The sequence below is a fragment of the Mixophyes fleayi genome, chromosome 9, assembly GCF_038048845.1.
Source record: "Mixophyes fleayi isolate aMixFle1 chromosome 9, aMixFle1.hap1, whole genome shotgun sequence".
NCBI lineage: Eukaryota > Metazoa > Chordata > Amphibia > Anura > Limnodynastidae > Mixophyes > Mixophyes fleayi.
The window spans coordinates 44859659-45148016 of record NC_134410.1 but is presented as its reverse complement, the minus strand read 5'-3'; the positions used below and the strand labels follow the sequence as shown (position 1 = coordinate 45148016).

The 288358-nt window shown below is 39.2% G+C and overlaps 2 protein-coding genes across 2 annotated transcripts; both read right to left on the bottom strand.

The window, feature by feature from the left end:
- Window positions 1–82533: 82533 nt before the first annotated feature.
- Window positions 82534–213741, bottom strand: GPR50 (G protein-coupled receptor 50). The gene is made up of 2 exons (XM_075184259.1): window positions 213033–213741; window positions 82534–83533 (listed from the first exon to the last, which is right to left on the bottom strand). Exons 1-2 carry the CDS (start codon window positions 213229–213231, stop codon window positions 82668–82670), a joined length of 1065 nt encoding a protein of 354 aa, XP_075040360.1. The 5' UTR covers window positions 213232–213741; the 3' UTR covers window positions 82534–82667.
- A 53498-nt stretch (window positions 213742–267239) lies between these two features.
- HMGB3 (high mobility group box 3) lies at window positions 267240–271459 on the bottom strand. Its single transcript, XM_075184258.1, has 5 exons — window positions 271360–271459; window positions 268842–268998; window positions 268626–268765; window positions 268345–268519; window positions 267240–268216 (listed from the first exon to the last, which is right to left on the bottom strand). The coding sequence occupies exons 2-5, from the start codon at window positions 268989–268991 to the stop codon at window positions 268073–268075; spliced, it is 609 nt and encodes a 202-aa protein (XP_075040359.1). The 5' UTR covers window positions 268992–268998; window positions 271360–271459; the 3' UTR covers window positions 267240–268072.
- Between the last annotated feature and the right edge of the window lie 16899 nt (window positions 271460–288358).

Below are 288358 nucleotides of genomic sequence, written 5' to 3'. Positions count from 1 at the left end.
TATTGAGGAGGGAGTCCCGGTGAAATAGCTGAGATGGAAGCTTGCTGTACCTTGAGAGGAATGACTTGGGAAAGGCAATGATGGTGACATTCAAGCCCCCAAGACGTGACTTGAGGGGTGCGCCAGTCAATCTGGGGAGAGTGACACTGAAGCCATGGAAGGCCTAGGACAATCGGACTTGTCGTAACAGGAAGAATTAAAAACGATATCTCTTCATGATGCAGAGCACCAATCTGAAGGGTTACTGGAGACGTACTCTGGGTGATGAGACCGTTGATGAGACGTGATCCATCGATAGCCGTCACAGTAATGGGAGTTTTTAAGGTAATCATTGGTAGAGACCATTGATTAACTAACGATTTGGAAATAAAATTTCCTGCTGCTCCGGAATCAATCAATGCCTGTGACTCAAAGGTCTTGGTAGCAAAGGAAATAGTCACATCAAAAGCGCAGACTTTAGATTTCATAGACGATGGAGAGGACTCCAGGGACCCTAACTTCACCTCTCCAGAACTAGTTAGGGCCTGGCATTTCCCGATCTCTTAGGGCAGGAGCTGAGGACATGAGTGGAATCAGCACAATAGATACAGAGTCTATTCTTGACTCTTCGTTTCCTCTCCTCAGAAGATAACTTGGAACGTCCTATCTCCATGGGAATCACAGCGGGTGACACTGGACGAAATTGAGGGTTAGAGCGAAAAGGTGCTTTAGCAGAAGTCGTTTTCTCAGCCTCTCTTTCACGAAATCTCATATCAACACGATGGCATAGAGAGATCAAATCTTCAAGTGACGAAGGAAGCTCTTGGGTAGTCAGTGCATCTTTAATTTTATCGGAAAGCCCCTGCCAGAAGGCGGCAACTAGGGCTTCAGTGTTCCACTGAAGTTCAGAGGCTAAGATCCTAAATTGAATGACGTACTGGCCTACAGTATGAGATCCTTGTCGCAGACGGAGGATGCTGGAAGCAGCGGAGGTCACACGACCTGGTTCATCGAACACACTTCGGAATGTAGAAATGAATTTGGCACTATCTTGTAATATTGGATCGTTCCTCTCCCACAGAGGGGAGGCCCAAGCCAGGGCTTGTCCTGAAAACAAAGAGATAAGATAGGCCACTCTGGAACGATGGGTAGAAAAATTTTGAGGTTGGAGCTCAAAATGGACTGAACATTGGTTAAGGAAACCCCTACAAGTTTTGGGGTCTCCATCGTACTTTGACGGAGTAGGCAGGTGAAGCGTGGAAGCTATAGACACCTGGGATGGCAATGGGGAAACGGAGGAAAGCACAGGAGCTTCAGTAGTAGCTGTCACAGTCAGTCCAGATGTTCCTTGGGAGGTTAATGACTGATAACACTGAAGTAACAGCTGTTGGCGGGCATCCTGTTGCTCCACACGGCTAACCAGATGTTGCAGCATCTCTTTGGCGGTAGGTTCCACATCTGGGTCTGTCATGGCCTGATCTTACTGTCACGGGCACTAGGAGTCTTTACCCAGGGATCACCAGATGGTAGGCTTACCAGAGCAATGTAGATGGTAATAGGGTACTCTGGTAGCTGGGTGATCACGGAACATGAAATGATGGCCGATGAGATGCTCAGGAAAGTCTATGACTAGCAACACTTGTAGTAATGAGGTAATGATACACAAGGAACTGTATGGACAAGGACACGTGAAGGTAGTCAGTGGTCTGCGATAGCAAGTTGTACCACTGCTATAGTGAGGAGGAATGTCCAACAGAAACAAGGAGGTGATGAGAGTCAGCGGTCTGCGGGTAGCAAGTTGTACCGCTGTCTGAGTGAAGGAATGGAATCCAAGTGGAGGTATCCAGGTAGTCAGTGGTCTGCGGTAGCGAGTTGTACCACTGCTATGTGAGAGGATAATGGAACAGGTGATACCGGAAACAGGGATCAGTGGTCTGACATCAGCAAGTTGTACCACTGAATCTATATGTGAGGAGGTGCACGGGGGAAGACTGCAACACAGGATATACACAGGCACCTTATACACGATCCACAGTAATATGCACAATATAGATATAGATATATGTAAATGACTGATCAGGTCTGCAATCTAGAAAGTCTCTTGAAGTAGTCCAGCACAATGATAACACAGTCAATGATGGCAATAGACTCAGCGGATAGCAGACTCCAGAGAGAACCAAACACAGTCCAGCAAGATATGCAATACACAGCACAGTCAATGAGAAGTATGCATACCGTGGTTCAGCAGTAGCAGTCAGATGGGATTGCAGCGGTACCTGAGCGGCTGGAGGCCGACTGGATAGGAAGTCCCTGGATAGGTGAAGCAGCGGTCTAGCAGGTGCAGCGCACAGGTGAGTAGACCAACAGGGACACGAATCCACAGGAGTCAGCAACACGTGGAACTGGACTCATAGGGGACCCAGGAGAATGGAGATGATCCAGCAGAGGGTAGTAGATAAGATACAAATCCAATGCTGACAGAAGGGTAGAGACCAGTGGAACACGTGAAGGCGTGGAGAGTGGATCAGCAGGAGATGGACGATAGCGTTGACCACCGCAGCAGGACTCAGCGGCACACGGAGGTAACCAGTAGCAACCACAGGAACCAACAGCGATGGGAAACAGGAGTGCAGCGCAGGGCCGGAGCTGTTGATCACGAAGTGTAACAGATGGTAATGAAAGCGGCAGTCTCGAGGAAGTCACAGCAAAGATGAGATGAGACTATAGTGCACGGAGGCAGCGGATAGTAATCAGCTGGCAGTCACGATGTTGAACACAGGCGAGTTGCAAGCAGGAGACTGTAGTGCACAGAGGCAGCGGATAGTAGTCAGCTGGCAGTCACGATGTTGAACACAGGCGAGTTGCAAGCAGGAGACTGTAGTGCACGGAGGCAGCGGATAGGAATCAGCAAACAGACTTGATGAGAAGCAGGTGAGTGAGGTAAAAGCTGGAGTGCACGGAGGCAGCGGATAGCAATGAGCAAACAGTCACATTGATGTAAAATAACGTTGAAGTGGTTAGAAGACTGTAGTGCACGGAGGCAGCGGATAGGAATCAGCAAACAGTCAAGATGATACAGTTGATGGTAGAAGTGGTATGGAACCACAGAAGTAGAAGTGGTTAGGAAACCACAGGAATCAGCAGCGCTGAATACACGAGTAATACAGGAACACCTTCAGAGACTCATGAGGAATGAGACTCCAAGATCAGGCAACGTGGTAGTGACCACAGGTGCTTAATATAGGGAGGTTGCCTGATCTGCCAATTAAGTTAAAGGAGTATACACTGAAGTATAGAAAAGGGCTGCGCATGCGCAGACCCTCAGGATGGTGGACGGCCACGGTTCCTAAATGTCCGGGAAGAGGCACTCACGGTCCGGTGAGTGACACAATTCCATCTTGCACCTCTTTTCCTTTCAGCTACCGCTGTGTGCCAATGTTACCTACATGTGCTATATACTGCTGTGTGCTTTGCAAAAATCTTAGACACCCATTGATAATGCAGATGACTCAGCACAACATTTTGACATCTGGTCTTGTCTACTGTAAAAGAATTGACCAGAATTAGTGACACCTCTGCTATAACTCCACCTGATCCTACTATCAACTATCAACATCCAAAGAATGGTGGAGGATTATTTTTTATTTTTTTTGAACAATATAAAGACAACAGTTTTATTAACAAAGAACAATGTTGCTTGCAGAAGTAATGTAAGCATGGATGTCTAATTAAACGTGTATATGTATTACCTTCCAATTTGCTGCTGTTTCATCAGTATTGCACAAAGGTTTCGCAATCTGCACTTTACGTCAAAGGTACCTAACTATATTATAACTTTTTATGAATTGGGGCTGATTCGAAGCTCAGTGATGAAGTTGCTTTTTGCTGTGAATTACAATGGCTCTTTTTAGTGCATTTTCTGGCATCCTGGATTGTTCTAGGTCTGACAAAAGCACGCATCCAGGGGGGAGGTGGTCATCGCCATGTATTAGCTGTAGAATTACCACAGTTATTCAAGGAATGGGTGGAATGGGTGGAGCGATCAAATGAACCTTAGCTGATTTCATGATCCAAGGACAATTCCATCTTGCACCACTTTTCTTTTCTGCCACTGTGGCAATGTTTCCTAGATGTGCTATGAACTGCCGTGTGTTTGTGTCATTACTCTGTCGCTTAGCATCCAGCCAGGTCACTGCAGTTTTTGTTTGAAAGTGTATGAAAATAATATTGTGACCTGTGAGGTGGTCAAAATTTACTGCAAATGACTTGAAATTAGTGTTATTGGGGTTAATAATAATGTAGGGGAAAAAAGCAAAATTAAGTGATTTTAGAAAAAAATCGGGATCCACAACCAAAATCAAAACACACAAGGGCGGTTTTGCCAAAGCCAAAACCAAAACCAAAACACAAAATTAATCCAGACCTAAAACCAAAACTAGAACAAGGGAGTCAGTGAACATTGCTAATAAAAACACAAGCAACCACATATGCATACTTAATGCAGTTAGAGCATAGTAACAAACATACAGCCTTCACTTTTTGCACATATTTACTGTTTATTATGGGTACATGCATGGTTAAAAATGTGCTTCTTCTGATGGGAGGAGCTTGACTGGGTTGTTCCATGCTGAATATGGGCCATGCAAAGGTATGCGTTTTATGTTAGCTCCACATTTGAAACAAGATTTCATTTTTAGGGAAAGTGAAACTTATGGTCATTCCCAACTACAAAATGAACTTATTTATATATGTATATATGCTCTTGGTCTTGCAGGATGAAGCAATTGTTATGTTGCGAGATTAATAGCTTCCCTGAACAGTCTGCTGGAAGCTTCATCATGAAGAAATGCAATCACACAGCCTGGCACAGGTTAAATTTAGTCACATTGTGGCTGGTGTAGCAGTATGATGTTGCTGGATATGGCAGCATGATGTGGGGGCAGAGCAGGATTAGGGAGGCAGTACCAGGTGCATGTGCCTGGTCCCCCCTAAGTCAATGATCCCCCCCAGACCAGGAGCCAGAGATGGAGGGGGGCAGTGTGGTAGTTGGTGGCTGGCCCCTCCTCCCGGACCAGCCACCTTCCATAATATGACTGCACATTTTATGGTCCGTCCCTCCCTTCCCCGATACGTGGCTTCCTCCCATCCTCGTAAGAGACAGGTGTCACATGGGACGTGCACCACATGACAGGTGCCTTACTATGTGTGCAGAGCAGCAAAAGAGTCAGAAGTGATGGGTTGTCTTAATATATTGTGTGAGGGAATGGAGAGGGTGGGTCTTAATATAATGTATGAGGGAATGGAGGGATAGTCTTAATATAATGTGTGGTGGAAGTGAGGGAGGGGCTTAATATAATGTTATTAGGAGGTAGGATATTAATTTAATGGTGTATAGTAGGTGGGGGATAATAATTGAGTGATTGCTATTTTAGTTGTGGAGTGATAGTGGGGTAATTGAATTTATTTGTTGGGGCTATTTAACAGTGAGGCCTAACATTGTCAGATGGGGTGATGATATCTTTAATTTAATTTAATTCTGGGGTGGTTTGGCATCTATTAATTGAATGTGGGGCAGGGTTTGGGGAGAATTAGGTTTATTTATTAAATGCAAATATGAATTATTTAATGGTTGCAGGAAATAGGTATATTTATTAAACGTAAATGCTATTAATTTATTGCCAGGTTGGGGGTGGGGTGTCTACTGTAATTTTGGTGGGAGGTAGGCTATTAATTTAAAGGTAGAAAGTGGGTTGGCGGAAATTATTTAAGGGTGGGTGCTATTAATCTGTTTGTGGAGTGATGTTGGGATTATTTAATTTAATAGTGGGGCCTATTAATTTAAGGTGAGGTGACGGGACCTTTAATTCAATGACCATGTTACCCTATAGAGAATTAATCCATCTCTGAATGGGGGTGGCAGCTCCTGTGGTGGGAGTAAGAGTATGACATGACTGGGGAAGGCATGATCTGGTTTGGCATTGTAGCACTATGTAGCTGAGAGTGGTCGGAGTGGATATGATAAGACTGGAAAGGGTATGATGTGGCTGGGGAGGGAATAGTGTGGCTGGGGTGGCATGTTGTGGCTGTGGGTGGCATGCTATACTGTAGCTGTGCAGGGTTTGATGTGGCTGGGGAGGGAATAGTGTGGTTGGGGGTGGCATGTTGTGGCTGTGGGTGGCATGCTATACTGTAGCTGTGCAGGGTTTGATGTGGCTGGGGAGGGTATCATTACTGTATTCTGTGGGGGTCACAGTTATGTTATCTCTATACTTTATGTCTATAACAAGCATGCTGAAAACTACTCGGATTGGGGCTGGCAGATGTTACATTTGATTATAGCTCCATGGCATAACATTTTTTCATATATTATATTGGCAACATACAACCATACCCACTTTAGACAAACTACATCCCCTACATTTCCTCAAGTCCCATTTTTCTGCTGCTGGCACATCAGTAGGAGAGCCAGGCCAGAAGTTGTGAACCATCCACTGCTTATCATCCAGCAACCACAGTTCTTTCTTTGAGCTTTTACAGAATGTGTGCAATAAATGTATGTTATATTATAGTGTATAATATAATGTGTGATCTGTGTTATGTACTGTTCTCATTTATTGCTCGGCTTATTCCAAATACCTATACATTTTCCAAACATGCCTCAGCATTCCAGGATTCAGGCAAAAAAACAGTAGCAGGCTGGGAAAGTTGCAGTAACAGGTAGCAGAGAACAATACAGTCCACCAACAACCTTGTCCTTCAGTCCTCTTAAAAAAAAAGTTCCCCAAAATCTCTTGCACTCATTTTCTCTCTCTGTTTCTGCCTCTCTCTCCTGCTGTTCTATGACTGTCATCTTCCTGAATAGCCTGTCCGTCCACCTGTTGTGTTTCTGCCTTCTATTATTCGCTGCCCCTTCACGACAGTGCACAATCTCTCCCAAATTGAATTGTGTGCATGTGCTCCTTTTCTACTTCTAGTTATCTCATGCGACCTAATGGATGAATATTGGTTGGGCAGTTGCCAAGAGAATGCTCTCTACCAGAATGTGTTCTGCCAACTGTAGTACTTGGTGGAGGAGGAATAATAGTCTGAGGCTATTTTTATTGCTTTTGCCTGTATCCCTTAGTTTCATTGAAGGGAAATATTAATACTACACAATCTTAATTCCAGACAATTGTGGGCTTCCAAATTTGTGGCAAAACTTTGTGCAATGCACTTCCTTTTTTCAGTATGACAATGTTCCTATTCGCAAAGCGAGGTCTATTAAAAAAATGGTTTCCTGAGGTTGGTGTGGTAGCAGTTGACTATCAAACCCTAGCAAACCCTAGCTCTAATCTTTCACCCCCATCGAACACCTTTGGGATGAATTGGAACACCGACTTATCGGCAATACGTGCTTGACCTCCCTAATGATCTTGTAGCTGAATGGATACCAATCCCTGCAGTCATGTTCCAAAATATAGTGGAAAGCCTTCCCAGAAGGGTGAAAACTGTAATAGCAGCATGGGGCAGACCAACCGTATTAATGCCCGTGGGTAAAATGAGATGTTCAGTAACCACATATGGATGTAATATTCACGTGTCCACCTACTTTTGGCCATATAAACAACAGGTGATCCTCTTACTATTTACATCTTTAAATCCAGCTGTAAAGGGGTACTTACAATGGTGCTATTTCTGAGTCTGTTATTGCTCTCTATTAGCACTGAGAGTCCAATGGGTAGGTAAATATGCTAATATGCTCATTTAATACCTATCTTCATTAATTACCTCTCACAAATGGTAGGTTCTAGTTTAAACCCAGCTCTATTTCAACTTCAGCTCAATTTACTCTGATACACACAGTATAATAATAATGATAATCATATCAAGAAAGATTTAACATAAAGGGCTAGATTTACTAAGCTGCGGGTTTGAAAAAGTGGGGATGTTGCCTATAGCAACCAATCAGATACTAGCTTTCATTTATTTAGTACCTTCTGCAAAATGATAGCTAGAATCTGATTGGTTGCTATAGGCAACGTCCCCACTTTTTCAAACCCGCAGCTTAGTAAATCTAGCCCAAAGTCTCATTTAAGATACTATGTATTCTTATTAACAATAAGTATTTTCAATTACAGTCTTTACACATATAATAACACATTGTAGAAGCATAATATACTTTATATCACATCAAATACAGTGCATTGTCTACTATCTATATGTCTATATTATCAGACACAAGCTCTATTGTAAGCACAATCAAACTCCTAAAGTACAATGCAACAATATCACTTAAAATATATTTCCCAAGTAACAATTTCCAAACAATCTTATTTAGCTTATCTCTTATTACTTCACTTTTCAAGCCTTACTATTTAACTTTCTGAGTATTTAAGTCACTATCCAATCACTTACAAGCCAACACTTACAGACAATGTACTATTAACAACATCTTTATACAAACATTGTATTACTAACACAACACAATTACCTATGATTCATATGTTACAACAATTACAGTTTTAGCTCATACTCAGCCTTATATTGTTTGTGTAACTCCATGTGCTAAAGCAGGAAGGATAGAGGAGATAAATAGAGAATATATGCTTCTTAATGAAGCCGTCCCAGTAAAAGTGAGAGATTGCATGTGGCTGTATGTTTGTACAGTCCATACACAAGCTGGCGGAGTCCTAGAACAGGTTGTGAACCAGGCCTATTTGATCTTAAGAGATGTTAATTAAAGGCCTCTGTAGACGGAGCTCTAGCCAAGCAGTCGCCTCTGCAGGTTATACTTCTACACTAGAAATATCGGTTTGCTAAACAGAATCTAGTGAACAACGGAGATCTCTTTATCACAAGCATGTAATGATTTTGTTATGACTAAATCTTTCCACATATCACTAAATAAAACAGCCAATCGTCAATCAAATTAATGATATTAATTAAATCACAAGCTGACCCCATAGGTAAACTACTTTTTTTAGGGATCGGCAGCTCCACAATAAAAATGAATTCAATTATAAGGTGAATTCAGAGCACTGACCCGCATCCTAAACATTAACCCTTCCCTAGCAACTTCTCTCCCTGATCTCCCGATAGCAATAGGAGTCATTAATTAACATCATGTTTCCGATATAGAACGCTATTTCTGTTATGACATATCTCTCTGAAGATATTGTCCATATTTGCAAGTAATAAATATTATTCATAACAACATTGCAAATATGTAACAGTATATTTTAAAATGTTAGTTCTTCACAATCTTTTCCGAGTCTTAAATAAATATTAAAAACCAGCAGAGAATACACAAGTAACTACCAGAACAGCACTCCGGAGTCCAGTACTTAATAAAAACTTGTGAAGATATAAATAATTGCTACTGTTTAAGACTCTGTTCATACGACTCTTGTCGTATTGAGACACATACAATACACAGCTGGATACGTACAATACATATGGGGAATATAAAGCCACAATAGAACGCACAGAAGAAAAAAAAATCAATTATTGTCACCTGTTTATAGCCATTGATATATATATTTTCTTGTTCAAAAAGTATCCCCCTCATAAAATACATGTATTAGGACGTTATGAATGTCTACTGTACATAAAAATGCATTGTTACAGTTGCTCCTTATTGCAAACACATGTTCTAACATACAATCATAATCATGATACCTCAGCCTTACACCTGACCTGCTGCAGTTACAAGTGATACGACAGAAAACATGTACCTTTGAGGTGCCCAAATTTGTGAAGACAAAATGATAAAAATGTTAAATTGGGTAGAGATCATCATCTTCAAGTAAAAAAATTTACTTATACTCATGTATAAGTGTGGGACCATTATTGTGTTCTTCATTTAACTCATTTAATGCTGTGTGATACTACATTTTGAGTTTTAAGAATATAACATAAACAAAATCTATGTTTCCCATTACCAGACTTTATAAGTAATAGACTGTTATAGGATTACTACTTTGTTCAATCAGTTAATCTATTAATCTTGAGGGGTGGGGTACGGAAGATCAGTGCTGACTACACAGACAACACTTACCACGACAATGTACATGGCCCCATAGAACCCTTACAACCCTTTACAACCCCATAGAACCCTCACAACCCCCATACAACCCTTTGTAAAGTACAATGTACATAGCCCCATAGTTATATTACCCCCATAAGAGCAGCGTGAACAGCGTTGGTGAGGTCAGTGACGTCATCCAGTGCAGCCAGCGTTTTCTATCTTCGGGATTGATTGAAGTCCCTTCAGTGAAGAGTTGTGATGGATCCTCGTCGTGGAAGCAGCCAGCCAGACTCCAGATGTCATGGTAAGTGTTGTCGGTATAGTCAGCATCGATATGCTGACTACCACCGATGTTGAGGACAGCAAATTCCATTATATGGATCATAGGCAAACCGAGGAGGGGTTTACTAGTGCCTGGAAACCCCCCTCCAAACATGGGGCACTGTATAATTGAGGTGGCTGGACCCTGCTAGCACTTCACACAGCTCTACTTGAAAAGGGAGAGCTGCGTGCACCTAACAGTAGTACATGCAACATTGCCCATGTATATTATAGGGATTGGAAGAGTTGGAGAGCAGCCAAGCACTGACTAAGATTATAGCCACGCCCCCATGCATGCTGGTCACGCCCACTGGTGGCGTGGTGTGGAAACCCCCCTCTACAAATCCTGCATTTGCCCCTGTGGATATAAAGGATGAGGTGAGTGGAAAAATGCAAACTCCATTATACTTTTGAAATTGAAAGTTGAGTAGCTAAACGGCAGCCTAAAGATGATACTATGAACCTATGATTTATGTATGTAAAAACAAGACTGGGGTTGGGAATCTTTATTATAAGGAGTAAGTAACATTATAGATGAGTGTTTCGGATTCAGGTAAGTAGGTGAAATCTGAACTTTACATATCCGAGTTGAGCCGTAGATTGCCTCAGAAATTACCGCTCACCCTGGATATGAATGGGAGGCAAGGCATGATTTTTATGTGACTATAATTTGTGGGATTTGGTTGTTGCTAACCCAGGCTTCTCACTTAAGGAGTTGTAGCCCTGCTCAAGTCTCTTTGCATAATGTCAGAAGTACAACTATAACTCCCAAAATCCTTACACAGGTCACATGATATTTTTGGACCAAGCAATGAGAGCCGTTTACTCTAGTGGCCAGAGATATGTAGCTGCGGCAGAAGAGCCCCGCATGCTGCATCAGCCCCAAATGTGTAAGTGGTTTAAGCAAGGTAGGTAAGTGTGTGTTTTCTATCATTTATTTATTGCAATTATGATCATGTGCTTGATAGTCCTTTTGTTTGTATGGTTTGACATGTCCTGGTGTTGAGTATGGTTGGTCAAGGATCTGTCGTATTGTACAATCTGTCAAATTAAACAATCCTGGGGATTTTCAGTGGAGCTTCTTTACTGCTTTACTTTAGTATTTGGGCATAGTGCCATTATTCTTATACACTGTAATTATGAAGGCATTTGATCTGGCACACATTGCTTCGCATATATAAACCTGGATATTTGTAATGAAGGTAAATACCTGTGCTTAGGTAATGTTGATATGGGGGATATTTTTGATTTTTATGATGATGACAATAGATGAAGAGAAAAGATACGAAAAGATTATACTTATATATAAATAGTCTGTGTATAATTTTTGAAAAATAATAAAAAAAAGGGACAAATGTATACATGCTATTGGTTCTGTCAACATGAAAGATTGTAACGTGAGAAATTGTGCTGGCACAAACAGAAAATCGCCGAAATAAGAGAACATTATCTATTAATAGACTGTCAATTAGTGTAAACATAAATACTAATGTTGGAACAAAAACTGCTCAAAATTACACGTTGATGTGGTTTTGTTCAGCATTTTTCTTCTAATTTAATTATTTTTTGGGTGAACTCCAATAACAAAAACACAGTATTAGCTTGGTTTCTTCATAACTAAAGTCAAAACATGAAGATGGTTTCAAAAATCAAAACACGTGGTGGCTTTCTCATCTCTAATAAATATTAATTAGATGGATTAGATATAGATTGATGGAGTAGATATTGTTGCAGTTGATACATTAAGTTGAGAATATATATCCACTGCAATAAAATCTGGTACGATTTATAGCTCATCAAGAGGTGTTTCAGTCACCACAGTATGTTTGATTTTGATTTGAACTGATTTTTTTAAAATTTAATTTCATGGTAAAACTGTACTAATGAAGTTGTTAAAAAATTGTATTAAACGATTATATATTATTATACTAAACTAGAAATAACATAAGTGTGATGTGTTTGACCTGTCCAGAGAATATGGGAGAAGTTGAAGGAAATTTAATTATTATTCTATTCTCTCAGAAAGGGAGTATACTGATCCCAGCACTATCAGTAATCAAAAGCCACTGGACAGTCCAATTAAACCTAACCACCTATAATAATCAGCCAGAAGACCTAGAAGACCAAAAATGCCCTGGATCTGTGAAGAATAAAGAACAGCATAAATTACATAACTGCGAAACTGTTAAACATTTTGCAGAGGGAAAGTTCATGATGGTTCTTGAATGACCACAATATTATTTATGCTCACCAACTTCTGCAATTTCAAGAATTTGGTGGACTGCAGCCAGCAGTTGTTCTACTAGTGCTTAACGACAAGGGTAACAATGCTCATATACATGGTGTACAATTCCGAATCAGAGCGTGCACACCCGTGATGTTAGCTGATGAGAGGTCCAGCATGCTGTAGTTCTTTGTACATTTACAGATCATACATAGGGCTAGATTTACTAAGCTGCAGGTTTGAAAAAGTAGGGATGTTGCCTATAGCAACCAATCAGATTCTAGCTTTCATTTATTTAGTACCTTCTACAAAATGACAGCTAGAATCTGATTGGTTGCTATAGGCAACATCCCCACTTTTTCAAACCCGCAGCTTAGTAAATCTAGCCCATAGTCTTATATGTATAGTAGATGAAGCTGCTAAAGAAAACTGAAATTCATAGATGTAGAGCAGTAGTGGAACAGTTATGACTGCCGAGTTGTTTGAATTGCTAATGTGTTTGCAATTTTAGCTGACGGTCATCCTTACAGTATACTTACTATATCTTTACTTGGTTACCTTAATTTTTTTGTACCTAATCAAAAGCAGAACAACTTTCACTAAACACACACATCTAGTGGTAATTGGGTCAAGCTGCGATTTTTTTCAGCAATTTCAAATCGCTGCAAATCGCTCAAGAGCACTGGAGATTTTATACGCAATTTGTCTTAACCTGCGATTTTGACATTCTGAAATCCAAACCAAATGTGGTGTGTGTCAATTTTAAAACAACTGTCCCACCGGCGGTTTAAGTCAAACTCGTCGCAGATTTAGCAGAAAAATAAAAAAAACATTGTATTAGAGCTATCTGGCCATCACTCCTAATAATTTTTTTCTGATGAGGAAACACTTGATATTTCCAGATGGAGACACCATTTAAAGTACATACTTGGCATGCTGCCACTTGTAGTGCCATAATGGTGTCCCCATCTGGAAGTATTGCCTTATCAGAAAAAAAATATTATTTCCCCACTGGTACTGAAATAGTATGCTGCTATAACATAATAAAATAAAATATTTGTTTCCCTTACATATAATCATTAATGAAATTTGCGCCACTAATTTATTCAGAAAATAATTTGGCCCCCATAAGATAATTAATAATACTGTTTGCCTCTCTAAACACAAAATCATGACTACTCTCATAAATAAAACTTTAATTGTGCTCAATAATGTTATGTTAACATTGGCCAGCAGTGGAAAGCTGATGTGTTTGCTAATTCTGCCTGTCCAAAGCAATGTGTTGATTATGCCGATTTTCTCAATCTCAAGCGAGTTTGCAAAATCACAGCTTCATACATATGGTGCCTTGTATTCTTTGAATGTCCAAAAGTAGGGACGCCAATTTGTGGCATGTCTATATTAGTTACATCACTTTACTGGAGATTTAATATCTACTTGTACTTTTCAGAAATTATCATTCAAACTCACCAGAAAAAAATCACTGAAAAAGGCAATTTTTTTCCCTTGAGTTATATTACTTTCATTTACTAATTCTACTAATTTTTAGACCACGTGGGATATGACTTAGATGATATGTTTTGCATTGTTGGTAACAAATCGTGCAGCTCTAAACAAATTCAGTGTTATTGCTATAGATAATATAAATATAATATGAAATATAGTAAGCAATAAATGTTGGCTTACAAAATCAAGAAAATGTTTCCTACTTAATAAAATGCCCCGCTTCCTCCTTCACCAGCTTGTTGGCATGAGTAGGAGGTTCTGTATTCAGCTGCATCCTTTAATCCCTCCTCCTCTCTCTATGACATGCATACAGCACTACCTCCATATCAGTCTGGTCCATGCTCACTCAGTGTAACAGAAGAAGAGATAGAAAGGACTGTCAGTCACAACTCTGTATGCACTCTTTCTGGTGGTGAGGGAAAATGTGCCATAGGGCGGACCACAGCGGGCGTTATTTACAGCCCGTGTCTTCACTCTTCAGTTTTCTGAGTTAGTGCAAAAAATCCAGACATTACTAGCCACTAATACCCAGAGTTTTCACCAACCAGAAAGCAGGATTTTTAATAATGCCCTGATCAATCTCTGTTTTAGTCTATTGTTGTAAGCATATCAAATTAAAATAATAGTTAATAAATAACTTAAGTGATTACTGTCCACTTAAGAGCTTGCCAGTAACAGTATAACCATTATAAAATGTATTGCCATTTACACATTGCTATGCAGGAAGCATAGCATAGGCAATGCTATGCTATGCAAAACTGATAGGCAATGGCAGTTGCAGCTACAGTTGCTGAAAGAAGAACTGTAAAGAAATGGAAAGCTGAAATGTCTAATATATGCACAACCAATGCTCATAGTGGGCTGGTGCAGACAGTGTGTAGGGAGAATGTTAGCTGCAGTGTTCTGCTCAGAAAATAGCATTCAGGGTGAATAAGGGACATATAAAACAATACAATTGTGTCATTATTGTAAAGCAGTTCTATAGAGATTATTCAGCCAGAATTGTTTGCTGATCATTTGCTTTTAATTTCAAACTTTAATAGACTTTACACAGACTAGTGGCTACCGGTTGTTGTTAATGCATTGCATATAATAGTACTAGACAGTATATACAGACCAAGTTAGATATAATTCTGAACTAAGTAGTATATTTATTTAGTGTAGGAAAACAGTGTGCTTTTGCTGTCTGACTATTAGCAACAGAATCCAAAAAACAAATAGATTAATTTCTTTTAAAATTTAAAGTTTTGCTAGTGAAAGTAATCTTGTGTGGGCAGTGACAATTGTTTTTTTTTTTTTTAATAACTGGGTGTTTGCATGTGAGATTCAGCAGCAGTTGCACACCCCATAAAATGTCTACATGTTATTACATTATAATTTTTTCTATTTTTCAATACTTGTCAGTTTTGAAAGGAACATTCAGTGAAATCTATATTTAAAAAAGGATGTTTGTGTGTGATGGTCAGTACGCAGCTGCACACCCCAAAAACGCTATATATTCTAATTTTTTCTATTTTTTTATTTGTTAGTTTGAAAGGGTTATTAAGTGAAATCTATATTTAAAAAAGGGTATTTGTGTGAGAGGTTCAGCATGCAGCTGCACACCCCAAAAATCTCTGTATATTCTATTATTTTCTATTTTTCTATACTAGTCAATTTTAAGAGAGTCATTCAGTAAAATGTAAATTTAAAAAAGGGTGTTTGCGTGAGGCATTTTCGACATTCAGCATATCATCTGCCATGTCAGCAAATGAAGCAAGCCCATTAGATATATTAAACAACACAAAAAATTAGTGTAAGGTGCAAGAGATAAAAATGTTGAAATACTAAGTTTAGAACTTTACATAGCAAGCATCATGGAGAGTGTTAGATAGACAGAGGGATCAGTAAATATTTATAGACAAGTAGATATCCAATTGTAAGAGCTACCTATTTTTCTGTAGTTATATAAATAAATGAAGATGCTGAGAGATGAAGGTGGTCTACACCCACACTAAAAGATTTCAAAGACTACGCACACAACACATTGCCAGAGCATTCATTGGTAGGCAAAAGCAGGGCTTTCCTTACCTTGCCGCTATATAAATAAATGAAGATGCTGAGAGATGAAGGTGGTCTACATCCATGATAAATGATTTCAAAGACTACACACACAATACATTGCTAGAGCATTCATCGGTAGCCAAGAGCAGGGCTTTCCTACCTTGTTTTAATTATATGCTCTATGCTGTAATTCTGCACTTCTGAATCACTCCAGGGGATTCGGAAATATTTTTGGGGAGGGAAGGCTGAAAAATCACTCCTCTGGGGGAAGCTTCGTCCAACTTCGGGGTATAGGGGACAGCCCAAGACTTGCAGCAGAGGCGCTTCCTCACAGCACTGGGGTCATTAGTTCGATTTCCAGCCACAGCCTTATCTGTGTGGAAATTGCATGTAATCCCTATGTTTGCGTGGGTTTCTTCTGGATGCTCCGGTTTTCTCCCACACTCCAAAAACATACTAGTAGGTTAATTGGCTGCTATTAAATTGACCCTAATCTCTCTTTCTGTCTGTGTGTGTGTGTGTTAGGGAATTATACTGTAAGCCCCAATGGGACAGGGACTGATGTGAGTGAGTTATCTGGACAACGCTGTGGAATTAGGGGAGCTATATAGATGATGATGATGATGATATCGACAATATACAATGGAAGTACGGAATACACTCCCAATAAGAAACCAAAAATGTTGTAAAATGAGATACTTATATGAGATGTGATTTATGGAAAACAGCTCAGCTTGAAATTTATGTTAAGCCCGTTTGGTGTGAGGGTCTTCAATGTGAAGATCCGTTTTGCTTCATATGACATGCAGCAAATGTAGTCCCTATCTCTCCATGGTTTTGGCACTCTGCATATCCCTATGAAGTTCAAAAGTGAAGGATCACTTTTGTGGTATTTTGCATAATTTTATTTTAACATTTGCGAGAAAGGGAGCTTTATTAGACAGGTTTTATTGATGTCTAATAGCAAATACGTATCTTGCAAACACAACAAATAGTTATAAACATGGATGCCAGTCACAAAAAGAACTCATATATTTTTGTTGTAGACCTGCAATAGTTGTGACTTTGCATATTCCCGCATTTGCAGATTTTTCATTGAACACAATATGTGTCTTCATTCCTCTTTTTCTGCAGCATAGATAGGCACTTCATAACAGAATAAATAGCCCTAATGCACAATTTTCTCAATAAATTAGCATGATATATTAAAAAAAGTAGCTCAAAAGTGGGGACTCAAGGGTCTTTTTAGTGCTTAAACTCAGTAGTGCATGACTTTATAATGTTTTGGAGATTGTCAGTAACTCCCTTCTCAATATATACATAGAGGTTGAAGTGGAAATTTACAATTTGCGGTATAAAAAATGTATTGGGATTGTAAGTGAATGGGACTTAATAGGTTTATAATGAAGGCAATAGGAGAAGTGGGGGTATAGCATACCACTGTGTACACCCCCACTTCGACCACTGTTTATACACAGTATATATATATATATATATATATATATACAAACTATATATAATTATAACAGCCACACACCCCCTAATCTTTACCAACTTCTTAGCAACATAGCCATCATCCCTCCAAAATCTCTTTTTTTTTTAAATTCCTTACTAATACTCTTTCTCCTTTAAAATCCTTACTAATATTCTTTCTCCTTAAGGATAAATCCCGGTATCCTATCCCAGTATGCATACTTCAGGTCAATTTTCCCACACCAGGCCCCCAACTGTCTTTAACACTTCTTATCTTTCCCCAACATCAATAAAAATGCTCTACATACCCAATCCAGGTTCTTTAACCCAAAATCCCACCCCCTTACTCCCTGCCAGTTTTTGTAAATTATATGTCTTTCCACTTGTGTCACCCAGCTCTCAAAACTCTGAAAGAAGACTTGATATTTGTACAGGAAATACAAAAACATTTATCTAGAACTTAGGTTCAACCAATATCTGACTACCTTTCATGTGTGTGATCATATGCAGATGCACTAAAACTTTACAATAATTATTTAAACTACATCATCTATTTGATTCTTTGAGAATAAATGAACCCATGATAAGAGAACACATGTTTTATTCAGCAGTACATTATTCTTAATCAAGAATAGACATAAGACTACTATATATCCCCTATAAATGGTTCAGATCATGCCCCTACATCAGCGGGACTCTTAGGGCTTACTCCTCAGCCATCTAGATCTAATTGGAGACTCGATGAGTCAAATATACAAAACTCTGACAATAAAAGTCAAATCTAACTAATATTTAGTGAATATTTTGAGAATCAGAGGATGTCTCACCAACAACACTCTGGGACGCCCCAGGGATGGGGAAATAAGGGTGGACAATGTTCTAAATTGGGAAACAGAGTCTCTACCTGCAATTCACTACAAATTAAAACAGATAATGGAAACTTATCTTATGGCTCCCAAATCTTTTGGGAGATTTCCGAAATTACTATTCAAAACTATTAAACATCCGAAACCAACAAATCATAAAGCTCTTGATATGCAATAAAATGATATCTCAATTCCTAGAAGATGCAAAACTTGCCAAAATTTACCAAGAAACAGCTGAGCAACTTAACAAGACTTTACCCAAGTATTTAATGGTGATCCAGATGGTTTCTCAGCACCATATTATAAAGTCTTTTCAGATACTTTGATTGCTCATCTTCCCTCTTTAATAAATGCAATATTAAAAGGTAAGCCATTTCCAAGGGAGTCTCTGGAGGCTGGAGTAGCTATTTAACATAAGAACGGTAAAGAATTCCTCGGCAAAAAAGGATCAGGAGAAATAGAAAAATTATTTTCTAAGTCTCTCCCCTGGTGGATTTCCTGATTCATAATTGCATTGTGGTGCCACTGAGTAATAGAATAAAAAGCAGAATCTGATCAAAAGGTACTCACCTTAGTGTTCACATTTACATCAGGCATATAATCTTCTGCGGTCTTCAGTAAGTAAACAAACTTTATTTCATCTATAATAAATCTTTTTTTCAAAATAGTGTAATACTGTCACCAGTGATAAAATAATTTCATAAATTGATACTCACATGGTCCAAGAAGATAATTAAGTCATCATAAAATTAGACTCTGAATGACGTCCCTTCTGTCTCCTTGAGTGTACTTAAAATAATTTGAAACACTTGTAACGTTTTTCATGGGACACTGATCACTTCATCATAAGTTGTCTGATGAAGTGTGTGTGTGTGTGTGTGTGTGTGTGTGTTTGTGTGTGTGTGTGTGTCTTATAATTATAATCACCATGTTAGTAACTTTATCTTAGCATTCCCATATATTCTAATTTCATAATCTAGCGCAGATTCCTTATAAACAGTATTACAATATAGCGCAGGCTCCTTTCATATAACCGCTGGTACCAATACATACATATATCACAGCTTGTACTGAATATATACCTTGCACAATACAATTTTACTGATGAATAATATCACACACGGAACAATAACTCTTGTTATCATGCACAGAACTAACTTCACTGTTTCCAATACAAACACTGCAGCTGGATTCTTTTTATTGAAAAATGTATACTTTAATTTGTATAAAGACACAAAAAAGAGAATATTACATGCAATTGTACTGCCTCACAGCGCAGCAGAAACACAATATAACATGAAACAAAAATCATTCATACTTTATAGTACGAGACATACAGCACACAATATTACATCCTACACTATACATCAAGTACTGTACTATTCATTCATCACTTAAACAAGACAACTTTGACAAAAAGTAATGGATGTGAGGGGGAAGTAAGTGAAGATGGTGAAGGTGTACACCATTCCAAAGCTTTATTGATAGACACTTATAAGGGGAGGGTGCATAAAGAATCTAAGACATTAAACAAACTTTAATCAGTGTGAATGGGGAAGGGAAGCAGTGGAAGGGGGGCAGGGCCGGATTAACCCGAGGTGTAACTGGGCTACAGTCATGGCAGAGTGTGAAGGGGGAGCACAGACACCATGACAGAGTGTGAAGGGGGAGCACAGACACCATGACAGAGTGTGAAGGGGGAGCACAGACAGCATGGCAGAGTGTGAAGGGGGAGCAAAGCAGCATGGTAGAGAGTGAAGGGGGGCCAAAGCAGCATGGTAGAGAGTGAAGGGGGGCCAAAGCAGCATGGCAGAGTGTGAAGGGGGACCAAAGCAGCATGGTAGAGAGTGAAGGGGGGCCAAAGCAGCATGGCAGAGTGTGAAGGGGGGCCAAAGCAGCATGGCAGAGTGGGAAGGGGGGCCAAAGCAGCATGGCAGAGTGTGAAGGGGGACCAAAGCAGCATGGCAGAGTGTGAAGGGGGGCCAAAGCAGCATGGCAGAGTGTGAAGGGGGGCCAAAGCAGCATGGTAGAGAGTGAAGGGGGGCCAAAGCAGCATGGCAGAGTGTGAAGGGAGGCCAAAGCAGCATGGCAGAGTGTGAAGGGGGGCCAAAGCAGCATGGCAGAGTGTGAAGGGGGGCCAAAGCAGCATAGCAGAGTGTGAAGGGGGGCCAAAGCAGCATAGCAGAGTGTGAAGGGGGGCCAAAGCAGCATGGTAGAGAGTGAAGGGGGGCCAAAGCAGCATGGCAGAGTGTGAAGGGGGGCCAGGGCAGCATGGCAGAGTGTGAAGGGGGGCCAAAGCAGCATAGCAGAGTGTGAAGGGGGGCCAAAGCAGCATGGTAGAGAGTGAAGGGGGGCCAAAGCAGCATGGCAGAGTGTGAAGGGGGGCCAGGGCAGCATGGCAGAGTGTGAAGAGGGGCCAAAGCAGCATGGTAGAGAGTGAAGGGAGGCCAAAGCAGCATGGCAGAGTGTGAAGGGAGGCCAAAGCAGCATGGCAGAGTGTGAAGGGGGGCCAAAGCAGCATAGCAGAGTGTGAAGGGGGGCCAAAGCAGCATGGCAGAGTGTGAAGAGGGGCCAAAGCAGCATGGTAGAGAGTGAAGGGGGGGCCAAAGCAGCATGGCAGAGTGTGAAGGGAGGCCAAAGCAGCATGGCAGAGTGTGAAGGGAGGCCAAAGCAGCATGGCAGAGTGTGAAGAGGGGCCAAAGCAGCATGGTAGAGAGTGAAGGGGGGCCAAAGCAGCATGGCAGAGTGTGAAGGGAGGCCAAAGCAGCATGGCAGAGTGTGAAGGGGGGCCAAAGCAGCATGGTAGAGAGTGAAGGGGGGCCAAAGCAGCATGGCAGAGTGTGAAGGGAGGCCAAAGCAGCATGGCAGAGTGTGAAGAGGGGCCAAAGCAGCATGGCAGAGTGTGAAGGGGGGCCAAAGCAGCATGCCACAGGGTGATGAAGGGGGACCAGGAGAAGGTGGGAGCAAAAGCAGCATGGAGAGCGCAGTGTGATCATAAGGAGGCATAGCATGGTGATTAAGGGGTACAGCAATGTGTGTGTGATGGCACAACGGGCTTGTGGCAATGTAATGTGTGTGTGGTAGATGGTGGCTAAATAATGGGTGCTATTTTGTTTGTAGGGTGAAGGTGGGGCAATTTAATTTTATAGTGGGGACTATTAATTTAAGATCGGGTGGTTTGGGAGCTATTAATTGAATGTGGGGCTGAGTTTGAGGAGCATGAGGTCTATTTATTAAATGTGAAAATGAATTATTTAATGGCAGTGACGGTTGCAGGAAATAGGTATATTTATTACACGTAAATGTGATTAATTTTTTGCAGGGGCTGTCTGGAGGGAGGGAAATAGGTTTATTAAATGGGAATACTATTACTTTAATGTTGGGGCTAAAGAAACCAGCAGCCACAGGTGGTAAAAGTGACAAGAACTGGTAGGACAGGACAGTCTGTCAAATGTCCTGAGTCTAGTGCAGGCTAACCTGTGGCACTCCAGGTGTTGTCAAACTATAAGTCCCAGCATACCCTTCCAGCAATAAGCTGCTATATATTGGCAAATCATGCTGGCACTTGTAGTTTCACAACACCTAGAGTGCCACAGGTTAGCCAAGCCCGGTCTAGTGGGACAATCCCGATTTTTGGTGACTGTTCTGCCCAATCTAAGGGGCAGGTCAAGACTGTGTACTCTTTATATACACACTGCTTTCTTTATATACTACACTATGGTGCTAGCTGTCCTTCGTGGGCTGACCACTCTCCCTTTAGTGTCTGGTCTCACATCTATGATGTCTGGCCACACCCCCTCTGGTGGCATCTAGCGTTGCAGTCCCCCGGTGGGCCCTTCATGCCCCAGTCCAACACTGAGGATAACTGTTTACTCAGGAGCCACGAGGTGCAAGGTACTGGATGACACACATTAGATAGGACTCAAGGTTTTGACAGGCGACACGAGGCACTGGAGTGATCAGTGGGTGTTAGAATAAAGGAGGTTGGAACAAGCCAAAGTGTCAAAGCCAGGAAAGCCACAAAGGTATTAAGGAAAACAAAGTAAAAAAAAGGAGTAAATTTGATCCTGGACAAATGTTACAATGCAAGGGGTGCAAATTAGTTGACTTTTTTGCACATAAAGAAAATACTGGCTTTTTGTCATGTAGCACACAAATACTTGATAACTTTATTTTTACACTGAAATTTAAAGTTGATCTAAGATATGCCCTACCCCAACTATAAATCTTTCCCCACATTTTAAATTTAACTCCCCCTCCAATGCAACATGGTTTTGCCAAAGTGCAAATTTACACCTTTTTTGTATTTGTTCTCCTTAATCACTCAGGCCTACTATGTCTATCAAAACCATTTGGCGAAACGTTGATCTCTTCACTATATAATACTCTGATAGACATTTCTACTAGCCCCCAGATTAAACGTGAAAGGGTATGTCTGAAAATAGTAATTTTTTGGGATAAAATCCAAAGCCTTCTAAATACAGATTTGGGATTTCCTATACTCAAAGATCCCTGGACTTATCTCTTGTGCTACACTTCCCAAAATGTTGATAAAAATTATTCCAATATAAGCTGCAGTTCGATAGTGAAAATGTGGAAAAAGCAGAAATCACCTATTTGAAGAAGAAAACAATTTTACATTAGTTTGGTCTCCATGCAGAAAGAAAAAGCCAGATAGTGTAATCTCCCCTTAGGTTTTTTGTGGAGTCCAGGAAATGCAAAAGCAAAAGCAAAAGGAAAAGAAAATATCAAAAATCGTGCATAAGTTTAATTATAATTATAACTCTACTTCATTGTCATAAGACATACAGTAAATCTGCAGAAATTTAAATAAATTGACATATCCCATCCCTCCGCACCCATCTCTTTTCCTTCCCCCCTAACCCATGTCAAAAACAGATTAAAAATGTCTGCAGATAAGGATTCAATCAATGTTTTTTTGTAATGTTATTTTCTCATAAACTCTTGCAAAATGTAAACTCTATGGACCTCATTTAGAGTCGGACGCCAAGTCTGTTTTAGGCGCAAGTGTCCAAGATGCAGGCGGATTTGGTGCTTTCTGCACATGCATGATAGTATTTATTTGGTGGATGCGCCTAAAACTGACTTTGCGTCCAACTCTAGATGAGGTCCTATATGTATAGTCAACCAGTTTTTACTGTTATCTTTGGGTAGTTTGGTTTGATCTTCTCCTACTAGTTAAAAACTGTCACACACTTTTCCAGCTATACTCAATGTTTGGTTTTGTTGCTTTTAACTATAATTTACTTAGTCTGTTCTGTTATCCTTTGGATTGTCTATTCTTTTATTGAATAAAAAGTTATAGAAATAGACAGATGGATTCTAGAGGGAGAGAGAGACTGAGATGTATGGAGAGTATGCTGAGTAGATGAATAACAGACTGTCGTAATAAGGGGGTTCATTGAGGAAAGTTAAGCAAAAGTAAGTAAGTAAGGGTCTGATTAATTAAGGAAAGTTAAGTAAAAAAAAATTGAGTAAGTCGTCTCCTGGACAAAACCATGCACAATGCAAGGGGTGCAAATTAGTTTTCTATTTTGCACCTAAGTTAAATACTGTCTGTTTTTTCATGTAGCACACAAATACTTGCTAGCTTATTTGTACACTGAAATTTAAAGTTGATATTTGTGTGCTACATGAAAAACAGACAGTTTGCACTCAGGTGCAAAGTAGAAAACTAATTTGCACCCCTTGCATTGTAACATGGTTTTGTCCAGGAGACTACTTACTCAATTTTTTTACTTAACTTTCCTTAATGAATCAGGCCCTAAATAAGTAAGGCAAATCCATGTTGCAATGAAGGGGGGAGGTAAATTTAAAATAAGATGGCAGATTTATATTTGGGGTAGGGCATGTCCTAGATCAACTTTAAATTTTAGTCTGTTCTGGTAAGCTAGCAAGTATTTGTATGCTACATGAAAAAACAGACAGTATTTTCCTTATGGGCAAAATAACAAACTATTTGCACCCCTTGCATTGTAACATGGTTTTATCCAGAAAACTTGAGTAAGAAAAAATACTCAATTTTTTGCTTAACTTTCCTTAATGAATCAGGCCCAAAGAGTGTATGGTAGGATAGAGAGCAATGTGCAAGTGTCATAAGTTTAACACTGGGTGAATGTATTAGACTGCATATTTATTTTAAATAGAGAGGAAATAAGAGGACAGAATTGAATACCAGTATTTAAATTAAATTGACCAGCACAATTGTTGTAAAACAAAGAATAAAAATAGAGTGCTGACTATACTGTAATGTAAGTAAAATGCTGTAATAAATAAATAATAATACATCAGAGAAATGAAAATGGGCAGGAGTCTATCAGTTCATCCATGACGTGACTCAGTGATGTCACTGACCTGCATCCTCATAATTGTTGAGGAGGTGAGGACGCATTATCCCTTATGCAAACACCATCATTTTACATGAAGGGTCCCTATGGCAGTTATGAAATTCCACAATAGTACAGTCTGCAAATCTGGATGATTATTTGGGTTCGATAAGACTGTATGTAACTCACATTTCTTGTTAATTAAAATAATTAAACTGTTATAGCAAAAAAGTGTACAGTTTTATTATTATAATAGTTAAATTCAGTATAAGAGTGTATTTTGGAAGGGAATTATTAACTACTAGCCTACAATCAGCATAAAAATTGAAAGAGGTCTTTGTACACTTTGACTACAGATGCGAGGACCATGACGGGTGAGTGTCTCATCTATATCGCCTACATTTAAATGTGGTTCAAAATTCTATAACTAGTGGTTTAACATGAGAACTTAAATGTGTTTATTTGTATTAAAATGTCATTTGCAAAAACCTGAATCCTGCAATAACCAATCTTTTATTTGTATGTTTAATAAACAGAGCAATAACTACCTCTTTCATCTAACAATCCTAACCCCTGTTATCATCTCTTTAATCCTCCTCATTTTAGCTAAGCCATCAACAATATCATCAGCTCTTTATTCCTTACCTGAGCAAAGTCATCAGCTCAAAGGAGGAGGTCTTTATTCTGTACAGGAACAATGTAATCTGCTCTTCATTCATTACACTCAGAAAAAGAGTCATTAGAGTCATAAAGAACCTTAGTAGAGAACCAGAGTAAATCAAATCCTTTGCTAAAATCCTCCAATGAGAGCAGAGTCCCATTATAAAAAATGGCTAACGATTGGTCCCAGCATGCAAAATGTTTCAAGGAAAAAAGTGGTAAAAAAATATAGTTAAAAACACATCACAAATTTATAAGTAGATTGAAATGGGTAAAGCATATATGAAGAATTTACTTTGATGCAGTATTTCAGAGAAAGTAAAAACTCAAGATAAACTGGTTAATATTTTCAATGAACACTGCAATGCAATTTTTTAAATAGGTGAATATAGTAGGGTGTAGAAGGGATGCGCAGTCTTGGTTTACTAAAAAAAAGAGCCCCCCCTAATCATCACAAATCTGAGAACCTAGCCGAGCTGGCTCAGTAGTTTCCCGCTTCCTCGGAACTGAAATCGAGGAAAAACATTATCGTCGCATCATCGGATCTTGCTGATTTTAGATTCCATACATACCTCCCTCCACAAGAGATCCGGCGCCATTGCTCAGACAGACACAGGAGGGGTAACAGTGTTCTTGTCAGTCTCCAGTACCATTGTTCAGTGCCATTGCTCACACAGAAACATGGGTAGCAGTATTCTTGTCACTCTCCATTCTCCAGTGCCATTGCTCTGTGCCATTGCTCCCACAGAAACAGGGGTAGCAATGTTCTTGTCACTCTCCAGTCTCCAGTGCCATTGCTCAGTGCCATTACTTATACAGAAACAGGAGGGGTAGCAGTGTTCTTGACTGGAAATGTTTGAAAATTAATGTTATTAAGGTTAATAATAAAGTAGGGATAAAAAATAGCCAAATTATGTGATTTTAGCCCAAAAAAATAGGGATTTTAGAAAAAAATCATGATTTAAAACCAAAACACGCGAGGGCGGTTTTGCCAAAACCAAAAAACGAAGTTTATCCAGATCCAAAACCAAAACCATAACACAAGGGTCAGTGAACATCTCTAGTATTAGTGTATTGTAATGTATAATGTGAAAGGTGACAAAGAGTTACAAGATGATGTCATGACTTACCACAAATAATATTGATGGGTAGGAGTATCATTAGGCTAGGCATATGTTTTGAGAGTATTGACGAATTATGATGAACATTTCATCAATAACCAGATGGTAATTATCAACCATTTGCAAAAAGCAGGACTTGGCATGTGGGCTGGAATTATATTAATTTTATCTGTTAAAAGGAAGCTGCACAGTTCATCAATAAGCCATGAAAAAACTCAGATTTCACATTAAAAAAACACTGTAAAAGCACAGTATTTGTACATTGTTTCGTCTTTAACATATATCTTACTGTCATTCTCCAGGATCATTACTGAAGTTGCACAAAAATATAAAATTGGAGTCATAATTAGAGGCATATTAGTTACTAATTTTTTCCGAACAACTATCCCAACATTGTTCTTCAATACATTATGTCTCACTGAAGAACATTATACAAAGATGAGTCTTTTGTACTATCATTCCCTCATTATCTCAATATGTGAAAGTCTATAAAATCTCAGACCCATTAAGTCACCAATTTTGTGAGAGAAAAGACATCGAATTAATTTTAGTCCCATCTGGTATTTTAGATATTCATATTTTCTGGAACAATAATGAAATGGAATAGCACTATTGAGCAATTTCGAAAAAAAAAAAAGCATATCTATAGTGGTTTTAGCTTGATGATGAGACAGCTGTGTTGAGCAATAAGTATGTAGAAATGTTATGTATTGAGAAGGGTATAAACAAGCTACATGTATATAAATTTGGACTTCGGGTAGTGAATAGATTAAGCACACATCCAAATATACCTGATATCAGCTAATTCAGATAGAATGTTCCAATTGATAAACTCCTTAGTTTGACTCAAAACTGTCTTTTTTAAGTTTTTTTATTTCAAGGTTGCCATGAATAATGCACACATGACAAGCAATTACAATCAGCATAGCAATAAGGTTCAATTTCAAATCACAAGTCTAACAATACTATGATCATGCTATGAACACTGAATACCTTTTAATTTACTGGCATCATGCAGGGAAACATTTTAAATTTAGATTTTTTGTTTCATGTTCCCTTCCTTGAGCAACTTTCACAAAATCAATCAACAAACAAAATATATTCCTTATTTTTATTATGTGACTTTTAGCAGTTACATTAAGCCAAAATTTGTGCATTTTATTCATAGACTGGTATACGTGTTGGGCTATAGAACATTTTTATTTTTAACTATAATAATGAATTTTTTATTTATTTTTACTGGTAAAGCATTTGTTAACATGAAATACTGTGGACTGGAATATCCCAGCCTATGTTAAATCACGTAAGTACATGCCTTGTGGTTCTAGAGGTGCTACTAGTTGAGCTGGTCTTATTAGACCAAGATTATCTCTTTCATGAGAAAAATACCTTGGATCATGTGACTTGTGTTTCCTGTCTGTCACCAGTACAGTTTTATTATGTGTCTAATAATAAATCACATATGAACAGGATGTCTCCAAGCTCACTGAAGGTCTAAGCTGTAGAAAGCAGCCAAAGCTTAGAACATAAATGGAGCAAGTTCAATACAAGTAGGATGTATGTTGATGGCAGGGCCCTCGTAAGAACCTCTTGGGCCCCCGGGCACAGCAGTGCACCGGGGCCCCTATATATACAGAAATAAAAAAAATTATGATTATATATATGGGCCCTGCAGCCCAGGGGGGCCCTCCGGAGGCAGGAAAAAAAAAGAAAACCCTGAAAAAAAGAAGAAAATACTTACCGTGCTGTCAGCTGGCGATCCGGCTCCCTCCCTGGTCTCCTCCTCCGTCGCGCTCCGCAATAGATGTCGGGCGGAGGAGGAGACCTTTTTTTTCCTGCCTCCGGAGGGCCCCCCTGGGCTGCAGGGACCCCGGGCACCTGCCCAGCATGCCCAATGGGAAAGACGGCCCTGGTTGATGGCCTCCTAAATGTTGCATAGGTTTCCAATGTAAATCCTACTTTAATGGCACTTAAACGGTTAGAGAAACAGTACAAAATTGATACCGGGGATTTTCAAATGATATGTGACAAAGGTGAATGTATACCTTGCTTGTATCATAGTTACTGCCATCCTTATTCACAATTAAAATATGTGGAAAAAGCTATTGGGGCCTGTGCAAATTGTGTATTGGATATTAGTTAGTATTGTTCTCAAGTTACCCTTAACCATTGTTTAAGCCAAAGAAATATATTTTTGATTTAAAAAATCTACAAAGACTTTAGGAGTTCAAACCTCAATAATAAATGTGCCAGTGTGACTTCTAAAGTCCAGCCTGGTGTAGGAATATTTCCTTTGTGTGTGCCTGTGGTCCAGTATAGGGGACAGAGAATTCTCTAGTCTGTCTGTTGTGTTGCTAATTTCAAAACACTACCCCTCGAAGAGCCTGCAGTACTTAGCCCAAGGTGGAGGCACAGCGAGACATTGAATACACAGTAAAGAGTTAATTCGCAGACAGGACACTTAAAGATTGGTGCACACACCCTAGCAGAGGAAAGGGGGGTGTTACATTTGGATCATTAGAAAGCATGCATCATGGAGAGTGAAGAGGCAGTAGCAATCAGATGTTATTAGAAGGACAGCGGCATCAGTAGATAATTAGACAGGTAGAAACCCAATTGTAAAGTGTTACGTAATTTGCTGTCGCTGTATAAATAAATGTTGAAGATGATAGACGATGATGGCCTGCACTCACTAAAAACTTGAAAGACTAGTACTGTGCCCTAATGGATGGGTAGAGCATTGATCGGTAGCCAAGAGCGGAAGTTTCAAATATCCTGTTTTACTTATATTCTACGAGAATCAAAAAAAGAAACTCTGATATATTTGCCAGTTATAATGCATATCTACATCTAGTTACCATGTCCAGTTTGTGATTAAGATGTCAATCCCGATTCATCCTTTTGGTTAAGCTCAAGTGTAGTATCTGACCTAGTACATTTGGTTCGGGATACCCTGAATGGGTCGGGTCTCCTTTGTTTGATGCCGGAAGGCCGGTGGTATTTGGAGCCTGTGCTTTTGAGGAACAGGGCCTGTAGTTGACCTGTAAGTGCAGTGGTGGTGGGAATGGAAACTTTACCTTGCACAATCCCGTGGTAAAGGGGACTGCCCACGGCTTGTGGTGGAGGCATTCCTGAAGACCCATGTATAAGACTATGGAATTGTTTATAAATATCAAATGTAATTAACACAGCCAAACAACAACAAAAATATTTTAGAAGCTAAGAATATTTAAAAGTTTTTATGAATTATCTCTAGTTCTTGAGACAATGGATACAATCAATTAATAGGGAACTAATTAATAACACGTGCATATGGGAATCTACCAGAACATTCTAGAAGGGGAGACACGTGAATATTCTTGGTGCTCACATATATAAGTGATTGGTCACCCGGCCAGCAGTCAGTTGACAGTTGCCAGTTGTGTGGTTTTTCTTGTTTCTCGTCCATGTAATATATTTGTATATATGTAATTAATGTATTAAGTCAAATTGTATACGGAGTGGTTGTAGTGACAATTTTATGAATGGTGTTGAAGATTCTGTTTTGTCCAGTTATGTCTCAGTTGTCAAGAACTTCTTGGGTAACCACAAAGCAGACAATTATGAAGAACAGGTGCAAAACATGCTCGCAAAATTTAAAAATGTGGGTAAAAATATGTGCATAAAGGTTCTCTTTCTCCATAATCCACTTAAAAGAAAATAGTACAAAAAGCATTTTACTATGCATTAATTGTAATTATCCAAATCAGCTTAATGTGTTTACCTGTTATTATACCAAATAAATTGTCATTATGTATTCCATATGTTTACTTTTGTATGATTTGAGAGAATTTAATTATGATTGTAAGTAGGCACTGCTTGACATTAAATTTTGGTCATTTTTATGTTTTTCAATGGGGTACCAATTATCTAAAAAATTACAGCCAATCTAGTAAATCAATTGTCATACTCGGAAACAGTACCACAAAGTTAGTCCAAAAATACTCTATTATGATTGCCAATAATATGAGTGTCGACTAGTGTAATATATATCTGTTATATTAGTGAAGTGTAAGAAATATGTAAAACAAACATTTCAGATAGTCCAATAGTTGGCCTTCCCACACAAGTAAGTGTGTATAACTGACATTGATGCAGATTTGGTTGCCAAAAACATCTGTCTTGACAAGACAATGCAATTGAAAGTCCACATTCTGAGAAAATAAGGACAGAATTTGACACCGGTAAAGAATAGATGTATAGATGGAGATATGGGGCCTGAGTCCTTAAGGAAAGTAAGGCAAAAGAAGGAGTAAATGTTCTCCGGGACAAACCATGCTACAATGCAAGGGGTGCAAATTAGTTTATTATTTTGCACATAAGTTAAATACTGGCTGTTTTTTATCTAGAACACAAATGCTTGATGGCTTTATTTTTACACTGAAATTTACAATTGATCTAGTACATGCCCTACCCCAACTATAAATCTGCCATCACATTTTAAATTTACCTCCCCCTCCAATGCAACATGGTTTTGCCCAGGAGCAAAGGTACTCCTTTTTTATGCTTTGTTCTCCTTAATGACTCAGTCCGTCCCATGATGTCTGACAATTTATGCTATGTGATGGAGTTAACCTATCGGTATGCCTTTGGATTATGGGAGGAAACCAGAGTATCCAGAGGCAACCCACACAAACACGGGGAGAACATGCAAACTCTACACAGATAGAACTCTGGTCAGAATCAACCCATGATCCCAGCACTGTAAGTTAGCAATGCTAACCACTGTGCCACTGTGCTGCCCAGTATATAGCAAAGGGACTACCTTCTCTAAGTATGAACAACGCTCGATATCCTAACATGAGTTTGAAATTTTAACATTACCCTTTATCTTTAATCAATGGCCTCCTTTCTTGCCCAAATAACTTTTGTTTTTATGCCTGGAAGAGATTTCAGCTGACACAATCATGACTGGTGCTATTTTGGTCAGTCTTTGTGAATATAAAGAAAGTTACAGTGTCTGCTACTGTGTATAGTCACACAGTACAACATGAAAAATCAACATTAGAAGTTCATCTATAATGATAACATTATGTTATCAGCATTCTTTACAAGGTTTGCATGCCGGCTAGTCCTTCCTAGTTATTTTATTTATGACATGTCATTTTAATACAATAACGTGCTTTTATGAAATTGCGCTTGTATAAGAACTACATTAAGTAAAAAGCTTAAATTACATTAAATTTAAGGTTCAGTTGGAAAAAAAACTTGGAAATTGGGTCATGAGTTGCAGGCGATAATGGCTGCCTTTCTCCACTAGCAAATTGTGTGTAAATGTGTTATTCCAACCAAACAATTCTATATTATAAAATATGTTCTTCACAATGACATGGGTCATTTATTTTATGACATCACACAGTGACATAGCACTAATTATTATACAACATGCACTCGATAATATAACATAGAATTACATCATATACAATCTATATCGCTAACAATGGTGACAACCTTAAAAAAGCAAAATCATATGTATCTCCAGAATTTTGTCATCCTTAAAAATTATGGTAAAAATGTATTACATTTGATTTGATCAATATGAAGTTATGACGACGTATAATGTAGGAATTTAACAAGGCGTTGGCCCTTTGGATATCTCTATCTCTTTAGATCATTATTTCTTTGTGCTCTGACAACATTCATTAATGTATCCATATTGTGTCACTATTTTATGAAGTAAGGTTGCTATATTAGTTTTCTTCCTCGCCAACTTATCTTTTTCTTCTTGTGTCCTGTCTATTGTCTAGTTCAGTGTTTCCCAACCCTAGTCCTAAGGTACCCCTAACAGTACATGTTTTCCATATCTCCTTGATGGAGCACAGGTGTAATCATTACTCACTGACACATTTTTAAAGATTCACAGGTGGTCCTAATTATTTCACTTGTTACCTGGAAAACCTGCACTGTTAGGGGTACTTGAGAACTAGGGTTGGGAAACACTGGTTTAGTTGGTTGTTTGTATTGTCTGTTTTTAGTTGCATAATAACTTTAACATTTTAATTGAGTTGGCCTGGGTCTGTGTACCCAATGTGACATCCTATATAAAAAGACAAGGTTAAACATTACAAAAAGTTTATAAAATATTATTATTATTATTATTATTATTATTATTATTATTACACATTAAATAAAAAGAAAATAAAATATAACTATACTGTTAATCTGTTCAACGTGGTATCTGTACCGATTCATTTAATGAAGCACACCAAGGGGCTCATTTAGAGTTGCAATAAATCTGGTTTTTCTGGGCAAGGTATACATTTCCGTACTACGCACCAAAACATGTGTAAGCATACGCTTGTATGTATATTTTTTACATACCGTTGACTTGTCTCTTGATACGCCTGGAAAGGTGGAATGGGGACAGGCAAGCATAGGCTGAGTACAGTAAGGATCTGATCAAGTAATTGTGGCACAATTCATTCTGAATGCCTCCGCAGATACCTCTTTTAGGAGATGTAAAACATACGGTTTCGGAGGACTGGAACAACGGTACCCAATGATGATGAAGATGTACGTCTGGTTCAAATAGTATTGTTTAAAACTGGATGCATTCATTTAAGATGGAAAATGGAAAATTAATTTAAGTTGATGCTCTGTTAATTAAAATTTGTGTGGGTCTGAAATATCCATATCAAGAAAATACATATACCACAGCCTATACAGCCCGGTACATAACATTTAAGCAATAAATTAAGATAGAAATGCATTGATTGAAAAAAAACAGTTAATTTGATAATTTGACTTCACTGTAGTTAATATAGATGTACCAATTCCTATAATTTGCTTTTACCATGGAACACTGAACCGAATCCTAGTCAGCCTAATTTATTAATTTGAAGACAACTCTCTTTACAGCCACAGTAACAACTAGTGGCATGGACCTCACTATCACACTAGCTAGCCTTGCAGTGCAGAAAGGACTACAATATTGACATGACATCAATAAGACCACGGTGGCACTTTTGCTTGTCTGTCATCTGAATTGGTGCCAGGCTAGCCAGCACGGAAGTTAAAATTAAGCTGCTGGTTCCATTCAGTAGTGTTCTAAGTATTCTCCCTTCCTCTGAACCCAAGCACCAGTGCCTTCTGTGGACCACCATGAGAGTGAGTAAGGCCATTTACAATAATAATAGACATTTTGTTGGTCTGGTATATAATCATATCTGCAACATGCTGAGCTTGTATGTAATGGTATTGATAGGCTGATATAATAATATGGACATGTCTACTAGCTGTTAAATAATTACGTGTATACCTTTGCTGTCTGGTATATAATCATCTGGACACCTCTGCTGGCTGATACATAAGCATGTGGGTACTTATACTGGCTGGTATATAATAATGTTAGTCCCTCTGCTGTCTGATATACATTCTGTAGGTACCTCTGCTGCCTGGTATATAATCAGTTGGGCACCTCAGCAGTCTGGTATTTAATTATGTTTATACCTCCGCTGTCTGGTATATAATCATGGCTGCATCTCTACTGTCTCATACAACATATACTGTTGGCAGGGAAATTGTAGTGGGCTTAAACCCAGATTTTCTTTTCTGATTAGGAAATAGTAAAAGAATACAAATCTTGCCTTACATATACGGTGGTTGTTATGAGTCCACATAAAATGCCTTTGTCTGCAGTAATCTTTTTTTGTGGACACAGGGAGATTACACTAATACATGACAGCACTTGTGTAACAACTGTATGTTTGTTTTGGCTACAAACTGGGTGTACGTCCATCTACTTTCTATAACTCCTTTATTTCTTAATTTTATCTAACTCTCAGAATGTTGTAATCATTATAGCACCTGTTATAAGAGGATTGGGTTATGAAGAGCCTATCAGAGGAATACAATGGTAGGGGCCCACAAAATGGTGATGGTACGGTCTAGTAGTAAGGCACAATATTTAAGGGGTGTGGCCATTAGCCAGACTGGTGTGTGCCAGGCTCCACACCCCCCTTCCCCCCAGATCTCTCAACACTACCTAGTGGGATCTTATAAGAGTGCTTAGCACTAGGAAGCATGATTGTTAATAGAAAATATTTTCCTCAATGCTTTTCATTGAAGATGAAGTCATTCCTGGAATGCAGGAAAATTGATATCTCTAAAACTTAATTAAGTGATTTAAAAAAACTTCTTCAAACTTGATTAAATTGACAACTTATGAACACTATTTTACAGACCACATAAAATTAATGCACATAAAGTTCTAATATTTCCATGTTTCTGTATTAGAAAATTAATATTCAACTTACATATGGCCGAGGTTGCCAACTTTGCAGGAAAATGAGCCAGTCACTTACCTAAAAAAATGTTATCCTACCCTAATGCGCCACATATTATCCGCAATGTGCAACACAATTCTAACCCAAATGCACAACATTATATTAATTACTATAATAAGCCGCAAAAGAACATATGCAATGAATAGCATTAGAATTATGGATCATATTGAAAATACTTGGATATTTTTACATTAGCCAAATAAGGCTTGATATTGTCAAATAAAGTTAAAAAAAAACAAAGCATCCTCTGCTAGGTCATGTTTACCCTGAAAAATCTGCAGTAGGTATGAAGTGTTATTTTAGCAATGGGTGCCCTTGTTAGTATTAACAGTGTTTAATTTTACAGAAACCCCACCTTGATCTATCCTTACATTACTAACAACAAAAATCATGGGTTATGACTACGTTGAAACTATGAGTCCCATGAAAAAGATGGGAGAAACAGAAACAACTTTGAGACACAGAAAACAAATCTCCCAGACATAGTTTACACTAATTTACAGATAAAGATGGTTAAGAAAATGATCATTTCACACATTCATGTAAATGGAAATATAAGTCTGAAAAAAGTTTTTAAGTATTAAGAAATATTCTTAACAGTAGGCTTGCACTATACCATAATAAGCCTCTCTCTAAAAACACAATTGATCATACCACTACCAATCCCCCCCCCCCCTATTCCCTTTGCAATAAATACTGCAAATGACTTTAAGTTTATTGTCCTTTGTGCTTCTCTTCTGCATAAGTCGGATGGGCTCCTGCCTGCTCCTCTACACTGTCAGCGTCGCTAGTCATTAGATGATGTCAGCGATGCTTAAAGGTGTATGGAGCTGTGCAGCACTAAACATCTAGCTGGGTTGCATGGTCTAGGCCACGCCCCCTAGATTTGACTGGTACCTCTGGAGGTCAGTACATCCTTAGAAGATAATCAAAAATTGTCTTACTTGAAGCCAAAAGCCAGCTCTCACTGCTCTTAGGATAGGAAGACCATCCATAGCTCCCCATAGACCTCTATGAACGCTCTTTATAAAGCTCTGTTATAGAGCCATGGACAACCTGCAATATAACCAATTTCAAGCAGTGCAATTTAGTGCTTTGCAGCTCTTGGGTTCAGGTAACAGAGGTGTTTGTTATTAAGGTGATGTGTACCCAATGACCCTAAATTTCTACTTATTTTGTAAATTTGTAGCTCCAGGTATTCATATCTCAGTACTACTGTACATTTTGGTTTTTTTTTTCCATGGGATTCCTTCTATATAATAGCACTTAGGTGTAAAATATTTTTTCATTTAGTTACCTTATTACACACCCTTATGTGGATGAATACAAATTCACCATTATAGTAGCATGTGAGACCAAACCAAACAAATAAGCCTTCTATGTACTTTAATAAGTATATGCAGGATAGTCTTATTGGGTACCACTTTGTATAAAACTACTACACTATTGTGCACTTTACTTGTTTTACTTTATATACAATGGGTTAAGGATCTGCAAATTCTTATATAGGTTACACTGTAGGAATTCCATTATACTTACAAATATTATAATATTGTGCACAATTGGGTATGCATAACTGTTCTGGCATACTTTGTGTAGGAAACCAATTCGGTCATGAATTCCAATTGGTCTAATGTATGCAGTGTCTTTGGTGAATGTTAATTGCACTAATTATGTATCAACTAACACTTATTTTGATGTACATGTCCTTCATGATAGCAGTATTCATTATGCATGTTAATATTATTGGTAGCAGACAACTCATTACAGTTGGTCTTTTATACAGAAACAGGACTAGAATTACATTTTTACCAGCCTAGGACTCTTTTGCTGGGTTGCCCGCCCCCACATGTCATTATCACAGAGCTTTTATCATCATCATTAATTTATATAGCTCCACCATTTCCATTTGTCATTCACATCAGTCCCTGCCCCAGTGCTGGAGCATACAGTCTAAAGTCTCTAACATACACATACAGAAGTTAGTTTTTATCAGCAGCCAATTAACCTGCCAGTATGTTTTTGGAGTGTGGGAGGAAACCGGAGCACCTGAAGGAAACCCACGCAAACACGGGGAGAACATACAAACTCCACACAGATAAGGCTCTAGTCGGGAAGCAAACACATGACCCTAGAGCTGTGAGGTAGAAATGCTAACCACTGAGCCACCATGTTACATTCTCCACTACACCGCATGTGCCATCTGTATTCGTATTTTAGTTTCTGTACTTTTTCACCTATTTGCTATATGTAATGTGTTTTATAGTAGTTACATTGCTACAAGAGTTTCTCAGCCACGTCTAATTTTAGGGCCATATCAAATAGCGTGAAGCCGTATTGTCAATAGGACTTTTTTCTTGTTTCACCATATATATGGAAGAGTTACAGCCAATTATTACAATGCTATCACCAGTTGTAACCCCCTGCCTTTGTCTAGTAATGTCATAATACTTGTTCTGTTATCACCATATGACTCAATTTATTTAAAAACATTAACAACTTTTTGCCTCATGAAATAACAATGTGAATACCTCAGCTAACAGAACAAAACAAGTGTTATATGTTCATTTTTATGCAACAGTATTCTATAAATGATAAACAGGTAATGCAAAATCCACATGACATATGAAACAAGAATTAAAACTTCCTTTTTTTTCTCCGTCTTTGTGCCACTTGCTGGGCCTGACCCTATAGTTTTCATAGTTTGCATGCCATCTGTAATGACGTGTGCATATGCATGCCAACCTGTCTAGGAACTTAACTCAGTGGATCCCAAGCTTTCTCAGTTCGAGGTACCCATAGGGTCTCCATAGTTTTTTCAAGACACCCCTAAGCCAAAATAATTACCAAGTAGTTAACAACCTTGCTTACCACAGGCTCTGACCGCGGCACCCCAGGGAGCTGCGGCGCACAGTTTGGGAGCCACTGACTTAGCCTGCTTTCATGGAAGTCTCCAAAAAATATGGGTATTTCACAGATATTCCAGGAGAGTAGGCAACTATAGTTAAAGGTAAAACAAATTAGATATTTTGATAAAAATGTGCTAGAGACTGAAATTAAATAGATAGGTGATTATGCATGCTTGGATGTCCCAAATGTGTTTTGAACATTGTCTGTGATAAAGCTTCTCCCCTTTATATGTTTATGTAGCAATAGTTTTAATTTGCTCTCTGTGAGTCATGAGACATGCTTAGTGTCTATTTTGATAGGCTTATTTGAATGCTAGTTAGTGTGGCAGGGCCTCATTCTTCTAAAATTTATAGTAACAGCCGTTTTTAAAATATTAACAGTATATAGGTAATGTCCAGCAGCTAGTTTTATTGGGAAGTCTGGCAGTTTTCCCACAATATGCAAAACAAAACCATAAAAATAAAACCTCCTTTGCCGACACAGTTATCACTAAATAATTTCCTGACAAACAGCGTCAGAGACGTTTACCCAGCTCATAAAGCAAACAAAGATTTACCAGTGAATTCCTGCTGCAGCCTAGTCAATACAAACCATTACTTCCTCCACAATGCTCTCTATTTTTTCATGTAGCACACAAATACTTGATAGCTTATTTGTACACTGAAATTTAAAGTTGATATTTGTGTGCTACATGAAAAAACAGAGAGTATTTAACTTATGTGCAAAATAGAAAAGTAATTTGCACCCCTTGCATTGTACCATGGTTTGGTCCAGGAGACTACTTACTCTTTTTTTTTTACTTAACTTTCCTTAATGAATCAGGCCCTTCATCTTTATCCAGATCTGCTGGGATCATTACTTTATTTCTCAGTTTCTCAATAAATATCACATTGTAGTTTATAGTTATTTTTTCTGTTTTTGGATTTAAGATTCTGTATCCTTTGGAACATTTGCTGTAACCAGCAGGAACCCATTCCACTGCCCAGTGTAGCAGTTTACTGCATCTTTCTGAAGGATTGTAGACAAATGCTTCACATCCGAAAATTCTAAAATGTTTTATACTAGGGGTCTTGCCATGCCATAATTCTTACAAAGATTTCTCCACTGTTCTGGAAAATAGTCTGTTCTGTAAATAAGTCATTGCCGGATTTTCCGCAATATTTTTCACATAGTCCAAAATCTGTTTACATGCATCTGATCATTTCAGTCAGGTTTCTGTTCTTCCTTTCGGTTACACCATTATGTTCGGAGTGAAAAGAAGATTTTTGCTATGGATTTGTAACGATCTGCTTACAGCTTGCTGCTTTGTATTGGCAGCTTCTGCCTCCTGGACTTTTGGACTTTATTATTTGTGTTTCATTTTATGTGTTAGCAGCAGTACCTCTGATCACCAGAAGTGCTGTTATTGTGCCTGCTTCTTGTGCTTTAGGAGTTAATCTTGCTGTACTAATTATTCCTTGCACATGGGTGTTTCCCCTATTTATACCTGTCACTCCCAGCATACATTGCTGGTTATTGAGGTCACTTGTTGTTCCTGCCTTCTGGTATGCTTCTGGTTACTTGCTGCTTGGGATCTCTCCATACCTCCTGCTTCCCTGCATTAGCTGTGTACCTGGTGGTTTCTGCAAATTAATATTATCTCCTGCTTCCTGCATCAGCTTGCACCTGGTATTTACTACAAACTCATGATTACCTGCTATTTGTACACTTCTGCAAATAAACAGAGTGTTTTTCACCATATTTGTGGCTCCTAGCTGTATTCCTGTATTTAACCATGACAGGATTTTTTCATAAATAGTTTTTAAAGAGGGAGTGATGAGTGGTGTCTATTTTGTTCAATTAATGTTTAAACTGTGTATGTGCTTTATTTCTTTGTTACTTTTTATGTATAAAAGCCAGGGCTCAGATAAACATCTTGGTCATTATTCAAGTCTCAAAGATGCCCTCCCTGGGTTCAACTACATTTATTTTCCACCTTTATGGTGCCCCCACCTTCCCTAAGCACAGGAGCTTATTATCATTATAAGATGGGGATGCTATGTTGCAAGTTTCCTTATTATCGTGATAGGTTGGCTAGAACAGGGACTGACTATAAAAGTTGCAAATTTACTGACCATTTTTTAAAAAATATTCATTTTAACTAATATTGAATTTTTTTTAATCTACCTTAAAATTTTCTACATTGACTTTAATTACATGTCTTTCCCAAATTGATATTGTATGGTCAAACTAGATGTCATTTTTCAGGGAAAAATGCAATAGATGAAGTGGCGATAAAGGCACATTGATGAATTCTTAATAGGTTATGTTTGGCTAAGTATATCTGAGTTATTGACTTCAATTCTTTATCTGCTGAGAGATAACTGCTGTGATAAATATCCATGATGTTTGCGAAGTGCAGTACAGCTCTCATTTTTAAATAGACTAATGACAGCAATGGACACTTTCCACGTGCAAAGGATGAAGAAACAACTCTAAATACCAGCTTAACATGGGAATCTGAGAAAAATAAACTCCTACCCTTTCCCAGTGATCCTATCACAATGTATAATAACATAGTAAACACATACTTGCCAACTCTCGGAAACAAGTTTCCGGGAGAGGGGGCGTGACTGGAGGACGCGATTCTCTGTGAAATCCAGGATGCGGGAGAAATGCCAATGAGCCCGGGAGCCCGGGAGACTGAACCGAATTTCGGGAGTCTCCCGGACATTCCGGGAGAGTTGGCAAGTATGCGTAAACACCATATACTGTAAATACATGCATAACATGCAAGAAATAAGTCAAATATAAAGTTTCCTCAGTAACAAACCCAATTCCCAATTAAAAAAATTATTTGCAAATCATTCTAGCTATTTTTATAAGCTGCAGTCTTATTGTGGACAAAACATCACATATATAAGGCTTTTAACAGAGGCTTCACATTAAGTGCACATCCCAGCAAAATTTCTGAACTGTGCAAGGTTTTCATTTTTCTGACAACTGTCTGAAAAGTTAATGTGTTTTGATAAGTGTATGGTTTAATGCAAGAACATTTTTCAACACAGTGAATTAGGAAAACAAGATACAGCTTTACTGTTTTTACTTCGTAATCATTTGCTGTAAAAGCTTGTCATATCTTTTTGTTACTACTGTACTATAGTTGTAAGCAAGATATTAGTGATCTAACACTACTGTTGTAATATTAAGTGGTAATACACTCTGTGACAGGATGGACCGCCTATGCCACCCTGTCTGTTGTTGGTGGGAACTGGCTGGGCTTACTTTTCCACTGTTCCCTTACATTATCCCAAATGCGACCTTTGCCGCAGTAGGAGGGGCTTACAATGCTGTCACCACTCAGCTCCCTTATGGTGAGATCTCCTCAGTAAAGAGCGTACAGCATGCCGAAGAAGGAGGTAAGTGCCGGGGGGGAGGAGGGGGGGGGGGGTTTGCGGGCAGCTCGGATCACTCGGGGGCGGGCAGCTCGGATCACGGGGGGGCTGCCCTCACATGGGAATGGAGGCTCCCTTAGCCCAGGGGCCTCCATTCCCTTAATCCGGCACTGCTGCTAGTGTACTTCTGTGCTGGTACACTTGGGCTGGTAACTCCGGACCTCTTACTATTGATCAGGGTTGCTGTGGATGGATCCCCCCTGGCCTATCACACTGACCAGAGCTGCATGGTAGTGGTAGAGCTGGGTCCAACCTTAGAAACAGCCAGTGAATGGATTAGATTTAGGGTCTAATCTGCAGGTCACAGGATTACAGGAATATTGAAGAAGTTGTCAAGTAGGGTCTTGAAGCAAAGAGTGATGTTTTATTTCGCTCCGGTGCCCTGACAAGGACAGTTGCACTGATTAAAGGTATCAGTGGTCAGTTCTGATGGAACATCAGAATGATACATTTCAGTGTACATGACAGTGCTTTTTTATACAGTTTTGGACACAGGCTATTTTTAGAATCAGGATGTAACATAGATTTACATGCATTGCAAATCTACCAATATTTACACTTATCTGTGATATCTTAAAAACTCAGTGATGTCCTGCATCTTGTTTTTAGACACAGGAAATCTAGTAGCAAGTTCTTAATTAACCCTTCCTGTCTTCAAAAGGCCTCACACATCAAAAGACCTGATTAACATAGGGGTCTTTCTTCAGACAGTTCAGAATACACATGCACACAAAACGTCACAAGCCATTTTCCCACATCACAATACACAAAAGGCTTCCATCCACAAAGGCTTATTGTATCAGATATATACCTTAAGAAATAATACATTTCCTCTAGCAAGGCTAAACAAGAAACACATTTCTTCCCCTGGTCTCAGAAACTAAATATTTCCCTTACCAAAATGTACACAATATCAAAAATAAGTGCATGTGCAATTATAAAAATAAGCACCCTGCGCTATTTCCTTTAAATAAATTTATACCATAAGTTATTTATACGTGATCCAGTTACACACTCATATTGCATTCATTATATACCAAAATGTTAAAATTAATTCAGACTAGTTAGCACTTCTGTGATGTCCCTGTTCTGTTGTCTGATGGCCCGTAGTCCACTCTGTCTTTATATTAGAGAGGGGATGTTGCAGATTTAGAGATTCGAGAACCCTCAACCAACACATGATACCCAAGTAATCTGGACACTTTAAAGGGTAGATATTTATTATTGGTAAACAGGAGAAGAAATTGGGGATGGGAAAATTAACAGAAGAATTCACAGCAAGTCACTAGATAATTCTCCACAATATCAATAAATGATCTAATAAGTTAACACTAATGAGCATTGTACTGTAAATATGTTCAATAAATCATCATATAACATTAATCGTCTTGCCTATTATTACCTAAATCATTGGGATGTCAGTGTAACTCTAAGGGGTATATTTACTAAGTGGCAGTTCCTACAAACCGCCGATCTTGTCGGCTTGCCGTCATTTGTTAAAATGACAATATTATTAAAGACAAAGCCCATCGAGTAGTCCAAACGTCAATCTGGCTAATATCAAATTTCCTTGCCATAATGTTCATCTGGCAGGGGAATTTATCCCAGTCTTTAGTATATGTATATGTTAATCTATTTGCCCTTTTTATGTTCACCAGGCCAGGACTTAACTAGTTACTCTAGAGTTCCAGGTGAAGGTGAGTGTCTCTCTGTTACTGGTGCCACATATCTTTTTTTAATCAGCGAGTACATTCTTGATAATCCCTGCTGATCCCTTCTGGCTGTGGTCCAAGGTGACCCTGGTGGCATTGTTTGCTACTAACTATTAATCTCAGGATAACTGAAGAAAATTAATGAAAAAATGCTCTGTGAAATGGCAGCAATAACAGCATTTTACAACAGAGGAAGCATCTTAATTAGGCCCCAAATTACTAATAATATTTTACTTGCTGACAGGCTAATGCTTATCTACTGTTTTACTGACTAGATTTTTAAAAGTATTTTACTCAATGACAGACTAATTCTTATCTACTATTTTATTGACTAGAGATGCTTCATAATTTCTAACAGGTTTGAAATTTTACCATATTTCACCTTTTCAACAACCCCTGAAAATGTCTGCAGTATACTATGCAATCAAAATATTTATGTTAAATAATATAAAAGCATTTTAGCATGCATATGTATTGTAAATTACAGTATAGTAAACAGAAAATAAGCTCAGAATACTGTAACATTCATGATAAGAAGATGTTGCTTATTATATTTCAACTATTTGTTATGCATTATTAACAACCATTTAAAATAAGGAGCAAATATATATATATATTTTTTTAAGTATGAGGGAAAGAACTTTGTGTAAAAGATCAATTAAATAGCTACACAGGAGAGTAATGGGGTAAGGTTGACAGGAGTTCAAATTTCTCAGGTGATACATTGGAAGGGTTATTGGTTAACTTGATACCACGATACTAAGTTTTAATGGAATGCATAAATACATTTATTTAGCTAGGCTAGGTATATTTATTCCATGAAGGCTGCAGACCAAATTTGGGTAAGTACTGCATTTCTTGCTGGAGGGAATTGGCTCTTCCTTGGCTATTTGATACGTGGCTGCATTGTACATATGTATAATGAGCTTGTCATGTGATTTAGGTAGGGACTTCTTGAGTTTGCTCAGTAATATTGTAAGGAGATCTTTTGGGACCCCAACATTTGTGATTTGTTCTATTAGGTGCAACACTCTTTTCAAAAACTAAGCAATTACTGGACAGTCCCACCATATTTGAAGTAATGAGTATTTACTTCTACAGTTTCCCCAGCATAAGTTTGTGACATGAGGGTAACTTCTGTGAAGTTTAGTGGGGTCCAAATACCATCTGTATATACATCTTCTCTAATAGCTACATTGGTAGAATGTTTGGCAATTCTCCTAAAAGTTCACCATTCCTCCAGACTCAGGGAGAACCACAGGTCCTGTTCCCATGAAGATTCATGTGGCTTTAGGCTCTGCTGGTCAGATGTCAAACCAAATGTAATATTTTCGAATTTTTGGACTGATTCACAGAAGTAACCAGTTGTTCAAAAAGGGAGGAAAAGCATTCTGTGTCCTTGTGCCATTCTACTAGAGTTCACTTCCATTTACATGAGTGATTAATCCCTGCTTTGCCACCTTGCAGCTACATTACCATCCCTCTGTAGGGAGCACATTTATTTATCACTAATTGTATTTATTAACATTACCTTCAAACAAAATACATGCTAGTGGCTGGAAAAATCCATGGACTCCTATCAACTGAACTCCAACAGGCTGTCACACTTTCATTGTAGAGCAATTTTCACCATAAATCTTAAGTTACTTGCTGTCAGTATGTGTTCCATGATTGGCAATGCCATTCTGTGTATATCTTGTGCTATGCAGTTCTGGAACAACTGATTGTAGAAAGAGCAGGTTCCCGGCATGTTAAAAATTCAATGTATAAGAAAAAATCAGTGTCTTCGATAGGGATCCTGCAGCTCTAATTCCTACAATATAAGCTTCTGGGGTAATGAGAGTGCATGGATCTCTATGACGATGTCCTCTTCATATGGGAATACTCTCAAAAAGCTCTTGATGAATCCATAATCTATGTAAATGAATTTAGAATTCACTGCAGAAACAAGTACCCAGAAAATCAATTTTTTTTTATCTTGAAATATACATAGATGATGAAACTTTGATGATTTGTACACATGGGAAACCTGTGGACTGCAATAATTACTTACCCAACTGTAGTAATCATCATTTCAATTGGATTAAAAATATACCAGAAGGTCAATTTCAATGGGTAAGGAGGAACTGCACAAACTTAGAAATCTACAAAAGGCAAGAAAGAAAGGTGGCAAATAAATTCCTAGAAAGAAATTTTAATAGAAAGCTAGTGGAAGAAGCCTATGAAAATACCATCCAAATGGATAGAAATCAACTCCTGAATTATAGCTATAGAATTGTTTGAATATTCAGTCTGGATTACAAATTGGAGCATAGCAGCCATAATTGTAACTATTTATGACCTATATGTTTCAGCTTTAATGAAACTAAGTTTGGAAGAAATGAAAATGTTTATGACTTTCTCCAAGGCCATACTGACTCAGACTAGTGCTTATATAGAAACACTGATAAAAGAATTAGGGGGATATTCTATAAACGCTAACAAACGAGCGCTCAAAATTTTTTTTTGAGGGGACAGCCTCCTTGGAGTTAAATGCAACATTGCCTGCAAACCTACTTTCATCTGGATCAGCGGTGTACAGGTCATGTGATGTACTCAGCTTTATCCAAACAGAACGCTCACCATTGCAGTACCATGGTGCTTTGCATCGCTTGCACTTCTGCCTTACACCACTGAGGCCACTTCTGGGTACAGTTTCGATGTTTTCTTCAATGTGTGACTGGTTTTGCTGTGACACTTGAACATAACCTTGGACTATTACTACAATGACACATGATTTGGGGAAATTGTTAACTAGCTAGGGCATTGGACCTTTTGGAATTTATCTTGCACACAGGCCCTACAGATGCCATACCTCTTAAAGAGGTGGCTTGTTGGTGGAGGGCACATGTTCCTTTTTGATGACATGCAAAGAGCAAATCAAAATGTTTTCAGCTATAGAAATGATGATGGAGTTCTAAACCAGCCATCTTCCCTAAATTTAACTCTTTTCAGATTATTTTATACTTTCTCATTTATCCTTACATCAACATGTAAATGGATGAATAAAGACACACACCAAAGAATATTTTTTAACAACTTATATAATTTGAAATTGTTTGAATGAATCAAAAATATTTACATAAAACAAAAAACATATTTACAATAAAATAACAAAATAAAAATAAAAACATCATTGGGACAATGATGCCCAGTAGGCCAATTTGAAGCGGAAATCCACAATTATTTGGGCCTGTTGGTTGTGGAGGGCTTCTAGCTCCTCCACAAATTGGCCATGTGTGCCATCAGTTCACCCACAGTTGGTGGTGGGGGAGACCACATATGTGCTTCATCCATGGGTGCTGAAAGAAACCAAAAAACAAAAATAAATATACATCCAAACCTAATTTATCAAACAGACAGGACTTACTAGAGATGTGTACTGTTACATTACTTTCAAATGTTAGGCCTCTAGATACAAATGCATTTGGCCACACAATAGACGTTGATAAGGTTGGTGTAGCATTTTGCTAGATGTACTACATTCTGGTGTGCCCTGGGGAGAGGGGCGTGGACAGGGTGGTCTTAACAGCATTATAGGCCCCAGGACAAAGCACTACAGTGGGGCACTACCTACACAACCACTCACAGGAATTAAAAACAAATTGGTTTAGATTAGAATTCCAAAAAAAATAGAATAATATACTGACAAGTTGACAAGGCTATCGGGCCCATCTGTTTGTGTCGCCCCTGCCCTGCGTGCCCATGTGTTAAGATGGCTCTGGCTGTGGTTTTCTTGTTTAAAGAAAAACAAATTTGTAGGGCCATTATGATTTTAACCTGTGACATTTATGTCACCATTTAATCAACATGTGTGACAGCAGGGATTATTTACAAGGATAATGGACATCTCAATGTTATTCAATTATGTCCAGCAGTTATTGCAAATACTTACTATCTCCCAAGGCCTTTGCCTCTTGGCTGCCCGCTGCTACCTCCTCCGGCTTCTCCTCCTCCGGCTCATCCTCCTCATGCTCCTCCGTGGCCTCTGCCACATTGGCATCCTCCTCATGCTCCTCCCTGGCCTCTGGTATTTCCTCCTCCTGCCCGGCCTCAGGCATATTGGCAGCCTCCTCCTGCCTTGCCTCAGACACCTCCTCCTCCTCTTCATCCTCCTCCTCGACCACTGCCTGCCGGCGTTGCCGCCGTTCCCAACGTGCCCGGACTGTTGGAAACAAGGGTGAAAAATTACTGGATATTCTTCTAAGTTTCACCAGCTTAATAAACCGATAGTATTATGATAATCATATGATCAAACATTTTTAAGAAACTTTTCATTGCCAGCAGACACAACTATTAGCTACTACAAACGTAGGAGGAAACATAATAAACACAAAGCATTTCACATGACCTGACACAAATGTTTGTTTTTTGTATAGGGATGTTGAACATCTCAGTGGCGTAGTGGTTAGCACTTTGCTCTCACAGCACTGGGGTCAGGAGTTCAAGTCCTGACCATAGCCTTATCTGTGTGGAGTTTGCATGTTTGCTCCATAGTTGCATGTGTTGACTCCAACACTCCCAAAACATACTACTTGGCGGGTAATTTGGATATTTTACAAATTGCAAGTCGTCTATGTGGAAATGTTAGGGAATTTAAGTTTTCAAACTCCCATGGGGCTGGTAATGATGTGAATTAGTTCTCTCTGTACAGCGCCACTGAATTAGTGCAGGGATCTCAAATACTTTGGATGATGAGTATATTTTTGAAATCAAGAGGAAGCACTGCAGTATAGTAATCAGCAAATACTTCCTTGGGACAGATTTGTGACACTATTTCAGGCTAAGATTCATTTATTAATTAGATGATTCCAAACTTGCTTCCAAAAAATAGCAAAGAAGTCAGTGGTCTGTGTGTCAAAGTTCCTTGGATGAAGAGCTGATAATCTGCCCAAAGTGAAGAAATACATGAGCAGGCTTGGAGCATTGAAGAAATACTTCAACATGTAGGGAAACACAAAATGCACATCTCCAAAACGCAAACCAGCTTGGACTGTTTCACCACTTGGGCTGAGACATAGCAAAGAAGACACACACACTCATACACACACACAATACATTCATATACTGCCCCCCCCCCCCCCGCCGAATACATTCATATACTGGCCCCCACACACACGATACATTCATATACTGCCCCCCCCTGCCAGATACATTCATATACTGACCCCCCCACACACACAATACATTCATATACTAGCCCCCCCCCCCCCCCCCCCCCCCACACACACACACACACAATACATTCATATACTGCCCCCCTCACACAAACAATACATTCATATACTGGCCCCCCCACACACACAATACAATCATATACTAGCCCCCCCACACACACACACACAATATATTCATATACTGCCCCCCCCCCCACACACACACATTACATTCATATACTGGCTCACACACACACACAATACATTCATATACTGCCACCCCTCACACAAACAATACATTCATATACTGACCCCCCCACTCACACAATACATTCATACACTAGTCCCCCCCACACACACAATATATTAATATACTGCCCCTCTCCCCCCTACACACACACATTACATTCATATACTGGCCCACACACACACACACAATACATTCACATACTGACCCTCCTCACACAAACAATACATTCATATACTGACCCCCCCCCACAAACACAATACCATTCATACTAGCCCCCCCCCACACACACACAATATATTCATATACTGCCCCCCCCCACACACACACAATACAATCATTTACGGGGGGCATGTGTACCCCTGCCCCCCGCCCTCCAAATGACATTACAGCACCATACATACTGCAACATGATATTTATCACTAACCCCTTTTATTAGAAGCACCTGTGGCTATATATATATATATATATATATATATATATATATATATACATACAAGTTAACCCATGCATGATACTCATGCATTCTAGTCAAATCAAGATACTTAAGGTCTCAAAAAGGTTCTTGTCATGCATTTGGGCCTAGCCCAGGCCTCCTCAGGGGAAGATTATTATTATTATTATTAATTTTTATTTATAGGGCGCCACAAAGTATCCGTAGCGCCATACAAGGACAAACAATGGCACAGTACAAGGTGAAACAGCACAGTACAAGTAACAGTAAGCACTATAACTCTGGGGAAGATCGTTACTTCCCGACGCAAGCGCCCTTTTTAATGTGTGTTCGTGCGGTAAAATCACCTCACGAAAATGAGTTTGACCCCTCAACTCGTAAATTTAGCCTTTACTACCCCTCCCACGGGGGGAAGGGGGGATGATGGAAGTTAACTGACTTGACTATTCTAATTTTTTTGTCAAATAATGTCAGTATACCAAATTTCAGGTCAATTGGATGAGCCCTTTCTGAGAAAATAGTTTTTTCCACACACACACACACACACACACTAACGCACGCCTCTCACGAAAATGAGTTTGAGCCCTACCAAATTTCAGCCCTTTTTGAATTTTTTTCCCCACACACACTAAGAATTTAGTAGGTCAGTGTATAACTCTGCCCAGCAGGTGGTGCTGCAACTTGTTGTTTTTTTTTTCCACACACAGACGCCACTAAGCATTTATATATTAGATATATATATATATACATATATATATATATATATATATATGTGTGTGTGTGTGTGTGTATTTTTTTTTTTTATCAAGAACACATTAACTTACAAATGTGACATATAAGTGATAAAGTATCGCTTAATTGGGTATTTCTTTGCAGTATGGGGCAGCAAATCTATCACCAGTGATAATCCTTTTGCAAACAATGCAATTATAACAACAACAGCAAACTTCCTTTGTTGAAAATGTGATCTTTGTCAGATGATCAGGATCTGCCCTAATTGTTCACACAAGACTTTTCCTTTTGTGTATACCAGTAGGGAGTATTTCCTTGTGTTCAAAGCAAGACTTCTGTTAAAAGCGACAATCTCCCAATTCTTTTTTAGGACTATTTCTAGTACATTTGTGAACAAATGGCACATTTCTTTGTGATGTTTTACTGTTTTCAAATGGGTTTGTACGCTTTTCCATGCGTCATCCAATAACCTCGCTGGATAACCTTTTTCTCTCAGCCTTAGATACATGTTAGTATTTCAGGTTCACCTTACTTGCTACAAATTGGGAGAAAGTAATATTTTTCTTGATGTGCTGGGGATGGCAACTATATTACATTAAGACAATATTCTTATCTGTACTTTTTTTGAACAGTGTTATTTCAGTTTACTTTTTAACATATATTAGCATATCCAGAAAACATATTTTATCCTTAAATATATCAACATTTTGCATAGGGGAACTTTCCAATCAGCTTCTGAAACTGCTGATTGGCTTATTGTAAATTAAAATGTGTCCTTTCTTCATATCTGGTAAACAATGAAACAATGATGAAGATGTATTTATATTTTTTTTTATATAGTAGTAAAAACTAAAAATATATAAAAAGGATAGGGGAATTGAGGACATAAAAAGAAACAGCTGCACAGGGATATAATTTAAGAAGATGCCAACATTGTAGATATTACGGCCTGGCCTACTGAAAGTTTTACAGTACTTGTCTTAACATTTAATGTAATGGACCTAAAATAAAGCTTCAATGACCAGGCAATGTGACAACTGTTAAATGCAGCCAGCAGCTTGTGTATGGTTGGTCTCTTGAGCACATATTTTTAAAAACATCTTCTTGTTATTCACACATTGCTCAAGTAGGGTTGCAAGTAGGAATTGCTCTCATCCTACACTATCTAAAGGGGGATTGGGAAGAACATCTCCTGCAGACAAAATTTTACTATCTAGCCCTTCACTGCCCCGTATTGATCAATGTGGAACTGGCAAGTTTCCAGTCGTATTACTTCTCACAGTAACTGCACAACTGGGGAGGGTACATAAATCACCTGATGCTCTGTATAATATAGGTTATGGTTCTTTTTGATTTATTTATTATTCTATAGATTCCCCTCATGAAAAGCGTGTAAAAGCTCTCCCGTGGCTTATTTTGAGTGTGAAATGCAGTCAAAAAATGTAAATACAATTCTATTTTACAGACAAAACTCCTTCCACCCAACTAGCATAAGTGTTGAGGAGAGATCCCTGGAGACACTGGTAATTTCTCCAGGACTAATACTCTTGAGAAGTATGAAAGATTTCACTTCTCAGTGCAATGTGTTGATAAATTTGAGTAACTGAACAACAGCCCTTCAGTCAAATTTTTTGACAAATTTTACTTTGGGCGTGAGTCTTTGAGAATTTACAGTTATCTGAGCTGCTAGCTTTCTGTAGAAGTTCCAGACAGTTTTCCTAGATGCTGGATCCACCTGTACAATATAAAATTTGGATGGACTTTAATACCAGTGCAGCTGGAAAAAGTTAATCTAACAAAGTATAATTTCATCCAACATACAGAAGTGGCATGCAGTTGGCCATAGACACAGAATGGGAACCTATCCCTGACAGTTACTTATACTGAACATGAACAGCAACAGCTGTTTAATAATAAGACATACATTTTCAGGTATACAAATTGTAAAACTCTCTGTTCAAATCAAGAGGAAGAGGCTGGAGAACTGTAAGAACATGTCTTTACTGTGTGACATATACTGAGAACTGAAGATGGCTGCCAGGTATTTCCTGTCAGCCAGCACTTTCTGAAGAGCAACACACGGCAGAATATGAGCAATACATATGTGCAATATAAAATACCAGCTGAATGCACAGAAAAAAATAAGTACTCAGCTGTCACCTGTTAATAATATAGTCTTGGTATTAAAAATGATTAATGCATGTTATTTATGCCTACTATACAAACACATTTGCACTTTTACAGTTGCTCTTGATTCCAAACACATGTTCTATCATGCAAACGCAACCATCATCATTATAACTCCTCACTTACATCTGCCCTGTAACTGGTGCAAGTGATACAACTGAAAAACTCTTACCTTAGAAATGCTTAAAGCTTGAATTAGACTCTGCTGCGTGCACTCAAACTTGACACACACTGATTATGTGCATACGCTCCCTCCTTTCCCCGATTTGCACAGGAAACCTTAGGCTGTCGGAAGTGTCCTTTGCATTTTAAGATGAATTGGATAAACTTGCATTTACTGGCGTATAGTCAGTTTCTGGACTTGTGCAGTGCAATTTACGTCCCTTAATGATTTAGGCCCGTACTGTACACCTAGTTGCATATAACACCTAACTTTTTGTGATATGTGGCACTACTCCTCTCCCAAACCCTCTCCCATAAAACACTGCTGCTCTCTAACCACCTAAAAGAGGACAGTTGGCATGAATGTTTTATGTGTGGTTGTATGAAACCTGTGTAATTAAATATGTGCAGTAGAGGCACATTTAATTAAAAATTGGTAAGGTTGTATTAGCTATGTACTTGATATACCATATATTGGTTTATCAAATATGTCTATTAAGTGGTTATAAGTGGTAGCATCCTAAAAACAATATTTTTTGTCAATGTAATATGGATAAAATTAGGAAATAAGTGGTGTAGGTCTTAATAAAATATAGAACCAAGCAAAATATTAACCAGTATGTTGGGTACTCCTTCTTTGATACTCTAGCTATGTTTCAAGATATTCCTATGTGTAATAGAGAGACATATGGGTGTGTATTAAGTTAAACTTTATCCGTTTAAATCAGAAAATGAAAGAAATTGGATTGACAGATTATTTACACCCTTGATATTTGGTAGCACAGCCTCTGATCAAACAACTGAAGTCAACCACTTACTATAGCCTTGGATAAGCTTCCTGCATCTCTGTACGGGCGGTTTGGTCCACTCTTTTTGTACAAACTGCTTCAGTTCTCTCAGATTTGAAAAGTCCCTTCTCCTGCTGTTTTCAGATTTCTTCACAGGTGTTCTATGAGATTTAGATTTAGACTCATTGCTGGCGATTTTAGTCCAGGATCATGTCTTGAACTAATCTAGTGTGCTTTTTGAAGGGTGTTTAGGGTCATTGTCCTTCTGGAAGAATCATGAATAATCACCTTCAATGGAGATCCAGCTTCTGATATTGGGTTCAACATAGCACTCCAAAATGTTCTGGTAATCTCAAGATTTCATGATGCATACGTTCAAGGCACCCAGTGCCAGAGGCAGTACATCAGCGCCAAAGCAATACTGAACCTCGTCCATGTTTGGTTTTAGGGGAAGTATTCTTTTCTATAAAAGTTTTGTTTGCCAAAAATCTCTAGTTTCTGTTCACAGGACATTCTCATAGTATTATTGTCTAGTGTGGGTTTGTTTGCCTTCTACTGTCAGGTTTTCTTATGTCTCTCAGTAGAGGGACCCTCCTAACATATAACCCCCGTTTCATTGAGTTGACGTCGGATGGTGCGAGTTGTACCGTGTGTCTTAAGGTCAGCTTGAATCTGTTTGTTAGTTGATCAAGGTGTGAGCAATCCTATTCTGCAATTTTAGTATCTCTTGCGGCCAAGTCCAAGATGGTTGGCTACAGTACAATTGGCCTTAATTATTTTTTTTAGAAGATTACATGTATTGATATGGTAAAATCAAGATCTCTGGAGATCGATTTGTAGCTTTGAGATTGTCCAGGCTACAATCCTCTGTCTGACATCCTCAGACAGTTCTCTGGCTTTCTTTCTTATCTCTATGTTCATTAAAGTACAACACAGTGACACAAAGCAGAAGAATGAGTCTTTTTCTCCATTCAAGCTCATTTAATTGCAGGCACCTGCTAGTCATCACAGGTGAGCTCAGTTACAAAGAGAAGGAAAATCACCTGCTTGAAATCTAATTATTTCTAACTGCTGCAAAATAATAATAATCTTGTCCAGCCCATTTAAGGATTGCTGTGTGGAATAAGTTTTTTTTCAACTGAAAACCAAAGATGGATAACACTTTTTTTTTTTAAATTCAATAATTTGCTGGAAGAAATGGTGCATTATTAGAAAAAAACTGCAAGGGTGTCAATATTTTTGTCCATGACTGTATATATGTATAAAATTTTGATTGCAATTGATGCTTCTGCTGATTTCAGCAGCAGATAGAAAAAAAGCATTGTTATTTATCAAAACAATACAGAAACAAATAATCTCTTTTATATTTGTGTGAAGGTGACTTATTCCATCTGGGGATGGTGACTTCCACAAAGTCAACTGTTGTTCAACACATTAATACCTCTTACTGTTGCAGGCTCATTATTTGCCATCTGTATGTTAACACATCATTACATGATGGGAACATTCAGCAAATTTGCACTAACCAATGGTGCATTTCATCATTAACTTACAATTAAATAGGCATGTTCACTTGAAACCAATTTACAGTCATGCAGAATACAGTTTGTGGCATTTGTATTAAAGGGAAAACCACCAAGCTTCTATATAGTGTATTTTTGCTTTAATGTGCATGTTATTATTACTATTATTATCTTTTATTTATAAGGCTCCACAATAGGTCCACAGCGCTGTATAGTTCTGTTTTGCCCCATAGTGCATGGGACAAAACAGAACACGGCATACAGGGTAGTACAAAAACGGAAACAATGTGCAATTAAAAACAAACTCAGGCAACAACAGGTGCACAGGGCAAGGAGGTACAAGTGAATTCCAGAACAGAAGAGAAAATAGGAAGAGGATGGAGGAGAGGTGGGGAGTGAACTAAAGCAGGCTGAACCTGTGAACAGAAACATGGGCACAACTTATAGGACAGGGCAGTGATTGAGATTCGAAGGCAGAAGGAGAAGAGGCAAACCAAGGGCAGTGGTCAAGTGTCGAGGTGGAAAAATGAGGCTGGGGAGTCAACGGCTGAGGTAAACAGGAGCAGGAGGACTTGAGGATTAGAGCACCCTGCTCAAGGGAGCTTACAATCTAAAGGTGGAGGGGGAGACTGACAAGAAACAAAAAGTGGCAAGGGTGAGGGGGATAGACCTCTAAGGGGAGAGATGAATAAGAGTGGGTAGTTAGGGGAACAAAGGAAGAATGAGGGTGAGGTATAGTATGGTAAGTGAAGAAGGATCGTGAAGAGGGGTTGAGAAGGGCAGGGGAGAGGTTAGACAGAAGAGCTCCATTGCTGAAATCCTAATATAGTAAATATACCAGTCATTGCACTGTTTTTTTCTGAATTTGCACTACAAAGTGTAGGGTCTGATATACACCCTTATAGAAGAGCTGCGTTGGTCATTTGGTCATTGCTGAAATAGTAATCTACAAGTCCTTGCAGGCTTTTTTTTTCCTGCATTTGCACTAATAAGTGTAGGGTCTAATATACACCCAAAGACGAATGCTCCATTGCTAAGAGTCATTGATGAATAGGAAGACAAACAGGCTTGTCTTCTGAGTTTGCAGGCAAATTCAACAGTGTTATATTGAATAAAGATACATAGGGGGAGAGGGAGACAGAAAATTAATCATCTTCCTCTTCCTCAGGACTGTCAATGGTGTTATAGTCTCTTAGTAGGCTGTGGATCAGCCTGCGACAGTCCTGGATGGTCATCTTCTCCCTTTTCAAGATGAGGCATTTCCTGACAAGCCAAATAGCGTCCTTAAAGCAGTTGATTAGGCTCCAGGTCTCCTGGATTGCCCCAATGATGTGGATCCCAGGAAATAATCCATAAAATACCGAATGGTATGAAAGGCAAGTTCTGGGCACACTGTCCTTATGTTCATGTTCCAAGGCATCCAACAGCGCCTGTGCAGTGGGGCAGTCCCAAAAAATACACTGTGCTTGTTTCCCTTCTGGTGATGCAGAAGGAGCAATGGACATATCGGCATAGGTTCCGGGAGTGCATGAATGTCCTGAGAGGCAGACATCCCTGGATAGCCATCCATGCAATGTCTTTGTGTCTATTAGTCAGCCTCTTAGAGGCCACATTCCCCCACACGTGTTTTGTTTTGTTTGTAATCTGCACTTTACATGAAAGGTACCTAACTAGATTATAATTTTGTGGAAATTGGGGCTGATTCGAAGCTTACTGATGAACAGGCTTTTTGCTGGGAATTTCAATGGCTCTTTTTAGTGCATTGTCTGGCACCCTGGATTGGTGTGTGTCTGATAAAAGCACGCATCCCGGGGGGTTCAGCGCTCTTGCCATGTATTAGCTGTAGAATTACCTCACTTATCCAGGAAACAGGTGGAGCGATCAAATGAACCATAACTGATTTCATGATCCAAGGACAATTCCATCTTGCACCACTTTTCTTTTCTGCCACTGCTGTGTGCCAATGTTTCCTAGATGTGCTAGGAACTGCCGTGTGTTTGAGTCATTGCTCTGTCGCTCACCATCCAGCCAGGTTGCTGCAGTATTGGTCTAAAAGTGTATGAAAATAATAATGTGACCTCTGAGGTGGTCACAACTGACTGCAAATTACTTGAAATTAGTGTTAGTGAAGTTAATAATAATGTAGGATCAAAAAAACAGCAAAATTATGTGATTTTAGCATATTTTAGCAATTTTTCTAAAAAAAATACAGATCCAAAACAAAAACACACAAGGGCGGTTTTTGGCAAAACCAAAACCCGAAGGAAATCCAGATCCAAAACCAAAACACGGGGGACAGTGATCATCTCTAGTTAGGACTCTGATCCTAATTTGAATCTGGCCTGTAGTACCTCTATGTTACTAGAGGTACTGCTGTTTTGCCTGCAGGAGTTAACCTCCTTCCTTGATCCCTACCAGCACCTGTTCCACTGCTTTATATGCTCACCTCAAATACTGCTTGACTCCCTGTCAGTACTTCTGTGTTATTGTGTCTGTTGTTCTCCTGATTATCTGACTTCTGCCTGTTCCATCGTTTTGCACCTTTTTCTGTGACTGAAGACCCTGGCTTTGTTTGACCTTTCTCTTTCCTGGAATCATTGTGGATCTTCCAGCTTCTGACCCCTGACTTCCCTGATTCCCATGTGTATTATCTGGTGCCTCCTGGCACCTGGCTAAAACTGGCAACCTGCATCTGCATCTGACCTCCTAAAGAAGTCACTTTATGGACTTAACCAAAGTGGTCAATGTTGGTACATTAAACTTGATGCTGTACTGCTAGACATGGTCAGAGACTGATCATTGCTTATATCACAAGCCATAGAAGAAAAGATGTTATTTGTAGTTGTGTACGTAGATAATCTACTGCTAGAAGGCCAGGAGAGGCACATCACCAGTACCAAACACATGCTGAAACAAAAATTCTAATTAAAAGATCTAGGTCCTGTAAACAAGCTGTTAGGCATGAGCATTGTGCAAGATTTGAATGATGGAACTGTTACAATTGGTCAACAGGCATACATTGAAAATATACTTACCAAGTATGGGATGTTGGACTCAAAACCAGCTAATACACCTGTGGATAAAAGCTTAAAAATGAGAAACTCAATGTCACCAACAAGCAGTGAAGAGATAGAGGAAATGAGTAAAATCCCTTACAGAAATTCTGTTGGAAGCTTATTGTTTGCAAGTATTGAGACTCAACCAGATGTCACATATGATGTGAATTGTGTGAGTTAATCTGCAATCAATCTTGAGAAAAGACATTGGGCTAAAGTCAAAAGAATTCCAAGAATTGATGATTTGCATTGTTTACTAACCCTTAATTTCTTGTTACAGGAAAAAGAGACTTTATTGAAAAATGTGTTTTTTGATAAGGTAAAATTGTCTTTCTTTGCGACAGGAGACATTGCTAAGCAAGGGGGAGGGCTGTTAGTATTTAGGAATGCGTTCACTCCTTCTCCTCTTCTGTGTTTCTATGGCAACCACAGCACGATCCCCAGTGGTCTAGTGAGGAAACAGGAAGTGGAGGGCGTTTCCAGTCAGACCAGTAAAAAAAAATGGACGCAGCACTGTTAGCTGCACTATATATACTACTACTGTTGAACCACTGCTGTACTACAAGTTACCAATAGTGAGTAGCTGCATTTATTCCTCTGTTGTTATCATCTTTAATAAACAGAAACCTGTTTAAGTTACAGAAGCGTTGTGGCCTAACATCCACATTAACACCGCTGAACACCTTTATTAACATCAAAAGGTATAACCAACACGGGACAACTGTAGAGATGCTATAGAAAAAAAGGTACGACTCTTAATGCTTCTACATAGAAGTCCAAATTACTGTCATGTGAAGCAGCAGGAAAATGTATCACCAGGATCCCATGCGGTAACTCCTTCAATCCACATCATTATAGGACCATTTTGGGCTGTGTCCTAACCATCCTCCTAAGATCTGACTGGAGTGTCTACATCTAGTTCAGATGGCCCAGGGTGATCACTTTAAAAAAAATATTTTTGGATCTGTGTTTGTGTTTACCTTTCAACAAGTCAACAAATAGCTATTAAATTATTACTCCCAAATTGGATAAATAATAGGTGATTGTTTTAAATGAGCCATAAAACTGAAAGAAAGAATGCAGATAAAAATCACCCATAGAACCAGTATTTAATATTTGTATTAAAAATGGAAGGGTCTCAATCTCAGTTAACATGCTAGACAAATGGTTATTATATGTTATTATATGTTATTATATGTTCTGTGACTCCTGTGGCCATGTGTCTGGATCAGTTTACTGGAAGTAGACATAGTCATCTATTTTTGAAAGTGAGAAAATCCAGTTAGACGGATTCTTCCTCCATGGGTCCCCTCCCTGCCTAAATGCTATCGAAGGGTCTGTCTAAAAAAAGCTTCCCTATGCTAAGCAAGTGTTTTTTCTATTCATTTGTATTTCTCTTTTTTACAATCTTTTAAAACTGTAATCATTATTGAAACTAGAACTAGAAGCCCACACTGGTTTGGCACAGTGTTAAGTTGAGCCTTACCACTACCAGCCAGTGTTTCCAGAGAGCTGACCTGGCAAAATTAAACTTACATTTTATTCCTAAATTGGGCGCTAGAAATTCCTCCATATCATTCTGTTTTATTAAATAGGCCCCATAAATAAATATTTCCTCACATTAAGTGGGACACTCTGACATATTTTATGCAAACTGGGGAAGAAAACAAATATAACTTTTTCAAGCTACTATACTTAATTTCAGGTTTCACATAACCTTTCCTTATTCTTTAAAAGATTTAGCTGACAATTTATTTTCACCCCCCAATACATCTCCATACCTGCCATCTGCTCCATCTAAGACAGGACAGCCCCAGGACAGGCCCAATTTGGTTCCATGCCAATGTGCCCCGATGACAGATGCTGCTCAAATGCTGAGCATATAAATGGCAAGTGTGTGTGTGGCATTGAATAGGTGTTTCTACATGAGGGAACGGGGGCTGTGGGTGGCCCCACATCTTTGTATGCCCCCTTCTCATGTGTGCTGCCACTTTGCTTATGTTGAGATTTAGTGCATGCAACTATACAGTTTAAAAAAGTAAATTATTGTACAGTATTATGTCCATATCCGTAGTCATGTAATTTTAATGTTGGGTTGATCTGCTGTACAAGCCTAGTTAGTACTAAAACTACATTAATTAATCTGTGACAGCGCTAGTCTCATCCTTCATGCCCCTTCTATACTATGACGTGGGAACCTACCATTGGATTTCCCAGGAGGCCCTTCATTCCCCAGTCCAACGCTGCAGATATCTGTATTGGTGTCTTTGGATATATTTTGAGGCACCTGCAGGTGTTTATATGTGGTTTTCATGTTTCAGCTTTATAATTTATAAACACTGTAAAAGTTTTCTTGCCAATATGTGTGAACAGTTGGGGAATATTTGTGCTAAACTTTTTTGAGTAGCTTAAAAGCAAGTGAATAAGTTTAAGTGCTGTGGGCTAAACTATAGGTAATGATTGTTTTGTCCTTGCAGGGAGAACTAAGATATATGGGCTATGTACGTAGAGAAAAAGTATGAGCTAGATGTGTTTTTGCAAGTTACAAGAAAGGACCAGTGTTATTTTTTTAGAAAAGCAAGATTAATTTAGCATTGCTGCAAAGAAGAACTGAAATGTTTGTAAACAAAATAGTTTTATTCAAATTATTTTGAAAGATTTTAATTAAAGTCATTTACTGTGAACTGGAAGGAAATGCATGTTTATGAGATAATAAATATGTGTTGAAAATAACAATTCTATCCATCTCTAACAAATTCATCTACGCTTGTGTTGATTTACATTAAAAAAATGTTCTATTTCATTTATAAAACATACCCTGTGCAAAATAAAATGGTAAATTTGAGCACAGTATTCTTAATTTAAATTACAGTGTGTTTCTGTTAATGGAGGAAGAAATCTATAGTCACATAATTGTTTTTCCTTCTACATTATTACAAGTCAAATCCAACAATTAAAAAATAATAATTTCAAACACCGCTGTCTCACTTATAGCTTTCTAAGGCTTCGATGAGTAGCTTATTGTCAGTAGCTTAAATCCATTAACTATAATAAATATTTGGCCTATTAGCATATTTATTGTTTGGCCTGTTAGTTCTTTAGTACCGTTATAGAGCTCAAGCTCTGTAGGAAATGGTTGCACATTGGTCTTATTTATCCTTGACTGTCGTCTCAAATGTTTTTATTCACTTGTACACATTTCATTAATTTAAAGATACGCGCTTTTTCTCTTTCACTATTTTATAGTTTGTTTTTTGGGAGTTGACCACTCTCCACAGATACTGCAGGCTTTATAAGATGGAGGTTCAGGGGAAGGTTTTAAATAGAACACCCTGAATATAAATTTGTATCACTAGCTTAGGGACTCACTTACAGGAGATACCTTGATGCTGGCAGGTGAGCTTAACCCCAATAAAGCTATATTGTGCACAAAATTCTCCTTCATGTATATACTGTGTGGCTGTGTTGTAGTAAGTCTGTCTTCTATACATGTCTGACTTGTCACGATCGTAATTTTTCTGTAGGTATATTTGCTGTAGTTGTTATTGTAGTCGTGAAAACGACTACCACTGCTGGAGAGGAGGCAAGTAGCTAACTTGTGTTGTGGGTGAGAGAGTGAAGCCAGCAAGTGGCCAGTGACCAGTTAGGGACCTAACTGTGATAGCCACAGTTTAAGGCTATGGGACTGTGTATATTTCTGTGAATGTTTTGATTTGATTGCTGAAAATACTGCCAAGACTGTTTATCCATCCTGACAAATAAATAAATGTCAAAGTGGTTCAGCAGAAACCGGTGTGAGGAGCCATCTGTTTGCACGCTTTTCACAAGTGGTGTCATCGTGGGATGCGCAAAAGACAGCTAGATTATTTCTACCCCCCAAGCCAACAAATCCAGGGTGATGAGTTTTGCAAAACCTCCTGACTACAATGTTTGTTTGCTGCATGCAACAAGTGTTGTAATCTCTGAACACAAAGTCAAATGCAGAAAGTTTTTTTTTGTTGCTTGCAAGTACTGCAAAAACCTGCTTATTTCAAATGTCATCATCATCATCACCATTTATTTATATAGCGCCACTAATTCCGCAGCGCTGTACAGAGAACTCACTCACATCAGTCCCTGCCCCATTGGGGCTTACAGTCTAAATTCCCTAACATACACACACACAGACTATGGTCAATTTTGTTAGCAGCCAATTAACCTACCAGTATGTTTTTGGAGTGTGGGAGGAAACAAGGTGATTATTTTTATTTGGGGTATATGGACCTATCACTGGATATGTAAAGATTGGTCAGAAAAACTGTTATTAGAATATAGTCATAGGCAAAAAATATTGGCAGCCTTAATTTTTTTTCTAATAATACACCGTTTCTTTCAGATTTTTTATTAAATTAAAAAATATTCTGGTATCTACATATGCATTTCTTTGGTTTGCAATGTAATAAAATACAAAAGTCAGTCATGAATAACCTATCTAAGCAGAACTAATAGGCATTAAGTGAAATTAAACCCTAATTGTACATACGCAATTAATTCTTGTAAAAGGAAGGCAACTGATGGGGTTAATTATGCTTACACTTGCATTCATTATTGTACAATTAAATGAAGGGATGGCTCTTTGAAAATATTCATATTAAATATTTTAAACCTACTTTCTGGAAGATCAACCTTCATTCACACAGACAGCTGGTGTCATAGGAAAAGCCGTAGGCAAATATTTATGATTAAATGTACAAGGTAGTGTTTTTAGTTATAAATGTTCTCATAACAATTCTATTGTTTTGTTAGGCTGACGTTTTTGATGGTCTCTGCATGTGGGTAATAGGTATGTAAACAAATGTTTTCAAGAGGAATATATATTGCTCTTCATGGACAATGAAGAAAGTCATCTTAAGACATAACTGTGCTTTGTGGTTCCACAATAAATACATTTATTACCTTATCTTTTTATACTGTGACTAATAAACTGATCGTTCTGATCACTTACAATAACTAGCGGCAAATTACATTCTATTGAAAGTACAGCCCAGGGCCTGGTTTCTACCATGTATGAAAATGTGTTTAACAAAAAGTCCTTTGCAGGGAGAAAAAAGCACAGTGCCCCTCTCTGGATAAACAAGATACATTCTCCACCTCTAGAAACTTATTTAAATAATCTTGTTCTGCCACATGAATGGTTCCCCAGATATTATAATTCTTTTTTCTAAACTTTATTCCAAAGACGTCATATTACACTAAGGTGGCAGCAATTAATAACCTTAATTTTGACGATTGCTGAGGGACCCTCAATTCTAATTTTACCTCAGCATTAGTTGTATGATATTTGCATTAAAATACTAGAGATGTTCACTGACCCCGTGTTCTGGTTTTGGTTTTGGTTTTGAATGACAAGTAGCAATGGAGCATTGGAGCTCTCCTGAATGTCACTGGAGACTTTGAAGAACACTGCTACCCCTCCTCTTTCTTTTCTTCCTATGATGCTGCCCAACTGCACTAGAGACTGCCAAGATCTCTGCTACCCCTTCTGTGTCCCTCTGTGAAAATGCGCTGGATCGCCGTAGAGGGCGGTACTTATAAAATCCAAAGCTTGCGAGATCCGACAACGTAACAATGATGTTTTGCCTCGTTTTCAATTCCGGGGGCGTGCAAAAGTACCGAGTTGGCTCAGCTCAGTACTTGAAGTTCGGGTGTGTTCGGTTCTCGGGGAACTGAGCCTGAGCATCGCTATAAAATACACATTCTCACACAGTAATATGTAGTATATTATATTGCTCATTAATAAACTGTACAGAAAAGATAGTCATTCAATGAGAGCATTTTAGGAGGAGATAGCTGACACAGATATGATAAATCATTTCTGCATCTTCATCATTATAACAATAAATTTAACATTGAACTAATCTACCTGTCTCATAGAGGAGTTAGTAACTATTATTGCAGGCTCTCTTTCCTTGTTTTCTTCTTCTTCTATGGCACCTTCTACCTGATCCACTGCACCTCTCTAGTAATGCTTCCCCTGCCAAGTTTACTTGAGCTCATGCTTCTGCACACAGGCCTACAGGCCTACCTCATGTGGTCTCTTCTTACCACCAATACTCTCTGTTTAACTGGATTTTGATCTGCAATATTATGTTTCCTATTTAGTCATAGTTGACTTGTCATTGTATACTTATGTATATTACACTTATATAGTTATGTCTGGTGTCTGCACTTTTGCATATTCTGTGATTAAGTATAATCTGCAAATAATAATTTTGCCAATTGTATACTGCTCTGGTGCACAATTGCTCCAAGATCACCCTAATCCGGCTATTAGCCATAGAAATGATTTGCAATTGTGTCGAAGTTATCATCTTACTATGAATAGTTTTATGAGTGGTGTATAATCTAATAAATCAACTTACACAGGACACCACAACAGACAAAAACAGCTATTGTGTGCTGTTGCGCAGTGCTGTCAGTTCATAAACAACTACCAATGAAACTTCACTTCCAGATGTAGTAAACCTACATTACTGGGCGGGAACCATGCCTTTCTAGATGCAGCTTATTTTGTCCAAATTTTGTGCTTTATAATGTTGAGAGATGTAACCATGGGCAGAACAATGCATCACCAGGTCCCATAGCCGGAGGCATGAACTAGCAAGCTGTAGGACTTGGTGCAGGGAAGCGGGGAGGAGGGAACCAGTGCCCATTATTCCCTGTGCAGTGGGCACCAGTATCTCCATGGGCCCCCGTGCACCACACTTGCTGCCCCATTGGTAGTTCCCTCACTGCCCATAGCAACAGTGCACCATCAGGCCTTTCTTGGCTAACAGGCCCTCCATACTTCTCCAAATAGAGCAGAATAGGAGGCCCCTTTTGAGCATACATGATCCAAGTCATGCGCCCAATCCACATGGGCCACTCAGAAAAGGTCTCTGTTCTGCTCTTTTGCGAGCCCCCCTCATATTCAGGCACCAGGAGCTGCCACATCCCCTGCACCCCCTATTGTTACTCTCCTAGTTAGAACTAAAAGGAACTCTCTTTTTTCTATGTGACTGGACAGTGTGATAATTTTTAGCAGCTCCTTATAAGTTTTGTGGCCATTTGCACTCCCTGTATGCAGCCAGATTACAACCCAGAGCTGCATCCAGAGCTTCAGCAAATAATCTGTAAAAAAGAAAAAATGTCAGTGAAAGCTAGAACATGGGAAATCCTTCAACAAAGTTCATAGTAGCTAATCTGACCAACTACCAGTCATTAAAAAAATTATGCTGCTGATAAGAGAAAGTCAATAAAGTGTATATAAAAAGGTAGAACAAATCCACTTACACATGAATGGATAAAAAAAGATCAAAAGCATAGATAATGATCATATATATAAAAATGTGAAACTGTAAAAGAAATTTGGGAGGCGCTAACAAAAGTACATGAGAGACCGACTGTTTTTAATAAACAATTTTATTAGACAGCTGATACTATTTTGATAAAAGACTGGCATCTCCAGGATTATATAAATTGTACTTTACAAATAGTGGAACTTGATCGAAGCAACAAATCAATATATGATTTCAAAAAGAGTTTCCAGTTTCCCAAACACTCACCAGAAAGATTTCTTGAAAAGATGAACTATATATAACTAATCTTGCAAGTAACCTTTTGTCAATGAAACATCTCAGTAAGCAAGGCAGTGCAGTGGAATGTAAAGGTGACTATTGCAGTATTGCAAACACACAGAAAAATCGCAGATGAACTTTATCAGCAGAATTGGAATGAATGTATTAACACCTCCAAGGAGGAACTGCATTAGAACTGTATCCATACCGGGCACTTTCACCTTGAGCTCAGGAGTAAACTCAAGAACAGCAAGCCAGTGGCATTCAAATTGATCAGTGTAGTCAAATAATGAATTGTACTAGCTGCATAAAGAGACAAGGGAGTATAATCCAGAAACAGCAGGGCTCTACAGTCCCTGATTCATACCGATGTGTCATGGGGTAATGAAAACTCAGACCCCAGGACAGAAGATGTACTTTCTTACATATTGATGATTACTGGATACTTCATTCTCCACCTGCTACACAACAAGAATAAAATATCAGAGAAAGTTGAAGAATAACTTGCCCAAGTAAACAATATATTTCGTAGGAAGGAAAAGCAAACACAAGTGACAGGATACAAGACATCCTGAGAAAACATGGATTTATGTTCCGGTGCCATGCACCATACAGCCCAATGCAAATTGGAATTGCAGATAGAATTAATCACACTCTCTGTACAAAAGGAAAAAGTATACTCTTTGATGCAAATATGCCAATCCCATGAAGGGAAAATACATGCTATTTTAAAAAATACAATTAACTTGGACAGGCTACTGAGAATTTTTCTTATGAACTATTGAATAGAAAGAAATCTAATGTGGAAACATTAATATAGTTGGAAGCAAAGACTATGTCCATGGAAAGCTTGTACAATGAAGGCATGCTGATGGCTATAGCAAATCTTAAAACAAAACAACAGAATTTTTCACCAAGAAGCTAATAACAAAAACTGCACAAGTCATTTACATAGAGCAAAACAGCTGATACACAGTGCACAATTCTCTTTAAGGGACCAGGGGACTTAAAAACAGATTTGTTGCAAAGAAGTATATGGAAAATTATTACGTTTTTGATGGCGCATTTGGCCCAATAGGCAAACAAAATACTCTCAGAGCCCTGATGGCTAAAGCCACTCTACATAAATTATAGTGAAACATCAAGACATAATTTGCCTTTCTCAGTAGTGACATAGGAGTTATACATGACACAACCTGATGGGTTTTATCAGAAACAAGAAACTAGCTAGAGTATGAAACTCACGTAGCAGTTGATTGGTTACCGCACAAAATGCCCTTAGGAAGTGCTCTCTAACTTCATTAAATAAAGACACATGAGACTTGTTTGGCAAAGAAAAAATTTATTGAAAATAAACCAATCAGTTAAAGTGCTGGCAAATAAAAAGAGCTACCAATCAGCTACCAGCCACTACTGCGCCAAATTATGGCAACCAAATAAAAAATATACTCTGATACTTCTAGGGAGCAGAGTCCCGCTCTCCCTCTTGTGGCTCAAGAGCTGGAACCCGCCTCATAATTCCCTGAGGGGGAGCGTCACTAACATGAACAGGGGCGCACGGAGGATTGTCGGGGGGGGGGTTTGTCGGGCAGCGGCTCCATTTCGTCAGCTCTGTCCTATACAGCAGCCGCGGCACTGTCTAAGAAGCATCCGCGGCGGTGCTGTATACACTACAGTACCGCCGCGGACGCTTCTTTGACAGCGCTGCGGCTGCTGTATAGGACAGTGGCCACTAAGTTAGCGCAGGGGGGGGGTTTCTAGAGACTCAGAAACCCCCCCTGCGTGCGCCACTGATGAACCTCCCTTTTGCAGGCGAGTGCTCCACCATGCGTCATTGTTGGCCTGCTTTTCTGCCACACCGGGATCAACCTGAAAACAAAAACACTGATTAAAGCACAAAGCAAACACTGGCAAATACATTGAGGGACCGAGTGGGAGAGGAAATGTCCAGTGAAAGTGAAAGTAACCAGCTCTTGCCTAAGTTTATAAAACCTCTCCATCCAGGCTGTCTACCAAATCTCTTTTGATTAGCTAACAGTTGTAAACAACCAGATCTTGCATTATTAATCCTTGCTGGGCATCCAGCTTCATTTATTTTATTTTACCACAAGCTGGATACTTATATGGCTTCGGGCCAATTATCTGCCCTCTGTTATCCAAATAAAAAAGATTTAGTTGGAGTTCACTTGAAGTAAAGCAGAAATTCAAAAGTAAGTGTTAGAAATGGATGCATCTACTAATCTATGCTATTTTTTTGCCCACAAATAACGCCACCGCCTTTTAGTTAATTAGTGCGGAAAAGTGGGTAGGAGAAGGTGATCTCTTGCTTGATAATAAACACATAAGTGGTGGGACATTTTTTTAACTGGCAAATACTTCAGGTGCTGATGTACAGTGAGTACTGCAGCAGCTTCCATAGCATATCTTGCGTGGTAGCGCTATGCTCATGCCCAGAACATTGGTATTGCTACTTATACCTACCTGCACCTGGATAGGCAGGACAGGGAAAGACGGGGGCATTCTAACATAGGTCGACTACAGTAAGGGCATGTACTTGCAATTGCAAACAGATACAGACTAGGACAAAGACGCGTATGCACCTGATAAAGTCGTATTATTTGGTGCAAATAGTTGATGATACGAGTGACAAATATTCTCTGTACAACACTGCGGAATTAGTCCCGCTATATGAATAAATGATGATGATGATGATGGTTCCTACCATTGTAATTGGCTGTTTGAGAATGATCATCTTATATTGATTGGAGATTTCTAGAGTGCTTAGCAGTATATTATACTTTTGTATGCGCAATTAAGCACAATGTATTTTTTTTCATAGACAAGAACGGGGGTTATTTCTGATGTATTAGAGACAGTTTAGCAGTTTATTATCATGATAAAGTAAATGGCTTAAAACACAGGCTCAAGTGATATATCAGTGTATGTGATATATGCATGGAGTAAACAAGGCACATGTCCAAATGTTGCCGACCCCATCAACCCCTAACTGTTCAGCTATAAAATCAGCAATGTCACTTCTTCTTCTCTAAACCTTTCCAAAGAGACTGGAACACAGTTACAAAAGTATACAGATGGAAGACATGAAACTGAAAATATCAGTAAATGACGACCAAATGATGACAGGGATATGTGACTGCAAATCTACAACTGGATACCTATTTAGACTAGAGATGCTCACAGACCCCCTGTGAACTGGTTTTGGTTTTGGTTTTGGATCTGGATTAGCTTCGTGTTTTGGGTTTGGTTTTGTAAAAACCACCCTTGCGTGTTTTGGTTTTGGTTTTGGATTTTTTAGAAAACATCCTAAAATATGCTAAAATCACATAATTTTGCTCTTTTTTTCCCCTACATTATTATTAACCTCAATAACACTAATTTTAAGTCATTTGCAGTCAATTTTGACCACCTCACAGATCACAATATTATTTTCATACACAGCGACCTGACTGGATAGTAAGCGACAGAGCAATGACACAAACACACGGCAGTTTCTAGCACATCTAGGACACATTGGCACACAGCAGTGGCAGAAAAGAAAAATGGGGGTCCACCTTCCCTCCCACCCCTCGGTATGTTGGATCTTAAAAAGGAATTAAAAACTTGCGAGATCCAAGATCCGACGATGTCACAATGACGTTTTGCCTCGTTTTCAATTCTGAGGGCGCGCGACATTACCGAGCCGGTACACGGATCCCCTAAGTTCGGGTGTGTTCGTTTCATGAGGAACCCGAGCCTGAGCATCTCTTTAGACTAGCCAAAAGCCCAATTTCCTAGTTCAACAAAAAAAAAAATCAAGTCTTGGGTATTGTCATCCACAGATGCAGGAAAGCATTTTAGGAGTTTTTCTAGCCAAAGGTTATTTGGTTGAATTAGCTCTAAAGGTTCTTGGCGAAACAGCTCAATCAATAGTATACATGAAGACAAAGAAAAAGATTAATGCTAGAACTAACCATATTAATGTGGAGAACCATTACTTCTGTGACTTAGTGGAATGAAATATAAGTAAGTGTGTTTACTGTAAGATTGACAAAATTGTCACAGATTACAGCAATGTTATCGCAGAGTCCTGTAATATGTGGTCAGATTAGTTATACAGCTTCTACAAACATCTTGCTAGTACATACAATCCACATACTTTTCTGATTCTGGCATCCAGGTTGAGGTACAAGGGGGTGTTGATTGTACAAATCCCAGGTACCGGCTGCAGCTGAAAGCATGGCCCAATCAAGCTGTAACATTAGAACAGTGGCAGCAAACATTGAGGGCACTTTTATGCACTTGGGTGTTGCATCAGTGCCGTGGAGAGTCTCGGACACTATATTAAACCGGCAATCTGAGCATCAAGTTTCCAGATTTTTGTGTGGTTGCTGCAGTGTCTTCCATTCTTACTATGCTCCTGGTCACCTACTGTGTACTGAATCTTTGCCTTGTTCCTGACCAGGATTACTGTTACGCTCCTAGTGTACTAAACTTTGGGCCTTAACCCTGTTTGTGCCCATTAACCATTCTGTGCCACTACTGTGTGCCAAACTCTTGGCATTGACACTGACTATAGCTACAGATATTGTGTACCAGACCTTTGAAGTTATCCCTGAACCATGATTGCTGTTGGCTTTTCTGCTGACTTCAGCTCCTAGCAAACTTAATATTCTACTGTGTGCTACATCCTGGCAAAGTTTCCGAATTTCTGTACAGACTGTTCATCATTGTACCAAGTTTGGGCGTTGGTTGCTGATATCCTCCAAACTCGTGATTACCATTCACTGAAGACATACTTATTCATAGAGGTAATGCTTCTTCTGCTAAACATAAATATTGTCCAATGGATAGCCACCAGCCACCACCTCCCAGTGCTAAGACTACCAACTGTGCAAATAATCTACAACAGTCATTACAAAAATTATAGCTATTGCTATTAGAAATCCATTCCCAAGACCCACATTCAAGATAGGATACCAGAAATAGGAACTGCATGAGAAGTTGTTGTTGAGTGGGAGTGATAGAGTCATTTTTTAGTCAGTTATATGTGCAACTACTATTTTCTACTACAATGTTTACATGACTTTTCTAGGTGGCAGTGTTTTTGTTTATACAATTAAGAAAAACAGCATAGTTCTTTTTCTTTTCTAATACAGCCAGACCAGCCGGAATTGCTCTTTTAAATGTTGGCATTATGATTGTTGACATTGCGAATATTTGCAATCACACTGTAGACATTTTGAAGCTGTCACCAGAATGAAAGTGTCGGCAATTAGTCTGCCAACATTTTAATGTTGATAGGATAAATTGTAACATATCCATTGTCGACAGTATGTACCCAACCCGTAACAAGTGGCCATAAGAAATTGGGTTCTGTATTGCATTGAAAACCCTAGAATAGGGTCTGCATTGTACCATGTCACTAGAATGTTCTCTGTATTATAGTATATTGTATATATATTTGACAAGAATACCTTTAGTATTTCATAGCAGTGATCAATAGGCTTTACACAAAATAGGGGAAATACATATATTATGTTCTCGAGAATAGGATCCGTATTAGACAGTTGTCACTAGAATGCGCTCTATATTGTATATTGTTCATCAGAATGGGCTTTGCATTGTTTGCAGTTTAGATTGGACTGCATTGTTTTTGATCATAGCTCTCTGAAATAATAGTTTTTCATATATTTCATTGTCTGGGCAGAACTACACCACATCAGACAGGTCACATCCACAGTTTTTGACCACAGCACGCTACATATCCTACATGTATATATGAAACGGAAAAATGTCCGCACCAGAATCAGTTCATATTTCACTATGTTATGTTATAAAAAAAAATCTATACAATTATAGTGCTGGAAATAATGTCTTATTTTTTTTAAATTAATTACCTAGAGAATGGGAATAAACATACACTGTAATTGAACTTGAAAAAAATAGAAATAAAATAGGAAAAGAATATATCTCTGAGTGTCTGCAATATAAATATTCTTTTCCTCTTTATTTCTGTCCTACAAGACTCCCTGATTTTAATCCTCCTACATTGACTTTACTATCAATGAAATTATTGATTTGACCAACAAAATGTCTGTCATAGATGGACCTTATTTGTGCAGTTCAATGGATGCGCACTGAAAATTGCTTTGCTTTTGCACTGGTGCATCTTTATGATTTACCCATTGTATCTCTAAGTGCACGTTTACTTTTTTTGGCTTTAAAAGACACCTCCACAAACTGGAAGTGCGTCTAGGTTTACAGAGAAGATTTCCCTGTAAAGAGTGTAGATCAAAATACAACCTCTTACCACTTTAGGATTACCACTTTTATTTAGTAAAACATTTCTGCTCCTAAAATATTGCTTGGTATAGACTCATTTGTGGCTTAAATTAATTATGAGTTGAAAGAGGGGGCATTGGGATTGTCTTTCTTACATGTTGCATTGTTATGTGTTTGAAACTCTTTTATGTATTGGGCAAAGTGTGCCTAGGCATGCACTTCTCTCAACCTGCATGCTGTTTCAGCTATCGTGCCTGACAGAAAGGGTAAAAAAATGAAATTAAAATCAAATGTGTCCACAAAGTAACTAACAGATCAGCCTGCTCATCATTGGCCTCTATTTTCTAGGGTGGGCCACAAAAATTTAACAGCCCCCTCGCATAGAGAATATGTGGTAGTTGATTACCAGTGTAAAACTCTTTAAAAGGTTAGTGACAATCACACGTGACTGCATGCACCGACAGAACATTAGTGTTTTGCATTCTGGCTCTTGTAGAAATATAAATGCCAGCAAATGTAATGCTTACAGCATTACTGTTTGTGGACCCTTCCCCCAAAAGCCTATAAAGATTCTGGTTTCTCGCCGCAAGGTTTGTGGAGCCATATTGAGCCGGACTCTGAAAGGAGGTGGGTAATGCCAGGTTCTAGTGAGGGGGGGTGCACAGGGAACTAAGGAATAAAGACCACAGTGCAACAGTAGCTCCTAATATGGGTATAAGCAGCAGGGACATCCCCATCTCCAGGGGTGCCCCAGGAAGAGGCACCTGTGCAAGTGAGAAGATGAAGACGTGTATGTGAGCTGCACCTGGACAAGTGATAGAGAGTCCACACCAATAAAGGTCTCAAAAGAGGAGATCCTTTGGATGAGAGTATCTGGAGAAGTGTGCCTGGCAGAGAGGCTTTGATTGGCTGGCTCAGACCCTTGGAGGGGTCGAGTGTGTATGACGGGAAGCCACCAGGAAAGAGAATTGAAACTATATGGAGCCCATTTGTAAAGTGCCTCCATACCATGAGGGGAGGTTGCTACAGAGACAGAGTGGCTAAGAGCAGGAGCTGAATTAGGGGAAAAAGTTCCCCCTGTATGAGAGCCGCCTTGGAAAGTGCCCCCATACCTTGAGGAGGGGTCTCTGCAACTAGGCAGTGTGGCTGCTATGAGAGGAAGGAGTCCCCACTGTGAGGTACAGAAAGAGCCCTGTGGTGTGAAACTGTAACATCATGAAACACAGAGTCCCTGGCTACAGGTAGGTGTAAGAGGTCTGCCAGAGTACATAGCAACTGTCCCTTTAGTTGCACAGTAATTGCAGCATGGTTCCCACGTAATTAAGGGTCCCTGGATACTGGGATTCTATTTCTGACTGTGTGGCCAGCAGCAGTAGGACTGGAGTATGAGGGTCCCTGCAATGGGATGGTGTGCACCATTAAAGGAGACTCCCTGGATAGTGGAATGTTGTTAATCCTGGTTGGAGTGAGTGCAAGAACTTCTAAAGTATGTCCGCTGTTTGCTGACAGCTGTGAGACAGACAAGTCTTTTTCAGAATTTGTGGAACTAAGGCACCCAGCAACACTGGGTGTGCATCTGTATCACTGTTGATGCACTGCTGGAGGCGTTTGGGAGAAGCTGTACGTGCACCTGTTAAGCTTATGTGCAGGAGGAGCAGGTGTTTAAAATAAAAATGTACGTTTATTCATCTTTGACATGGTCTGGTGCCCAACAGATATTTGACATTGCAATGCACCACTACTAGTGTACACTCCACTTTATTTTGTGTAAACAACTGAGTATAAAAGGGATCCTTTGGCCGTGGATGCCACACCCACACTTTAGCGGGTGCAGAAGAGGAGGGCAACAGTGAGTGGGGTACACACATAGACATGGGCATATTTGCATACTTGCACTTGTAGTACCACAGTCGTTTCAAATATAAGTGGGCCCCAATAAACATTTTACAGAATCCAGTAATATATACACACCTAAAATCTTCTTTCTGTTTTGGTCTGCCATAATGCTTGTGAGTAAACCAAGGATCAGGCTAATGGATTTTTATAGTTCTGGTTATACTCCTCCACTGCAGTTGGACTTTGATTAAAGCGGTGCCTCTAAGTACAGGACATTGTGAACCTAGGCTTTGGAGGCCAAACCAGTAGATATTATAATACATTACAATACATTAATGGGTAATAGGCTATTGTCCACAGTTAACTTCAGAGCAAGCCAGTCTTTGCACATCTAGTTATATGTTGATTAGGCCAATGTGAGCAGTTTCTAATTCTATGGTCTAGGACAAGGTCTAAATCAAATAACCTAGATTGTTCCTGTGATATGTGAATGTTATTTAAAAATACTATGTTAATTATTTAATTGTACAACATATGTTATATTGTGTGTGTATTGAAATGATGTCATGTGTTTTCTAGGGGGTGAGGTAAGCATAAAAGGAATAAATTAAGTTAATGTAAGGTAGAATGTAAGCTCTAGAGAGCTTGAGTGACGAACATCTGAAGCACATGGGGGAGACGCTTGTCAGCACAGTTCAAGGGACGTTAGTACCTAGTTCCTTTGGAGACAAATCTTTGTGTGAGCTGACATCCCAAGTCTGGAGACAAAGGCTGTTATCAACATTAATTCTCACACTTAACTGCCATCTGCAGGGGGCTGTTGCTCACCTGACTATCGTGTATTGTATATTTGGAAACTTGTTTTGATGTGCCATGTTAGAGTATACCTTCTGTACTAATAAAATGGGGTTGAACCTGCACCTGGTATCGATCTGAGTGATCTAATGGACCCCGTATCTTCACAATGCCATTGGGAAACTTGTAATTCATAGGATTAAAAAAAAATAGAAAAAAAAAACCATGGAGTGAACAGACCCAGGAGATAGCTCTTCAAAATAAAAATAACTCCTGTAAGCTTGGGTAGTATATAGAAGGGCAGCTAATCAGGAGCAGTTTCTTACACTGCTCAGCCAATCACTCATAGTGATCGATTTGCCAGCCAATAGCAAAAGCGGCTATCAGTGATTGTCTGAGCAGTGTAAGAGGAACCCTTAAACGTTTTTGTTTTGACTTGTGCACTGTATTTTCATGATAAGTGCAGTTCCTCTGCTAGATAGAGTAAATTTACAGAGTTTGGTTAATTACATATATTGTATAGTCTTGATGCATTATAGCACTTTACTTGTTGAATGGGAACCTGGATAAATTATGTTTGCACTTGTTTGTTTGCTTTATAGGATAATACCCAAACATCCATTTTTGAATCATGTTTCACGCTGAATGTTGGGCATGACGTCATCACGCCCGATGTTCAGTGAGGAACGGCGTAGAGAGGAGTCGGCAAGAAGACAGAAGACAAGAAGAGAAGAAAAGAGAAGAAGAAGTCAATATAAAAGGTAAGTGAAGGAACGGAGAGCAAAGGGTGCATAGCAGAGTGTGAAGGGGAAGCAAAGGCAGCATGGCAGAGTGTGAGGGGGGCCAAAGCAGCATGGCACAGGGTGATGAAGAGGGGCCAAAGCAGCATGGCACAGGGTGATGAAGGGGTGCCAGGAGAAGGTAGAGCAAAAGCAGCATGGCACAGGGTGATAAAGGGGGGCCAGGAGAAGGGGGGAGCAAAAGCAGCATGGAGGGCGCAGTGTGATCATAAGGGGGCATAGCATGGTGATGAAGGGGCACAGTAATGTGTGTGTGTGTGTGTGTGTGTGTGTGAGTGTGATGGCACAGTGGGCTTGTGGCATTGTAATGTGTGTGTGTGGTAGGTGGTGGCTAACTAATGGGTGCTATTTTGTTTGTGGGGTGATGGTGGGGCAATTTCATTTTATAGTGGGGACTATTAATTTAAGATTGGGTGGTTTGGGGGCTATTAATTGAATGTGGGTCTGAGTTTGAGGAGCATGAGGTCTATTTATTAAATGTGAATATGAATTATTTAATGGCAGTGACGGTTAGGGAAATAGGTATATTTATTATACATAAATGATATTAATTTATTACTGGGGCTGTTTGGAGGGAGGGAAATAGGTTTATTTATTAAATGGGAATACTATTATTTTAATGTTGGGGCTGGAGGAAGGCCTAAGTATTAATTGTGGGTCCTACTGCTTTAACACCAAGGCTGGTTGGAATTTTTTAAATGTACCCATTTTATTTTTCAAATAGGGCCCCCAACATTCCAGGATCCAGATGAGCCGCAACTAAAGAAACCAGCAATCACAGGTGGTGAAAGTACAAAACAGGTAGGAGAGACTAGGACAGGACAGTCTGTCAAATGTTCTGATTCTAGTGGGACAATCCCAATTTTTGGTGACTGTTCTGCCCAATCTAAGGGACAGGTCAAGACTGTGTACTCTTTATATACACACTGCATTCTTTATATACTACAATATGGTGCTAGCTGTCCTTCGTGGGCTGACCACTCCTCCTCTAGTGTCTGGTCTTGGCTCTATTATGGCTGGCTACACCCCCTCTGGTGGGCCCCTAGCATGGCAGTCTCCCGGTGGGCCCTTCATGCCCCAGTCCGACACTGTATCAGAATCATGTACTCTTTGAAGAAATTACCATAATTACCATAATAAGGATGAGATTAAACCTAGTGGAAGTTTATTAATCAATAATTATAATAAAGAGGAAATAATTATAACAATGTAGAAATATAAATGCTAGCAAATGTAACGCTAAGTCAAATTAAGCCAAAAACATTAATTAATTTTAAAGAATTAATAAAGAAGTATCATATTTTATAATCATGATGATTTAGCACTTATTGGTTTACACACTTAATTGGTTATCCTGGTTCACTCTGTTACAGAGTTTAAGGAACCCTCCTAACAGAATGGTGAATTGCATGAATTTAAATAGGTAATCTCCCTGATTTTTTTTATTTTTGACCAAATGTATATACAGCATTCAAACACAATTCAAAACTGTAGTCGTATCTATTTTCAAGGGACTTTTATTTTTTAACTCTTTCCACCATATGCATTACCAGTTGGATACGAAAACCCACAGCAGGACACACACATCGCTTTTACGGCGGCAGTTCCAAAATCAGAGATACAGGAAAGTTGTGAGTGAGGATTAATAAATGATCTTTATTGACTTTGTGCTATGTTCTCTTTTAATAATTTAATTACACAGTGGTGTAATGATTGGGGTAGTGTGGTAATCCATTTTAGCCCCTAAGTCACCAGCCTCAGGGATGACTTCTAGTATTCTATTGTTATATTTTGCAGACAAGGGTACGTTACTTCTTATACTGTACAAGTGGTAGGGTTTTTTCTGTTTACATTTATTTCAATTGAACATGTAAAATTTAAATTTATTAAATTATGTCTTGATATACTTAGTGTTTTAGTCTAATTAGTAAACTAATTAGACAATAGTGAAGCAAACGTGAGCCCTGATAGAATTTGTTTTCATTGCCAAATCTCACTGCTTTGTTCCTGTAGTCAATGCATAGATAGAATCTTGTAAAGGCATACATGGAAGGATTTCCCAAAAGAGTAGGAGTTTTCTCTTTTTTATTATTATTATTATTATTATTATTATTATGATTATTATTATTATTATTATTTTTATTATATTGTTGTACTGGCATTTTAGGAATGGGGCAATATCAGCATTTGACCTGGGACAACTGTATCAGAGGACCACCATTCAACTTTATAGTAGTGAATCTATGATAGGAAAAGTCATAAGGGAGCTTGTCAGGGAGTTACTATACTATGCTTTATTCAGTGTGTATTCATTGAGGTGCATTTGTGGCATGCACGCCATGCATGCCGGTTCAAGTGCTTGGCATAAATTGTTACGCAGTCAGGGTATGCGCTGTAGTCTCATCAAATGTTTTTTGGTATACAAATGTCTGCGTCTCCTAGAGTGTCTTGCTCCTACCCTTGTTCTCCTGATTTATTTGCCAGTTAGCCAGTGTGACCTCCTGGTTTTGACCTTGGTTTTGTATTTATACCTTACAGCCGGTCTGGATTTGCCTGACTACTTCTTACCCTGCTGCTGGCCTTGACTTGGATTGGAGCTGATGTCGCCTCTGCCTCAACCATTGGTTTCTCAAGTTATATATTTTACTTTTCATGCATCTCTTTATCACTTCTAGGGTCCTGTCCACCTTCTGGAACTTGAAAGTAAGGGAAAGTTAAAAGAGATGCTACACCCTGTCTGTTGTATTTTCCAGGAATGTGAGAGATACTGCCTCAGCCAACTGGTTCCCTAGGAATACAAGGGATCACTTCTTTCAAAAAAGAGAGTCTCCTTTCTTAAGAATACAAGTTGCTTAACTGATGTGACCATAAGATCTCCTATATATTTTAAAATTATTACTGTGTATGAACCCCCTGTATACCATAATTTGTACCAATGGAAATGTAAAGATATATTAGATAATGTACCCCCTACTGTGAAATATAATGGTATTAGAAGTCACTAAGGAGCTATGTCATCATATAAAACATACACACAACTGCAGAGAAGCAGAGAAGCTGTATGTATTGTTCAAACATAGTGAATGAACAGCTGAGATTGTCTGGTATTGTCATTTACTGACAAAAATAAGGATATATTTCACAGCTATTTATACAGATAATGTATTCAAAAATAGTTTATTAAATAACTCTTGAGGAAACTTAATACATTTTACTTTAAGGAAACAGCTATATGTTACCTTCTAAGTATTTTACCCAGAGTTTACTTCTGTCTAAAAGTGGCCCTGCTTGTGTGTCAGTTTTAATCTATTACTTACATGGCTTCTTCGTGCATACCTGTGCAACATACACATGCACATTAAGCAAATAACTTCCTATGGAAAATCTATGTTAATACTACCACCTCCTTTCTCATAAAGCTCTGTTACCACTACACATGAAGGATATGCTTTCAAAGCTGTCTGGTCAGCTACAATTTGCACATGTATTAATAAGGCTCGCACAAATATGTTGCTTCTGTGTGTTCAGTGTGTTAATTTAGCCTACAGAATAACATGGTCATGTGCATAACTGACGGTTGCCATCTTTGCATACATAGACACCATATTAAAAGTCAAAACCTGGCTGTTTACTCTCTTTAACACATGATTATCATTACCATCATCATTATGTTTTGTAATGTATTCAGGGTATCTTTTTTGCTGTCATCTGCTGCTCATCTGTGTATCCCCAATGTTGAAATGGTCAGGGATAGAACATACTGTATCTCAGATTAACAGAATGCTGACAGCAGCACAGAATATTCAAGAGCATAATGTGCTGATTTCATGACTTGTCGTGAGGTCAGAGCTGTAGGCGACAAGGGCAGTATTATGATGTGAGGATAGGAATGAAAGCAAGCAGGAAGTCACAAACTGATAATTAGATAGTAGAAGGTGTAGAGACACCCAACAGCACAAAGTAGGGATGTAGGTTTCTTCTCAACCTAATGCAGGATGATTGAGATGTCAAATACACCTATATATATATATATATATATATATATATATATATATATATGTTCATACACGCAACTTGTTTTTCTAGCCTTGAACAACAAAGGTACTCCCATGTCTTGCAGATACCAGAATTGTACCATTTTCAGTGATAATTTGGTGACAGTGGATTATGCTGCCTCGTTGTATCTTGACCATGCCAGTAATATCGCAGCTTCCACTTAATTTCATTCATCCATAAATGTACAATTAATGTAAAGTGCAGAATAACATTATAATTCATAGAGTGTAAGATGTCACAAAAGAAATACTTATATGTTTGAGTGATAATAATTCGCTCCATTTCTATAAAGTAAATTCCATTAACGATGTACATGTTCTTTTTATTGCATGCAGGATTCTTTTTTTAAGCTTCCATTATCTACTTCAATGTTTGCTACTAATACTGCAAAGCATAAAAAACCACAAATATGTATAATTTATTGTGATTCCCCTTAATGCCAATAAACAATTGACTGCAAAAAGTTACATTTTGGTGTGTCTGTAAAACTTTATTTTTTTGGAAGAAACACTGTGGTCAACAGTCCCCATTAGGAGCTCCTCAGTCTAAAAAAATGTGTTATAACAGAGGCAGGTAATTCAAATTACTTGGGAGCATCATTACCTGACATACTGAATCAAGATAAAGGGCTAGATTTACTAAGCTGCAAGTTTGAAAAAGTGGGGATGTTGCCCATAGCAACCAATCAGATTCTAGCTGTCATTTTGTAGAAGGTACTACATATATGAAAGCTAGAATCTGATTGGTTGCTATAGGCAACATCCCCACTTTTCAAACCCGCAGCTTAGTAAATCTAGCCTAAAGGGTTGTAAGCTGAATTGACTTGACTTTTCAATTTTAGTTTCATCATATTAACCATAAAATATGGCATTGTAATTTTCAAGTAGACCTAGTGGACCTAAATATCTTTGAAAGCCTTTGTATTGCTGAACTAAATAATACAGTTCCGTAACCATTTACAGTTAGATCTGATTAGCATATGGTACATAGCAGAAATGAACCTGTGTCACCATTTAGGGTGGTGTTGTGAGGGAGAGCATTGGGCAAATGTAATAATACAATTTCACAGCAGGAAAGAACCAATTGCTCCACCAAGTCTGCCCATTATATTACACAGAATACCTTGCCAAAATTTGTAAAAAAAAATGTTAAAGGTCCCCGTTAAAAATTCTGTATTGGGCCCTAGGATACGTGAATACTCCATCACACTTAATTTATTCACAAAGCTGTAGTAGCATTTTACAAATATCACTCACAATTCCACGGATTGGATTCACTCATTTAACATAGCAATACAACATAGAATGTGTAACAAACCCTGTCAAGCTTATTGCTGTTCTTTTTTATTGTTGTTTTTTATTCCCTTCCATTAGCTTTTCCACCAGATACCACTTACATATCATATCTGTTATACAATAAATTTACCACTCCTTTATGGCAAGTGTTTGATCAAGACAGGTTTAAAGCTGAATTTCAGTAGTGTTTTTGATGTTGGTTCCAAAATGAAACATTTCTGCTTCAGCTAAGCTCACTGTAATCTAAGGGGTGGGGTACAGTATCCTGATGCTCGGAATACCGACAACCACTATTCTACAAAAAAAACGGATAGTTAAAATATACACAGCGTTGATTTACATAGAGTCTGGTATGCAACAGCTGGTAATTCTGAAGATGCTGCATGCCGGCGCTGGATTGTGAAATCAGGTAAGTATCAGACGTTTGGAGCGCACGCTAACCTTAACCCTACCCCTAACCCTAACGCTATGATTAGCACGCGTCTTTAAATGTGTTCGGTGACATCACAATCCAGCGCCGGCATGCAGCATCTTCGGAATTACCAGCCGTCGCATACCAGAGTCATACCTGAGAGGAAATCAACGCCGTCACTGTGAAGGTAAGTGTATATTTTCATCATGTCGTTTTTTAACTATTCAGGTATTTTTTATAGGAATAGTGGTTTTCGGTATCCCAAGCAATGGGATACCGATTACCACTGAATCTAAGAACTTATTAAGGACAAGCAGTTAGGAAGACGTCATATTTGCCACCCCACCGACAGGATAAATCATCATTAGATGTCTTTTAGGTGCACAAAATATAATTATTATTTTTTTTTAACTCAAAATGTTTGAAAATTTGGGAGTACGAAGATTGAATAACTATCCATTTTTCAAATATCCCATCAAGTCATTTTTAAAACCTAGATCTGATGATGTACAAATTAATTAATCAAACTTACTAACTCTGTAATGATTGTGCTTAGATGGAAAAAAAACTAAGAAGAGCTGTCAGAGGTGTGTGAAAATAGGATTAAAATCTCTGTTTAATCATGACTTGCACATATAGGGAGGTATTTAATTGTCAGCGGGTTCGAGCGCGGAAAAACTATTACCGTTAATACGGTAATCTCTCGCTGGATTTCAGCTCGCAGCTCCCTGAGCTGCGAGCTGAAATCCAGCGAGTAAATTACCGTATTAACGTTTTTTCCACGCAGGATTACCGTTATTACGGTAATCCTGCGCGGACCGTGGGATTTTCGGCAATCCCGCGGACAATTGAATATGCCCCATAGGGGGGTATTCAATTATTAGCATTAACGGGAAAAAACGAGCCCTCAAAAAATATTACCGTTTATACGGTAATATTGCGCTCGAAAAGCGTTAATAGGGTAGTTTACTCGCGGAATTTCAGCTCGCCGCTCAAGGGGCTGCGAGCTGAAATTTCGCGAGTAATTACCGTATTAACGCTAAGATTTTTTGAGCGCTCGTTTTTTCCAGTTAACGCTAACAATTGAATACCCCCCATAGAATGTTGTGTAACTAGTGGTTGAAGTGGAAATTAAGAAGTGGTGATATGAAAAATGTAATGTAAATGTAAGTGAATAGAATTTCATAGTTTTACAATGAAGGAAGTTGGCGAAGTGGCGGTATGGCATACCACCATGTACACCCCCACTTCCACCACTGCGTGTACCATTGGGCCACATTTCCCCACTAAATGGGGCTGAAACATTCTGCATGGTTTTTTTAAAGGAACCAAAGTAAAATGGATCATTTTACAGAGATATGGCCATACAATAATCGATCTGAATGTATTTATCTCATTGTTCATATTGCTAAGGCTTATGTGTCCTGTGGCTTTCTAGCTATTGTTAAATCATAATTCCCGTTTGCCATTACCCAGAATATGCAGAGTGGTAAATGTAGTTCAAAAACAGCTATGGAGCAAATCCATAAATATAAATGGAAATTCCTCAACGCTGCATCTCAATTTCTGTTACATGTGTAGAAGCTAAAAAAAATAAAAAAAATAAAAATAAAAAACAGACTCGTTGCCAGCTACCCCAATGGGTAAATGTATCAAGCTGAGAGTTTTCCGGTGGGTTTGAAAAACCAATCAGATTCTAGCTATCATTTATTTAGTACATTTTATAAAATGATAGATAGAATCTGATTGGTTGCTCTAGGCAACATCTCCACTTTTCAAACCCACTGGAAAACTCTCAGCTTGATACATTTACCCCCAAATGTTACATTTTCTAGAAATTGCAGGGAGGGCTGACTTGGCTAATATGCAGAGGTGCATGGTATTAAAGCATTTACTGAATGCAAACAGCCTCCAACCTCAGTAAAACACTAGAGGCAAAAGTGATAACTGGAAAATTCAAAACATCCTCAACTTAATCCCAAGAAGAGTGAGCATAAAAACCAAGGAAATATCCACCATTTCCTAGCTTGGATTGGGTCTTTTCACACATAAATTAATAAAAAAAAAAGTAATCCTTCCTCTTAAAAGTTAGCAACCATAGTTATTTAAAACAATGTTCAGAATTGGTCTATACAAAAATATAGAAAGTGAAAGGGTTTTGATTGCTTATTCAATTAAGACCAGTGTGGTGTCATGTGTATTAGATATTATATTGTTCCTTTAGCATTAGGACAAATGCATGAAAACAGGCACATTGTGAAAATGTTGTTTAAAATAATTTTGAGTAATGAGCTTAACTGCATACAAAATGGCTGTCCAATGTGTTTACACACATATGTCTGCCTGATTGTTATTGGTAGCAGCTGGAGACGGCTTGCTTTTAGCTCCCTCAGTTCCACCTTTTGACGAGTCATTAAAAAGGAGCCTTGGAGTCCACAAGGACATCAATATTCTCTTGTACTCCTTGCGGAAGTTTTGATTAAGAAGACCATAGATTACAGCATTGAGGCAACTGTTAAAGTAGGCCATGAAATAGCTCAACACAAATAGCCATTTTGGGATCTTCGGAGCCACTTGAAAAGGATTAATGGCTACAGCAAGACCAATGAAGTTTAATGGTCCCCAGCAGACAGCAAATAGAACAAACACAACAAACATAGTCAAAAAGTTCCGGAGGTCTGTTGGTGTCAACTTCTGCTTAAAATCATGTCTTACCCTGTGCTTGACTTGAATAACCAGTATCCATATTCTCAAGTAACAGAATGAAACCACAGCCAAAGGGACTATAAAATGCACCACAACCACTGTTATTGTGTATGAAGAGCTGACAGTTTGGGCAAAAGTGCATGAGAAAATCCGAGGGTCATATTGTAGAGATCCAACAAAAAAGTTTGGCACAATTGCAATAACAGTCAGTATCCAAGTTAGACAAAGGTAACAAAATGTGCTTTTCTGGTTATAGAGCTTGTCGTACCGCAGGCTGTGGCAGATGTAGCAATATCTGTTAATGGCTATGGCTGTTATGTTGAAGACAGAACCAATGACACTTAATCCCATCAGAAAACCACTGATTTGGCAATGGATATTTCCAAGTGTCCATCCATTATGGAAAATAGCTATTAGGATAACTGGATACGGGTATACCGCCACCACTAGATCTGCAACAGATAAACTGACAACAAAGATATTGCCTAGAAATAGAAAGAACAAGCATAGTTATTAGAGCATACATTTTAATCAAACAGATTAAAGCAAAAAACAGTCAGTATTTAACTTATGTGCAAAACAGAATTCTAATTTGCAACCCTTGCATTGTAACATGGTTTTGTCCAGGAGACTTAAATAAGAAGTTTCTTAAGTTAAGATCCTTAATGAATCAGGCCCCTAGTTTAAAAGTAAATTTTGATTATAGTGAGTATATTAATTATAATAAAAATAATTTTAACCAAACCAACTGCAATATTTATTTGAGTGAAAAAGATGCATTTATAAAGAAAACAATTTTTGGGCACAATTGGAATAAAGTGTATTAGAATAATTTCAACCCCAGCTACTGCAATATCTATTTGAGTAAAAAAAGAGACTTTCATAAGACAGACAATTTTCTACAATAATTAAAATAAATGATATTAAAACAATTTGAACCACCTTACTGTTGTTTTTATTTGACTAAAAAAATTTAGTTCACACTTTAAGTAAAAAAAGATTAAAAATAACTAAAAGCAATATGAACCACACCAACATTAATTGTAATAATTATTTTAATGAACAAAGACTTTTGAAAGTCTGGATAAATGTAAAATCAAATGGCCAACATTGATTTATTTTTGGTTTCCATCAATAAATTTCAGTCCATTATTGTTGCTGTCCTGGCCACCACAAATGTATTTATGGGTTGAAGATGTATGCATCTGTGAATCTTGCAATTGCCTCCCATCACCATTAGAGACAGCCAACTTCCCTTGCAAAAACAAAAAAAATGCAAAACCTGCACCCATGTCCTACCAACAAACACAGTCCACATACCAAACACACAACTGGACTCTAAAATCACTGACACATTCTCATGTACATCCTCTAATGTGGTGTACATGATACAGTGTACAAGGTGCCCTGAGGGAATTTACATTGGAGAGACCAAGCAGAAACTGCAATCCAGGATGAATTTACACAGACACACAATAAAGAAGACTCTGGACACCCCAGTGGGTAAACACTTCTCTGGACCAGGACACAGTATGACAGATTTAAAAGTCCTAATACTGAAAGGTCTTTTTAAAAATGACCAGGGGGGGGGGAGATATGGGAATTCAAGCTTATAAGAACATTTCAATCATTGACTTAAGGACTCAATCTAACAGCTGGATTTATGACCCACTACATGGACACACTTCACACCCCACAGCAGAGTGCAGACCTCTGAACTCGTATGACTTTTGCTCTTCTATCCATAACGATAACCTCCTAATGATGTACGATGTAACAATGTATTTTTTTCAGTCATTAATTTGTAAACTTGCCTGATGAAGGGGCCTCTGCGCTGTGAAAGCTAGCAAATATGATAATAATTTTGGGGGGTTAGCCAATAAAGATATCACTCCTATAATACATTTGTCTTTTTTGACACAATGTATATAACATCACAATTGAGAGGGTTGTAATAAATTGCTTTCGTTCAAGTATATTATCGTCACATAATTTCAAGGTGTATTACAGTTTTACAATGGTAAATGGCATTTTTGAGATTTGCTAAACAGAAAACATTCAGGTTGTATAAGAGCAAAGTATATTCAAATTATATATAGCTACTGCTGTATTTATTTCAGTGAAAATTAGACTTTTGTAAGACAGGCAGGAAAAGTATATTTCAATAATTTGTAACCACATTTACTGGCCTTTTTATTGTATGGAGAAAAGCCCTATTACTGGAGACATGGCTTTCCCGATATATTCAGGTCTACTACTGGCTATAGCCCTGCCAGTGAATAGATTCTGCCAGCATACACCTAGAAGGACCGAGGAAGTACATATCCTTCCACCATCCTCCTATCACTATCACCATCTCAGGGTGGGTGGCTGGTCATGTTTATTTAAATAAAGCATTTTTTCAAAGCGGAATGCAAGCAAGTCGTTTTTTTTTTGTTTTTTTAAACAATTTTTAACAAATCACTACAAGTTACTAAGAAAAATAATTCCAGCCTGTATAATGTACAAAGCAATTTACTTGAATACATCTGCTTTGGCCAGATAACTTATTGGATCGCCCAGCTGCAGTCTATTGTCTTGTTGGGTTGTACTCATCATGTGGGATTTCTGCCAACTTTCATAGAGAGAAATATTTTCTCCAAGGTGCTTTATGGTTTGGAATCAATGCTCCAGCTACAAGAGAGAATATAAAATTACTCTATCTCGTAGGTTTCGGGGCTGCAGGCAATGAGTGTCAGGCACTGTTTTGTCGTGTTCAGGCACAAATTGAGCTTTGGTCTTGGAGGGCAAATTAAGTGTCTTTAGAGGGTGCTAAAAACTAGATTGTCTGATATGACCCACAAAAAGACAGGCTCCTGGCACTGCTAAGGAAATGCATGGTATAGCTGCACATAATGGGATTGCACCATTGGGATAAAGTAGATTGCTCTTTATCCTAATGATGTCAAATATTTCAGATTTGTAGATTAGGAAACTGAGTGTCATAACACTGTAATCACAGAAGTGAATGTAACAAATTACAGGTGGGCATGTTTATGCCTTACAAGCTATCCAGCACTGATCTACTGACCAGGAATCAGAGGTCTCTGATTTATTTTTATACCTGATAAGCTTAACATCGTGTGCCTGAGGGCAAGATAGTAATTATAACCTATGCTGAACTCCCTTATATGCAGGGACCAGGACCCCCAACAGAGGGATACAGAGGGTACAGCAATATGGGGACCAATGGCAGTGTAGGGCCCGACCATCCTGGGCACAAACAGATTTTGTAAGGGAGGGGGACTCCACAGTGAATTAAGGGACGTGCTGGGCTCCCTTTCTAGGCAGCAGCTGCTCCTGAGATGGGAGGGGTGGGTGAGACCTGCACATTCACCTCCACTTCCAAGATTTGGAGGGCAACGTGGCTGCCGGCATTTGCTCCAGTCTCAGCCCCCCAGGTACGCATCTTAGAGAGAGAGGTGTCTGGTACCTGGACGGAGACCAACAAAAAAGGCAAAGAAGCTATTCCCTGCAGCATCACTGGTGTCACGTAACTAATGATGTCAGAGCGCTTTCAATGGGGAAGACGTAAATGGAGCCAGCAAGAAGAAGCAGAGAAGTAAGTTAATCACTGCAGTGGTTAGATAGAACAAAGGGAGAGGTGTAGCTGGAGAGAAGGGAAGATGGCTTGAGATAAAAATGGGGGAAAATGTTGGGTAGAGAGTAGTTTAAAAATAGGGGTAGTGTGAGAGAAGGAAGGAGGATGGCACTGCTTGTTACATTTGTGCTGGGACCCGGAAATTTCTGGTGGCAGACCTGGCAGGGATCGCTGACTACAAAAGTTGGCCCAACATTGATTCCTGTTTTGGCAAATAATGTTATAACAACTATTCTGAAAAACACACCCATTCATTTTTATTATCATAAAAGTAAAAAAAAAATGTATAATATAATCTTGCTGTATATTCAACACATAGCAAGAAGTCAATCAATCATATTACTAGAGTGAATAGGACACACCTGCTAAAATCAGCAGCACAATCTGACTTAGCTTTACTATTCTGGTATGCTGGATCAATTGCCCAGAGATTTTGGGTCAACCAGTGAAAATCATATTTCCTTTATTTAGCAGTGGCCTTTAAACTTAGAGACAATGAATTATCTTTGATTCATGTTACATATCCATGGTACCAATTTATTATTATTTGCATAAAGCTGCCTCTTTAAGGAACAACATTTAACAACCATAATATCAATAACCATACAAGCCACCAAAACTGGCACAAGGAGAGGTAATATTAATCACACCACTCAGAGCTGCCCATAATCCATGCTCCTCTCTATGGCCAATCTTGATATTTTGGCTGGCACATCTACTAGCTGTTGCCGGGTGTCAATCAGGTCGATTCCTGCAAATTCAAATTTTGCAGCCGTAGATAAAATCTCTTGTCTTTCAACCATAGTGGGACACTCAGTCTTCGGTAAACATCATGTTGAAGAGGTATTCAGAGAATTTCCATAAATATATGTGAATGAAGTGATCATAAACCTCAGCATGTCTTTCCTCTAGTGTAAGTACATATAAATACAACTGAGGTCTTCCTGCAGTCTCTCCAATTCAAAGTAATCTTTTTTCCAGTTCTTGCCGAAAAACAAGTACTTCAGAACAGTGGTAATCAAGTTATCGGTGCTGTAAACTCCTACATAATTATTCCAATAATGAACAGAGTGACGTAGAAAAAATTACTACTTACCAGTAAAGAGACACAGAGGAAATCCGATGACAGGACATTGCGACACTTCCAACTGCCGTCAGTTGCGTGCACCACTTGGAAATTTCGGCTTTTAAAGTGGCAACACACGGACCCAGGTAAGTATTTACTTTTACGTTAGGGGTTAGGGTTAGGGGTTAGGGTTAGGAGTTAGGGTCAGGATTAGGGTTAGGGTTAGGAGTTAGGGTTAGGAACAAAATTAATATAACCATAGTCCGTGCGTTGCCGCTTTAAAAAAACAAAGTGGCGTACGCAACTGATGTCATTTGGAAGTGTTGCGATGTCCTCTCATCGGATTTCCTTTGTGTATTTTTACTGGTAAGTAGTTATTTTTTCTATGTCGCTCTGTTCAGTATCAGAATAATTATGTAGGAGTAAACAGTGTCGGTGTGTACAGCACCAATAACTCGTACTACACCCCTTCAAAACTGGTTTCTTTTATTTGAGCTGGGAGGTTGTGTTCAACTTTCACATTAATGGGCATCATCATTTTTTTCCTTGATCAGAAATAGGCAAGATGACATTTTCTCGACATAAATAAAGTTTCTGTGCAGATATTCAGAAATGACATTATAATGATTTGACTCATTACAAAGATATAATTGCTTTTCATGATAGTAACTATAAATAAAAACCTCTAGGGATAATTTTAGCTCTACTGATAGACATATGACACACTGTGCCCAATTACTGCTACCAGAGCAGGTCTTCATAACCTAACCACAGAACTAGAAAAGGTGCATTCAGTACAGTCACTAAGGAAGCCTTCAACATAGGAGAAATAGAGATTTTGATAGAAGAGCATGTGGATATGAGCTATAGAACATTATATTTATAAAAATTTCATGTCTGTTTTCATTCAGGCACAGAATTGTATTGTATTGCCCTAATCAATACCCTGAATAAAGATTAAATCTAACATTATCATTTAAATTTAAAAGTAATTAATTTTAAGGAGATATGTTCCTTAATGAATCATGCCCAATAAGTCCTGTTCATAAGCAAACCGAGGGGGGGGGGGGGTTCCTAGTGCCTGGAAAACCCCCTCCAAGCCTGAGGCACTGTATAATTGAGGTGGCTGGATGCTACCCCCGCTTCACACGGCTCTGCTTGAAAAGGGAGAGCTGCATGCACCTAACAGTAGTCCACGCAGCATTGCCCATGCATATATGGGGATAGGAAGAGTTGGAGAGCAGCCAAGCACTGTCTAAAAGCATAGCTACGCCTCCATGCATGCTGGTCACGCCCACTGGTGGCATGATGTGGAAACCCCCTCTCTACAAATCCTGTGTTTGCTCCTGCTGTTGCATGCCGTTTTTTGCTTAAAATTTCTGTACGCATGCTCAGAAAAACACTACACCAGTGAATTCAAGGGCATGCAATTCATCTTCGAACACAAATTTAGAGGGCAGAACAGGGGATTAAATGGGACATAGGCAATGTACAGTAGGGGCGTGCTGAGGATGAGTGCATGCACATTTGTCCAACAGAAGCTCTGGGCATCTCTCAAGTACGTGGTTTTTAGCTGTATCACTTGCAGCAACACGGCAAATGAATGTGGACACTGACAGTAATGACAGTCACATATTCCTGTCAGAACATTTGTTTGCAATTAAGATCAACCGTACAAGTATATTTTATGTCCATTCTGATGGGACTTTATATTGCACATATGAATTGTGTCTATCCTGCAGCATGTTGTGTTCTTCTGCATATGGCAAGTGCCATATAGGCAAAACCTACTAATACCCATATTCAACTGGAAACATTTCTTCAGATGTACTTGATTACGGGAGCACGTGCATGCGACTCCTGACCAATTAAAAAAAGCGCAAATTGCGATCCCTTGCATTCTTTAATCAATCAGGCCCAGTATATTTAAATATTATTTTTTACATAACTATGGGGACATTTATAAAAAATGGAGAAAAAATAAAAAGGTGTTTTTTTTCCATAGTGACCAGTCAATATTCTGCTTTCATTTTCTAGACTGCTGTACAAATATGACAGAAGCTAATTGATTGATTGATATGGGCAATGCCAAATTTCCTTTGCTCTATTTTTCAGAAATGCCCCCATATGTTTTGTACAGAACCCATTGCTGTAGATACACATATGGCTTCAGTTTAGTCGATGACTTCCATTGACATGTGTGAAGTCAAATGTGTGTGCATGAGCTCATTGCTTGTATTGGAAGTGAAATGTGCCCCTGATGCATTATAATACAACCAATTGTCCTCAATTGTCTGCAGATCTTATCCATCAGCAATAAAATCAAAGGCCATTTTGCACTATTTACATTTACAGCAACACTGAGTGCTAGAAATTGCCTAGCATACTGCCATATATCACATCATTGAATCTCTCACATACTGTTTTATAAGTAACTTTCAACAAGAAACGGTAAAATGATCTTATCTAATTATTATAATATTTTTGCAAGATTTTGGTTTGTCGAAATCCAAATTCTGATTCATTTAATACTTTAATAGGCAGGGCACAGATTTATCCATTGAAGAAGCTAAAATCACAAATACAATTTTATAATCAATTCTAAGATGTATATTGGGGTTCAGGTTTGCCATTTGCCAGAATTTTACTGAATATTCAGTTAAATCCTAAAATATGGATTTGGTCTACATGGCATTTCTGCTCTGAAAACAGGAATTAACCCTCAGGAAAGTGCAATTTTGTTTTACTGGCCTCACATACTAGTGTAAGTAAATGATGATGATGACGATACACCTTATTTTGATGAATGTTGTTGATTTTGAGGAAGGATCCTTTAAAAAAAAACAATAAAGTGACTGAATATACATCAGAACAAAATAAAGTTCCCAAATAATGCCTTTTTGGTGACTGATAGCTATTCAGCTTTGGGCCAATGAAGGAAGGGCACTGATGAGTTCTATACTACCTCCATTGGAATGTCCCTAAAGGTTCCCAAGTGCTGGCCATGCCTTTGGGCCAAGATTTTAGCTATAGCATGTTATATTCTGCTCCAGTGCATATGGAAATGGATGAGATTGCACACAGATCCTATATGGTAACCCTCTGACCTGTCTCTGACAGTAGTGATCCACCCCAACATGACTGTCAAATATAATTATTGGTGCCTTTTGAGTAAGGTCAATCTATGTAGCTCTAATTTATCTGGGGACAATGGCTACAGAACCGTTATGGGTGCCCTTGTTTTCTATAACCATGTGACCAGATCCAACCATTAGGTCCCTTGTTGCCCTTATCTGTTCTAATGTGCTAATGTTGCATATAAATGATGCACTTATACATTCAGTATTGTTACATGTGATTACCATTGTTTACTACTTTGTCATGATATTTGAAAAATCAATAAATAAAAAGTTTCTGTCAAAACAATATAAATTTTGGGCATTTCTAGTTCTAAAGATTATTGTCTCACTGAATTTGAAGTCTAAAAAGATGGGTCCGATATTTTTACACATGGCTGACTATAACTTAAATGACAAAAGGCAAAAAAAAAATAAGTTTTACAATGTCTGTACTATTGCCTAGCCAGCTGTAAGAAACAATTTGATCAGCATCCAATTACAATGCAACCACTGTCGTGAAACAAAACCACACGTAAAAAAACAACACAATGGTTTGTTAAAAAGCTTTTTTTTTCTTCAAATCATCAAACAAACAGAAAAAACAGAAGGGAATCTTCTCTAATTACCAAATGATTTGTTTTCTCTTTACTATTGTAAAGGTCACCTCTCTTTTTATTATGATACAACTTACTTTAAAATATAAAAAGCAGTGTAGTAGTCATTAAATATAAGAACCAAGCCAGATTTCAGTAATACAAAATACAATACATGCAAAATTATTATTATTATTATTATTATTATAATTATTTTTTATTTCTAGGGCACCACAAAGTGTCTGTAGCGCAGTACAAGGACAAACAATAGCACAGTACAAGGTGAAACAGCACAGTACAATTAACAGTAAGCACTATAACTTCGGGAGCTCAAAGCACAGCTAGAGAGAAAGGGTGAGGGTGAGGGATAATCAGTACAAGCTGGTAACCTGAGCCCAAAAGGGTGGGCGCGGATGGCAGGTTAAGAGCCACTGAGAGGAACAGAGAGAAGCGAGAGGAGTCAGGGGGGCAGAAGGTCCAAGAGGAGGTGGACTGAGTAGCTGCTGAGCAAAGTTAAAAGTGGTGGAAATAGGAGGAGAGAAGCCCTGCTCGAAGGAGCGTACAATCTAAAGGGAAGGGTAGACAGACAGAGACACAAGGGTGAAGTACCAAGTACCAAAATACCATTGACAGTGTGAAGGTCATTCGAGGTTAAAGTTCACAGTCCAATATTACCATTCACCTTTAAAATTTAAAGGTAAAGGTTCATCTTTCAGAAAAGACAAGTGAGAACACTAAAGAACTAATTAGCATTAGATACTGTAACATTCATGCCATTTCTAAGAGGTGACTTTAATACAAATGTTTATACGGTACCTTGTATCCCAATATCTCAAGTGTTTTTGAGTCACTTAAAAGTAAAATAAATACGTGTGGTTGCATTAGTGCACCTCGGCAGGATTTCAGACACAAAAATAAAGAGGAATATGACCTTGAGGTGAATTGAATGTATTATTTTGTACATGACCTCTTACAACTTTTAATAATCACATTGTTTTTCCTTTCTTGTTACCTCCAAGGCTTTTTAGCTTTGTTTTAATACCATTATTCAGAGCTATATCTTTTCACTGCCCTGAGATTGGCCTAAGATTCAACACAAAATATCTCTCCAAATATAATTTTATTCACTGCAGACAGCAGAGATGTGTCGTATCCCAAGGCATCAAAAATAAACAACTGATGATATAATTATATTGAAGAAACACAGCATGGAAGCTAGAAAGAAAAAGCAATCCTTGATATGTACTAAGGTAGGGGTAATAACAAGAATGGCCCCCCTGAAGTGGCAATCTCCTGACTCCCAACCCCTTGTACACTACTTTGTGAAAAAAAATAAAATATTTTTTACATGAAGAATACCCATATAAATGATCCCGACACGATTCGTTAGAGCCGACTGGTCCCAACTATTAAAACTGTAAGTTCCTTGGACTCCCCTTCACTGGCCAGCAAGGAAAACCCTTGGGGTGGATGAAGAGATGAGGAGGGAGGCATGCTTTCTTTTTAAATTATTTAATTTTAAACACTGTCAGTCCTATGACATCATGAGAAGCACTGAATTTTATCAGGGTCAGGGATAGTTGGTCCAGTCTTCTCTGCTAGACCAGGTTCCTGAAAAAGAAATAATAGTAGAGCAGCGTTGTTCCAAGGAGCTCTGTTTACCTCTGGTCACCACTGATTTAGTGTAAAATGTTTGATACATTTTCGGTGAATTCAGGAATTGGCTGAATTGACTCGCCCATTTTAAATGATCAATAGGGTAACCGAGGCTTCCTCAAAGAACTGTACATAACGCTCACTTTTACTTACAGTTCGTGGCCCCTTCAGTGGGACCAAAGGCTGAGATAGCCAGATGAGGCCGATCATTGGGGCACTACATCTTCACTGTGTACAACTATAAATCCACAATCCTAAAAAGTAACAAAATATACCTAGGCAAGACTGTCATGTTAAAATGGGAAATACCCAATCATCAGCCAAGAAAAAATGTATCTGCAGGATGAGCAGACTTTATTGTGTTGGATCGTGTGTCATGATACAAAATGACTTACTGCAATATAAATATACTGAACTTTTTACCACTAAATAATCAGAGATCAGTCATATTATATTGCATATACTCAACTTCACCCTTATCAGACACTAGTAATACAAAGCTATAAATTACTACCTTATCCCTGTAAGACTAGATTCCCCCATTGGACTTTACTTCCTTTTTATAATTTCACACCAAATGCAAGCAGCCACTATCTGGAAATACTGGAGCATGGTAGCTCCAGGGAGTTCCAGCATAAATCATTTAGTACCGATTCCCAGAGCAAATAATATTTTTATGGATATTTTTCAGGTAGATTTTTTTGTTTTCATTTGGACTATGGCACATCAAGAAACAAGCAAGAAGATACTGGTAAGGCGATGAACAAGGTTTGAGCAGCGTGAAGTCTTTTTTTAAAAAAAAAAAATAATATATATATATATTTCAAAATTGATTGTGTGTGTTTTCGTAAACTTTTTTTGGTGTAATGGACAGGTGTTTTAAAGGGGTAAATAAACTGACTATTATACTTGGACCAATATGGCGTCATAATTGCCACTCCTTGGTTCCCAATCTTGTCATTACATGGGCCTCCACTGCCAAGGGGGTTGTGCCTAATAAGACCCTAACCCAACACTGACCAGCCAAAAATACAGTTCTGGGATTCACCTATGCCCTTAGCTTTTGTGAAGTGTTGTCTGCTATACAAACATAGTATTCTCCTACTTTGTATAACTAGTAAAATAAAACAACTTATCTTGTTGTTGCTATGGAACACAGGTTTGTTCAGTGTTGGTCTAATTTACCTGTTGTCGGTCTGTTAGGCTGTTAGGCTGTCCCAACTGGTTAAGTGCTGGAAAAACTTTGGGTTCGAGATGCGAAAAATTGGAGAAAGCCACAGTGTGTAAAATCTAGATTTGAGTAGTTAAAATGCAATATACTGAATATTAAATAAGTTGGTTGCGTATTTTATGGGAGGGTGGGGCATAGGTGTGAAAGATCAGTAGTGACTATGAATGTACAATGTGTCTATGTCATGTAAGAAAGAGTCATTGGAAGGTGCAAAGGGTTAGAAGGTTTCTGTAAGAGGTGTGGAGTGTGTGCAGATGGTGTGTGGTTGGTCAGTGATGAAGAGTACTGTGATGGCAATGCATAGGAATACAAAGGGGAATGAGTGTGGGTAAGAAGTAGAGTGACAATGACATAAATAATTGGAACTTGGATGGGAGGAATATGTGCGTTAGGCCCTAGCACTAGGTGTAAGTCAAGATACTGTTGTACCGATATTGTGCATTCGTGATATAGGATTGTATTAACAAATGGGTGGTAAAAATGTAAATCTTGATGAAATAAAAAAAGAATGAAATAAAAATTTAAAGAGGTTGAATAATACAATATATAATACAATATGAGATATGAATTAATATTTAAAAAAATTGAGATATAAATGAATATAGATGAATGTGAAGGTGTAACATGATTAATTTATATATGCTAAATAGTAAATGTAAATTGCCCATGGTATGGGACTTAATGTACAGTTAATAGTGCAAGTGTGACAATAAAAGATTTGTGAATGGAATATCAGGAAGATGAGTGTGAAAATCTATGGATGGAATTGTGTATAGTGTGGGAACAACACCAGGCAGCAGATTATTATGATAATGTAAAGAAATAGGACTAAACAATGATAATATTATTAGTGGCAATATAGGTAATAGAATAATAAAACAATGATGTGAAAATAATGCGAAAATAAAATGAAGAAATTCAAATAAGGCAAGTGGAGAAATACAACCTTGTTGTGCTTGAGAAACGCTAAAACGCATTTTGCAACATGTGGTTTCCTCAGCAGAATCTGTCTGTTGTTGTCCACTTGTGACAACCTAACAGACCAGCAACAGACAAACAAGACCACCACAAAACAAACCTGAACTCCACAGCAACAACAAGCTAAGTACTAACCAGCCTGAGACTGGTTTTCAATATGGCAGGAAAATAAGATTTGGCCCAATGATGAAAAACAGAATGCCTGAAGTTCCGTACACCTCTACACCTCTAGAACTAATGCTTCAGTAAATAATAAAGGATCTCCCTTGCTGGATTTTTGCTGGATCAAGTCCATGCAGTATATGACAGCTCTAGATTACCCAGCAAGCCCAAAGTAAAAGCTTCTGCAAGAGTAAACCAGTGTTCTATTGAATGCTCTCTTCAACTGATCATGTATCTGATAATTGCAATTTGCAAGGAACATTGCTGGAACAAAAGGTTGTCATTTGCATTCTTTGTTTACATTGTGTTAGGCTTATTATTGTTCAATCCCATAGTAAACGAAAAAAAATAAAGATTTTTAAAAATACATTCAGTGAACAATGAATTTTACTGCCTTACTTTTCAGAAAGTGATATAGAACTCAATACTCAGAATATTATGTACAAGTTGCTCACTTGGGGCCTCATTTAGTGCTTGATGTATTTGACACTATGAACGTACGCGTACTATTGTCTTGTGGACTTACATATGTTTATTGAGTTGCACATATCTCAAGATACATCCAACTCAAAACACAGAAGTACAGTCATACAAATATGTATACTTGTGCCTAATGATAGCGTAGAGATGCAGCATAACATTGTTAGTTATAAATGTGACTGTCACATTACCCTATCCATACACAATATAATGAAATAACATGTAATATACACAAGATAGAACAGTGTTAATAATAATAGTGTTAATAATACATCTGAAAGTCACATTTTCCATATAGAATGTCATTAAATATGCCCACACTTCCATTGTTTGCCATTTTATAAATCAATTAGGAATCTTCTTTCCTGCAGTAGTCCAAATGGCTAATAACTATCAGCTAGCGGGGTCAGTATGCAGACAGTCAATCATAAGCATCTAGATAGTTCTGCTGGTGTCATCATCATCACTTAACTGTACACCAAGACTCTGCCACCTGCAAAAGATATGCCTGCTAAGAAGAGTATCTGGAGATGCATCCAAATATCATTAAGTCAGACTCCGTGGAGACAATGGGGCCCGCTAATGCCGCTTCGCTGGCCGCATCACTTTTTAATTTTTTATTATTATAATCTCTTATTTGCACTGGGGCGAGGAGGAGGGGGGAGGTGCGATCAAAAATTGGTGGTCAATGATAAGCAGAGAATGGCGATGCTGCCTGTTGCTGAATGCGGTCCCACAACACTGTGGTCTCAGACACTTCCTGTCTGTTTCCTGTCTGATGTGAGCAGCGAGGAGCAATGCTTCAGAATGGCGCCGGCCACCAAAAGATAAGTGAGGGGTTATATATATAGGGGCATATTCAATTGTTAGCGTTACTGGCCAAAGTAACGCAGCGCGTGCACTATTACCGTCGTTACGGTATTAGTGCGCGTAAATACCGTTATTGCTGTACCTTTCACGCTGGATTTCAGCTCGCAGGTCCCTGAGCCGCGAGCTGAAATCCAGCTTAGTATTACCGTGATAACGGTAATGCTTTTAACGCTGTGGGAAATTCAAACAATTGAATATGCCCCATAAAAGGATAGTGAGGGCATAAACTTAAAGTGTGATTTGAGTGGGCAGTAGTGTTTAAGCACATTCCATATGAACCAAAAGAGCTTTGGGAAACAAATCATTCCTCTTTGAAATATATAGGGGTCATTTCTGATTTCCCGCAGCACAACTGCAGTACATTGCTAAGCAGTGGTTGCATATTTTTTTTATTATTTAGCCTAATTTTGACTGTTTTTGATCAGGTAAGCAACTAAGATGATATAAAAATTAGGCTTTATAATATGTAGAGGGCAATCAGGAGATGTTGCTAGGTTTCTGAATGGCTTTCGATATGTCAAAATGGTACATAAATGAGTCATGTTTTTGAATGATCAAAAAAGGTTTGTAAGCCTAGATAAAGGATGTGGTCATATCACTGCTCTGGTGCCTTGAGAACAAAATCTCAATAGCGTGCCACAATGTTGCGGTACCATAATGGCACTTTATAGGCGCAGTCGTGCGTAATCGCGGCCACGAATACTAGTTGAATATGTCTCAGTGAATCCAAAAATTTGTGGGTTGTGACAATAATTATGAAAATGTGCTATGGGTGGAATTCAATTAGTCACGTTACTGTAAAAAGTAGCGCGGCTGCGCATTTACTGTTGTAACGTTAATAGTGCGCTTAAATACTGTTATTACGGTAGCTTCAATGCTGGCATTTTGCTCGCAGCTCCCTGAGCTGGGAGCAGAAAGCCGGGTTAGATTTACCGTAATAACGTGAGTAGAATTAACGCTGCATTAATCTGGGGGGGGGGGGGGGGATTGAATTATGTGTCTTATGTCTCAGATATGTTACTGGTTCCTGGTGAATTGATAGGTTGTAGTCTGATTAATAGTGTTTCAGCCCCCACAATGTTTACTTCAACTGTGTTTAATTAGTAATTTTTTATCTTCATTATTTGTTTATGTATCACACATTTTTATAACAATAGATAATTAGTGCCAAACTGTTTTATTACCATAGAAGTGTATTTGCTCAGCACACACCACATATTTGAGACAGATGATCATGGCAGCTGCCAAGCAGCAAAAGTTACAACTGTAAAACTGATATAAATCAGTATAAAATAACCAATATATCATTCTGAAACGCTGCTTACATTGAGTTTTAATATGTGTTTACACTTATTTGCATTAGACAATGAGTTGGTGCTACCTATGTAATAATGGGCTTTATCCATATACAAATTAAAATCAGTTTTATTTACTTATTTTTTTATCCAAATATTTTAAAAAAATGGTGACAGATTACATTATTTATTTTATTGGCAGCTGTTTGTTCTTTTTGTGTGGATAACTTATTTAACCTAGTATAAGATAGCTGTTTCATACAATGCAGCAGAGATGTATGAAATTCTACTTCTGGAAAACATTAAGATAAGTAGTTCATAGGGGAGAATAAATAAATCTGCCAGGAAAAGCTTTGTTTAAAGTACAAAAGACTGCAAGACTAAATCATATATATTTCGAGTGAGTCTCAGGTTAGTTTTTATGAACTATATTAAATTAATAAAAATAAAGACACATAATTGAGCATATATCCGACTTTTACTATTCCAAAATAATGAAGGTTTAATTACCTCTGAAACTGGGCCCACAATTTGAGGTAGCACATTTTTTGGCATTTGGTGCATAATACAATTATTTAATGGTGTACATAACCGCAGTAAAGCAAATGTTCAGATACCTTATATGAAGTTAGAAGCAAATCCAAATAAAAGGTACAAACTATGCTTATATGGTACAAGTTCAACTTTCAATTTGCATGTAGACAAAATACTGTCAACTCCCCTTCCTCTGGAACAAGCCTGGCCAACCTGTGGCTCTCCAGGTGTTGTGAAACTACAAGTCCCAGCATGTTCTGCCAGCTATTAGCTGGCTATCTACTGGCGAAGCATGCTGGGGCTTGTAGTTTCACAACATCTGGAGAGCCACAGGTTTACCAGGCCTGCCCAGGAAGCTCAATGTGGTTTTCCCAAGGTGCAAAATTGTATCTTTTAGATATATTACTAACTCTTTCTTAAGACAAAAAAAATACATTGGTTTATCTCATACTTGCCAGCATTGGAGGCCACCCCTCCGAGAGATTTCCAAAATTGGCTGTGCATTGGGGGCGTGACCACGCTAATTGGGTCACCCTGGCCCTGCTATACACTACCAATTTCAGCCTATTGTAGCAGGGGGTGATGCTAGGATGACACGATTAGCCCCGCCCCCACCCTCTTCACCAATGAAGTGGGGAGGATTCGGGAATTGGCCCTGCTTTCCTGGAAACCCAGGAGAGCTCCCAAAAATCTGTGAGTCTCCCGGACATTCTGGGAGAGTAAGCAACTATGGCTTAGCCATATAGCTTCCTTGTTTAATGTAGGCCTTGCATATTGGTTTATTAGTAAGATTTGACAGAGAAGCACTGAAGGAAATTAAGGAAGAAACTGCAGTTTATTTAGTATAACCTGCAAGAGGACAACCGTATTACATTGAAGTCATCTGGAGGTGGAACAAATCAGAGCTAGACAAATCCCATCAGCAGAGTAGCCATGGTGCCTAATTTCTGTAGATTTAAACATATGCACCTGTTTCCTCTGCTTTCTCCAAACCTCCACGGCATTCATCTAATCACATAAACCATACACCGGTTTAATGTGTAACCCTACTTTGCTGTTATCTACTCATCCAAATTTGTTACCTTTTCAACGTGTAATATATGTAAGTATATAAATAACATACAGCATGATAAAAGGTAAGAAAACTACTTGTATGAAATTTGCTTCTTAAAAAAAGTACCCAAATATCTTACAGTCCTAATGGTGAATATAAAAGAGTTTAGAAAAATATAAATGTAAACATAAAAAAAAACAATAATTGTAATTCAGGAACAAGGGTGGATTCAAGAGGTAGTAAAGAGTGTTGTAATCAGATGATTTGCCCTCAAGGCATATATGATGAACTGTGCCCATCCCTCTAGCCCTTAATACATAAACATGGTATAATGGCAAAGCAATACTGCAGAACTTATATTTTATTATGTCCTGATGCCATGAAAATGAATTTAACAAGCCAGAAGCCCACAGGCAGATGCCTCCTTTTTGTTCGTTTCAGTCGGGATCTAGGTATAGACAATATTTAATGTTAAGTTAAGGTCTCCCCATTATTGTAACTTCAATATATGTCAAATATAAAATAATATTGGTGCAATTTGGTCAAGATTAACAACACACAATCGTACAAATCCCAAGTTAGTTGTTGACAAAAGGAGACCAGTTTGCATATACCTTCATCAATGCCAAATATCAGGGCTCACATTGGGGGGGCAGGCAGTACAATTGACACAATAAGGCCCCAAGGTTTTCGTTTTTGTTTATCAGTTAATAAAAGCAGATATCAGCAGCCCTTCTTCAATTCAATCCTCCTCTACTACTTTGTTCCACTGGCCTCCTCAATAGTTCTCAGCTAGTTCGTCACTGGCTGGTAGCTACTCAGGTACTTGTTCTGCACTGAATTTTGCCTGTCTACTAGTGTTCAATACAATACAGACATCAATGCTATCAGCCATCAGACTTATACAGTAGCTGATGTAAGTCGAAACCGGCTGGATGAAGTAATTACCAATTACATGGGAAAAACAAGTGGGGGGCCAGAAAGTCAGTGCAAGAGATAGTAGAGGTTTGTACTTAAACATGGCACCAGATATGGCTCTGCATATTTGATTTGGCACCCATAAATGTCTGCATGTCAACTTGGGACTAGATATGATTTTCCATATTAGACTTTGTATCACATATGGTTTTGCATATTAGATTTGGCAACAGATACTACTATGCACATTATACTTGGCACCTATTATGGTTCTGAATATTAGATTTTGCACCAGATATAGCTTTGTGTGTTTGACTCAACACCGAATATGCCCCAAGTTTGTATATTTGGTAGCTCAGCTTTGTTTACTTTGCACCAGTCATGGCTCAGCAGAATTATACTCGGTACCAGATATGATTTTGCTTTGTGTAATTGCCACCAGATATGGCTCAGTACATTATACCTGGAACTAGAACTAGTTTAGCATACAACTGCTCCTAAACTTTGTATATATTTAAAAGGCCTGTTCATGTCTTAAGTATCTCTGGAGCCTGTCCTGCTAGCTGTTTACCAAAAGGGAGCAGTACCAGAAAGTTGTTGCACAGGCATATGCAGTCAGCTCTGATTGCAGTCTGATGCAGTCAATGTAGAGTAAGGAAGGCTCCATGAAGCACATAAGGAAACTTCCAGTAGCTACTGATCACTATAATGCGGTAAAGCACCACCTCTCTAACCACCCTGGATGAGGGGGTTTAGTTAAATACAGGCTTTGAATGGCAAAGACATGCTCCATTCCCCAGATAATTAGCATTTTAGCAGACTGCTAATCAATACTGCTAACATGCTAAAGAGCCCAGTCAACATGCAAATCAAGGCCACTACCATCCAGCTGCTCCACATCAGCAATCTACACTAGTGAGAAGTGCTTGTGTGAAGCATGGGGCTGGTGGGTGGGGAAGTGACAGAAGTGGGCAGTTATGCTATGGAGCATACCAAACATGCTTTCTCTCTTAAATAATCCAGTAGAGAGAGCAAATGTTTTCTTCCTACATGCAGTGGCGGACTGGCCAGGGTGTCAGCTTGCCCGATGGTAAGTGGACCCTGTGGGCCCCTGATGCAGTGAGCCCCTTATACATTGGACAATATGTGAAAAATGTTAATGACCTTTTAGTAGCTTGAAAATTGCGCTCCGCTGCACGAGTGACGATACTACAACATCGCAGATTTCCGTGTGCACCCCATAGGGTTACAAAGGGAAATCCATGATCTTGTGGTACCGTATTGTCACTTTACACGCGCAGCCGCATATAATCACGTACCGAAAAGCTGATTGACTGAAACATTACAGGATCTTAAAATTGACCCCCAAAAAATGTTTATCTGATAGTACAGATGGAGCTGGACGCTACCATGATCAGTATAATGGTTGACAAAGTAAAATTACTGATGTGACTGATCAGCATGTTAATATATGTTGCTATGCCCATGTCTTGAATTTCGAGCCAATGTGTTTACCCTAATAATGGACCACATTGTCCAGTCACTAGAGTCACGCTCTGTACAACACAAAAAGTTGTATAAAGATTTATCCTGCTTGGACCCAGCAACGTTTAAAACTACTACAGAGAAGGGCCTTGATGATGAAGTATTGAAAGATATTATTAAGCTGTCCCCACAAATCAGCAGCGATCAAGTAATATTGGAATTGTTTTCTTTTGTTTTGAACTTTGATGTATTAAAGCTATTGTTTAATGATGGTGAGAATATGGATTCCAGTTTCAACAAGTGTAAAATTTGTAGCACTTGCCCATCGTGTCTACTTAAAATTCTGGCATTCAACAGAGTTCATGACAAGGCATATGATAACCTTTACGAAGTCTATAAAGTCATCTGCACACTATCAGTTACTCAAGTCCAATGTGAAAAGACATTTTCAAAGCTAGAGATCATAAAGACAAGGCTTAGAAATTCACTGTCAGGAGAACTTAGAATCATACATGTTGCTATCCATTGAAAAGGAATTGTTAGATTAATTGGATGCAGAAGAATTTATTGACAGAGTCACACAAAAATCTAGTGAATTCAAATGATTGCTCTTAATATAATGGATTGCATGAAATATGCTTTTGAACTACCTGTTAATGTGTAAAATGTTCAGTATGAGCAAAACTATTTAAAAATATCCACAATTTATTTAAAATAAATAAATACAAAAAAATCAAATAACAGTCTGTATTTACATTTAGTATCTACTGTATACTGCCAGTGATATATACAATATATGTACACTGTAATTACTAAAAAAATAAACATTTTGCAAAAAAATTAATTGTACCCTTTATCCACTTATGTATTTTTTTGGAAAAGTGCATTTATTTATTATAAAAATTAAATGATAGCCTTTTAGTTGTGGGTGGGTTCCTTTTGTCTCCTGGCAACCAATATGTTTAGACCCAGTCTGCTATGGTTCTAAATGTACTTAACATAAGAGGACTGGTTCCAGATGTAACAGGTGCTCTTTAAAAATAGGTATCAAATTATTTATTATTCTTTATTTATATAGTGCCTACATATGTAAATGAGGCATGGGAAATTGCATTACCCAGGACCTCATGTTGTCTACTATGGATGAGAGATCATTCCTTTCTTCCACAGTGGACATTACCAAACATTAGCTCACTTTTCAGTGCGGTCATTCTTGTGTATGTGGGGTTTTTATTTTCATTCCAGAAGATTCAAGGTATGTATTTATTATGCCCAATGCACCACATAATAAAACATGGCCACTATAATATTAAAAATACAAAAGCGGACATAGTAATACTTTATTTATAATACTAAGACGGCACATATCTTTATTTTCAATCATATGGAGACACATAAGATTATTTTATTTATAATGGGATGCAAAACATTATTTTAATTCATAAGGGGACAAAGAACCTTATTTTAATTCATAAGGGGACACATTTTTATATCTATTCTATTAAAGGGGGCACAGTTTTTGACTTATACTAATGTATTACTGAAATATAACAATTTATTATTTTTCTCCGGTTTTAACTAGAGATTTGCACTAAACCGTATGCAGTTTGCCCTGAACCGCATATGATTTATGAGTTTCACCGCAAAGTTTTGGCAGTAGTTTGGGTTTTTACCCTCCAAACAACTGGATAGTAAATCCTGTGGTTTGGAGGTGAAAACCATTGGTGATGTTTGTCGGTTTTTTAACCACCAAAAATGTGTCCTTTAGTAAATTCCCCCCAACCTTGTTCTTGACCAATAACTGCATACACAACTTAAGATATCAGATTTTTCAGCCAACCCAATCAAAAGCTGAAAATTCTGATTGGACTTGATCAGGGAGAATGCTCATTTATGGGTCAATATGATTCAATGTCAGCTCAATTTGGTCAAAAACAAATCAATTAGCCCATGTGTGATCAGCTTAAGAACAATATTTAAGCTTAGTGGTTACTAAATATGGCCAGAAAATCAGATATTAAGACAATGTCAGCAGTATTAAGCTATGGCTATGATGCTTATATGAAATTAAAAACAAAGCAAAACATTTTATGCATTTTAACGCATAATTTTACCAGGGTATATATGTTAGCAGATCAGCGCTTCATTCATATACTGTCAATAGACACACACTGGGAAGTGCTTTGTGGTATAACTATTTATAATAAACTGTTTAGTTACCAGCATACAGACATAATAGGATCTTACATGAGTAACAATATTTACCTGCTGCCCCTCCAGTGTACTCTCTCAAACGACATTATGTCTCAGTCTGTTGTAGTATCTCAACAATATAGCCCAAAGCTGATGGAAAGATAAACCACGTGTAAGATACTGCAGTGTTTTGCCAGCTGGGTGGCATTAAGAAGTAGCCGGATGGGGGCAGTTGTAATACTTTGTAATAATATTGAAAAATGTTGGAGGTTATTGCCCACACCTGCCAGGACTGGTGGTCAGTGGTCTAACACACAGTGCTGGCTGTAGTACCTGTTCTGATAGAAGAAACAATTGTTTATTCTATTATAATAGGACTCTGTTGGTCTTCAAGAGCCAGGTGGTAAGTAAAAACAGCCGGGTGGAGCACCCAGGAAATAGGTGCTGGGGAGAACACTGTACTGTATATTGCTGATGACCAGTGCCGGTGCTAGGGTCCTTGGCGCCCTAGGCACACTGTGAAAATTGGCGCCCCACCCCCCCGCAGGCACACTTTAAATATCGCCCACCCCCCCACCGCCTGCGGCAGGTACCCTGTCAATCAAAATCGGCGCTTCCCTCCCCTCCCCACGTCTTTCCTTATCTTACCTGCATAAAGCTGCTCCTCTCTGCTCTGTCTTCTCCCCTCCACTCACAGACACTGTCGGGACGTGATGATGATGTCACGCCCGACAGTCAGTGAGCAGAGGGGAGGAGACAGAGCAGAGAGGAGCAGCTTAATGCAGGTAAGATTCATAGCCCCTTCCCCCCTCCCCTCCCCGTGGATTTCCCAGAAGCTGTGCGGCGCCCGCCGCACAGTTTTAAATGACAATAGCCAATGTTTTTTAATTTTGAGGCGCCCTGCAGAGCCCGGCGCCCTAGGCAATTGCCTAACCTTGCCTAATGGGAGCGCTGGGCCTGCTGATAACACAGTAGTTTTGTTTATTCTAGCTTAGTTATTACATTGGGATGAATGGAGATCATCATATGTGTAACTAATATATCATTTCTTCATTAAGTAAATCTCATCTGACATCCAGAAACAATTTAATATCTCAAATCACATGGTCAAACTACAGGAAGTTTTATTCTGTGAGACTGTGTGAGATCCATTTATTCAAACTCAGTAAGGAGATCCCTATATAAATAGTGATTTTACAGAACACCTACTTTAGGTGGGTGCTTTTATATGTGGGCATTACCTTGGGGCAAGCAGAAATTGGGTCTTTAGAAAAGCTGCTATACTGTAGTGGCATATACTATACTTATTAATTGCATTATTTAAATTAGATTTGTCACCCTAATGTAGTCATGAATAATAGGGTCAAGCCAGTCACCCAAACCCCTCTCTAACAAACTTTGTTAAGTGAAAAATCATGTGGGCGTGCATGTGTGGTAATGAGATGAATCATTACCATACGGTGTGTTGCACTTCTCCCCCCTCTCCCAAATGTCTTGTGATTTTCTGCGAGGGAATTAAAGAATGAGAAATACAAAAATGAACCATAAATATAATTTTTGTCCAGAAAGGATCCATTTTACTTGGCTTCATAAAGTAAAGTATTAAAGTATTTATTAAAGATAGCTACATATTAAAATGTATTATTGCTGTTTTAAGACAATAAAATCATACTAAATACACATATATAAAATGTTTAAAGCAACTGCTTCCATGCTTTCTTTTTTATATATTAGGATGAGTGAATTTCTTGTATTAAATTAACTAAATCTCCTTATAAATAATTACCTATAAAACCCGGCTTTGCATCATGTTTTGGCGTTTCGGTAAATTGGTACCAGCTTGACAACCTATCACGAACAACCTCAAAATTGCCCTTTTGTGCAGGATACAGAATATTATAAAGTTATATTTTTCTCTACATATAGCAAACATTCCAATCTTAATTCGACTGATTAGTCCATTTTAGTTATTATGTGTAAGGCAGTTAAAAAATTGTGTAGTGTGACACTGTTTAATTTTTATATTCTTTTTATAACTATATCCTTTCAAGCAGAGGTGGAACTACCGAGCTGTGGGCCCTTGTGTAGGGGGCGGGGAGGAGGGAACCGGGGCCCCCGACCCTCTGCATCTGCCTTGTAGCGGGCCCCATTATCTCCATGGGCTCTGATGCAGGGGGGCAGGGAGGAGGGAACCGGGGCCCCTGACCCTCTGCATCTGCCAGGCAGCGGGCCCCAATATCTCCATGGACTCTGGTGCACTGTACCTGCCGCACCAATGGTAGTTCCACCACTGCTTTCAAGTCTCCTTCATTTCATTTATACTCTCTGCTTATTACTGTACTTCACTGTCAAATTTAGATGATAGTAGGATAGACCTAATTAGAATAACTTCCTTCATTTCTATAATTTTTCATTCAGTAGAGGTTTTGTCTAATCTTAATCAATTTCAAGCTATATCCTCTGTGCACACTGCTGTTTTTATTTTCATCACCCTTTGGTTCTATGTTTTGAAAGGATACTTGCACAGAGATCATAGACAGGAACTGGCGCAGTAGCTGTAACAGTCAACTGCCCTGAGCCAGGAACTAGCGCATCCATGAACATGTATCCCCACCAACACCTACAATTGTTATTCCGCTGCCTTACATAACATATATTATTATTATTAATTTTTATTTATAAGGCGCCACTAGGTGTCCGTGGCGCCGTACAGGGACATACAGAGACGCGATACAGGGTGAGACAGCACGGTACAGTTAACAAAAAGCACAGTAACTCAGAAGCTCAAAGTACAGCTAGATGAAAGGTGAGAGCCCCCTGCGGTGAAGCTAGAGGGGCAGGAGGACCCCACGGAAGAGACAAGGAGCTGGAGAGCAGAGTTAAGGTGGTGGAGAACAGGAGGAGAGGAGGCCCTGCTCAAAGGAGCGTACAATCTAAGGGGAGGGTAGGACGGACAGAGACACAAGGGTGGGAGGAGGAAAGGGGGAGAACGGAGAGAGGGAGAGGGGGAGAGGAGAATTAAGAGGAGGGAGGCAGGAGGAGGGCAGGATAGGGACGGCGGTAGGTGGGAGGCTGGAAGGAGGTCGGTTAGGTGGGGGACTGGAAGGCTTTGAGGAAGAGGTGGGTTTTTAAGGCCCGTTTGAAGCTGGACAAGTTGGGGGATGTTCTGATGGAGCGGGGGAGCTGGTTCCAGTGAAGGGGGGCAGCGCGGGAGAAGTCTTGGATGCGAGCATGGGAGGAGGTGACCAGGGGGGAGGTGAGGCGACGGTCATTAGCCGAACGCAGAGGGCGGGATGGAGCGTGGATGGAAATAAGGTTGGAGATGTAGGGAGCAGTGGAGTTGGAGAGAGCCTTGAAGGTAAGTGTAAGGAGCTTGAACACTATTCTGTAGGGGAAGGGGAGCCAGTGAAGGGATTGGTATAGGGGGGAGACAGAAGAGGAGCGGCGAGAAAGGAAAATGAGCCGAGCGGCTGCATTCAGTACAGAGCGAAGGGGAGCGAGATGAGAGCGGGGGAGGCCGGTAAGGAGGAGGTTGCAGTAGTCCAAGCGGGAGATGATAAGAGCGTGGACAAGAGCCTTAGTGGCATCTTGGGAGAGGAAGGGCCGAATGCGTGCGATATTCCGCAGCTGGAAGCGGCAGGATTTGGCGAGAGAGAGAATGTGAGGAGCAAAGGAGAGAGAGGAGTCAAGGATGACACCGAGGCAGCGAAGTTGAGGAACAGGGGAAATAGAGGAGTTGAGGACAGAGATAGAAAGATCGGATATATACCCCACACCTCTTAGATTGTAAACTTGTTTGGGCTGGACCATCTTTACTTTCTTTTTCATAGCATTTGTATGATGTTCTCATTAATGTTAATGTTTCGCGCAGCATAATAAGTTGGTTCTGTATAAATAAAAGATAATAATAATAGAGATAAATGCTCTCCATTGAGTAACAAAGAGCCTGTGTGCATCGGCGCTAACGCAGGGCCGGATTAACCCGAGGTCTAACTGGGCTACAGCCCAGGGGCCTCGGGCATCCAGGGGGCCCTTGACAGTGCTCAGCGGCATTAATGAGGGGACTCCCCCGGCCGATCAATGCTGCTCAGCACTGTGACTGTAGTCTTTCCGCAACGCTCAGTAATCTCCTTACTGAGGAGATCTCGTAAGTCTCACAAGATCTCCTCAGTAAGGAGCTTACAGTGCGCCAGAAGGACTACAGTGACAAGGCAACAGAAATAGGTAAGTGCTTGGGATGGGTGGTGGCAGGCGGGCAGCTCACGGAGGAGGGGAGGGCGGCTCACAGGGGGTTCCTCACGGGGAAGTGGGGGCCCCGTTAGCCCAGGGGCTTCCATTCCTTTAATCCGGCCCTGCGCTTACGCAAATAGATGGCCAAGCAGGGACAGGGGAAAGTGCCTATGTGTTCATCCAGCGTTCTAAGCTCCCATTTGCAGAGGTATGTTGTTGCTCCAGAGAGATCAATAATGCAAGTGTCTTCCCTTCATTCCCTAGTCACAAGATGGAACAGAAGGAAGATGGAAATAAAATAGAGCTGGATCCACATAACCATAAATTATTGACAAATCTACCACAGGAAAGCATTTAAGCAAACTTGTCGAACTCAAGCATAAAATTAAACAAGATATACTCTAAATATGGGGTTATTTACAAAGCAAAAATTAAGAATGAAGCAGTGAAAAATCAGTTTGGCCCCCGATGTAAAATCACAAGACAAGGTTTGCTTACTGGTGAGATGGCTACCTTGCAAATGTATGTAGCAAATTTTGGTGGTTTACGACCTATTCCAAATTTTGCAACAGTGCTAAGGAAACATTTCGTACTGTGTGCGACCACCTTAAATGAGGTGCAAAGGGTGGACAAAACAAAATTAACTCTGGAGATTATGGTATTCAATGTTTCAATTACATTAACCCCTAAAACAGTGAAGTCCATACTGGAAGCACCCTCTGGAGGTTAAGAATGAAGCACACCTAATGAACATTGATGCACCTTACCTTCATGATACATGCCTAATTTCCGCTATCGGAAGATGCCGCCTCAAAGTATAAGTGCATATAAGTGTGTAAACTGGTGGAAAAGTTCAGCCTCCTACCTCTTTACAATGACTCCATACTAATGTTTCGTTCAGCCTCTTGTATGGCTTATACGAAGCATAAGAGAGAGGGGACATCATGATCTTTATTACATATGACACTTTTGTATGCGTAAAGGTCCACCAAGCTCCACCAACTTTAATCTAAAGCAAAATTGGTGTCCTTTTGCAGCATTGGTGCCCATCCGTACAGCAATGACTGCAGCTGGAAATAAGCCCTTCCAACCCTTTTATCTCATTGTAATAATCATGCTCAGGAAACTGAAATAACTTTTCTGCACTGCTCTGCCTACTAAGTACTTGACTAGGAAAACTTTATCTCTAGCCAACTCCTCCCCTCTTCCTGTGTCCTCTGCTACTCCCAAATGCAACCATCTTAAACTAAGATGTATGGCAGGTCCAAAGCTGCATTCAAATGGTAAAGTGACAATTTTCTGCTCACGTAAATGACCTCCTGTGTGTCAATAACAATCAAAATAAATAACAAATGTACTGCTCACGGGGGGGGGTTAGAGAAATCATAAGCTGGCTAATCTACATACAGTGGTGCTAAATAGATGGTTATACGGATGGCATTTTTGGTGCTTAATAAGTGGCCTCTTGTTTGTGCAACCATTTAATTTTTTACACTACACTACTAAATATTTTCCTTCTTATTTGCAAACTTCAGCAATTGGTAGGACATCAAGCCAAACCAAGCAATTTACTATGAGAACATAACATTAAATAAAAAATAAAAAAAAAATGTAGCAAACCCTCCAACCTGCCATCCACCTAGTACAAAATGATCTGTTCCCAATCTTCCCACTTAATTTATATAATTTTGTAGATGACCTGAGCTTAATTAATAAACTGAGGAGAATGATATTTTTGACATCAATTAATTATTATTATCGTTTATTTGTAGGGCGCCACAAGGTTTCCGCAGCGCCGCACATAGTACAAACAGTAGACTATACAGTAGACTATACAGGGTAGAACAGTACAGAACAATAAACACACAGTACCAGTACTTCAGAAACTCCGGGAGGGCAGATACAGTAGAGATGGAGCAGAAGAACAGGTAAGGAGACTGGAGGGAAGAGGGCCCTGCTCATTCGAGCTTACATCCTAAGGGAGGGTAAACAAAGTCAGGAACAAAAGGGAGCCAGTGAATCAAAGGGGAGAGAGATGAGGGGTCAAGGGAGGATGAGCAGAAGAGATGAGAGGTTAAATGGATGGTTGGTAGGCCTTGAGGAACAGGTTTGTTTTAAGTGCCCGTTTGAAGGAGCACAGATTGGAAGAGAGACGGATGAAGCGAGCGAGGTCGTTCCAGTGAAGGGGGGCAGCACGGGAGAAGTCTTGGATTCGAGAGTGGGAAGAGGTGATCAGTGTGGAATTAATTCAGCTCAAGTGCTTGCAAATGGAAAATAAGTGGTTGGTTCGGGAGCAGAGCATTTTCCACAAGGTGAAGGGGTCATGTTGAAGGGTCCAGAGTTTTCATAGTGTAACTCTAGTGTTTATATCCCCCTAAAGCATTCTCTTGTGAGGTGTACCACAAAAAAACCTATTTGGCATGTGCCTCAATTTATTATGTGGGCAGCATGGTGGCACAGTGATTATCATTGCTACATCTGCTGCCTCACGGTACAAGGGTCATATGTTTGAGTCTGACCAGGGCCACCTAACACATTTTAAAGTGCATGCCCATTTCACAGTCTTTGGAATCACCCCCCAAAAAAGCAATGTGTGCCTTGCTTTCCAGGTGGGTGGATGCTCTGAAAAATGTGGGAAAGATAAAAATGTTAGATGTCATAATGCCTTTATTACATGAGCCACTTTTGTGTGTTTGAAGTGTTTTATTACACTGGTAGCCAAGTGCATAGAAATGCATTTCCACAAGTGTAAATGGATGGTAGTCTCCATTTTAAATAGAGATGAGAACTAATTTCCAGGACCTCAGAGGTGGTGGAGATTTTAACGTCCCTTGTGGTAAGAAAACACCCATGTAAATATACCCTCTGCAGCTGTTTATATTATTTATATTATCCTATCCAGCAAAATAAAATCTCATTCCTGGACAGCAGAGCCGACATCTTACCAAATCCATGCTCTTCCCCATGAAACTAGGCACAATTCATAATGTAGGCATGACGCTGCAAGAGAGCATTTACCCAGTTGTTTTACACTTTTTCAGTACATAAAAAACCTTTATACTCGGCCCACGTAGATAATGTGCCCAGCAGTGTTCACATATATTGCACCTAGAATTTTGTCAAAAACATGTGGCTGGGGTTTATCTAATGTGACTTCTTGTAGCTAATGACATGAACAATTGATAACTGAAAGAGCTATAATTAAATCATTGGTGGCAATGCAGTACTTAAAATTCTTGTTGGTTAAACAGACTCCCAAATCTGTGGTGACTATTCAGACCCTGAAATCACTTTTGGCTATGTAGGCCCCATATCTTTGGTGGCTATACAGACCATCTGGTGTATCTAGAACCGTGGTGAGTGTTGTGTTGTAGAATGAGATTGCAGCAATAGGTCAGGACATGGGAGAAATAGAGGACAGGAGTGAAACAAGTGAGGCTGAGAAGAGAATTGGGTGAAGGCCATTTAGATCAGGTAGAAGAAAAGGAGGTTGTGGTCAGAGTAGGAGGGCAAAGTTACAGGAGCTGGAAATGGGAGAATACAAGGTCCAGGGAGAGTCCATCACTTTGGGTGACAGATATTGTCCACTGGGAGAGACCACAGGAGGAACTAAGCACAATGAGTTTCAAATTATTATATAGCTATCAATACTATAACATAGATATTTTTTGAGTGGTAATCAAGATAATTCCCACTTCTGTTATGACAAAAACCCATTTCTTATAAACCATCAAATTAGTCAACAGTCAAACTGAGGAACCACCAGTCATAATATATCATATCATAGCCATTTACCGGTTTACTGTAAAGAGTAATTCAGGTCTAAAAGAAATGACACACACTACTACAGCCCATTTATCCATTAGCACCACCCACAGTCAGGGAAAAGAAAAAAAGAAACGTGACTGGAAAGTGAATTCACATATACACAGTGGCGGATCCAGAGGGGCGCGATCAGAGCAATCACCCCCTTTGCACCACTCTACATACCTTTAAATTGCGTCCGAGTGGTCCGAAGAAAGCAAAGGAGGGGCGGGACTAACCGGGACCAACCAATCAGAGTGGAGGAGGGCGTGGTTATGCTAAATCGTCACCCTCATTAAAAGTCTAGTCCCGCCCCTGCATATACATAATATAGCTACATAGAGATGTATTTGCTTGAGATCTCACATGATGCCATATTATTTATTTATTGAAAACTGTGAATAATTATTTTTCCAGGAGGACATCACATAGTATCTGCTTGTATTGTTATTGTTACTGAGGCAGAAGAAGTGTGGAGCAGGAGAGGAGTTAGGTGTATTGGAAAAAATGTATAAAATGTATACTATAGTAATTCTTTTTTTACTTATTTTTTCCTTTCCTTTCTGAAAAGGTCAAGAATGCTTTTCATACCCTCTTAGCTATTTCATCAATCTGATAGAACATTGTTATTATAGCCCACATGGATACAAGTACTACTTAATAAAATCTGATTTAATGTATCTCAAGGAGTTCATGATTTTCTCACAGCAACAACACTGTAAAATGCATTTCGACTGTTATTTGGAATCTGTAACAAGGTCAATGACAGATAAGTCAAGGAGAAGAAATCATGAAGGGGGAGAGGATCCAATGTCATATTATTTCTTAGGAAGCAGGGGTGGTTAGACATTAAGAGTGTGGGAATATATTGAAAAGGAGCAGATGACGAGCAGATGACGAATTGATACATTAAAGTGAGTCTATAAATCACTCTATCTTGTACCCTTAATTAAAAGCTAATTACAAATTTTAGAAGTGATTATTGCAATCCATTTAACAGTAAGGATGCTTATAAACTTCAATAACTATATGGGTTGTCATAGTCATACTTAGATGTTAAAACTTCCCAGGGCTTTTGACATTTTAATTATATCCATGAAGTTTCATATTCTATTATTTCTAAAAAGCAAAGAAAAAGTAGACAAAACTTATATAAGGTTGTATTAGAGTTATTGGTAAACAGACTCAAGGAAAATAATGTGGTTGACTCTTTCATTATACCTTCTTGAGCATAGTTAGGGATATCTAATTATTGCTACTTACAGCACTGACCTTACTTTACCTAGCATCATTGGTGCACTCCTCTGCTACAATGTCCTTCTGGCCTCATCCAACGCTATCCGCTGCACTGGTTGTCTCTCTGACTATAAAGATGGTGATAGCACTATGAGTAATTCAGTCAGTTCACAGAGATGTTCATGGTAATAAAAGCATCTCTGCTCACAGTGAGCTCCAGAATCTGCAGACCACGACATGGAGATTCTGGGAAGAAAAGATACCTCACTGCTAATATATTGGCCCTAGCTTCCCAGCCTGATAGAAGTCAAATGTAACACTGAACCCGACTATGATATCCGCACTGCCAGATGACTGGAGACGGGTCCATGTACAATATTGTGGCACACTGATGCAGAGCCGGATTAACAATAGGGCTAAAGGGGCTACAGCCTAGGTGCCTCAGGCAGCTGGGGGGCCCACTGGGATTCATCGGGTCGGGGGCGTCCCCGCCCCCGGCTCCGACTGTCACCTGTTCAAGGAGAATGGCAGGCAGCTAACAGCAAATGTTATGCTGTTAGCTGCCTGCTGTCACTGTAGTACTTACGTGGTGCGCAGTAAGCTCCTTACTGAGGAGATCTCGTTAGAGTGAGACTATGAGTCATAATCTCACAAGATCTCCTCAGTAAAGAGATTACAGTGCCCCGCGGACGTACTACAGGGAGTGGAACAATGGACAGAGGTAAGCTCACGGGGGAGCTCAGTACCCTTAGCCCGGGGGCCTCCCTTCCCTTAATCCGGCCCTGGGCTGATGTGGCATCGCTGCTGCAGTGCAACATGAAGCATTGGCATAAACATATATATCACACTCGGGGCTAGATTTAATAAACTGCGGGTTTGTGGAAAAGTTGCCTATAGCAACCAATCGTATTCTAGCTGTCATTTTGTAGAATGTACTAAATAAATGATAACTAGAATCTGATTGGTTGCTATAGGCAACATCTTCACTTTTTCAAACCCGCAGTTTAGTAAATATACCCCTTGCACTTCTGCCAACCCTGATCATTTCCCTTGTTGTGCAAAGAACCTGGTGCCCTAGGAAAATGCAGAAAACCATAATGTTTTTTTTTTTGCTTTTTTAAAAAAATATGTTTAGTGCTGCTTAATCAGCGGTACTGTATTAAATAAATGATGAACCTTAAATAATGAAAATAATGTAACAAAAAACAGACCTCACTTTATATTATATTATTATTATTAATTTTTATTTATAGGGCGCCACAAAGTATCCGTAGCGCCGTACAAGGACAAACAATGGCACAGTACAAGGTGAAACAGCACAGTACAAGTAACAGTAAGCACTATAGCTCTGGGGGCTCAGGCACAGCATGAAAGAGAGGGAGGGAGGGGAAAAGTGAGTACAGGCAGGTAACTATGGCCCAAGAGGGTGGGCACGGATGACAGGTTGAGAGTCACTGAGGGGAGCTGAGAGAAGCGAGAGGAGACAGAGGGCAGAGGGACTGAGAGGAGGTGAGCTAAGTAGCTGGAGAGCGCAGTTAAAAGTGATGGAAACAGAAGGTAGGAGAGCCCTGCTCAAAGGAGCGAACAATCTAAAGGGAGGGGAAGACAGACAGACACAAGGATGAGACGGAGAGACGGGAGGAAGGGGGAGAAGGGAAGAAGGGATGAGAAAGAGAGGTAGCCGACCGGTGGGAGTTTAGGCATGAGACTGGAAGGCTTTAAGGAAAAGGTGGGTTTTTAATGTTCGTTTGAAAGAGGACAGATTAGGGAAAGTTCTGATGGAGCGGGGGAGCACCTTTTTCTTTACATACCTGGCTGATTATAATGGGTCATATATTTGTAACCAGGCTGGCTTATACTAAGCAGCTAAGACCTGAGGTTGCTATGGAAAAGCAGAGTGAAGCAGTGGTCAGCCATACCAGCGAGTCTGTGAGGAGAAGAGAAAGAGGCAGGAAGGAAAAAGCTGACAGCAAGAGGTGCTGGATGTGTGAAGTGTGTCAAAGCAACAAGAGAAGGAGCGAAGTGTATAGACTGAGTAACAGAGGGATATCCAAGCTATCTGAAGAGAAGCTGGGTGTAGATATGCACAGAGAGGTCTTGTAGCTGGATCATTATTGAAAATCCACTATCAAGTAGAGATGCTCAGGTTTGGTTCCCAGAAAATTCGAACACACCCGAACTTAGCATAGCCGAGTACCGAGCTACTTTCGGGCGCCCTCGGAATTAAAAATGAGGCAAAACGTCATCATTACGTCGTCGGATCTCGCAAGTTTTGGTTTCTATAAGTACCGCCCTCCACGGCGATCCAGCGACACTTACCAGAGGGACACAGAAGGGGTAGCACAGTTCTTGGCAGTCTGTAGAGCAGTTGGGCAGCGTCATAGAATAGAAAGAAGGGGTGGAAGCAGTGTTTTTCAAAGTCTACAGTGAAATTCAGGAGAGCTCCATTGCTAATTGTCATTGCTGAAATAGAAAGAAATAATAGGTCTGGCAGGGTTGGTCTTCTAAATCTGCAGTCCCATAATATACAGTGTTATGTAGGTAACACACAAAGAGGAGAGCTTCATTGCTCCATTGTTAATTGTCATTGCTGAAATACAAATATTAGGGCTGGCAGGCTTGGTCTTCTAAATCTGCAGTCTCATAATGTACTGTGTTATATAGGTAACACACAAAGAGGAGAGCTCTATTGCTCCATTGCTAACTGTCATTGCTGAATTACAAATACTAGGGCTGGCAGGCTTGTCTTCTGAATTTGCAGTCAAATTGTACGGTGTTATATAGGTTACATACAAAGAGGAGAACTCCATTGCTAATTGCACCACTTTTCTTTGCTGACACTGCTGTGTGGAAATATTTTCCTAGATGTGCTAGGAACTGCCGTGTGTTTGAGTCATTGCTTTTTCGCTTAGCATCCAGCCAGGTCGCTGCAGTATTTGTCTGAAAGTGTATGAAAATAATTTTGTGACCTGTGAGGTGGTCAAAATTGCCTGCAAATGATTTGAAATTAGTGTTAATGAGGTTAATAATAATGTAGGGGAGAAAAAAAGCAAAATTATGTCATTTTAGCAAAAAAGAAATAGGGATTTTAGAAAAAAAACGGGATCCAAAAACAAAAACAAAACACGCAAGAGCGGTTTTGCCAAAACCAAAACACGAAGTTTATCCAGATCCAAAACCAAAGCCAAAACCAGAACACGGAGGTCAGTGAACATCTCTAGTCTATTGTTATTTTGAGAATTGAAGGATAATCCATGTGTTAGACTGCCAAGAAACTAAAGATTTCATACAATGGTGTCCACTACAGTCTTGAGAGAAAAGGGCTAACTGCAATTAACCATGATAGAAAAGGTAGAAGACCCAAATGCACAACTGCACAACAGAATAAGTACATCAGAGTCTACAGTTTGAGAAACAAATGACTTACAGATGTTGAACTGGTGGTCTCCATGCTGGCCTTATAGGCAGAGTTGCAAAGAAAAAGCCGTATTTGAAACTAGAGATGTTCACTGACCTAGTGTTTTGGTTTTGGTTTTGGCAAAACCGCCCTCACGTCTTTTGGTTCTGGTTTTGGTTTTGGATCTGTATTTTTAATAAAAATTGCTAAAATATGCTAAAATAATTCTGCTGTTTTTCTGTTCCTTCATTATTATTAGCCTAATTTCCAGTCATTTCCAGTCAATTTTGACCACTTCACAGATCGCATTATTATTTTCATACACTTTTGGATAAAGACTGCAGTGAGCTGGCTGGATGATAAGCGACAGAGCAATGACACAAACACACAGCAGTTCATAGCACATCTAGGAAACATTGCCACACAGCAGTGGCAGAAAAGTGGTGCAAGATGGAATTGTCCTTGGGCCCTCCCTCCCACCCTTATATAAGATATTGAAAAGTACAGTTTAACAAACCAAGCACTCCAGAGACAAGGAATGCCACTTTTGTGGCTGAAGTGTTTGGTTTGTTTGGGCCCCCACAAAACAAGCTACCAATAGCTTAAGCCCAACAGTGCTGTCATTGAACTCTACATTATTAAACAATGTCTGCTCGAGCTGGATCTTTAATCTCCTTCTCCTCTATGGATACGTCCCTCTCATCCCTGAAGAACTGCCAAACTTATGTAGACACGGGAATGAATATCACAACTGGAGTGGTATTAGATCTTTTTCAGACAGACTGTGACACGGAACATATGGGCATCATGGAATCCGTCATGTTGAAATATGCTGCATTGAAGAGTGATTTAAACTAATATATAGATGCAGTTGAGGAGACCATACTTAAGTTAAAACGTGACCCACCGGATGAGATTTAAGAAAGATTGTACACGAGAGATACACTGCGCTTCAGAACAATAATACAGAGGAGGCCCTGAGGCAGGACGATAAATATATCCAGTTTAAAGAACAGCTAAGAGACCTGAGAAAACAAATGGGTGTGTCACTGGCCCCTGCAGACGAAGCTTTGGAAGATGAAGACGATGAAATCGCCATCACCCAGAGCACTGCAAATTTCACTTGTCCTATAACACAGTTGGAGATGGTGAACCCAGTGAAAAACAAAGTATGTGGTGACACATACAAAAGAGAAGCAATTGAACAATGTGACTGGAGAGTGACAAGAACACTGCTACACTGAGACTGGAGAGTGACAAGAACAATGTGTCTGGAGACTGGAGAGTGACAAGAACACTGCTACCCCTGTTTCTGTGTGACCATCGCCACTGATACTGGAGAGTGACAAGAACAATGTCACTGGAGACTGGAGAGTGACAAGAACACTGCTACCCTTGTTTCTGTGTGAGCAATGGCACAGAGCAATGTGACTAGAGAGTGACAAGGATGCTGCCACTCCTGCTGTTTCTGTATGAGCTATAGCACAGTACAATGTGACTGGAGACTTTTAAGAACACTGCCAGCCCTATTATTTCTGTTTCAGCATTGACACTGAGCAATGGCACATACACTGTAGACTGGCAAGAATACTGCCATCTCTCCTGTTTCTGTGTGAGTTATGGCACAGTACAATGTCACTGGAGACTTTGTAGTGTGAGGGCAGGGGAGCTTGTTATAAATGAAATGGGGGTGAGGGCAGCGGGGCTTGTGGTAATATAATGTGGGTGCGAGGTAGGTGGTGGCTATTTATTAAATGTGAATGTGGATTATTTAATGCCAGGGATGGTTGTGGGAAATGGTTATATTTATTAAACTTAAATGCCATTTATTGCTAGGCCTGTTTGGAGGTAGGGAAATAGGTTTATTTTTTTAAATGTGGATACTACAGCTTAGACAATGCAAAACGAGTTGGTACATGGGTCTCCAAATTCCCTTTATTTCCTCCCAGTATGTAAAGGGACTGTCTGATGTGTCTATTTCTATGCTGTCGTGAAAATAATCCTACACCATCCTTTGGATGTTGATAGTAGGATCCGTTGGAGTTACGGCAGAGGTTTCACATTTTTGGGTCAATTCTTATAGACCAGACCAGATGTCAAAATTTGGTGCTAAGTCATCTGCATCATTCCTTGGGAAAGCTAAGTTATTTCCTAGCAGCAGTTGACTGAGAAACTGAAGGCGGATACGCCGTCCTGTCACGTAACACTTGAGCTGTCATCTTGCTCACCAGGAGCTCCTTGCATCTCTTCAGTTGTAAACAAAGAGAGTCAGTTGTAAACAAAGAGAAGACATAGCTCATAAACCGAGGATTAAGCACAGTCGCCAAAATGTAGTGATCCGATTTGAAGATTTTGATAACTCTTGGATCTTGGCGAAGCAAATAAATTACTTGATCTACAAGTCCGACATACTCAGCATAATTGCTTTGTTTAATCTCCTCTCAAGCTGCTTTTCCAAAAGTATAATTAAGGGAATCACTTGACTCAAGCTAGCAGTGTCGGAACTCACTTAACAGGTGACCACTTCAAATGGTTTCAGCACCTTGCACAACACGGAAAGTATTCTCCACTCCGCTTGACTAAAATACATCCCCCCTCCTTTCCCAATGTCATGACTTGTGGAGCAAGCGTGGATGTCTTTTCGCTGTTCCTCCATCCACAGAAGCATATACAGGGTGGAATTCCATCTTGTCACCACCTGTTGCTTCAGTTGGTGGCAGGGCACGTCCCTGTAATTTTTTAAAAAGCTCTGCACCACCAAGTTTATTGTGTGAGGAAAACACGAAATGTGATGGAATTCACCCAGCTGTAATGCTCTCACAATATTAGTGACGTTATCAGAAATGGCATATCCTGAGGAGAGTCCAAGCGGGATAAGCCATGTTGCAATCACATCCCTTAGTTTTTGTAACAGGTTGTAAGCTGTATGCTTTTTAGTGGAGCCGGTGATACAGAGAGTAGCCTGCCTCTGTAATCACCAACCCAGTGGGTTGTCACAGTCATTTTATCTTTAGTTTGCCCACTTCCGCTTGTCCACATATCTGTGGTTAAGTGTACAGTGGATAGAATGTCATTTTGAAGCCCAATAATAACATTTTTATGAACCTTCTGGTAGAGGTGAGGAATAGCTTTTCTACTGAAATGGTGTTGTGATGAAATTTGGTGCAATTCGGTGTCTTGTGGTACCTGGCATCAGGACACAGATTACAGATCCTTTAAGTCCTGTAAGTTGCGAGGTGGGGCCTCTATGGCTCTGATTTGTTTTTTCAGCACATCCTACAGATGCTTGATTGAAATGAGAGCTGAGAAAATTTGGAGGCCAAGCCAACATCTTAAACCCTGTGCCATGCTCCTCACACCATTCCTGAACAATTTTTGCATTATGGCTGGGCGCATTATCCTGCTGAAAGAAGCCACTGCCATCAGGACATACCGTTACCATGAAGGGGTGTATTTGGTCTGCAACAATGTTTAGGTAGGTGGTATGTATCAAGGTAACATCCACATGAATGCCAGGACCCAAGGTTTTCCAGCAGAACCTTGCCCAGAGCATCACAATCCCTTTGCATAGTGCATTTTTGTGTGATCTCTTTCCCAGGTAAATGATACACACGCATTCAGCCATTCACATGATGTAAAAGAAAATGTGATTCATCAGATCAAGCCACCTTCTTCCATTGCTCCATCTTCCAGTTCTGTCGCTCACAAACCCATTGTAGACTGTGTGTTCTGACAGCTTCCTATCATAGCCAGAATTAACTTTTTGGGAAAATTTGTGCTACAGTAAGTCTTTTGTGAGATTGGACTGGACGGGCTAGTCTTCACTCCCCGTGCGCATCAGTGAGCCTTGGGCGTCCATGACCTTGTCGCTGTGTCACTGGTTGTTCTTCCTTGGACCACTTTTGGTAGTAACTACTGCATACTGGGAACACCCCAATAGGACTGCTGTTTTGGAGATTCTCTGACCCAGTGGTCTAGCCATCACAATTTGGCCTTTGTCAAAGTTGCTTAGTTCCTTACACTTTTTCATTCTTCCTGCTTCCACGCATCAACTTCAAGAATTGGCTATTCACTTGCTGCCTAATATATCCCACCCATAATTGACTTCACTTGTTAGTGGTTTTAATGCTATGGCTGATCTGTATATCTATAATATAAATGTCTAGTGGCGTGTGTTAGTCTGTCTGTGTGTGTGTGGAAAAAATAAAACCAAGCTGCAGCGCCACCTGCTGGGCGGAGTTATACACTGACCTACTAAATTCTTAGTGTGTGTGGAAAAAAAAATTCAGAAAGGGCTGAAATTTGGTATACTAAGATGTTTTTAATTTGTTAATTTAATTTGTTAATTGTTAAAAGTGTTTATAAAGATTTAAAAAATATATATATATATTTCTTGAAGGAGAAGTGACAGTTGGGAGTGGTTGGTGGTTGCCGGGGGTGACAGTGGGGAGTGGTTGGTGGTTGAGGCCTGGGCTATGGCCCAAATGCATGACAAGAACCTTTTTAACACCTTAAGTAGCTTGATTTGACTAGAATGCATGAGTATCATGCACGGGTTAACCTATATATATATATATATATATATATATATATATATATATATTATTCAATTTTCAGCTACTTTTGAATGAAGTCAGTGAGTTTTGTGTGAGGAGACAAATTATGTCTTTTGGTTTCTCCAGGCGTAAAGCTAAATAGAAGTTACAAAAAACAAAACATTTAGCCAACAGCAAAACTACACAGAAATGGTACAATGACAAAACATGACAGATGGATACAGTATATTATATATTTATTTTACATTAATTCATTATGGTTTTTATGCTTTCTCAGGGATATTCTACCTTACAAAAACCACAGCACTTCAAATTTCAGAAGCAGTCTTATTGTAAAAATGAAAACATAACTTGCTAAACTATGTGTTTACGTCACCTAGTAGTTGATTTACACCTTAAATTTACCTGAGATCTTACCTAATAAATAAAGACACTTGACACTTGTTTGGCAAATGAAAGTTCACAAATTTTATTGAAAAAAAATTAAAGGGGTGGCATATAAAAAGCACAACCAATCAGCTATCAGCCATTTCAAAAGCCAGAATTATGGCAACCCAAATGTATTCGGACACTTTTAGACAGCGGAGCCCCACTCTCCCTTGTTTTGCTTAATAGCTGGGCCCACATGAAAAGACGGTGCCCCATAACTCCCGAGGGGTAGTGGTACTACCAATGAACCTCTCTAATATGGCAGAGTACCCCTTGCCACCCGGATGTATTATTATGGCTGCTGACTGGTATGCCTTTCCGCCAAAGCTAGTTTCTGAATGAAGGAACCGAGCACACCACTCACAGTGAAATCTCAATGCAAATAAAAACCTAAAAAAGCTGCTCCACAAGACAAACTACACACTTCTCCAAAAGGTGCACTCCATCCAACCTGAATAGTTAAGGAAATTTAAACTTAATGTCTGGATGGGCCACCCCTTTTCCTATCAAAAACTTCCCAACAGCCAGGCTCACTCTAGAAAGGGACCTTATCAAGGAAAACTGTAATTATAATACATCTCCACATCCTGGGGATAACATCTGACCAAGTTATATGGATAAAAGGCCAGTAGGCTCCAAACCTTTCAATTTTCCCAGATTATTGCCACCCAAATGAAGTATCAGCAGCTCATGGAGCCCAAATTTGACTTCATTAGTGACAGGGTACTTAACAATGAAGCCCAACGGAGTCCCCTAACACCTAACCAGTGAACCTCCCTAGCACCTGGTAACATTTAACTCTGCTCTCTCGAGGACCTTCTGCCCTCTCGCTTTTCTCTCCACCCTTCTGGGGCTCTTCCTCCCTCTTGGGCTCAGGCGTATGCGGATCCTTCCTCTCCCCCGCCCCTCTCTCTAGCTGTGCTTTGAGCTTCCTGAGTTACTGTGCTTATTGTTAATTGTACCGTGCTGTCTCACCTCGTACTGTGATACTGTTTGTCCCTGTACGGCGCTATGGACACCTTGTGGCGCCCTATAAGTAAAAATTAATAATAATAAAATAATAATAATATGCTGGCTTAATTATCTACCAAACATAATCATGACATGACACAACCATATCATTAGCCGCAAGCACGAAAGCACGAAATTTAGCCCAATCAAGCGGGACAGTGCATCAGTGTTAAGAGCCCCAGGGACATGCCTAGGTTTAAAAATATTATTCAGGCACAAACATTTTAGGAAGAGACATCTAAGCAATGTAATCGCAGGAAGAGAGGAAACCCTATGATTATTAATCTCCAGGACCACCCCCAAATTTTGTACCAGAAAACAATGCTTCTGTCCCACGCACAATCCCCCACAATTCAACAGTCATAATGCTATCGGAAATTGCTCAAGCCAGTCAAGGGGCAGGGTGCAGCTCATCACTCACCATCCAGGTAAGCCCCAAAGCCGGCAGATCCAGCCATATTTGTAAACAGCTGAAAGTTCCTGAGGAGGAACCCACAAGCGAACCCCATTAAAATGTGGCAAGAAAATCTGCTACATCACCAGATCTTTCCTAATCTTCACAGATAGCCTAATAAAATTTATATTTCTCACACACCTGCAGTAGCCCTTTCAAGCTTCCTACAAAAGATCTGCCCCATCAGAATCACACAACATGCATAATTCAACAGGCCCAATAGAGGCTAAACCTATTTCAGCGTGACTTTGCTAATCCCAGCAACCAAATCCAGCATGCCCCTCAACTTAGTCACCTTGTCTGTCAGCAACCTGCAACCCGCAAGCCTATCAAGCTCAATCCCCAAAAATGACAACTTGGCCGTCAGCCCCTCAGTTTTGTCTACTGCAATCAGTACCTCTAGCAAGGCAAAACAAGGCTTGCACCGAAAACTGAACCTCCTGAAAACCAGTGGACTCTCCTGGATCTACAAACAAAAAGGCATCAAAATAATGCACCACAGTACGGTGACATGTCCCAGCAAATATGTACCAATGAAAGAACTAACTAAAACACTCAAAATAGGAACACAACACTGCACAACCAATGGAAAGCATTTATCTACATAAAAACCATCATCCAATTTAAAACCCATATATTGAAATGAATCGGGGTATAAGGGGAGGAGTTGAAAAGTCGAATCCACATCCATCTTCGTGAGCAATGCACTTGACCCATACTCCTGATCCCCAAACCCAATGCCTCCTTAAACCACTGATAGACCACTTTGCAAACATCCCCATCAATTGCATCATTCACTGTGCACCCGCTGCCACTATGTGAGCTCTAGGAGGGGGAGCAGGGAACAATGCAGCACCAGCCAGTGGAGCACAGTGGAGGTGCCGTGCACTCTCTGCTCACTGGCCAGCAGCAAGTTTGAGGGGACCAGATTTCAGTGGCATGTCCTAAGAGTGGATGTGCTGTGGCCTAACAGAGAAGCCTCGATGAGGTGATGAAGGGGAACTCTGGGCCTGCTAGGGCACAGCATGTTGGCTAGGGGGGCACAGGGAGAGGAGAGACATAAAAAGAGAGGGGGGGGGGACAGGCAGAAATAGAAGGAGACCACAGAATGGAGGCAATGAAAAATGGTAAAACGTTAAAAGAAGAAATAGGAGAAGGAGACAAACAGCAACACGACAGAAAGGTAGAAAGCAAACAATTTCCAGAGGTATGATACTCACCACCAGGACATTCAGCATGTAACTACTAGAAAGTTCCAGTGACAGGAGAGTGAAACCAGTCTAATGCTATCCTTATAAACACCCCCAGCTCAGGCCTTCCCCAACACTCTTACTGAATGGTTCGACAGCTATTGTAAAAGGGTAGCTATTTTGGTGCTACTTACTGTGCTAATCTGAAAGTATGAAGGTCCAGCGATGTGGCAGATATACTATTAATGCTAATATCGTAATAACCATTAAATAAACTACCTTCATTATCACACAGGGTTGTTTCCAACTTATACCCAGCTCTTAGAAAGATAATTCTATTTCAATGTCTGCTCTATTTACTTTGGTTACCACAGCTCAATACAGGTAAGAATGAATATTATATCATATCACATCATATTTAAGAAAGAATTTCCACAAAGCCTCATTAAAGAACATTTGTATTCTTATTAACAATAGATATTTTCAGTAACAATATTTACACATATAATAACAGTGTAGAATGCATAATACATTTTACATGAAATACAATGCCTTGCCTGCTTCAGCTATCTTATACATGTGTCCAATGTGTCTCTTATTTATGTTATGAAGCAAACATGATAAGACTATATGTGTTTATGTGTGTAATCACAATGTAAGACAATGTGTGTGCGTTTGTGTGTAAGACAGATTCTAAGACATTGTGTGTGCATCAGATTGTAAGACAGTATGTGTGTAAGAAGACAGATTGTATTGTGCATGTGACAGTGAGTGTGTGAAGAGGATTTGGTGGTGTGTGTGTGTAGACAAAGAAAGATTTACAAGATGGAGGATATGGTGCGTGTTAAGACAAAATGGAGGATAGGCCATGTGTGTGTGAGAAGGAAGGCCAAAATGGTGAACAGACCATATGTCTCTGGCTTTAGTACAAAGTCTAACTCACTTGTCTTTCACATGGCTCATACAGGGGCCATGTTGTCCATTAAATCTATCCAGCAATAAACTGCATGTAATAGTATATGCAAAACTTTCCCAAATTATCTATGCTTACATTTCACTTTCTAACAATATCTCATACAAATAACTATGTAACAAAATCACATATTCAGAACGTTGCACAAACGGTTTAAACAACACAATGGTTTTCTAAATCTTCCCAAGTCACTTTCTAAATACACTAACAATCTCCATTAGCCTTTTCAATCAACTCAAAACAGCTCACAAAGTAATCTTTTCATTCAAACATTGCAGATAAATCAACCATTTTAATCTAACAAACTATGCACTGCTATTTCCATGCATTTGCTATACATTTACACTAAACTGCATTAGCTATAACCATACCCTTCCATTATACAGCACTTGCAATCTCCATAACAGTCTGCACTCAAAACACTGCAGATATACACAGAGTTTAAACACTGTACATTTCTACTTATGTAACACAATCAATCTACACAGTCACATCATTTTACTCAATCTAACATTTCCAAGCCTTTTCCATTAAACACATCATCATATTGGGCCTGATTCATTAAGGAACTTAAATTAAGAAGTTTCTTATTTAAGTCTCCTGGACAAAACCATGTTACAATGCAAGGGGTGAAAATGAGTTTTCTGTTTTGCACATAAGTTAAATACTGACTGTTTTTTTCTTGTAGTACACAACTATTTGATAGCTTATTTGTACACTGAAATTTAAAGTTTATATTTTTGTACTACATGAAAAACCAGCAGATTTTTTTTTTACGCGGCAGGAAAAAACAAATCTCACGATCAATTGAATACCCTCCAATGATCACTGTAAACACTCCCTTGAGTATCCTTGCCCTTAGTTGTGGTTAATTTAAGATAAGAGTAATTTTTCATTTAAGTTTGTAAAAGATACATTTTCTAAAGGGGAGAGGATGTACTTCCTATTTCAGCCTTTATTCATTTTCATGCTATTGTGGCCTTCTCCGTTCAATTGCAGCTTTTATCACAACCCTAATAAACATCAGATATTAATGGTTGGAAAGGAAAAGTTTTCTTAACATGTAATGTTCACTAAAAGCTGGTATGTAGCCAATCATGAAATGCTTCATTTGTAGAGATTAATCTGCAGATATGCCACTAGATATTACATAAGTTGTTTGTTTTTTATTTTTAAGTATTCCCATTCAGTACAATATCCCTTTGCCTTTGTGACTGACATTGATATATAAAAACATGTTTAAGTGTTCCTCTGGCCTGGATAGGGCCGGATTAAGGGAATGGAGGCCCCTGGGCTAAAGGGGCCTCCATTCCTCCATTCCCCCGTGAGGGCCCTCCCCCCCGTGATCCGAGCTGCCCGCGCCCCCCACCCGGCACTTACCTCCTTCTCCGGCGCGCTGTACGCTCTTTACTGAGGAGATCTCGTGAGAGTGAGACTCACGAAATCTCCTCAGTAAGGAGACTTCAGCGCGCCGGAGAAGGACCGCAGTGAAAGTGCTCAGCAGCACTGATCGCGCCGGGGGGCGCCCCCGACCGATCAATACTGCTGCTGAGCACTTTCAAGGGCCCCCTGGATGCCATAGGCCCCTGGGCTGTAGCCCAGTTAGCCCTATGGTTAATCCGGCCCTGGGCCTGGAACACAATAGTGTTCCCTATTGAGTTTAATTAATCCTGTACCAAATCATCTGGTTAGATGATGAGTGTAAGAAAATAACCATGACGCTTTCATTTGCTCACAAAGACCACTTATAATTTGAAAATGCAGATCATAAGATATATGTGGGTAGAAAAGATGCGAACCACTTAGCTTTATATCATACAATTTTCTAATTATTAATATAACATAGTATTTTTAGTTAAATGTGCAAACATTTTATTAAATGCAGAAGATATACAGCATAAAATATTATATGTTATGTTTTAGATTTCATACTTTTATTATTTACTTTTCTATTCAGGACACCAGAAGAGTGTCATGTTGTATTAATGCAACCGTCGCTCTGACACAAATAACTATATCTGTCACTGCTTCGGCTGCTTCATCAATGCTGTACAGAGCTTTACTTTGGAGGCGAAGTAGTGCAGAATATTATTTAATAGAAAAGCATACATGCCAATTTTGGCAGGTTGTGCTTCAGGATATCGTGGGGAAGGTGGGAGTGTGCCTAGCTCCGCCCCCTAAACTGGCATAACATTTTCTAACCTTTTACAGCAGAGGGCAGGGCCATGATGACGTGCAGATCATTTCCTAAGCCCCGCCCCCACCACTTAAATACAGAAATAGCCAGGAACCGGGCGTGATGACATGTATGTGCTGGGTCAATTAAAGTTATTGCAAATGGATTCCATACACAATCAATACACACACACTTTGGCATACATATGTATAAAGTTTAATGGTGGTTTAGCCAACATTAGACTATTTGAAATTATTGACTTCTATATGTCCACATGAAAAATGTATTAAATACATTGCATTAACTTTCAAACTCCCTTTGTGTTTTTCAGCATGGCATTTATAGTATCCAGAAAGGTTGTTCATTTGTGTTGCCCTTGAATACAACACAGTTGTTTTCTGAATACGGTTGTATCCTATACATAGGGCTGAGCAGAGCTGAATCATATTGAAGCAGTGGTGCACACAGGGGGGGGTTTCTGGTTCTCCAGAAACCCCTCCCCTCCGCGAACCAACGGTACTGTACAGCAGCCGCGGCCCTGTCAAAGAAGCGTCCGCGGCAGTGCTGTATTGTAGTATACTACAGCACTGCCGCGGATGCAGCTTGACAGCGCCGCGGCTGCTGTAGAATTTAGACTCACCGAAATGGAGCTGCTGCGCATGCGCAGCAGCTCCCTCTCGCAATATATATTTTTTTTTTGGGGGGGGGGCGGAAACCCCCCCTTCTAAATCCTGCGTTCGCCCCTGTGAAGGACTAATAAACAAACAACCAACTGTGCTTGTATTATATAAAGATGCATCTAAAAAGACAAAGGATTAAGCCAGGTGGTTAAAGTGATGTATTTTGCCAAAATTGCAGAACAGCTTTTACAAACTAAGTTGTCTGAAATTGGAAACACCCTTCAATGTTAAGCACAATCACTGTAAAAAGTCACATACATTACTAGGTCCTGAAAAATAAGTAATTGTTGCTTTTATAATCTACTTTTTTAAATCCTTCTTTTGGATACAGTACACATAGATATTTGTCTTAAACCTTCATTCAACAGATGACAAAGGGTCATTTAGAATTGAATGTAAGTCCACTTGTGGACTTACTCAATACACGCAATTCCATACTGCGCATGCATACCAAAATGCATACGTAATTTGATTTCAGCATATGTTAGACTTGTGGCCCTATACACGTGGAGCCACATGGTTAGCTGTAACATAGCGGTAGCGGTCATGTGATAGCTGTAACATAGCGGTAGCGGTCATGTGATAGCTGTAACATAGTGGTAGCGGTCATGTGTTAGCTGTAACATAAGTGTAGCACACCTACTGGAGGCCTGGTGTAAAGATACATGGTGATGATGATACCAGCAGCACTATTTAGCTGGTTTTGATTGGCTGTTTGTATATTGATCTATCCAGCTAATAGTACTTAATTAATTAGTGTTGCGGTTATATTATGTCAAGTTTGACAATTCCATGTGAACTAGTGCAGGAAAGAAAATTGTGATGGATACTATGAGTTCGATTCCCGACCATGGCCTTATCTGTGTGGAGTTTGTATGTTCTCCCTGTGTTTGCGTGGGTTTCCTCCGGGTGCTCCGGTTTCCTCCCACACTCCAAAAACATACTGCTAGGTTAATTGGCTGCTATCAAAAATTGACCCTAGTCTCTGGCTGTCTGTCTCCCTGTCTGTCTATCTCCCTCTTTGTCTGTCTGTGTCTGTGTGAGTGTGTGTCTATATTAGGGAATTTAGACTGTAAGCTCCAATGGGGCAGGGACTGATGTGAATGAGCTCTCTGTACAGCGCTGCGGAATTAGTGGCGCTATATAAATAAATGATGATGATGATTTACATTTAATTACATTTTATATGGAAAATGCAACTTTGCATTTATTACTAACTGTCAAAACACTTTTATCTCTTGTGCAGATGACACTTAATTAAATTATAGCGGTATGAATAGAGTAATGCCAATTATGCATTGATAACACCTTCAAGCTGCGTCTTTATGGTATTGTTGGACATATATATATATATATATATATATATATGTATATATATATATATATATATATATATACATATACGCATTTGTAAGTCTAACATAGAAATCCTGCTGTTTATTGAGTTAGACATCTTATTTATAGATTAGCATTTATTTATATAGGGCTCTCAAATTCTGCAGTGGTTTACAATTGGGGACAAACAGTAATCTAACAAGACTGGGTATTAACATACAGATAAAGAGGTAAGCAGCCCCTTGAGATATGTGTGTCTTCACATATGCACACTCAACTGCGATTTTTGCGAAAGAATTTTACAGTCTCCTCTCAATGACCAGTTTATATTTTACAATGCTTTGTTAATATATAAACACTCCAGCAATCAATATATACATATCTAACATTAGAAGTGTGATGGTTTTTAAGTAGTCTTGTCTGTGTACATTAAGCTATATTGTACATTAATGTGTTCTTAGAACGGTACAAATCATGTACACGTCTCTTACGCATTTACAATATGTTGCATTCACACTAAAAATATTTCTCTGAACAAATGTATAGTGTTCCTCTTTGGCCATTTGAAATGTTGGAAAATGCTTAGAATTCACTTTCATTTAATGTTGATTAGAATATTATTACATTCAGAAATCAGTTAAAAGCCATAAAATTAATTTCCAGTAAAGTGGTAAATGTCAGATGTAAACAGTGTTCCTCTCTTAAAAAAGTGTGAAAGGTGTACCTGTAATATGTTCTAGGTAAGACTTAAAGTAACATGAAATCTACAAAAACTCTCTCGTAAAGCTGAACGTCACTGGTGTAAATCTTGTACCTCTAATGATTTCAGCCATATACTGCTATCTACCACTCCAATCGAAGTGCTCTGGACACTGCTAAACAAACATGATTCCAATCTCTCATCTATGCTCAAGATTCTAACCCAGTGTTGGCTAACCTGTGACACTCCGGGTGTTGTGAAACTACAAGTCCCAGCATACCCTTCCAGCAATAAGCTGCTATATATTGGCAAAGCATGCTGGGACTTTTAGTTTCACAACACCTGGAGTGTCACAGGTTAGCCAACACTGTTCTAACCCCAAACACCTTTTTAGCACATTTAAATCTCTTCTCAATCCTCCCACCACAAACCCTCCGACTGCCATCAGTGCCCAGGATTTTGCTTCCTATTTCAAGGACAAGATTGATCAAATCAGACTTCAAATGGTATCATCTCCCTTGACTAGCAATCAGCTCAATTCCTTCCCAGCATCCTCTGACACCCTCTCTTCATTTGACCCCTCAAGTGAAGAGGAAGTTTCTACTCTCTTATCTTCCTACTCTACCTCCTGTCCTCTTGATCCCATACCCTCACAAATTGGTAGATCCCTGTCTCATTTGCTCATTCCACCTCTAATTAAAATCTGTAATCTATCTCTCTCTACTGGTATATTTCCTTCACTATTCAAGCACACAGTGATTACTCCTATTTTAAAAAAAATAAATTCTGACCCAAACTCGCTCTCGAATTACTGCCCCATCTCTCAGCTCCCATGCCCCTCCAAACTTCTCGAGCAAATTGCCTACACTTGCCTCACACGTTTCCTTTCTGCAAACAACCTATTGGATCCTCTTCAACCACTTCAACCTCTTTCACTCTCAACACTCCACAGAGACTGCGCTGGCCAAGGTTGTCAATGATCTGATCACAACTAAAAATGAACGTGATTACTCTCTTCTAATTCTCCTGGATCTCTCTGCTGCAATCGACACTGTTGATCACTCTCTCCTCATACAGATACTACAATCCCTTGGTTCTCATCCTAACTATCTAATCACTATTTCAGTGTTAATTTCTCTGGAACAACTTCCACTCCGCTTCCTTTATCAGTTGGAGTACCATAAGGCTCAGTCCTAGGTCCTCTGAAATTCTTTATCTACACCACTTCTCTAGGAAAACTAATAAACTCATTTGGATTTCAGTATCATCTCTATGCGGATGATACACAAATTTATCTGATCTATTACCATCTGTGTTGTCTCGCGTTACTGACTGTCTTTCTGCCATTTCATCTTGGATGTCCTGTCGCCAGCTCAAGCTCAATTTTTCAAAAACAGAATTAATAATATTCCCACCCAACAATAGAAGCTTACAGCCTGACATTTCTATTTCTGTTCACAACTTGACCATAAATCCCACCCCGCAAGCTCACTGCCTAGGTGTAATCCTTGACTCACAACTATCCTTTGTTCCCCACATCAACTCTATATTTACATCATGCTGCATATATCTAAAAAACATTTCCAGAATCACACATATCTCACACAAGACACTGCATAACTCTAATTCATGCACTCATCATCTCCCGCATCAACTATTGTAATTCCCTCCTTACTGGTCTTCCCAAAATCAGACTCAAGCCCCTACAATCTATTTTGCACACAGCGGCTAGAATGATTTTTCTTGCAAATCATTTTACATCTGCTCAGTCACTGTGTCAGTCTCTACATTGGTTGCCTGTTTTTCAACGAATACAATGTAAAATTCTTCTACTAACATACAAGGCAATCAACAAAATTGCACCAACATACATCTCCTCACTTGTCTCAAAATATCTCCCAACTTGACACCTCCGTTCTGCACAAGATCTTTGTCTCTCTTCTACTCTCATCATTTCCTCCCATTCTCGATTACAGGACTTTTTTCGGGCTGCATCCCCTTTAAGGAATTCACTCCCTCGCACCACAGGACTTTCCTCTAGTCTTCAGACCTTCAAACGTTCTCTGAAAACCCACCTCTTCAGACAAGCTTATAGTATTCCTCTACCATCCTCTTAATCTCCCTAGTTTACCCTAATACCACCATCTACACAGCTAATACAAGACAACAACCCTCTGATCAACATAGTTGTGTGAATGAGCATACAGCCCACTAAATGCTTTGTAACATTTGCATTCTAGCTGGACAAATATTCAATATGATGTAGCACTTACCCTTGTATATCAAACCATTGTCCCATAGATTGTAAGTTTGCAAGCAGGGTTCTCTTACCTCTCTGCATGTATTACCCAATATTGTTTTATTACTGTTTGTTCCCAATTGTAAAGCGCTACGGAATCTGCTGGCGCTATATAAATAAATGTTGATGATGATAATGATGACCTTGGAGTAATAATGCATTATTGATAACAAAGTACTAAATCCAAAAAGTTAGCCTATTTGTGGACTACTTAACCTGTCAATAAAAATATCTACCTGCACTTAAACTGTTGTCATTCCAACTGATGATTTTAAAGAGTGGATGATTATCGACAATTTACAGTTACATTAAAAATGATTTTTTATCACACTGAGTAATGGAGCGTAAAATGAGAGGTGTGTTTATAGTGGCACAGTACTTGACAGGTATACACACGCATGCTAGAGGTAAACCTTTTGACCAGGACACATGGATTTGCAGCTTGCTCTAAACAAGATTGCAGCCTCATTACCGCTTCACTTCACAGATGTACACATGTGATTTTTTTTTTCATCTAGGACATAATGAATGGAGTGATAAGGAATGAGTATGTGTGAACTCAAGCAAACTGTACATTCATCATATGTGCATGTATATTAAAACTGACACAGCCAGTTTTTCAATAAAGGCTGTGGAATTACTATGCATAATGACACAATCCGGTGCACTATCCATCTAGCATTCTTGATGCTGCTAATAAAATACAAAGTGAAACATTGGTATAAGCTGGGTATCCAACTATTAGAATACCTTCTCTTTAAATAAAGGAATGGAAGACACTCCTTTACTGCATCCTTCCAAGATACACAGATAAATCATAATGAAAATGGTAATATAAGCAGAAGATATAGTTATAATATAAGTGAGAAAAAGAACAGGGGTCTGTGTACATTTACTTACCAATTTATCGAACATTTCACTGACATAAGGGTCTATAAAGCATTGCAAAGGGGAAGCCAAATACTCTGTCTTAACCCCAAACAAAGGAGTTAATGAACTATATAAAATATCATAATGAAAACCAATTATTTCCAAAGATGAAGCAAAGTTGGTAGGTAGTAAATACCATAGTAAATAGTAGTAATTAGTAAATATCATAGTGAAAATAATAGAGAACGTTATGGTAAGATCTCTTATATCATCCATGTTAGACTTGAATGGATAATAGAAACGTTATGCAAGTCATTTTGCAGAATCATAAAGGAATCACGGAATATGCAATGTTCAATAACTCAGTAAGGTCCCAAACAGGACCAGTACTAGGATATTTGGCGCACCCCTGCAACCTACAAAATCATGCCCTCCTCTTTTATATCTATTAATATTTTTTTGCACCTATAATCTAGGGGGAGAAAGGAACTATGTATGCCCAACTTCCCTCATCCCAACCTCAAGGACAGATTCATCTTCTTTGGGGCATAGAAAGCTGTATCCAGTTACCCAATGAAGAAGATTATATATATATAATCTTTTATTTTATATTCCATTTCTAATATATTATAATAACTTCCAGTAATGCTTGAATTAGTTTGGTGAACAAGGGTTAGTTCCTACAAACATGAGTTTTATAAATTTTGTGTGAAAACCTGAGTAGCAGCTCAAGATTTGCATATCAAATGCTGGGATCTACTTCCTGTAGAAGGTTAACTCCACCCAGAGGAAAGATTTGATCGCATGTAACAAATGGAAGAGGAATTCTCTTACTTCCCTGCTTCCACCCTGATAGGACATACAGACACAGCTCCTAGCTGAACATGCTGGAAACTGTAAGTTGAATGTAATGGAGGATTGTGTTTATGTGAAGTGGCCTGGATAGCAATTTATTGTAAAGGCTGACTAGTATAAAAAATGGATTATAATGGAGTTTGAATGGATTGAATAGAAGTTGGTAGAATCTGAATATACTGTATATAGATTTACGATAATTTGTGTTTGGTTTGCAAATGTTATATGGCTGAGATTAGGGAGTTTGTATTAATACAATAATGTATTTGAATGGAAGTTATAGTGTGTAACTGCTTGCTTGTTAGGTTTTGCAAGACAGTTGTAGTTTTAATGCTTATTGAAGATTAATATGTGACTGTGTGGATTGAGGTTTCATGGATAGGAATTGTATACATTTGAGGTAGCACTGTGGTTGAGCAGTGTGACTGGATGTAGTGGTAAGATGGCTGACAATGTGTTAGTTCCTGCAGTGCTGTGCACTTGTGGGACTATGCTGTACATTCGATTTGTGAGATGCAGTGAAAAAGGATTGTGGTGTTTGAGTGGAATATATATAGTTTATATCCTTTGTCCTTGGATTGAGCTGTGTGTCCTAGAGTACCTGTGAGGTTTGGAATGCATTGTGGAAAAGTAGCTTGTAATGTGAGAAATTGAAGTAGTTAATATGGCAGCAAGATGATATACAATGTGTTTAGAGCAGCCTGATTTTTAGACAATAGAGAAAATGGAGGTTTATCTAATCCATTCATGCCTGCAAGATAGCTGCCATTGAAAACTAATGTGATCATCATGATTAGACAAAATGGCTCCTGTGTGAGGTAAATAATGTCTTTGCTATGATGCTAGACGTTTTCGATGTAAATAGAATGTGGATAGTGAGTAATGTCTGAATAAATGGTAGAAGCTTATATGTGAGTTTATAGTGTGGATAATTGTGAAGTGGATGGAAGAGTAAAATGTGTTTTGAATGCTAAAAATGGAGTCTAATCTAAGGGTCTCTCTCTTCCCCTGCCCCACACACACAATACAGTCACACACCATTAACAATAGGTGAAGCTGACTCACGCACACCCTTACACCACACAACAGTTGATCAATACACACACATAATGACTTGTATATTTATAAAACATGCAACTAATGTATTGTATGAACATCTATACTATACTACTCCTGTTAATAGAGTATACAAAACCTGCTGAGTTTGTATAATATACTTTGTTATACTGTTTTATAATATACACTATATGGACAAAAGTATTTGGCCACATCTGTTTATTATTGACTTGAGGTGTTTAAATCAGACCCATTAACAGAGGTGTATAAAACCAAGCACCTAGCCATGCAGTCTCCATTTGTAAATATATGTGATACAAAATGGGTCATTCTGAAGAGCTCAGTGACTTCAAGCGTGATACTTTGATAGGATGCCACTTTTGCAATAAATTTTCATCCCTGCTGGATTTTTCACGGTCAACTGTAGGTGATATTATAAGAAAGTGGAAGCATTTATTGTATAGAACACATAATTACACACAATTTTTTCAGTTAGATTGACCAGGTATCTTTTTTAAAAAAAGAAACAGCTATGGGCACCAGGTTTGCCTAAAGTTATGCCAATATACTCTATATACATACAGAACTCTTCTAATAAATATTGGGCAGACATGGAGCTATGGAAAATATGGAATATTATATTCATTTCATTGGAGATACAAAAATTCTAAAACAATTCATAAGCCATATTCATAATAATGATAGCAATCTAAAATGTACTATACAGTCATGGCCAAAAGTTTTGAGAATGACACAAAGTCAGCTGCCTCAGTTTTTATGATGGCAAGTTGCATATACTCCAGAATGTCATGAAGAGTGATCAGATGAAGTGCAATTCATTTCAAAGTCCATTTTTGCTATGACAATGAACCTTATCCCAAAAACAACATTGCCACTGCATTTCAGCCCTTCCACAAAAAGACCAGCAGACATCAGGTCAGTGATTCTCTCGTAAACACAGGTGAGCGTGTTGATGAGGACAAAGCTGGAGATCACTCTGTCATGCTGATTGAGTTAAAATAACTGTCTGGAAGATGTGAAATCTTTGTTCTTCCTCTGTTAACCATGGTTACCTTCAAGGAAACACATGCAGTCATCATTGCTTTGCAAAAAAAAAGGGCTTCACGGGCAACGATATTGCTGCTAGTAAGAATGCACCTAAATCAACCATTTATCGGATCATCAAGAACGTCAAGGTGAGAAGTTCAATAGTTGCGAAGAAGGCTTCAAGGTGCCCAAGAACATCCAACAAGCGCCAAGACCGTCTCCTAAAGTTAATTCAGCTGCGGGATCAGGGCACCACCAGTGCAGAGCTTGCTCAGGAATGGCAGCAGGCGGGTGTGAGTGCATCTGCATGCACAGTGAGGGGAAGAATTTTTGTTGGATGGCCTGGTGTCAAGAAGGTCAGCAAAGAAGCCACTTTTCTCCAGGAAAAACATCAGGGACAGACTGATATTCTGCAAAAGGTACAGGGATTGGACTGCTGAGGACTTGGGTAAAGTCATTTTCTCTGATGAACCCCTTTTAAGATTGATTGGGGCATCTGGAAAAACACTTGCCTGGAGAAGAAAAGGTGAGCGCTACCATCAGTCCTGTGTCATGCCAACAGTAAAGCATCCTGAGACCATTCATGTGTGGGGTTGCTTCTCAGCAAAGAGAGTGGGCTCACTCACAATTTTGCCTAAGAACACAGCAATGAATAAAGAATGCTACCAAAACATCCTTCAAGAGCAACTTTTTTTCCCAACCAGCCAAGAACAGTTTGGTGACGAACAATGCCTTTTCCAGCATGATGGAGTACCTTGCCATAAAGAAAAAGTGATAATTACGTGGTTCAGGAATCAAAACATCAAAATTTTGGGTCCAGGGCCAGGAAACTCCCCAGACCTTAATCCCACTGAAAACTTGTGGTCAATCCTCAAGAGGCAGGAGAACAAATAAAAACCCACAAATTTTGACAAACTCCAAGCATTGATTAGGCAAGAATGGGCGGTCATCAGTCAGTATGTATCCCAGAAGTTGATTAAGGGCATGCCAGGGCGAATTGCAGAGGTCTTCAAAAAGAAAAGTCAACACTGCAAATATTGACTCTTTGCATAAACTTAATGTAATTGTCAATAATAACCTTGGACACTTATGAAATGCTTGTAATTTACTTCAGTACACCATAGCAACATCTGACAAAAAGGTCTAAAAACAGTGAAGCAGCAAACTTTGTAATAAAAAATTACTTGCGTCATTCTCTAAACTTTTGGCCATGACTGTATTACATTGTTTTATATATAATTTAAATATATATTACAAAATATAGATCTGTAAATTAATAATTCTGACTTCTAAACAAAGTTTCTATGATATATAGGAGAACATATTGCCATGTGTGCATTGGTATATGACAGTATGCTCTCATAGATAGATTCATCTTGTTTGAAAGAATTAAAGAAAATTACTGTTCAACTTACATGAAAATTAATTATGTGATTTTAGATGTACTAATCATCTAACATTATACATTAAGTTACTGAATGATCCATTTGTCTCATCTAGAACCTCGTCCTTCCTTTCGTAAAGATTCAAATCAATATTTCCTGTTCATTCATGATGATCCTCATTGCCATGTTTTACAAAAAACAGACATACAGATGTAAATTATTAAGACATTACATTATCTAGATTTAAATACAATAAAGGAAGAAGATAGCAAATAATTAATTTTTTTTAACTTTATTTGCGCTCCTATCCTACCATTATTTTAGGTTTAGACAAATGCAAAATATGAGGACCATTGGTATTATTATGTAACTTATTTTGTAGATATGATATTGTTCGCAAAAACACCAATACTCACATATGTAATAACATTTATTTTAGTGCCATTTGATTACTACTTTATTCTTATTTATTTTTATATTCCAATTTTGTTTTATTTTTTTATATGAAATCTCTTGATACCAAAAAGAGACAATTTGGTTTATGAAAATTTTGTGGAGCATTATAAAACATACAGGATATTGCCATTATTACCAGATAGCCAACGTTGCCATTCCCAGTACCCCCCACTGGCCATTTGCATCTTTGGCTCTTCACTGCACATGTGCTGTTCCCTCACAATGATGTGCCTCAAGGAGCCTATTCTAATGCCTGCTCTGTACGGAGTCGGGACTCTGAAGTTATGGCAGAAATTTTGATACTATTAATTCAAAGTCAGATGTATAGGGAAGGGACTCAGAGGGGCATATTCAATTGTTGGCGTTATAGCCAAAATTCCGTTATTACGGTAATAGTGCACGTACATACCGTTATTACTGTAGTTTTCTTGCTGGATTTCAGCTTGCGGCTCAGGGAGCTGCGAGCTGAAATCCAGCTTACTATTATCGTAATAACGGTAATAGTTTTAACACCGCGGGGAATTAAAACAATTGAATATGCCCCAGAGTTTCTATCAGAGATCTGTTAGTCTACTCCAGTCTCTCTTCCCCTACCCATTTTAGTTTGTTGTCTTCCTTCGCAGTTCTTTTATCCAGCCACAGTTGTTTTTTTTTTTCATTTATCAGGTAAGGCATGGACTTTACTTTAAATCTACCCTAAGCCGATTTCAACACTGAAACAATATAATGGCTTCACACAAGACATACTGGGCCTTATTCATTAAGGAGTGTAAATGGCAATACGGTGCATATAATGCACACAATTACTGTGCGCATGCCCAGAGTTGGAGCATACGCCACAGAACACAACAGCTTCCAATTCCATTTGAGCGCAAATGACAGATTACTATTTCAGGGGCTGTACAAGGTGGGTGAAAGGCGGATGCGCGTTGGCAATGTACATTAATGATGTGCCAAGCTCAAGGGCATGCAGCAGTGCTCGATTCAAGCTTTGGGCATCTCAGTCGTAACATTTGCACCAGCTACAGGTCTGATGTAAGTGCTGATTATTAGCAATGACGGCTGTGTATGCATGCTAGAATCTGTGTTTGCAATTAGGAGCAGTGTCGGACTGGGGCATAAAGGGCCCACCGGGGAAATCAATGACCGGAGCCCACCTAATACCATGTATCGCAGCAAAGGGGGTGTTGGGGGCATGCTTAAGTGAAAAAGTATGTTGGGTTAAGTCTTTAAACACTTAACCTGCGGGGTTCCGACATTGCCGCTTTAAATTAACATTAATACAAGTCGCAATGACGTCAAAGAGTACTGCCGGAGAGGTCTTCATTCGGAAGAAGTTGCGGTCAGCATGCTGGTGAATCGGAGATGTGCAGCAGCGGTTTGCAGGTAAGTCTATTTAGATGGAAATCGGTTTTTCCTAAATTCGGTTTTTATTTGTAGGTCTCCTCGCTGTCGGAATTGTGGTAATCGTTTTAACGACGATTACCACCGATATAAATATTAATTTGTGTTAAATAATGAAACAATATGAATTTAACTATAAGTCTACTGAAACACATTCAAATCTCCCCATCAAAAAGGGGAAATTGTGAATTATTAAAGGCTTCGAAAGGCAGGCACATTCTAAGTACCTCACAAATAAATTTGGACAAGAACCATCATAATAAAAATGAAAATGGCATTAAGCAAGTTTTAATTCATCATTTTGTATAAGCATTAAATAGAACACAATAAGTTGTGTTTTTTTCCCACTTATTATTTTGGAATATTGTAACAGAAATACAGACAATGAATGAATAAACTTTTAATTACAGGCGGTCAGTGCACCTTGCTTGAAAAACTGTTCTCTATACTCCTTGTGATATTTCTAAAAAATACTTGCACACCATGTATGATTCTTATTAATTGATGGGTAAAATGTTATAGTTTCATTATTTGCGGTGGAAAATTATTAAATTAACTAAGGTGGTAAACCCAGAGGTAACTTAACTGAGAACAGTGTGGATTGTGTATGGTATTGATTCTGTACTCTTCTCTGATAGGATCAGTAATGCTATTAAAATAGTCTGTTTAAATTGACTAGTGGTTGTAATGAGGCATAAGGTGGAGCTCTACATATCCTGTGTCTACAGGCTTCAGTGATGCAAATCCAGCCCTAGGTACATCAAAATTAACAAGATGCAGGACTTTTCAATTACTGGTATGAGACCTCTACAAAGGTAACATGAAGTCTTCCCAGCTGCGCTCAACATATTTGGTGGATCTACCTTGTGAATATAGTATGTGAATGCTGGGGGTGCATGATGTCAGAATAAATTATCCCATTTTCCGCACTGTTTTCAGTGCCCTGTGTATGAGGTCAGCCAAATCATACTCAATACATAGGGGACCCCAGCACTATGGTGTGAACAACCTGAAGAAGACCTACGTTTTCTCTAGTGAACCACAGAATCATCTCAAGTGAACTCATCTTTACTTTCTTCATGCTTGAACTATGCAGTTTATTTTGACTGGGATAGCAGGATATGTGGTCTTACAAATGGTGAGTGGCCACAAATTATTCCCCTTGTATTGATTTTCCTAGCCCTTCTTTTACTGAGAGCACATGTCCTTGAATTCATTGAGGCTCCCTGGTGTATATATGAAAACTAATAGTTTCCAGCACTTAAGCTCACACAGCTTTTCATTGCCTTCAGATAGACATGAGCCACTGCCCATGCCCATGCCTTCAGCTTGATTTATGTCTGCCTGAAGACTCTACAAGAGCACATAAACTCCAGACATTGGAGCAGGGCATTATAGGACAGATAGTTTGAGTGAGATCGGCCTACAGAGCCCAGTGAAGAAAGCAGCTTTAGATACATTCATTTCACCACTGGACTCTAAGCACTTCTGTTTCTCATTTTCTTTCTCTCTAAGACAGGGTTAATATAAACATTCTTTACATTCGCAGTAGAAGCACTACCAATGTGTAATCCTGCTTTCAAACTTGGCCTTAAACCTTCGCTTGCAAGTGGACCTGAAATATCTAGGATCAAAGACTTTAGTAGCCCCTTTAGAATACCTCTAACCTGAATTTAACAGAGAATAAAAACTATTGTCAACAGAGGATTTTCACTATTCTCAAATTCATCCATATGTAATAATTCTTAAAGATTCATCCCTGAGATCAACTTCACAACTCATTTTAAAAGGATCTGCTTAGAGGAGGTAATATTTCCCTAATATCTAAATGTTTGAAAGAGGAAATTTCAGCTATGAGGATTGGTGAAAGGTGACTTCCATAAAGTCAATGAGAGGCTAATTATAAGCTCCTTGTGTGATGGCATATTTTACTATCTAGAATAGCTCACCTCACTACTTCTCCCTTGGAGGTACTTCTTACTAAGATTTTAGCTCATCACTCTAATCCATCACACAAATTATTTTCATTCCGTGTTCTGGTTTTGGTTTTGGATCTGGATTAACTTCATGTTTTGGTTTTGGTTTTGGCAAAACCACCCTTGCGTGTTTTGGTTTTGGATGCTGATTTTTTTCTAAAATCCCTATTTTTTTTTGCTAAAATCACATATTTTTGCTTTTTTTCCCCCCTACATTATTATTAACCTCAATAACACTAATTTAAAGTAATTTGCAGTCAATTATGAGCACCTCACAGGTCACAATATTATTTTCATACACTTTTCAACAAAGATTACAGATTTAGAAGACCAAGCCTGCCAGACCTATTATTTGTATTTCAACAATGACAGCTAGCAATGGAACTCTCCTCTTTGTATGTTACCTATATAACACAGTACAATGTGACAGCTGATTTAGAAGACCAAGCCTGCCAGACCTATTATTTGTATTTCAGCAATGACAAATAGCAATGGAGGAATGACGCTGTCCAAATGCACTGGACACTGCCAAGAACTGTGCTACCCCTTCTTTGTCTCTCTGTGAAATGGCGCTGGATAGCTGTGGAGGGCGGTTCTTATAGAATCCAAAGCTCCCGGGACCCGACGACGTAACAATGACGTTTTCTATCTATGTAATCTTCTAAAGTAATATTAGAAAAATATCTTACTACAAATACCAGACCTCTCACCTTCACCCACTCCTCCTCTATTTATTGATGTTAATTGATACTTATACAGTTACTAAAAAAGTTACACTGGAAATTCTTAAGTGTATTTAAATAGAAGTAGCGTCCCCAGATGTGTATTACATAAAATACATATCCCTAATATTGTGCAAGGTAAAAAAAATCAGCACACTAAGAGGTAGTGTGCACATAATGTTTATTGAAATAACTGGAATTCCCTTTTAATTTTAATTGCTAATAAGCCTCATAATGTACAGCTTAATAAATAACATCCCTTGTTCCTGGTATCTGTCGTAAGGGATAATGATCCCCACTGAGCATTCATAAAACCTTTGACATTTACAAGGTATCATTTCTTCCTAATCCTAAACTACTTTCCAGATTATTTGTTGTGTGTAATTCGGAGAATGGGCAGCAATGCCAGAAAGTATAAATCCTGTGTAAATCCTAATTTTAATGTACAGTCATTAAATAGCTTTGCCGAAAAAATAACTTAAAAACTGTAGCTAACCCCATGGCCTTTGTCCTATAAACTGATAATCTTTTTGATCATTTAGATTAATTTGGTCATTCAGAACCAATCAGGAGCCACCACTCTAAATTACTGCAAACAATCTGTTACAATACAATTTCGGTAGTAGTCACAAAAAGTTTCTCAGGAGCCACCTCCTGCCAGAACATAAGATACTATCATTAATATTCCTGATCCTTTCATGCTTGCTCATGAGAGGGTTCCTGTCATTGAACTCTATGATGGCATATAAGGGATCTAATTCACACAGCTGCTGCAACAAACAATATATCATCATCACCATTTATTTATATAGCGCCACTAATTCTGCAGCACTGTGCAGAGAACTCACTCACATCAGCCCCTGCCCCATTGGGGCGTACAGTCTAAAATTCCTAATACACACACACACAGACAGAGACACAGACTAGGGTCAATTTGATAGCAGCCAATTAACCTACCAGTATGTTTTTTGGAGTGTGGGAGGAAACCGGAGCACCTGGAGGAAACCCACGCAAACACGGGGAGAACATACAAACTCCTCACAGATAAGGCCATGGTCGGGAATTGAACTCATGACCCCAGTGCTGCAAGGCAGAAGTGCTAACCACTACACCACCGTGCATCCCGATATCTGATATATGTTTATTTATATGTAGTCTGTTCAACCAATAGGCCTTTAATATGGGTCCAGTTTAAATACATAAGTGCCTTCCGACTAATACACATTACTGAGGGACATTTAGGAAACGGTGGTGTTGCCCATAACAGCCACTCAGTTGTTTGCTTTCATTTCGCAAACTACACTCCAAATAAAGGTTACATCCACCTGGTTGATCACGTAACACCACCTTTTTCTTATAAAAAAAAAAAGTCAGAACGGCAGCACTAGCCAACTAGGCAGAGGTTCTATTTTATAGAAGATAATAACACAACATATGTAATTATAATGTCTACTCTTTATCTAATTACAGCTTTCCATAGTCGCAGGTTTTGCTGAACATTGTTTTACCATTAAATCTGCCATCTCAATTAGAAATCTCAGCAGTGGTGCAGATGTGATTGAAAGTTCATAAATGTCACAAATCTTAAACCCACGGCTCATTTTATTGTAAAAGCTTCTGAGTAGTTTATTAATAACTTAGTCTAATAAAACACTCTGTCATTATCTGCCCATTTAACACCTGCACACCCCAGGCAGGCAGTAATTGGGTTAATTTGTCCTTTTTCAGAGACAGTACATGATATTTGTATCTCTCACTTAATGTCATTATCTTTGTTATCAGCGTTTTTTTAGCAACTAGAATTAGAAGAAAAGCAAGCAACGCTTTGCTGACCCATTTCTTCTTTATGCTCAAGGCCAATGGCTATCAAATCCTTTTGTAGGCATAGACAACACGCAGCCAGATGGTTCCATTGTAAGACATATATTCTTGATGAACATTCACTATATTCCTTCACAATTTCCCATTCTCAATCTGTTCTGTCTTGCTTCTGCTTTACCTGTTCAGTATTATTTTAGAAAGTGATATTTTATGCATTGATATAATTAATATGCACAGCCCTCTTCCTACAAAAACCTCAATCTGTGTATATTCCATGTCTCCTCATCATAACCTCCTAAGGCGATTGCTTAACAAATCAGGGAAACTGGTACTTGTTAAAACTAATACATTGAAGCATTAATTGGTAGAGTAAGAGAATTGAAATTAAAAGTGTTAAATACATTTCAATGAGCGTCCATGCATAGGAAGCTCAGGCTAATTAATAGCAATAGCAAAATATATATAATTTTGTTATGGTTCCCACTGATTATTCACCTTATTATTATTATTTATAAGCAACCACACGTTACCTAGGGCTATACACTCAGAGGACCACAATACAAAGAAATTATATAAAATTAAATTGAAGGCAAAGGTCCTGCCTAAAACAGCGTACAATCTAGGTAGAACTGAATATATTCAATATAGGTGTGCAAGTAATTCATAGTCTGCTTTACAATGCAATCCACTGACATTAAATAAAAAAAACAGAATTTAACCATTTATTTCATGAAATAGATTAATCATAGCACAAAGGATTGTGAAATAAAATGATTTCACTTTAAAGTATAACCAAACTGAATATTTCAATATACTATAGTGTAGTAATTTGCTCAGAAACACCTTCAGAATGCTCATACTGGGAAATCTCTGTGAAAACATATTCAAAGCCTTAGTCACTGACTTGGACCAATAGCAATTTCTGTTAAATCTGTTTAAAAAAATAACACTGTGAAAAGAACATATATCCATTTTCATAAAATATGTTATAATATAATTGTTTGCTCTGATCCAATAAATTATTTGCAAGTTCTCAGAATTGCCATATCTTATATTACTAAAAGTAAAATAAATCATTTATGCTGTCGCCAATTCATAAGGCATTCTACACCCTAATAAGGAAGCTTGGCTACACAGCCATTATTTGATGAAAGTTACAACAGACAGATATTGTTTCACAGCACCTGAAATGTTAATAGTAACATATCATTGATTACTGCAGGGAGTCAAAATTGTTACTAGGCAATGTGAGCTCATATGTGATATGTGACCCTGAATTCTGCTTCCCGTTTCATTCTTCCTGTTGCTGTTCCTCTGTTTGTGTTACAGTCCTTTCATACAGTTATGATTACACAATGTACACTTAATATGGGTGGGGTACAGAATAATGATGATGAATATTCCGACAAGACTTACCCCATCTTCACAGCGAAAGGTTTCTTCCCCACCAGGCTCCAGGATGACTGATGGGACAACCGACTGCAGGGCATCGCGACGAATGAAGAAGCCGGCAAGAGTTGATGATGACACTGGCGACCACAACGCCGTTATAGGTGCTGTTAAGGGGGTAATGTAAGTATGCGGCCATGGACAATGTACTTTGCAAAGGGTTGTACATTGTGAATGCCCACATGTACAATTGTCTAATTTTGTACAATTTTGTACATTCAAAAAAGAGAGACAGAAAACTATGTTTCAACAACAAGCAGATGAAATTATTGCTTTGTTTAAACAAAAGGACTATCCGGAAGATTGCCTCCACAGTGCGCTTAGTGAGGTTACATTACCTGACAGAACTTCACTTCTCTCTGTTAAACCTGATAAATTGCCAACCAATGAGCAACCTTCAGATATGATCTTTATTACCAAATATAATGGGGCATCCCATCAGATCAGAAAAATTAGCTATAAAAATTATCCAATCTTACAACAAGATCCTGTTCTTCAGACTATTCTTCCTGACAAACCCAAGGTTATTTTTTTTAAAAAAATTATAAACTAAAGAATATGTTCCACTTTTTTAAGGACTAATATAAAAAAGGGTCTTATTAAGACCACAAATAATTTAAACCGGTTACCAAATCCTTGATTTGAAGGCTTTAAATGCACTAAACTAAATTGTATTACCTGCAAGCATATTAAAAATATGTGTCAAGGAATTTACCTCTACTAATAATATAAAAACGTTTAATACACAGGGTTTTATTAACTGTAAAACGTATTATGTAATATATTTGTTACAATGCAGTTGTTCTCGTCAGTATATTGGTAGGACCACCATGCCTTTAAAATGTAGAATCACTGAACACAGACAAAACATCCTAAATAAATATCCAGTTTATAGTGTTTCTCGTCACTAAGCCACTGTCTATAATGTAAATCCAAAATGTCTGGTAGTCATTAGTGTGGACAGGGGAGGAGACAGATTTAGATGTTTGTGTATTCAAGAAGTATGTTGGATGCACACGATTAATTCCATATATCCAGATAGCCTTATGAAGTGATGGAGTTAAATAATATTTTGTAAGAAATTATTAAATCTATTGATTCAAAGCAATTTGGTCTGATTAAGAGCATATTTACTGTGTTTTATTTTTGTGGTTCATTTGATTTATATTAAAATATTTGTTATGGAATACGGTTAATACGTATCAATTAGGTTTGTTGAATCTTTTGCCGTTATTTAAATTTCTAACAATAGAATATTATTTAGAGGTTTGTTATGAAAATAATTTGATATGTGTTCAATTATAGAAGCATTTTGTAGCAATTGATTGAAATGCTGTAATGTATTATACATATATATATATATATATATATATATATATATATATATATATATTTATATATATATATTACTATGGATATTTTTAATCCTGGCTCTTTTTTTAATGTAACTTGGATTGATACTAGTATAATTGTTTTAATTTTTTTCACAGATGGCACATCATATAAATATTTAAGGCCTCATAAAAGGGGCTGTTGAACAAAATAACGACTTGTGTTTTGATGACTGTTTTGAAATTTGCTGTTCTTGTCTACGTTTTTACACTGTGAGAAAACACAGCAACATCAGTGTGAAATTAGTGCCAATGTCTGAATTTTTACTCATTGCTGATGGGTAAAATCATTAGACATACATAGAGCATGGTGACTTGTCTTCTGAATAATTTCAGACCATTGCAATATACAGTATGATCTCCTGCTGATGCCATTACGTTTTCTCTGTCACATAGTTCAGTACTGGAAAACCACCTGGGAATTAGCCCTCTTCTAACCTACAGATTTAAGAGAAATCATATACCCCAACTCCGAAATTTGAAACCATAGATAAGTCAAAAAATGTATTCTTTATTTACACAAAAGCCATATTTAAAACAGATGCATTAAAATGCATAAAAGCATTTGTAGCTGAACATTCCGCTCAAAGGCAATGTAGCAAACAAACAAACAAAAAACCTTGAAATGTCCATATCATATAAAAGTTGAAGTTATTAATAGCACATATTCTATTGCTATGCAGATGATTATTATTGAAGTAATAATAATAATAAAAAAATAAAATGGTACGCTTGGTATAGAGGTATATTAGGAGGAATATTAAAACGTAGCGAAAATGGTTAAAATATGAAATAGTTACCTATTTGGTTTGTGCTTGTGTTCACAAACATTAACGTTTAATACCATAGTATGGAGTTATATATAAGAGCTTGTTCACTACATAATACACTGTGCTGTAGTGAAACTTTGAGTACATGCTTTGAACATTCAGTTAAAAGGAAGGACAAAGGTTTTGTCTACTTTTTAACAGGCATCATTCTTAACACCCATGTGTTGCATTCTGCTCCATACTATTGAATGGTGAAACACTGTTTCTGTAGTATATATATCACAATACAGCTGTGAAGAGCAAGCATCGCCACTAATACATATAATACAATATAAACAATACATATACCACTGAATCTGAAAATGTTAATTCACTGTGGTACAGTTGTTGTACTTTAAGGGCATATTTTGAAAAACTTGATTATCTAATACTACTGTCAACATTATTTGTGTTAGTTGATAATTCATTTTTATTATACCAATTGAATGGAAACTAAAGAATTATAAACATATGACTAAACTGAAACAGTGCACCCATTAGGCATATAAAATAGTCAGATAGAAGAACATTCTACTATAATTAAGACAGGAAGAGCCTTCTTATGCTGCTTATTTCTCGGTAGAGGCTATAAATTAACTTGTTTTAAACATAAATAACTCCCCAAGTTAGTTCATAACCTGTACAGAGAGAGGACAGAAAATTATATCAAGCATATCTATGTAATCCAAATAGCAATACTTTATAGTGAAAAAGCCCTTCTGGAACAGAGAAGGCTGGTTTTTCTTTTTCAGCTGTTGATAAGTGGTACCTGCCAAAAACATTTTGTCAATTCAAGTGTGGTGATGTCTCTGGCTGTTCCATTTTTTCTTCCTTCCTTGGAAATAGCCTCACGCTGGGCTCCGGTTATCCTATATGGTTTTAAGTTGACCTTGACCCCTTGTTCTGTAACTATGTCATGTTTTATTATGGCATATGGTCCGGGAAGCTCAGAAAATACATCCCTGTTTGTTATGATGAACTCCTTATCCTCGCTCTTTTGGGCTGCTGACAGTGGGCCTGATTCATTAAGGAAAGTACTCTTTTTTTTTTACTTGAGTTTTCTCCTGGACAAAACCATGGTACAATGCAAGGGGTGCATATTAGTTTATTATTTTTCACATAAGAAAAATACTGGCTTTTTTTACCTAGATTAACTCTAAATTTCAGTGTACAAATAAACTATCAATTATTTGTGTGCTACACGAAAAAACAGACAGTATTTTTCTTATGTGCAAAATAAAAAACTAATTTGCAATCCTAACATTGAAAAATGGTTTTGTCCAGAAAACTTAAGTAAGAAAATTCAATTTCTTGCTTAATTTTCCTTAATGAATCAGGCCTAGTGTCTCTGATACCATTACTTCATGAATTAATGGGCATTGAGTAATTGGTGGGCCCGATTCAGCTGCCAGAGCTAACCTACCAGGGTTTTAGCAGGTTTACATAGTAGATTTGCTCAGGCTTTCTTTTCCCCGGCTGTTACACTTTGTCGAAGTCGTATAATTAGATGTGCAAATGTATATTGGTTAATATTGTTTTACTGTGCGATTGCGATCAGTATGCACATAACACGTGCATGGCGCGATCGCACGATAAAATACACACCCTTTACACTCGCACTCTCACATTCATTTATTAATATATTTCATATTATAATGGTTCCATTGCCCAGTGATTTATGAGCAGATGGTATTTAAGTTATAGTTATATATATTTTAAGGTTATATGTACACTTTAGTGATATTTAAGGTTCAGGTTGCAGGAACTATTTCATGTTTAGTATATTTAGTTTTAATCCCCTATTCATCAGCAGTTGTCCGGTTCAATCACCGAAGAGATCGCACATTGCATTCTCTAGTTAGCGATGTTAGGGAATAAATGTTTAAAATGTTACTGACTGTGTATTGTGAATAGACTAGCTTAAACTGGTTTCTGGGCGGGAGAATCATCTGGAATGTTGACCCTCACCCCTGGAGGGAGTGGTTTGAACTGGCCTATGACCTGTTTACCATGGACCCTCCCAAAGCCTGGAGGGTCCATGGAAGCAAGCCACGTCATCTGTATTGTCTTCTCTGTAGCACTGAGTGTATATATACAAGCTCCCTGGGACCAGCTAGGCCAGTCATTCTCTGACCACAGTATTCTGGAGTGAAGTACTGTAAGCTGGTACCAGAGGAGCGCGCAGCTATCGCAGGCGAGCGCAGCGGTATGTATGTATCTTTGGTATCGGCTGTACTGTATTATAATTATGTATTGAATTGCTAAAACTTTTACATCTGTTAAATAAATTTTTTGTGCTTTGGAAACACAAGAAATCACTTAGACAATGCTTATTGGAAAACAATAAAATTACTTTAATAACTTTATAGTTAACCTCCTTCAATTTTTCTCTGAACTCAAACGGGCCCTGCCATTTGGCCTAAAATATGCTGTCTATAGTAGACACCAGAATCAGAGTTCTGTCCCCCGAGTGAAGATTCCTGGGGTTTATGGATGGAGAGAGAAGGGCGGACTTCATCCATTGGGCCTGTTAATCAGGTCTTCCAGGTTACCTATCAATGACTTTCATATTTTCCCTGGCTTTCATTAGAATGGGGTCTCTTAACTGCTCCGACGCAAACAGTTCTTTCCTCTCTTCAAGGTCAGTCATACTTTCAACTCTGTCTATAGCTTCTCCTGTCCCCGTAGGAGGTGCCTCATTTTGGTCCTCATCACTCATTATTTCCCCAGCCATACTAGCAACCTGAAATGGCTCCGTAAGATCACAGGACACACCCACTGCCGGCAGACTATCAGTGTCATCAAACGGCTCTTTACCTGTCACATGTGGGACCATATGGGATTTCTATAACTTGCAAAAATTGGCGAAAATCTTTCCCCGTTATAGCATCATGCACCAACCCAACTTCAACAGTGGATGAACCACAAGAGGTCTCAATATTCACCTCGGCAGTGACACAGTGCCAGGTGTCACCATGTATAAAAGTGAATCCAACAGTAGTTCGCTGACGTTTTGAATTTACCAATTCTGCTTTTACAAGAGTAACTACACTTCCTGAGACTAAGAATGCCTCTATCTGGTTGCCCTCCATTTGAACAACATATATATTTTTTTGGCTCTGCCAGAGGTATAATAGTGCAGGCTAACCTGGCAAAGTAAGACATTCAGCTTCCAGGCCCAATCCCAACAGTATCTTCATTTTAATAGCCTCTTAACTGCCCGGCACCCTTTTCTCCAGTAACAGTCTTACCAGGTAATGCTTAAGTGCGCTGTCGCTGGTCTAGGGGGCGCTGCGGTGCAACCAACCATTCCTCTGCCGCGAGATATCATTCCACCATCTCAATCAACTTGTCAGCAATCTAAGGGTCAGCGTAGCTCACCCACTTGCACATAATCTCGGGTAGAGACCTTAAATACTGGTCCAAGACAAATCTTTCCATCTGTGGACTGGTTAAAGTCGCAAGCTGTAACCACTTTTTGGTCAGGTGGATGAAGTTGTGCATCTGTGAGCAGTGGTGCACTTGTTGCGCTTCAACTGACAGTGTGACTCCCAGGCGATTTCAGATTTCAGTGTTGAGCGTCTGCAGCACTTAGATTGAAATAGGCTTTTTGAGGCGTTCCAGTCAGAAAAGTCCCCAACAGGCCAGTCCTCAGGGTTACTCCTCACGCTTCTTTCATAGATAGTAAGATATGCCTACATATCATCAGCCATAGTAATTTTTTGCAGAAAGTGACTAGCTCGTATGGTACTGGAGCTAGACACTGAGGTAAAAGACACACTTTTAGCCACTGCTGTCAACTGTTGCACTACCTCAGTCAAGGTTACATGAACTTGATGCTGTTGCCTTCTGCTTTCCTTGAGGGTGGCTTGCTGCATCCTGATAGATTCCTGCTGAGCCGCTGTAGCCTGCAGCAAGGCCTGAATCATGTCCTCCATGTTTCCAGGGTTTTCCTGTGTCTTTGTAGCTGCTTTTACCTGGGACATGTATCATGCTGTAAACAGTCTCTGCAGAGTATCACTCCTGCAATGTTATTTTCTAAGCCGACACAAACTGCTGCAGCTCTTAATATGCACAAATCTTTTTGCCCACGTTCTCCACCAAGTTGTAAGAAAGTGAGGGGAACAGATACCATCTCCTGAGGTAGAGAGTAATGTTTAGCAGCAGATAAGTCACACAAGACCAAGCTTTTGGTGCAACTGCCCTCAGCCAGTTTTATTAAGCAGAGAAAAAAAATTCAAAATAAATACCTTGCTGCCCGGCTCTAACTAAACATTCGTCACTCCTGACCAATAAACTAAAAAAAAAAAAGTAAGCAGTATCAGCACAGTTTACTTACAGGCAAATATCAGACTTTTCTCCAACAGAGACTATGCAGCATCGGTCCCCAGGCAGTGAGAGACTGACTGAACTGAGCAGCAGCCTTTTACCAGCCCCATTCAGGTGCAACTCCTGATTACCAGCAGGTTCACAGGTATGACTGACCTTGAAGAGAGGAAAGAACTGTTTGTGTCAGAGCAGTTAAGAGACCTCATTCTAATGAAAGCCATTGATAGGTAACCTGGAAGACCCGATTAACAGGCCCATTGGATGGAGTCTGCCCTTCTCGCTCCATCCATAAACCCCAGGAACCTTCTCTGGCTTTTCATCAAGCCTACAGTCCTTCAGCAACTCACAACTATTACAGACATACATTCTTCTGGGGTTTCAAAAGTAGTAGATCAGGAACCTAGGTGAAATATACCTGTTTTCATACACCACACCAGTGACTTTGTCACTATATATATATATATATATATATATATATATATATGTATATACAGTTACTATTTCTATTTCTTATTCTCTGTACATGCAATATAGAAACTGACAAAAGATAGGTGGTATCTATAAGCTGTTACATGTTAAGAGAAGTATGACAGGTCACTGAAATCCCGCCCCTCAGCCAAAAATACTGTCCAGAGGATGCAAACAAAGTTAAATTAATTGTGCAGGCATAGCTCCCATTCAAACAGCATATTGCAGACTAAACGGGGCATCCATCATATACTGTATACCATCAGGCCCGGCGCTCCCATTAGCCAAGGTTAGGCACTTGCCTAGAGCGCTGGGCTCTGGAGGGCGCCTGGAGGGCGCCACAGAATTTTAAAATACTTTAAAACTGTGCGGCGACCGCTGACCATATCTGTCACGGCCGCTGCACAGCATTCAGATGGACGGGGAGGGGGGGAAGAGGCTATTTTGTCACCATCGCCGCCTCTCTCCCCGTCTCCTCCCCTCCACTTACTAGTGTCAGTGAGTGGAGGGGAGGAGACGGAGCAGAGAGGCGGCGGTGGTGAGACAAGGTAAGGAGAGGAGGGTGGAGGGAGGAGGGCGGCGATTTTTGCGGGGGGGCGGCGATTTTTGCGGAGGGGGGCGCCGCTTTTTTAAAAATGCCTAGGGCGCCGTGGACCCTAGCACCAGCCCTGTATACCATTCTTTTTTTTATATTACATGTGCACTATGCATATATTAAGATGGAATGTAGCATTTGATAGAATAAGAATGAAATGGTGTACGGGACAAGTCAGTGTTTGCCTCTGTGACAGTTCCCATTCTATGGGGCATATTCAATTGTTTGTTTTACGCACCGCGAAAAAACTACTACCGCTATTACGGTAGTAGTTAGCTGGATTTAAGTTCGGGGCTCAGGGAGCCGTGAGCTGAAATCCAGCGAGGAAATTACCGTATTAACGGTTTTTCCGCTCACTATTACCGTAATAATGGTAATAGGGCACGGACCGCCGGATTTTCGGCGTTTCCACCGACAATTGAATACGCCCCTAAGTGTTTTGCCCCTCTGCTAAATCCTGCACGCGCAGGTATGGGGGCTGCAGATTGCATGAAAGTGGGAAGGAGTGCATTAGTCCTATTGTAAAGCTTTCCTTAAAGAACTGACTATATATGTATATTACCCTGGACAATTCACACCCTCTTCAGATAATTCATGTCCCTCAAGTGTGCAGCATTCGTCACACAGAAGCAAACACTAATAATTTAACATTTCTGCTTCCCAGTTAAACCCACATCAGTTGATTTTTGACAATATTTCTCTCAAATACTTATTCAAGAACTGGAGGCAAAAATTAAAAGAGTAGAGATAAAAATAAATAAATTGTACTATAGAGTTTGACATTTACTCTTGAATGCTTACAAATTTGACTTGAATTTGTTATAAGCAGAGATAAATGAGTTAATTTCTTAATTGTTTTTTTGTTAAAATTATCAGTATTGAAACAACACCTCCCATCCCAGCTTCTGCTGTAATGTCAATTATTTTAATAGATCTATAGTGTTTAAGAGGTTAGGACACTTGTCCTATTGGTCCACATACACATCACTGCTTTCTCACATTCTCGCCACATTACACATATATCACACCACCTTTTATTTTTGTTTGGTGGACAGAAGAGATTGTGACATTTTATTGCAAATTGGCTTAATTGTAGTTTGTACATAAATGAAGCCTAAGAGCTCAGTTCAGCTTATTTGTATAAAACATAAATTTGTTTTCCAAGCACAGATGGAATATCTAATAATAGAGGCATAAACTACAATATTTTTAAATATATTTAAAAGTGCATATGCCTTTAAAATTATTTCTAAATGGCTATTTTACATTTGGCTTGTTATGAATTCATCCATTCATATTTTTCTGCTGATTCACATTTAGATATGTTCTGTAGCAAACCATAGCACACGATAATCAACTCTGGAATTCCATTTAATAAAATGTTTTAATTTTTTAAACGTTAGTTGTAGAGAAGAAAAGTCCATTACATACTTTATTGCCACTGGGAATATCTGTAAGTAATTAAACATTAATTGGATAGGTTTCCTATTGCTTTAATAAAATAACTAGCAATCTAATCTATACGGACTAATGAAAATAAGCCTAGGGCTTCTAATTGGAGGCCCATTCATACTTTAATTTTCTGGTTTAAAATCACTATATTAATATTTACATAAATTCCAAAAGCAGCATCTATGGTGGGTTCCATTTCAAGTTGCAGTGAAAAGGTTCTTTCCCTAGAAAAAGAGTGTCTCTGTTCCTTTAGGTTTAAAAACACTCCTTAAGTAGTTTTTATAACACATTCCTGTGTTTAGTATGTGATCCTTCTCACTGTAGATGTATTTGAACCTAGGTAGTTTTAAATGCATGGTTCAAGCAAATGAGCTTCCCATCTTCAAGCAAAAATCCCTTCCCAAGGGACACAAGAATAGGGCAGAATTGTGAAATATACAAGCTTTATTAAAATAAAATAAAAAATACAAAATATTTGCGGTTGGCGTGAAGATTCTTTGGCCAGGGAACTCATAATTCTTCAAATTACCTGAGAAAACACCGTCAGCAATGGAATTACCGCTTCCCATATATAGCAACACCCTACCTCAATTCACTCCCAACATAAATCAATTCATCTGTAGCATCAGACAAGGACTCCAAGCTGACACTAACATCATATTGCCTCACTAGTTATATGGACATTGGAGGCCATCATAAATGAAAAGGCAAAGAATTTTAAGCCCTATCCACAAAATTAGCTACCCACCCCCAAAAGCCCATTATTCGTTAGACCTCTATGGCCTAATGAAATTATTTGAGTATCAACAACTCATCATAACTGCATCTTGATTCAAGTTAAACCTTAAAGTAAAAAATCTTTACATGAAACAATATTAGCCCTTACATCAAGGGTGTCATGGTGCTGATGGCTCATAGGAGAGAAATATTTAGCTGGGGAAACTCTCAGAGACACAACAATTCCAGTCATGCCAATTACCCCAGTGAGTACGGGTTGTGAGGGACAAGAATGAAGTTATTGGGTTGAAGAAGGTAGGATTGTCAAGAATGAAAACAAAGTTGATGGGTTGGAGAATGTAGAATCACGTGGGACGAACCAAACTCTATGAACACACAAACAAAACAAGACTTTTTAAAGCACCATCAGAGAAATGGTTTTCCAACATTTCTTGGGCAAATGTTAGTTGGAGTTCATGCCCCATACAGATGAAGGCTCTTAGTCCTGATTGACTGGACCATTAGCAGAAGTGCTGATTACAGTAAGTCATAAAGAGTGTTGCAGTTATTAGCTATTGATGGTGCATTGCCACATGTCATCTGTAGTCTATATTGTGGAGGATACTCACATGTTACATTTGTCAGTGTTGATCGTGCACTGCCACCTATCGTTTGCAGCTGGTATTACAGTCCCTCACAAAGGGAAGAAAATAGGTTTCTTTTTATAAAAAACAAACCATGTTGATTTCAAAGACCAAAAGAACTGAGACAGCAAGAAGGGCCCAATTTTTTGCAAGGTATCAAAAGGACACTGAGGTGTGTCATCAGTTCCTGGACACCCCAGTAAGCAGTAAGCCAATCCAAAATTTAACTGAAAGATTCTAAATGGAAACAAAAGGATGAACCCCATTAGTAGGCAAAGGTCAAAATAAAATTCTGCTCCAAATTTAAACCCAAAAAAGTAAAAATTTCAGGTTTTACAGAAAGCAACCAGAAATTTGATTCAGCATATTGGTCTTCACCAGCGCTGTCCAGCATAACACAGTAGGTCCATTACTCTGGTGTGAAACCAGAAGAATGGCATGACAAGCACTAACCCCGATTGCCGCAGGCAGACCCAGAGGTGTGGAGTCTAACAAGTTATCTGGTATTCACCAAGAACCGCCGCAAGGCAGGATTGACTTTGCTGCCAAGAACTCTCAGGTTGCAGTCCACTGGGCTGCCTCAGAGTGTAGTACTGCGGTGAGAATAGACAATACAGCAGGAACGTACTGCGGAGCAGATTAGGCGGTAAAGAGTAGTGTATGGTTCACTTGTGATAGAGCCATACAAATGTAAAGCAACACTCGGAATCAAGGGAGAGCCAGATTCGGTATACAGTATATTAGACAGGTGAATGGTCAGCACAAGAAATGGTTCAGTACACAGTGTATTAGACATGAGAACAGTCAGCACAGGCAATGGCTTGGTACACAGGAGAATCAAGCATGGATCTTCCAGAGGAAAGAGACTGGAGCAAGCACAGTCCTGGAGTCAAACGCACTGCAACACAGTCCTGGAGTCAGATGCACTGCAACAAAGTTGCTCTGACACTAAGCAAGTGTCAGAGTGCTGTTTAAGTACAGGAGCAAGTTTGAAAAGCCCGCCCCGGCCAGCCGTCACGTCAGCCAACACCCAGAAGTGCCAGCATGTCACGCAAGTGAGATAACGTTGAAACCAGGATGTGTAGATTCGTAACATGACCTTCCTCCCATAAGGACATCAGAAGCATCTCCTCCGGCCCAAGGTCCATATCCAGCAGTTGCCACGCATACCTACAATTCTAAAAAACTTGATTGGAGACAAAACACAAGAAAAAAAATCTCAAAGTAGGACTCCAAAGTGGTGTCAAGAATCCTACATCTATCTTTCACTTCACAGCTGATGGAATTTCACTGAGATGCAATCAGACGATTGCTGAGTTGAACTCTCAAACAGTATTTAAACCTGCTGTCTGTCATTCTGTGCCATCAGCTTTGCTGTTTTGAGCTCCTGAGTGTGTTGTCCTGATTACTACTTGACTCTCAATTATTGACCCAGATTGTTCCTGTTTTTGTGAGACTTGATCATGACTTTGTGTGGCACTAACAGATTTGTTTTGACCTTAAGCCTTCCCTGACTATTCCCCTATCTGCTGATTCTGTTTATGTTACCTGTCCTGCTGACCTCTGCTAGTCTGACCAATCTGTCTTCTGAGCTACTACCGTGGTGTTTTCCCCGCCATGCTAAAAGCCAGTTTGGTGGACTCTGATCTGGTTCTTACATGCAGACAAATCCATCACTCCTTACGGTGGGCTCAGATGAATACTGGTAGTAACTTAGACTACTCACCACTGCTCTCTGGCTAGCTGGTGTTGTGTCCTCAACCAACAGTATATCTTGATATGTGTTTTTTTCAGCTCCTATGGCAAAAGAGGTAAGTCCCACCCACATATGTTATACACTACTACACAATCCTACATCAAGAGCCACCCACGCTTGGAAAGGGCTTCTCCAGTCATGTTCCCCTCCTCCCATCTTACAGGAAAGTGGTGGTGCTGAAAATGTTTTCAAAGAAGTCAAATGTGAACGTGTCCTAGTCATTCAGTTGCTTGAAACAACAAAAGTCTCATGACTTACAGAAATTACTCAATTTTTAGTAGTAGTGTATGCTCTAGAGAACAAATATTATATTAAAATATTATTAGATGCCCAGTGAGGTATAAACCACCAGGTTAGACATTACTTACATTTTACTGCTTCTCAACACCTGTTGCCCAGGAACAAGATCTAAGCTGAGCATTCTAAAGTATAGTCACCCAACTGTAAAACATACCATACAATAAGCTCTGTGGTAAGACATTGCTTATTAAAATTGTACAACCTGAAGTATTGTATATTGTAGAATCCATGGGATGTGACCTACCTTTCTCATCTTCATTGCGCACCTCATAGGGAATATGAAATATTTCTTGGCACTGAAAGGGTTACAGTTTTCACCCTTATGTTTGTGATTTCTTAATGGAACCCCAACAAACTCATTGTGTTGGCTAATTTATATTCACCTAATACAAAGGGGCAGCAGAGCAACAAATTATTTTTTTAATATTTGCTCTACAAATGAGCTATTTGCTGCTATGTAAGAAAATATGTAAATTACTGCCATCGTGACATTTCTAGGAGAATAATTATTTCTTGATAAGCTTTCAGTCATTTCCACAACCAGCCATTTGCCTGTGTTCTGCCAATGCATGGCAATAATTGACATACTTATAAAATAATAGTTGAGTTCATAATTACAAAATATATTACTAGGTCATAAAATGAAAAGGAAAATTTAAAACAATGTTATAAATTCTATATTGGTATGTGTGTAACTAAATGCATGAAATACTGAATACTGTCACTGGTCTTTTTTACATGTATTTAGCAGAATATTACTTTACTACAGCTATGTCTAGTTTTATATATGTAGTTATGCAAATATTAATATTGATGATGATCAATATGCATTGCAATGCCCTCTAGTGGCAAATTGGTGAATAAAATATCAATGAATTAGAGAGCAAACTGGCACAAATATAAATCTGCAATTTTAAAACTACCATGGGGATCATGGCATTGCAAATATTAAACTTGAACAAGCAGTAAAAATATCCAGTGTCACTGGCTATGGTCATAAGATCAGACTCAAGTACTTGTGGAAAGTGACTTGTGAATATGGAAACCACTATCATAATAGTGCAGATAGCAGCAGTAACAATCACTACAAGATCCAAGGGCCCTGGGGACCGAGATGTGATCTCCTTGTGCTACATGTGCTCAGAACAGGAAAAATACAAAAAGAAATAAGGCGGAATAGATAAAAAGGCTACAGACTATGGGGGACAAGGGGGAAGACAAGACACAAGGGGCAGATTTCGGAGAGAAACTGAATGACAAAGTCTGTGCAATGTGTTTGCACAGACTTTTAGTCTTTTAGCGAGTGTGTTAGCAGATTTATCATATTGCAGAATTGCACCTATGTGAGGTAGAGACTGAGAGGCATTTTATTTGCACACCATGATTCATCAAGAAAAGAAAGTCCTGACTCATGCCATATTTTTTGTTAAATTTCTCTGTGCGTGCTTAGAAATAAACTATGCACTGGTGAATGGAAGTGCAAACAATTCATGTGCGATTGCAAATGACACTTCAGAAAGCCTACGTTTTTGAAAGGTGAAACGGGGGATGGAAGTGGCGCACATAGACAATGTTGCGTAAGAACGTGCAAAGGTTGAGCGCATGCACATTCATCTGATTCAAGCTCTGGGCGTGATCTGGTACGTGCTTTTAGCTGTATCACTTACACCAGCTGCAGGTCAGGTGGAAGTGCTCATTGATTGTGGTGACGGTCACATATGCATGCCAGAACTTATATTTGCAATTAAGAGCAAGTGTAAAAATGCATTTTATGTATAGTAGGTATTAGGGCATTCCGACAGATGTATTTCATGTTTGGGAAAAAAAATATGTTTTGTTTTATATAATTTTATTAATGGTTATAGTATTTAATTTTTGTTTACATGCCTTCTTTATATTTCTCATATGCATTGTGTGTATTCTGCACTCTGTATTCTGATGTGTTTCTCTGCATATGGCAACTGCCATATAGCCCCAGGGCCATCTTTTCCATTGGGCACAATGGGCAGCTGCCCGGGGGCCCCACAGGCAAGGGGGCCCCATAGGCACGGCTCTTAATGAGAATAAATAATCCTGCAAAAGAAAACAACCTGCAAAATAAACCTACAAGGGTCACTGAGCAAGTACATCTATCTAGCTCTATGTCTATATCTCTATATCTATATCTGTATCTGTATACATCTATATATCTATATCTATATCTAGGGGCCCCGATGCACTGCTTTGCCCGGGGGCCCATAATGTTGTTAAGATGGCCCTGTATAGCCAGAGTATACGTATATATGTTCAAATAAAAACATTTCTTTAGAATCATTTGTATTTGAAAATGGACGTACAGGCGTGTAATTTATGTTCATTTTTTAAAAAAAACGTAAATTGAATTCAATTTGCGCTCCTTGATGAATCAGGCCCCATATCTTGATGCATTCCATTGATTTATTGTGTCTTTTTTATTTTTCATCAGAAAATAATTACTGGTAATATACAGTATTTGTCACCAATATCTCTAGGAAAATCAAAGAAAACACAAATCAACACAATTTACATATTGTAACTTACAAAATACTAAGGGGAATTAACTGTGTGCCTTCTTTTGGCTAATTGGCTTATTGATTACTAAAAAAAAATGTAAACGTTGGGTAGCTGAGTCCATAGTAAGTATGTGATGGATCTGTCCAGTTTATTGTCTCAACAGGTGCTGACCACAGGACTGCAAGGAATTAAAAGATCACTTTTTCTTCTTTCTTATTGGTGAAAACATTTAAATGCTTTAACTTTATACAAAAAATATATCTTTGAAGTAATCCTATTTTCTGTAGTCAGTGAAAGCAGAGATAGAGAAATAAATATTATACTTTAGTCATTTAAAAAAAAAATCAGAATTAATAATTTATGAATTATGGATTCATTTTCATTAACATTAAATCCCATTTGTCAAATTAAATGTAATGGTTCAGCTTTGATTTTGTACCAATGTAATCCCAACTATCAGTAAAAAATGTGTAAAAATAAAGGGAAAGACATAAACGATAGAGCGCATTACACATGTACTGTTGACCTTTGCAGCTTCTGTGCAATAAATGCAGAGGCTGCAAAGTATATACAGTATATACTACTTAGAATTACTTTGATTGATGGTAAAGTACAGTAAAGTTCTTTTAAAAATAAATTATGTTTTATGTAGTAAAAGTCTGTAGGTATTAAATGGCAATGTCATTTAGACTCATTCAGGGATAAGATGTATGGAATCTCTGCAAGTTCTACATATGACACTTAGCAAAATAAGTCACTCTGCCAAGTCAATGTTTTTTCTCTTTTATTATGTGGTAGAGTTATTAATGTTGATGATTTTTGCTTTTCATTTTTGCTAACTGACATTTTATAAATCTTCAATACAAAAGTGTCATAATAAATCTCTTCATGGGTTTCCTATCTGCTGCTCGGTAGCTTAAATATTATTCCTTTGAGACCACTATTATGTTCTATTTGGCTTTGTTGCGTAGAGCTGTGTTTTCTGTTGTTGTTTTTTTTATGTTGGCTATTTGGTTGTTTGTGTCTTTTATTCCAAAATAGAAATCCACAGAATTCTGTTATTCTTTGTACTTTCACAAAATTAGATTTAGAAGTCCCGTGGCTCTGGCAGGTTTGGTTTTAAGCTCTGGCAGGGTCTAGTTTATAATTTAGATAATTCTTGGAAATTTTAAATATGAAATCAACAACAGTGACATATGGCATTCTGTTCATTCTGTTTTAATGAAGTACAAACACTAACTGTATGTTTTATTATGCATTGTGTAAAGAACAGATTGAGTTATGTATTGCACATTTCTATTATTATAATTGTGTTTTCCTATCAATGACTCTTCCATTTTCTGGTACAGTATGTTGATTATTTTCAAGTCTGCGGATGTAATTGTTTATACAATGCTTGGTGCAAATATGAGTTATTTTAATGGCAAATCTAAAAATTAGGCTGACGCACTTTTTACACTCAGGACTGTAAATATGTTATGGGGCATCCACTGCAACTGAAGGCACAGCAAGGGGAATAGTAATGGCAGAGTCACTGTATGATTTAAAAATAAATGAATTGACTTTCTTACAAGGAATGGTATGAATGGTTATAGGGAACAAATTAAGCAGTTGGGGCGATTGATTCAGGGATATAATCTGATCGCCCTGCATGGGATCAGAAAAGTTAAATTGGTAGATGTTTTGGGGATTTTGCCTTGACTTCTTCTGGATCAACAAATCTAGAGTTTCCTGATGAACTTGCATCTTTTTTTCAAACTTACTAACCATGGGTATGATTCATTAAGGATCTTAATTTAAGAAACTTCTTATTTTAATCTCCTGCACAAAACCATGTTACATGAAAAAACAGTCAGTATGTAACTTATGTGCAAAAAAGAATACTAATTTGCACCCCTTGCATTGTAACATGGTTTCGTCCAGGAGACTAAAATAAGAAGTTTCTTAAGTTAAGATCCTTAATGAATCAGGCCCCATGTTACTATATAACTATGTAATTTTACGCCCCTTGAAGTGGTTAATAAAGACACATTCAAATATCTACACACTAGTATTATTTAAAAAATTATGGCAGAGTTTAATACTGCAAAGTATTGGCTTAAAAATATATCAATTTAATAGTTCTTATAATAGACACATTAAAATACTTATATTAAAGAACATAGTGGCTAAAATAGAACAAATGCATTTACAATTAAGCACATAGAAGCAGTAGATTAAATGAGTGCAAGCCTTTTGAAAGCAAATTCAGGTTGAAAGAATCTGCATTATATATATAGAATTATATCACGGGGTAAACTTGTCATAAAAATAGGAATGAAATAGTCTCAAAATGTCCAAATTGGCTCTATGTGCCAACCAAAAAATGGTTCTAGCCACAGAAGGAATATTTCTGCTGACACCTCTGTAATCATCACCATCAGTTATTTATAGGGCATCACAGGTTCCGGAGAGCCAGACAATCATTTTACAGATATGACATACATCTTACAAATATTGCATACATGAGTATAATAAACGTAATAACAGATACATGACTACAATTAAGCATAATAACACATATATGGATAATCATAAATTAACAATTACAGACAACACAGATGCTGGTAATAATAATTCATGCGGAGACTAAGCTGGAAGAACTCCTTAAGTGTGTAGATGGGTTTTGTTAGGGGCCATGTACCCAATTTGGGCATTTTTGGATGATTTAGTTCCCTATTTTATTGTTAGTTTACCCAGTAACATTATTATTTGTACATAGTGCCAGTTTGTTCTATCTGCGTAGATCGTTTTTTAAAGACTGGCAATCATTCACTCTGCTGTTACTGTCTGCTTAATTGTATGTTCATTTACTCAATGTTATTTTAGTCATTATGTATATTTTAATTTATGTATTTTATTGTGTCTGTCATAAGAACTATTAAAGTGATATATAGTTTTTACGCCAATTCTTTGCAGTAATACTTTCTGCCTTTGTTTTTTTGTTTTACCATAGTGTAAATATTTGTACGAGTTTAGCTCTGCTTGTTGTGTGTTTTTATATGGTTAAGGGATATTTAGCAATGTACCTGTGAATAACTGCTTTAAATGTCCTTATTTTATTTTATCTTTAGTTTTGTTTTTTATATAGCGCCTGATATTTAAGGTTTTTTTTTCTTATCTTCAAATGGTTACATTGTAGGCACCAAATCACTATAAGGCTAGGTACACACACACTGGAGCGTTTTCATCCAATAATCGGACAAATCAGCCGACATCCGACCGTTCAGTCGGAAGTCGGGTTAGTGTGTATAGTGACACGATGGTCCAAAGTTGTTCCAAAGTGTCGATTGTCGGTTTATTAAGTTGGTCGTACTGTTTAATATTTTCCAACCAATTTAGACTGATTATGTAATGTGTATGCACTCATGCTGACGATCTCCATAGAGTTTACAGAGTCAGGCTCTTTTCAGCCGATGTTGGCACTGAATGTCAGAGGGAATACATGCAGAGAGTGCTGTAGAAGGAATAATTAATTTGTTCGTTCTGAGACAGAATATTTCATTTCAGAGTCACAGAAGTTAACAAAATTCGCTAGGACATGTGGATAGCTATAACAAGGTGGTTTTAATCAGTGTGGCAATGTGACAATAATGAATGAATGGATATTGTGCTGTCATTCTCTGAAGACCAGATGAAGGACCAGATGAAGAGCACAGATCTGATGGTAAATCGTGTCAGTGTTTACGCATGAATCGTCAGATTGATCGGACCTTCAGTCGTAGGTGCACGATAACACATCGGTCACAAAATTCTTCAGTGTATACCTAGCCTAAGTAAGAGTCAATCCAGAAAGTCAGAATTAAAAGGCCAGTATAACATCAATAAAGTAATTTTTTTAATCAAACCACCCAAGTATTTCAAATACAATATGATGTTCCATCTTCCCCTTTTTCAAGTTGGGCAGTGCTTTCATATAACAGCGCATTCACCATTATATTAATTCATTAACACACACCCAAAACTACATTTTCCATTTTGGATGAATACTTTGTTCGGCGGGGAAAAAATTCATTTTAATAGGTGACAGAAAATATTGATCAGCATTATTAATTATTTTAATTACTGACCATCAGGTAATCTGGAGTATGACTACATGAATACCTATGGCAGCTAATCACAAGACTTAGGCTGATCTTTTGGTGACATCTCTTAGTGAGCTGTGGTGGACTATCTTGGGTCACATGATGACTTGTGAAATGAGCAGAATATATTTTTTTAGAACAGTCCGCTGAGCTTTAGAATGGTATAACACTTCTGAGGAAGCAGCTGCTGATGCTGTGAAATATATTGCTTTATCTGTATCAAATGAAAATGCAACAGGGTATATTACAGCTAAGTCACACAGCACAATAATCTCCTCTGGTCACCCCCACATACAATTCAGCAATTACTCCAATATGTTTCTCAGTTTGGATCTATTGAGGAGTACATACACTTAAATACCAAACCATGTTTATCTGTTTTTTATTAAAATATAAAGGAAAATATGAAGCAAACCAATGATTTTATATAATGTGCTACAATAAATACAACTGACTGTATGCTTTAAATTTCCTTCCTTATTTTCTTTCGATTAATTTAAGAAATAGATTTAGATATTACTCATAATGTGCCTTCCCTTGGGTATTTGTGTTGGTTTTTCATAACTAGCGGGCATGACTGTTTTCAGTGCTGTACAGAGAGAGGTTTAGAGCAGGCCTGTCCAACCTGCGGGCCTCCAGATGTTGTGAAACTACAAGTCCCAGCATGCCCTTCCAGCTTTCAACAGGTTGTCTACTGGCAAAGCATGCTGGGGCTTGTAGTTTCACAACACCTGGAGGGCCGCAGGTTGGACAGGCCTGGTTTAGAGCCTGACACTACAAGGCATGCATCGGTCGCTTTTTAGCGTCTTGTGCACAAAATCACTCTGCGCAGACCCAGAACCGGATCATATGCTGGTAAACGCAGCCCTGTCCGCTCCCCTTTCGTATGCAAAGGTCGCTTATTACTACAGCCTACGATTTCGGGGTGGGGAATAAACAGGGCAGGGGAGAGGCATTTGGCTCTAGACAATTTACATTATGGGAATGCCAAATTCAAACGCACGCAGCCACATACACTTCAAGCTCTGGGCATCTCAAAGTTACTTGTTTATGTGCCGTATCTTTTGCTCCAGCTACAGGGCTAGTGTAAGTCCTGAGTACTAGTGATGACAGTCTGTATGCTATAACATGTGTCTGCATACAGGAGCAACTGTAAAAATTTATTTTTATGTTCAGTAGACATTAATAATGTCCTACAAAGTGTAATTCATGGGGAAAAACTTTTTTTTTAAAAAAAACTTTTTTTTTCTGTTTTATCATAAATAACTATATTATTAACAAGTGACATTAATTCAATATTTTTTTCTTCTGTGCATTCTTTTGCAAGTTTATAATCCACGTAGGTATTGGACGTATCCTACAGTGCCTTGTGTAGTAGAGCACAGCAGACCTACTCCCGAATTCATCAGCGCATGTATCTTCATATCCGTTCTTTGTTGATTTACGTGCGCTTTTAAACAAATACATGTTGCACTCAGAATGAATGCCTCCATGAATCTGGCTTGTTGCATTGGAGGGGGAGGTAAATTTAAAATGTGATGGCAGATTTATAGTTGGGGTAGGGCATGTCCTAGATCAACTTTAAATGTCAGTGTACAAATAAGCTATCAAGTAATAAAAACAGCCAGTATTTTCCTTAGGTGCAAAATAATAAACTAATTTGAACCCCTTGCATTGTAACAGAAAACTTAAGTAAGAAAACTCAATTTTTTGCTTAACTTTCCTTAATAAACAAGGCCCTTAGTCTTTGATTATAAAATCTACACAGATTGCAACATAAAAAAAAGAAGAGACATCATATACAGTATACTATCTGTGCTCAAATGTAAGTTTTTCTAGTAAAATACATCTTGATGTTCAATGATTTTTATTTATTTAATGGTTGTGTTTTTGGAGGAAAACATCTCTTTAATATTCAGCAGTGGTGGAAGTGGGCTGGTATACGGTGGTATGTCATACCGTAACTTCTCCTACTGCCTTCATTGTAAAACTTTGATTAACTTACATTCCCTTTACACTTTTCATACCACCACTTCTAAATTTCCCCATCGACCACTGATATTCAGTAAAAATACAATTATACACTTTTCAAACGCACATATAAACTGTGACATTTAAAGTACCAACAAAACTTTGTTAAAAAAAAAACTGAAGTAACTTTTGTAACAGCTTTAAACTTTCTCACCAATTAAAGGGGTGCAGAAGCGATGTTCTTGAATAGATTGCTAGTGTAATATACTGGTATATTCATGTGAAAAGAAATATTGCGCACAGTGGAGATATAAACATGACTCATTCTGCCTATTAAAAATTTCAGGCTTCACTCTAGTGATCATCTGAAATTCAGAACCACATTGTTTCTAAAAGTTAAAGCATGGAAACAGTTCATGCTGTTAGGCATGTTGTTCCTTAAAGTAACTAACCATTTACACAAGAAGTGATTCAACTGCGTTTAAAAGGTGGGCTTGGGAATTGCCCACAGGTCTCTTAGGAATAGAAACATTCAGTTAATGAGATAAAGGATTTGTGCTAGATATTGCATGAACAAAACTTGCTTATTTAAAATTCTGCAAAAACGCTGTACAAAATAAATATTATTATAAATGAAATCCTTATTGTTTCAATCACACTAGCAAAAAATTAGTATGTTCAATTATTTTCATCTATATTATATTGTTTTATCTATATTATATTGTTATTATTGATGTATTATACATCATTCTCATTTTGTATCACACGTTTACACATAAAAATATCGATTTATTTTTTTTTGCAAAAATTAAACGAACTCTCAGACATACAGCAAATAAAACTCATACAGACAAAGAGAATGTAAGGGAATTGATACTGAAAATCAAACCAGTGTTTTTCAATAGCATTTTTAACATTTGAACCAAGAGTTCAAATCTATTAAATTCATCTGTAAAGGAAAACTATTTTTTTATGGGGGGGGGGGGGGAATCCTCAATTCCTTGAGTGTTTTGCCTTCTCAGTTCACAATAGGGAACTGTGCAAAAGCCATATATGTATATTATTTAACTGATACAAATAAAGTATTTGGCTGTAGGCAGCTTCTTAGTGGAATGTTTTGAACTTCTAAAACCCAAACAGTATAGGAAATTGGCTAATTCAGGCAATAAAACCTTAGTCTAATCTTCTGGTATTTTTAACATTATTAAATAACTGGAATCAGTGCATCTCCTAAAGCTCTCTCTTTAATGTAGCAGATTGGATGGATATTGACATTCCTTATTATCCAGTTTAAGACTGTGTTTGATTAAGGTTCCTTTCTATTTTCTGACTGGATAGCTATAGACAATCCTTAGTAACCAGGGGCCTGATTCATCAAGGTACGCAAACGCATACGCATCTGCTAAACGGGACTTGAGCTACGTAAAACACCACATACGCAGCGCAAACAGAGCAGATACGGCACTCAAAGTCAACTCAATCTCAAACTCCAACGCAAATATAACGGTTTGCGTCACTCAAAGTATGCAACACAGATGCAGATGCGTATGCGTACCTTGATGAATCAGGCCCCAGCTTCTTACTGGGTTTATTTAAGGTTAAAGCAGCAATCCCTTGAAAAAAATTTTTTTTACAGAAATCACTGTGGCAACCTATAAGAACAATGAAGGTATTTACCATTTCCATTGCATTTTTATTGAGGCTGCTATTAATGATTTATTATTCTTGACTACCATGGTAACCACAGTCACATGACACATTTTTTTTTATTATTTTTTTTTATTTTTTTTTTATTATTATTGAAAGCCCGGGAACAGTGTTTTCGTGCCCTAATGAACGAAAAAAGTGCGAAATTAAAAAACGTGCGGTTCTTGGCCCTCCTCAAAAAAGGATAGGCCCTAGTCCTTGAACCACGGATCCAAAAAGGACCCTTAGGGGGCAAGGGTCTTCAGACCCCTCTTCCCCGCAAGGCTAGGGGGGGTCCCTTTGGCCCTGGGATCCACCGAGGCTTCACCCAGTGCTCGACAACTAACTCACCCCCGGAAGGATGAGCCGACGATGGGGTTCAGGGGGGCAGGAACCAAATGGCCACACAACCCCCCCTAGATCTTAGGGGACACAGAGCCCAAAAGGGCCTACCCGCACCCTTAAAATCCGTGAAGCAATCAACATAAAAGTGAAAGTGACAAACAAGAAGTGTCATAAATAGAAAAATAAAAGAGTGCCGAGTGGTTACGGCCCCAGCCTCATGAAAGTGATAAAGTTTACAGATATGCTATTCAACACCGCTCTGATATGTTTGCACTATGACATCCTCCTTTTCCCCCATCTGCCAATCTTATGACTTGCTGAGAATCCCTGAGCCTGTGTCTCTGTAAATGACTGACTGGATCTGTGTTTGACATTCATTTTGGTTTGCCAACCAAAGAACTTTTGAAAAAGAGATAATAATTTGTAGGAGGATAGCTAAGAAAAATGAGGTATGCATAAAGGTAGTTAACTTGCTGTTTAAAGAAAAAAAATGAAATATATTTTCTATGTGAGATTGCTGTGTTCTGACTGTGTTTGAACAAGGATAGTTTCTATGTTCTGATTGACACTTTTTAGTGCCCAGATTATGACTGTGTTTTATTAAGGTTAAAGTTTATGTTATGATTGTATGGATATTGATAGTACCCAGTAGAGATGTTTAAATAATTCATGCCAGTTCGAAATTTGATAGAGTCTAGCCAGTTCGAGGGCCTCAAACTTGTTCACTGCAAATCCATTTGAGCATACAGTATTATGAACTTGAAAAGTTAACATTATTGTATTCGCGTTTGATGCTTTTATTGAAAAGAATTAAAAATACTATAGACATGAACCAATTGTAACCGGCTTGTCTTGATCTTCCACTCAAATTTGTAGTCTAACCTAAAGTTCATGAAGTTGTTGCAAATTTTCGAACTTTAGAACATGTTCAACAAACTAGCTCAAGGACCACTTATTTCCATCTGTGCTTGATGAAGGTTAATGTTTAGGTTCTGACTGGATGAATATTGAGATTCCTTAGTACCCATCATTTCCACACAACAGCAGAATTTTGCCATGAAGAAAAATCACAGCTTCTGGTTTTGAAGATCAGTAGGATTTTTGAATGTTCAATACAAATTTACCGCAAAAATGGTGTTAATACATTCAGTACCCAAGCATAAGCAAGGAGCGCCTTTTATTGACTGACAACATTACGTGAATTAAGTGTGATTTTTCTCTTTCTTTTATAAAGACATTGCATCCTCTGCATAGATGTCTTTTTGCAGGTGTTGAGGTCAGTATTTATTAAAAGAATAAAGTTAGGTCACTGGCTATGCTGAACTTATGAAGATATGTCACATGACTGCTTACTCTGTTAGCATACTTCATTTCATTATTTTAAACTTTGTAAATTAGTGACCTTAAATTCAAATGGAAGATTTTTAGATGCACTCCACAGCTTTCCTAGTTATCTATCTAGTTTAGGCTCTTTTCCTGAAATACATTGTACATACAGTCAAGTTCATAAATATTGGGACATCGACACAATTATCATATTTTGGGCTCTATACACCACCACAATGGATTTGAAATGAAACAAACAAGATGTGCTTTAACTGCAGACTTTCAGCTTTAATTTGAGGGAATTTACATCCAAATCAGGTGAACAGTGTAGGAATTACAATGGTTTCTATATGTGCCTCCCACTTTTTAAGGGACCAAAAGTAATGGGACAAATTAAGCAATCCTACATCAAACTTTCACTTTTTAATACTTTGTTGCAAATCCTTTGCAGTCAATTACAGCCTGAAGTCTGGAAGGCATAGACCTCACCAGAGGTTGGGTTTCATCCCTGGTGATGCTCTGCCAGGCCTCTACTGCAAATGCCTGTTGCAATCATGTGACTATAAATCAGATTGGCCTGTTGCGATCATGTGACTATAAACCTTTTTCTCAATATCTTTATTTGTCTACCTTTTCAATGGTACGAACAATCGGGATCGACATACGATCGGCATACGATTGACTGGATGCTGTCATGTGACTTTTTGTCCTGCCTTTAAATATTATGGCTTTTACTAGGTACACTATTCCTCTGCTGAAGCCGCAATTATCGCGGGGAAACGCGTTAAGACTGTATGTTAATCTCAGCTTTTTGGACTCCTGACTGCATTTATCCCGGGATATTGCTGTACTATTAGTTCCAGTGGACTATTTTGACTTTACCTACATCTATGCAATATATCTCCGTATATACCAGCTTCCAGGAGAAATAAGTATCTCTGTGTCATTTTGATCTGTTGCTGCAGAATTTTTTACAAGCTAAATCTGAACTACTGACCTAGATAAAATCAATATTGGCTTTTGAGTGAAAGTAAGAATATATAACATTTTTTTTCCGACTGTTGCATGCTAATTGGACACATTTGTTCTCTTCACTACTACTAGCCAGGAGATTACGAAGTGGATTGTTACTGGATTTTTACACTCTATGCTAATGACATATTATTGTTTTTGTAAATGTCAAAGGAGAGAGAAAGAGAAAATAGTACTGACGGAGCACTCTTTGGACCAGATAATTTGGTATTGGTAGAAGTCTATTATTTAAAATAAACAATCTTTATTGATATATATTAAAATGATCAAAGCAAAATATTTAAAAAGTGATATAAATTGTTGTGAACCAAATAAATAAACAGTTAAGAGGTAGATTAACTACCACGCTGGCTTGCTGTTGTGATATTATATCACTAAGGCTGATAGAGAATACTATTATAACCTGACTTATTGTTAAATAACTAGGCGATATTATATTGGGACCTAATAGTGTGTCCCGTTACCAGGGTAGGAGAAAGGTCATACTTCTTATATAGTAAACCGTAAAATACTACAGTAATCTATCCGTATGGTACTACTATTTTTGTTGGGTGAGTATCCCCCGTTAAAAGTTAATAATGTACTGTTGTGCAGTTTATATAGTTGTTGATCATGATTAATTAATAACTTAGTATCAAGTAGTAGTTGATAGCCCTCGATAATGTCAAGATCTCATAAGTATGATAAATAAAGCTCCAGCTTACTGATAAGCCCTGTAGCGTTTTGGTCTTGGGCTTGGCTTTAAAATATTCACCTATGAAACATTAGCTGTAGCCTCAATTTAATGCTACAGATGCGGATAGGTCACTGCTAGCAGATCTGGTGGACTCCTATGGTAATCTGTCCGTGTGTTACTGATGTTATTATATTGGGTAAAACTCCCCCACTGTGAGATAATGTTATACTGTTTGTATAGTTCTTGGTCTTAGTTAATAGGTAACTTAGTATCACTTAGCAATTCGGTAACCCTCGATAATATTAGAAAGTCTCTGATATGATAAACAAAGCTCTAGCTTAATAATTGATCCTTTAGTACCTATGTGACAGGCTAGATATTGCAATATTGACCTGTGCAGCCTGTGCTATAACCTTGGTTTTTGCTATATTGTCGCTATTGGGTAAACTCCTATAGTAATAACCCTGGAAATAGTTCTCTCAAAGACAGAAAATTAAATTGCACATCTCCTAATTATGCAGATGTTTCTCATCAGCCTATTTCTAAATATATTAAACCCACAACATGAAGCTCATTGTTACGCCGATGCACGTTTCGCTTGTGAGCTTTAACAAGGCAAAGTGCATTGCATTCCAGGGTTATTACTATATGAGTTTACCCAATAGCGACAATATAGCTATCTATTATGGATCTGTTATTAGGGACTTATCTGTATCTTTAGCAAAAACCAAGGTTATAGGTTATTGGTATGTTAGTATAGGAGCACCTCCCCTTAGATATCAAGTTAGAATTGAAAATTCAATATATAAGGGGTTTGCCAGCTTGGTGCGGAGTAAAATTGAATCTTTCATATTATTGTTTTTTTCAGCTGTTTTTAGTAATTGCAATATTACTGGCTCTCCATAGTTGTTCAACATCTCAAATAATTTTGGTCTGGACCAGTTTTTGACAATCGGGTAGTAACCTAGCGGTTTATTATCAGTATTGCTACACCTATATATACTGTGTTGAGTTTGTTTTTATGCAGTCTCATTTATGACACTTTGTTTCTTTATTATACAATTAGTGTCTCACTAACTCTTCTTTGGGGTTCAATACCACTGAGTTTTTTTTATATATTGATTGTTGGTCTATATATATATTATTTTTATGCTTATATTTTTACTATATTAAACTATTAATCAATGAATACAGCGCTTTCCTACTCTCTTTTTGTTGTTATCTCTACTGCAAATGTCTTCAGTTCCTGCTTGTTTTTGGGGCATTTTCCCATCAGTTTTGTCTTTATGAAGTGAAATGCATGCTCAATCGGATTCAGGTCAGGTGATTGACTTGGCCATTGCATAACATTCCACTTGTTAGCCTTAAAAAACTCTTTGGTTGCTTTTGCAGTATGCTTCGGGTCATTGTCCATCTGCATTGTGAAGCGCCGTCCAATGAGTTCTGAAGCATTTGACTGAATATGAGCAGATAATATTGCCCGAAACACTTCATAATTCATCCTGCTGCTTTTGTCAGCAGTCACATCATCAATAAATACAAGGGAACCAGTTCCATTGGCAGCCATACATGCCCACGTCATGACACTACTACCACCACCATGCTTCCCCGAAGAGGTGGTATGTTTTGGATCATGAGCAGTTCCTTTCCTTCTCCATACTCTTCTCTTTCCATCACTCTGGTACAAGTTGATCTTTGTCTCATCTGTCCACAGGATGTTGTTCCAGAACTGTAATGGCTTTTTTAGATGTTGTTTGCCAAACTCTAATCTGGTCTTCCTGTTTTTGTAGCTCACAAATGGTTTACATCTTGTGGTGAACCCTCTATATTCACTCTTGTGAAGTCTTCTCTTGATTGTTGACTTTGACACATATACACCTACCTCCTGGAGGGTGGTCTTGATTTGGCCAACTGTTATGAAGGGGTTTTTCTTCACCAGGGAAAAAATTCTTCTGTCATTCACCACAGTTGTTTTCCGTGATCTTCCGGGTCTTTTTGTGTTGCTGAGCTCTCCGGTGCGTTCTTTCTTTTTAAGAATGTTCCAAACAGTTGATTTGGCCACACTTAATGTTTTTGCTATCTCTCTGATGTGTTTGTTTTGATTTTTCAGCCTAATGATGGCTTGCTTCACTGATAGTGACAGCTCTTTGGATCTCATATTGAGAGTCGACAGCAACAGATTCCAAATGCAATTGTCACACCTAGAATCAACTCCAGACCTTTTACCTGCTTAATTGATGAAGGAATAGCCCACACATGTCCATGAAAGAGCTTTTGAGTCGATTGTCCCATTACTTTTGGTCCCTTAAAAAGTGGGAGGCACATATAGAAACCGTAGTAATTCCTATACCGTTCACCTGATTTGGATGTAAATACCCTCAAATTAAAGCTGAAAGTTTGCAGTTAAAGCACATCTTGCACATAGTTTCATTTCAAATCCATTGTGGTGGTGTATAGAGCCCAAAATATGAGAATTGTGTCGAATCCCAATATTTATGGACTTGACTGTAGGCTCAGCTAAAAGGAAGAGACTGATAATTCCCACCTAAGAAGTTTAATAAGCTCAAGGTCAGCGAATCCTAACTAGAAAGCAGGAAAACATCTGGAACTGAAGTGAAATTTTTTCCGAAGTTTAAATCATTGCAAAATATCCAAATTGCAGACACTGGAACAAACCTGTTACTGAAACAAACAAGGGAAGGCCCTCAAAACTGTTTTTTTATCCAGCAGTATGTTTCTTAGTAGCCAACAGACATAGATAAATTACTGGTTCCCTGTTTAGCAGGTTCAAATTATTACTTTCCCTGTGATTGAGGATGAATGGATGGGAATTCACAAATAGTCTCTGGTTGGATTTCAATATGACAGGGGACAGATCCTATTAAAAGTATAGCACATGGCTCGGTCTCCGGCATCTCTGGACTGTTGCAAAAATCTAATCATTTTGCAGAGTGGAAATGGCTCTACACAGCAAGGAAAATTCTTGCTATCTACCCTTTATCTGGCTACAAGAACATGACTCCATAAACTGAAATCTCCTTTCTACACTACTTCCATACTACAGTAGGAACACTTATCTCTACCCCTTAGCCAGTGTAAAATGCAACTAAAGAACACCTGTAAGGCTCAGACTAGCCCACCCACCGCGCAGCTTGCTCTTTACAGTGAGACAAAAGAACTGACAAACAATCCCCATTATTAAATCGATTTTTTTTTTTCTACTAAAATACTGCTCGGTTTAGCCTAACACTAAAAAAGTTGAATAGGTTTGTCACGAACACGCTGCCAGCTGCCATGACTTTGGGTGTTTGCTGTTTGAGGTTGCACACGATTCCAGCCCGCAGTCTCTCTCTACTTATCACACAGGTTATAGACCTACTGAATCGCCCCCAAACAGCGCTCACACCCCTACACATTTCAGGTTTTCCACCACCTACTGAATACGGGCAAAAGGACCCCAATATACTGTCCCACACTGGCACACAAGGCTTATAGCTACCACAGGCTAACAAAGCCCTCACCAGCAAACAAAGAGTTAACTCTTCACACCTCTAGACTGGTACACAGATGTAAATGGAAGCACACACTAAGCTTGTCAATCAAATGCATAAACAAATCACACACCGACATTCAAAGGGTTAACTTGGGCAAGCTATATTCTTCTAAACAGACTAATGGATTTGTTAGAGTTTCAAGGACGTCACATATTAAATTGTAGATTTAATGTACAAAGGTACAGGGCATTCAGATATGAAAAAAACAATTAATAAATTGACATAACATACACAAGCAAAACAGTTTAAAATGAAAAGGTCACATTCAGAGTATAACTTCCATGAGTTGTATAATCTGTGCCATGGGAAATTGGCTAGGAAGATGGACAGTTTATCAATGTGGATTGATTTTCCCAAAAGACTGACAATTTGTTGCAACTGGTCTCAGCTTTTTAAAGACACCTTTACACCTTCCCACCTCCTGGGGGTTGTGGTCTGTGATACTTTTTTTCAATCACCATTTGCATGTTGTCTGATTTACTACCAAATTCTACTATGTGAACTAACTTTTCTGTGGAGCGTCACACAGACCCAATTTCATTATTAATAAATTCCCTATGAATTTGTCCTTCTTTTGATACCAAACACGCCTAAATACAGTGTATTCGTAGAGCTTACACTCATTTCCTTAACTTCTCTGTGTGGCAGAATTCTTAATTTGACATATGATCTGCCCTTTATCATGATATTGAGGGATATGTGGTTGATCACTACTTTTGATTTTAAGTGGCATATTTTAAAACTGAATTATTTTTGTCTATATCACATATAGCCAAGTCAGCACATGGGCTCTTTGAGCCAGACACCATGTTGAGCGGTTCCTAAAAGTCTATTCAGGTGTCAAAACTCCATCCCAGGCCAGGATATATCTCACAGCAGGGGCTCTTTGAAGCTGTCACAGGTGACACTTCTATCTTCTCACACTGGAATGTCACACATACAACAGACTTTCTGCCTTCACATTTTACACTTTAGCAGTTCAACTTATCAATGGATTTAAATAATATACCATATTTAGATTGCAGTTATGATTTAGGCATTATTCCCCACAATTATTGTTAACCCTTATAAATAACTGTAAGTTCTCTATGTTCATAACAAGGTTCAAAACTGTTTGACCATGTTTTAGAGAGTCCTGCAGCACTCCAGCTGACTTACGCAGCTATATACGCTGGATATTGAGTGTAGTCTTATATGGAACATACTCTACTTAGCTTTGAAATATTTTGGCATTTTGCATTGCAAACAGTAAACCTTGAATGCAATTGATGAACATTAAACTTGGAACACTGTAGTGTTCATAGTACGATTAAAACACTTTTGTTCATTAAAAATATTATTTACATTATTTATTATTCATTTACAGTGGGGGGTTTAAAAAAACTTAGAAGACGAATGGTGACCTTTAAACAAGAACGGCAAAATTCAAACACACAGTTTAAATCAGGAACTATTGATTTGTTTTCAGGCATCTCTAGTGGCCATATTTACTTTGTGGTTAAATTCTCTTACAGACCAAAACAGAACAGCGCCAGCTAGTGGCCAGGAATTTCTTTTAAAAAAAATGGTGTAAAGTTACTTATTCAACCAACCTCTGTGATGGATTATCTGAAAGGAAAGTAAACAAAATGGGGTGATTAGCCCACTAATGTATTTACTTTTGCACCAGGATTAAGAAGTATGTCTGTTTTTAAACTAAGAAAGTGAACGTTTTCTGTGAGTTAACACAGTACTATATGGAAAAAAAATGTGGGTGCAGAATGTAGTTTTAAGACAGTTCTTAAGATTGCACGTGCACAAGTAGAAGCCAATTACAAAAACTGCTTATGACATGCACTCAAAAAGGCAATTTAGATGTTTGGTTGCATAGGGAGAGGAATCCGTAGCAGAAAGAAGTAATAATGCCACTGTATAGGTTATTGGTACGGCCTCATCTAGAATACTGTGTTCAGTTGTGGAGGCCATATCTCCAGAAGGATATAAATACATTAGAGACTATACAAGAAAGGGCAACTATAATGGTGTATGGCCTACAGCACAAAACTTTCACAGAAACACTAAAAGATATTAATATGTATAGTTTGGAGCAGAAAAGGAAAAGGGGAAAAATGATAGAAAGTTTAAAATATATCAATGCTTTTAACAAGGTAGAGGAAGAGAAGTATTAGGACACAAGGACATGCACTGAAACTGGTGGGAAGTAGATTCAGAGGAAATGTTTGAAAAATTATTTCACAGAAAGAGTAGTGGATAAGTGGAATAGCCTCCCATCAGAGGTGGTAGAGGCTAATACAGTAGAATTAAACATGCTTGGGATAGACAAATGGATATCCTTACAAAAAACTCAGGATCAAATAATGTTGGTGGTTACCATGGATTAAAAAATGGGCAGACTAGATGGGCCAAGTGGTTCTTATTTGCCGTCAAATTCTATGTTTTGTATGAACTTTAGAGCTTTAGAGCTTTACTTAATACCGATGTTAAAATACGCACAAACATATAGTGAACAGACTTAACCTTATTATTCCAAAGTTGATACACTCTGACCAGGTGGGTTTTGCAAGGGACACCAGGGGGTAAATGTATCAAGGTCCGATTTTGCAAATCCAGCGATTTTCTCAGGAGAGTTGAAACTTGCAGATGTATGAAGCTGAGATTTCATGTAAAATCACCAGAGCTGTGCTTCTGTCAAAATCGCTATTTCCAAAATCGATAGAGATCAAACTCCCGACTGTTTGCCACTCCAGCTATACAAGTCTCAAATGTATGAAGCTGCGATTAAGCAAACTCAGGAGAGTTTGCTTTCAAACACGCCAGATACAACAGATGCCAACAGGCCCTGACACCCTGGGCTGGCAGGGACTTGTAGTTCCACAAAACAAAATGGCGGCTGTTTATTTTTTTCTACTATAATCGCCGTTATTACCCTACACCGCAGCAAACTGCCAGAGATGACAAGCGATTTTGAAGATCAGAGTAAAAATCGCAGCTTGATACATTTGAGAAACTTTGGACTAAAAATCGCGATTTTAACACACTGAAAACATCAGACCTTGATACATTTACCCCCAGACCTCTGATAGTATGAGACATGTCATCAATATAATTGATGACCAGGCCCAGAAGGAGTTGTTAGTGCTTTCTCTGGATACGGAGAAAACGTTTGACAGATTACATTGGGACTATATGAATTACATCCTACTGCGATTTGGCTTGAACGATCAGATCTTAAGCGCAATTCTAGTCCTATACACTGAACCCTCTGCCACAGTATTCAGCAATGTTTTTTTGTCAGAGAGCTTTGCAGTCACTAATGGCACTAGATAGAGGTGTCCCCTTTCCCTACTTATTTTTATATTAGCCATTGATCTGTTAACAGCAAAAATTAGACTTTCCCATTCTTTCTCAGGTGTTGTTTTGAACAGTACTTTGCATAAAATATGTTTGCTGACAAAGTCTTACATTTTGTTACTGACCCGGAGGCCTTGTTGCCATCCTTACATGGGATTTTAGATGCTTATAGCAATTAGCAAGGCGAGTTAAACACCACAAAGTCAGACGCTCTCCCTATCAACATGTCTCAGGAGAAGCTGAAAAGCCTTAGTACTACCTTTCACTACCCATGGAAAACTTCTGCCCTATCTTACTTGGGAATACAAATTATGCCAAATTTGGATGATAGTCTTAACTCAATTTTTCTGCCTTGATACTATAACTTACCAACCTTAATAAATCATGGTCTCCTGGTTGACTAGGCTTGCAGCGTTTAAAATGATGATATTACCAAAAATTATGCATCATTTTCACACATAATGCTTCCTTTTATCAAAGATGCTCCTTACCAAACTTCACTCCATTATGTGTTCTTACATCTCAAAAAACAAACCCTCTTGCATGGTATATTCAGAAATGTCCCTCCCTAGGCAATGTGGTGGCTTAGCCCTCCCAAATCTTAGTAAATATCACTAACCGTCCCTCTTATCCCAACTTAGAGATTGGTCCTTCCCCTCACACCAGAAACCATGGGTTGACATAGAGAGAGACCTTAAATTATGTTTTCTTCTAGAGGATTTGTGTTCCTAAAGCCCGGAGACCATCTAGTACTCTTTTACCTAAACTAACCAGGTACTCAATAGTGGTCGGGGACAGGGTAACAGCTACAAAATCAGACATGTCCAAGTGCCTCAACCACAAAGAAATGTTAATAAAATTAATTAATAGGTTATACCAAACTGCTGTTAGACTCTACAAAATGTGACCTTCCCAGTCGAAATTTTGTTGGCGTCTTTGAAATTTAATGGGAGACATCATTAATATTTTTTTGGAGCTGTCCAGTTATTTACCATCTATGGATGCAGATCTTTGATCTTGCCAGTAAAGTTACTAATCAAAGACTTCCTCCCTCACCTGAATTGGCATTCCTACACCATTATCCCCAGCAAGTCCCAATCAGCACTAGATACATGCTTGGCCATATCATAATCGCTGCTAGGGCTACTATAGCTCAATCCTGGAAATCACCTACACCTCCCCTCTTCATAAAGTTATCTCCAGGGTTCAAGTTAGTTTTGAGATGGAAACATTTACTCCACCGCAATATCTTCCCCATTAATAAAATAGTACAAGTGGCATGTATACATTATTGTATACGTTACTGAAGGTGATGGATCCCCTCAAGTCCGACCTAGCCCTACCATACTACAATCATCCCCAAATCGCATAGAATCCCCAAACACACACAGGCTTCGACCTCTATTACTATAAACTATTTTACAGTGTTTGATTTCGACAACCGCTTTAATTTAGTTGAATTTTGCCTTTTGTCTTAAAATAATTTCATTTACAATACAGGATCATTGGAGCTGTGTTTATTTAGTTTCATTCTTGTACATTTATAATTTTTTTATTTGCATTGATTTATGTACTTGTTAATGTACTTCTTTATGAAATGTATCTAAGCTGAGAAAATGTTACCACCACCTTTCATGTTGTGGAAAGACCTGTCCATGTTTTAAGGCTTTGTCTGTTTGTTTTACTTGTTTAGTTAGCTTGTTTGTTAATAAAAAAAAACACTCTCTGTTTATTTTGTGCAATTGACGGCATTTTGTTGAGCTATTTGACGTGTGACTGTAAAAATAAAGGCACATAGGCGTCGTATAGCAGCCTTAGCACTGCAGACTTGAGATATATATACATCAACTGTGGGAAACTCCCATGGCCTCTACATTTAAAATAAAAGCATCAAATGTTAATCTCTTTTTCTCTATGAGGCTGAGTACACATTTTACCGTTTTGTACATTTTATTTTCATTGTATTAATGGCTTATATCATGTTCAGCAAATCTAATTGGATTTCTAAAACTACTGAGATTAAAAACTAATATAAGAATTCTATAAATATTTACATTACTCTTTACATTACGTGACCAATAATAAATGGATTAAGATAAATTTCCTTATGTTTTGCCATTATACAGAATGTATAGCTTCTATTTAACTTTGGAATCATTTCTTCACTGAAAATTGTTTTTGTTAATTCTGTAACTGGTTTTATATTTCTATTGCATCAGTGATTTAATATATAACTCGTTTTTTGCAGAGCAGTTCATTAACGCTTTTAAAAAACCACACTCTGCCCTATTGCTACCATGCAAATGCTGTAATTTCTTAAACTTACCTCTCCTTACATTTTGAAAGGTGATGGGAGGGAAGTTGTGGGCACGCATAGGACAAGTACAGTAAGGGCATATTCATGTAATTGCGACTGAGGTAGACCTTGACGCATACACATACACCTGACAGGGGGCATATTACTTGTGAGTGCTGAAGTGAACTCTTCACTCAGCGTTGTGAGGCAGCAATGCTACCCACTACTAGACCATGCTGCTCACAAACCATCAGGGGCCTGATTCATTAAGGAACTTAAATTAAGAAGTTTCTTATTTCAGTCTCCTGGACAAAACCATGTTACAATGCAAGGGGTGCAAATTAGTTTTCTGTTTTGCACATAAGTTAAATACTGACTGTTTTTTCATGTAGCACACAAATACTTGATAGTTTATTTGTACACTGAAATTTAAAGTTGATATTTGTGTGCTACATAAAAAAACAGTCAGTATTTAACTTATGTGCAAAACAGAAAACTAATTTTCACCCCTTGCATTGTAACATGGTTTTCTCCAGGAGACTTAAATAAGAAACTTCTTAATTTAAGTTCCTTAATGAATCAGGCCCCAGGTCACTATGTAAATTAGCTCCAACATGTACCAAGGTGTTTACAACAAGATACAATGTAAATAGATATAAACATTATGGCTTTCATAAGAACCGAGCTGAGGATCATTCAATTAGTAAATGCAGATTAAAGCTGGTTGCAAGGTTATAGAATTTACCTCAGGCAGCAACAACAAGCTCATTTAACTCACTTATTGTCCTGTGTTCTTAAAACACAGCATTTTTTAATGCCTTTGTTCCGATAATGCCTTTGTGAGATGGTGTTATACTAAGATGGTGCTACCTTGTGAAATAGGCTCCCCCTTTGATAGATAGGGTCATGCTTTAGCGAGCCCTATCGCCGTTGAAAACATTAGTTTTTGTCAGCAATAGTGTTCCTCGCCCTTTAATAAATAAACCCATAGATTCTGAAACTAGAACATTCCAAGTTCTCACAAAAGAGCAACATAGAACAAAAATGTGCATTTTTCTTCTTTTAGTACAATCCTTTTTTCTGTGTAAAGAGACTCTGAGCGGTATTTTTGCTAAGGGCAGATTTAGACTTTAAGCTATGTTTAGGGGTTAAGGTCTGAGCTGCTTGGAGTACTGTAAGGGATATAATACAAGCTATAAAGCTAAAAGGTTTTGCATGGTCTCAGTTAGTATAAAAACAAGATTTTCCTTGGCAAAACCATGTTGGGTTGCAGGGTTGAGGGGATTTAAAATTTGCCGACAGATTTAGAGTTGGGAGGGGGACCATTTCCAAGCTCAACTTTAAATTGCAGTGTTCAAATAAAGCAGTATTTTTGTGCTACATACAAAAGCAGGCAATATATTCACTTCATGGAAAAGAAATTGCAATTGTGCCACTTTAGCTGGATTTACACCTGGGTCTAAAGAAGACCCTTTGGGACTGATTTATTAAGGAAAGGAAAGCAAACCAAAAAAAATGTGTAAGTTTGAACCTTGGCAAAACCATGTTGTATTGGAGGGGGGGGGGGTGTTAAAATGTGATGGCAGATTTATAGTTGGGATAGGGCATGTTCTTGATCAACTTTAAATATCGGTGTACAAATAAAGCTATCAAGTATTTGTGTGCTACATGAAAAAATAGCCAGTATTTATCTTATGTGCAAAATAATAAACTAATTTGCACCCCTTGCATTGTAACATAGTTTTGTATAGGAAAAAAAATATTATTTTTGCCTTACTTTCCTTAATGAATCAGGCCCTTTGTGTTTAAGTATAGAGGTAGTGGTGGAACTTCTGTCGTTACATGGAGCATATGGCAACAAGGCGTACCTGCCTGCACCCACAAACAGCACAGAGGATGTGCAGTAAAGCCCAAAAGATGAAGAGGACCGCTTCACCCTCACCCCCAAAATTTGGCTATGGGGTCTGGCAATTTATTGATCCCCCTTGATACAGAAAGTTGTAACTATGGTTTAGGATTAAGTTAGTTTAAGTTTGAGTTTAGCATTCTTTTTTATTTTACCCCTCAATTTGACCAGCAGCCATTAACTGTATCCTGTATTTGAAATAGGAGATTCTATCCTTTTAAAATAATTGGTCTTTTGTCTTCCTACACCAGGATTAGTGATGGAGGAATTTGTTTGCCTTCCCTATCAGGGACTCATTACTTGAAACGCTGGCCAAACATGTGATATTGATAATCATATCAGGCAAATGGTTTAAAATTGCACCTTGTGTGGCACCAGAACAAGCCTGAAACTGATGGAATTATTAGTGGACATGCTAATAACTGAATTCGGGGGGAGCACTCCGACACTACTAACAGACCCAAGTAATACTTGGCCTCAGTGCTAAATGGCCGATCTCATCTAATTTGACCATCTATTTGTGGCTAAACTGGGCATTTGTTTAATGGTACCCCATACCGCCTCCATATTCTGGAAAGCCAAGGACAAAACCCCATTATCCGCATTTACTTAAAAAAAAAAAACTTCTTAGAAATGGCATATGGATTGTCCTCTTTCTTCGAAAACCAGAGTTATTTGTACCTGACAGAATTTGCTTTAGTTTCTTATGTGGAGTGAAATCTAACTTCAGATGGCACTGTGCTGACATAAATAAAACTGTTTTTGGAAAACTGAGAAAACTTTAATTGGTTCGAAACATAATCCCTTTATAGGCTGAGTGTACCTATATTTTTCACTAATTTTTAAAATCATCAAGGCGCCTTGAGAAAGACCTAAAGGGTGAAACATGCTGGTGGCTGGTTGTTTATCCAAAGGACTTTGGACTTCTGTCATTCCAGTTATATTCACAGAATCCTGGGGGCCCATGGGAAGCAGTTATATCACACTTATATCTTGCGTTTTCTGGTAGGCAGATAAACTCTATTGTCTCCATGGGAAATGTGACTATGTGTCTTTAATATATTCTTTTGATCATCAATAAAAGTGAAGATAATGCACTATGTGCTCCTTTACTTTTGGTTTTATCCATATGTTCTGAGGATTGATAGAGGATTAATAAAAAGCATCCAATTGTTCAATAAATGGGACATTGGATCTATACAAGCCTACTATATTGGAAGTGAAGTAAGCAAATCTACAAAGGGGGAAACTCCAGAAAAAGATCTTGATATCAAGTGCTTGATATTTGTGTTTCAAACCGTTGGGTGCTTTTTGTGTGGTTTTCACACATATTACCACAAGTTGGAGTTTTAAAACTGTTTGGTTGTATTCATATCTAAAGCGTTATATTTATGTTATTTGAATTAATATCACATTGTCTTGACCTATTACACTATATATATATATTTTGAAGGTCCTCATTGGATGAAATTACTCAGAAGAATCACATGATATTGCACATGGACTCACATTGAAATATATTTTTGTATATTTGGTACAATTCAGTTTGATATAACAGATCAATACCATGCCGTACGTATGTAAAGCTGTACGTATTGTTTCAACTTTGCATCCAGCAGTACATTACGCCCATCGGTACGTGACCTATAACTGGCGCATCTTGCGACTGATTTTAAGTGAAACGTTTCCTTAGTGAGCGCAAATTTTCTCTCATTTTATGCACAATTTCTCCAATTGCACTTTGTGTGTGACTTTCGCTCCTCTTTGCATCAGGCTCTATGCCTATATTTATAATAATGTGCCCAGATAATATGAATTTAGGATAAAAAATGCATAATCAACAATTGTATTAATACACTTCCACAAACAACATGGAAAATGTATTCATACCCTTAAGAAATATTAACACTGGGAAAACAATTCTATACTAGATATGATAATAGCAATGATTACTGTTGTTATAATAGCTTTGAAGAAAGCCCTTACAGTATATTTAATGTAATAAGTAAATGAATAGCACTGAGTTGCTGATAAATAATAATAACTAAATAAACCTGTAGGTTACTATATCCAAAGATAACAGGCAATTATTATATATAATTAGTCTATATTTATTATTCTTAAAAAATATATAAAATATAATTCAATAAAAACAAATACAGTGTGTGCTTCTTCCATCAACTAAATATATATCCACTCCACATATAAATTCCGTAGATAATAAGTTACTCAAACCCTAGAAACACAAAGTCACATCCACAATTATGAAACATTTGCACTTAAGGAACTCTGAGTCCCATCCACAGCAATAAAAAAAAATATTTTTCAGAAATTGTTTGACAGATTAGAACTCCGTGACTCCTCCAGGAAAAAGCATGATTCATGTATATCAATGTCTCTGCTATGGCAGGCAATATCTCCCTGCATAACCAATCAGTCCCTGCAATCTCTAATAGACAAACTGTATCTTAATGCTGGATTAGATCTCACCATTCGCTGAAGGTGACCATCTTAACCTGGATTTCACAATCCGTGGTTTAGCACATAGTAAATTTTCGTAGACAGACTGTGCTTTTGAAGAAGCCACCAGCATAGCATAGCATAATCCACATCTACACCATTGAAAATGAAACCCAGGATAGGACATCCACATGCATTAACAGGGAATGATGAGATCTAGTCCAGCATTATGATGCATTATTATCTACAGGTGAATTTATATGTGGAGATATACTGTATTTAGTTGACGGAAGAAGTGCTGAGGATACATTTTTTATACACTGAATTTCTTTTATTGAATTCTATTTTATATTTTTTAGAATAATACATATAGCTAAATTGTATATAATTAATATATGGATGTTGTGGAATTTACATGTTTTTATTTATTTGTCATTCACTCAGCAATACAGCGCTTTTTATTTATATATTACTGCTTGTATAAGCTATAGAGATTGCAGAATCCAATTGATTAGCTTCTTGTTGTTTTTAATTATTTTGAGCCATGAGGTAGTTTGTCTCTTTTTTTTACATTCACATGGTAGTCATGTTATCCGTACTGATAACACCGACAGTTAGTGTAGCGACATAACATGTCTGATACTGACATGCCCGACAACAAAGAAATATACACTCACCATAATAATGACACCTGAACTATCCAATGGTGTTTTTTTACATTCCGAACACATCAAATCACGGCATGGCGTTTTGACGTCATTTCAAACCATGACCGTCCTATTGCGTGTTATAAAGCGGCAATGCGGGGTCCTGCCGCTTAATTTATCTACGTAAGTGTTAGGGTTAGAGTTAGGGTTAGGGTTAGGGATCGGGTTAGGGTTAGGAATCGGGTTAGGGTTAGGAATCGGGTTAGGGTTAGGGATCTCCCCTGCTGCACTGCTATGGCAACCCTGTGGTCTAGTGAGAAAACAGGAAGTGGGAGGCACTTCCTGTTTGATCAGTAAAAAGAACAGATGCAGTGCTGTTAGCTGCGCTCTGTATGTATATATATAGATAGATATAGATATATATATATATATATATATATATATATATATATATAGATATATAGATATATATATATATATAAATCGCCAAAAGTATTGAGTAGGTGACCAGAGGCTCCCCACTATTATATATATAAGGGGGGAGTCTGTATGCCACAATAACCTGCACGGACGTGCAGATAGAGAACCACCAAGTGCACTACCAACCTGCCTGCTTTCTCTATACTGTACATACAAGTGTATAAGTTCAACTGTATTCAAACTTTTACTACTGTTGAACCACTGCTGTACTACAAGTTACCAACTGTGAGTAGCTGCATTTATTCATCTGTTGTTATCATCTTTAATAAACAGAAACCCGTTCAAGTTACAAAAGCGTTGTGGCCTAACATCCCAATTAACACCGCTGAACACCTTTATTAACATCAAAAGGTATAACCAACACAACTGACAATCAAAGGGAAGCTTGTGTAGCTTTGATACATTTAGTAAACGCTCTGACAGATGAATTTTCACAATGTAACAGAAGCCTAAAAGTAATTTGTGATGGCTCGCCTGTGGACCTGAGTGTAATAAACATAATAAGCACCCAGGCATTCAGCAGAGATATCCACGGGGAGGCAATGAACTTAGCCACAGGATGGCGAACCTCAGGCTAACCCCACTAGGCAGCTACTGTGACAAGATAGGTAATACTGGAATCAGAACACAGAGCATAGCTGGGGACAGGGCAGACAGCATTGAATTATAGTCAGCAAATGAGCTAACTGGAAGTCAATGGCAAACCGGCGCAGTTAGTAAACAAGCCAACGATTAATAAAGGGCAATCAAAATGTCAATATCAACTTGGTCCCCCGTCCTACCCTTTTCTCCCCATTATTTTCATTTTTGCTTTTTGTAATCTTGCAATTGAAAACTTATAATACAAATTATTGTTGGAAAAAAATGTCAATATCATATACAGACACAGGGGCCATAACTTGCAAAAAATAAACTGTGTCTCAGGCACCAGGCACATGGGCTGAGTGTTGTTACCTTACATTACATACTTCACTATTTTACTAACTGCAACCATAGTAATGATATACTGATAGGCTAACAAATAAATAATACTGGTTCCAACTAGACACATTGTCAACCATTTTCTCATCCCTGGTGTAATCTCCTGCCTCTCCCCTACTTATTAACAATGTGGACTTGGTTTAAACACTGTGTGATTGGTATAAATATCACAGCGAGGGTAGCCTCAAAATTACCGCAATGCTGCAAATAATCCAATTCAAGTTAGTCATATCATTGTTGGGCATATTGGTAAAGGTCATGACGGAAGTGATGCACCAAAATTTGATTAATCTATTTTCTCATCTCCACTTTCTAGAATATATTAGATTAGCAGATAAGTAAATATTGTCCTGAGTCACGTGCAGCAAATTTCTTTTCTGATTTCGTCCTCCAGCAAAGGAAGAAACATGTCAAAATATATAAAACAATATATTCAAAAAATTGTCTCCAATTTGTTTATTTTATGAAAACCAACCTAAAAATGCGTGACACATGTCAAATCAAAAACATATCTGTGACATAAAATATGATTGCTTAAAAACCTATTCAGTGTCTTCAAACGTTCATTTTGTGAGGATTGCTATTCCCCAAGGATGCCTCCGGGATTGAAGGATAAGGAGATTAGGTTACGTTTACAGAATAATATACACAGGATACACAGGAATTTTGTTGGCTTAAGTGTGTGTGTTTTTGCAGTTTTATAGAGCTTAAAAGACAAATGAGGGCTATAAATTTCTCTTTAACAGTTCAGAGATTTGAGTAATCATGAGGTCGGCTTAAGGTTATAGCAGGAGACAACTATAGATATCATCACATAGTGTCATAGGGTGTCTGAGATCAGAGTGACAAGAATGTCCCTCATATTCAATACATAATTAAAGAGAAAATACATAAACTAGTCTGCGCATAGCACATATTTCTGCATATATTATATGTGGATGTGGCCATACTTGTTCCCATAAAGGTGTCAACAGAGATAGCATTTGGCAGTTCTTCTGTATTTAAGAATTAATGGTAGTTAAAATAGACATTTTTTTTAGGAAAAATCTTTAACACTCTGATCATTTTCTTTTCATCAGTTTTAAGGGTCTATTTATTAATGGGAGATAACTCCTTTATCCAGCAAAAATGTGTGTTTTTTGTTGTAGTTAGGGCTCCTCCCAATACATCAAGGCTTACCCATCCCCGCAAAAGCTGAAGCCTATTTAGGAAGGATCCTGGCATCTACTGCCGGAATCCTCTTTTCGCCATGTCAAGATGGAGAAAGAGTAGGCTGCCAGAGGGAGATAGGAAGATATCATAGATGCTAAACTTCCTCCAGTCTCTTCTGCAAAGCCAATCACCTCACTGCAGGGACAATTAACCAACTTTCTTTTGCTGCGTGGATCCAGAGACAGAATGACTGATGGATGGGCAAAAGGCTACAAAATTTAGGAGTCCACAATAAAGTTGGATGCCTGTAGCTGAATCTACTGAGAAGATTATTCAGTGTACAGGAAGCTGTGGTGATGAGATTAACAGAAAAGAAGGGGGATGTTAGAATACATTTCACTCTGTGTCCTCTAAATTTGCATTTGTTTCCCTGACTTAAAAACACTATGCACTTAAACATAGGCTTTAGCAGATGACATAAAGGGATTACTGTCATAATGGCTGGTGCCAGCAGCTGCTTGGTTCTCCTGGTCTTCTGTGAACTGATGTGAATCCATATTAATGGCACAGAGCAATGTGACTGGAGACTTTTAAGAACACTACCAGCTCTAATATTTCTGTTTCAACACTGCCAATGAGCAATAGCAGACTGTAGACTGGCAAGAACACTGCCACCTCCCCTATTATTTCTGTATCAGCACTGAACACTGCCACCTCACTTGTTTCTGTGTGAGCTATGGCACAGTACAATGTCACTGGAGATTTTTAAGAACACTGCCAGCCCTATTATTTCTGTTTCAGCACTGAACATTGCCACCTCTCCTGTTTCTGGGTGAGCTATGGCACAGTACAGTGTCGCTGGAGAATTTTAAGGACACTTCCATCCCTCTTTCTCTTTCATTAATGACACTGGCCATCTGCACTGGAGATTGCCAAGAACCCTGCTACCTTTTCTGTGTCTCTCTGTGACAAGTGTGAGAAAGTGGGGGGCTGGATGTCCGAGCGCCCAAAACGCTGCAAGGGAAAAGGGCCCATGTTCTCGTGTGCTGGGCACTCATTATGCTGTAAGGGAAAGGGGAAAATATGGGAGGGGCAGCTCTGCAGGGTAAGTGCAGCACAGGAATTGCCCTCGCTGGGCTATACTCACGGCAGCAGGTCTATGATGGTGACTCTCTCTATCCCTGCTACTCCAGGGATTTTCACTCACGGGGGTCTTCCGAAGATCTTGTCTGACAACCAATGCCTGTAAAACAAGGGAGACCAAGCCACACAGAACAATCCCTTCCCAAACACCCCAGGTACTCACCCAATCCTGAGAGACCACTATGCACCATGCCTTTCTTCAACTTGGACAGAATCCTCCCACTCACACGTCCTCAACCGCCCGGGTCTACTGGAACTCAGCCGCTCCACAGGCGTACTCCCACGGTCTGAGCCCCGGCTGTTCAGCCTACCTTCTCTTGGGGCTCAGGACTTTAGGTGCCCTTTTGGATGGGTAGAGGGCTCTCAGTAACTTATACACTTAACTATCAAGGGACCAAGTGTCCCCTATGCTACCCAGGGACCTAGCATCCTGCTAAACCAGGGCCTATCGCTTACTACCAACTATAAGGGCCTACTGCCTTGCTAACCACCTGGACCTACTGTCCCTATAACCACAAGAACCCAATGTTCTTTTCACTTCTACAGGGCTGTCGCCCTGCCATTCTGTCAGGAGCCTAGTGCCCCACTAGCTTTGAGGCCTGTGCCTCTCTACGCTCAAGGCCCTTGCGCCCTGCTACGCTCAAGGGCCTTGCGCCCGCTAAATCTCAAGGGCCTTGTGCCCTGCTAATTGAAGGGCATTGCGCCCTACTAACTCAAGGGCCTTGCGCCTCTTCTCCGATTCGCCGCTCTGCTTCCTGCTGCTTTCGTGGTGGGGAGCGCTCTTAGCCCTTGCACGGGCTCTCCGCCGATGATTGCTTAGCCGGCTCCTTCTCTTGCCGAGGCATCTTCATGTGGCAGGGTAGCTCACAGCCCTTACAAGGGCTCCCTGGCACTTCCGCCGGTGTCTTCGGCTTCTCCGCCGCTGGAAGTCCCATGGTGTCCTCTTCCTTCACCTCCGCCGTCGCGCTGATGTCACTAGCCGCCGACACGCTGACGTCACTTGGCGGCGCCAAGAGCCTTGATTGGCTCGCCACGGCGCCAACAGTTGAAACGCCCATAGGTGAGCCAGGGTTGGTTCACCTATCCTGCCGCCGATTGGTCAGCAGGGGGAGGTGAGCCCTGATTGGCTCACTTGCCCTCTGCTGCCGGGACCTGTCGGGGAAGAATGGAAGTACTCACCGCTGGAACGCAGGATCGGTGAGTAGCTTGCAGTCTCTTCTTTGTTCAGCCTCTTCCTGGGCATGGCAGCCACAGGGCCCCTCTTCACATCTCTGTGAAACGATGCCGGATCTCCATGGAGGGCAGTACTTACAGAATCCAAAATTCACGAGATCCGACAATGCAACGATGACGTTTTGCCTTTTTTTAGTTCCGAGGGTGCGTGAAATTACAGAACCGAGTACTCGAATCTGCAATGTTTCAGGTGGGCTCGGTTTTCAGAAAACTGAGACTGAGCATCTCTAACACAAAACAATCTAAATATGATATTTTTGAGATTTTAGGCATGTGAAGAAACAAATCAAAATACATCATATTAGATTTGCTCATATGCCAAATATGTGGCCATAATTGTATGGTATGATCTAAATCAATGCATATTTGGCCCTTCTAGCTATATATCTGAATTTACTCTAAGGAGCTTTTCTTTAGGTAGCTCTAACTTCTACCATTTTTTCACTCCAATAAAGTGCAGTTGGCAAATAGTATGCTGTAACCAATAACTCCCAATTAGATATTAACTTTTAACAGTCTAGTATAATAAAAATAAAGGTACCCACAATTGCAACAACAGAAATGTAATCAGCCACGTTTAATCATTTTTATTGCTCATTACTTAAAAACAATTGCTGATTATGGCCAGAATGAACAATATGTTCTCTAAATATTAACAATATTATATTTAGATTTTTGCGTTTAAAGCAGTTAGTGGTATAAAAGTTTATGAATTAGATTGATCCACATTAGTGAGGCAGAAGGGCTGTTGCATAGGAGCAAGCATGACTCCATCTTTATATTTTATTTACATGATACCATATGTTGAGATGTCCTGCACCCATGTTTATTGTGGTAATATCATGCAGTTGGAGCCATCTTTAGTTAACATTTGTCAATACACAAGTGTAGATAACAGAGTATGGCTCATTTACAAAGTGCAAATGCAAAAACAAACCTTTGCTTTGCATGACAAGCTTATTTTATTGAGCACAGGAGGTGGAGAGGGTGTGTGTATATGGATGTTCCCTGCTGCACAGGAGGTCAGCTTTTTTCTCACCGCAAAGAGCTTTTTCCTAGCACCTATGAGCTGGTGGAGATTAAGGCGTATGTTTACTAAACTGTAGGTTTAAAAACATGGAGTTGTGGCCTATAGCAACCAATCAGATTATAGCTGTCATTTTGTAGAATGTACTAAACAAATGATAAAACTAGAATCGGATTGGTTGCTATAGGCAACCTCTCCTCTTTTTCAAACCTGGAAGTCATGGTTATGCCAGTGTCTATCAGTTTTATCCGTATAAAATTATAACAATGTCAGGTCACAGAAAAGAGTTCTTACTATAGAACATGATGATGTATAATCTGTTAATAGCCTATCGTATTTACAAACTTGTCTGAACTATTCTCTTATAAAGTGTTGAAGAACTGTTATACAGGTAAGGGATATTTTATCCAAAAACCCACTATCTAGAAAGTTACCCAGAAAGAAAAAAGTAAATAATGATAATGTCAGACACACACAGATGTGGTCAGGAGCAGGATCCTCCTACAGTCACTGTGTTGTTCATACTTTCATACTTGCCAACTTCTGCTGCCTCCCTGATGGAGGGGACGTGGTGACGCCATTGTGTCACTGTAGCCCCGCCCCCGGTGGCATTTCGTGGCATTGTGCGCTGGGGGTAGAGCTTAACTACACTAATTACGTCATTAAGCTTGGCCCCCTATGTGATCAGGGAAAGTTCCTGCTATTTTTGGAGTCCGGGAGACTAGGCAAACTTTGGGAGTCTTCTGGACATTCCGGGGAATAGGCAAGTATGATGTTACTATATAGTAAATAGAGAAATTCTGGTGCAAAGTGGGGAAAGACCAAGATTTTGAATGTACTTTACTATAGTGGGGCTCCAAATGACAAATAAAAACTTGTATCCGGAAATCACTAAGTGCCAAGCATCATGGATCATCATCATCAACATTTATTTATATAGCGCCAGCAGATTCCGTAGCGCTTTACAATTGGGAGCAAACATTAATAAAACAATACTGGGTAATACATACAGACAGAGAAGTAAGAGAACCCTGCTCGCAAGCTTACAATCTGTGGATAAAATAAGCTCTAATTGTCTGCATTTGTAAAATAGCAGCAAAATATTATTGAATGCTAGTAACCCACTTTTCATAACTTCACTCTCACTTTTGAGCGAAATGTGCTAGGTTAAACAATAGAAATCACATATTATTCTTGTTGATAGACCAAATATGACAATCCTTTGTATTACTTTGTAGCCATCATCATCATCATCATCATCACCGTTTATTTATATAGCGCCACTAATTCTGCAGCGCTGTACAGAGAACTCACTCACATCAGTCACTGCCCCATTGGGGCTTACAGTCTAAATTTCCTAGCACACACACAGACAGACAGACAGACACAGACTAGGGTCAATTTGTTAGCAGCCAAATAACCTACCAGTATGTTTTTGGAGTGTGGGAGGAAACCGGAGCACCTGGAGGAAACCCACGCAATCACGGAGAGAACATACAAACTCCTCACAGATAAGGCCATGGTCAGGAATTGAACTCATGACCCCAGTGCTGTGAGGCAGAAGTGCTAACCACTAAGCCACCGTGCTTCCCAACTTTAATTTACTAAATAAATGAAAAAAATATTGTGCCACATATCCTGGAAATTATTGTACTTTCTAGACTTGAGCTAGAAGGTAACTGGCCTCTCATTTGATTCAGTAGGTTGTCTAGTTTATTAAGTGGTATGTTTTCCCCACTTTATTTTGTTTTTGTGCCTCTGGAACCTTTTATAATACACAGATCTCATATTTGAAATAAAATATAAATTGCACAAACATTGGTAGTAATGTAAAATGAAAAGTCAACCCCATACAAAGGGGCGCTATTCTTATCGGGAGACCTGCTGGTATGACAATCCCTTCTCTACAATCGTCTTTTGTTTGATAAATAAATGAAAATGTGTTATTTCTTGCTGCTGTGCCACTTTCCGGAAACTGACAATGGTGCTTTATGAAAATGGAAAATCTTTTAAAAACAAAATAAAGTATGATTTGTATAGAAAAATAACTGTTATTGATGTTGGAATGTTATAAGCCCAAAAATGACAAAACAGGCTCAGCTCAGGAGTTATAAAAATGGTTGCCTTAGCAGTGAAGGAGTTAAACATGGAGCAACAAGTCATACTACAAAACTGCATGCCCTCTTTATTCTCCACAATTTTTAAATTGGTAGTTGTCAACAATGTATTTTTTTTTATAGAAATCTTTCAGTTTCTAGTTCATGTTTCTTATTAACCTGAATCCTTTTTAACTGTAACAATTTCTTTTGAATTGCCATTACAGTAAACATTACATTAAGCGCAATACATTATTCCCTTGAATGTCTGTCTATAATCCAATGAGGGCAATGGCAGTTTGTAGATCTTAGAATTTTTTACTTGTGGAACCCTAGAGTAAGGCTGGGTACACACTACTGTGTTCTCAGCCGATTATTGGGCCAATCAGATGATAAACGACTCATTGGCCCGATATCACAGTAGTGTGTGCCATGGAATGATGAACGATTATCTTCCAAACCATGAAATTGTTGATCGAGATTTTCAAACTGAAATTAAAATCTTGTTCAACGATGGAACGATGTTGTTCCAATTCTGCAGTGTGTATGCAGAATTGGAACGACAATTTAGCTGATAGTGACAACCCCAGTGAACACCTTGACACGCTTCCCCATGGATTGACTAGGAATGCAAAATCTGACTCATCGGCCACTTCTTACCTTTTCCTCGTTGAGGTTTTGCCCAGCTCCATCCCTGAGAAGCTTTTGATTTTCACTCCATGGTTTTCCACTTCTTTGTTGCTACTTGACTTGCGCTGCCTTCTCCGGAGCCTGGAGGTTTGCCCCACGGACACCCAGGAAGCTCCTTCTAGCACCTCTCTGAACCACACTTAGTGAATCAAAATCTATAGTCTTGCTCTCAAATGCTCCCTCCAATGCAAAACATCCCCCCATACTTCACCCGGGGCACCTGGTATACCGTCCCCGGAAGGGCTAAGTACACTGGCAGGTCGTCTTCCTTGACCCATCCCCGATTGCCTGATGCCATGGCTGAGACACAGAACAGAGCTGGAGCTGAGCACGTAATCTGCTAGGAGTTACAGTGCTGACAATAACACAGCATAAAACATTTCCTTCATTCTGCAGGTACTGAGTACTGGTCAGGAAGATATGTTATTGCTTACAGATGTTGTTGCAAGTACAAATCTAATGAGTAAAGCCCTCACAAGGCATATAAGCTTCTATAAAAATAATGTAAAGAAGGTGTAAGTCGTGCAATCTGTAAAACTGTATATGAATGATTGAACACCTCCACTATGATGCTGGAAAATGGATAGTAAACTTTTATGACATAAATATACCTATTAAAATGCCAGGACACATATTACAGTGCATGAAAATATCACACATAACTCCACAACTACATTAGACACTCGGTACACAAGGATTCTCATTAAAAACAGGAGCTGCTGTCATCCATTCAACCAATGGTTATGACAGATGCACAGCACAGATCTGAAGGTAATCGTGTATAATGTATACACATGAATCGGCATGCTGAACGAAACTTTAGTCATTCGGAAAACCATTAGAGATAACAAATTACTTGAAAGTTTTTGTAGTGTGTACCTAGCCTAAAAGCTTATAAGAAGGGGAGGGGGTCATGAGAGGTGCCAGAGAGACCAAGGTCGTGAGAGGCACCCCCTTCTTTAGCCTTCAGCTCCAATCTCTTACATCATGAGTTCCCACACATCTGCAGAGCATGCACCTCCAACAGTTCTGTAATGCAAGTACAGCAAGGCATTGCCCCATCTGCCAATCAGGAAGTTCTCCAGTGAATACCACACAGGGTCTGTCAGTATCTTTGCGTAACTATACGTATTAGACTCTGCTCTCTTCTGTTAGGCAGAATCCTTACATTACTAGTGTAAATTCTTTGGACTCAGTCTATAGAGTGCTGTTCTTTTTTACAGTTATATGCACATTTTTTTTTTTACTGTCCCATTTATCCCTTCATAGGAGCAGAAGGTTGTTGAATTTATGATACAGAATGGCTTTAGATATGGATGTTTAATTTATTGTTCCAAATTTGTTTTTCTTTTAAACTTCTGTTAAAACCAAATAAAATCAGCTGGTCTATAACACAGGCAAGATAATTATATGTGTTTCATTGTGACTGCTTCACCCCCACTTAAAAGAACAGATGATCACACTGGACCATGGTTACTGGGCCACGATACACCAAAATCTACCTAAACATTTATAAATGATATGGTCACTCCAGGATTTGTGACTTTCCATTCTCATCAAGCTTATGCTGGCACCAATGCTCTTAATGGGCACTTTGCTAGGTGGCATATGTTTTGTACCTGCTGGGTAGGTGCAAACACACGCTAATAATAAGGACCTATTGTAAACCAGAATGCATATGCTGCTGATGCAGAGGTGGAGGCATCTTGGTATGTATTCGGCCATGCATATGGGGGAAAATATGTTCGTTTTCATGCTCTTTTAAGAATAAGTCACTCCAGTTTTGGTCCAACTCTGCAGTCATGGCCAAAAGTTATGAGAATAACACAAATATTGGTTTTCAAAAAGTTTGCTACTTTAGTGTTTTTAGACCTTTTTGTCAGATGTTGCTATTGAAGTAGAATTACAACCATTTCAAAAGTGTCAAAGGCTTTTATTGACAATTACATTAAGTTTATGGAAAGAGTCAATATTTTCAGTGTTGACCCCTTTTTTTGAAGACCTCTGCAATTCGCCCTGGCATGCTGTCAATCAACTCCTGGGCCACATACTGACTGATGTCTGCCCATTCTTGCCTATTCAATGCTTGGTTTTTGTTTGTCCACCCGTCTCTTGAGGATTGACCACAAGTTCTCAATGGGGTTAAGGTCTGAGTAGTTCCCTGACCATGGACCTAAAATTTCAATGTTTTAATAACCGAGCCACTTAGTTATCACTTTTGCCTTATGGAAAGGTGCTCCATCATTCTGGAAAAGACATTGTTCATCACCAAACTGTTCTTGGATGGTTGGGAGAAGTTGCTCTTGGAGGTTGTTTTGGTACCATTCTTTATTCATGGCTGTGTTCTTAGGCAAAATTGTGAGAGAGCCCACTACCTTGGTTGAGAAGCAACCCACACATGAATGGTCTCAGGATGCTTTACTGTTATCATGACACAGGACTGATAGTAGCACTTACCTTTCCTTCTACAGACAAGCATTTTTCCAGATGCTCCAAACAAGTTAAAAGGGGATCCATCAGAGAAAATGACTTTACCTAAGTCCTCAGCAGTCCAATCCCTGTAGCTTTTGCAGAATATCGTCTGTCCCTGATGTGTTTCCTGGAGAGAAGTGGTTTCTTTGCTGGCCTTCTTGACACCAGGTCATCCACCAAAAGTTTTCGCCTCATTGTGCGTGCAGATGCACTCACACCTGCCTGCTGCCATTCCTGAGCAAACTCTGCCACTGGTGGTGCCACGATCCAGCAGCTGAATCAACTTTAGGAGACGGTCCTGGCGCTTGCTCAGCGTTCTTGGGTGCCCTGAACCCTTCTTCACAACTATTGAACCTCTCTCCTTGATGTTCTTGATGATCCGATGAATGGTTGATTTAGGTGCAATCCTACTAGCAGCAATATCCTTGCCTGTGAAACCCTTTTTGTGCAAAGCAATGACAACTGCACTTGTTTCCTTGTAGGTAACCATGGTTAACAGAGGAAGAACAATGCTGTCAAGCACCACCCTCCTTTTAAAGCTTCCAGTCTGTTATTCTAACTCATGATAGAGTGATCTCCAGCCTTTTCCTCGTCAACACTGTCACCTGTGTTAACGGGAGAATAACTGACCTGATGTCAGCTGGTCCTTTTGTGGCAGGGCTGAAATGCAGTGGAAATTGTTGTTTTTGGGATAAAGTTCATTGTCATGGCAAAGAGGGACTTTGAAATTAATAGCAATTTATCTGATCACTCTTCATAACATTCTGGAGTATATGCACATTGCCATCATAAAAACTGAGGCAGCAGACTTTGTGAAAAATAATATTTGTGTCATTCTCAAAACTTTTCACTATGACTGTATATTAGCCCCTGAATCAGTGTTGAATGACCCTAAAAAGATGAGGCATGCAACATCACATCTAGGCTCCAAAAGCATCAGCCCCTAATCTAAGTGCCGTAGCCACTGTTGTTGTGTTCAAAGTAGTGCCTGAGGCTATAGGAATTCCAAAAATTGCAGTATGACAGTCCTAGGGTCTTGAGCTAAGTCCCTAGCTATGTGTTTAGTTCAGAACATAACATCATTCCACCCCCTTCTTTCTCACTAATTCTAGAAAGAGATTGTGTCTGCCAGGAAACAGAGCTTTGCTCTGCCTGAGCCATCATTAGCCAATAGAAGTTCACTGTAGGTTAGGAATCGATGTCCTATCTAAGGGTCTGATTCATTAAGGATCTTAACTTAATAAACTTCTTATTTCAGTCTCCTGGACAAAACCATGTTACAATGCAAGGGGTGCAAATTAGTATTCTGTTTTTGCACATAAGTTAAATACTGACTGTTTTTTCATGTAGCACACAAATATAAACTTTAAATTTCAGTGTTCAAATAAGCTATCAAGTATCTGTGTGCTACATGAAAAAAACAGTCAGTATTTAACTTCTGTGCAAAACAGAAAACTAATTTGCACCCCTTGCATTGTAACATGGTTTTGTCCAGGAGACTTAAATAAGAAGTTTCTTAAGTTAAGATCCTTAATGAATCAGGCCCTAAGAGAAGTTCAAGGTCACAGATCCACATCAACAGAAATAGGTGAAGAAAGTAAATAATATATTGGCTACCAATATAGCGTCTATCAGAGAGGTTTTTTGCGCAACAGGTAGAAAAAGATCTATTAGGTATACCCCTTGTATACTATCCATTAAGAAAGGGTCCATTTAGTAGCTACCTGTAATTTAATGAATTATTTTATATGCTAGTCATAAGAATGGGTTATCCTTTGAGTACAAGATACAAGGATGATCTGTGCACAAGTTATATTTCGCAGTTCTACATTGTACCATGAACCCTTGAATGTTAACTCTCACAAGTTTGGCCATGTCTACCTCTTATCGCCTCATCCTCTTTGTAATGTTTCTTTTATTCTAGTTGTGTCTTCTTAGGTAGTAACTTTCACTAATGTCTCTTTATTATCTCTTAATTTTTACTGATTCAGATGTTTATCTTACCCCTTAAATGTATTTTGCTTTGTTTATTTTCTCTTCATTGTGCAGTGCTGCGGATTCTGTGGCGCCATATAAAATAAGATGATGATTATAAAATGTAGCTTAGCACTGTATAACCTACTGAGAATTGTAGAGTGTACAATGCAAGACACTAATACATGCGATATGCTGGACTATGATGAGTATAATATACTGTACACTGCTGGGTTTAGTATTTAGGGCACTGATAGGTAGACTGAGTCTTTATCCCGTTAAACCTACAGACAACCCCTGCACCCCCACTGACACCAACTAAAAGAATTGCACTCATACAGTTCCCATCTCATAAAAGTTTTGCTTTACAGAAGAAAATGCAAGAATGTCTTTAACCCCATTGTGAATGAGCTAGGACAAGACTGCAAACTTTCTGAAGAGGTTAAAGTAAACTTCTGGCACAATAGGAAGGACTAGAACAATAAAGACAATTTAAAAGATATCGACATTGTGGAATTTATCATGTGTCCCTGTTTTGCTTTCACCTGTGGATTGTTTTGCATGTGTTTATTCCTATAACCTCTCTAAATACCAAGACCTTATCTATTCTTACAACCTGTTTTGTATATAGCTCATCGCTCATGTCTCTATTATGCACTTAATCCCTCCTTTATAAACTAGACTGCTTTAATTGGGTTATAAATCTGCTTCATGCTACTGTGTAATTCTGTCTGATTCTGGTATCACATTCTTTTGCAAAGTAAAATATATGGACTGTGCATATACAAACCCTATTTTTAATATTTTGCAATGTTTTTGGCATTAAGAATTAATTTATATAATGTTTTTGAACTGCGGATCATGTAAAACCTAATGGTCTAAGAAGACCTTTACATTCTCAAAATTTTAGAGACTATTTTCACTATAGTAAAAGTTGCCTGGAATGCAACATCTTCAATATGCTCTCATGATATGTATACTATTGTGATCAGTGATCCCTATTATGACAGTCATTCAAGCTGTGGCCAACATGAAGATATATATGGGTGGGGTAACATGTTTGAGCCCTGTGCTGCTGATAAAAACACAGCTAGGGCTAGATTTACTAAGCTGCGCGTTTGAAAAAGTGGGGATGTTGCCTATAGCAACCAATCAGATTCTAGCTGTCATTTTGTAGAAGGTACTAAATAAATGACAGCTAGAATCTGATTGGTTGCTATAGGCAACATTCCCACTTTTTCAAACCCGCAGCTTAGTAAATCTAGCCCCTAGTCTTCAACAGCATCCAATCTCCTACTACTTCCTAGCCCCACTGTTTGGTAGATATCTCCCTGAGTGGGGAGCAATGTTTTTTCTCCAGGTATACCAGAAACTCTGTGTAGAAGCAGACTATTGACAGTGCTGGACACACTGATAAATTGTTTAAGATATTGTTTGGACTGGAAATAAATTGTTTCTTGCTGGTAATGTATAACCATAGGCTGATTCATGTGCATGAAAGCACAAGAGAAGCCACGTACCATTGTTTTCAGGATTTTACTATACTTTGCATGGGGCAGGATATCGTTCAGAAAATACAAATATAAACATCATCATCATCATTTATTTATTTATATAGCACCACTAATTCCACAGCGCTGTGCAGAGAACTCACTCTCATCAGTCCCTGCCCCATTGGAGCTTACAGTCTAAATTCCTTAACACACACACACAGACTAGGGTCAATTTGAAAGCTGCCAATTAACCTACCAGTATGTTTTTGGAGTGTGGGAGGAAACTGGAGCACCTGGAGGAAACCAAACATAAATGCAAGACTATGTAATTGATCAACAGAAAAACATAATCTTTTAACATTGTTTTTTGAAAAGTGTTTATTTACTATGTTATAACCAATGGTTTTACATTTTGATTTATTGGCCAAATATGTGGTATGGATAGGGTTGTTTTTCAGAGATCAAGTTCCAAAGAGAATGAGATGTTAAAAATGTCCTCTGTCACACCCACTAGCCTATTCATGTCTCTCTGACTGGTGATTGGCCAGCACTACCTAACGATTAGAACTTTATTCTACTCAACCTGCATTTGCATACCCCTTCCCTCTCCTACAAAGAGGGGTGCACATCTGCGTAGAAGCATACACATGTGTCCACTTTCAGGGCATGTACAGAACAATTTCATGCAAGATGTGCTATGCAAACTGGCGCACGTCCCAATCTGCATCATTCCCACTCATTTCTATGAGAAAAGAAAATCACAAACAGCCTGATTATTGCTGCTGACCTACTGGAAACAGTAACAGACATTATAGTGCATTTACAGTGTTCTGTAAACTGTTTATAGATTGTGTGATCAAATAAATCTTGTTTTATTAACTCCTTAACAACCGCCCATTGTGTTATGGTGCATAGGAAGGAGGACCGCACACCTGGAGCCCACGACTCCACAGAGATGATCATAAATATTTCTGATTTTTTTGCCGACAGCTTAATTATTTCTGCAGACAGTTCAATAAAACGCTGTGCAGTGTACACAGGGTACAATACCAACATCCTGTATCCACCAAGATCACATGATCACCTCTGTCTGCTGCAGGAGGGAGCTACCCAGGTTTGTTTTAAGTGTAATAAAAACTGTTTGCTTCAGGTCCAAATGGAGCTAGTATGTCAACTGCAGTTAATGCAAACAAACACTTGCTGTAAAATTAAAATATATTTGTAGTGTCCCGCCAAGGTTTACGCTAGCCTAATGGGGGACACTCTATTAAAAATAATCATAGTTCAACAACAACAACAACAACAAAATAAAAAAAGTTTATTCCCCCACCATACACACTTCTAGCTCCTATAACGCTAGTGAAAAATACATATAATTGGTATCAAAATATACAGAACACATAGGGGAACAGAAAACACTTCCATCATAATTGTAATAGTGCACTATTTGTTTTAAAATAATAAGTATGATCATGGGAAAGTTCAGTTTTTACTATAATCATAGAATTTAGCATTTATAACCCTAAATAATAAACAATTATTAATGTAAGAGTGCTACTAAGACATATTAGTTCCCCTCTGATACTGTAATGAAAATAAAATATATACTTTGTCTTTTATTCAGCTCATAGCAAAAATGTGTCTGTTCACATAGCTACAAAGTATTCTGGTCATTAAGAAGTTAAAAGTATGACTATAACATTTACTGCACAAGTATTTAATACAGTGTTCCCCGATAAAAGTTTATTTGTGCTTTTGTTTACTTATGAAATATACTTGGTTATGAAATTTAATTAGATTATTTGTTATACAAAACTTTCTCTGTTTTCTGAAACAATTTATTCCCTTTTTCCAAGTCAGATTCTTATCATAAGACTAACTACTGCTGCACACTGTACTCTACGCCTACGGTGTAAGTAAATACAATAAAATCTCTCTCTAACAACTTTAGCTGTGTATGAAAAGGGCTAATTGTGTAAATAAAAATATTTATCTTCTTACTGCCACAATACCACCCAACATGTCAGTCGTCAGGAGAAGGACGAGGGGCTTGGGGCTGCATATTACATATCTCCCTTCCTAACAATGCACTGCTCTGTTCTTCAGCAGATACAGGGTTTACCAAATTTACCAATAACAGCTATATTATTATAAGAAAAAAAAAAACTACAGTGCACAACAAGTTAAAACAAAATTGAACAAATAAAACAAATGTGTGTAACACCAACAACAGAAATAGTAATAGTCTAAAGCATTTCATGAAGAAAATAAATGATCCTTGAGTTATTGTAACATTGATTATTGTCCAGAGATGCATAGTCTGTAGGACTAAGTATATATATATATAAAATAGGTGATTCAAGAACGGACAAAGTGCAATCCAAACATACCAAATGTTGATCCTGAGGGTAAACCGTCTCAATATGAAATGTCACTCATGATGACGTCCAAATGAACATGAAAAACAGTGGAGATAAAGGATCAAATAGGGCTCCGGTTTACACAGCCACAATAAGAAGAAATCCATTACTTACATGTAAGCAGCGGAAATTCCTCCGTCTACGATCGGTCCATCTCTATCAGCTGTCCAGATACAGAGGTCCCAAGCAAAATTGACTACAAGTGTTGTGTCGATTTTATCTAAATTATTTCTAAAAAGGTAACAGGCAACCTCCAGATCCATAATATGATTTTATTCAATAATTGTCAGTAGTAACTGACAAAATAACACTGTATCAGTGTAAAAGAGTCATATAGATTGAGACAAATAATTGTGAGAGCTCTTCTGTTAATTACAACGAAACGCGTTGAGCGGCTATACCTTACAATTATTTGGGAACCAAAACCAGAACACGGGGGTCAATAAACATCTCTAATTATTATAGTTACAATATATGATCATTTCATCTAACACCTTCAACCTTCAGCTCTGTTCCTACATCACAGCTCACACAGATTTATTGTTTCCTAAGAATGAGATCTGTGAGATTGTGTAAGGCTTTGCATGCTAAAAAAAAAACCTGTGTCATTCACTGACATACAAACAACTGACAGAAAAAGTTCAAAAACTGTTTATCCAAACTATAAAACCAAAATCCCCCCCCCGCCCCCCTCCTCCGTACTCAGGTATTATGTCTACACTCCTGTTGCTTATTACATTAGCAGGCAGAGGTGGGACAGCATCCTCTGCTCCTCAGAATGGGAGTGTGGCGCCGTGCTGTGACATCATAACCAAGCGCCGCACTCTCAGCATAACACCACTTACCAACTTTGTAGTGTTGCCCTCCTGGAAGTCCCGGAGGGATAGTGAAGTGAGAGAGCGGAAGGGGGCTCGGCTCGGCAAATCACATAATTTTGGCCCCATGAAAGTATCATTTTTCTGCAGGGGTGGGGCCAAATTATACTTTTTGGGACATAAAGATGTTTTTATTTTTGTAAAATATTGAAAGAGAGCCCTATTCCCCCCATCATCATAATGATATTTAAAAATGTCAAACTGCAGTAAAGTACCGCCAAAGGGGACATTTCTAAACTTCAATATGCAGGGGTTAATAGTATATACATTCATCTATAGACGCAGAAATAAAGAAAAACTATATACGCTAAAAATGCAATTTTCATCCCACACACCATGACCCCCAGTATGTGTGTGAAGCAAGCTGTTTAATGGTATTTTGTGCAAAATTAACTGTAAAAACATTGTTTAACGACAGCAGGACATTGGCAAAATGTGAAAAATAAAGCTAGTTCCAGCTAATTAAATCACCTACTAAGAATCCACAGAACCTTTGTTACTTGGCACTTTTCTGTGACCAGTAGCTTGTAGATAGAGATAGTTCAGTTGGCGGAGTGAGAGCTCGCTCTCTGTACAGCTCAAACCAGTTCTCCTGCAGGCACATTGAATGGCACCTGACAGTTAATGGAATGCAGCTTTAATTTCTTTTCATTTTAACCACTACATTCAAATTGTGATCCTCTCCAAGGATACTCACCCATAATGTATACACATTTTTTTTGTTAATTGTGACAGAATGTAATTTTTTATTTCTTTTTCTGTTTAAAATGTGGTTATTGTCCCAGCCAATGTTGATTCTACCAATTCATGTAAAGTGTTTTAAAAGTTTATTGTGTTGATAATGAAATTCATTGCACAATTATTATGTGTAAAATGAAACTAGTCTTCATGTTAAAGCTTGACTCCTGATGCTAATCTGAAACTATTCACACATAGATGAACTAGGAGAAAATGTTACATCTATATTTCTAAATAGGTGTATTTGACAAGGATCAGAGAATGTGTTATATTCATCATCCATCTCATTCACATTCATGTGTTACCAGTTTAGAAGTTGGAGGGGCAATACTAGCCTGTGTCCAAACCGTTCTCAGCAGCACAGAGTATTTAAGAAACAAGTGTACTTGTCTTATCCACTTGTTAGATTATGTTTTTAAGTTCAGGCTGCATGTGGCAAGTGAGATGATGTTAGGAAAGAAGGAAAGAGGACAGGCTGGAAGCCACAGACTATCACGGGTATATTTACTAAACTGCGAGTTTGATAAAAGTGCAGATGTTGCTTATAGCAACCAATCAGATTCTAGTTACCATTTGTTTATTACACTCCACAAAATGACAGCTAGAATCTGATTGGTTGCCATAGGCAATATCTCCATTTTTTCAAACCCGCAGATTAGTAAATATACCCCTGAGAGCTAGGCAGGCACAATCTCCCAATAGCACAGAGTAGTGATGTGAGTTTCACGTCACACTGATGAAGGAAGATTGTGGTGTCAAAAACATCTCTACATATAATGAAGTTCATACATCCAACCATATAGAATTTACTTCTCATACAGTGATTAAACAATACTTACTTTCAACTGTAGTATTATATCTGATATTATTGCACATCAGAAACCTGAAAATGCATGTACATTATTCTGTATCCTGTTGTGATAGGCAAATGTCTGTGTGTCTCAGTTTGGGCAATATTAGCTTATAGGTCATTGAAGTACTGAAGGAATACTAATTTAAGTTTGGGTAAGAAATATATATCTACATTATGCTTGAAGCAATAAAAATAAGTGAATTTCATGTGACAAGATACTTAAAAAGTCCATAAAAAACCCTTCCCCATTGCCTCCAAGGTGTAAAATAGAGGTGATCGAAATGTTGTGTACCTAGTCCTGCCCCAAACACACCACACAGCAGAAAAAATTGACTGTCACCTTTCCAGCTTTATTCATAGACGATAATGCGAATTTAGCAAAGGAAAACAGGACTCACTGAAACTTTGCATCTTTGCGGAATGACGTATTCCGCTCCAAAACTCCTTTATCATGCCAATCACACAATAAACAACCGTTAGGTCCGATATCGTTTTAGTGTGTACGCTTCAACAATTATGTTTTAGCATTCAAAGCACATTGTATCATTTGATTTAATTTTATAGCCGGACTAAAAATCTCTATAAAGGATGGAAAGATGGTGTGACCACGCTGCAGTGTGTATGCACTCACAGCCAGCAGTGTAAGCAGATCTCCATAAAGTTTACAGAGTAACGATCTTTTCAGCAGATGGGCATGACAAAAGAGCACAGATCTGTAGGTAAAGCTTGTAAAACATGTATAGTGTATACCCATGAATCAGCATACTGATCGGGACTTTCAGTTGTTGGTAAAATCGTTAACGATATCGCATTGTGAGAATTTTTTTGTAGTGTGTACCCTGCCTTAGGCCTGGCACATATGATTGTTTTATTTACGTCTCTGTTTAGGTTTTTTATAGATGAATGAAGGAGAGACGAATACTTACACAGATGTCAATGGGACTGATTAAGTGGAGTAAATAGTTCCATAAATAGACGAATACATAAGAGATGTCTTTCTTACATACGTATGTACGTAGGGCTGTAGAACAGTATCCTACTAATTGGCTTTATATTGGTGCTTCCATGTTTTTCAATATATATATTGAAATCGATGCCTAGCCCATTGGTTGTCAAACATGTTGGCATATAAAGTAACAAAAACACTATGGGGCATATTCAATTGTCCGCGGTTTCCGCCGCGGAAAAACTATTACCAGTATTACGGCAATAGTAAGCCGGATTTCAGCTCACAGCTCCCTGATCCACGAGCTGAAATCCAGCAAGAAATGTACCGTAACAACGGTATTTACGCGCACTATTACCGTAATGACGGTAATAGTGCGCGGGGCGCGTTACTTTTGGCTGTAATGCCAACAATTGCATATGCCCCAATGTGTTACAAGTGAATCAGCACACAAAATCAAAGGCAGCCCTCTGTACCAAGCACTCCGATGCGTTGAAAACCTAAAATATTATGCAGCAACAAAAAGATTTGGGACAGAGACGGTGCTTTTGATATATCATACAAATCACATATTTCCGAGTATAATTGTGAAACACCACTTAAAAATAAAACATATGAAGTCTATTCTAAAAATACATTTCAGAGTCAGTTCATAAATAACATGAAGAATGATTTCTTGAATGCCCAATGATCTGTTTTCAAAATCCTTCTTCAATATTCACTCATCCAAATTGTGCATATTAAACAGAAACACGGAAAAGCACATCATAGTGTAATATTGTTAACTTGCGTATATACACACAGTTTTCTCCTCTTAATCCAAAAATGAACGAAACAATCACCCGTGAACCGTGAAAAATTGATAACACTTAAATATCTTCAATCCCAGTTGTGAATGCACTTACGAGATGTCAATTCCAAAACAGCTTTAAATATCACATCAGATGCATCCTGGAATACGGAACTCTAATAAACTTCATTCAGCCGTCCATATATAAAGCAAAGGATAACACTGATAGTGTATTAACTTTTTCTACCATTTATTAAAATCCAATTTACACACTTAGGGGTACACACCCCAAACAAAAAACTTTAAAATCCAGCAGCACATATGAGGGTGGACTCTTACCCCAATATAGATGATATATGCGTGGAAAGATTAGTCACAACAGAATGATATTCTGGTCAGCCGTCACTCTCTGTCCATGTATATTAGGGAAAGGCTTGTCGAGGCTTCTGACAAAGATTTGTTAAATCGAAACGCGTGGGGGCTGGGGATGAGAGACATAGAGGACTTTAACCTTTCCCTAATATACTTGGACAGAGAGTGCCAGTTCACCCGAATATCATCATTCTAGGGTGACTAATCTTTCCATGCGTATATCATTTATGTTGGCATGTGGTAAGTCTGGGAGTCATTTTATATTAATTAGTTTACCTTTGCCTACAAATTAAACACATTATTGTTATTGACCTTTAACAACTAAAACATTAGGTAAATGAAACATAACAGACCTGCTCTACAACGTGTAATACCAGGAAAGTTTAAAACATTTTCTTTCCTTGAAATAACATGTACCTGTTATATGTCAAAATGTTATTTTCTCCCTGGACTAATTAACATGTAGACAGAAGAATGCCAGTAAACTTGTGTTATGTATTGTAGTTATAATTTTCAGCTTCATTTAGAGATAGACTCATTTTGCACCCCAAATATGTGCCCAACAGTGGTGTTGAGACACGTGATAGTGTTAGTGGTAAATGTGAAAGTTACATTACCCTATACATCCACAATTTAATGTAACGAAGTGTCATATAGAATTACAAAAAATAGTGTCTTCACAATTGTATTCTTAAATGCCAAAATCGTATTTTCTGTACTTAATCCATTATTTACCACTTTATAAATCTTCTTTCCTAGAATAGTCCAAATGCAAATGACAAGTATGTGATCCGAATTGACAGCAAAGACTTGACATAATATAGCCACAATGCTTATGGATGAAGTATTATCCTCTGGAGGGGTCAAAACGCCAGTACAGCCAATCAGCAGAGGCTACATAATGCTGCTGGAGTCATAATATTCATCACATATCTTTATATCAGGCCTCTAGCACCCATAGAAAGTATGTCTCCTAAAAACCATTATGAACGATAAGTCCAAATGTCATTAAATCGCATCTTCATGGAGTATGCTACACGTATGTGTATCTACGTGTACACACCTTTATGGTGCTTAACAGGCGCGGAAATGCGGATACTTACCCTACAAAAATGGACATATGCCCACCTGCAAGTGAAGCCCTTTGTGTATATATAGTAATTATGATTTGTATGTATAGAATTGATTGATGAAGAAAACACCTTTCACCTTAATGAGCAACAGATCTATGAGGAACCATGAGATAGATAAAGTGTTTATATCACCCTTGGTTTGTCAATAAACAGGATAGAAATCAAGCTGCCAAAAATGGTAGTGAGGCAAATGCAATACCCAGCTCTGGTTTAGTTAGGATAGATAACAAGTTAAAAAATAGCTTAGTGTTCGTAAGTCCACTAGTTTATATCATTCACAATACTTTATATTCTAGGGAAAGCAATTCACAATACAAAAACAGCTGCTTTTCACTATTCTAATAAAACAAGAAATGAATGAAATGTCATGTTGAGTGACATGCTACATGTTATATCCATGTTATGCTACAAGATGGAGAGTGGTGTGAAGTCAGAGAAAGGGTTAAATAGATCCCTAAGGACATATATAGACAGTTTTCTTCTCTGCCGCTGCACCTGATGCTTTTAACGGGTTGGCAAATATTCCCGCATTAAAGGGTTGCTGATGGAGTACATTGGACGGCTTCTGTGGCTAGTCCAATCAGCTCTACTAATTATTATCCAATGCAGACAGTCTACTTAACATGGAGATTAGCATCAAGTGTATTTCTGATGGGATGAGTATCTCCCATAACTGGGACCCTCCCTGTTCTAGTAATTGGGTTGGGGGTTCATTGGCAAAATAATATTTTACCTAGAGTCCTCCTTTAAAGGGAATAAACCAGGGCACTTGGCAGGAGCGGGGTGTACCTGGTCAAAGAATTGGATTTGAATGTTATGTAATTAGTTCTCATATTACCCTCTGATGTCCTCATCAGTCAGGTAAACCCCATTGCTGTCAAGTCCACTGGTCATTCAGACTAAACATTGAGATGCAACTGTGGGTTCCACCCACTTTACTGTGTTCTTTTCATACCACATAACAAACATGCACAAGTCCTGCTATGAAGAAATCATTAATACGATACTGAAATGTTACTCAATTAGAGGACTTATTATTTATTAAGTACATGCTTTCTAGAGCTCTTGCTGCTGAATAAAACATAGGTACTACTGCCAAGTCTTACCGATGTTTTGTTGAATGAATAACTGTTTGGTTAAGACAAGCTATCCTACTATTTTTTTATCACAAATTGGCGACTGAAGTTTATGGCTGATATTTCAATTCACCACAACCCAGAAAACAGCAGGGAGTCTCCCACATATATTAAATATAATCATTAATCATGCATAGAAATTAGGTTAAATGTGCATACAATAGGCTCATATGTTTTACTGAAGATTTGTAAAAAAAAAATAACACAAAACACAAATATGTAAATGTTCCTGATAATGCATATGCAGTAATTGTGTGTGGGAAGACTGTAGGTATCTGGAAATCCACTGTGGACATGAAACACTGTTTGGGGGGAGGGGGACTTCTGCAGAATCCTTATGTTCTTTTACTGAGCATTTGATGGATATTGTGGCTGGTAGACTATTGTAGAGCAAAATGTTTATGTGCTCATAATTTATACATATTGTATATATAAAGGATGTAATGTGGCACTTTAATATGAGGTGTAAATGGAAACAACTCATATTGAAATCCTGCCTTAGGCTGGACCACAGTAAAAGTGTAACCATTGCCATCTAATTTGGTTTCTCAATCCAAACCTTTGATGTTCATGTGGTTTTCAGGTACCCAGAATCAGGCAAAACAAGCTAGGGAATTGTCCCCAAAATGCAAAGAATGTTCAAAAAAAGCAACAAGGCATTAATACTACTTGCAACCACCAGCCCAGGGCCGTAACTAGGGCTGTGCCATAGGGGCGACCGCCCAGGGCGCAGCGCTGAAGGGGGGCGCAATTTAGGAATATTTTAGGTTAATTTGGTTAAAATTGAGGGCTAGGGGGGCGGCATTTGTCTTTCTCGCCCAGGGCACTAGAATTCTAAGTTACGGCTCTGCACCAGCCAATACAAATCCTTTCCATTCAAACCATTTATTTATTATACAGTGTAGTTTGCAGAATATGCTAAAGCAGAATTAATATATACCATACTTGTATGTATATTAAATGCACGCTAAGCATATATCAAAAATGTCCTGGGCCATTTGACAAATGAAGGTTTAGAATGGCACCCACAGGAATCCTGTGTTTGCCCTCTGTGGCGGTTCCGATTATGCTATACTTTTTACATTGGGGACCTCCTTCTAAAATCCTGCACGTGCCCCCTGTGCTCCCCCCCCCCCCCCCCTCAATCCGACCATGCGTGCCCCTGCAGGGCACACGAAAACAGGTGTAGAACTAATTTCTGTCACTTTATCAATTGTTACAATGGACCAAGGAAAAATCCTACAATGCTAACATGAGAATGTGGATTTATAGAATTGATTTCCTACAACTTGCTGTCCCAAAAGTAACCTAAGACAAATGAATCATTATAGACACTACCTTTATCAATAGAGCAGTTACATCAACTGCAGAGAGTGCACACATTACCCCATCTCTGTTCAGAACATTGATATAACATAACTTAAATCACTGCATGACAAATCTTTCTTCTACACAGGATTCCCAGTGAACCAAACAGTAAGGTTTTAATAAAGCAATACTTAAATAGTTATACTAACATCAAACATTGGGAAAATAGCAGCTTAATCTCCCCCATTGCTTTATAATATCTCTAGAGTAATCATATTGTAGCACAACTACCCATTTAAGTCCATAAAATAAATAAACTGGGATAATTTAATAACCCAAGATTCCATTGAAAAAAACATCCTGACCACCAATACAAGCTAAAATAAATCAAATATGATGTGTCCATTTCACAATACATTAAAAAAAACAGTATTCCTTCACTTAAATTAGAGATTTGTGTGTCAATAGATTGTATTTATATACAGTTATATTGCTTCAACAAAATAAATTTTAGCTAAGCTTAATGTTATCCATTGACATTACCTCTTCCAACTGCTCTGTTTGGAACTTGTAATTTCTTATTGCAGTCACCTTTGTTAAGTTAATTAAACAATGAGCCCAGGGAGCTGCGATAGGAAAATAAGTGGTAAATTCGGGGGGCAGTCCATATTGTACCGAGGGGTAGGGGTCATGTTGGAGGGTCAGCAGTGACCAGTATATCACAGAGTTATTCTACATCATCCGTTTCCCTTTGGCTACAAATGTTAGCGCGGAGCTCATCATGCCCAGGTACTTACTGTAGCTTCGCTCCTATGGAATAGTGGACAGTAGGTCACCATAAGTCCTCTGTGACCTTGAGCTACATCACTGACTCCTGATCGCTGTCATATCGGAGTTATTAGTTCCCACTGATAACACTGTGATAACTTAAGTGACTTAAACGGAGGTGGCACATTAATATACACACCTCTGTACAACCAAGATGGTAAAAAGAAATGTGCACAGTTTGCAGGTATAATAAATATTAATTATTAACATTATTAAGACTTTAAATGCTACTCCACACATCTTGTTGTGTATAAATAGTGCAAGACCCCCCCCCCCCCCCCCAAGCACATGCAATTGATTCACAGATGTGAAGCATTCAAACAGATCGTGAGCTTGTGAGAAAACTGTACATTTTGATCATGGCACCTATCTATATTTTAAACATTACCCCCTCTGATTTTGTTTTATTTCTAATACTGTAAGAATCTACAAACGTAACGTTCATTTTCTTGTTTGCCCAAGCTAGCGTTTTATGCTAAATATTGTAGATAATGTGTATAATAAATTGCCAATATGTGGAGCAGAAGTTGGTAAAACTCCAGGAAATGTTACCTTGCACTGTACTAGTAAAACCTTAGATAACGATGGGCATATATCTCTTAATAAAGAGTTGCTAGATTGAAAGCACTAATTGCCTATAGGTTCGCTGCATCTAACCCACTACAACCACCTCTCACATGTTCGGTACCCACCAGCATTCTGGAGTTTTTTGTTCCTGAGGACTGAAAGAATGACCAATACATTGCCTAGGATGTCCACAACGATGGTGAAGATGAGAACAACAGCCAGAGCGGTGGTCAACCCAGGAGAAGCTTGGTCCTCTCTATCTCGCTCTGTGCCAGCTGCTCCTGGTGTCCAGCAGTCCAGACAAGTCCTATTCAACTCCATCATCTCTGTGCACTTGAAGGGGGCAATCGGGACAAGACTGGATCTCTTCACGGGGTGCAATGCTACTCAAAAGGAGTGGGCTGGTCTATCGGACTGACTTGGAGATGATGGACCTTCTTTTGCTGCCAGCACACAAGCTCTTTGGTGCTAACATGCCACCCCCACCCCCAGCCCTATAGTCGCAGCATCTCCTTGATGAGAGCGTGGTTCTGCCCTCCACCACATGATTTGGCTCCTTTTTCATCCATGCAGTGTCAATCAGGTCCTCACACACTGCAACACATTTCCATTCATAGTGTCCACGCTCCGTTGACTACAAAGGCATACGGTTCAGTAATATCCATTAGGTGCTGCTGTGATTTCTATTTGTCTTGCAGAGTGTTTCCAGCCGGGCAGCGTGTCTGCGCTCTTCAAGACCTCTATCAGTTGTGCTTTAAGTATAGAAAGTCCCGTGGATCTGCTTTTTAAGTACATTACTCCCTGTGCTACTGCTTGCTTCGTGGATATAGCATGCACTGTATGAATCAGGGAAAGGCACAGTGAAACTGACACTGACACCAGCAGCAAATGCATCTATTGGTGATATCAGAAAAAGACACATTTAATGAAAACTGCTTTTCTTAAAGCTCATCCCACATAGGGTCAATTGAAGTTATGGGGAAATACATTAAAAGCTTAACCTGCTGTTATCTTTGGTATCTTAAGATCATATAATAACAACTGGTACTATATCATATATCAAATTCTCAGATGTATAACAACACAGCTATGGGGCATTTTACATCAAGCATCAATTACCAGTCAGGCATCTGCGTTTATTCAGGAGTATATCCTCCCCAGGCACAATATTAACAAGCAGAAGGAACCAGTTTGGTACTGAAAACTTGCTCTTTTAAGTAGCTGTTTGGTATCTATACACACATACACACAAACATAAAACAATTTGCATGGGAATTCCAACTTGGCTGTTCACAAAAATATAAAAATTCTATGTATATAAATACCTAAGTACATAAATATCTATATATTAATAACATAAGTAAGATTTTTATTTGACATCATATACCAAATTAAAGGTCTTGGTCTGTAGATTTGCAGAAAAATATTGCATAGTTTTGAAGTTATTTGGAAAAATGTCCACCAGCCATTTACAATAATGCATTTCCATTGTCTCTGGAAAATGTGACAGTTGGTAATATACCTGTGCACCTGCTGGTTGCTCTGGAAACTGTGACAGTTAGTGATCTCTCCCTGTTCACTTGCTGGGTGATCTGGAACGTGGGACCTGCTGAGTGGTCTGGAAACTGGAACAGTTATTTGCAGCCACATTTATCAGCGCCTCTTGCAGGGACCATGCCCAGCGATGCAACTTCGATGGAAGAAGTTATGCATATATTGTAGTATATAAAGAAATTCTTTAGTTCTTTTAATATAATAATTGATAATTTAGTTATTTATTCATTATACTCTGTTGTTAAAATTTCTACATGTAATGCAGAATATAAAAAAGTCATTGAATTCTGTTAATAAAGTAATTTAGTCATTACATTTCACTTTAATTTAAGGTGGTTACTGCCGGGTTTTGCTAGTTATTTATTATTTTTAGTTTAATTTAACTCTGTTTGGAACAGCTTGAATCTGTTAGCTGCAACATGAGAGGTTATGTATTACAGGCGGGCAATCTGTGCTTTTTTCTTCCAGTTTCCATGAATTTGGCATGCATTAAAACTTCATGAAACCAGAAGGATTTGGTTCTGTTTTGGAACTATTTACACCTTTACATTAACAGTATTCTGTGCTGGACCCTCTAAGCTGAGTCATCTGGGTACAACAGTGTGTGTAGTGTTGTAACTTGATAGAGTTCTCATGAACTTATATAACACTCTTTAGATCGGTAACTCCGTAAAAATGTTGTTTATAATTTTACTATAATAAGCAGTAAAGCAAATTAATAATTGTTGCATTTGTAGCTTTGAGTTATTATTACTGTGGATTCATGTTAATGTGCATAAGAAGTGTAACCAGGAAACCAGTGTCTAGATACAAAAGCATGACCAGGTTTTATCTGTTTAGCTTAGTAATTACTAGATGAATAAAAGAAGCCCATTGTTGACTTCTCAATGACACAAATTCATTTTGATAACTAACATAATGGGTTAATTGTGCATAATTATTGTATTCTCACTGTCACATACAGGGAAGTGTTTCTTGTTTGCAAAAATACAAAAGGTATATTATCCAATGCATGTTTTCCTTTGGTTTATTGTAAAAGCAACATGAAGGTAATATTATAATATGAGTAATAGCGTAATAGCTTATCTGCAGGGGCAGGATGGGCTGGGGGCTAGGGGGCATCTGCCTCCCCTGGGCTATAGGCTGACATGGGCTGTGTCAATGGGCCCCATGCACTTCTTTCCTTTAAATTCTTCCTAATAGGCTGCTGAGTCAACCAAAAGTAACATTCTGTAAAGCACTGTGTCATAAACATCTGAAGAATACATATGTATTATAACATACAGCGTCTTGTTAGAAAAGCTCATTAGTAAGGATGTTGACCCAATTTTTCCAAAAAAGCAACAATTTTAGAAAAAGAAGACTGAGAAGAGTAAGGAGGGGGGTGGGGGGCGGCGTGGCGGACCGCCTAAGAGTAAGAGAGAGGAAAGAGTGTAGTAGAATATGGGAGAAGATAAAGAAAGAGAAGAGATGGGAAGGATGGAATAGGGAAGGGAAGAAAGGATCCAGATGGAGTGATGCTGTAGAATTAACATGAAAAAAGGGGTTTGGATTTGGAAGTATGACGTCCACGGCGCCCAAACCTTAGTGAATGACTTAGAGGTATGACGAATTATGGATGTCATGTATTCCATGTGATAAACGTACCAAATCCTGCCAATAATGTCTGTAGGGTTGGAGCATTGGGCTGTTTCCAGTTCGTAGCAATTTGGCATAGGGCAGCAGAGATTACGTGGCGAAACATTTTCATTTGATGTTTGGTGGCCGATGGAATCCCGAGAGGGAGAAGGAAAAACCTGGGAGAAAACGGGATGTCAAGCTGTAGTAGCTGTGAGGCAAAGTCCCGAAGTTCCGACCAAAATGGGGCAAGTCTGGGACACTGCCACCAGATGTGGAGAAAGGACCCTTCTGCGCCACAACCTCTCCAACATGTGCTAGATGAATCTGGGAAGATTTTTTGTAGTTTGGTTGGAACCAAATACCAACGATAAAGAAGTTTATGAGCATTTTCTTTTATTTTAACACAAATTGAACTGGAGGCTGTGTTAGTTCTAATTTCCTCCCAGTCTTCATTGTCTAGTGTTTCCCCCAAGTCTCTCTCCCAGGCCCTCTCATGAGAATCTCGGTCGTTCGAATCAGGGACTTTAAGTTTGCAGTATAGTAAGGAGATGAGACCTTTGGTAGAAGATCGCCGGAGCGAAAGCGCTTCGAAAAAGGTCAACGGCCTGCAACTTAGAGTTAATTTATTGGTAGAATGAAAATTTCTTAATTGCAGGTATTGGAAGAAATATGTGTTTGGAATATTAAGTTTTGCTTTTAAATCATCAAATGAAGGAAATGAAGTGTCTTTGGTGATATCGTTGAGGTAGCGTATGTCTTTTCGTTTCCAATGTTCAAAGGATGAAGTTATACACCCTGGTGGAAACTTGGGGTTATCAAAGAGTGAAATGACCGGGCTGGGAGTAGGAGCAAGGTTAAATTTCATATTTGCTCGATCCCAGATAGATAACAAGTGGGCTACAATTGGGTGATGAGAAACGGATCGTGGACGACTGGTGCGAGGGAGCCTCAGAAGAGAGGATGCAGAAGAGATACCCAAGCTTTCTGCTTCGATCGAGACCCAGACCCTGGAGGAACTAGGAGAGTTCCATAACACGCATTGGGCAAGTTGCGCTGCTAAGTTATAATGCCTAAAATTGGGTACCCCTAAGCCACCACCCCGCGCCGACCTCTGCAGGACGAGAAGGCGGACTCTGGAGCATTTTTTGCCCCATATAAATTGCCATGTGTAGTGCTGTAAAAATTTGAAAACGTATGGGGGAATGCGTATTGGTAAGGCTTGATAAAGATATAGTAATCTAGGCAAGATGTTCATTTTGATTGAATTGATGCGTCCTATCCATAAGATAAAATATGGTTCCAAGCTTCAAGATCAGATTTAATCTGGGATAGTAATTTTGTATAATTAGCTTGAAAAAGTAAGACCTGGGACTTTTTGCCATATGAAACTCCTTACGGCTGAAGAAGCGTGATGGGGAAGGGAAGGAGTGCTCTACCGTAGGCAATGTACATTAAGGCCATATTTGAGCAATTGTGTATGGATTCAGACTGGAGAATAATTGCAGATACATCTGAAAAGGCAGTTTTATTTGTGTGTGCTCACTGGCAGGTGTAAGTAGCAGATGATGATGGCGAACACCCCAACTAGCGAAACATTTGTAATTAGTATGTGAATGATTCGCAGGTGGTTATTGAGACTTTAGTATTAAGATTTGCAGAGCGTGTTGTAACAAAGATGAAAAAAAAAAAAAATCTTATACGCATGCCGAGAATTTGTTCCTGCTGTATTATACGCAGATCAGTTCAGAAACATACTGGCAGTTAAATTGACTTCTGACACAAAATGGACCCATTGTATACATGTGGTAGAGAATTTTGACTGTAGCTCATACTTGCCCACTTTTAAAAGCTCTCCTCCGCGTCTCTTCCGGTGCAGAGGTCATGTGACCAGTGTATGAGGGGACGAGTGTTCCAGCCCCTTGCTATGAAATGCTGAAACTAACGTCATTGCATAGCGGGGGACGGGGCTTGATGACGTAGAATTGCATCATTTTTCCCCGCCTGAACCAGGACCCGGGAGGATGCCTACTCTTCTGGGAGTCAAGGAGGACTCCCCGAAATTTGGGGACCTCCCGGAAATTCCAAGAGAGTAGGCAAGTATTGTGTAACTCTAATGGGACAGGGACTGATGTGAATAATCATCATTATCACCATTTATTTATATAGCGCCACTAATTCTACAGCGCTGTACAGAGAACTCACTCACATCAGTCAATTAATTCAACAAAAAAAAAATTGCTGCATAATATGGCGACACTATACAAATAAACATTAATAATTAAAATAAAATGATTTTTATTAAATGTTATTATTATTGTTGCAGCATATAAAGGTTATCTAATTTTACAGCAGCTTAGAAATCATTTCATGTTTCCACCAACTATGGAATGTATGTATGTAAGCATACGTTTATTTATATATCAAACCTAGGTTAATTTCCTAACACTGCATTTAGGTGCTGAATTTGCCCAAGACCGTAACAACCACCCAGAGATTTGTTTTCATTGTGTAACTTGCATTAGACATATAAAAGCTGATTGGTTGCTGTAGTACAGTACACAATGTTAGTCAATTGCACTACTATGTATGCAGTACTTTCCAAAAGTAAAATACTACAGCCCTGTGCAATTGAATTGACAGGTATTAAAGACATTTGAGGATGAGGTCCCTCCCCAATATGTTTATAGTTTAATTGGGTGTTTGGAAAACAGTCGAAAAAATGGTCCAAGTTTAGCGCATGCCTCAAACAAATGGAAACAAAAGATCAGTGGAATAACAGTTAATTAATGCTGGTCACATACAAATTTATATTCCTGTCGATATTGGCAAATTGGCCAGATATCCTTACATACGTGTCCCCAAAACGAGCACCTCAACCAGGAAAAATCAAAGAAAACTGATTGGATTATGGTCGGAATGTCTGTAAATCTCCCTGTGTGTGCAGTAATCTATTGATCACATTGACAGACCCTCATGTGATCTCCTCACTCTGCATGACATCCGGATGTGTCACATATTGCCACATTCACATAATAGAGAGCGTCATTCATAAATCGTACAGCAGCAAACTCTCTGGGTATTGTACACTATATGGACAAAAGTATTTGGCTACACCTGTTAATTATTGCATTGAGGTGTTTCAACCAGACTCGTTGCCAGAGGTGTATAAAATCAAGCACCTAGCCATATAGTCTCCATTTGCAGATATTTGTGATACAAAATGGGTCGTTCTGTAGAGCTCAGTGATTTCAAGCGTGGTACTGTGATAGGATGTCACCTTTGCAATAAGACGGTTCATGAAATTTCATCCCTGCTGGATGGATATTCCACAGTCAACTGTAAGTAATATTATTAGAAAGTGGAAGCGTTTAGGAACAGGAGCAACTCAGCTACTAAGCTTAAGACCACGTAAAATCACAGGGTCAACGACTGATAAGGTGCATGGTGCGTTAAAGTCTCAAATGCTCTGCTGATTCCATAGTTGAAGAGTTCCGAACTTCCACTGTCATTAATGTAAGCACAAAAACTGTGTGGTGGGAGCTTAAAGGAATGGGTTTCCATGGCCGAGCAGCTGCATACAAGCCTCACATCACCAAGACTAATGCCAAGCGTTGGATGGAGTGGTGTAAAGCACAACAACACTGTACTGTGGAGCAGTGGAAACATGTTCTGTGGAGTGACGAATCACACTTCTCTGTTTGGCAGTCAGATGGGAGAGTCTGGGTCTGGCGGATGCTCTACAGAATGAATGGGCACAAATTCTTACAGAAACACCCCAACATCTTGTGGAAAGGCTTCCAAGAAGAGTGTTAGCTGTTATCGCTGCAAAAGGGGGACCAACTCCATATTAAAGTATATGCATTTGAATACAATGTCATTACCGTCCCTGTTGGTGTAATGGTCAAGCGTCCAAATACTTTTGTCCGTATATTGTATTTATATATAGGCAGCAATTAAATAAGTATTAATTTGTTATGTTGTTAAATGTACAAATCATGTTAGCAATATGTTATACTGTGACTGCTTTCAAGCTTTTTTTGCGGGTTCATAATCAATGTGGACCCAGCCATACACTGTGGTAACCAGCGGTTACAATTACAATTAAAATAATATTAGATTTGTCACTTCGAGCTAACATTCTGTATAGATGAATGTGTATACTATGCTTACTTGAAAGACAAAGGTCCGATAGGCATTACAGTAGCTTGAAAGCATAGTTACTTCCTATTATTATAGCTATGTGGGAATGCTCAGTTTTTGGAAACTTTGGCATGCTTGATTTGTGTGTATTATTAACATCTATAACTTAAATAAAAATCTCTAGATACGATTAAATTGAAATAAGATGACACAATGAGCACAGTTTATTACAAAAAAAAGTCAACTAAACTTTGAGTATAGGCAATAAATTATAAACAAATTTATACATATTTTAAACAGGAAAAGTACCCTTCAAATGAAGAATATTTAGGTAACTTTGTAGTACTCTGTCAGGTTCTTGGCGATAAAAGGCACCACATTTGCCACCGACCCTAATGCAGAGAATTGCGAGACCCCAATTTGAACAAGACACCAAGCAAGCAAGACACAGGAATGGTGCTTATTGGGGCAGGTAAGGAGAGTTTTTGGGGAAGTGAGGATACTGGAGCACTGAATATAATCAATGATAAACAAAATAAATAGTATCCATTAAAATTCAAACAATTATCCAACATATTAATTATAATATAATAAATTAATTAGAATCTAAAGCAGTACATAGAATGCAACACAGTTTCCTATCTATGTAGAAGCCTATATGACATTATACCAGCAAAATTCTGGCCACATGGTTTCAGACTTCTGTTGGATAAAGATGATACATCACCTGTTGGTCCCACTAATAAAATGCATACAGTGAGATTCTGAACCAGAAATGCCTTCTTAGACGTTCCGCAGTGGGACGTATGATGGAATTAGAATTACGAACTTGTATTAAAGAAGTTATAGATAATTTGTTGTGCAAATAGAAATGCAGTCTGGAGAAGGTGATATGTTCACTGGTGGAGTAATGGGAGATGATATTTACTGTCTAGTGGTAGAATGTAGTATTTAGTAGTAGTTTATCAACAGAAGTCTGAAACCATGTGACCTTCATATGCGTTCCAGGGTGGAACACATATTGTTTGTATCACTGTGGGGAGTGGACACATGCACTAGAATTGACAATTTCCTAAAATGAGCTACAGCTGACAACCATTTGGCGCTATACATAGTCAGGTAATTATAATGCTGTATTGTCACATGGTTTCAGACTTCTGTTGATAAACTAGTACTAAATACTACATTCTACCACTAATCGGATCATTACATTTTGGCAACTGTGCTTGATCTTAGGTTTAAGAGCTATGATCCGATTTCAAGATGTTGATAACTCTTGGATCCTGGCGAAGCGCATAAAGTACTTACTCTACAAGTCCAAAATAATTAGCGTAATTGCTTTGTTTCATTTTCTCGCTCAATTTCTCTTGCTGCTTTTCATAAAGTCTAATTAGGGGAATCACTTGACTCAAGCTAACTGTATCTGCACTCTCTTCACAGGTGATTACTTTGAGTGGTTTCAGCCCCTTGCACAACACGGAAAGTATTCTCCACCGCACTGGACTAAAGTACACTCCCCCTAAATTCTATTCTTCTTGCAGCTGCTGCATTCTCCTACATTCTGTTGCTGAATCCTGAAAATGACTCTAAATATTTCAGGACACAGACACCAACTCCTGCATGTCATTGTCATTTTTTAAAAAGTTCTGTACCCCCAAGTTGATTGTGTGAGCAAAACAGGTAATGTGATGGAATCCCCCCCGCTGTAATGCTAAACAATATTGGTGGCGCTATCAGAAATCACATATCCTCAGGAGAGTACAAGCAGGATAAGCCATGTTGCAATGACATTCCTTAGTTTTTCAAACAGGTTGTCAGCTGTATTACTTCTGAGTCAGAGGTAATACCGCTGACTCAGCCCTCCCAGGGGAGGGCTGGCAAATTTCTGCTCAGCGGACAAGACTTGACTCAGCTGCCTGTTTTAAAAGGAAAAAAAATGCAGGTGGCCCAGTGAACCAGCCCAAAGTAGCCCACTATGGGACTGGACCGAGGGGCGGATGCCCCCTGCTCCCCAACCCAGCCTGCACCTGCCTCTTATCTGCACCTTGTCTCGTCTCTAGTAACCACCTCTCACTCCCGCCTTCAAGACCTCTCCTGTGCTGCTCTCCACTTATTGAATTCCCTACCAGGTCAATCAGACTTTCCCACAGCCTTCAAATCTTTAGATGCTCTTTGAAAACCCATCTCTTTTTTAGTTTTGACCTTATCCTCAATAACACTATTCACACTAATGCACCCTCACAACTATCCTAATCTCCACTCTGAGCCACACACGCTCCTCTTGTTTCAGCTGTGCCCTCTTCCCTTTAGAATGTAAGCTCTCTAATAAGCAGGGTCCTCCATACCCTTTGTTTTCATGTCTCCATTAATTTTGTCTGCCTTGTCTGTTCTTGTTTTACGTATGTCCTGTTTTATGTATGTCCTTGTCTTCCCTTCCGTATGGCTCTGTGGAGCACTGTGGTGCCTTACAAATATACGATAATAATAATAATAATAATAATAATATGCCTCTTAATAAAGCAGATGATACACAGAGTAGTCTGCCTCTGAAAAATGTGACGTTCTTGGGTTCATGCTGCTGCTGTTCCTGCTGGTGAAGGCGAATCACCAACCCAGTGGGCTGTCACAGTCATATAATCTTTAGTTTGCCCAGTTCCACTTGTCCACATATCTGTGGTTAAGTGTACAGTGGGTAGAAATGCATTTTGTAGCCCAATAATTACATTTTTACGAACCTTCTGGTAGAGGTGAGGAATAGCTTTTCTAGTAAAATAGTGTCATGATGGAATTTGGTAACAGGGACAGACCTCAAGTAACTGTCTAAAACCAGCTGCATTAATAGTGGATATTGGACACAAATCTAATAGTAGCATAGTTGCCATGGCGTCTGTGATCCACTTTGCGACTGGGTAACAGCTTTCATACTTGCTTCCTCTTGCAAAGGATTGTTTAACAGTCAATTGTTGTAAACTACTAGTAGTCTACTTCTTGGTCTGCTTCTTGGATGAAGAACCACCCCCAGCAGCAGCAGTGGACTTAAAGCTCAAGGATTATTCTGAAGATTCCTGGATAGGAAAGGAGTCATCTAGCCTTAGAAACTTGGATGCAGGACTCCGATCACTAGTAAGGATATTGATGATGTTGGGGGGTGTAAATTGCAGGTGTCAGGATCTAGCTGAGAGAAGGGAGGTGGCTGATGCTGGACTGCTTGATGTTATTTTTTAGCATAAAGTTCTGAGTTTCACAAAAGCTTTCCATGAACTCGACTCAAATGACGTAACATGAATGAGGTTCCTAGATGGTTAAGGTCCCTACCTCTACTGACTGTGGCTTTACAATGCTACAAATGGCTAGACAACTGTTGTCAGGATTTGTGTAAATATAATTCCACACATAAGAGGTGGATTCTTTGGTCTTATGCCCAGGCATAATAATGGCCTTCTTCTTATCACTGGCAAGAACTGCTGCAGTCTTTGTTTGAAAGAGTATGAAAATAATATTGTCACCTGTGAGGTGGTCAAAATTGACTGCAAATGACTTTAAATTAGTGTTATTGAGGTTAATAATAATGTAGGGGGGGAACAAAATTATGCGATTTTAGAAAAAAAAAGGGATTGTAGAAAGAAAAATAGGGATCCAAAACCAAAACACGCAAGGGCGGTTTTGCCAAAACCAAAACACGAAGTTAATCCAGATCCAAAACCAAAACCAGAACACGGGGGTCAGTGAACATCTCTAATATAAATATTGATAACAATTTTGAAAGACACTACCCCCTATAACTCGGTTACAAGTTCAGAGTTTTGTTTTAAGATTAATTTTATAAAATGACACATGATAACTTTATTTCACACAGAAAATGAAAGCTTAAATATAATTTGTTGGATATATGCAATTACATGCATCAAAACACACTGCAAATATTGAATTAAAACAATACGGGATTTATTTCCTGCAATTAAATTGTGGTAAACAAATAAAAAACATAGCAGTAAAGGTCGTTTTTGTGGCAGATTGTATTTGCTAAACAAGTCATCCAAATCATTTGCTACCAAACTGATAAACAGTTGTGTTATGGCGCCATCATGTGGATGAGTACAGCATTAATATTCAAAAAAAAAATCAGCAAACAAATTACATTCTGAGGAACATTCAGTCACTAGTACTTGGTAGGGTTTAATTATGCACATCACTATTTTGAAACTTGTTATCAGTCATAGAGACTAATGCAGCAAATCGTGAGCCTGCTTCTTTGAGGCCTTGGGAGTCTGTAAGATTCTGTTACAACTGGATTACTATACTGCTTAAATAAAAATGTTGCACTACAATATTTTACTATAAGCTGTAATGCAACAACTACATTATTGAAGACAGTGCAAAATTCATAGTTAAACACCTGAGCTTGATAACTTCACACACTTTATCCACAACAATCACAAACAGCTCGGTACATAGGGATTTGCTCAGTGGTTAGCACTTCTGCCTCACAGCACTGGGGTCATGAGTTTAATTCCCAACCATGGTCTTAGCTGTGTGGAGTTTGTATGTTCTCCCCGTGTTTGCGTGGGTTTCCTCCGGGTGCTCCGGTTTCCTCCCACACTCCACAAACATACTAGTAGGTTAATTGGCTGCTATTAAATTGACCTTAGTCTCTGTCTGTCTGTGTGTGTGTGTGTTAGGGAATTTAGACTGTAAGCTCCAATGGGGCAGGGACTGATGTAAATGAGTTCTCTGTACAGCGCTGCGGAATCAGTGGCGCTATATAAATAAATGGTGATGATGATGATGATATATTACAAATATTACAGTAAAACATACTTGGCCTGAGTCATTAAGAAAAATAAGGCAAAAAAAGGAGTAAATGTTCTCTGGGACAAACCATGTTACAATGCAAGAGGTGCAAATTAGTTTATTATTTTGCACATAAGTTAAATACTGACTGTTTTTTTTAATGTAGCACACAAGTACTTGATAGTTTTATTTTTACACTGAAATTTAGAGTTGATCTAGTACATGCCCTTCCCCAACTATAAATCTGTTCCTACATATTAAATTTACCTTCCCCTCCAATAGAACATGGTTTTCCCCAGGTGCAAAGTTACTCCTTTTGAATGCTTTTCTCTCCATAATGACTCAGGCCCACTGTATGATATCACTGACCAGTATAGCGCATTACATATCAACAAGAAATACATACTAAATACATGCTAAATCCTGCCGCTTCCAGCTGCGCAACATCGCTCGCATCCGGCCCTTCCTCTCCCAAGATGCCACCAAATGCCTTATCCACTCTCTGATCATCTCCCACCTGGACTACTGCAACCTCCTCCTCACTGGCCTCCCCCACTCTCATCTCGATCCCCTTCGATCCGTCCTTAACGCTGCAGCTAGGCTTATTTTCCTCTCTCGCCGCTCCTCTTTTGTCTCCCCCCTCTACCTAGCCCTTCACTGGCTCCCATTCCCCTTCAGAATCCTCTTTAAGCTCCTCACACTCACCTACAAGGCCCTCGCCAACTCCACTGCGCCCTACATCTCCACCCTCCTCTCTATTCATGCTCCATCCCGCCCTCTCCGTTCTGCCTCTGACCGTCGCCTCTCTTCCCCCCTTATAACCTCCTCCCACGCGCGTATCCAAGACTTCGCCCGCGCTGCCCCCCTCCACTGGAACAAGCTCCCTCCTTCCATCAGAACTTCCCCTAATCTGTCCAGCTTCAAACGGGCCCTAAAAACCCACCTTTTTCTTAAAGCCTTTCTGTCTCCCACTTAACTTCCTACCTTATCTTCTGCCTCTGTCCCCCTACTCTCCCTCTCTCCCCTGCGTCTCTCTGTCTGTCCACCCCTCCCCTTAGATTGTACGCTCCTCTGAGCAGGGCCATCTCTCCTCCTGTTTCCACCACTTCTAACTCTGCTCTCCAGCTACTTAGCCCTCCTCCTCAAAGGTCCTCCACCCCACGTCCACTTTTGCTCCCTCCTCCCCCCTGGGGGTCTCCCTGTCTTCCGCGCCCCCCTTCTTGGGCCCCGTCATTTTCGGATCCTCCCTCCCCCTTCCCCGCCCTCTCTAGCTGTGCATTGAGCGTACTGAGTTGCTGTGTTTACTGTACTGTGCTGTCTCCCATTGTATTGTGATTTTGTTTGTCTCTGTACGGCGCTGCGGATGCCTTGTAGCGCCTTATAAATAAATATTAATAATAATAATAATAATAATACTAGATACATACATCAAATAATGTCTATGTAATTTAATGATGAGTAGGGTGAGCTTTGTTGGTAATTTGGAGGGGTGGTATTTACAAGGTACTCACCACTGCATCTTAACTTACTAAATATTTGAATTTGTATTAATGAAGTCAATGTCCTATGTCTTTCCCTACACGATAGGGAAAGCTGTCCTCTATGTACACTGCCTAGTTGCTGCACTACTTCATCTTAAGGAAGCTATAGGTTGAAACCAGAGTTGGACCATCGATTAGGCATCCCACCTAGGGCCCTGTGGGCACTGAGGGACCCAGATTACCCTAACCTGTTTTTATGTGGGCTATTTACATAAGGAGGGGGAAGGGGCACAAATAAGTGTCTTGCCTATGGACCTGTGGGGTCTTAGTCAGGCTTTGGTTGAAGAAAAATTGAGATGTTTCCAGGGTCAGAGTAGCTACTTGTAACTAATAACATTAACAAATCTGGAATAATTTTAGGTGCTCATATTTTTTTTTTATAATGATGGAGGCATTTTATTTATTGCAAACATCAGACTTTCTGCCAGTAAACCTATTGAAGGGTAATGCAGAGAACTGTCCAGTGCTGAAGTGTATTATAATATATACATGACAAATACTGGGGTAAGTGCACATTTATATATACATTTCCAGTCTTTTTGTCCTATTGGAACAGCATATACTTCAGGTTTAGTAGCAGTTTAAGTATCTTCCTCATCATCATCATCATCATATTATTATTTTCATTATTATTATTATTATTATTATTATTATTATTATTTTCAGCCAAGTATAAGATCTGCCAGATATTGCAGCTGTAAAATAAAAGTGTCTCATTACACTGTTCATTGACTTATGTATTGACTTATTTATTGACTTGTGTTTTGCAATGTGCCAACTAAAAAATACCTCATTCTTTTTTCATTTCAAATTATTTTGCATGTGCTCCAGGAATGTATTTTCCAGCAACCGTTCTGTCTAGTTTATCATTATTATTATTATTATTATTATTATTATTTTTTATTTTATTTATTTTTTTTGTTTTGTTAAGTATATATAGTAGATTGCCTTGGAATGATGAAATGATTATATGCCAATGCCATTGACAGGATAATTTCTATGAAAATTGGACCTAGTAAGAAAGTCTGTTTTTTTCCCACTTATCACTTGACAACATTGAGACTCACAATGAAATGTTGAGACATGTATCTTAGCAGACTAGTTATTCTAAGCAGCGATAATCACAAATATATGTCAATTCAATAACAAGATAGATTATATGGCCTTAGTCAGGTATATTAGTCTTTTGTGCATTTCATATGTAGAAAACGGTTTACTCTCCCGTGCAATCCTGTGGCAGAGTGAGGTCAAGTAAAGTTGTTGTTTTGTAAAAGCTGCTGCTTTGAGAATGAATACATTTTTGGGTTGTCTCAATGCAGAATATTTGGAAATGAGAGAGGATAAAGGGATTATAAATTAGTATATCTCCACTCTTGTATTTACATTCCCAGATCCGAAGGAATTGGATGTCCCAGACACTTTCACTCGCTTCCAAGCTTCAACAGCTTAACCAAGATTGTTGTGATGTAATTGCTTGAAATATACAGGGTCCAGTTTAGGATATCCTCATGTGTCAGCGTCAAACATCAGTTTTGCACTGCAACAGGACATCGTTATTTGTCAGGATCAAGGATTAGGCTCACACTGGGCATCATGATTTGTCTAACATTGTCATTTGTCTGCAGTATATTCATACAGTTGTCCAGTTTTGCTACATGGGATTGTCAAATTGTGCAAAATTGATTTGCTGAAATATTCGTCAAAACGAAGAGGAATTAACAAATCAGGGAATTTAACCAAATGTTTGGCCAAACCATATACAATTTGAAGAGTGGGGCAGTTCTCTCTCTTGGTTATGGTAACAGGGTGGCCCAGAGCCTTGTCCGCTTAATATAACCTGTTCCTAGAGGCGTTAGAGGCTGAAAGACTGATTTTACTGTACACAGTATATATTTCAGGCTTTTGATTCAGCAGCAAAGAAATTAAAAAATCTAACTGATATGTGTTTGACAGAGGTGGGAAATTTAGCTAGGTGGGGGGAAGATATATCCGAAAATATGTCGCCTTGAATGCCAGTAAAATGTAGACAATATGATTGTTGGATGTGATTTTTATTTAGCAAGGTAAAACCACATCAAACATGAGAAGGTTGAAAAGAATCCAGTAATAATGTGGATGGTAAATTGGCCAGTAGTGGTAATATGGGCAGTAGTAGTAATATGGGCAGTAGTGGTAATATGGGCAGTAGTAATTGGCACAGCATTACTCAGCACCACATCCCCAAGTCACATCTGCATTGAAAATACATGTGACACTGTCTGCCACAAGGGCAATTCAACAATAGGTCTTCTCCCAGCACATATCAGGTTAGGTCAAGGTCAAGTCTATTCTGGCAGTGGATGTTGGAGAAGAAAGGAGAAGATCCAATGCACTCATCTGTGGGCTGGTGCCAGAGCTTAGCGACATACCAGGTTACAGTTACAAAATGACAACATGCATTCCAAGAGCATAACAATATATATATATATATAAATGTGAGCATTGTCTGTATCTAAGCAGGATTTTGACAATCCAATTACCATTGACAGCAGTCAATGGTAAGAGCTCTTCTTGCCAGGAGTCTATCTGACCACTGCAGTGTTTATCGGAGATGACTTTAGTTATTCCAGTGTATATTACGTCCTCAATATAGTAGTATTTTTTCATGTCTCTGTCATATCTGACAATATGATAACAAATGCATATCCTTCCTACTTTTACTGGAAATAACCCTTACCAAGGCATTCACAGCATAAATGCAGAAAGGTCCCAAGGAGATTTTTTTCTGTATTGACTTGAATATGTTTGTATATTGTTATCAGAGCCGTCTTAATGCATGGGCACACTAAGCAGTTGAACCTTGGCAAGCCTATGGGGCCCGATGCTCATAGGGGCCCCATAGGCTTGCCAACCTTTCAGTATATTATTCCGGGAGATTTATTCAGAACCTTCAAACCCTCTTTATTAAAACGTTTAGGTGGACTTATCACCTCAGTATCAGCTGTTATCTGTACATGTGATCTTGCTGTTGCGAATACGTATCTTGACCTTGACGAAAACAATGTATACTTACTAATTGTACATAAGCAAAACAAAATCAACACACATAATTTTTTGAAGCCGTAAAGCTATTTTAAAGTTCTTCTAATATTTTTAACAGTCCATGTCAGTTGCCTCCTCCTGATACCTACTAATCGTAAATAATGAAAGAAATAGAATAGAGCACGATGAAGTTTAAAGGCTATGACGCTATAGTGGCTTTGTGACGGTTTTCTTTTACTCTGCTCTGCACCCTTTGTGTGTTTATCGATCATTTACATTTTTATTCCTGTGAGTGGTTGTGTTGGTAGGATCCCAGTGCACTATTTTAATGCTGGTAAGTCGGTCCTGATTGTTATCCTATCCCCTAATAGTCGATTTAATACAAATAAAATCTTATCAATAATTATGTGTGTTTGTCTCTCTGACATCGAGCTATTGTATGAGTATTAGATAGATACCCAGGCGCTGCGCCTGGGTATCTATCTATTACTATTAGAAACTTCTGGGGATTAGGACTAGCCCCATCCACATCCCATTGGCTGCTTACCTACAGGTCTAGGAGCGCGGACCCCACCTTTGTATATTGTTCAATATTGTATGAGTATTGCATGTCATTGAAGGATTTGGTTGCTTTTACAAGATTTTACTTGTAACTCTTTAGTAATTGAATATATCATGCTGGGCTATTGCAATATATTTTGTAATAAACACATAAAAAAAAAAATCACAGCCACATCTGACAGGGCATAGCTCTCTGAAGTTGAGAATCTGCATCAAATTAAAGATAGATGATTAACTACTTTCTATGTTTGATGTGGACTCCTGCTGAACATCGAGACATCTACCTTCAGGGCCATTCGTTATTCCTCTTCTGGTGTAGAAAACCACAAAAACTTTTAAAAAGAATGCCTAAGCATACAAGTACATGTGTTTACTTATACATAATCTCAGAGAGTGATGAGCGCCATTTTGTGGGCGGGTTGACATCTATGCAAAGGCAGCCTATCAATTCACTTGAAATCTGTCACATGATTGAGGCATGAGGCCCTTCTTATTATTGAAGTTCAGTGGAAATGAATCCTGGAGTTAGGCTTTAGCCCAGTCACAGGGCGACATGGCAGGTGTAATAAACCTGTCCTTGCATCTGTGCAGTCTAATGCACTTTGCTACTGTTTGCTTTGCTTCTCATGTGCTCCCAGTTGTGAGCACTGCTCTTCAGGTGTGCCCACACGAAGTTTCACTCGCTTTATAGATGCTCCCGTGACACCCTTATCATGTATCTGACAATTATCCAGGCTGTCAGCACCTGCACAGCTAAACTACCTTGGACCTGTTGATTTAGCTGGTCCAGCACTCTCTTGCGGGGATCCCTGGTGAACAACATGATTCCCATTATACTATGTGCCCCAGGTTAGCCAGCAGCAATCATTAGTGGAATAGTGGACCACCTCTGAACATTTGGAGCAGCCTGCTCAGGCCATGCACCATACTGACATTCTCTTACTAGTTTCCACTATACAGGACCTTTCTGAGTTGGTAAAGCAGGAAAAAAATCATTCACTTTATGTAAGGTCTTTCTGGATAAGATGGAATCATTCATGTTCTGCCCGATCTTTACAATCAAAGCAGTAGAAGGGCAGCAAGGTGGCTTAGTGGTTAGCACTTCTGCCTCACAGCACTGGGGTCTTGAGTTCGTTTCCCGACCATGGCCTTATCTGTGAAGAGTTTGTTATTTTCATTATGATTGAAAATATCCAGTGCAAAATGTGCCGCAAATAAGCGCAGCGTTGACACAATTATTATTACATAGCCCCCAAAGAGATTTAACTTACGATTTGAACGCAAAGGCCGTGTATCAGTCTGGTCCGCTGCTTTTTCAATACTACTCTCTATGTCTTCATTATTCGATGAATCATATTCACTATTAACTGCCATCTCTTCAGCCACCATCTGTGACGAGGGTGAGCCAGCGCGGCTGCTTTCAGGGGTTAGACTACTGTTAGCACAGCTTGATGAAGAAAGGTGAATGGGGTTGGATAGAGCTGAATTGTCAAATACAACATTGCACAATCGGGTGGAATAACCCGGGAACACCTTTCATACCGCAGCCTATCCGGCTTCAACACGTGAATAACCAGGGTAGCATGACCCGGGTTGACCCATTCACATCGACACACTACCTGGGTTATTCCCTGGCCCATGCCTTGATGTGAAAGGGGTGAGGGAAACAAGTGCCGTCTCCTAGGGTAGACGTTTGGAGCAAGTGGCCTCATCCAGTTTTATTAGGCATAAAAATAAAAGAAAACTTCAAAATAAACACCTTGCTGTCCGTCTCTAACTAAACATTTGTCACTCCTGACCAATAAACTAAAATGAAACACAAACAGCATCAGCACAGTTCACTTACAAGAATATATCAGGCTTTTCTCTCACAGAGACTATACAGCCCCAGTCTCCAGGCAGTGAGAGACTGACTGAGCTGAGCAACATAACTAGGAAGGATCGCGCTCTCTATGATGTTTAGACAAGAGCTGCACCAGCTGAGGGTATCCCTCCCTCCAGAAACAGTACTAAAATAAGCAATTAGCTGAGCGCTCATTGACTAGGGTATTCTATCTATTAAGGGTGAGAAAGTCCGGACAGGACGAAACGCGTTGGGACACACGCCCCTTTTCGACCTCATCACTACCGACATCTACCACGGCATTCCAAACAGACGGTTAGTCTGCACCCCTGCAACATACAACACGAGGAGGTTGATTATCCTCCCCGCCGCGCGGCTAGACCTCAAAGAGACTATAACAGCAAGTATACTCTATCTGATTTCAACATTACGGATCATCGTTTTTATTTTTACATTGTATACCTTTTGGACACTTACTGAGGAGGACATACTCTAGACCCTTGCCCTGCACTTGGATAGTAACGGGTCCGGTCTGCATAGTTTTTATTAACCCATTTTTTGGACTGGTTATTGGTATGTCTTAATTAGATTCAATCTATGAGACTTTTCTGGAGGCTCTCTCTCTCTTTTTTTCACGGACACAACATATTGTTTATCTTTGAAATGTTATTGTTTTTATTCCTTTTAATGTCCTTTCATGTATTTCCACAAGTCCTCAGTCTAGACCTATAACGGTTGCTGTTAATGTGTGCTATTGATTGTGCTTTTTAACCCTTTTAGGGAATTCTGACATTTTTTGTATCTCGTTTTTATGTCATTAAATTGTGTCACTTATAAATCATATTCGCATGGGCATCATCCTACATTAATAGATAGAATACCCTAGTCAATGAGCGCTCAGCTAATTGCTTATTTTTGAGCTGAGCAACAGCCTTTTACCAGCCCCATTCAGGTGCAACTCCTGATTACCAGCAGGTTCACAGGTAACCTGGAAGACCTAATGGATGGAGCCCGTCCTTCTTTCTCCATCCATAAACCCAGGACCCTTTTCCGGCTTTTCATCAAGCCTATAATCCTTCCGCGGCTCATAGCTACTACAGACATACATTCTCCTGTGGTTTTAAAAGCAGTAGGTTAGGAACCTAGGTGAAATATACCTGTTTTCATACACCACACCAGTGACTTTGTCACAGTGCATACAGATATATATTGGATATATGTAATATGTGAAAGCCCAAGGGGTCAGAATCTAAAAGATGCAGAGAAAAACATCAGAAATAATACTGATACACATAATTTCACTCAAGGAGTAGTCAATGCTTAGAACAAACTTCCAGCAGATGCAGTTGGAAAATAACAGGAATTTAAACCTACTTGTGATAAAGACAATGTTCTGACTACATGGTTTAATTGGTCTTTATCTGCCATAAACCGTTTCTGTTTTTATGTTTGCTGCACTTGTTTCAAATCTATTTTTTTTATGTGGAAGCTATTAATGGTAAACAATGCAGTTTTAGTCATTGCAATGTGACCTATAGAAGTCAATCACCCACATCTACTTATCCGTCTTTTAGCTAGACTAAACATTTGAAACCACTAATTTATTGGAATCATATATATTGTGACTGCATTTTGGATTGTGCTTTGCTAACTGAATGTAACATAGCATCTGTTCTGATGACACTTTGCAGTTAGGCACCAAGAGATATATTATCGTTACACAGTGGTATTGATGTGGCTGTTCAGTAATACAAAAGCATACATTGTAATTGTTGGTGCTCAGTACTTTTAACCCTTTCATGTCCGAGGACACTATATATTTGTGAACAAAATGTTTGCACTGCTCATATTAAACTAAGAATACTGTATATTTATTAAGGGCGAGCTCCATTCATAAGTCCCTTTTCAGGTTATCCATCCACCTAGCAAGTTGCCGGTAATCAGGAGTTGTACCTGATGATCTGCTGTTACAAGCTAGCAAGACAGTCCATTCCGTGTCTCACAATTCGGGAAGCAGGTGGATGCCTGCTGAGAGACACTGCACGGTATGACCAGTAGATGCTGTTGTTTTGTATGTGTGTGGGGAACACTAGGCACTTCAGAGAGGGTAGTCCTGTGTATTAGTTAGTAGCCACACAGGCTAGGTCTGTTGTTTATGTTTTATTTCATTCTGTTGCTGGGGAATAAAACTAGCTGCGGCTATTTAAACCAAAGCTCTGGACTGGTGTAATATCCTTTGTTGATGTGAATAAAGTGCTGCTGGTCCGGCACTAAGTGCACAGGAACACCATCTCTCCTTTTAAAGACCTTGGACCTGATTCATTAAAGAAATTAAAGGGAAAAAAATAGTAACATTGCACCTTGGCAAAGCCTTGTTGCATTGGAGGGGGAGCTAAATTTAAAATGTGGTGACATATTTATAGCTGGGGTTTGGCATGTCCTAGATCAACTTTAAATTTCAGATTAAAAATAAAGCTATCAAGTATTTGTGTGCTACATGAAAAAACAGCCAGTATTTAACTTATGTGCTAAATAATAAACTAATATGCACCCCTTGCATTGTAACATGGATTGTCCAGGAGAAAACTATTTTTTTTTTGCCTTACTTTCCTTAAAGAATCAGGCCCCTTGTGTCACACACACACAAAACATAAATGTAATTTGTCACCATTTGCAGAGTCTCTCAGGAGGCATCCAGCCTCCTCCCCAGTCCTGAGTGAGTGGACTGCCTAGCAGTCATTTAACAGCAACTCATCAGGTGCAACTCCTGATTACCCAGCAAATTGCTAGCGCTCTGGAAAACCTGATATGGGCTATATGAATGGAGTCCGCCATTCTCTCTGCATTCATAACCCTTGGGACCCTTATGATCTTTTCCCACTGCTGAAGACAATCTCTGGTAAGTTTTTCCTAACCACAAAGAATCTCCCAGGGGCTTTGGAGCATATAAGGCCGACTTCCGTGGAAACATATACCTGCCATCTGCCTCTTTCCCAGTGCTTTTGTCACAATATATATTATAATATATATACATACAGTGGTCAATCTGTAGATATAGATGTGGCCGTATGAAAAATGTAAATCAATAGATTTTGATACTTTTACAATGAAAGCAGTAGAAGTGGCGGTATGGCATACCACCGTATACATCAGCCCACCTCGACCACTGTGTATATATATATATATATATAGGCCTCTAAGAGAGGAATTATTGATTTGTTGTATGTGATTGGTTTGCAGTGTTTGGGTGGAGGATAAAAGACTGTATTGTACACTTGTGCATTGTGACTGACACAAGTTAGTGGTCGGTGACCAGAAAGGAAATCTGGACTAGCCAGGGTTAGGTTGCCTGGTGTCATCCTGACAAATAGTGTATGCTGTGTTATTGTGATGAAACAATAAAAGCTCTGTTTTCAAGCCTAAGGCTGAAATCTTCCAGTGGAGACCACAGACAAGCCAAGGAGCAGAAAACTGACTAGTGGTTGTAGTGTATATAATCTATTTTCAATGCAACCTATTCATGGATGTTTCTGCCAGATGGTGGCATGCTACTGGGAAATTGACTTTGTTTTTTATCTAAAATAACCTGTTATTTTCAAACAGTATTGCAATATTCTTTCTATTTATACTACATACAATATTGCAGGTAATAGCAAGGGCAAAATGTACCTAATAACATGAAATAATAATACACATAATACACCGATGCTCTGGTGTATATATTTAGACTGGGCCAAGGATTAAAAAAGTGCATTAAACCGTGAGAAACGGGTGATGAATACAAAGTTCTCAGTTCTCAGTTCAGTAGCACCCGGTTTCCTCACACTTTGTGAAAACCGATACTTGTGTCATTCTCAAAACTTTTGTTCATGACTGTGCAGACAAAGAAGAAGGCCCTGCTCACAAGCTTACAATCTAAGGGAGTCCTGCCGCCACAGCTCTATAGAGGCTGCAGTATGGGATCATTTCTAGCCGTGATATTCTTGCTCCCCCACCCCAGCCACCCATAAACACTGCATTAATTTAAATATACTAACTGCATTAACTACATGTGCACAGGGTCAGATAGCTTAGAATAGCCTCAAAGCGAGTGGGGAGAAGTGCCGGTATTTCATAGTGGCACATACCGTCCCATTTCAAGCATTGACTGAAACTATTTTTATGTCCACCTCTCACTACTCTCTTTGCTCTGGCCTCGGCCCAGTCTACTGAGCCTAATAAAATATGTTTTTTTCTTTTTATCCAGAGGTCAATGCCAATGATACATAATAAAAGGAAAGTAAAAGAGCAGAAGTACAATGCATCACTCTTAATCGTATGCACTGAAGTAATAAATAGCATGTTGGGTATATTAACTGGTTCTTCTTTTCCAGGAACAACAAGCGTCACAGACATGGGTCCACCATGGTCCTGCTACTAAGGCAGCAAAGAGGTTCCTCCCAAAGGAAAAACATACATTACTGGAGATCTTTCTTTAATACACGGAAGACATCCTAATATCTTCACACAAGATCTGAAACCTGTTACTTGTTTATGTGTTAGAAAAAGGGTAGAACATGTTTTTGTATTACAAGTACATCTTCATCAGATTTAAACGTTTCATTGCATTGACTTCTTAACCTCTGCTTGGCTGCTATTTGGGTAATTAGTCTAAGTAGTGTTTTCTAAAAACTGTTCAGCAGAAAATGAAGATAGTAAATAATTAATTGAGGTTTTTATTCTCTCATTTTACATGGAGTTAGTAAATAAACATTTCACCATGAATTAGCATTATTTGATTTAATAGCATATTAAAGGCTATATGCTGTTGTTACAGAAACTCATTACTTGTATTTTGGTTATAATTGTTTTTCCAAATAGCTGATTTATTTATTTATTTATCTATAAATCAGGTACATGCAAAGAATTGAATAAAACGGTAAACACAGTATAAACAATATCCCTATCCATGAATTTTGTATATCGCCAGGGAGAAAACATGTGAGGGAATGAAGCAGATTCTACATGAGCAAGGAATGGAGAAAAATGTGTTTACTCATATATATGCCCAAATGTTGTCAGTAGTACTACAGCAGGGAAGGTGAGGGGGTCACCATCCCGATTGCAAAGGACATCCACTATTTAAGAGAAAGATTAGGACACAGAGAGTCACAGTCTGATGGTCCAGGGCTTAATATGGTCATAGACGTTTAATCTGCCAAACACAGGCCAGATCACATTCATACACAAACCCCTTGATCTGGGGAGATGTTTGAGAAGGGATACTAGTTCTTGGTGAAGATAATAACCTAGGGCCTGATTCATTAAGGATCTTAACCTGAGAAACTTCTTATTTCAGTCTCCTGGACAAAACCATGTTACAACGCAAGGGGTGCAAATTAGTATTCTGTTTTGCACATAAGCTAAATACTGCCTGTTTTTTCATGTAGCACACAAATATCAACTTTAAATTTCAGTGTACAAATAAGCTAATAGAATACTAATTTGCACCCCTTGCATTGTAACATGGTTTTGTCCTGGAGACTGAAATAAGAAGTTGCTCAAGTTAAGATCCTTAATGAATCAGGCCCCTGCTACTTAGTCCATTACTCTAACCTTTCTAAGAAACCTCTTCTCTTTCATACTCAACTATGCAACATCTATCCATTCTGACCAATTAGGGGATCTCTGATGTGTTGAACATCTGTCAGATAAATTATATTTCCTTCCTGTATTAGACATGATCACCCAAAAGTGAGTACGATATTTCCATATTTTCATGGTTCGCGACAGGTCCCCCATGACATGCTCGGGCCCGGGTAATTAGTACCCGCTCCCCCCCCCTCTCGATGGCCCTGCAGATGAGTTGGGGAAAGATCGAGCAGCTGGACTGCAGACAGCCTGACCCTTGTATGCAGATGTAGAAGAGAGTTAAAGCATATAAACATGAGCAGGGGAAGCATAAGAAACAGCAATGTAGTTAAGGTAAGCAAGGAAACAGAAAATGTGCATCAGTTTCTGAATTTACCACTAAGAATATGTTTATCAACTCTTGAGAAGGTACCATTAATAAAAACGGTGACGATGTTAGCATCAATTAAGGGGCTCATGTAGAATTGGACTTAAGTCTAATCCACAAGCCTAAAATGTGAATTTCCATACTGTGCATGCTGAGTAAAATATCTGTATTCAGTCTTAGATGTATCTACACCACTCTGCACTTAGACTTAGACTATTTATATCCTAAATACAGTAAGACCGTGTTCATGCACCTTATGTTGTATGTAGAGGTGGAAGCAGGAGCAGAAATACCCCTTAGTATGCTTATCTGTTGCACCTGCTTCCCACCTGGTGCAAGATCCTTGCTGATAGTGACTATAAGCATGGACCATGTCCAGCCAGTAAAAGAAAAGAACATTAAAATCTCCTCTTCCCTAAATGTAAACCAACTCTATTGGCATCCAAGGAAAAAGCATAACTCCCGAAAATGCCAACACTATGCCAGCCAGAGCTGGTGACACTATAGTACGAAACACCCAGCAAGGGTTCCCCTCACCATAGTACCAACCAGTCGTAGGCCGGATTCTGCAGTAATCTGTGTTTCAGTCTAATGGCTTTTATCAGAGATGAAAGTGATAACAATGGTATATGAATATGTTTAGAATCATGTTTGTGCTATACAGCAGAAAACAATGAAAATCACATTGATTCTATCAATTCCCATCGAGAAAGGGAACACTAATCTTGTGACAGTGCATGTAGCACTGTAGAACGCATAAGAAACTGTAGCAATTAAAATGAACCTGTGAGGCATCTGTAAAGCTCTATTGGCCAAGTCTATAAAGGAGTATAAAACAGACAATAGGACTTTTCAGCTATAAGAATAAGAATATTGCTTTCTTTCATTGACTTTTTCCATGGATTTTGTCAGTGATCTTCCCATTGGGGATGGTTTAACTCTATATTGGGGGCATGCTTCAATCTCTTTTGCATAATCTCCTCACACACAATTAATTGATGAACACATTGTAAATGGCTGGCTGTGGTGTATTACTAAGGCTAGGTACACACTACTGCATTTTCAACTGATTATCGGGCCAATCAGATGATAACTGATTGGCCCAATATCACAGTAGTATATACCATGGTACGATGAACGACCATCCTTCCAAAGCACATTACATCGTTGATCAAGATTTTTAAACTGACTTGAAAACCTCATTCAACGGTGGAACAATGTCATTTCAATTCTGCAGTGTGTATTCCCACAGATGAGGGGGGGCTCAGACACATATACCTTGGAAGGCAGACTGAGACCATGGGGGCGATGGTCTGACAACCAGCCGATCGTTACGATAGATGTCCTTTTTATTTTTGACAGATCATCACACCGGCATAACAGGACTCATAGAGATGTCGCAGGCGCCATCCACCAGGCGAGTCTCTTGGACTGTGTGGCAGCAATGGATCCAATTCTTGCTTGAAGTCAGAAGCATATAAAAAATATATTAGACTAAATAAATGACTGGTCATTTTCCCAATCCTTGATAACCCAGGGGCAGTGACGCACGCAGGGGGGGTTTCTGGGTCTCCAGAACCCCCCCTCCGCTAACTAAGTGCCCACCAAGGCGGCACTGTACTATACAGCAGCCGCGGCGCTGTCAAAGAAGCGTCTGCGGCGGTGCTGTATTGTATACAGCACCGCCACGGACGCTTCTTTGACAGCGCCGCGGCTGCTGTATAGTACAGTGTTGCCGAAACGGAGCTGCTGCGCATGCGCAGCTCTCTCGCATGTTTTTGGGGGGTCTTTGCGTGCGCCCCTGAGGGCTTTGCTGCTTGTGTCTTTTAGTAAGAACATGAAGGGATTCTTTCCTGTTTCTTCTTGGATCAAGGCCTGATTAGTTATGTGCCTCCAGGGTTTTTGAAGATGAAAAAAAAATAACTTAGACATACATACTGTGCAGGAACAATGCACTTTCCCTTTAAAAATGTAACGGAGGTATTTCCTTTGGAAATAAATAAAAGCACATGCTCTCTTTTATACGAGTTTAGAAATCGTCTGACTGACTATGCACAAGATAAGTTAGGCTACAAACTATCTACAGATATGGATTAGTTTGTGATCTGCTCACTTCACTCATAACAGGGTCAGTGTAAATGACAACATGTGATATGCAGTCATTAGTGGATGACCATATTCACATGGATAAACACACATCCTCTTGTACATTCCAGAAGATTTTGTGATTTGTAAATATGTTTAAGCTGATTTAACAGATGTCATATACAAAGTACATGGAATCTAATATCAGTTCTGTATATACTAAACTTTATTTTGGACTGATGCCAGATTAAAGTCCCATAATTTACTTTAAAAAATGATTTTCCCATCTAATAATAGATGTTTCTATTCAGGAGAAGAAGGACACAAGAGGCCGATGATTAGTGCAAAATATCACTTTTTTAAAGTATGATCTGTCTGAGCATTGTCAGGTCATTTTTAAAAGACAAGTTATACTATTCTAGAATGTAGGTTCACAGCATCTTTAAAGTGAATTAAATGATAAAGACATGTTTTAAAAGATTCTCCTCTTACTTTTATTTCCCCTATCTCTCCTCTCTTCGCTTCTGGCTTGTAAGCATGGTCCAGTGCTGTCTGCTACTATTTATCACTCTGTACAGCTCCTGGATCCTGGCTGTAAGATGTTATCCAGTCATAATGGACAGAATTCCTGAGCTATAACTCCACCTAGCCCTCTTATCAGCTATAACTGATCATAATGTGCTATACTATTGTAGCATTATATAATGTGCAAATATAGCATAGCACTTTATATTCAGTTATAACAAGCAAGGATAATGAAGCCAGAACCCAAGCATTTCATCAAATGTTTTGGGAGGGGATAAGGGAAACAAAAATTAATGAACTTGAGAACCCATTAAAAGGTGAAACCCAAACAATTGGATAGGCCCACTCCTTCTTCACAATGAGCATTCTTATGTGCTTTATAAGGCAGAGTAGACCCAGTATGAAAACGGCTACTAAGAGCAGCATGTTGGCTTAGTGGTTAGCACTTCTGCCTTACAGCACTGGAGTCATGAGTTCAAATCCCGCCCATAGCTTTATCTGTGAGGAGTTTTTATGTTCTCCCCGTGTTTGCATGGGTTTCCTCCGGGTGCTCTGGTTTCCTCCCACACTCCAAAAAACATACTGGTAGGTTAATTGACTGCTAACAAATTGACCCTAGTGTGTGTGTCTGCCTCTCTCTATGAGTATGTTAGGGAATTTAGACTGTAAGCCCCAATAGGGCAGGGACTGATGTGTGTAGAGCGCGGCGGCATTAGTGACGCTATATAAATAAATGGTAATAATAATAATAATACTAAGAGTGTAGTATGTTAGCTTAATCTGTTCTGCCCTCTGCTGTTACCAATCCTGTTTGTTTTGTATACTGCCCCATCACTCTCAACTTCCTTTCTCCTCAGTCATGTTCTTATGTTGCTATGTTTGGTGTTCATGTACATAGGCCTAATAAAGCCTTTGTTGAACTACAAATATGTCTCTGGAGTTCTGACAACAGAGATTTGTATTTGAGTGGGATTGTGTGAAGTCCTGACCATTAGGACTCAAGAGTGCCATTACGAAGGTCCTTGTCCAACAACTCATTTCACTCTATAAAGAGTTAAAAGTCCAGAGTCTGCAACAATTGCAGCAACTATAGCAGGCACTGGTGAAATATGTAACCTAACAGATCTTCTTATGCTGTTTCAGCAGGAGAGGGGTGTGAAAGATCAGAGCTTAGGCAGTTACCACAACTCTGTGTTCCCAAATGATGGTGACTGCTCTGATCCGTAAAATGAAGGAAGGAGATAATCATGAGGCCTACCTAACTATGTTTCAGAGAGTAGCCTTGGCCCAGGTCTGCTCTGAGAGTTCATGGACCCCTGCTAAGGGAAGCAGAAATGGCCTATGAAGACTTAATGGGTGAAGACAATGGGAATTATCAAAAACTGTTAAGAAGCCAATGATCCTCCACATAAATTTTCATTGAAGTGGTAATTCAGTATCTTCCAACCGATATGCCACGTATAACGCCGTCTTCTTTCTTGTTGTATGTTGTTTATTTTTGGTTAAATGATTTTCATGGGTAAGGTCTGTGGATAACAAGGGCTACTTTATGTGTTTTGTGCGCCTATTTATATTTCAGTATTTTTTGTGTTTTGTACATCAGAGGCTGACCAGTGGACCATGACCTGCGAGCTCCAGGCAGCAAAGTAGATCCCGCCTTGTGGCGGTTCTTGGTGAACACCGGGGAGCTCGTTAGACTCCGCACCTCTGGTCAGCTCGCAGCAATCCCGATTAGCACTTAGAATCCACTCAGGTTTGTTACAAGTTGTGATGCATGGCGCTTCGGGCCTTTGGTAGCAGCATGAATGACATTACATTGACATAAGCTCCCCTGTTCTCATCCCCATAACATTGACATACGCCCCCCTGCCATCACCCCTTTTACATTGCCATAAGCCCCCCCCCTGTTCTCACCCCTATTACATTGCCATAAACTTCCTTGTCCTCACCCCCACTATAAACTCCCCTGTTCTCACACACATTACATTGCCATAAACCCCCCTGCCCTCACCTCCATTACATTGCCATAAGCCCCCCTGCCCTCACCCGCATTACATTGCCATAAAGTAAACCCCCTTGTCCTCACCCCCATTACATTGCTATAAGCCTTCTGCCCTCACCCCCATTACATTGCCATAAATCCCCTTGTCCTCACAAACATTACATTGCCAAAAGCCCCCCTGCCCTCACCCCCACTCTTCTCTTGAAAAACCCCACTATCTCTGCATTTTACAATAACCAATCAAACAGGAAATCTAAGGGGTAGTAATTCTGTTTTTCTAACAGCTGAGACTATGAATAGTAAATCTGCTTCCAATTGGGGACAGCAGAGACCTCATGATTAAGGCCAAACTATCCAACCAGCCTCCAACCAGCCCTGACATTTAATCAATAGCACCCACATTTAAAAATTAGGCTTCCTTTTCGAAACTGAATTAATAGCATTTACATTTAATAAATAGGGCTATTTCCCCCAACCAGCCCTGACATTAAATTAATAGCATTCACATTTCATATTAGGCCTTCTTCTCCCCCAACTCAACTCCACATTCAATTAAAAGCACCCAAAATACCCCAGTCATAGTCAGTGTCCTATTATTCTGAGACCCCAAGTGTTAGTGTGTCATTGTTCTAGGACCCCCAATTTACAGTATCCTATTGTTCTGGTTCCCCACGTATCAGTGCCACTGTTTTAGGATCCCAAGTGTCTATGTGCCACTGATCTGCACCGCAAGTATAAGTGCCCAAGTCTTATTATTCCTTTGTTCTGTGACCCCAAGTGTCAGTGTTTCCTTAATATGGGAACCCAAAGTGGCAGTATTCTATGGTCCTGGGACCCAAAATTTCAGTGTGCAGTTATTCTGGGACCCAAGTGTAAGTATGCCATTGATCTGGAAGCAAAAAAGAGGTGCTTTAGAATGGAATGTCATGTGTGACCTCAGGCAACACCCAAAACAGTTTTCCACACCTACAGGTTGAGCCCCTCTGTCCTAGAAGACAAATATTGTACACACATAGGCGTAAATCATAAATACAAAAAAGTAAGGTGTAACAAGATTTATGTGATCGCCAGATCATTGTGACAGAAGTGATTAATTTGTCAGTTTACTGTAGGTAGCATATACAGTGAGGCACACTAACAAGTCATTGTGCCCTGATAAACAGCTTTTTTTTTTTTTTTTTCAGATGACAGTTAGTACATTTAACACATCCTAAAAATAAGCATATTTACTGTTGCACAGAGGGGGAAAAAGTCTGCAGCTTATATATGAAAATGAAGAAACTTATATAACGTACCTAAATCTTCCTAAGTAATTTATAAAGAGCTTAAAATTTATTTTGAAGCCTGAAAAGCAGAGATAAACCGAGCTTGGTGTAGAGATCTTTAAAGAAATCTGTTACTGCCACAATTTATCACTAACATCTCACTCAGCTGCCTTCGTGATACTGGCCCAGATTGGTAATGGTTAACGTAACACTTGCTAGCACCGGCCCTGCCAACATGTCGGGTGCCCCTCTGCAAAAAATAATTTTGCGCCCTCCTCTTTTATAAATTATTTGTCCATTCAATAATGCTTTCTTTTTTAATACAAATCATATAATACACTTTAATAGAAATAGTAATACAAATAATTACATTAAACAGCAAACATGAATTGCTATATGAATAATATAAATGAAGAATATGTATTCTTTGTAATAAGATTTTAAATTTTTGGCAAATTAGTTTGGTTGTGCCCTCTCCTTCATCACACTGCTGCCCCCCTCCTTCATCAGCATTGCTGTCCCACCCTCCTTCTTGAACATTGCGGTCCCCATCCTTTTTCCATATTGTTGTCCCCCTCCTTGTTGAACATTGTTGTCCACCTCCTTTTTCCACATTACTGTCCCCCTCCTTGTTGAACATAGTTGTCCACCTCCTTTTTCCACTTTACTGTCCCCCTCCTTTTTCTACTTTACTGTCCCCCTCCTTTTTCCACATTGTTGTCCCCCTTTCTTCCACATTGCTGTCCCCCTCCTTATTGAACATTCCTGTCCCCCTCCTTATTGAACATTACTGTCCCCCTCCTTTTTCTACTTTACTGTCCCCCTCCTTCTTGAACATTACTGTCCCCCTCCTTCTTAAACATTACTGTCCCCCTCCTTCTTGAACATTACTGTCCCCCTCCTTCTTGAACATTCCTGTCCCCCTCCTTATTGAACATTACTGTCCCCCTCCTTTTTCTACTTTACTGTCCCCCTCCTTCTTGAACATTACTGTCCCCCTCCTTCTTGAACATTACTGTCCCCCTCCTTTTTGCACATTGCTGTCCCCCTCCTTATTGAACATTACTGTCCCCCTCCTTCTTAAACATTACTGTCCCCCTCCTTTTTGCACATTGCTGTCCCCCTCCTTATTGAACATTACTGTCCCCCTCCTTCTTAAACATTACTGTCCCTTCCTTTTTGAACATCACTGCCCCTCCCTTAGTTACTTACCTTTCTATGACCTTCTTTCCTTCTCTTCTCCTGTCTTCTTCTCTTCGCTTCTTGCTGTCTCAGTGTGCGGCTCCTCTCTACGCTGCTACTCACTGACAGTGTTGCGACGTGATGACGTCACGTCTGACACTGTCAGTGAGAAGGGAGAAGACGGGCGGGGGGAGGAGGGCGCGGGGCACCGCCAGGTTTTTTTTCTAATGTTGTTTGTTTTTGCTTTTGTGCTGGCTTCCCTCAGTCTTGGTGCCCCAAACCCCCCACCTCCCCCCCCCTACCCCCCCGGCTTGCTTACCCTGCTTACCGCGTTTCGCCAGCCCTATTTGTTGGGTCAGTTTCAGCCCAGACTTGAGCTTTCAGTTCCACTAATATAAATTGTTTTATGCTGTCCATTGTTTTTTTCATCTTTTAATATATATAGTGTTAAGGCACCTCTATGCTGGGCATGCTTCATAGTGTAATAGTGTACATTCAAAGGTGACTTTCAATAGGGGTTATGAAGAGTCGACAGTCCGCTACCTCGCTGTCCACTATTTAGGACTCGACAAAAACCATTCAAAATCATGTTTTATAGATAAATATATTCAACCAGACCTAGCACTCACCTGTTTAAGAGAGGCTGGGCTCTGGGAGTGGCAAAATTGGAGAGTAGGAGCCAGTGGCTGGGGGCAGTACAATACTTCCACAGGTGCTGGATACTACAACTCCCAACATGCCGAGGAGCTAGAAGAAAGGAAGTGACATCGGAACCCGTCAATGCTGAGCATATTGGCACCAGATCACAAGTGCGGGAGTGAAGTTGAGGAGGTAGGAGGCCCGGCCATTGCTCGGTCCACCTTCCTGTCACAAGGGAGCCAATCCTTTGAAGGAGAGGCAGCGCAGATCGAGTGAATGAGCCTGCCTGTTCATATACCCCCGATGAAGTCTAGATCTTATACAAAACGCATAGTATAATGTACTAACTTTTTTCTTCTTAAACAAAATTTGGAGAAGTTCAGATTTTTTCGAGACAAAGACAATCTAAGTACATTTCAATGGAATCATAAGCAATTGAGCTGGGCTGATAATAATTGTTAGTACAATAGAAATGTATAAATGTACCAATGTATATCGATCCATTGCGACCTGAATTTGATATATTTTTTTAGTATCCTGAAATCAGAAGAGGTATAAATATTAGGTAGCAACCAAAACAATCATAATCGAGTAGAGCAGATTGTATAGCACACCAAATATCAGGAAAATATAATCTGAAGACAAAAGAGCGCAAATAGAGACCTGAGATACAGGGAGACCAGAAATGAAGAGATGGAGAAGAAAATATCCGCCACCATCAGGGATGAAACGGATAGTCTGGTAAGAAAATTCTGGTGTAGTAACATATTGCTTTCGAAAGCATTCCCAAAGCTGTTCCTTCAGAGAAGTCGACAATGTATTTATATAGCTTTCTCCTTTGTTTTTTGTTTTTTTTCCCCCTTGTTTCAAAAAATTTACAGGTAAGTTTTTCTTTCTGGAGATTTACTAATTTTTATCTGGCTGAAGAGAGGTTTTTGCTGAGTATTCCCATCCACAATTCTGGATATATGGGAAATCTAGAATACCACTGACAGACTGACTGCAGATTCAGTATCTCAAAAAAGATGTTTTATTATTACTTTACAATTTACGCATTTCTATATATTGTAGCAATAAACGCATTCTTTTTTTTAACAATACTGCACCATATAAAATTTATGTCCTTTCCATTCTGACACTATGCATAGGAAGATTATTATTCCCGGGAAGAGAAATTTCACTATTTAGTTCAGATAAGCACTGATATTTTATGTATTTGGTACGTGTCCGCTTGTCTCTGAAATATTGACATTTATTACACCATCATACTACACTATACAGGGAGATTCTTTTTTTGTTTCCCTATAATGTGCACCAACGGAATCCGCCACAATTGACATAAATAACATACACTTTCAGAAGGGCACTCTAAGCACATTATAATGTTGAAAAAAGGTTAGCTCATACCAATGATGATCTAACCTTGTTTAATCTAGTCCATAAAGTGCGCTTCTGAAATGTGTAAATATATACTGTATATACACCGATCAGCCACAACATTAAAGCGACTGATAAGTGAAGTTAATAACACTAATTATCTTGTTGCAATGGCACCTGTCAAGGGGTGGGATATATTTGACAGCAAGTGAACAGTCAGTTCTCGAACTTGATGTGTTGGAGGCAGGTAAAATGAGCAAGCGTAAGGATCTGAGCGACTTTGACAAGGGCCAAATTGTGATGGCTAGACAACTGGGTCAGAGCATCTCCAAAACGGAGGCCATGTGGGGTGATCCTGGTATGCAGTGGCTAGTAACCACCAAATGTGGTCCAAAGAAGGACAACCTGTGGACCGACGACAGGGTCACTGAAGCACGTGGGCAGCGAAGGCTAGCCCGTCTGGTCCAATCCCACAGAAGAGCTACTCTAGCTGTTATAGACACACACGCGCACACACACACACACACACACACACACATATATATCTCAGGCATACATACACACACACACATAGTGAACAAAGATCTGGCTCTATCACTAGTAATACCTGCTTGTGTCATCAAGTGAATACTGGGCATGACATGATGATGAAATAAACATAAAATAAAGTCCAGGTTTTCTTCACTCTGCTGAGACGTACCTTCATCTGTTTCAGGTGAATTAACTTTTACCTTGTAGTGTGTCTCTATTACCGAGTTATATCAAGTGGCAGACATTTTTCTGGAGTCCTAGGCAAATATCTCACTCACAATGGTTTCTGCAATGGAGAATAATCTGTTTGCGACAATTGATTACCAAGTGGTGAGTATATATAATAGATATATACAGGTAGAGAACACAAACATGGAAAAAACACAAAAGACAAACAGCTACTCATGTTAGAGCCTGCTTGCATTGTTTTTTGCACTTGAAAAGTAATGCTGCAATACATGGCTTGCCCATGCGAACACATAATAAAACCATTGCCAGTGAAAATTGAGAATTACATTCACCGTTAATTTCCTTTCCTTGAGATACTTCCTGGCAGCCCTTATAATGGCTTAATACACTGATCAGCTAGTGTAGACAGGAAAGATTTTGCCCCACCTGGGCCCTATATAAGGCAGACCCTCCTCTTCCTCAGTGTCTTTTGCAACTTCTCAAGCCGTCCTATAACATAACTATCAGAACAAGGGTGGAAAAATATAGGGCTGCCATGAAGTATGTCAAGGAAAGGAAATTAACGGTGAGTATAATTCTCAATTTTCCTTTCCCCACTCCATGGCAGCCCTTACAATGGCATATACCAAAGCAGTACAATAGTCAGGAGGGCAATAAAACCAACACCTTAATACGGTCAAACAGAAAATGTATTTACAGCGCTTGCTGGAGAATCTTTCTCCCAAACTGTGTCTTCTTAGAGACTGAAACGTCAAGAAGATAATGCTTAGAACAAGTGTGAATCGACGACCATCCGGCTGCCTTACAGATGTCGATTGCCGATGCATGGGTTCTATGTGCCCAGGAGGTCGCTACCGCCCTAGTTGAATGCACCTTCAGTATCCTAGGTACCTCCTGCCCTTTCCCACTGTAGGCCTGTGCGATCACTTCTCTGATCCACTTTGCCAATGCGGGTTTGGATGGGGCATGTCCTTTGCAAGGATCTTCAGGAAGTATAAATAGTTGTTTTATCTTTGTCTAAGATTTTTCGCCCTGCTAATGTAAGTAGATATAGCTCTCACCACATCCAGAGTATGGAGACGTGGTTCGTCACTATTAGTGGGATGAGGATAGAGAGATGGCAGAATCAATTCTTGATTGATGTGGAAGGAAGATACAACCTTGGGTAGATAATCCGGATTCATCCTCAAAATTACTTTATCTTCATAAATATTCAGGAAGGGTTCTTCACACCATAACGCATGTATGTCCCCAATTCGACGAGCCAAAGTCATTGCCACCAGAAAGAGCACCTTCAAAGTGAGCCACCTGAGAAATATGTCTTGCAAAGGTTCAAAGGGATAAGCTGTTAATGCGTCCAAGACAATATTAAGGTCCCAAGGGGCTAAGAATGGTTTCATTTTCGGTCGTAACCTCTTCAGTGCTTGATAAAACTGGAAGACGAGACCTTGAGATGACAGCTTGATATCAAGAAGGATGCTAAGAGCAGATACTTGCACCTTTAATGTAGCGGGTGCTAGTCCTTTAACAAAACCATCTTCGAGAAACTCTAACACATCCGGCACACTGGCAGACATGGGATCCTTCGCCATGTCCCCTGCCTAACAAATGAATCTTTTCCAAATTCTGTAATAAATTATATGTATGAGTTCTGGTCTGACCGGCAACGTCCATGGATGTTCCAGCAACATTCTCCGTGCTACTGCAAACTAAGGCCACCACGGCAATGCCGGGAGAACTGCCATCACCTCCACCTTCTCTTTCTTTATTTTCCTGAGTACCTGAGGGATGACTGGAAAGGGAGGAAACACGTACCCCAGTTTGAAGTTCCACTGCATAAACAGGGCATTTATCCCTAGGGCCCTGTTGTCTCTGTGACGGGAGTAGAAGAGCGGTACCTTGGCATTGTTTCCTGTGGCCATCAGGTCTATTTCTGGCGTTCCAAAACTGTGTCGTATGAGTTGAAAGACCTCTTTGTGCAACTCCCATTCTCCTGTGTGGACTTGGTGTCTGCCCAAATAGTCCGCCATCACTTTGTCTTTGCCTGTCACATGGAGGGCTGAGAGAGATCTCAGGTTCGTCTCTGCCCATACCATTAGCGTTGTTATTCCGGTCAGCATTGCTCTGCTTTTGGTACAGCCCTGCTTGTTTATACAGGCTACCACAGTCATGTTGTCGGAGAACACTCGCAGATGTTTGGTTCGCAGATAAGAATGGAAGTACTGGACTGCACGCCAGACTGCTCTCATCTCCAAGATGTTCCCCTGGAGAAGTCTCGCTTCATCTCGCCAGGTGCCCTGCGTGACCATGCCTTGCATATGAGCACCCCAACCTATTGAACCGGTGTCTGTGGTAAGGACACACCAGTCTGCTATCGAGAGAGTCACACCTTGTTTTCTCAGGCCTGGGAGCTGCCACGAGCGTAAGGACTGTCTCGCCGATCTTGAGAAGTTGATTTTGGAATCTAGAGACCCCACTGTATGATCCCATTGTGCAATGAGGTTTGCTTGAAGATCTCTCATATGCCAACTTGCCCACGGAAGAATTCCTATTGCTGAGGAAAATATTCCTAGGAGAAGAAGACATGTTCGTGCTGAAGCACAAGGTTGAATATGAACTTGGTGCGCCAAGGACTGGATTTTGTCCAACCTTTCTTGAGAGAGACAGAACTTGTCCGTTCTTGTACAATCTGTTGTGACAGTGTCAGATGGCCTTTTTGATACATTGACTAACCAACCGTGCCGTTCAGAAACTGGATTACTTGGGATGTAACCTCCAAGGCCGCTTCCTCTGACTTTGCCGAAATTAGGATATCGTTCAGATACGGCCACAAAGCCAATCCTCTTTCCCTGAGTGCCGCATTGAAAACTATAAGGACCTTGGTGAATGTTCTTGGAGACGTGGAAAGGCCAAACGGAAGGCAAGTAAACTGGAAGTGGCGTCTTTGAATGCAAAATCTCAGGAATTGCTGGCGATGGGATGTGATTGGGATATGAAAATATGCATCCTTTAAGTCTATTGCTGTCAGAAAACCTTCTTTTTCTACTGCTTTGAGGATTGAGTTGATAGATTCCATCCGGAAATGTTTTGCTCGCACGTAGCAGTTGTGAGCCCATAGATCTAGTACTGTCCTGTTTCCGGACGAGGAACAGTCTGGAATAGAACCCCATATTTTCCTGACTTGACGGTACTGGTATGATAGCTTTGTTTTCACCAGGCCTCTTAGGCTTTCCTCCAATACTTGCTGTTCTAAGGAAGATGAGGGGCTTCTTGACCTAATAAATGTGTTTGCAACTGGGTAGGTATGGAATTCTATGGCATATCCCTTGGTGACAAGAAATCAATACTTTGCATAATCTCTAAGGATTTAAGAAGATACAATCTATTTATTTTATCCTGAATATCTGTATGTAGAGTACTGGCCCACAACCTAAGGGTTCTAGCTACCGAAGCCCTGGCTATCCCAGATTTTAGAGTTATGCCTGAGGAGATGTGTAATTTCCTGAAGAAAGTCTCCATTCTCCTATCCATGGCGTCCTTCAATGGAGCCCCATCATCCCAAGGGAGAGTGGTTCTTGAGGATAAGCCAGCTATGGCTGAATCCATCTTAGGCACTGAACACCATTTCAGCACATCCTCATCCTGAAAAGGGTACATGAGATTCAGTTTCCCCATGTTAGGATTACTTTTGTCTAAGGCGTGACATTCCTTAGTTATCAGGGGCCTGATTCATTAAGCATCTTAAATGAAGAGGTATCTTATTTCAGTCTCCTGGACAAAACCATGTTATAATGCAAGGGGTGCAAACTAGTTTTCTGTTTTGCACATATGTTAAATACTGACTGTTTTTCATGTAGCACACAAATACTTGATAGCTTATTTGTACACTGAAATTTAAAGTTGATATTTGTGTGCTAGATGAAAAAAACAGTCAGTATTTAACTTATGTGCAAAACAGAAAACTAGTTTGCACCCCTCGCATTGTAACATGGTTTTGTCCAGGAGACTGAAATAAGATACGTCTTCATTTAAGATCCTTAATGAATCAGGCCCCAAGTCTTTAATCACCTTATGTGTATGGAACACTCTAGACATAACTTGGTGTTCCGAAAACAATGCATCCTGAGGTTTGAACGGAACTGTTGGCTCCTCAATACCTAATGATTTGTTAATATGCTTAAGTATAACATTCACAGTATCCAAATGAAACATCCTGGGATCCTCTCTCACCTCAGCCTCACTATCTAACTCCGAATCCCACTCCTGAGAACTAAATGTTTCAGAGGACGGCCCTGGCCTCATTTCCTCCACATCTTCTGCTATAGGAATCCTGTTCCTCTTTGTTCACTTGTCTGGGGCCTGAAAATCCTGCATCGCTTTAACCATCCATGAAAAGAATTGTTTGAATTGTTCAGGGGGGCCAGGATTTTCTACCGTTTCAGGGGTGCATGACACACATAATGGATCAGTACAATCTTTTGGTAATTGGCCACAAGCTGCACATACACGATGTTTCACTTTACATTTCCTTTTTCCCTGCACAAGCTCCACAGAGGTACTGTAAACAATAGAAAGGAACTAAGAAACCTATCCTAAAAGTACACAAAAAACCCTTACTAAGGCCTTACCTTGGGGTGTCCTTCAGCTTTTTTGGGGCGGGCTCCTGATCCATAGTGCACTTGTTCAGATGGCTGCTAGGTTCTGCAGCATACAATCACCACGCAAACACTTAGCTTCATACAATGGGCTTCAGCTGCTCAAACCAGGTGCCTGCCTTGACATCATCATAGTGAGCCTTTTTGCAGGGTAATTATCTCACCTGTCTCATCCTGACAGGTGAGTTGGACAAGAATATAGCGCTGCCGGGTTGCCGACACCGTATTGCGCATGCATTCTCCACATGCGTGCGCGTCCTCCAAGAGTGCACACCCACCGGAAGTCTCAGTCCTGAACTCCCAGTGAGAAGAAAATACTCGTCCCAGCGATTGCTCCGCTGGTACTGCACACATAAACAGCCAGCTTTAGAAGAAAGCCAGAAAAACCTCCTTTAGGTAAGCCCTTTCGAATAAAACAAAAAACAACAATAAAGAACACTACGCTACACTCAGGGCCACCGAGAGGGGGGGGGGGGGAGCGGGTACTAATTACCCGGGCCCCGGCATGCCAGTTTCTTTTTTAAATAAATGTATTTTCCAAAACTAAATTTATTTATTTTTTATTTATTTTTTGCGGCGAGGGTGGGGGGTTCGGTCATTGGTGGGGGGAGCAGGGTAGTTAAAAAAAATAAACTTACTCACGTGATCGCGGCGCCGGCGTCCCTCATCTCTGCTGCTCTTTGCTCCATTCAGACTGAATGCCGGGCGTGACGTCATCATGTCACGCCCAGCATTCAGTCTGCATGGAGCTGAAAGCAGCAGAGAGGACCAAGAGAGAAGAAAAGGAAAAGGTAAGTAAAGGGAGGAGAATGGGGGTGCATGGCACAGAGGGGTTAAAAAATGAGGGAGGGGCATGGCACAGAGGGGTTAAAAAATGAGGGGGGGGCATGGCACAGAGGGGTTAAAAAACAAGGGAAGGGCATGGCACAGAGGGGTTAAAAAATGGGGAGGGGCATGGCACAGAGGGGTTCAAAAATGGGGGGGCATGGCACGGAGGGGTTGAAAACAAGGGGGGCATGGCACAAAGAGGTTAAAAAAAAAAAGGGTGGGGCATGGCACAGAGGGGTTAAAAAACGGGACAGCATTGCACAGTGGGGTTTAGAAACAGGGGGGAGCATGTCACAGTGGGGTTAAAAAATAGAGGGGGGGGGATGGCACAGAGGGGATAAAAATTGGGGGGGGCATGGCACAGTGGGGTTTATAAAATGGGGCAACATGGCAGAGTGGGGTTAAAAAACAGGGGGGAGCATGTCACAGTGGAGTTAAAAAACAGGGGGGCAGCATGTCACAGTGGGGTTAAAAAAGCGGGGCAGCATGGCACAGTGGGGTTAAAAAATGGGGGGTAGCATGGCACAGTGGGGTTAAAAAATGGGGGCAGCATGGCACAGTGTGATGAAGGGGAGCCAGGTGAAGGAGGCAAAAGCAGCATGGAGGGCGCAGTGTGATCATAAGGCATGGCGATGATGGAGGGGCACATTATTGTAATGTTTAAGCTGGAGGAAGGCGTAATTATTAATCATGGGTGGTATTGATTTAACGCCAGGGTTGTTTGGAATTATCTAAATGTAGCCATTTTTTCCAAATAGGGCCCCCTTCATTCCAGGATCCAGACAAGCCGCAAAGAAACCTGCAGCCACAGGTGGTAAAAGTGAGAAGAACAGGTAGGAGACAGCAGGACATTATGTGAAATGTTGTGATTCTAGTAGGGACAATGCCAATTTTTGGTGAGTGTTCTGCCCAATGTAAGGTGCAGGCCAAGACTGAACTCTTTGAGTACACACTGCATTCTTTTTATACTACACTGTGATGTTAGATGTCCTGAAAGTCAGGAGTGCTTGGACATATGTGCCGCTCCGGCGAATTAAGAGCCTAGTGATTTTTATGTGTTAGTCATGCCCCAATGGCGCATTTGCCACACCCCCAAATGCATGACCACACCTCCGAAACATTTTAGCTTACTCGACTATAAGGGGGGCCCCATGAATTTGTTGCACCGGGGCCCTGAATTCCTCTTGGCAGCCCTGGCTACACTACCTGTACTACACATGCTGAGACAGGAAAGAAAGACACTGAGGAAGAGGAGGGGCAGCCCTATATAGGGCCCAGGTGGGACAAAATCTTTCCTGTCTACACTAGCTGATCAGGGTATTAACCCATTGTAAGAGCTGCCCTTTTCTTTATAGGGTGAAGTGAGAAAAAGGCCCTATCACCAGCAAAAAGACCCATTTTCACCAGCAATAAGGCTTTTCATCATTTATTAAATTGGCTGTTCAAACAGCCCAAACAGTATCTGTGACTGGCCTGCAATCAAGTGAGGTAACATCACATACCAGTCTGGTCAAATTAATTGATTAGATGGGCCCCTTCAGTAAATGCTAAGGCAAATTTAGTGGTAACAGCAGTAACAGTGGTAACAAAGGCACCAGGAACCATGGGTCCATTGAGACCCCAAAATGCTCAGCAATTCACGGATGCTTGGTTCATTTCTTTTCTGTGCAAACACGGAAGCATCAGCAGTATGTTCAGCATTTATAGGAAGCTTTCTAAATTGAAAACACTGTGCAATCACATACCTGCACACCACTCCTGCAAGAATTCAGAAGTAGCTACTGCACAGGCCACACTTATGATGCTACATGCCCAGGGAGCCGAGTGTAGTTTGTGCAACTTTAATGTTTAGTATGAGCAGCATATATAGATGCATCTAGCTTTGTTCTGTACTTACTTATGGAAATGTATGTTCGCAGTTATTGTAATGTACTTGGCCTTGTGGGTGGTTCAATTACATAATCTATTGTTTTAATACTTTCAAGTACTTGGTCATATGCAGCCGTTGTTCAACAACAAATCACTACTCACACGGTGGCATCAGGGATCCATGAAGCTGGAATCTGTACATATTAATTCATCCAAAGGCTTAGAGAGGCGTTTTATGTGTGTTCTTTTGCTGTGTTGCCATTACAGCTTTGATTATTTCAGTTTTATGTTTGTCAGCACAGCATATGGGGGAGATAATTTGCATTCCAAGTATTAGGCTGCCAGTGTAAATTATTAAAGTCCAAATTCAGGAAACCAATATGCACCATGTGTATTTTCTTTCTTGTTTTGCAGCATTTGCCCTTTCAGACAAAAGGAAAAAATGTTTAAGTGGTTAAATTAAAAGACTATCCAAAGTTTATCCAGGAAGGATAAAGAGAGAAAAATAAGAAGATTCAGAAAAGCAGGCATATAAGCTGCATGTGAAAGCAAACACTAAAGTGGCACTATGTGGCTTTCAATGTCATTACATTGCATTTTCCTCCTTGACATAGCAAAACTCTTTCATTGTTTGGGCAGAATTCCTCCATCACTGATAGTGGCTTCTAAAAAGCCCTCTTGAATTGTATCCTAATAGAACCAAGCATGTTCGCTGGCATAGGGTGGATTGCAAAGGCCATTCATTCAATCAGTCTACGAAGATGCTCAGGTCACATTTTACAAGCATTTTAATTGTTTTTACAATTTTTAAGCTAGTTGAATTCAGTAGGTGTTTTATTGTAGCATACAAAGTTCTTGTGGGAAACCACCCTTAAGAGGCCAGCAGACTGAAGGAAAAGTGCAAAATTTTGTTCAACTGAAATAGGCAATGTTTCCTCTAAAACTAAGTTACAAACTTAATCTAATGAGACCACAATAAGGAACTGCATTGAGAATCTGCTGTTCCGAGCAACACAGCACTATGGATACATTCTGTCATATGCAAGCTAATTATTAGTCATATAAAGCTGCAAATATGTGTTTGTGACTTAATTCACAGTATTAGCTTGGTGTTGCTCAAATGAACTCTGTGTCCAGCCATGAGTTAAAATTGAGTAGGGTGAGACTAAATTACTTTATCTCTTTGATTTGGTTTCTAAACTCTTTACCTCTACCCATGAGGTATTTACAGACAGAGAGTTCCGGAGGCGTTGTTAAAGAGGAGTACCCAATATCAATTTATGGCACTGATCTTAAAAGCTAAATCCCTTGAAATCTCTCTCTGGCTATATCAATATCAATAATATCCAAAACCAGACCCCTCACATTCTTGGCAATTCTGTGATATCTCAAGGCATCTCAACTGGGTGACTGAGCAGCTGGGATACGTTTGATTGAAGGGGAATAAGAACAAAGGAAAATGTCATATTTTCTCAAAATATCAAACTTACAGGAGTCATGTTTTGTATGCGCATGAAGGGAAACTTATAACCTGTTGTTTAAAGGTAATATCATCTTTGTTGGAAAGGCGAGAGGTTAGGCCTGTGTAGGTAAACCTTGACTTGAAAGGTGTTTGAAAAGAGGTCATAAAAAAATTAATTTGCATTTACACAGACTTTCTAGGTCTCAGTGGAAGGGGGGCTGTGGGTACCTAAAGAATGTTTAAAATGTCCTGTAAATCTAACAGATTTGGTCCCTTTTGGGAGTCAACAAAAGAGGAAAACTTTTTCATTTGTGAGTTTATCATTTTCTCTTGGTTATTCATTATTGTACCAGAAACTATTGAATTATATCTCTGTATGTCATTTGGTTAATTGTTTTCATCTTAAGCATTGTGGACTTATTTTCCATATTAAATGACACTTAATATGTTCAGGTGTCTGTGTTCTTACAAATTCACGTGTCAGACTTAGCTTGGTTTTAGAAGGCTATATAGTTGAAACAAAGGACATTATTTGGTTTATGATGATACTGGGTCAGGTAAGATCATTTGGTTTATGATAACTCTAATGATTAAAGTAAATTGTGATAGATTAGTTTAAAGGGAGAAGCGATGGCTTCCTGAGTAAGAATGTCAGCTAGTAACAAAAAACCTTGGTGGTGGAATACTTTATAAAGCATAGTTAGTATGTGGCATAGATAGGGGGAGTTTTAATCATTTTTAAACAGACCTTGGGGTTGTTTTTTTATTAACCCTTTGTGACACACATGTCATGTAGGCTCAGGTGAGTGCTGGATCATTTAAGAACTTAAGTGAATTAGAATTGTGTGATTCCCGAGAGGAAATGCAGACTAATTTACCAGAGACTGAGCTCAATGCTTAAAACATTATAAGACATAATGCAAAGTTTCTTTCCCTTCCTTAGGGAATTCCCAGCATTAGCAAAAACAAGGAGCAATTGATTGAATCCCTCTTGCAGAGTGATCAGAGCCAATATGGAGATTTGCCCCATGGAGAGCACAGCCAGGATTCAAAAAATGACCTGGTTGTGGATATTACACCAAAAACTGGACTGTTGCTTCCTGATGACTAATAGTGCCATTGTGGATACTGCTATAGACATTTATCAAATATTTGGGGCCAGCAGACATTGCAATGAAAATATAGTTTATACAACAATTCCAGGTGAGCAAAGCTGCAGAACGACAAGCTGCCTTGGAGGAAGCAGAGAGACAACCTTCTGTGGAAGCAACAAAACATCGTTCCAAGTGGCAAGCAGACAGAGAAGCTGCAGAACGGCGATACCAGCTGGAGCTTGTCAAACTCCAACAGCAACCAGAAAGCAGAGAGGCTGGTGTCAGCAGATCCATCTAGGAGAAAGGTGGGGTTTTTGCAGGGGCAGATTGGTCACAGCCCTTACTGGGAATTTTCCCCATATGCTGGTGGCCTAATGAGGCCATCCTGTTATGAGCGTCTAGTTGCTGTCCAATAACGATTGTCCACTTCCAGTGATGTGGTTCCAAAGCACAATTCGATTTATTAGCAAAAGTAGCAAAGTAACAAGCGCGCTGGATCCAGTGTACAGTCATTCAGGTCTGAAGGCTATGGTCAAGTAGACTGGCTACTGGATGGGGTTGAGGACAGGGGAGCTTATGACAATGTAATGTTGGTGAGAACAGTGAGGCTTATGTCAAATTAATGTGTGTGGGGGCAAGGGGGTTTATGGCAATGTAATGTTTGTGAGGACATGGGAGCTTATGGCAATGTAATGGGGGTGAGGGCAGGGGGCCTTATTGCAATGTAATAGGGGGGTGATGTAGGTGGCAGCTAATGGGTGCTATTATATTTGTGGGGTGTTGATGGGGCAATAATTTAAAAGTGACGTCTATTAATTTAAGATGGGGTGGTTCTGGGGAGAATTAGGTCTATTTATTAAATGTGAATATGAATTATTTATTGGCAGTGATGGTTACAGGAAATTGACATGGGTTTTCCTAATCAACTCTGTTGGACCTTGTCAAGTTCTATACCCTGCAAGGAGGATATGACTCTGTTCGATGGAGAAATTGTGAGGAAGAGGTAAAATTACCCTATCTGTGAAATGAACAACACCATCCCACCAGGTGTGCTGAGGTACCTGATAGAGCGTAGGCTACATATACAAATATACATACAAAAAAAGTAAAATGTGATACCATTTTTATTCAGAAGACTTTCAGTTATTCAGCAAGTTATGTTATATGTCTATTGTGTAAACATTTTCCAAACTCTTATTTGGTAGATGTATGGAAAATGTGATTTTCTTCCGCTATAATGCCATCTACTGGAAACTAATGTGTATTCCAGTCCTGGTTTATAAAGGTAAGTGACTCTTACCCTAATTAATGTAGGAGGGTGTCTAGTTTCTTAAATGGTGTGCCCTATTGGTCTAACCATAACATACAAAAAATATTATGCATTATGTGCCAGATAGAACAAACTAGCAATATAAATCTAAATTTGCCTTATTATTTTCAAGGGGTGATTTTATTAGGAAAACTTGTACGTATAATCCATATTAAGGGAAGATTATTCATAGTCCTTACTGGGAATTTTACCGGTAGGCCTGTGGCCTAATGAGGCAGTCCATAGGCCATCTGATAGGGTTTTTTTTCCCATTACATTTTTTTTTTTCCGTGAATGTGTCCTTTTTTTTATCAATCTTTAATGTTTCCACCAGGCGACGGCAGAACTGGGATCCACTTCAGTGCCAAATTGGGGGGGGGGGGCACTGGGGGCATTTGTACTGGGCCCCCCTCTTTCAGCTGGCCTCCCGGACCAGGAATGCCAGCTGCAGGGTCAGCGAGTTGATTGGTGGCTGGCCCCTTCCCCGGGACAAGCCACCTTCTTTCTAGAGGCCGCAGATCTGTCCTTCCTTCCCCCTATGTATGGCCTCGTCCTATCCTAAAATAAACAGAGGTCGCATGGGATGCGCACCACGTGACCGATGCTGTCCCATGTGTGCAGTGGAGGAAGCGCGGCTGCAACAAGGTAAATGTGAGGGCGGGGGGGGGGCTTATGGCAGCAATGTAATGTGTATGAGGGGTGGGGGGCTTATGGCAGCAATGTACTGTGTGTGTGAGGGTAAGGGGGGCTTATGGCAGCAATGTAATGTGTGTGAGGGCATGGGAGGGTTATTGCAGCAATGCAATGTGTGTGTGTGTGTATGTGAAGGCAGGGCGGCTTATATTAGCAATGTAACGTGTGTAAGGGTGTGGTGGGGGGCTATGGCAGCAATATAATGTGTGTGTGTCAGGGCATGGGGTCTTATGGCAGCAATGTAATGTGTGTGTGTGTGTGTGTATGAGGGCAAGGGGGCTTATGGCAGCAATATAATGTGTGTGTGAGGGTAAGGGGGTCTTATGGCAGCAATGTAATGTGTGTGTGTGTCTGTGTGTATGAGGGCAAGGGGGCTTATGGCAGCAATGTAATGTGTGTGTGTGTCTGTGTATGAGGGCAAGGGGGCTTATGGCAGCAATATAATGTGTGTGTGTGTGTGTGTGTGTGTATGAGTATGAGGGCAAGGGGGCTTATGGCAGCAATATAATGTGTGTGTGTCTGTGTGTGTGTGTGTATGAGTATGAGGGCAAGGGGGCTTATGGCAGCAATGTAATGTGTGTGTGAGGGCAGGGGGGCTTATAGCAGCAATGTAATGTGTGTGTGTGTGTGTGTGTGGGGGGGGGGGGGCTTATGGCAATGTAATGTGTGTGAGGACAGGGGGGTTTATGGCAACAATGTAATGAGTGTGAGGGCAGGAAGGGTTATTACAGCAATGCAATATGTGTGTGAGGGCAGGGTGTCTTATATTAGCAATGTGATGTGTGTAAGGGTGTGGTGGGGGGCTATGGCAGCAATATAATGTGTGTGTGTGTCAGAGCATGTGGTCTTATGGCAGCAATGTAATGTGTGTGTGTGTGTGTGTATGAGGGCAAGGGGGCTTATGGCAGCAATGTAATGTGTGTGTGTGTGTGTGTGTGTGTATGAGGGCAAGGGGGCTTATGGCAGCAATGTAATGTGTGTGTCTGTGTGTGTCTGTGTGTGTGTGTATGAGGGCAAGGGGGCTTATGGCAGCAATGTAATGTGTGTGTCTGTGTGTGTATGAGGGCAAGGGGGCTTATGGCAGCAATGTAATGTGTGTGTCTGTGTGTGTGTGTATGAGGGCAGGGGGGCTTATGGCAGCAATGTAATGTGGCTGTGTGTGTGTGTGTGTGTGGGGGGGGGGGGGCAGGGGGGCTTATGGCATTGTAAGGTAGGTGGTGGCTAATTAATACGTGCTACTTTATTTGTGGGGTGATGGTGGGACAGTTTAATTTAATAGTGGTACCCATTAATTTAAAATGGGGTGGTTTGGGGGTTATTAATTTAATGTGTGGGTAAGCTTGGGTAGAATGAGGTCTATTTATTAAATTTGAATATGAATTTATTTAATGGCAGTTATGGTTGCGGGAAATATGAATATTTATTAAACATAAATGCTGCTACTATTATTATTGTCGGGGTGGGGGTGGGGGGTCTCTACTGTAATTTGGGTGGAAGGTAGGCCATTCATTTAATGGTGGACTGTGGGTCAGAGCTATTTATTTAATGGTGGGTGCTATTAATTTATGTGTGGGGTGATTGTGGGACTATTTAATTTAATAGTGGGGTGGTTTGGGGCTATTAATTGAATGAGGGGCTGAGTTTGCGGAGGAGGGCTATTTATTAAATGTGAATATGAATTATATGGTTGTGGAAAATTGTTATATTTATTAAACTTATATGCCATTTATTGCTGGGTCTGTTTGGAGGTAGGGAAATAGGTCTATTTATTAAATGGTAATACTATTAATTTAATGTAAGGGCTGGTTGGAGGGAAATAGATTTATTTATCAAATGTGAGTACTATTACTTTAAAGTTGGGGCTGGAGTGAAGCCTAAATAGTAAACTTGAATGCTATGATTTAACGCCAGGGCTGGTTAGAGTTTTCCAAATCTCATTTACCCATTTTGTTTTCAAACAAAAGTCCCAACATTCCAAGATAAAGATAAGCAGCAAATGAGCAAAAGACACCAGCAGCCACATGTAGGGAAAGGACACACAGGTACAGACAATAGGCACACAGACACTGATATAGAAACACTGGGTACACAGACACATACACAGGGCACCACCTAACATTTCTTTGGATCCGCCTACGAGGCCAATTCCAGACTTTTCAGATTTGAATAGACCTGACGACGGTATGGACTGCCCCAAGATCAGTGGGCACATTACTTAACCCATGGTCTGAGAGGTAAAGCCTTAAAGGCCATTGTAGACCTTTTCCGAGATGGACAGAGATTATGAGGCTATTAAAAGCGCCCTGTTGCATCGTTTTAACATAACCCCTGAAGCTCACAGACAGAAGTTCAGAGAGTTAAAGGGTAGTGCCACTGGTACTTACTCAGTACTTGTGAACCAAATGTCTGCTTCTTTTCAACAGTGGATTGGGGGCTTAAAGATCACTAGCTTTGATGCTGGTGATTTAATGATTCAGGAGTTTCTCACTTTGTGTTGATGTGAAAGAATGTGTAATGGATCATGACCTTGCAGAAGCAGATTAACTGGCTGAGAATTATACTATCACCCTGGTACTAGCAGCTGAAAGAGGATCCCTTGTGCCAGGGCAGTCTGCCTGGAAGGTGGTGCGGAAAGGAGGAGCAAGATCGTCCCCCTCAGCACTTTTACCTGCCGTTTCTTCTTCTTTATTTATTGGGAGGGTGGGGGCAAAGCCTGTTCTGGGAAACACCCGCCAGTGTATTGTGTTCAACCAGATGGGGCACATAAGTGCCACCTGTCCAGAAAATAAAAAAACTATACCCTCTTGTGGGGGACCACCACCCCTCCTATCTATTCCAGCTGTCCTGTGTTGCTGGACTCCAAGGGACCCGGAAGGACGCAAACAGTCACTGTTGGTGTCAAGGTAACTGTTTAGTTAAGAGTAGAGATGCTCACAGACCCCCGTGAACTGGTTTTGGATCAGGATTAGCTTCGTGTTTTGGTTTTGGCAAAACCGCCCTCGTGTGTTTTGGTTTTGACTTTGGTTTTGGATTTTTTAGAAAAAATCCTAAAATATGCTAAGATCACATCATTTTGCTCTTTTTTTGTTCCTACATTATTATTAACCTCAATAACACTAATTTCAAGTAATTTGCAGTCAATTTTGACCACCTCACAGATCACAATATTATTTTTATACACTTTCGGACAAAGACCTGGCTGGATGGTAAGCGACAAAGCAATGACACAAACACACGGCAGTTCCTACCACATCTAGGACACATTGGCACACAGCAGTGGCAGAAAAGAAAAATGGTGCAAGATGGAATTGTCCTTGGGCCTGTCCTCCCTTCCACCCACTGTTATGTTGGATCTTAAAAAGGAATCCAAAAATCGCGAGATCCGACGATGTAACGATGACGTTTTGCCTCGTTTTCGAATCCGAAAAAGCGCGAAAGTACCGAGCCGGCTCAGCTCGGATCTGCTAAGTTCGGTTCTCGGGGAACATAGCCTGAACATCTCTAGTTAAGACACTGGTGCTGATGTTACACTGATGCATTCACTGGTTGGATTAAAGGACATCATTCCAGGAAAATGTATTTCTGTGCAAGGGGAGGGTGGAATTTACCTTATAGTGCCTATGGCCAGGGTGTATCTTGAGTGGGGAGCTGGAAGAAGTCTAAGGGAAGTAGGGGTATTGGACAATACTTCTGCAAATTTCTTACTTGGACCTGATTTAGGCAGGATATGTCTCTAATGATGATGTTGCTGACTCTTAATATATTTTTTTCAGGTACCAGGATGTATCAGGGAAATGTATGTTCAATTTTACTTTAAATGTGTAAATTAGGATGCGACAGGGAAATGTATATTTTATTGTACCTGAAATGTTTGTCACACACCATCAGGCAGTGCAGGCCAGGTCCTCAGAATTAACTCTTAACAGATTGTCTGATGACAATATGGTTAATAGCTGTTTTACAATCTAACCCTGTCTTTTTACAGGCTCCCTGGCAATATTGCTATCATTGTTGTGTGTGATACTTATTTAGGTAAAATGCTTGTTCAATGTGTGCCGGATGAGGCTATTAAGTCTGATGTGTTCAGAATTCAGGGGGGTGTCCAGATAACATGTACTGAAGTAAGGGCAAATTGTGACTGGGAGGGAGGGCAGGCAGAGAAAACTTGTGTATCCATCTGTGCCTGAACCAGCATGGCCCAAAACTGTAGTGGACAAGATGGGGTCCCACTTACCTGAGCTTAAGAGAGTGAAGGTGGTTTGCTCAGCTAGTTCCTTAGAGGCTCTGGTAAAGAGAAATGTGCAAGGATCACAGGAGGGTGGCCCCCACCTTAAACCTTTGTATATTAAGGAATGTGTAGGAGTAGTGTGGCAGAATGTTATTGAACAGCTTAATGGGGAGCTAGCTCTAGTGGTTAGTGTATACCTGTACTGGTGGATTCCCCAATACCTGAGTTTAGGGGAAAGAAAGGTGTTTTCTCACTTAGCCAACAAGAGGAAACCCAGTTAGGGATAGACAAGGGAATTGCAGGAGGTAACCTCCAGTCTTAACCCTATCCTTACAAAGGAAAAGCAAAAACAGGTATTGTGTCACAGGGACAGGAGACAGACGGAATAGGAGTCAGGCTAAAGAGATAGTATGGAGTGTGCGGTCTGACTTCACAGACCAATGCTGCAGTGCTGGATAACAGTGTTGCCACAGTGAGCTTTCAGCAGGGAACGCAGGGTGTTGGAGAACTACAGGGGTCTAAAGCTAGGAACCATATCCCAATTCACCCTCCTGAACAGGAAGACCCCAGCCCCATAGTTGTCCCCAGTCACTGGATCAGAGACGAGAGGTTCTGCAGTGTACACTGCACAGTGGACTGAAGAGGGATCAACATGGTAACAAAGGCATACTATAAAAGTGGCAGTATTGAGTCCGGTGAGCAGGGAAAATTGTTGCGCAGGTTAATTTCCCCTGCCACCGTCTAGAACTGGAAGGTGTCATATGCACGGTAAGTACTAGTCATATAAAACTGCAAATAGGTGTTTGTGACTTAATTCATAATACATGCATCACACATTTGGTGTGATGCAGATGATCTGTATCCAGCCATGGGTTAAAAGGGAAAGACTAAAATACTTTTTCTTTGATTTGGTTTTCAAATTCTTCTGCTCTACCCATGAGGTATTTGTGGATAGAGTTCCAGACCCAGTTTGTCACATGGGTCATAGCAGCTAAAGCCCTTAATATCTATAAGGTATCAATCTATATCAATAATATCCAGAAACACACCTCTCATATTCTTGGTGAGTCTGCGATATCTCAGACATCTCAACTGGGTGCTGTTTAAATGAAGGGGAATAAGGACATTGGTAAACTACAATTTTCTCAAATATCATACTTCCAGGTATCATGTTTGGTGTGCACATGAAGGGAAACTTTTGACCTATTGTGTGGAGGTAATATCTTTGTAGAACATCTAGTAATAGGTTAGACCAGTGTATATACAAACTGACTTGAATTGTTTAACTAAACAAATCTACATTTACAGTCTTTCTAGGTCTGACATGGAAGGCTAGCTGTGGGTACGTTTAGCATGTGTCCTGTAAATCTAAAAGATTTGTTCAATTTTGGGACTCAATTTCATATTCAGAAGTGTCCGATTATCCCTGTAACCTAGCAAACGGAGAACTTTCATTTGTGAGTTTTCTGTTGGTTATTCCTCTTAACGTTACCAGAAACTATTGAATTATATCTTTGTAGGTCATTTTGTGAAAATTGTTTTCTTCTTAAGCATTGTGGATTTATTTTCCATATTAAAAACAGTTAATAAGTTCAGGTCGCTGTGTTCTTACACATTCACATGTCAAGCTTAGCTTGGTTTTAGAACACTATATAGTTGAGACAAATGAGATCAGGGAAAATCACTTGTCTTATAAACTGCTCAAAGTAAATTGTGACAGATTACTTTAAAAAGGTAGAACTGAAGGCTTTCAAGAGTGTTAGCGCTTCACAAAAAAACTTGATGGTGGCATTATTTGTAAGAAATTAAGTGTGTGTGTGGGACAGACAGGGAGAGCGTTTTAATCATTTTTAAACATACCAGGTGGTTGTTTTTGATGAACCCATGTAACACACAGACGACATGCAGGATTCAGGCAAGTGCTGAATTGTGATACATCTTCTAAATGCAGACTTTAACAGCATATTTTCCAGACTGCTCAATTTAGAGAAAACTTACGTACAACTAATCTGACTACTGCATTTATCTTACTGAAAGTGTTGCTCAACATCAAAAGTACACTTTGATCTATGGCTTTGTTGGAAATTTTAGCATATATTTTAGCAAGTATTTCAAGCTAAAAGCCACCCACAGCTAGAAATGTAGTTCCATAAATTTGAGGTAAAGTTTGCCCCGCGAATGCATCAACGATCCTGTCTTGCTTAGGTGGACCTTGTTAACCTGAACACCATGGTTTTCAAGACAGCTCAGCACACGCATGACTGCCACATCAACTATGCAGTGGCTGGATATGCCCAAGTTGTCTGGCAATCCTGTCACTTCCTATTTCTTGTGCTATGGCTCGCAGCTTTGCCTGCATTCTTATGGCTCCCTTCCTCATCTACCCAAATCACTTGTGGGAAGCGGTCACCTATGCACAAGTTCTGCATTATTTCAAAGCCAGGGATGCACAGATGATATAGATAATAGTTGGGTTTTCCCCCGCAGACCCTAGTTTTCCACCAAAGGCCTCCTACAAAAATTACATACCCCAATGAGTCAGTATTATTCAGAGCAATTAGCTAAGCCCACATAAAATAGAGTCTTGCTATAGGACATTTTACATACATCTGAAATTTAAAAGGACTTTTTGTTTTTAATCTAAAGGGCAATCTAACCCCTTTTGTTAGTAGGGCAACGTAGGCTTGACCCATGAGCAATTATTTACTTTCAACTGCTGCCTATTCCATCAAGTATCCAGAAAGATATTAGAGACCTTGTAGGCAGGAAAACTGCAGTGTCATGCCACCATCAAAACGTTCTGAATTCTTTTGCTAGACACACGCGATTTACGGGTTTTGTTTCCTTCTATCCACTCATTCCCTAAACCATCAGATATTGTTATATTACTGTAGGTTGTCATTACTGAAAATGTTCCTCAGTAGTTTTAGTAAACTGTACAACTACTAAATAGGTGAAAGTTGCTGTTACAAGGATAAAGTTGATACCTCCCTCAAAGTTATTTATATTTTATAGACATCTTTTTACCCCATGGAATGTTGTGTGTATCTTTTGCACACATTTAAATTTACAGGCAAAGACCACATAGGTTTTGTTTTTTTTACTACGAAATGTTAAAAAGTTTGTATGTTGACATTGCCACAACTTTTACATTGGTCCATTGCATGTGGCCACACAGGATCAGGAGAGTTTGTTTATTGTAGCATTAACTCTATATGCACCCCATGTAGGAAAGAAAATGTTACTCCATCAGGTCACAAGTGATGTCAGAATACCACGTGATGAACAGTACAAACTTCTGAAACCATAACAACTTTGTCAAGAACAGTCTTAAAAATGTAATACTGTTTTATTTGCTTCAAAAACATTTCAGCATTCTAAACATAAAAAAACAACAGAACAATGCAATATGTAAGCACAATGTTTTTGAACTCTGCAAACCTGTACTCAATCTTCACTTCAGTCAGTGAAGAGGTGTCTACAGTCTTCGTTTAAAAACTACTGTACTCAACTGAAAAAACACCCCATACTTTTCTCATGCCAGCTGAACCCCTTCGACAACTAATGGCAGAACGCTATATCACTATATACAGAAAAGACAACTTTTAAGCTAAATTGACGCCCAATGTAGTGTAAATCTCGACGTGCATGCTTTGGGCTAAAATGGCAGACCCCAAGAGGGATGTTACTATCCAGGGAGGATGTTAAATCCCAGAATTACCACTAGCTCCAATATATATGCACCATAGGAATTTGTCTAGTTTACAGATTAGATATGTACAGTTTATAACCCAGGATTTTTCTAATCAATAACACCTTAAATTAAAAAAAAAAAATAAAGAAAAAAAAATGCTTGAAACATTTTTAAATGCTTTGATACACCAACAGCAAAGTGCAGAGTGAGGAGAACACTAGAGCGCCTGTTTTTTTTGTTTTAAAAATGTTTGGAAATATGTACAACTTTGATACAGTTTCAGATTGCTCAATTTTACACACACGGCTACATAATGTAAACCAGTTACAACTCCAAGAGCATTGTTTTGAAACTATGACGTCAGAACCCAATTTTTGCAATTAGACCTAATAAGGGCTGTCAACCATTGAAAGATGGCAGCTAGAGGTTGTTCCCCTACTCTATAATATTCACATGAACAGAATGTACTTCACTCATCATCCTCCTCATCATCTTCTTCATCCTCCTCTTCTTCATCGTCATCATCATCTTCCTCCTCTACCTTTTTCCGAGCCATCTTAGGAGCAACTTTTGCACCATCAACTTTTCCTTTGGATTTGTAGTCAGCGACATCCTTTAAGAGGTAGAGGAAAAAAATATTAGAGACACATTTAAACATTAACAGCCCCGTTTCCACACCAAAGTTCATGATGAATGTTAACAGTTTTGCTTTTGAGTAGGCGAGATGCAATCCACACATACCTTTTCATATTTTTCCTTCAGCTTTCCTGCCTTGTTGTTATAGGGCTGTTTCTCACTGTCACTCAGGTTATTCCACATCTCACCCAGTTTTTTTGCAATATCACCAATGGAGATACCAGGATTTGTGGATTTAATTTTGGGACGGAATTCTGAACAGAAGATGAAGAATCCAGAACTAGGAAACGAGAAAAGCAAACAGTTAAGACACAACTTTCATATGCTGCGGAGCATTCATGCTCAATTTGATCAGAGCAGCATGTGGAGCTACACAAGCAACTTACGGTGGCCTCTTCGGCGCATTGGGGTCCTTCTTCTTCTTGCCTCCCTTGACTGGACCAAAATCTTTCATTTCTCTGTCATATCTTACTTTGTCCGCTTTTGCCAAGTCATCAAACTTAGATTTCTCTTTTGCTGACATTATCTGAAAAGGAAGAAAATTATAAGAAACCAAAATACATACATGCAAATAAAAAATAAAGTCAAGACATGTAACATACCTTCCATCTTTCAGAGCATTTCTTTGAAAACTCTGCAAAATTGACTGGTATTTCAGGATTCTTCTTTTTGTGTTCCTCGCGACAAGTCTGCACAAAGTAAGCATAAGCAGACATCTTGCCTTTCGGCTTCTTCGGGTCCCCTTTTGCCATATTGAATCTAAGATAAGCAGATAAAAAAAAAATAATAAAAAAAAAAAAAGTTACCATGGTGCCATAATTAAGATTAAGACTGCAGACAGAAATATAAACGTGTGTTGTCCGTGACATTTGTGATTTATTGCAGATCACAAATTAAGAATGTGGGTTGGTTTATTGTGGCAACTTGGCAAGTGCTAGTGGCACAAATCAAGCATTTGTGAAATTTTATTGGGGTGCAGTACCTTCCAAGCCTGTAGGTGGCACTGCTCTAGTGTACCAGGTGACAAGTGTCTACAGACACCTATAGGGCCAACTGATAGCGGAAACAAAGTACACTGAAAAATTGCAACATTAATAGGTATTCCTCCCCAAATAAGTGCTTAAAAAAAAAAAAAAAATTGAGAAATTTACTTTAGATGTACCATTATTCTGAAAAAAAAAAAATTTTTTATTTTATTATTATTTTTAAAAATAAAATAAATAAAAGGGGGTCGTTTTCAACCACATTTGAGATGTATAAAACACTCAAATTAGAAAAAAAATAAAAAAATAAAATAAAAAAGTTGTTAAAGACAAGTTTCTTAGAAAAGGGAAATGTATTGCTAAAGTAGAAACTGTATGTCCAGTGAAGAGTAATGTGATAAAAGTGAGTGGTGACCCAAAGACTAAATAAAACAGGGGCTTTCCCCCTACTCCCCGCCATCTTTTCCTTTCTCCACACCCAAGGTCATAATTTAAGACAATAGAAAAAAAAAATTAAATTAAGTAAAGATTTGGAGCGGAGCAGAGTACACTGAGGGCCGTGGAACTTAGACACAGCCCAGTCACTGCAAAGGGCTGCACTGGGAGGGAAAACGAGAGACACGACAGATCACCAAGACACCAATAATTCATCTTCCATTTTGTGAAATGCTTCTTCATGAAAGAAAGTCCACCTAAAATACGGCTACCTACAGCCCTGGAGGGGTACCGGACTAATGTGAGGGGCGGAAAGGGGTAATTTAGCATTATTCTCCGCTCCCGTCGGACTACAGTGCTAGTATATAGCCTTTGCTATAGAGTATATAGAGGAGACTGGCTGTTCTTTGCTATGGGTTCTCCATTCACTAAAATGGCTTCTCTCTCTATGCATAGACATAAGCCAGCCTGCAATACACACTGCACAAACCTCCCCACCGACTACGGACTCGGATATCTCCGCAAGACAACACCCGATTAACCCAAATATAGTATGGATTGAAAGAGCAGACTCTCCTCTATTACAATCCGCGGTCCTTAAAAATAAAAAGCCCTCAGGAAGGCGAGTGCCAGGCGGTTTTGGGGGCGCCCCCCCTCCCTCCTCGCTGAGGCTTAGCGCAATCCCCTGTATAACAAAGAGCCGTGTTCAGCCATTACAGGCATAGAGGCGGCCAGTCGGGGAGGGGGGGCGGTGGGAAAAAAGTACAAAAACGGCTAAACCCGGGCAAAAACAACCACAAAACCTACATGACTGGAAAGGGCAGAGCCTGGGGAAGAGAACGGGGTAGTTTTGGGGCAGATAGAATAATCCCCGGAGGAACGGGGGCAGGTTAGAGAGCGGGAGAGAGCATTTTTTTCCCTATAGTCTCCACTACTCGTGTTATTGAAGGGAGTCACAGCTGCATAGAAAGGGGGTGAGCCGAGAAGTGGGCACTGATGGGGCGAAGGTAAATATATAAAGTATTAAGTGGGTCTACAGAGGAGCTGGTGGTAGAGGGAAGAGGGGTGACCTCCCCCCCTCCTTCTTCCTCACAAGACAGGGAAACAACAAGGCAGAGGATGACAGGGACAGCCATGTTAATGCAGAGAACAGTGCCATGCAGCCACCCAACACGGAGTGCCAGCCAGCCAGCAGCCCCATGCCACTTAACCCTTCCAGATCCACAGCACATAATATACACAAATATACCCCCCAAAACCACAGCACATCAAAAAACAAATACACAGCATGTAAGAATAAAAAAAATAATATAAAATGATAAAAATAAGATTAGTAAACTCTTGCACTGAAAAAGGCTCCAACATATTGCAAAAAAAATAAAAAAAAAAACGAAAAACATAAAAATTAAAGTAACAGCCCATCTAACCAGCAAGAGTTCATTTTAAGTTATTTACACATTATAAAACAAAAGCTATAAAATGCAATCAGGTACAGTGAGCAATAAAATAACACATACAGTGATGTAGGGAATAATCAGATATTACAGGTATAAAAGAGAAGGTTGGAATAAAGAGGAAGAAGGGTGCAGGGAGAGAGGCTGAAGGGGTGGGTGGGTGAGATTGGCGAGCTCCCGGTGCCAGTTTGGGGGTACAGGGAAAGGAGAGAGCACAGAGAGGAGGCAGCAGCAGCTGCTGGACGTACCTGTATTGTTCGCTAGTGTGAATCCCTGCGCACGCCGCTCACAACTAAGCTGGGCTCTCAACCTCGCGCTAGCTTACTACGAGAGCGATCTGATTGGTCGGAGCACACTCCCCATTTAAAACAACCTCCCAGCCCAGCTATTGGGCCCGAGCCTCATGAATATTAACCACGCCCGCCGCTCCCATTGGACGCAAAGAGAACGACGTCATTCATTCAAAAAGAACACCCGCCTGGGGATATGGATGGAGTTGCATTGAAAGCACACAGGCCATGTAATGTCTATGTATAGACGTCACACTGTGTACACAATATGCATACACTGGTAGGTGTGAAAACACTCTGCAGCAAAATATCTGTAGAGAATATGGACTACAATAACAACGTTTACTACGCATGATATAATATATAGAATTGCACCCTACAACTACATATTTATTGCTACAGTGCATTTTTCTAACTAGCTGTACTTGAAAGCAAACTGGAAATTGACCACTACCCACAAACAATTATGCACAGCTCCCTAATAAGCTTTTAACTGATCTGTGTGCTCTTTCTTACAATTGTACCTTCATTTATTATTATATTTTATTTATAAATCACCACAATATTCAGTAAATAAGTGGATAAACAATTACACGAGAGACTTACAGGCTCATTCAGAAGTGACAAAATATTTGTGTTATGTGGGGAGGTCTGGGTGGCATGTGGCGACACCTGAGTGCTCTGTGGATAACGTGGAGTGGTATGTGTGGAGGTGTGGGGGACATGTGAGGAGGTCTAATTAGCAAGTGAGGAGGTCTGAGTGGTATGTGGGGAAGTCTGAATGGCATGTGGGGAGATCTAAGTAGCAAGTGAGGAGGTTTGAGTGACGTGGTAAAGTTTTGGAGCACATATGTGATCTGATGTCATGCGGGGTACATTTCATGGAAAATAGGTACCTGGGTGCTTTGGGGGCATTGTGTAGCAAGGGATTTTGAGTGGCATGTGATGCAATATTGGGTCAAATGAGGGGCATGTGGGGGCATTTTGGGATGAGGGATGTGGGGGTGGGAGGTTTTGGGGCTGTATACTAATTCTTGACATTAAGGGTATTATAAAACACTTTTGAGGGTTAGAGGGCCACCCAAGTGGCCCATGAGATACGTCAAGCTACCCATCACTGGATTAGATGGTAAGTTGTTTTCTGCCATAAAATCTGTGATCCTGGGGTACTGGATTTAAACACCAGAGAGCACATTTTTATCACTGTAGACATCTTTGAAGTTACCAGGTTAGAATGTCCCAGCTCAGAATTCTCACTAGGATTTTCTAATCTAGTGACATTGGAGGGCTGGCGTGATAAAGGTCAGTTTATGTTTTCTGCTGCTTTGGTTCCAAACATTGCTACCTTGGTTCCTCCAGGAGAAACCACTATAAAATCTCCAGGCTTCTGTACTGCTGAAATCAACATAGGCAATGTACAGGAAGAGCGTGCCAATGCAGATGCGGCTAATTCAGGGCCTCGATTTCTCATAAGTATACATTTTTTAGCCGTATCATCTGCACCAGCTCCAGGCCAGGTGTAAATGCCAACTGACAGTGATGACTGTCACGGCATAGTCTTTTTATTAAATGCTACAGCACAGAACATGTGTATGCAAGGAAGAGAGAGACTATAAAAATGCATTGTATGTACAGTACACATTAAAAACATGTTGATTTATGTATTTACTGTTAAAAAATAAAAACATTTTTAAATATTTTTATTTCTGATTATAGTATATAGTATTAAGAGTTATTCATTTGTTTTATAAAACTTTTTTTTGCATGTGTTCTTATGGGACTTTATATTGCACATATGCTTGTGCGTATCCTGCACTCTATTCTGTCTGTTTACTTACAGCAAGTAAGGTTTAACCAGATCGTAATTACACCCAGATTCAAATTGAAACGTATATTGAGTTCTGCTTGTATTTGAATCGGAAATACTCACAAGTTCCATGCTCATTTTTTAAAAGTAAGTTGGCTGCAGATTACGTCCCATGATTAATTAGACCCAGGATGTCTGAAGGTGGATATCTCCTTTAAAGATTTACGGGTATATTTGCTAAACGGCGGGATTGAAAAAGTGGAGATGTTGCCTATAGCAATCAATCAGATTCTAGCTGTCATTTTGTAGAATGTACTAAATAAATAACAAGAATCTGATTGGTTGCTATAGGCAATAACTCCACTTTTTCAAACCCACAGTTTAGTAAATATACCCCTTAACTTCTTTTGCAGACTATATGCCTTTCTTATAAATCTACTCAGTCATACCAAATACTCATTTAAAATTGTCAATAACACATATGGACAAGATAACACAGGTACATTGTTGTGAATTTGTATAAAAATAGAAGTAATGGGAAAGACAACTTAATTTCCTAATGTTTTAAGTTACAGGATAATGGATTACGTTAATGTTAAGTCATTGAGAAGGAGCAGGGCTACACGGACATGCAGGGCCTGATCAACCACTAGGCTGACCAGGCTGCAGCCTGGGGCGCTGGGTCCCGGGGGGGCTCGGCGCTGTGGGTATTTATTTATTTTTTTCATTTTTTTTTTCTTCCTTCTTTTTTTTTTCGGGGGGGGGGGAGGGGGGGGGTCGCCGTGGGGGGGGGGGGGGCTCGACGATCAAAAGCATTGGTGGTCAGTGGTTAGCAACACACAGCCAATCACCAGGCTGCCTGTTGCTGTGCAGCAGACAGGAAGCAGGACGTCTTCACTTCCTATCTGCTGATCTGAGGAGCGGAGCGACGCTGGCACAACTACAGGTAAGTGAAGGGGGGAACTGCCCTGCATATCTATAGGTGGGGGGGGGGGGGGAACTGCCCTGCATATCTATAGGGAGGGGGGGGAACTGCCCTGCATATCTATAGGGAGGGGGGGGAACTGCCCTGCATATCTATAGGGAGGGGGGGGGGGAACTGCCCTGCATATCTATAGGGAGGGGGGGAACTGCCCTGCATATCTATAGGGAGGGGGGGGAACTGCCCTGCATATCTATAGGGAGGGGGGGGGGACTGCCCTGCATATCTATAGGGAGGGGGGGAACTGCCCTGCATATCTATAAGGAGGGGGGGAACTGCCCTGCATATCTATAGGGAGGGGGAGAACTGCCCTGCATATCTATAGGGAGGGGGGGGACTACCCTGCATATGTATAGGGAGGGAGAGGGGGACTGTCATACAAATCTACAGGGTGGGAGGGGGGGGGACTGTCATGTATAGGGAGGGAGAGGGGGACTGTCATACAAATCTATAGGGTGGGAGGGGGGGGGGGGCTGCCATGAAAATCTATAGGGAGGGAGAGAGGTTGATATGTATGAAGAAGGGCAGAGGAGGGGGGCTGATATATGTGACTGGGGGAGTTTTGATGTGACGGGGGGGGATAGCTACAGAGTGGAGGTAAGGAAAATAGCTGCAAGGGGGATGGATGCAGGGTGGGAGGTAAAGAAAATGGCTGCAGCATGGGGTTAAGGAAAATGGCTGCAGGGGGTATTTAAAAAATAGAGCAGCTTTGGGGGGCAGAATCTCATGATTGTGTGGTGGTCACATGGGTGGTCTCAGCAATCACTAGAATACTAAATATTAGTGAGATGGGGCTGGTAGAGGTTTGTATTTGATTGACAACAAATATTCAGATATTGCTTATATATGCCTGTCCAATGGGGTACTTTTAGCTGGCCATAATGGAGTGTTTTGTTTTAACTAAAGGGCCTAATCATTCAGGGTTTGTTAACATTTTGCATTTTAATAAATTTTTGCATTTTCAAAACAGGACGCCAACTTTCCAGGAGCCAGCGAGAGGATAACAAAGTTGCAAGATAGAAGAACAAGAACAGGTAAGAGACAATGGCACAATCTGTCTAAATTTGAATGCTGGAGAATACACCTGAACATTCATATTCAAGAGTGTTCCTATACACCTATATATTCGGAGGAGGGGAGGGGGGGGGGGGGGGCGCTGCGGCCGTATTAGCCTAGGGCGGCCAGAACCCTTAATCAGGCCCTGCGGACATGATAACTGTTTATTTTTTTGTTTCAGTACCATTGTGTTTTTAGGGTTCTAACTAGTGACTGACATGGAAATTTAGAAGTGCCAGTATTAAAAATGTAAGTGAATGGAATTTGATAGTTTTTCATTAAAAGCAGCAGAGGAAGTGTTGGTATGATATACCACCATATACCAGCTCACTTCAACCACTGGTTCTAACATGGAATCATGGATGATAATATTGTTTTTAAAATTGATTAGCAGTGTATAAAACAGAGTAGTAATACGAACTAGCGTATAAAAGCATTGTCATATACAAGTAACAATCTTATATAGATGTAGAAAAACACCACAGTTTAGTAAATATGCCCCATGAAATAAAGTTGGGATTTTTTTTTCACACAACACAGTGCAAAAAGAGCATGTAATAATACATTTTTGTATTATTACATGCTCTTTTTGCACTGTGTTGTGTGAAAAAAAATCCCAACTTTATTTCATGGGGCATATTTACTAAACTGTGGGTTTGAAAAAGTGGAGTTGTTGCCTATAGCAACCAATCAGATTCTAGTTATCATTTATTTAGTGCATTCTACAAAATGACAGCTAGAATCTGATTGGTTGCTATAGGCAACATCTCCACTTTTTCAAACCCGCAGTTTAGTACATATACCTCCATGTCACTTTGTCACCCCACCGACATACCTTTTGTGGTTTAACTTATTATTTCATTAGTTTCTAAAAATAAGTCTTTTGTGGAGTTCTTACAGCGAATAGTCTACAATACATTGATGCTTTTCCCTTGATAAATGTAGCTGTGGAGAAAGTGACTGAAACAGATAACATAGCTACAAGAAACACTCTGTTAATCTGTAGGCCACATATATCTCAGACAGAAACAATGCACATAGCCTCAGTTACACAGCTTTGTCTTATTTTTTCTGTCCTGTCAGAGAGACTATGTCTAGCAAAAGTCCACAGGAATTCCAGCTGCAAATATTCCACACAACTCTCAACAGCATTGGAGCCTATATAGCTGTATAATAGAAATAATGATACACAATACTCCCCAAACCTAAATCACTGATATGGAGATTGTCATATGTAGTTTAGTATATTTAATAAGATGATATGTGTATATCTACATAGATAGATAGATAGATAGATAGATAGATAGATAGATAGATAAATATAAATGTGTCTTATGTATATATGATTGACAAATATGTATTTAATCTTCACATATTATTTTACAGACAGAAAATTTACCATTGCACAGTGTACAATACCTTTATTAAATGAGATAAATAAAACAAAGCCATGGCAAGGATGAAAACAAAAAACAAAAGCTGAATTGCATATTTATTATTATAATAATAATTATTATTTATATTTTATTATTATTATTAATAATAATAATAATAATAATAATAATAATAATATGTTTATTGTAGACAAGAGTAATTAAAACAAAATCAATTTTCCAGATTCATGTTGATGCATTAAAATATGTTTGGGCCATAAACATTACTTGGTCAGTTAATGTACACATCAACCTACAGGAATAAATTTAACCATGTTGGGCCTGAGTCATTAAGGAATGTAATACAAAAAAAGGAGTAAATGTCCTCCGAGACAAACCATGTTACAATGCAAGGGGTGAAAATTAGTTTATTATTTTGCACATAAGTTACTGGCTGTTTTTTCATTTAGCACACAAATACTTGATAGCTTTATTTTTACACTGACATTTTAAGTTGATCTAGGACAGTGTTGGCTAACATGTGACACTCCAGGTGTTGTGAAACTACAAGTCCCAGTATGCTTTGCCAATATAAAGCAGCTTATTGCTGCAAGGGTATGCTGTGACTTGTAGTTTCACAACACCTGGAGTGTCACAGGTTAGCCAACACTGATCTAGGACATGCCATACCCCAACTATAAATCTTTCCCCACATTTTAAATTTACCTCCCCCTCCAATGCAACATGGTTTTGCCCAGTTGCAAAGTTACTCCTTTTTTATGCTTTGCTCTTCTTAATGACTCAGGCCAGTACAGTTTACCAGACAAATTTGATCTGCTTATATGTCCTGTCTATAATTCTAAATCAAATTGAAGCAGCTCAAACACACACAGTGGAGGCAGACATTTTTATGGGCTCTAGTCCCCTCAAACAAATACTATTTTTTAAGAGACACCAAAGACACTACAATGCTAATTTTTAACATTAGATGGCATGCCTTTGTGGCAAATTTTAACATAAGAAGTGGAGTATTATTGTTTTTGTAGTGCATCAACAGCTGGAGTGTTGAACATAACAGCAGTCATTTGTAAGACATAAAGATTTGAGGTTTCAATGTTTTGTTGGGTCAACAAGAAACTGATTTCAATTTTTGTACTTGTCAGGGATGCAATTTTCAAGTACCCTTCTCAAGTGTAGATGGAGAGTACAGATAGAGTGGGAAATTATTTATCGTTCTCTACTCACAAAAGTGTATCTGTTGAATTAATTGCCTCTGTTTCAAGTATGCGCTAAACTAAAAAGTATTATCTGTGCAGTATGCTGTTTTTATCCCATGGCAAAGACATATATGATAAAATATTTCTCCCACACAGACAGGCTGTTTGCTCAGCACTTTGTTGCAATCCTTAAATTTATTTCCAGACAAGTCAGAAGAACGGATTTGATTTAGGTCTCCTTGCTGTACACTGCAATGTAGAGAGGTGGCACCTTATTCATGAGAATTAAGAGTTGGAGCATTTAATAATACAAGGAGACAAGGAACAATTTGGTGACAGTATTTGTCTGTGCATCTATTCAGTACAAATCAGATCTAGTTAAGCAAAAGTAGCTGAATGGAAGTAGATGGAGTAGAGAGAGAAAGATGTTTTCTTCATAAAAGGTGTATAAAAACACTTAATTTAAATAGACGTTACAAGCTATAAATGAAGAGGCTTAAATTAGCTACTTATGTATTTAGCAATAAATACAGATAATGATGTCCATGTGTAACTTTTAAATATAAATCTACTGAGTGGACGTTGTATGTTGCATTAAGAGTTTGAAAACAAGCCACATGGAAATAAAAATGCATCGTTTGTATATATTATAAAGTATTGGCTTCCATTTCCAAAGAGGCTATGGCTATTTAGGAGGAAGCCTTAAGATGGCCACAAACGCCAATCTTGTCACTCGGTGAGTGTAAAGATCCTTTTCTAATCTTGCTCTATATGTGTGTGTGGCAGTAGTAGAAATCCATTGGGGCAGCACAGTGGCTAAGTGGTTAGCACTTCTGCCTTACAGCACTGGGGTCATGAGTTCATTTCCCGACCATGGCCTTATCTGTGAGGAGTTTGTATGTTCTCCCCATGTTTGCGTGGGTTTCCTCCGGGTTCTCCGGTTTCCTCTCACACTTCAAAAACATACTGGTAGGTTAATTGGCTGCTATCAAATTTACCCTAGTCTGTGTGTCTATCTGTCTCTTTCTGTGTGTGTGTGTCCGTGTATGTGTGTTAGGGAATTTAGACTGGTAGCTCCAATGGGGCAGGGACTAATGTGTGTGAGATCTCTGTAAAGCGCTGCGGAATTAGTGGCGCTATATAAATAAATGGTGATGATGATTGCTCAGATCAAGCAATCAGATCAGATGGGGACCTGTTGAGCCAGTTCACTGTCCAATCTGTGTGCGTGGCGCAACTCCATAACATGCATCCATTCTGTGCACAGCAGATGACCGCCCACACAGGCAGACAACGGTCATCTGTGGACAAGCAAAAAACTGGTAGCTTTAAAAGATAGCTTAAATAATTCTCAATCATTTAGAGCCACAGACATACAATATAAATGCATGTGTGTGACCAGTTTTAGTGCTGTCGCCTTATGACAATACAAGGTCAGGTAGACTTAAGCCAACTGGAATTACCAACAAGACTGAAAATGACCCATCCGATTTTTGGGGGACTGCTCACAGTTTTGGCGGTATTATCAGGCCATATTGAAGATATCAACCATTGTTTGTTTAATATATATTAGGGATTAATTAACACTATTTTTCTAATAATTGAATACATTCAAATTATAGCAAGTGGACAGTTAAAATACAGTTTATATCACCTCAGGTGGAAATTGCAATGAGTATAATATTCATTGCAATATTCAGCTTTCAAAATAATTAGTGTTTATAAATAAGATATTTTTTTACTGGCATTTCTTGGTTCTAAGTTTAATCAACCGGCAACAGGTTCACCACTGATGCATTGAAGTATCCACTTCAATAAATGAATCAGTCACTATACACAGCTACATCCACACTTATAGAAATAGAGTGTTACAATTTCAGTTCTTTATATGCCAACTCTATTCCGTCCATGATCCAGCCACAACAAAACAATCCACCTGATGGAACCCTGTTCCGCTCCCAAGCCAAGAGAGAGACTAATCAGTGTGGCATCTGGTTCAGCTCTTGGTGTATGGTGCACTGGTTAGAGTGCAGCTACATACTAGCAGGACTTCTGCACTTTTACACAGTATTCATCCAGATAAATGTGCACACTTTTTTATATACATTTTTTTTTATCATTCACATTATTAAAATATTATACAATACTAGTCGTTAATAATAATGGCAATTTCATTTTGTCTAGCGCCTGGAAGTATTCACTATCACAGTGCCGTAACTAGTGCTGCGCAACGCTGAAGGGGGGAGCAATTTAGGAATATTTTAGGTTCATTTCGTTAAAATTGAGGGCTAGGGGGGTGGCATTTGTCTTTCTCGCTCCAAGCGCTAGTATTCTATGTTACAGCTCTGCACTATCACAGAAACCCCAGTGCCTTATTAGATATGCCTGAAATGCATTTATTTAATGTAAGAAAATTATTTAGTGAGCGACATATACAATACTGCACTGTTTGTGCTACCTCATTGTCTACTTTTTATATACATACAAGGATATATAAATATCTGTAGTGGGTATATTGTCTGTAGGACTCATAGATAGATAGAGACAATGATATCTCTCTCTATCTCTATCTCTCTCTCCATATATATATATATATATATATATATATATATATATATATATATATATATATACACATATATATTTGAGCATGGTAGGAGTGGCCAGGAGGGGAAGACTTTGGCGTGAGTTGGTCAGCGTAACATATATTGCAAAATGGGGAACTAACATTCCCTGTTTTTAATATAGAAATAGAATATTAATATTAATATAGAGTGGCATTAATTGTGACTTTGGAGAGCGCATAGTATCCATTCTTTGTTTATACTCTGTTGAGCAACCTCCAATTAGTACATGGAAGAGTGCAGGGGATCAATGCCTCTATATATATATATATATATATATATATATATATATATATATATATATATATATATTATATATGTACATACATATATATTTGTAGTTAGTGCACCTGTAGAAACTTAGAAAGTTAATCAGTCTTTTAAAACTGGTAAGGTTTGGAGGTGTTCACAGTCAGGCATATACTGCATGTTGACAAAGGGAATAATTCCCAGTTTTTCTTTTAATTTCATTATAGTTGAATAGAAAAAAAGTTGCCAAAACATTGCCCTGATTGACAAGGTTTGCCAAGTCACTATTCATTGCTCACATTCCCATTATGCCCTCTCTCATTGAAGAACAGTACATTGCAGTGAGAGAGGCTGTTCTATTGTTGTTTTCTATGAAGGCTAACTTACATATTCAAGCGATCAAGGTGTGAAAAAAGGAGCAGTGAGTCTGGACAATGGGGGCCTGTAATGCATTCATTTGTAGATAGCTGGCAGACAAAACACACTTTCCACTCCCAGACAATGAATAGACATGTAAACAGATAACAGTACTTAAGAATCTATGTAAAACACTGTGTGGTAGACTACAAAATTTAGAGTGACTTTATAACTCCATTATATTTATTTTCAAGTATTAAATGTCAGAAACATGCACAGCAGGGGGTCAAGGCACAATGAAAGGAAACACTTCACAAAAGATTTTGACAAAATATTTTTTTTCTGTCTTGAAATGAATGTTACAGCTACAACATTCATCCACATAATAAAGTTTACTGTAGATTGTGTTGCTAAAGATCTAATTTTGTGAGAGACATACATTTTGTCATGTCCTCTCTGCTTTATGATTTACCTATTCTCTGATTGCTCTTGCTGAAAGACTGTGATGACTTGTACATAAAAAATACATTATAGATACTCTGGGTTTTGCAAAACTAGACCTATGCAAACGCAGCTTTGGTGTTCTGGTACTAATGAGCTTGCCTAAAGCTGCCTGCACAAAAGAGTTACTGGTAACACCTGATGTACAGCAATGCCACACAGGAATAACGCTTGTTTAAATAATAATGGTGGTCAAACACTATGGGGGTTATGTTGAGTTGGACACATATGTAGTAAGTAAGCTCTAAAGAGTTTCACATACAAGTAGTGGATTAACACCAATACGCATACTTGCCAAAATTTTGAATCTCCTCGGCGGCAGCTATGTTCATATGCATCTCAAGATGCATCCAGCTTGCCAGAGGTCGCATATGCGCCAGGTTTACACCAGGTGTACTTACATACGATCCAGCATGTATGATCTTCCTTCATGTGTAAGCATGACATTTACAAAAAAACTCATTCTAAAATACAGCCATAAAATCATATAACATAGGCACGAGAAAGTACACCTCAGAGGTAATTCCGCAATCTACCAAACAGAAGTGTGTTGTGTATTTGCACCAGCCCTCAGACCCCTGCAAGTGTTACAGCTAGTGAAACGTATACATGCGTTTCCATTCAGGTCTGCCTCAGTTGACAATTACGCAAACAAGCCCGCACAGTACTCGGACTACATTAGCACGCCCCTTCCCTCTCCGGTTGGTTCCACCTCTCAAAGTGTAAGGAGGTGTAAGTACCAAATCTGTATATAAATTTAGGCATACAGGGCCTGAATATCCATTAGGTTGACTAGGCTGCAGCATAGGGCACAAGACTTTTGGGGGGGTGCTAAATTTTTTGGGGGTGCAAAATCGCGACAGAGAAGGTTATGAAGTGAAATTAATTTTAAAATATAAGAGAGTATTTGTTCTACAAAGTAAAAAGAAAATATGAAAGAAAAGCGTAGTAAGGTTTTATTATATTTCCTTGGTAAAGGCTGAAGACAATAAGTCGTCCTTGGAAGGGCGGTTGAGGATAAGTAAATAGGAGAGACAAGGACAGCGACAGGCGCAAACATGACACCCCCTCCACCTTCACATCTTCACCCTCTATAGTGCTCGTTAATGCCTCCACTCTGCTGTACACTTCTGAGTTTAATGAAAACAAAATGTGTGCAAAAGCCTTTTAAAAGGCTAAGTGTAGTTTAGTTTTGATAAGCACTGGAGTATGAACATTGGTGGTGGGGGATTGGAGCAGGGGCAGTGTTTTAAATTAAGGTTAGTTTGTATTTATAAACGGTTTATTATTCTGATGTGGGTGGTAAGGGGGTGCCACGAGTGTAATAGCCCAGTGTGGCCTGAACCTTTAATCAGACCCTGCTTTTTTGTATTTGTGGGAATGCGCAGTAAACATTTGCATATTTTATGCTAATCAAACGGGCCTGCACCCTACTCAGCATGAGCCCCTAATAGCCTAAGACTTTTGTAAGTCAGGAGTAATTGTAATATATATATTATTGCATTTTTTAAATCTTTTACATCTTAGTATAGGATAGTGTTAAATCTACACTCCAAGGTAGTGTAAATAGACCATTGGTTTCTTTATCAGCTGACACGGCAAAGAAAACCAACCCAAAATAGCCAAAAGTTTGTAAATTAAAATTTTGTAAAAGTGAACTGTAAACATGTGTGTGTGTATTTCTTCCAACCCCCTCCAAGAAACACTTTGGGGTTGATGCTGGGTTGTCGTCAAGAAAGGAGCATTAACAAATAACATATCTACTCCCATTAGCCGAGGCCTATGAATAAGATCCATGTGAATTAGATGGCGTGTATGCGTGAAGCATGATGATAAGTTACTAAGCGCATCATCATGCTGCTCATACACCAGTCATCATCATTATTATTATTTTTTTATTAAAGAGAAAAAGCCATGCTTCTCCCAAAAAAAGTATTCCCAGCGCTTGTGATCATAACCTAGGTTGATAGGGGCAAAATCACCCCCCCCAAAAGGCACACTACCAGCACCTGCAGAATGGGGCTCCCCTGTGTTAATGTCACCCAGCCCTAGCCTATCCAACACGTGGCTGAATTCCCTGAGGCATTGATGGGTAATCTGATACAGTTTGGAGGATGCATAGGGTGGCCCTCTAACCTTCAAAATGGCCAGACATTAACCTTAGGGGGTATTCAATTGTTAGTGAGTTCGCTAAAATACTCACGCTCGAAAAATATTACCGGTAATATGGTAATATGCGCGTAAATACCGTTAATACGGTAACTTACTCGCTGGATTTTAGCTCACAGCTCAGGGAGCTGCGAGCTGAAATCCAGCGGGATATTACTGTATTAACGGTAATATTTTTAGAGCGCGAGTATTTAGCGGAACTCGCTAACAATTGAATACCCCCTTAATCTCCGTTAATAAGGTAAAACAATATATTTAATCAAAGAAAGAGACACATATCTGTAATATCATCAGCAAATATTTAAAACAAGTGTTACAAGCTATAACACACAAACCTGACAAAGCAGAAAAGAGCATCTAGCCCTAGAGCTGTCTGATGCCCACCAATGCTCTAGGGGAATTGAACTTGCAAAAAAAATGTGTCTTCCCCCAGAAGAAAACAGCCCCATGCTGATAGCACTAAGGCTCTACCCAAACACCCCTGTGGCAGTGGCTGTGGGGTAATACAATTTAAAATGTTAGACTACTATATATTTTTGGTGGTGGAATACAGGTCCCAGCAAACCCTGGAATGCCTAAAGTGTTTGTGTATGTTTTTTCTTCTAGAACTAGAAGTGCCAGCAAACCCCCTGGCTACCAGAGCATGCTGACACGTCTAGAACTACAAGCACCAGCATTCCCAGGCATCCAGTGCCGACTGGAACCTGTAGTGCACCTGTAAAAAAAAAATACAGCAAAATAAAAGCACATACTGTTGAAAAAGTTCTTTATTAAAAACAAAAACTCCCCCACAACCCTTCATTCACCACTTCATTGCTCACCTAAATCTACGAGGGGATCATCTTCTTTTTTCCAGCTTGGAAAAAATAAAAAACCATGTGCAGCGACGAGGACATGTCAACCTCTATTCAATACAGTGCGGCTTCGCTGTATTGGTCACAGTATGGGAAAGCCACTCTGCATTGGTTATTATTGGTCTCCCCACTGACCGCAATAAGTACCACAGGTCCCAGTAAAGGATGGATGCCAAGGCATGCTGGTTCTTGTAGTTCTACAAGCGTCATCATGCTCTGGCAGCTATTGGTATGCTGGCAATTGCTGAACAGGTGAGGGCTGGTTGATATTATGACAAGGGGACCCCAATTTTACTGCTACCAGCCTAGGCTATGAGCGCTGGTTCTAGGAGCACCAACCCCCAGGCACCTGCAAAAGGTACACCTACTGACAGCCCTTACTGTACTCAGACTGCGTTAGATGTCCCTTCCCTCCCCTACTCCGTGTCTTCAGTTCAAAGGAGGCGCAAGTGTCAGAAGCCAACATATGCATGCGTTCTGGCAAAAGTTCAACCCTGCACCAGGCCATAACAGCAAAATCAGGATTATATGCACAAGTTTCCTACTAAAATCACCCCTTGAAAATAATAAGGCAAATTTAGATTTATATTGCTAGTTTGTTCTATCTGGCACATAATGCATAATATTTTTTGTATTTTATGGTTAGACCAATAGGGCACACTGTTTAAGAAACTAGACATCCTCTTACATCAATTAGGGTAAGAGTCACTTACCTTTGTAACCCAGGACTGGAATACACATTAGTTTCCAGTAGATGGCACTATAGCGGAAGAAAAACACATTTTCCATACATCTACCAAATAAGAGTTTGGAAAATGTTTACACAATAGACAATACTTGCTGAATAATTGAAAGTCTTCTGAAAAAAAATGGTATCACATTTTACTTTTTTTGTATGTATATTTGTATATGTAGCCTATGCACCGTCAGGTACCTCAGCACACCTGGTGGGATGGTGTGGTTCATTTCACAGATAGGGTAATCTCACCTCTTCCTCACAATTTCTCCATCCAATGGAGTCATGTCCTCCTTGCAGGGTATAGATCTTGGCCAGGTCCACCAGAGTTGACTAGAAAAACCCATGCCAGACTCTCTAAATATTACTTGTGACAACTCACTCACACTCATACAAATAAAAGGGGAACAGCCACTAGCCACATTTATTGAAAGTCTGTGTAACTTAATGGCCTTTAAGTAATGGGTAAAGTATAACAAGTTTAATCTCTGCTAAGGGTAGCAAAGTAGAGATCAATATAACAATAATATGAAAAGACATATGGGGTAAATGTATCAAGCTGAGAGTTTTCCGGCGGGTTTGAAAAGTGCAGATGTTGCCTATAGCAACCAATCATATTCTAGCTATCATTTTGTAGAATGTACTAAATAAATGATAGCTAGAATCTGATTGGTTTTTCAAACCCGCCGAAAAACTCTCAGCTTGATACATTTACCCCCATGGGGCCTGATTCATTAAAGGTACACAAAATGAATCATAATTTGGACATACATACATCCGTAATAAATCACATGCGGATCTGAAAAAATGTCTAGTTATACGTACAATACATAAGTGGGATATAAAGTCCCAGCAGAACGCACAGAAAAAAAAAAGTATTCAATCATTCTGACCTGGTAATAATATAGCCATTAATGACAAAAATTGAAAAATAAAAAAAGTTGTTTTTTTGCCTCCCATGAAATACATTTTTCTTGATGTTATTAATGTATACTATACAAGTTGCTCTTGATTGCAAACGCATGTTTTAGCATCTATACCCGACCGTCATCACCATCAACACCTGACCTGTTGCTGGAGCAACTGATAAAACTGAAAAACACATAAAGATGCCCAAAGCTTGAATTAGACACAGTTGCGTGCGCTCCCTTACTGCACAATGACCACGTGCATATGCCCATCCCTTACCCATTCTGCCCATGACATTGTAGTCTGTCATAAGTGTCCTTTGCGCTCATGGATGTATTGCATACACTTGCGCTCTCTGGCGTATACTTCGTTTCTGGGCATGTGCAGTGCAATTTAATGAAAAATACGGCAGGTATCAGCATTTACTTTCCTTAATGAATCAGTTCCAGAATGGTAATGATACAATGTATTTGTAGATGAAGATTAACTGAACAATAGTACAAGGTACTGGTAATAATAAAAAAAAGTGAATATGAATATCTGATAATAATTCAATAGAAGAATGGGTAAGACAGAGTAATATTACATTTAGAACACCCTCAGTTTGGCTTAGCAATATATTCTAGGCATCTAGAATGATACTGTTTATCTATGCCATTTCAAAAGCTACACTCTTTGCTAAGATCAATGTCTAGCATGAGCTTTAAGAGAGGTGTCATTCTTACAAATACCTACAGATGTACACCCTGAAATATATATGGCAGAATGCAGGTGACATGGATGAAGAATGGAATTTAGCATCTAAGTGTACAGCTTAGATTATAGCCAACAGTTTGAATTTGAAGAAGATGTAGTAGCAAAATATATGGTTAGCATCCTTTACTATATTGGCCAAAATGAAAATAACTATGAAGGACAATGACAAATCATTGGTTGTTAACAATGATGAAGAAGACAACTATCACTTAGAAGAAGAAATTGAGTACTGTCCCTTGGACACAAATAGGGATAAATAGGTGTAACAGAGTAGTCCTATTGGTACTAAGCACTGTTATGTGTTAAGGTGTAGTTCAGCAGTGTGAGGCAGTTCAAGGGGCATGTGGGGGATGACTGATGGGCATATGGGGGATGACTGATGGGCATGTGGGGGAGGTCTGATAGGCATGTGGGGGAGGTCTGATGGGCATGTGCACGATGCACGTGGGGGATGACTGATGGGCATGTGCATGATGCATGTGGGGGATGACTGATGGGCATGTGCACGATGCATGTGGGGGGATGACTGATGGGTATGTGCACAATGCATGTGGGGGGATGACTGATGGGCATGTGCACGATGCATGTGGGGGGATGACTGATCGGCATGTGGGGGAGGTCTGATGGGCATGTGCACAATGCATGTAGGGGATGACTGATGGGCATGTGCACGATGCATGTGGGGGGATGACTGTTGGGCATGTGCAGGATGCATGTGGGGGGATGACTGATGGGCATGTGCACGATGCATGTGGGGGATGACTGATGGGCATGTGCTCAATGCATGTGGGGGATGACTGATGGGCATGTGCAGGATGCATGTGGGCGATGACTGATGGGCATGTGGGGGAGGTCTGATGGGCATGTGCACGATGCATGTGGGGGATGACTGATGGGCATGTGCACGATGCATGTGGGGGGCTGACTGATGGGCATGTGGGGGATGGCTGATGGGCATGTCCAGGATGCATGTGGGGGATGACTGATGGGCATGTGCAGGATGCATGTGGGCGATGACTGATGGGCATGTGGGGGAGGTCTGATGGGCATGTGCACGATGCATGTGGGGGATGACTGATGGGCATGTGCACGATGCATGTGGGGGGCTGACTGATGGGCATGTGGGGGGTGACTGATGGGCATGTCCAGGATGCATGTGGGGGATGACTGATGGGCATGTGGGGGATGACAGATGGGCATGTCCAGGATGCATGTGGGGGATGACTGATGGGCATGTCCAGGATGCATGTGGGGGATGACTGATGGGCATGTCTAGGATGCATGTGGGGGGTGACTGATGGGCATGTCCGGGATGCATGTGAAGGGATGACTGATGGGCATGTCCAGGATGCATGTGGGGGATGACT

Excerpts from the sequence above, each read along its gene's own strand:
- HMGB3 (XM_075184258.1), bottom strand. The coding sequence starts at position 268,991 with ATGGCAAAAGGGGACCCGAAGAAGCCGAAAGGCAAGATGTCTGCTTAT. Across the intron at positions 268,766-268,841 it reads AATGCTCTGAAAGATGGAAG|ATAATGTCAGCAAAAGAGAA; the intron begins GTATGTTACATG and ends CTTCCTTTTCAG. Across the intron at positions 268,520-268,625 it reads AATGCGCCGAAGAGGCCACC|TTCTGGATTCTTCATCTTCT; the intron begins GTAAGTTGCTTG and ends CTCGTTTCCTAG.
- GPR50 (XM_075184259.1), bottom strand. The coding sequence starts at position 213,231 with ATGATGGAGTTGAATAGGACTTGTCTGGACTGCTGGACACCAGGAGCA. Across the intron at positions 83,534-213,032 it reads CAAAAAACTCCAGAATGCTG|GCAATATCTTTGTTGTCAGT; the intron begins GTGGGTACCGAA and ends TTCTATTTCTAG.